Consider the following 288,358-nt stretch of genomic DNA (forward strand, 5'->3'; position numbering starts at 1 on the left):
GCTGTCCTTTCAGAGGAAATCACTTTCCTTTGAAAGTGCCTTAAGCTACTTACAAGCATTTAACAGAAATTCACATGCGTTTCTCTGAAAAAGAAGCAGTCTGTTCCAACACTTCAATTCACTGTGCGAAGTGAATGGAGTGTTGCTTCTCTTTCTAAATGCTGTCCTTTCAGAGAAAATCACTTTCCTTTGAAAGTGCCTATGAGCTACTTATAAGCATTCAACAGAAATACACATGCGTTTCTCTGAAAGAGAAGCAGTCTGTTCCAACACTTCAATTCACAGTGCAAAGTGAATGGACTGTTGCTTCACTTTCTAAATGCTGTCCTTTCAGAGAAAATCACTTTCCTTTGAAAGTGCCTTAAGCTACTTACAAGCATTCATCAGAAATTCACATGTGTTTCTCTGAAAGAGAAGCAGTCTGTTCCAACACTTCAATTCACTGTGCGAAGTGAATGGAGTGTTGCTTCACTTTCTAAATGCTCTCCTTTTAGAGAAAACCATTCTCTTTTGAAACTGCCTTAAGCTACTTACAAGCATTCACAAGAAACTCACACGCATTTATCTGAAAGAGAAGTAGTCTGTTCCAACACTTCAATTCACTTTGCGCAGTGAATGGAGTGTTCCTTCACTTTCTAAATGCTGTCCTTTTAGAGAAAATCACTTACCTTTGAAAGTGCCTTAAGCTACTTACAAGCATTCAACAGAAATACACATGAGTTTCTCTGAAAGAGAAGCGGTCTGTTCCAACACTTCAATTCACAGTGCGAAGTGAATGGAGTGTTGCTTTACTTTCTAAATGCTGTCCTTTCAGAGAAAATCACTTTCCTTTGAAAGTGCCTTAAGCTTCTTATAAGCATTCAACAGAAATACACATGCGTTTCTCTGAAAGAGAAGCAGTCTGTTCCAACACTTCAATTCACAGTGCGAAGTGAATGGAGTATTGCTTCACTTTCTAAATGGTGTCCTTTCAGAGAAAATCACTTTCCTTTGAAAGTTCCTATTCTACTTACAAACAATCAACAGAAATTCGCATGTGTTTCTCTGAAAGAGAAGCAGTCTGTTCCAACACTTCAATTCACTGTGCGAAGTGAATGGAGTGTTGCTTCACTTTCTATATGCTCTCCTTTTAGAGAAAATCACTCTCTTTTGAAACTGCCTTAAGCTGCTTACAAGCATTCACAAGAAACTCTTATCTGTTTCTCTGAAAGAGAAGCAGCCTGTTCCAACACTTCAATTCACTGTGCGAAGTGAATGGAGTGTTGCTTCACTTTCTAAATGCTCTCCTTTTAGAGAAAATCATTCTCTTTTGAAACTGCCTTAAGCTACTTACAAGCATTCACAAGAAACTCACATCTGTTTCTCTGAAAGAGAAGCAGTCTGTTCCAACACTTCAATTCACTGTGCGAAGGGAATGGAGTGTTGCTTCACTTTATAAATGCTGTCCTTTCAGAGAAAATCACTTTGCTTTGAAAGTGCCTTAAGCTACTTACAAGCATTCAATAGAAATTCACATGCGTTTCTCTGAAAGAGAAGCAACCTGTTCCAACACTTCAATTCACTGTGCAAAGTGAATGGAGTGTTGCTTCACTTTCTAAATGCTCTCCTTTCAGAGAAAATCATTTTCCTTTGAAAGTGCCTTAAGCTACTTACAAGCATTCACAAGAAACTAACATGCATTTTTCTGAAAGAGAAGCAGTCTGTTCCAACACTTCAATTCACTGTGCGAAGTGAATGGAATGTTGCTTCACTTTCTGAATGCTCTCCTTTTAGAGAAAATCACTCTCTTTTGAAACTGCCTTAAGCTACTTACAAGCATTCACAAGAAACTCACATCTGTTTTTCTGAAAGAGAAGCAGTCTGTTCCAACACTTCAATTCACTGTGCGAAGTGAATGGAGTGTTGCTTCACTTTCTAAATGCTGTCCTTTCAGAGGAAATCACTTTCCTTTGAAAGTGCCTTAAGCTACTTACAAGCATTTAACAGAAATTCACATGCGTTTCTCTGAAAAAGAAGCAGTCTGTTCCAACACTTCAATTCACTGTGCGAAGTGAATGGAGTGTTGCTTCACTTTCTAAATGCTGTCCTTTCAGAGGAAATCACTTTCCTTTGAAAGTGCCTTGAGCTACTTTTAAGCATTCAACAAAAATACACATGCGTTTCTCTGAAAGAGAAGCAGTCTGTTCCAACACTTCAATTCACAGTGCAAAGTGAATGGACTGTTGCTTCACTTTCTAAATGCTGTCCTTTCAGAGAAAATCACTTTCCTTTGAAAGTGCCTTAAGCTCCTTACAAGCATTCAACAGAAATTCACATGTGTTTCTCTGAAAGAGAAGCAGTCTGTTCCAACACTTCAATTCACTGTGCGAAGTGAATAGAGTGTTGTTTCACTTTCTAAATGATGTTCTTTCAGAGAAAATCACTTTCCTTTGAAAGTGCCTTAAGCTACTAACAAGCATTCACAGGAATATCAAATGTGGTTCTATGAAAGAGAAGCTGTCTGTTCCAACACTTCAATTCACTGTGCGAAGTGAATGGAGTGTTGCTTCACTTTCTAAATGCTGTCCTTTCAGAGAAAATCACTTTCGTTTGAAAGTGCCTTAAGCCACTTACAAGCATTCAACAGAAATTCACATGCGTTTCTCTGAAAAAGAAGCAGTCTGTTCCAACACTTCAATTCACTGTGCGAAATGAATGGAGTGTTGTTTCACTTTCTAAATGATGTTCTTTCAGAGAAAATCACTTTCCTTTGAAAGTGCCTTAAGCTACTTACAAGCATTCACAGGAATATCAAATGTGGATCTATGAAAGAGAAGCTGTCTGTTCCAACACTTCAATTCACTGTGCGAAGTGAATGGAGTGTTGCTTCACTTTCTAAATGCTGTCCTTTCAGACAAAATCACTTTCGTTTGAAAGTGCCTTAAGCTACTAACAAGCATTCAACAGAAATTCACATGCGTTTCTCTGAAAAAGAAGCAGTCTGTTCCAACACTTCAATTCACTGTGCGAAATGAAAGGAGTGTTGTATCACTTTCTAAATGATGTTCTTTCAGAGAAAATCACTCTCCTTCGAAAGTGCCTTAAGCTACATACAAGCATTCACAAGAAACTCACATGCATTTTTCTTAAAGAGAAGCAGTTTGTTCCAACACTACAATTCACTGTGCGAAGTGAATGGAGTGTTGCTTCACTTTCTATATGCTCTCCTGATTGAGAAAATCACTCTCTTCTGAAACTGCCTTAAGCTACTTACAGGCATTCACAAGAAATTCATATCTGTTTCTCTGAAAGAGAAGCAGTCTGTTCCAACACTTCAATTCACTGTGCGAAGTGAATAGAGTGCTGCTTCACTTTCTAAATGCTGTCCTTTCATAGAAAATCACTTTCCTTTGAAAGTGCCTTAAGCTACATACAAGCATTTAACAGAAATTCACATGCGTTTCTCTGAAAAAGAAGCAGTCTGTTCCAACACTTCAATTCACTGTGCGAAGTGAATGGAGTGTTGATTCACTTTCTAAATGCTGTCCTTTCAGAGGAAATCACTTTCCTTTGAAAGTGCCTTAAGCTACTTACAAGCATTTAACAGAAATTCACATGCGTTTCTCTGAAAAAGAAGCAGTCTGTTCCAACACTTCAATTCACTGTGCGAAGTGAATGGAGTGTTGCTTCTCTTTCTAAATGCTGTCCTTTCAGAGAAAATCACTTTCCTTTGAAAGTGCCTATGAGCTACTTATAAGCATTCAACAGAAATACACATGCGTTTCTCTGAAAGAGAAGCAGTCTGTTCCAACACTTCAATTCACAGTGCAAAGTGAATGGACTGTTGCTTCACTTTCTAAATGCTGTCCTTTCAGAGAAAATCACTTTCCTTTGAAAGTGCCTTAAGCTACTTACAAGCATTCATCAGAAATTCACATGTGTTTCTCTGAAAGAGAAGCAGTCTGTTCCAACACTTCAATTCACTGTGCGAAGTGAATGGAGTGTTGCTTCACTTTCTAAATGCTCTCCTTTTAGAGAAAACCATTCTCTTTTGAAACTGCCTTAAGCTACTTACAAGCATTCACAAGAAACTCACACGCATTTATCTGAAAGAGAAGTAGTCTGTTCCAACACTTCAATTCACTTTGCGCAGTGAATGGAGTGTTCCTTCACTTTCTAAATGCTGTCCTTTTAGAGAAAATCACTTACCTTTGAAAGTGCCTTAAGCTACTTACAAGCATTCAACAGAAATACACATGAGTTTCTCTGAAAGAGAAGCGGTCTGTTCCAACACTTCAATTCACAGTGCGAAGTGAATGGAGTGTTGCTTTACTTTCTAAATGCTGTCCTTTCAGAGAAAATCACTTTCCTTTGAAAGTGCCTTAAGCTTCTTATAAGCATTCAACAGAAATACACATGCGTTTCTCTGAAAGAGAAGCAGTCTGTTCCAACACTTCAATTCACAGTGCGAAGTGAATGGAGTATTGCTTCACTTTCTAAATGGTGTCCTTTCAGAGAAAATCACTTTCCTTTGAAAGTTCCTATTCTACTTACAAACAATCAACAGAAATTCGCATGTGTTTCTCTGAAAGAGAAGCAGTCTGTTCCAACACTTCAATTCACTGTGCGAAGTGAATGGAGTGTTGCTTCACTTTCTATATGCTCTCCTTTTAGAGAAAATCACTCTCTTTTGAAACTGCCTTAAGCTGCTTACAAGCATTCACAAGAAACTCTTATCTGTTTCTCTGAAAGAGAAGCAGCCTGTTCCAACACTTCAATTCACTGTGCGAAGTGAATGGAGTGTTGCTTCACTTTCTAAATGCTCTCCTTTTAGAGAAAATCATTCTCTTTTGAAACTGCCTTAAGCTACTTACAAGCATTCACAAGAAACTCACATCTGTTTCTCTGAAAGAGAAGCAGTCTGTTCCAACACTTCAATTCACTGTGCGAAGGGAATGGAGTGTTGCTTCACTTTATAAATGCTGTCCTTTCAGAGAAAATCACTTTGCTTTGAAAGTGCCTTAAGCTACTTACAAGCATTCAATAGAAATTCACATGCGTTTCTCTGAAAGAGAAGCAACCTGTTCCAACACTTCAATTCACTGTGCAAAGTGAATGGAGTGTTGCTTCACTTTCTAAATGCTCTCCTTTCAGAGAAAATCATTTTCCTTTGAAAGTGCCTTAAGCTACTTACAAGCATTCACAAGAAACTAACATGCATTTTTCTGAAAGAGAAGCAGTCTGTTCCAACACTTCAATTCACTGTGCGAAGTGAATGGAATGTTGCTTCACTTTCTTAATGCTCTCCTTTTAGAGAAATTCACTCTCTTTTGAAACTGCCTTAAGTAACTTACAAGCATTCACAAGAAACTCACATCTGTTTCTCTGAAAGAGAAGCAGTCTGTTCCAACACTTCAATTCACAGTGCGAAGAGAATGGAGGGTTGCTTCACTTTATAAATGGTGTCCTTTCAGAGAAAATCACTTTCCTTTGAAAGTGCCTTAAGCTACTTACACACATTCACAGGAAACTCAAATGCGTTTCTATGAAAGAGAAGCTGTCTTTTCCAAAACTTCAATTCACTGTGCGAAGTGAATAGAGTGCTGCTTCACTTTCTAAATGCTGTCCTTTCATAGAAAATCACTTTCCTTTGAAAGTGCCTTAAGCTACATACAAGCATTTAACAGAAATTCACATGCGTTTCTCTGAAAAAGAAGCAGTCTGTTCCAACACTTCAATTCACTGTGCGAAGTGAATGGAGTGTTGATTCACTTTCTAAATGCTGTCCTTTCAGAGGAAATCACTTTCCTTTGAAAGTGCCTTAAGCTACTTACAAGCATTTAACAGAAATTCACATGCGTTTCTCTGAAAAAGAAGCAGTCTGTTCCAACACTTCAATTCACTGTGCGAAGTGAATGGAGTGTTGCTTCTCTTTCTAAATGCTGTCCTTTCAGAGAAAATCACTTTCCTTTGAAAGTGCCTATGAGCTACTAATAAGCATTCAACAGAAATACACATGCGTTTCTCTGAAAGAGAAGCAGTCTGTTCCAACACTTCAATTCACAGTGCAAAGTGAATGGACTGTTGCTTCACTTTCTAAATGCGGTCCTTTCAGAGAAAATCACTTTCCTTTGAAAGTGCCTTAAGCTACTTACAAGCATTCAACAGAAATTCACATGTGCTTCTCTGAAAGAGAAGCAGTCTGTTCCAACAATTCAATTCACTGTGCGAAGTGAATGGAGTGTTGCTTCACTTTCTAAATGCTGTCCTTTTAGAGAAAACCATTCTCTTTTGAAACTGCCTTAAGCTACTTACAAGCATTCACAAGAAACTCACACGCATTTATCTGAAAGAGAAGTAGTCTGTTCCAACACTTCAATTCACTTTGCGCAGTGAATGGAGTGTTCCTTCACTTTCTAAATGCTGTCCTTTCAGAGAAAATCACTTTCCTTTGAAAGTGCCTTAAGCTACTTACAAGCATTCAACAGAAATACACATGAGTTTCTCTGAAAGAGAAGCGGTCTGTTCCAACACTTCAATTCACAGTGCGAAGTGAATGGAGTGTTGCTTTACTTTCTAAATGCTGTCCTTTCAGAGAAAATCACTTTCCTTTGAAAGTGCCTTAAGCTTCTTATAAGCATTCAACAGAAATACACATGCGTTTCTCTGAAAGAGAAGCAGTCTGTTCCAACACTTCAATTCACAGTGCGAAGTGAATGGACTGTTGCTTCACTTTCTAAATGCTGTCCTTTCAGAGAAAATCACTTTCCTTTGAAAGTTCCTATTCTACTTACAAACAATCAACAGAAATTCGCATGTGTCGCTCTGAAAGAGAAGCAGTCTGTTCCAACACTTCAATTCACTGTGCGAAGTGAATGGAGTGTTGCTTCACTTTCTATATGCTCTCCTTTTAGAGAAAATCACTCTATTTTGAAACTGCCTTAAGCTACTTACAAGCATTCACAAGAAACTCTTATCTGTTTCTCTGAAAGAGAAGCAGCCTGTTCCAACACTTCAATTCACTGTGCGAAGGGAATGGAGTGTTGCTTCACTTTCTAAATGCTGTCCTTTCAGAGAAAATCACTTTGCTTTGAAAGTGCCTTAAGCTACTTACAAGCATTCAATAGAAATTCACATGCGTTTCTCTGAAAGAGAAGCAGTCTGTTCCAACACTTCAATTCACTGTGCAAAGTGAATGGAGTGTTGCTTCACTTTCTAAATGCTCTCCTTTCAGAGAAAATCATTTTCCTTTGAAAGTGCCTTAAGCTACTTACAAGCATTCACAAGAAACTAACATGCATTTTTCTGAAAGAGAAGCAGTCTGTTCCAACACTTCAATTCACTGTGCGAAGTGAATGGAATGTTGCTTCACTTTCTTAATGCTCTCCTTTTAGAGAAATTCACTCTCTTTTGAAACTGCCTTAAGCTACTTACAAGCATTCACAAGAAACTCACATCTGTTTCTCTGAAAGAGAAGCAGTCTGTTCCAACACTTTAATTCACAGTACGAAGAGAATGGAGGGTTGCTTCACTTTATAAATGGTGTCCTTTCAGAGAAAATCACTTTCCTTTGAAAGTGCCTTAAGCTACTTACACACATTCACAGGAAACTCAAATGCGTTTCTATGAAAGAGAAGCTGTCTTTTCCAAAACTTCAATTCACTGTGCGAAGTGAATGGAGTGTTGCTTCACTTTCTAAATGCTGTCCATTCAGAGAACATCACTTTCCTTTGAAAGTGCCTTAAGCTACTTACAAGAATTCACAAAAAACTCATATCTGTTTTTCTGAAAGAGAAGTAGTCTGTTCCAACACTTCAGTTGACTGTGCGTAGTGAATGGAGTGTTGTTTCACTTTCTAAATGCTGTCCTTTCAGAGAAAATCACTTTCCTTTGAAAGTGCCTTAAGCTACTTATAAGCATTCAACAGAAATGCACATGCGTTTCTCTGAAAGAGAAGCAGTCTGTTCCAACACTTCAATTCACAGTGCGAAGTGAATGGACTGTTGCTTCACTTTCTAAATGCTGTCCTTTCAGATAAAATCACTTTCCTTTGAAAGTTCCTATTCTGCTTACAAGCAATCAACAGAAATTCGCATGTGTTTCTCTAAAGAGAAGAAGTCTGTTCCAACATTTAAATTCACTGGGCGAAGTGAATGGAGTGTTGCTTCACTTTCTATATGCTCTCCTTTTAGAGAAAATCACTTTCTTTGAAAGTGCCTTAAGCTACTTACAAGCATTCAACAGAAATTCACATGCGTTTCTCTGAAAGAGAAGCAGTCTGTTCCAACACTTCAATTCACTGTGCGAAGTGAATGGAGTGTTGCTTCACTTTCTATATGCTGTACTTTCAGAGAAAATCACTTTCCTTTGAAAGTGCCTTAAGCTACTTACAAGCATTCACAACAAACTCACATGCATTTTTCTGAAAGAGGAGTAGTCTGTTCCAACACTTCAATTCACTGTGCGAAATGAATGGAGTGTTGTTTCACTTTCTAAATGCTGTCCTTTCAGAGAAAATCACTTTCTTTGAAAGTGCCTTAAGCTACTTACAAGCATTCAACAGAAATTCACATGCGTTTCTCTGAAAGAGAAACAGTCTGTTCCAACACTTCAATTCACTGTGCGTAGTGAATGGAGTGTTGCTTCACTTTCTAAATGCTGTCCTTTCAGAGAAAATCACTTTCCTTTGAAAGTGCCTTAAGCTACTTACAAGCATTCACAAGAAACTCACACGCGTTTTTCTGAAAGAGAAGCAGTTTGTTCCAACACTTCCATTAACTGTGCGAAGTGAAGGAGTGTTGCTTCACTTTCTATATGCTCTCCTTTTAGAGAAAATCACTCTCTTTTTAAACTGCCTTAAGGTACTTACAAGCATTCACAAGAAACTCATATCTGTTTCTCTGAAAGAGAAGCAGTCTGTTCCAACACATCAATTCACTGTGCGAAGTGAATGGAATGTTGCTTCACTTTCTAAATGCTCTCCTTTTAGAGAAATTCACTCTCTTTTGAAACTGCCTTAAGCTACTTACAAGCATTCACAAGAAACTCACAGGCATTTTTCTGAAAGAGAAGCAGTCTGTTCCAAAACTTCAATTCACTGTGCGAAGAGAATGGAGTGTTGCTTCACTTTCTAAATGCTGTCCTTTCAGAGAAAATCACTTTCCTTTGAAAGTGCCTTCAGCTATTTACAAGCATTTAACAGAAATTCACATGCGTTTCTCTGAAAAAGAAGCAGTCTGTTCCAACACTTCAATTCACTGTGCTAAGTGAATGGAGTGTTGCTTCACTTTCTAAATGCTGTCCTTTCAGAGAAAATCACTTTGCTTTGAAAGTGCCTTAAGCTACTTACAAGCATTAACAAAAAACTCACATCCGTTTCTCTGAAAGAGAAGAAGTCTGTTCCAACACTTCAATTCACTGGGCGAAGTGAATGGAGTGTTGCTTCACTTTCTATATGCTCTCCTTTTAGAGAAAATCACTCTCTTTTGAAAATAGCTTAAGCTACTTACAAGCATTCAGAAGAACTCACATGCATAATTCTGAAAGAGAAGCAGTCTATTCCAACACTTCAATTCACTGTGCGAAGTGAATGGAGTGTTGTTTCACTTTCTAAATGCTGTCCTTTCAGAAAAATCACTTTCCTTTGAAAGTGCTTTAAGCTACTTACACACATTCACAGGAAACTCAAATGCGTTTCTATGAAAGAGAAGCTCTCTGTTCCAACACTTCAATTCACTGTGCGAAGTGAATGGAGTGTTGCTTCACTTTCTAAATGCTCTCCTTTTAGAGAAAATCAATCTCTTTTGAAACTGCCTTAAGCTACTTACAGGCATTCACAAGAAACTCACATCTGTTTCTCTGAAAGAGAAGCAGTCTGTTCCAACACGTCAATTCACTGTGCGAAGGGAATGGAGTGTTGCTTCACTTTGTAAATGCTGTCCTTTCAGAGAAAATCACATTGCTTTGAAAGTGCCTTAAGCTACTAACAAGCATTCACAAAAAACTCATATCTGTTTCTCTGAAAGAGAAGTATTCTGTTCCAACACTTCAATTCCCTGTGCGAAGTGAATGGAGTGTTGTTTCACTTTCTAAATGCTGTCCTTTCAGAGAAAATCACTTTCCTTTGAAAGTGCCTTAAGCTAATTACAAACATTCCACCGAAATTCACATGCGTTTCTCTGAAAGTGAAGCAGTCTGTTCCAACACTTCAATTCACTGTGCGAAGTGAATGGAGTGTTGCTTCACTTTCTAAATGCTGTCCTTTCAGAGAAAATCACTTTCCTTTGAAAGTGCCTTAAGCTACTTACAAGCATTCACAAGAAACTCACATGCATTTTTCTGAAAGAGAAGCAGTCTGTTCCAACACTTCTATTCACTGTGCGTAGTGAATGGAGTGTTGCTTCGCTTTCTAAATGCTGTCCTTTCAGAGAAAATCACTTTCCTTTGAAAGTGCCTTAAGCTACTTACAAGCATTCACAAGAAACTCACATGCATTTTTCTGAAAGAGAAGCAGTCAGTTCCAACACTTCAATTCACTGTGCGTAGTGAATGGAGTGTTGCTTCACTTTCTAAATGCTGTCCTTTCAGAGAAAATCACTTTCCTTTGAAAGTGCCTTAAGCTACTTACAAGCATTCAATAGAAATTCACATGCGTTTCTCTGAAAGAGAAGCAGTCTGTTCCAACACTTCAATTCACTGTGCGAAGTGAATGGAGTGTTGCTTCACTTTCTAAATGCTGTCATTTCAGAGAAAATCGCTTTCCTTTGAAAGTGCCTTAAGCTACTTACAAGCATTCACAAGAAACTCACATACGTTTCTCTGAAAGAGAAGCAGTCTGTTCCAACACTTCAATTCACTGTGCGAAGTGAATGGAGTGTTGCTTCACTTTCTAAATGCTGTCCTTTCAGAGAAAATCACTTTCCTTTGAAAGTGCCTTAAGCTACTTACAAGCATTCAAAAGAAACTGACATGCATTTTTCTGAAAGAGAAGCATTCAGTTCCAACACTTCAATTCACTGTGCGTAGTGAATGGAGTTTTGCTTCGCTTTCTAAATGCTGTCCTTTCAGAGAAAATCAGTTTCCTTTGAAAGTGCCTTAAGCTACTTACACACATTCACAGGAAACTCAAATGCGTTTCTATGAAAGAGAAGCTGTCTGTTCCAACACTTCAATTCACTGTGCGAAGTGAATGGAGTGTTGCTTCACTTTCTAAATGCTGTCCTTTCAGAGAAAATCGCTTTCCTTTGAAAGTGCCTTAAGCTACTTACAAGCATTCACAAGAAACTCACATCCGTTTCTCTGAAAGAGAAGCAGTCTGTTCCAACACTTCAATTCACTGTGCGAAGTGAATGGAGTGTTGCTTCACTTTCTAAATGCTGTCCTTTCAGAGAAAATCACTTTCCTTTGAAAATGCCTTAAGCTACTTACAAGCATTCACAGAAAACTCATATCTGTCTCTCTGAAAGAGAAGTAGTCTGTTCCAACACTTCAATTCACTGTGCAAAGTGAATGGAGTGTTTTTTCACTTTCTAAATGCTTTCATTCAGAGAAAATCACTTTCCTTTGAAAGTGCCTTAAGCTACTTACAAGCATTCCACAGAAATTCACACGAGTTTCTCTTAAAGAGAAGCAGTATGTTTCAACACTTCAATTCACTGTGCGAAGTGAATGGAGTGTTGTTTCACTTTCTAAATGCTGTCCTTTCAGAGAAAATCACTTTCCTTTGAAAGTGCCTTAAGCTACTTACAAGCATTCACAAGAAACTCACATGCATTTTTCTGAAAGAGAAGCAGTCTGTTCCAACACTTCATTTCACTGTGCGTAGTGAATGGAGTGTTGCTTCACTTTCTAAATGCTGTCCTTTCAGATAAAATCACTTTCCTTTGAAAGTGCCTTAAGCTACTTACAAGCATTCAATAGAAATTCACATGCGTTTCTCAGAAAGAGAAGCAGTCTGTTCCAACACTTCAATTCACTGAGCGAAGTGAATGGAGTGTTGCTTCACTTTCTAAATGCTGTCCTTTCAGAGAAAATCACTTTCCTTTGAAAGTGCCTTAAGCTACTTACAAGCATTCACAAGAAACTCTCATGCATTTTTCTGAAGGAGAAGCAGTCAGTTCCAACACTTCAATTCACTGTGCGCAGTGAATGAAGTGTTGCTTCACTTTCTAAATGCTGTCCTTTCAGGGAAAATCACTTTCCTTTGAAAGTGCCTTAAGCTACTTACACACATTCACAGGAAACTCAAATGCGTTTCTATGAAAGAGAAGCTGTCTGTTCCAACACTTCAATTCACTGTGCGAAGTGAATGGAGTGTTGCTTCACTTTCTAAATGCTGTCCTTTCAGAGAAAATCACTTTCCTTTGAAAGTGCCTTAAGCTACTTACAAGCATTCAACAAAAATTCACATGCATTTCACTGAAAGAGAAGCAGTCTGTTCCAACACTTCAATTCACTGTGCGAAGTGAATGGAGTGTTGCTTCACTTTCTAAATGCTGTCCTTTCAGAGAAAATCACTTTCCTTTGAAAGTGCCTTAAGCTACTTACAAGCATTCACAAGAAACTCACATGCATTTTTCTGAAAGAGAAGCAGTCTGTTCCAATACTTCAATTCACTCTGCGTAGTGAATGGAGTGTTGCTTCACTTTCTAAATGCTGTCCTTTCAGAGAAAATCACTTTCCTTTGAAAGTGCCTTAAGCTACTTACAAGCATTCAATAGAAATTCACATGCGTTTCTCTGAAAGAGAAGCAGTCTGTTCCAACACTTCAATTCACTGTGCGAAGTGAATGGAGTGTTGCTTCACTTTCTAAATGCTGTCCTTTCAGAGAAAATCACTTTCCTTTGAAAGTGCCTTAAGCTACTTACACACATTCACAAGAAACTCAAATGCGTTTCTCTGAAAGAGAAGAAGTCTGTTCCAACACTTCAATTCACTGTGGAAGTGAATGGAGTATTGCTTCACTTTCTAAATGCTGTCCTTTCAGAGAAAATCACTTTCCTTTTAAAATGCCTTAAGCTACTTACAAGCATTCAACAGAAATTCACATGCATTTCACTGAAAGAGAAGCAGTCTGTTCCAACACTTCAATTCACTGTGCGAAGTGAATGGAGTGTTGCTTCACTTTCTAAATGCTGTCCTTTCAGAGAAAATCACTTTCCTTTGAAAATGCCTTAAGCTACTTACAAGCATTCTCAAAAAACTCATATCTGTTTCTCTGAAAGAGATGTAGTCTGTTCCAACACTTCAATTCACTGTGCGAAGTGAATGGAGTGTTGTTTCACTTTCTAAATGCTGTCCTTTCACAGAAAATCACTTTCCTTTGAAAGTGCCTTAAGCTACTTACAAGCATTCCACAGAAATTCACATGCGTTTCTCTGAAAGAGAAGCAGTCTGTTCCAACACTTCAATTCACTGTGCGAAGTGAATGGAGTGTTGCTTCACTTTCTAAATGCTGTCCTTTCAGAGAAAATCGCTTTCCTTTGAAAGTGCCTTAAGCTACTTACAAGCATTCACAAGAAACTCACATCCGTTTCTCTGAAATAGAAGCAGTCTGTTCCAACACGTCAATTCACTGTGTGAAGTGAATGGAGTGTTGCTTCACTTTCTAAATGCTGTCCTTTCAGAGAAAATCACTTTCCTTTGGAAGTGCCTTAAGCTACTTACAAGCATTCACAAGAAACTCACATGCATTTTTCTGAAAGAGAAGCAGTCAGTTCCAACACTTCAATTCACTGTGCGTAGTGAATGGAGTTTTGCTTCACTTTCTAAATGCTGTCCTTTCAGAGAAAATCACTTTCCTTTGAAAGTGCCTTAAGCTACTTACAAGCATTCACAGGAAACTCACACGCGTTTTTCTGAAAGAGAAGCAGTTTGTTCCAACACTTCCATTAACTGTGCGAAGTGAAGGAGTGTTGCTTCACTTTCTATATGCTCTCCTTTTAGAGAAAATCACTCTCTTTTTAAACTGCCTTAAGGTACTTACAAGCATTCACAAGAAACTCATATCTGTTTCTCTGAAAGAGAAGCAGTCTGTTCCAACACATCAATTCACTGTGCGAAGTGAATGGAATGTTGCTTCACTTTCTAAATGCTCTCCTTTTAGAGAAATTCACTCTCTTTTGAAACTGCCTTAAGCTACTTACAAGCATTCACAAGAAACTCACAGGCATTTTTCTGAAAGAGAAGCAGTCTGTTCCAAAACTTCAATTCACTGTGCGAAGAGAATGGAGTGTTGCTTCACTTTCTAAATGCTGTCCTTTCAGAGAAAATCACTTTCCTTTGAAAGTGCCTTCAGCTATTTACAAGCATTTAACAGAAATTCACATGCGTTTCTCTGAAAAAGAAGCAGTCTGTTCCAACACTTCAATTCACTGTGCTAAGTGAATGGAGTGTTGCTTCACTTTCTAAATGCTGTCCTTTCAGAGAAAATCACTTTGCTTTGAAAGTGCCTTAAGCTACTTACAAGCATTCACAAAAAACTCACATCCGTTTCTCTGAAAGAGAAGAAGTCTGTTCCAACACTTCAATTCACTGGGCGAAGTGAATGGAGTGTTGCTTCACTTTCTATATGCTCTCCTTTTAGAGAAAATCACTCTCTTTTGAAAATAGCTTAAGCTACTTACAAGCATTCAGAAGAACTCACATGCATAATTCTGAAAGAGAAGCAGTCTGTTCCAACACTTCAATTCACTGTGCGAAGTGAATGGAGTGTTGTTTCACTTTCTAAATGCTGTCCTTTCAGAAAAATCACTTTCCTTTGAAAGTGCTTTAAGCTACTTACACACATTCACAGGAAACACAAATGCGTTTCTATGAAAGAGAAGCTCTCTGTTCCAACACTTCAATTCACTGTGCGAAGTGAATGGAGTGTTGCTTCACTTTCTAAATGCTCTCCTTTTAGAGAAAATCAATCTCTTTTGAAACTGCCTTAAGCTACTTACAGGCATTCACAAGAAACTCACATCTGTTTCTCTGAAAGAGAAGCAGTCTGTTCCAACACTTCAATTCACTGTGCGAAGGGAATGGAGTGTTGCTTCACTTTGTAAATGCTGTCCTTTCAGAGAAAATCACATTGCTTTGAAAGTGCCTTAAGCTACTAACAAGCATTCACAAAAAACTCATATCTGTTTCTCTGAAAGAGAAGTATTCTGTTCCAACACTTCAATTCCCTGTGCGAAGTGAATGGAGTGTTGTTTCACTTTCTAAATGCTGTCCTTTCAGAGAAAATCACTTTCCTTTGAAAGTGCCTTAAGCTAATTACAAGCATTCCACCGAAATTCACATGCGTTTCTCTGAAAGTGAAGCAGTCTGTTCCAACACTTCAATTCACTGTGCGAAGTGAATGGAGTGTTGCTTCACTTTCTAAATGCTGTCCTTTCAGAGAAAATCACTTTCCTTTGAAAGTGCCTTAAGCTACTTACAAGCATTCACAAGAAACTCACATGCATTTTTCTGAAAGAGAAGCAGTCTGTTCCAACACTTCTATTCACTGTGCGTAGTGAATGGAGTGTTGCTTCGCTTTCTAAATGCTGTCCTTTCAGAGAAAATCACTTTCCTTTGAAAGTGCCTTAAGCTACTTACAAGCATTCACAAGAAACTCACATGCATTTTTCTGAAAGAGAAGCAGTCAGTTCCAACAATTCAATTCACTGTGCGTAGTGAATGGAGTGTTGCTTCACTTTCTAAATGCTGTCCTTTCAGAGAAAATCACTTTCCTTTGAAAGTGCCTTAAGCTACTTACAAGCATTCAATAGAAATTCACATGCGTTTCTCTGAAAGAGAAGCAGTCTGTTCCAACACTTCAATTCACTGTGCGAAGTGAATGGAGTGTTGCTTCACTTTCTAAATGCTGTCATTTCAGAGAAAATCGCTTTCCTTTGAAAGTGCCTTAAGCTACTTGCAAGCATTCACAAGAAACTCACATACGTTTCTCTGAAAGAGAAGCAGTCTGTTCCAACACTTCAATTCACTGTGCGAAGTGAATGGAGTGTTGCTTCACTTTCTAAATGCTGTCCTTTCAGAGAAAATCACTTTCCTTTGAAAGTGCCTTAAGCTACTTACAAGCATTCAAAAGAAACTGACATGCATTTTTCTGAAAGAGAAGCATTCAGTTCCAACACTTCAATTCACTGTGCGTAGTGAATGGAGTTTTGCTTCGCTTTCTAAATGCTGTCCTTTCAGAGAAAATCAGTTTCCTTTGAAAGTGCCTTAAGCTACTTACACACATTCACAGGAAACTCAAATGCGTTTCTATGAAAGAGAAGCTGTCTGTTCCAACACTTCAATTCACTGTGCGAAGTGAATGGAGTGTTGCTTCACTTTCTAAATGCTGTCCTTTCAGAGAAAATCGCTTTCCTTTGAAAGTGCCTTAAGCTACTTACAAGCATTCACAAGAAACTCACATCCGTTTCTCTGAAAGAGAAGCAGTCTGTTCCAACACTTCAATTCACTGTGCGAAGTGAATGGAGTGTTGCTTCACTTTCTAAATGCTGTCCTTTCAGAGAAAATCACTTTCCTTTGAAAATGCCTTAAGCTACTTACAAGCATTCACAGAAAACTCATATCTGTCTCTCTGAAAGAGAAGTAGTCTGTTCCAACACTTCAATTCACTGTGCAAAGTGAATGGAGTGTTGTTTCACTTTCTAAATGCTTTCATTCAGAGAAAATCACTTTCCTTTGAAAGTGCCTTAAGCTACTTACAAGCATTCCACAGAAATTCACACGAGTTTCTCTTAAAGAGAAGCAGTCTGTTTCAACACTTCAATTCACTGTGCGAAGTGAATGGAGTGTTGTTTCACTTTCTAAATGCTGTCCTTTCAGAGAAAATCACTTTCCTTTGAAAGTGCCTTAAGCTACTTACAAGCATTCACAAGAAACTCACATGCATTTTTCTGAAAGAGAAGCAGTCTGTTCCAACACTTCATTTCACTGTGCGTAGTGAATGGAGTGTTGCTTCACTTTCTAAATGCTGTCCTTTCAGATAAAATCACTTTCCTTTGAAAGTGCCTTAAGCTACTTACAAGCATTCAATAGAAATTCACATGCGTTTCTCAGAAAGAGAAGCAGTCTGTTCCAACACTTCAATTCACTGAGCGAAGTGAATGGAGTGTTGCTTCACTTTCTAAATGCTGTCCTTTCAGAGAAAATCACTTTCCTTTGAAAGTGCCTTAAGCTACTTACAAGCATTCACAAGAAACTCACATGCATTTTTCTGAAGGAGAAGCAGTCAGTTCCAACACTTCAATTCACTGTGCGCAGTGAATGAAGTGTTGCTTCACTTTCTAAATGCTGTGCTTTCAGGGAAAATCACTTTCCTTTGAAAGTGCCTTAAGCTACTTACACACATTCACAGGAAACTCAAATGCGTTTCTATGAAAGAGAAGCTGTCTGTTCCAACACTTCAATTCACTGTGCGAAGTGAATGGAGTGTTGCTTCACTTTCTAAATGCTGTCCTTTCAGAGAAAATCACTTTCCTTTGAAAGTGCCTTAAGCTACTTACAAGCATTCAACAGAAATTCACATGCATTTCACTGAAAGAGAAGCAGTCTGTTCCAACACTTCAATTCACTGTGCGAAGTGAATGGAGTGTTGCTTCACTTTCTAAATGCTGTCCTTTCAGAGAAAATCACTTTCCTTTGAAAGTGCCTTAAGCTACTTACAAGCATTCACAAGAAACTCACATGCATTTTTCTGAAAGAGAAGCAGTCTGTTCCAACACTTCAATTCACTCTGCGTAGTGAATGGAGTGTTGCTTCACTTTCTAAATGCTGTCCTTTCAGAGAAAATCACTTTCCTTTGAAAGTGCCTTAAGCTACTTACAAGCATTCAATAGAAATTCACATGCGTTTCTCTGAAAGAGAAGCAGTCTGTTCCAACACTTCAATTCACTGTGCGAAGTGAATGGAGTGTTGCTTCACTTTCTAAATGCTGTCCTTTCAGAGAAAATCACTTTCATTTGAAAGTGCCTTAAGCTACTTACACACATTCACAAGAAACTCAAATGCGTTTCTCTGAAAGAGAAGAAGTCTGTTCCAACACTTCAATTCACTGTGGAAGTGAATGGAGTATTGCTTCACTTTCTAAATGCTGTCCTTTCAGAGAAAATCACTTTCCTTTTAAAATGCCTTAAGCTACTTACAAGCATTCAACAGAAATTCACATGCATTTCACTGAAAGAGAAGCAGTCTGTTCCAACACTTCAATTCACTGTGCAAAGTGAATGGAGTGTTGCTTCACTTTCTAAATGCTGTCCTTTCAGAGAAAATCACTTTCCTTTGAAAATGCCTTAAGCTACTTACAAGCATTCTCAAAAAACTCATATCTGTTTCTCTGAAAGAGATGTAGTCTGTTCCAACACTTCAATTCACTGTGCGAAGTGAATGGAGTGTTGTTTCACTTTCTAAATGCTGTCCTTTCACAGAAAATCACTTTCCTTTGAAAGTGCCTTAAGCTACTTACAAGCATTCCACAGAAATTCACATGCGTTTCTCTGAAAGAGAAGCAGTCTGTTCCAACACTTCAATTCACTGTGCGAAGTGAATGGAGTGTTGCTTCACTTTCTAAATGCTGTCCTTTCAGAGAAAATCGCTTTCCTTTGAAAGTGCCTTAAGCTACTTACAAGCATTCACAAGAAACTCACATCCGTTTCTCTGAAATAGAAGCAGTCTGTTCCAACACTTCAATTCACTGTGTGAAGTGAATGGAGTGTTGCTTCACTTTCTAAATGCTGTCCTTTCAGAGAAAATCACTTTCCTTTGAAAGTGCCTTAAGCTACTTACAAGCATTCACAAGAAACTCACATGCATTTTTCTGAAAGAGAAGCAGTCAGTTCCAACACTTCAATTCACTGTGCGTAGTGAATGGAGTTTTGCTTCACTTTCTAAATGCTGTCCTTTCAGAGAAAATCACTTTCCTTTGAAAGTGCCTTAAGCTACTTACAAGCATTCACAGGAAACTCACAATCGTTTTTCTGAAAGAGAAGCAGTTTGTTCCAACACTTCCATTAACTGTGCGAAGTGAAGGAGTGTTGCTTCACTTTCTATATGCTCTCCTTTTAGAGAAAATCACTCTCTTTTTAAACTGCCTTAAGGTACTTACAAGCATTCACAAGAAACTCATATCTGTTTCTCTGAAAGAGAAGCAGTCTGTTCCAACACATCAATTCACTGTGCGAAGTGAATGGAATGTTGCTTCACTTTCTAAATGCTCTCCTTTTAGAGAAATTCACTCTCTTTTGAAACTGCCTTAAGCTACTTACAAGCATTCACAAGAAACTCACAGGCATTTTTCTGAAAGAGAAGCAGTCTGTTCCAAAACTTCAATTCACTGTGCGAAGAGAATGGAGTGTTGCTTCACTTTCTAAATGCTGTCCTTTCAGAGAAAATCACTTTCCTTTGAAATTGCCTTCAGCTATTTACAAGCATTTAACAGAAATTCACATGCGTTTCTCTGAAAAAGAAGCAGTCTGTTCCAACACTTCAATTCACTGTGCTAAGTGAATGGAGTGTTGCTTCACTTTCTAAATGCTGTCCTTTCAGAGAAAATCACTTTGCTTTGAAAGTGCCTTAAGCTACTTACAAGCATTCACAAAAAACTCACATCCGTTTCTCTGAAAGAGAAGAAGTCTGTTCCAACACTTCAATTCACTGGGCGAAGTGAATGGAGTGTTGCTTCACTTTCTATATGCTCTCCTTTTAGAGAAAATCACTCTCTTTTGAAAATAGCTTAAGCTACTTACAAGCATTCAGAAGAACTCACATGCATAATTCTGAAAGAGAAGCAGTCTGTTCCAACACTTCAATTCACTGTGCGAAGTGAATGGAGTGTTGTTTCACTTTCTAAATGCTGTCCTTTCAGAAAAATCACTTTCCTTTGAAAGTGCTTTAAGCTACTTACACACATTCACAGGAAACACAAATGCGTTTCTATGAAAGAGAAGCTCTCTGTTCCAACACTTCAATTCACTGTGCGAAGTGAATGGAGTGTTGCTTCACTTTCTAAATGCTCTCCTTTTAGAGAAAATCAATCTCTTTTGAAACTGCCTTAAGCTACTTACAGGCATTCACAAGAAACTCACATCTGTTTCTCTGAAAGAGAAGCAGTCTGTTCCAACACTTCAATTCACTGTGCGAAGGGAATGGAGTGTTGCTTCACTTTGTAAATGCTGTCCTTTCAGAGAAAACCACATTGCTTTGAAAGTGCCTTAAGCTACTAACAAGCATTCACAAAAAACTCATATCTGTTTCTCTGAAAGAGAAGTATTCTGTTCCAACACTTCAATTCCCTGTGCGAAGTGAATGGAGTGTTGTTTCACTTTCTAAATGCTGTCCTTTCAGAGAAAATCACTTTCCTTTGAAAGTGCCTTAAGCTAATTACAAGCATTCCACCGAAATTCACATGTGTTTCTCTGAAAGTGAAGCAGTCTGTTCCAACACTTCAATTCACTGTGCGAAGTGAATGGAGTGTTGCTTCACTTTCTAAATGCTGTCCTTTCAGAGAAAATCACTTTCCTTTGAAAGTGCCTTAAGCTACTTACAAGCATTCACAAGAAACTCACATGCATTTTTCTGAAAGAGAAGCAGTCTGTTCCAACACTTCTATTCACTGTGCGTAGTGAATGGAGTGTTGCTTCGCTTTCTAAATGCTGTCCTTTCAGAGAAAATCACTTTCCTTTGAAAGTGCCTTAAGCTACTTACAAGCATTCACAAGAAACTCACATGCATTTTTCTGAAAGAGAAGCAGTCAGTTCCAACACTTCAATTCACTGTGCGTAGTGAATGGAGTGTTGCTTCACTTTCTAAATGCTGTCCTTTCAGAGAAAATCACTTTCCTTTGAAAGTGCCTTAAGCTACTTACAAGCATTCAATAGAAATTCACATGCGTTTCTCTGAAAGAGAAGCAGTCTGTTCCAACACTTCAATTCACTGTGCGAAGTGAATGGAGTGTTGCTTCACTTTCTAAATGCTGTCATTTCAGAGAAAATCGCTTTCCTTTGAAAGTGCCTTAAGCTACTTACAAGCATTCACAAGAAACTCACATACGTTTCTCTGAAAGAGAAGCAGTCTGTTCCAACACTTCAATTCACTGTGCGAAGTGAATGGAGTGTTGCTTCACTTTCTAAATGCTGTCCTTTCAGAGAAAATCACTTTCCTTTGAAAGTGCCTTAAGCTACTTACAAGCATTCAAAAGAAACTCACATGCATTTTTCTGAAAGAGAAGCATTCAGTTCCAACACTTCAATTCACTGTGCGTAGTGAATGGAGTTTTGCTTCGCTTTCTAAATGCTGTCCTTTCAGAGAAAATCAGTTTCCTTTGAAAGTGCCTTAAGCTACTTACACACATTCACAGGAAACTCAAATGCGTTTCTATGAAAGAGAAGCTGTCTGTTCCAACACTTCAATTCACTGTGCGAAGTGAATGGAGTGTTGCTTCACTTTCTAAATGCTGTCCTTTCAGAGAAAATCGCTTTCCTTTGAAAGTGCCTTAAGCTACTTACAAGCATTCACAAGAAACTCACATCCGTTTCTCTGAAAGAGAAGCAGTCTGTTCCAACACTTCAATTCACTGTCCGAAGTGAATGGAGTGTTGCTTCACTTTCTAAATGCTGTCCTTTCAGAGAAAATCACTTTCCTTTGAAAATGCCTTAAGCTACTTACAAGCATTCACAGAAAACTCATATCTGTCTCTCTGAAAGAGAAGTAGTCTGTTCCAACACTTCAATTCACTGTGCAAAGTGAATGGAGTGTTGTTTCACTTTCTAAATGCTTTCATTCAGAGAAAATCACTTTCCTTTGAAAGTGCCTTAAGCTACTTACAAGCATTCCACAGAAATTCACATGAGTTTCTCTTAAAGAGAAGCAGTCTGTTTCAACACTTCAATTCACTGTGCGAAGTGAATGGAGTGTTGTTTCACTTTCTAAATGCTGTCCTTTCAGAGAAAATCACTTTCCTTTGAAAGTGCCTTCAGCTATTTACAAGCATTTAACAGAAATTCACATGCGTTTCTCTGAAAAAGAAGCAGTCTGTTCCAACACTTCAATTCACTGTGCTAAGTGAATGGAGTGTTGCTTCACTTTCTAAAGGCTGTCCTTTCAGAGAAAATCACTTTGCTTTGAAAGTGCCTTAAGCTACTTACAAGCATTCACAAAAAACTCACATCTGTTTCTCTGAAAGAGAAGAAGTCTGTTCCAACACTTCAATTCACTGGGCGAAGTGAATGGAGTGTTGCTTCACTTTCTATATGCTCTCCTTTTAGAGAAAATCACTCTCTTTTGAAAATAGCTTAAGCTACTTACAAGCATTCAGAAGAACTCACATGCATAATTCTGAAAGAGAAGCAGTCTGTTCCAACACTTCAATTCACTGTGCGAAGTGAATGGAGTGTTGTTTCACTTTCTAAATGCTGTCCTTTCAGAAAAATCACTTTCCTTTGAAAGTGCTTTAAGCTACTTACACACATTCACAGGAAACTCAAATGCGTTTCTATGAAAGAGAAGCTCTCTGTTCCAACACTTCAATTCACTGTGCGAAGTGAATGGAGTGTTGCTTCACTTTCTAAATGCTCTCCTTTTAGAGAAAATCAATCTCTTTTGAAACTGCCTTAAGCTACTTACAGGCATTCACAAGAAACTCACATCTGTTTCTCTGAAAGAGAAGCAGTCTGTTCCAACACTTCAATTCACTGTGCGAAGGGAATGGAGTGTTGCTTCACTTTGTAAATGCTGTCCTTTCAGAGAAAATCACATTGCTTTGAAAGTGCCTTAAGCTACTAACAAGCATTCACAAAAAACTCATATCTGTTTCTCTGAAAGAGAAGTATTCTGTTCCAACACTTCAATTCCCTGTGCGAAGTGAATGGAGTGTTGTTTCACTTTCTAAATGCTGTCCTTTCAGAGAAAATCACTTTCCTTTGAAAGTGCCTTAAGCTAATTACAAGCATTCCACCGAAATTCACATGCGTTTCTCTGAAAGTGAAGCAGTCTGTTCCAACACTTCAATTCACTGTGCGAAGTGAATGGAGTGTTGCTTCACTTTCTAAATGCTGTCCTTTCAGAGAAAATCACTTTCCTTTGAAAGTGCCTTAAGCTACTTACAAGCATTCACAAGAAACTCACATGCATTTTTCTGAAAGAGAAGCAGTCTGTTCCAACACTTCTATTCACTGTGCGTAGTGAATGGAGTGTTGCTTCGCTTTCTAAATGCTGTCCTTTCAGAGAAAATCACTTTCCTTTGAAAGTGCCTTAAGCTACTTACAAGCATTCACAAGAAACTCACATGCATTTTTCTGAAAGAGAAGCAGTCAGTTCCAACACTTCAATTCACTGTGCGTAGTGAATGGAGTGTTGCTTCACTTTCTAAATGCTGTCCTTTCAGAGAAAATCACTTTCCTTTGAAAGTGCCTTAAGCTACTTACAAGCATTCAATAGAAATTCACATGCGTTTCTCTGAAAGAGAAGCAGTCTGTTCCAACACTTCAATTCACTGTGCGAAGTGAATGGAGTGTTGCTTCACTTTCTAAATGCTGTCATTTCAGAGAAAATCGCTTTCCTTTGAAAGTGCCTTAAGCTACTTACAAGCATTCACAAGAAACTCACATACGTTTCTCTGAAAGAGAAGCAGTCTGTTCCAACACTTCAATTCACTGTGCGAAGTGAATGGAGTGTTGCTTCACTTTCTAAATGCTGTCCTTTCAGAGAAAATCACTTTCCTTTGAAAGTGCCTTAAGCTACTTACAAGCATTCAAAAGAAACTCACATGCATTTTTCTGAAAGAGAAGCATTCAGTTCCAACACTTCAATTCACTGTGCGTAGTGAATGGAGTTTTGCTTCGCTTTCTAAATGCTGTCCTTTCAGAGAAAATCAGTTTCCTTTGAAAGTGCCTTAAGCTACTTACACACATTCACAGGAAACTCAAATGCGTTTCTATGTAAGAGAAGCTGTCTGTTCCAACACTTCAATTCACTGTGCGAAGTGAATGGAGTGTTGCTTCACTTTCTAAATGCTGTCCTTTCAGAGAAAATCGCTTTCCTTTGAAAGTGCCTTAAGCTACTTACAAGCATTCACAAGAAACTCACATCCGTTTCTCTGAAAGAGAAGCAGTCTGTTCCAACACTTCAATTCACTGTGCGAAGTGAATGGAGTGTTGCTTCACTTTCTAAATGCTGTCCTTTCAGAGAAAATCACTTTCCTTTGAAAATGCCTTAAGCTACTTACAAGCATTCTCAGAAAACTCATATCTGTCTCTCTGAAAGAGAAGTAGTCTGTTCCAACACTTCAATTCACTGTGCAAAGTGAATGGAGTGTTGTTTCACTTTCTAAATGCTTTCATTCAGAGAAAATCACTTTCCTTTGAAAGTGCCTTAAGCTACTTACAAGCATTCCACAGAAATTCACATGAGTTTCTCTTAAAGAGAAGCAGTCTGTTTCAACACTTCAATTCACTGTGCGAAGTGAATGGAGTGTTGTTTCACTTTCTAAATGCTGTCCTTTCAGAGAAAATCACTTTCCTTTGAAAGTGCCTTCAGCTATTTACAAGCATTTAACAGAAATTCACATGCGTTTCTCTGAAAAAGAAGCAGTCTGTTCCAACACTTCAATTCACTGTGCTAAGTGAATGGAGTGTTGCTTCACTTTCTAAATGCTGTCCTTTCAGAGAAAATCACTTTGCTTTGAAAGTGCCTTAAGCTACTTACAAGCATTCACAAAAAACTCACATCCGTTTCTCTGAAAGAGAAGAAGTCTGTTCCAACACTTCCATTCACTGGGCGAAGTGAATGGAGTGTTGCTTCACTTTCTATATGCTCTCCTTTTAGAGAAAATCACTCTCTTTTGAAAATAGCTTAAGCTACTTACAAGCATTCAGAAGAACTCACATGCATAATTCTGAAAGAGAAGCAGTCTGTTCCAACACTTCAATTCACTGTGCGAAGTGAATGGAGTGTTGTTTCACTTTCTAAATGCTGTCCTTTCAGAAAAATCACTTTCCTTTGAAAGTGCTTTAAGCTACTTACACACATTCACAGGAAACTCAAATGCGTTTCTATGAAAGAGAAGCTCTCTGTTCCAACACTTCAATTCACTGTGCGAAGTGAATGGAGTGTTGCTTCACTTTCTAAATGCTCTCCTTTTAGAGAAAATCAATCTCTTTTGAAACTGCCTTAAGCTACTTACAGGCATTCACAAGAAACTCACATCTGTTTCTCTGAAAGAGAAGCAGTCTGTTCCAACACTTCAATTCACTGTGCGAAGGGAATGGAGTGTTGCTTCACTTTGTAAATGCTGTCCTTTCAGAGAAAATCACATTGCTTTGAAAGTGCCTTAAGCTACTAACAAGCATTCACAAAAAACTCATATCTGTTTCTCTGAAAGAGAAGTATTCTGTTCCAACACTTCAATTCCCTGTGCGAAGTGAATGGAGTGTTGTTTCACTTTCTAAATGCTGTCCTTTCAGAGAAAATCACTTTCCTTTGAAAGTGCCTTAAGCTAATTACAAGCATTCCACCGAAATTCACATGCGTTTCTCTGAAAGTGAAGCAGTCTGTTCCAACACTTCAATTCACTGTGCGAAGTGAATGGAGTGTTGCTTCACTTTCTAAATGCTGTCCTTTCAGAGAAAATCACTTTCCTTTGAAAGTGCCTTAAGCTACTTACAAGCATTCACAAGAAACTCACATGCATTTTTCTGAAAGAGAAGCAGTCTGTTCCAACACTTCATTCACTGTGCGTAGTGAATGGAGTGTTGCTTCGCTTTCTAAATGCTGTCCTTTCAGAGAAAATCACTTTCCTTTGAAAGTGCCTTAAGCTACTTACAAGCATTCACAAGAAACTCACATGCATTTTTCTGAAAGAGAAGCAGTCAGTTCCAACACTTCAATTCACTGTGCGTAGTGAATGGAGTGTTGCTTCACTTTCTAAATGCTGTCCTTTCAGAGAAAATCACTTTCCTTTGAAAGTGCCTTAAGCTACTTACAAGCATTCAATAGAAATTCACATGCGTTTCTCTGAAAGAGAAGCAGTCTGTTCCAACACTTCAATTCACTGTGCGAAGTGAATGGAGTGTTGCTTCACTTTCTAAATGCTGTCATTTCAGAGAAAATCGCTTTCCTTTGAAAGTGCCTTAAGCTACTTACAAGCATTCACAAGAAACTCACATACGTTTCTCTGAAAGAGAAGCAGTCTGTTCCAACACTTCAATTCACTGTGCGAAGTGAATGGAGTGTTGCTTCACTTTCTAAATGCTGTCCTTTCAGAGAAAATCACTTTCCTTTGAAAGTGCCTTAAGCTACTTACAAGCATTCAAAAGAAACTCACATGCATTTTTCTGAAAGAGAAGCATTCAGTTCCAACACTTCAATTCACTGTGCGTAGTGAATGGAGTTTTGCTTCGCTTTCTAAATGCTGTCCTTTCAGAGAAAATCAGTTTCCTTTGAAAGTGCCTTAAGCTACTTACACACATTCACAGGAAACTCAAATGCGTTTCTATGAAAGAGAAGCTGTCTGTTCCAACACTTCAATTCACTGTGCGAAGTGAATGGAGTGTTGCTTCACTTTCTAAATGCTGTCCTTTCAGAGAAAATCGCTTTCCTTTGAAAGTGCCTTAAGCTACTTACAAGCATTCACAAGAAACTCACATCCGTTTCTCTGAAAGAGAAGCAGTCTGTTCCAACACTTCAATTCACTGTGCGAAGTGAATGGAGTGTTGCTTCACTTTCTAAATGCTGTCCTTTCAGAGAAAATCACTTTCCTTTGAAAATGCCTTAAGCTACTTACAAGCATTCACAGAAAACTCATGTCTGTCTCTCTGAAAGAGAAGTAGTCTGTTCCAACACTTCAATTCACTGTGCAAAGTGAATGGAGTGTTGTTTCACTTTCTAAATGCTTTCATTCAGAGAAAATCACTTTCCTTTGAAAGTGCCTTAAGCTACTTACAAGCATTCCACAGAAATTCACATGAGTTTCTCTTAAAGAGAAGCAGTCTGTTTCAACACTTCAATTCACTGTGCGAAGTGAATGGAGTGTTGTTTCACTTTCTAAATGCTGTCCTTTCAGAGAAAATCACTTTCCTTTGAAAGTGCCTTAAGCTACTTACAAGCATTCACAAGAAACTCACATGCATTTTTCTGAAAGAGAAGCAGTCTGTTCCAACACTTCATTTCACTGTGCGTAGTGAATGGAGTGTTGCTTCACTTTCTAAATGCTGTCCTTTCAGATAAAATCACTTTCCTTTGAAAGTGCCTTAAGCTACTTACAAGCATTCAATAGAAATTCACATGCGTTTCTCAGAAAGAGAAGCAGTCTGTTCCAACACTTCAATTCACTGAGCGAAGTGAATGGAGTGTTGCTTCACTTTCTAAATGCTGTCCTTTCAGAGAAAATCACTTTCCTTTGAAAGTGCCTTAAGCTACTTACAAGCATTCACAAGAAACTCACATGCATTTTTCTGAAGGAGAAGCAGTCAGTTCCAACACTTCAATTCACTGTGCGCAGTGAATGAAGTGTTGCTTCACTTTCTAAATGATGTCCTTTCAGGGAAAATCACTTTCCTTTGAAAGTGCCTTAAGCTACTTACACACATTCACAGGAAACTCAAATGCGTTTCTATGAAAGAGAAGCTGTCTGTTCCAACACTTCAATTCACTGTGCGAAGTGAATGGAGTGTTGCTTCACTTTCTAAATGCTGTCCTTTCAGAGAAAATCACTTTCCTTTGAAAGTGCCTTAAGCTACTTACAAGCATTCAACAGAAATTCACATGCATTTCACTGAAAGAGAAGCAGTCTGTTCCAACACTTCAATTCACTGTGCGAAGTGAATGGAGTGTTGCTTCACTTTCTAAATGCTGTCCTTTCAGAGAAAATCACTTTCCTTTGAAAGTGCCTTAAGCTACTTACAAGCATTCACAAGAAACTCACATGCATTTTTCTGAAAGAGAAGCAGTCTGTTCCAACACTTCAATTCACTCTGCGTAGTGAATGGAGTGTTGCTTCACTTTCTAAATGCTGTCCTTTCAGAGAAAATCACTTTCCTTTGAAAGTGCCTTAAGCTACTTACAAGCATTCAATAGAAATTCACATGCGTTTCTCTGAAAGAGAAGCAGTCTGTTCCAACACTTCAATTCACTGTGCGAAGTGAATGGAGTGTTGCTTCACTTTCTAAATGCTGTCCTTTCAGAGAAAATCACTTTCCTTTGAAAGTGCCTTAAGCTACTTACACACATTCACAAGAAACTCAAATGCGTTTCTCTGAAAGAGAAGAAGTCTGTTCCAACACTTCAATTCACTGTGGAAGTGAATGGAGTATTGCTTCACTTTCTAAATGCTGTCCTTTCAGAGAAAATCACTTTCCTTTTAAAATGCCTTAAGCTACTTACAAGCATTCAACAGAAATTCACATGCATTTCACTGAAAGAGAAGCAGTCTGTTCCAACACTTCAATTCACTGTGCGAAGTGAATGGAGTGTTGCTTCACTTTCTAAATGCTGTCCTTTCAGAGAAAATCACTTTCCTTTGAAAATGCCTTAAGCTACTTACAAGCATTCTCAAAAAACTCATATCTGTTTCTCTGAAAGAGATGTAGTCTGTTCCAACACTTCAATTCACTGTGCGAAGTGAATGGAGTGTTGTTTCACTTTCTAAATGCTGTCCTTTCACAGAAAATCACTTTCCTTTGAAAGTGCCTTAAGCTACTTACAAGCATTCCACAGAAATTCACATGCGTTTCTCTGAAAGAGAAGCAGTCTGTTCCAACACTTCAATTCACTGTGCGAAGTGAATGGAGTGTTGCTTCACTTTCTAAATGCTGTCCTTTCAGAGAAAATCGCTTTCCTTTGAAAGTGCCTTAAGCTACTTACAAGCATTCACAAGAAACTCACATCCGTTTCTCTGAAATAGAAGCAGTCTGTTCCAACACTTCAATTCACTGTGTGAAGTGAATGGAGTGTTGCTTCACTTTCTAAATGCTGTCCTTTCAGAGAAAATCACTTTCCTTTGGAAGTGCCTTAAGGTACTTACAAGCATTCACAAGAAACTCACATGCATTTTTCTGAAAGAGAAGCAGTCAGTTCCAACACTTCAATTCACTGTGCGTAGTGAATGGAGTTTTGCTTCACTTTCTAAATGCTGTCCTTTCAGAGAAAATCACTTTCCTTTGAAAGTGCCTTAAGCTACTTACAAGCATTCACAGGAAACTCACACGCGTTTTTCTGAAAGAGAAGCAGTTTGTTCCAACACTTCCATTAACTGTGCGAAGTGACGGAGTGTTGCTTCACTTTCTGTATGCTCTCCTTTTAGAGAAAATCACTCTCTTTTTAAACTCCCTTAAGGTACTTACAAGCATTCACAAGAAACTCATATCTGTTTCTCTGAAAGAGAAGCAGTCTGTTCCAACACATCAATTCACTGTGCGAAGTGAATGGAATGTTCCTTCACATTCTAAATGCTCTCCTTTTAGAGAAATTCACTCTCTTTTGAAACTGCCTTAAGCTACTTACAAGCATTCACAAGAAACTCACAGGCATTTTTCTGAAAGAGAAGCAGTCTGTTCCAAAACTTCAATTCACTGTGCGAAGAGAATGGAGTGTTGCTTCACTTTCTAAATGCTGTCCTTTCAGAGAAAATCACTTTCCTTTCAAAGTGCCTTCAGCTATTTACAAGCATTTAACAGAAATTCACATGCGTTTCTCTGAAAAAGAAGCAGTCTGTTCCAACACTTCAATTCACTGTGCTAAGTGAATGGAGTGTTGCTTCACTTTCTAAATGCTGTCCTTTCAGAGAAAATCACTTTGCTTTGAAAGTGCCTTAAGCTACTTACAAGCATTCACAAAAAACTCACATCCGTTTCTCTGAAAGAGAAGAAGTCTGTTCCAACACTTCAATTCACTGGGCGAAGTGAATGGAGTGTTGCTTCACTTTCTATATGCTCTCCTTTTAGAGAAAATCACTCTCTTTTGAAAATAGCTTAAGCTACTTACAAGCATTCAGAAGAACTCACATGCATAATTCTGAAAGAGAAGCAGTCTGTTCCAACACTTCAATTCACTGTGCGAAGTGAATGGAGTGTTGTTTCACTTTCTAAATGCTGTCCTTTCAGAAAAATCACTTTCCTTTGAAAGTGCTTTAAGCTACTTACACACATTCACAGGAAACTCAAATGCGTTTCTATGAAAGAGAAGCTCTCTGTTCCAACACTTCAATTCACTGTGCGAAGTGAATGGAGTGTTGCTTCACTTTCTAAATGCTCTCCTTTTAGAGAAAATCAATCTCTTTTGAAACTGCCTTAAGCTACTTACAGGCATTCACAAGAAACTCACATCTGTTTCTCTGAAAGAGAAGCAGTCTGTTCCAACACTTCAATTCACTGTGCGAAGGGAATGGAGTGTTGCTTCACTTTGTAAATGCTGTCCTTTCAGAGAAAATCACATTGCTTTGAAAGTGCCTTAAGCTACTAACAAGCATTCACAAAAAACTCATATCTGTTTCTCTGAAAGAGAAGTATTCTGTTCCAACACTTCAATTTCCTGTGCGAAGTGAATGGAGTGTTGTTTCACTTTCTAAATGCTGTCCTTTCAGAGAAAATCACTTTCCTTTGAAAGTGCCTTAAGCTAATTACAAGCATTCCACCGAAATTCACATGCGTTTCTCTGAAAGTGAAGCAGTCTGTTCCAACACTTCAATTCACTGTGCGAAGTGAATGGAGTGTTGCTTCACTTTCTAAATGCTGTCCTTTCAGAGAAAATCACTTTCCTTTGAAAGTGCCTTAAGCTACTTACACACATTCACAAGAAACTCACATGCATTTTTCTGAAAGAGAAGCAGTCTGTTCCAACACTTCTATTCACTGTGCGTAGTGAATGGAGTGTTGCTTCGCTTTCTAAATGCTGTCCTTTCAGAGAAAATCACTTTCCTTTGAAAGTGCCTTAAGCTACTTACAAGCATTCACAAGAAACTCACATGCATTTTTCTGAAAGAGAAGCAGTCAGTTCCAACACTTCAATTCACTGTGCGTAGTGAATGGAGTGTTGCTTCACTTTCTAAATGCTGTCCTGTCAGAGAAAATCACTTTCCTTTGAAAGTGCCTTAAGCTACTTACAAGCATTCAATAGAAATTCACATGCGTTTCTCTGAAAGAGAAGCAGTCTGTTCCAACACTTCAATTCACTGTGCGAAGTGAATGGAGTGTTGCTTCACTTTCTAAATGCTGTCATTTCAGAGAAAATCGCTTTCCTTTGAAAGTGCCTTAAGCTACTTACAAGCATTCAATAGAAATTCACATGCGTTTCTCTGAAAGAGAAGCAGTCTGTTCCAACACTTCAATTCACTGTGCGAAGTGAATGGAGTGTTGCTTCACTTTCTAAATGCTGTCCTTTCAGAGAAAATCAGTTTCCTTTGAAAGTGCCTTAAGCTACTTACACACATTCACAGGAAACTCCAATGCGTTTCTATGAAAGAGAAGCTGTCTGTTCCAACACTTCAATTCACTGTGCGAAGTGAATGGAGTGTTGCTTCACTTTCTAAATGCTGTCCTTTCAGAGAAAATCGCTTTCCTTTGAAAGTGCCTTAAGCTACTTACAAGCATTCACAAGAAACTCACATCCGTTTCTCTGAAAGAGAAGCAGTCTGTTCCAACACTTCAATTCACTGTGCGAAGTGAATGGAGTGTTGCTTCACTTTCTAAATGCTGTCCTTTCAGAGAAAATCACTTTCCTTTGAAAATGCCTTAAGCTACTTACAAGCATTCACAGAAAACTCATATCTGTCTCTCTGAAAGAGAAGTAGTCTGTTCCAACACTTCAATTCACTGTGCAAAGTGAATGGAGTGTTGTTTCACTTTCTAAATGCTTTCATTCAGAGAAAATCACTTTCCTTTGAAAGTGCCTTAAGCTACTTACAAGCATTCCACAGAAATTCACATGAGTTTCTCTTAAAGAGAAGCAGTCTGTTTCAACACTTCAATTCACTGTGCGAAGTGAATGGAGTGTTGTTTCACTTTCTAAATGCTGTCCTTTCAGAGAAAATCACTTTCCTTTGAAAGTGCCTTAAGCTACTTACAAGCATTCACAAGAAACTCACATGCATTTTTCTGAAAGAGAAGCAGTCTGTTCCAACACTTCATTTCACTGTGCGTAGTGAATGGAGTGTTGCTTCACTTTCTAAATGCTGTCCTTTCAGATAAAATCACTTTCCTTTGAAAGTGCCTTAAGCTACTTACAAGCATTCAATAGAAATTCACATGCGTTTCTCAGAAAGAGAAGCAGTCTGTTCCAACACTTCAATTCACTGAGCGAAGTGAATGGAGTGTTGCTTCACTTTCTAAATGCTGTCCTTTCAGAGAAAATCACTTTCCTTTGAAAGTGCCTTAAGCTACTTACAAGCATTCACAAGAAACTCACATGCATTTTTCTGAAGGAGAAGCAGTCAGTTCCAACACTTCAATTCACTGTGCGCAGTGAATGAAGTGTTGCTTCACTTTCTAAATGCTGTCCTTTCAGGGAAAATCACTTTCCTTTGAAAGTGCCTTAAGCTACTTACACACATTCACAGGAAACTCAAATGCGTTTCTATGAAAGAGAAGCTGTCTGTTCCAACACTTCAATTCACTGTGCGAAGTGAATGGAGTGTTGCTTCACTTTCTAAATGCTGTCCTTTCAGAGAAAATCACTTTCCTTTGAAAGTGCCTTAAGCTACTTACAAGCATTCAACAGAAATTCACATGCATTTCACTGAAAGAGAAGCAGTCTGTTCCAACACTTCAATTCACTGTGCGAAGTGAATGGAGTGTTGCTTCACTTTCTAAATGCTGTCCTTTCAGAGAAAATCACTTTCCTTTGAAAGTGCCTTAAGCTACTTACAAGCATTCACAAGAAACTCACATGCATTTTTCTGAAAGAGAAGCAGTCTGTTCCAACACTTCAATTCACTCTGCGTAGTGAATGGAGTGTTGCTTCACTTTCTAAATGCTGTCCTTTCAGAGAAAATCACTTTCCTTTGAAAGTGCCTTAAGCTACTTACAAGCATTCAATAGAAATTCACATGCGTTTCTCTGAAAGAGAAGCAGTCTGTTCCAACACTTCAATTCACTGTGCGAAGTGAATGGAGTGTTGCTTCACTTTCTAAATGCTGTCCTTTCAGAGAAAATCACTTTCATTTGAAAGTGCCTTAAGCTACTTACACACATTCACAAGAAACTCAAATGCGTTTCTCTGAAAGAGAAGAAGTCTGTTCCAACACTTCAATTCACTGTGGAAGTGAATGGAGTATTGCTTCACTTTCTAAATGCTGTCCTTTCAGAGAAAATCACTTTCCTTTTAAAATGCCTTAAGCTACTTACAAGCATTCAACAGAAATTCACATGCATTTCACTGAAAGAGAAGCAGTCTGTTCCAACACTTCAATTCACTGTGCGAAGTGAATGGAGTGTTGCTTCACTTTCTAAATGCTGTCCTTTCAGAGAAAATCACTTTCCTTTGAAAATGCCTTAAGCTAATTACAAGCATTCTCAAAAAACTCATATCTGTTTCTCTGAAAGAGATGTAGTCTGTTCCAACACTTCAATTCACTGTGCGAAGTGAATGGAGTGTTGTTTCACTTTCTAAATGCTGTCCTTTCACAGAAAATCACTTTCCTTTGAAAGTGCCTTAAGCTACTTACAAGCATTCCACAGAAATTCACATGCGTTTCTCTGAAAGAGAAGCAGTCTGTTCCAACACTTCAATTCACTGTGCGAAGTGAATGGAGTGTTGCTTCACTTTCTAAATGCTGTCCTTTCAGAGAAAATCGCTTTCCTTTGAAAGTGCCTTAAGCTACTTACAAGCATTCACAAGAAACTCACATCCGTTTCTCTGAAATAGAAGCAGTCTGTTCCAACACTTCAATTCACTGTGTGAAGTGAATGGAGTGTTGCTTCACTTTCTAAATGCTGTCCTTTCAGAGAAAATCACTTTCCTTTGGAAGTGCCTTAAGCTACTTACAAGCATTCACAAGAAACTCACATGCATTTTTCTGAAAGTGAAGCAGTCAGTTTCAACACTTCAATTCACTGTGCGTAGTGAATGGAGTTTTGCTTCACTTTCTAAATGCTGTCCTTTCAGAGAAAATCACTTTCCTTTGAAAGTGCCTTAAGCTACTTACACACATTCACAGGAAACTCAAATGCGTTTCTATGAAAGAGAAGCTGTCTGTTCCAACACTTCAATTCACTGTGCGAAGTGAATGGAGTGTTGCTTCACTTTCTAAATGCTGTCCTTTCAGAGAAAATCACTTTCCTTTTAAAATGCCTTAAGCTACTTACAAGCATTCAACAGAAATTCACATGCATTTCACTGAAAGAGAAGCAGTCTGTTCCAACACATCAATTCTCTGTGCGAAGTGAATGGAGTGTTGCTTCACTTTCTAAATGCTGTCCTTTCAGAGAAAATCACTTTCCTATGAAAATGCCTAAGCTACGTACAAGCATTCACAGAAAACTCATATCTGTCTCTCTGAAAGAGAAGTAGTCTGTTTCAACACTTAAATTCACTGTGCAAAGTGAATGGAGTGTTGTTTCACTTTCTAAATGCCGTCATTCAGAGAAAATCACTTTCCTTTGAAAGTGCCTTAAGCTACTTACAAGCATTCCACAGAAATTCACATGAGTTTCTCTGAAAGAGAAGCAGTCTGTTCCAACACTTCAATTCACTGTGCGAAGTGAATGGAGTGTTGTTTCACTTTCTAAATTCTGTCCTTTCAGAGAAAATCACTTTCCTTTGAAAGTGCCTTAAGCTACTTACAAGCATTCACAAGAAACTCACATGCATTTTTCTGAAAGAGAAGCAGTCTGTTCCAACACTTCAATTCACTGTGCGTAGTGAATGGAGTGTTGCTTCACTTTCTAAATGCTGTCCTTTCAGAGAAAATCACTTTCCTTTGAAAGTGCCTTAAGCTTCTTACAAGCATTCAATAGAAACTCACATCCGTTTCTCTGAAAGAGAAGCAGTCTGTTCCAACACTTCAATTCACTGAGCGAAGTGAAAGGAGTGTTGCTTCACTTTCTAAATGCTGTCCTTTCAGAGAAAATCACTTTCCTTTGAAAGTGCCTTAAGCTACTTACAAGCATTCACAAGAAACTCACATGAATTTTTCTGAAAGAGAAGCAGTCAGTTCCAACACTTCAATTCTCTGTGCGCAGTGAATGAAGTGTTGCTTCACTTTCTAAATGCTGTCCTTTCAGGGAAAATCACTTTCCTTTGAAAGTGCCTTAAGCTATTTACACACATTCACAGGAAACACAAATGCGTTTCTATGAAAGAGAAGCTGTCTGTTCCAACACTTCAATTCACTGTGCGAAGTGAATGGAGTGTTGCTTCACTTTCTAAATGCTGTCCTTTCAGAGAAAATCACTTTCCTTTGAAAGTGCCTTAAGCTACTTACAAGCATTCAACAGAAATTCACATGCATTTCACTGAAAGAGAAGCAGTCTGTACCAACACTTCAATTCACTGTGCGAAGTGAATGGAGTGTTGCTTCACTTTCTAAATGCTGTCCTTTCAGAGAAAATCACTTTCCTTTGAAAGTGCCTTAAGCTACTTACAAGTATTCACAAGAAACTCACATGCATTTTTCTGAAAGAGAAGCAGTTAGTTCCAACACTTCAATTCACTGTGCGTAGTGAATGGAGTGTTGCTTCACTTTCTAAATGCTGTCCTTTCAGAGAAAATCACTTTCCTTTTAAAATGCCTTAAGGTACTTACAAGCATTCACAAAAAACTCATATCTGTTTCTCTGAAAGAGAAGTAGTCTGTTCCAACACTTCAATTCACTGTGCGAAGTGAATGGAGTGTTGTTTCACTTTCTAAATGCTGTCCTTTCAGAGAAAATCACTTTTCTTTGAAAGTGCCTTAAGCTACTTACAAGCATTCCACAGAAATTCACATGCGTTTCTCTGAAAGAGAAGCAGTCTGTTCCAACACTTCAATTCACTGTGCGAAGTGAATGGAGTGTTGCTTCACTTTCTAAATGCTGTCCTTTCAGAGAAAATCACTTTCCTTTGAAAGTGCCTTAAGCTACATACAAGCATTCACAAGAAACTCACATGAATTTTTCTGAAAGAGAAGCAGTCTGTTCCAACACTTCAATTTACTCTGCGTAGTGAATGGAGTGTTGCTTCACTTTCTAAATGCTGTCCTTTCAGAGAAAATCACTTTCCTTTGAAAGTGCCTGAAGCTACTTACAAGCATTCAATAGAAATTCACATGCGTTTCTCTGAAAGAGAAGCAGTCTGTTCCAACACTTCAATTCACTGTGCGAAGTGAATGGAGTGTTGCTTCACTTTCTAAATGCTGTCCTTTCAGAGAAAATCACTTTCCTTTGAAAGTGCCTTAAGCTACTTACAAGCATTCACAAGAAACTCACATGCATTTTTCTGAAAGATAAGCAGTCAGTTCCAACACTTCAATTCACTGTGCATAGTGAATGGAGTGTTGCTTCACTTTCTAAATGCTGTCCTTTCAGAGAAAATCACTTTCCTTTGAAAGTGCCTTAAGCTACTTACAAGCATTCACAAGAAACTCAAATGCGTTTCTCTGAAAGAGAAGCAGTCTGTTCCAACACTTTAATTCACTGTGAAAGTGAATGGAGTATTGCTTCACTTTCTAAATGCTGTCCTTTCAGAGAAAATCACTTTCCTTTTAAAATGCTTTAAGCTACTTACAAGCATTCAACAGAAATTCACATGCATTTCACTGAAAGAGAAGCAGTCTGTTCCAACACTTCAATTCACTGTGCGAAGTGAATGGAGTGTTGCTTCACTTTCTAAATGCTGTCCTTTCAGAGAAAATCACTTTCCTTTGAAAATGCCTTAAGCTACTTACAAGCATTCACAAAAAACTCATATCTGTTTCTCTGAAAGAGATGTAGTCTGTTCCAACACTTCAATTCACTGGGCGAAGTGAATGGAGTGTTGTTTCACTTTCTAAATGCTGTCCTTTCAGAGAAAATCACTTTCCTTTGAAAGTGCCTTAAGCTACTTACAAGCATTCCACCGAAATTCACATGCGTTTCTCTGAAAGAGAAGCAGTCTGTTCCAACACTTCAATTCACTGTGCGAAGTGAATGGAGTGTTGCTTCACTTTCTAAATGCTGTCCTTTCAGAGAAAATCACTTTCCTTTGAAAGTGCCTTAAGCTACTAACAAGCATTCACAAGAAACTCACATGCATTTTTCTGAAAGAGAAGCAGTCTGTTCCAACACTTCAATTCACTGTGCGTAGTGAATGGAGTGTTGCTTCACTTTCTAAATGCTGTCCTTTCAGAGAAAATCACTTTCCTTTTAAAATGCATTAAGCTACTTACAAGCATTCAACAGAAATTCACATGCATTTCACTGAAAGATAAGCAGTCTGTTCCAACACTTCAATTCACTGTGCGAAGTTAATGGAGTGTAGCTTCACTTTCTAAATGCTGTCCTTTCAGAGAAAATCACTTTCCTTTGAAAATGCCTTAAGCTACTTACAAGCATTCACAAAAAACTCATATCTGTTTCTCTGAAAGAGATGTAGTCTGTTCCAACACTTCAATTCACTGGGCAAGTGAATGGAGTGTTGTTTCACATTCTAAATGCTGTCCTTTCAGAGAAAATCACTTTCCGTTGAAAGTGCCTTAAGCTACTTACAAGCATTCCACAGAAATTCACATGCGTTTCTCTGAAAGAGAAGCAGTCTGTTCCAACACTTCAATTCACTGTGCGAAGTGAATGGAGTGTTGCTTCACTTTCTAAATGCTGTCCTTTCAGAGAAAATCACTTTCCTTTGAAAATGCCTTAAGCTACTTACAAGCATTCACAAAAAACTCATATCTGTTTCTCTGAAAGAGAAGCAGTCTGTTCCAACACTTCAATTCACTGTGCGAAGTGAATGGAGTGTTGCTTCACTTTCTAAATGCTGTCCTTTCAGAGAAAATCACTTTCCTTTGAAAGTGCCTTAAGCTACTTACACACATTCACAAGAAACTCAAATGCGTTTCTCTGAAAGAGAAGCAGTCTGTTCCAACACTTCAATTCACTGTGCGAAGTGAATGGAGTGTTGCTTCACTTTCTAAATGCTGTCCTTTCAGAGAAAATCACTTTCCTTTGAAAGTGCCTTAAGCTACTTACAAGCATTCACAAAAAACTCATATCTGTTTCTCTGAAAGAGAAGTAGTGTGTTCCAACACTTCAATTCACTGTGCGAAGTGAATGGAGTGTTGTTTCACTTTCTAAATGCTGTCCTTTCAGAGAAAATCACTTTCCTTTGAAAATGCCTTAAGCTACTTACAAGCATTTCACAGAAATTCACATGCGTTTCTCTGAAAGAGAAGCAGTCTGTTCCAACACTTCAATTCACTGTGCGAAGTGAATGGAGTGTTGTTTCACTTTCTAAATGCTGTCCTTTCAGAGAAAATCACTTTCCTTTGAAAGTGCCTTAAGCTACTTACAAGCATTCACAAGAAACTCACATGCATTTTTCTGAAAGAGAAGCAGTCTGTTCCAACACTTCAATTCACTGTGCGTAGTGAATGGAGTGTTGCTTCACTTTCTAAATGCTGTCCTTTCAGAGAAAATCACTTTCCTTTGAAAGTGCCTTAAGCTTCTTACAAGCATTCACAAGAAACTCACATGCATTTTTCTGAGAGAAGCAGTCAGTTCCAACACTTCAATTCACTGTGCGAAGTGAATGGAGTGTTGCTTCACTTTCTAAATGCTGTCCTTTCAGAGAAAATCACTTTCCTTTGAAAGTGCCTTAAGCTACTTACAAGCATTCCACAGAAATTCACATGCGTTTCTCTGAAAGAGAAGCAGTCTGTTCCAACACTTCAATTCACTGTGCGAAGTGAATGGAGTGTTGCTTCACTTTCTAAATGCTGTCCTTTCAGAGAAAATCACTTTCCTTTGAAAGTGCCTTAAGCTACTAACAAGCATTCACAAGAAACTCACATGCATTTTTCTGAAAGAGAAGCAGTCTGTTCCAACACTTCAATTCACTGTGCGTAGTGAATGGAGTGTTGCTTCACTTTCTAAATGCTGTCCTTTCAGAGAAAATCACTTTCCTTTTAAAATGCATTAAGCTACTTACAAGCATTCAACAGAAATTCACATGCATTTCACTGAAAGAGAAGCAGTCTGTTCCAACACTTCAATTCACTGTGCGAAGTTAATGGAGTGTAGCTTCACTTTCTAAATGCTGTCCTTTCAGAGAAAATCACTTTCCTTTGAAAATGCCTTAAGCTCCTTACAAGCATTCACAAAAAACTCATATCTGTTTCTCTGAAAGAGATGTAGTCTGTTCCAACACTTCAATTCACTGGGCGAAGTGAATGGAGTGTTGTTTCACTTTCTAAATGCTGTCCTTTCAGAGAAAATCACTTTCCTTTGAAAGTGCCTTAAGCTACTTACAAGCATTCCACAGAAATTCACATGCGTTTCTCTGAAAGAGAAGCAGTCTGTTCCAACACTTCAATTCACTGTGCGAAGTGAATGGAGTGTTGCTTCACTTTCTAAATGCTGTCCTTTCAGAGAAAATCACTTTCCTTTGAAAATGCCTTAAGCTACTACAAGCATTCACAAAAAACTCATATCTGTTTCTCTGAAAGAGAAGTAGTCTGTTCCAACACTTCAATTCACTGTGCGAAGTGAATGGAGTTTTACTTCACTTTCTAAATGCTGTCCTTTCAGAGAAAATCACTTTCCTTTGAAAGTGTGTTAAGCTACTTACAAGCATTCATAAGAAACTCACATCCGTTTCTCTGAAAGAGAAGCAGTCTGTTCCAACACTTCAATTCACTGTGCGAAGTGAATGGAGTGTTGCTTCACTTTCTAAATGCTGTCCTTTCAGAGAAAATCACTTTCCTTTGAAAGTGCCTTAAGCTACTTACACACATTCACAAGAAACTCAAATGCGTTTCTCTGAAAGAGAAGCAGTCTGTTCCAACACTTCAATTCACTGTGGAAGTGAATGGAGTATTGCTTCACTTTCTAAATGCTGTCCTTTCAGAGAAAATCACTTTCCTTTTAAAATGCCTTAAGCTACTTACAAGCATTCAACAGAAATTCACATGCATTTCACTGAAAGAGAAGCAGTCTGTTCCAACACTTCAATTCACTGTGCGAAGTGAATGGAGTGTTGCTTCACTTTCTAAATGCTGTCCTTTCAGAGAAAATCACTTTCCTTTGAAAATGCCTTAAGCTACTTACAAGCATTCACAAAAAACTCATATCTGTTTCTCTGAAAGAGATGTAGTCTGTTCCAACACTTCAATTCACTGGGCGAAGTGAATGGAGTGTTGCTTCACTTTCTAAATGCTGTCCTTTCAGAGAAAATCACTTTCCTTTGAAAGTGCCTTAAGCTACTTACCAGCATTCCACAGAAATTCACATGCGTTTCTCTGAAAGAGAAGCAGTCTGTTCCAACACTTCAATTCACTGTGCGAAGTGAATGGAGTGTTGCTTCACTTTCTAAATGCTGTCCTTTCAGAGAAAATTACTTTCCTTTGAAAATGCCTTAAGCTACTTACAAGCATTCACAAAAAACTCATATCTGTTTCTCTGAAAGAGAAGTAGTCTGTTCCAACACTTCAATTCACTGTGCGAAGTGAATGAAGTGTTGATTCACTTTCTAAATGCTGTCCTTTCAGAGAAAATCACTTTCCCTTGAAAGTGCCTTAAGCTACTTACAAGCATTCCACAGAAATTCACATGCGTTTCTCTGAAAGCGAAGCAGTCTGTTCCAACACTTCAGTTCACTGTGCGAAGTGAATGGAGTGTTGCTTCACTTTCTAAATGCTGTCCTTTCAGAGAAAATCACTTTCCTTTGAAAGTGCCTTAAGCTACTTACAAGCATTCACAAGAAACTCACATGCATTTTTCTGAAAGAGAAGCAGTCAGTTCCAACACTTCAATTCACTGTGCATAGTGAATGGAGTGTTGCTTCACTTTCTAAATGCTGTCCTTTCAGAGAAAATCACTTTCCTTTGAAAGTGCCCTAAGCTACTTACACACATTCACAGGAAACTCAAATGCGTTTCTCTGAAAGAGAAGCAGTCTGTTCCAACACTTCAATTCACTGTGGAAGTGAATGGAGTATTGCTTCACTTTCTAAATGCTGTCCTTTCAGAGAAAATCACTTTCCTTTTAAAATGCCTTAAGCTACTTACAAACATTCAACAGAAATTCACATGCATTTCATTGAAAGAGATGCAGTCTGTTCCAACACTTCAATTCACGGTGCGAAGTGAATGGAGTGTTGCTTCACTTTCTAAATGCTGTCCTTTCAGAGAAAATTACTTTCCTTTGAAAATGCCTTAAGCTACTTACAAGCATTCACAAAAAACTCATATCTGTTTCTCTGAAAGAGATGTAGTCTGTTCCAACACTTCAATTCACTGGGCGAAGTTAATGGAGTGTTGTTTCACTTTCTAAATGCTGTCCTTTCAGAGAAAATCACTTTCCTTTGAAAGTGCCTTAAACTACTTACAAGCATTCCACAGAAATTCACATGCGTTTCTCTGAAAGAGAAGCAGTCTGTTCCAACACTTCAATTCACTGTGCGAAGTGAATGGAGTGTTGCTTCACTTTCTAAATGCTGTCCTTTCAGAGAAAATCACTTTCCTTTGAAAGTGCCTTAAGCTACTAACAAGCATTCACAAGAAACTCACATGCATTTTTCTGAAAGAGAAGCAGTCTGTTCCAACACTTCAATTCACTGTGCGTAGTGAATGGAGTGTTGCTTCACTTTCTAAATGCTGTCCTTTCAGAGAAAATCACTTTCCTTTTAAAATGCATTAAGCTACTTACAAGCATTCAACAGAAATTCACATGCATTTCACTGAAAGAGAAGCAGTCTGTTCCAACACTTCAATTCACTGTGCGAAGTTAATGGAGTGTAGCTTCACTTTCTAAATGCTGTCCTTTCAGAGAAAATCACTTTCCTTTGAAAATGCCTTAAGCTACTTACAAGCATTCACAAAAAACTCATATCTGTTTCTCTGAAAGAGATGTAGTCTGTTCCAACACTTCAATTCACTGGGCGAAGTGAATGGAGTGTTGTTTCACATTCTAAATGCTGTCCTTTCAGAGAAAATCAGTTTCCGTTGAAAGTGCCTTAAGCTACTTACAAGCATTCCACAGAAATTCACATGCGTTTCTCTGAAAGAGAAGCAGTCTGTTCCAACACTTCAATTCACTGTGCGAAGTGAATGGAGTGTTGCTTCACTTTCTAAATGCTGTCCTTTCAGAGAAAATCACTTTCCTTTGAAAATGCCTTAAGCTACTTACAAGCATTCACAAAAAACTCATATCTGTTTCTCTGAAAGAGAAGCAGTCTGTTCCAACACTTCAATTCACTGTGCGAAGTGAATGGAGTGTTGCTTCACTTTCTAAATGCTGTCCTTTCAGAGAAAATCACTTTCCTTTGAAAGTGCCTTAAGCTACTTACACACATTCACAAGAAACTCAAATGCGTTTCTCTGAAAGAGAAGCAGTCTGTTCCAACACTTCAATTCACTGTGGAAGTGAATGGAGTATTGCTTCACTTTCTAAATACTGTCCTTTCAGAGAAAATCACTTTCCTTTTAAAATGCCTTAAGCTACTTACAAGCATTCAACAGAAATTCACATGCATTTCACTGAATGAGAAGCAGTCTGTTCCAACACTTCAATTCACTGTGATAAGTGAATGGAGTGTTGCTTCACTTTCTAAATGCTGTCCTTTCAGAGAAAATCACTTTCCTTTGAAAATGCCTTAAGCTACTAACAGGCATTCACAAAAAACTCATATCTGTTTCTCTGAAAGAGATGTAGTCTGTTCCAACACTTCAATTCACTGGGAGAAGTGAATGGAGTGTTGTTTCACTTTCTAAATGCTGTCCTTTCAGAGAAAATCACTTTCCTTTGAAAGTGCCTTAAGCTACTTACAAGCATTCCACAGAAATTCACATGCGTTTCTCTGAAAGAGAAGCAGTCTGTTCCAACACTTCAATTCACTGTGCGAAGTCAATGGAGTGTTCCTTCACTTTCTAAATGCTGTCCTTTCAGAGAAAATCACTTTCCTTTGAAAATGCCTTAAGCTACTTACAAGCATTCACAAAAAACTCATATCTGTTTCTCTGAAAGAGAAGTAGTCTGTTCCAACACTTCAATTCACTGTGCGAAGTGAATGAAGTGTTGTTTCACTTTCTAAATGCTGTCCTTTCAGAGAAAATCACTTTCCCTTGAAAGTGCCTTAAGCTACTTACAAGCATTCCAAAGAAATTCACATGCGTTTCTCTGAAAGCGAAGCAGTCAGTTCCAACACTTCAATTCACTGTGCGAAGTGAATGGAGTGTTGCTTCACTTTCTAAATGCTGTCCTTTCAGAGAAAATCACTTTCCTTTGAAAGTGCCTTAAGCTACTTACAAGCATTCACAAGAAACTCACATCCGTTTCTCTGAAAGAGAAGCAGTCTGTTCCAACACTTCAATTCACTGTGCGAAGTGAATGGAGTGTTGCTTCACTTTCTAAATGCTGTCCTTTCAGAGAAAATCACTTTCCTTTGAAAGTGCCTTAAGCTACTTACACACATTCACAGGAAACTCAACTGCGTTTCTATGAAAGAGAAGCTGTTCGTTCCAACACTTCAATTCACTGTGCGAAGTGAATGGAGTGTTGCTTCACTTTCTAAATGCTGTCCTTTCAGAGAAAATCACTTTCCTTTGAAAGTGCCTTAAGCTACTTACAAGCATTCAATAGAAATTCACATGCGTTTCTCTGAATGAGAAGCAGTCTGTTCCAACACTTCAATTCACTGTGCGAAGTGAATGGAGTGTTGCTTCACTTTCTAAATGCTGTCCTTTCAGAGAAAATCACTTTCCTTTGAAAGTGCCTTAAGCTACTTACAAGCATTCACAAGAAACTCACATGCATTTTTCTGAAAGAGAAGCAGTCAGTTCCAACACTTCAATTCACTGTGCATAGTGAATGGAGTGTTGCTTCACTTTCTAAATGCTGTCCTTTCAGAGAAAATCACTTTCCTTTGAAAGTGCCTTAAGCTACTTACACACATTCACAGGAAACTCAAATGCGTTTCTCTGAAAGAGAAGCAGTCTGTTCCAACACTTCAATACACTGTGAAAGTGAATGGAGTGTTGCTTCACTTTCTAAATGCTGTCCTTTCAGAGAAAATCACTTTCCTTTTAAAATGCCTAAAGCTACTTACAAACATTCAACAGAAATTCACATGCATTTCCCTGAAAGAGAAGCAGTCTGTTCCAACACTTCAATTCACTGTGCGAAGTGAATGGAGTGTTGCTTCACTTTCTAAATGCTGTCCTTTCAGAGAAAATTACTTTCCTTTGAAAATGCCTTAAGCTACTTACAAGCATTCACAAAAAACTCATATCTGTTTCTCTGAAAGAGATGTAGTCTGTTCCAACAGTTCAATTCACTGGGCGAAGTTAATGGAGTGTTGTTTCACTTTCTAAATACTGTCCGTTCAGAGAAAATCACTTTCCTTTGAAAGTGCCTTAAGCTACTTACAAGCATTCCACAGAAATTCACAGGCGTTTCTCTGAAAGAGAAGCAGTCTGTTCCAACACTTCAATTCACTGTGCGAAGTGAATGGAGTGTTGCTTCACTTTCTAAATGCTGTCGTTTCAGAGAAAATCACTTTCCTTTGAAAGTGCCTTAAGCTACTAACAAGCATTCACTAGAAACTCACATGCATTTTTCTGAAAGAGAATCAGTCTGTTCCAACACTTCAATTCACTGTGCGTAGTGAATGGAGTGTTGCTTCACTTTCTAAATGCTGTCCTTTCAGAGAAAATCACTTTCCTTTGAAAGTGCCTTAAGCTACTTACAAGCATTCAATAGAAATTCACATGCGTTTCTCTGAAAGGGAAGCAGTCTGTTCCAACACTTCAATTCACTGTGCGAAGTGAATGGAGTGTTGCTTCACTTTCTAAATGCTGTCCTTTCAGAGAAAATCACTTTCCTTTGAAAGTGCCTTAAGCTACTTACACACATTCACAGGAAACTCAAATGCGTTTCTATGAAAGAGAAGCTGTCTGTTCCAACACTTCAATTCACTGTGCGAAGTGAATGGAGTGTTGCTTCACTTTCTAAATGCTGTCCTTTCAGAGAAAATCACTTTCCTTTGAAAATGCCTTAAGCTACTTACAAGCATTCAACAGAAATTCACATGCATTTCACTGAAAGAGAAGCAGTCTGTTCCAACACTTCAATTCACTGTGCGAAGTGAATGGAGTGTTGCTTCACTTTCTAAATGCTGTCCTTTCAGAGAAAATCACTTTCCTTTGAAAGTGCCTTAAGCTACTTACACACATTCACAGGAAACTCAACTGCGTTTCTATGAAAGAGAAGCTGTTCGTTCCAACACTTCAATTCACTGTGCGAAGTGAATGGAGTGTTGCTTCACTTTCTAAATGCTGTCCTTTCAGAGAAAATCACTTTCCTTTGAAAGTGCCTTAAGCTACTTACAAGCATTCAATAGAAATTCACATGCGTTTCTCTGAATGAGAAGCAGTCTGTTCCAACACTTCAGTTCACTGTGCGAAGTGAATGGAGTGTTGCTTCACTTTCTAAATGCTGTCCTTTCAGAGAAAATCACTTTCCTTTGAAAGTGCCTTAAGCTACTTACAAGCATTCACAAGAAACTCACATGCATTTTTCTGAAAGAGAAGCAGTCAGTTCCAACACTTCAATTCACTGTGCATAGTGAATGGAGTGTTGCTTCACTTTCTAAATGCTGTCCTTTCAGAGAAAATCACTTTCCTTTGAAAGTGCCTTAAGCTACTTACACACATTCACAGGAAACTCAAATGCGTTTCTCTGAAAGAGAAGCAGTCTGTTCCAACACTTCAATTCACTGTGCGTAGTGAATGGAGTGTTGCTTCACTTTCTAAATGCTGTCCTTTCAGAGAAAATCACTTTCCTTTTAAAATGCCTTAAGCTACTTACAAACATTCAACAGAAATTCACATGCATTTCCCTGAAAGAGAAGCAGTCTGTTCCAACACTTCAATTCACTGTGCGAAGTGAATGGAGTGTTGCTTCACTTTCTAAATGCTGTCCTTTCAGAGAAAATTACTTTCCTTTGAAAATGCCTTAAGCTACTTACAAGCATTCACAAAAAACTCATATCTGTTTCTCTGAAAGAGATGTAGTCTGTTCCAACACTTCAATTCACTGGGCGAAGTTAATGGAGTGTTGTTTCACTTTCTAAATGCTGTCCTTTCAGAGAAAATCACTTTCCTTTGAAAGTGCCTTAAGCTACTTACAAGCATTCCACAGAAATTCACATGCGTTTCTCTGAAAGAGAAGCAGTCTGTTCCAACACTTCAATTCACTGTGCGAAGTGAATGGAGTGTTGCTTCACTTTCTAAATGCTGTCCTTTCAGAGAAAATCACTTTCCTTTGAAAGTGCCTTAAGCTACTAACAAGCATTCACTAGAAACTCACATGCATTTTTCTGAAAGAGAATCAGTCTGTTCCAACACTTCAATTCACTGTGCGTAGTGAATGGAGTGTTGCTTCACTTTCTAAATGCTGTCCTTTCAGAGAAAATCACTTTCCTTTGAAAGTGCCTTAAGCTACTTACAAGCATTCAATAGAAATTCACATGCGTTTCTCTGAAAGGGAAGCAGTCTGTTCCAACACTTCAATTCACTGTGCGAAGTGAATGGAGTGTTGCTTCACTTTCTAAATGCTGTCCTTTCAGAGAAAATCACTTTCCTTTGAAAGTGCCTTAAGCTACTTACACACATTCACAGGAAACTCAAATGCGTTTCTATGAAAGAGAAGCTGTCTGTTCCAACACTTCAATTCACTGTGCGAAGTGAATGGAGTGTTGCTTCACTTTCTAAATGCTGTCCTTTCAGAGAAAATCACTTTCCTTTGAAAATGCCTTAAGCTACTTACAAGCATTCAACAGAAATTCACATGCATTTCACTGAAAGAGAAGCAGTCTGTTCCAACACTTCAATTCACTGTGCGAAGTGAATGGAGTGTTGCTTCACTTTCTAAATGCTGTCCTTTCAGAGAAAATCACTTTCTTTGAAAGTGCCTTAAGCTACTTTCAAGCATTCACAAGAAACTCACACGCATTTTTCTGAAAGAGAAGCAGTTTATTCCAACACTTCCATTAACTGTGCGAAGTGAAGGAGTGTTGCTTCACTTTCAATATGCTCTCCTTTTAGAGAAAATCACTCTCTTCTTAAACTGCCTTAAGCTACTAACAAGCATTCACAAGAATCTCACATCTTTTTCTCTGAAAGAGAAGCAGTCTCTTCCAACACATAAATTCACTGTGCGAAGTGAATGGAATGTTGCTTCACTTTCTAAATGCTCTCCTTTTAGAGAAATTCACTCTCTTTTGACACTGCCTTAAGCTAATTACAAGCATTCACAAGAAACTCACATCTGATTCTCTGAAAGAGAAGCAGTCTGTTCCAACACTTCAATTCACTGTGCGAAGAGAATGGAGTGTTGCTTCACTTTCTAAATGCTGTCCTTTCAGAGAAAATAACTTTCCTTTGAAAGTGCCTTCAGCTACTTACAAGCATTTAACAGAAATTCACATGCGTTTCTCTGAAAAAGAAGCAGTCTGTTCCAGAACTTCAATTCACTGTGCAAAGTGAATGGAGTGTTGCTCCACTTTCTAAATCCTGTCCTTTCAGAGAAAATCACTTTGCTTTGAAAGTGCCTTAAGCTACTTACAAGCATTCACAAAAAACTCACAACCGTTTCTCTGAAAGAGAAGAAGTCTGTTCCAACACTTCAATTTACTGGGCGAAGTGAATGGAGTGTTGCTTCACTTTCTATATGCTCTCCTTTTAGAGAAAATCACTATCTTTTGAAAATGCGTTAAGCTACTTACAAGCATTCAGAAGAACTCACATGTATTTTTCTGAAAGAGAAGCAGTCTGTTCCAACACTTCAATTCACTGTGCGAAGTGAATGGAGTTTTGTTTCACTTTCTAAATGCTGTCCTTTCAGAGAAAATTAATTTCCTTTGAAAGTGCCTTAAGCTACTTACACACATTCACAGGAAACTCAAATGCGTTTCTATGAAAGAGAAGCTGTCTGTTCCAACACTTCAATTCACTGTGCGAAGTGAATGGAGTGTTGCTTCACTTTCTAAATGCTGTCCTTTCAGAGAAAATCACTTTCCTTTGAAAGTGCCTTAAGCTACTTACAAGCATTCAACAGAAATTCACATGCATTTCACTGAAAGAGAAGCAGTCTGTTCCAACACTTCAATTCACTGTGCGAAGTGAATGGAGTGTTGCTTCACTTTCTAAATGCTGTCCTTTCAGAGAAAATCACTTTCCTTTGAAAGTGCCTTAAGCTACTTACAAGCATTCAACAGAAATTCACATGCATTTCACTGAAAGAGAAGCAGTCTGTTCCAACACTTCAATTCACTGTGCGAAGTGAATGGAGTGTTGCTTCACTTTCTAAATGCTGTCCTTTCAGAGAAAATCACTTTCCTTTGAAAGTGCCTTAAGCTACTTACAAGCATTCACAAGAAACTCACATGCATTTTTCTGAAAGAGAAGCAGTCAGTTCCAACACTTCAATTCACTGTGCGTAGTGAATGGAGTTTTGCTTCACTTTCTAAATGCTGTCCTTTCAGAGAAAATCAGTTTCCTTTGAAAGTGCCTTAAGCTACTTACACATTCACAGGAAACTCAAATGCGTTTCTACGAAAGAGAAGCTGTCTGTTCCAACACTTCAATTCACTGTGCGAAGTGAATGGAGTGTTTCTTCACTTTCTAAATGCTGTCCTTTCAGATAAAATCACTTTCCTTTGAAAGTGCCTTAAGCTACTTACAAGCATTCAATAGAAATTCACATGCGTTTCTCTGAAAGAGAAGCAGTTTGTTCCAACACTTCAATTCACTGAGCGAAGTGAATGGAGTGTTGCTTCACTTTCTAAATGCTGTCCTTTCAGAGAAAATCACTTTCCTTTGAAAGTGCCTTAAGCTACTTACAAGCATTCACAAGAAACTCATATGCATTTTTCTGAAAGAGAAGCAGTCAGTTCCAACACTTCAATTCACAGTGCGCAGTGAATGTAGTGTTGCTTCACTTTCTAAATGCTGTCCTTTCAGGGAAAATCACTTTCCTTTGAAAGTGCCTTAAGCTACTTACACACATTCACAGGAAACTCAAATGCGTTTCTATGAAACAGAAGCTGTCTGTTCCAACACTTCAATTCACTGTGCGAAGTGAATGGAGTGTTGCTTCACTTTCTAAATGCTGTCCTTTCAGAGAAAATCACTTTCCTTTGAAAGTGCCTTAAGCTACTTACACACATTCACAGGAAACTCAAATGCGTTTCTCTGAAAGAGAAGCAGTCTGTTCCAACACTTCAATTCACTGTGAGAAGTGAATGGAGTGTTGCTTCACTTTCTAAATGCTGTCCTTTCAGAGAAAATCACTTTCCTTTTAAAATGCCTTAAGGTACTTACAAGCATTCCACAGAAATTCACATGTGTTTCTCTGAAAGAGAAGCAGTCTGTTCCAACACTACAATTCACTGTGCGAAGTGAATGGAGTGTTGCTTCACTTTCTAAATGCTGTCCTTTCAGAGAAAATCACTTTCCTTTGAAAGTGCCTTAAGCTACTTACAAGCATTCACAAGAAACTCACATCCGTTTCTCTGAAGAGAAGCAGTCTGTTCCAACACTTCAATTCACTGTGCGAAGTGAATGGAGTGTTGCTTCACTTTCTAAATGCTGTCCTTTCAGAGAAAATCACTTTCCTTTGAAAGTGCCTTAAGCTACTTACACACATTCACAGGAAATCAAATGCGTTTCTATGAAAGAGAAGCTGTCTGTTCCAACACTTCAATTCACTGTGCGAAGTGAATGGAGTGTTCCTTCACTTTCTAAATGCTGTCCTTTCAGAGAAAATCACTTTCCTTTGAAAGTGCCTTAAGCTACTTACAAGCATTCCACAGAAATTCACGTGCGTTTCTCTGAAGGAGAAGCAGTCTGTTCCAACACTTCAATTCACTGTGCGAAGTGAATGGAGTGTTGCTTCACTTTCTAAATGCTGTCCTTTCAGAGAAAATCACTTTCCTTTGAAAGTGCCTTAAGCTACTTACAAGCATTCACAAGAAACTCACATGCATTTTTCTGAAAGAGAAGCAGTCTGTTCCAACACTTCAATTCACTGTGCGTAGTTAATGGAGTGTTGCTTCACTTTCTAAATGCTGTCCTTTCAGAGAAAATCACTTTCCTTTGAAAGTGCCTTAAGCTACTTACACACATTCACAGGAAACTCAAATGCGTTTCTATGAAAGATAAGCTGTCTGTTCCAACACTTCAATTCACTGTGCAAAGTGAATGGAGTGTTGCTTCACTTTCTTAATGCTCTCCTTTCAGAGAAAATCACTTTCCTTTTAAAATGCCTTAAGCTACTTACAATCATTCAACAGAAATTCACATGCATTTCACTGAAAGAGAAGCAGTCTGTTCCAACACTTCAATTCACTGTGCGAAGTGAATGGAGTGTTGTTTCACTTTCTAAATGCTGTCCTTTCAGAGAAAATCACTTTCCTTTTAAAGTGCCTTAAGCTACTTACAAGCATTCAACAGAAATTCACATGCGTTTCACTGAAAGAGAAGCAGTCTGTTTCAACACTTCAATTCATTGTGCGAAGTGAATGGAGTATTGCTTCACTTTCTAAATGCTGTCCTTTCCGAGAAAATCACTTTCCTTTGAAAGTGCCTTAAGCTACTTACAAGCATTCACAAGAAACTCACATGCATTTTTCTGAAAGAGAAGCAGTCAGTTCCAACACTTCAATTCACTGTGCGCAGTGAATGTAGTGTTGCTTCACTTTCTAAATGCTCTCCTTTCAGGGAAAATCACTTTCCTTTGAAAGTGCCTTAAGCTACTTACACACATTCACAGGAAACTCAAATGCGTTTCTATGAAAGAGAAGCTGTCTGTTCCAACACTTCAATTCACTGTGCGAAGTGAATGGAGTGTTGCTTCACTTTCTAAATGCTGTCCTTTCAGAGAAAATCACTTTCCTTTGAAAGTGCCTTAAGCTACTTACACACATTCACAGGAAACTCAAATGCGTTTCTCTGAAAGAGAAGCAGTCTGTTCCAACACTTCAATTCACTGTGCGAAGTGAATGGAGTGTTGCTTCACTTTCTAAATGCTGTCCTTTCAGAGAAAATCACTTTCCTTTTAAAATGCCTTAAGGTACTTACAAGCATTCCACAGAAATTCACATGCGTTTCTCTGAAAGAGAAGCAGTCTGTTCCAACACTTCAATTCACTGTGCGAAGTGAATGGAGTGTTGCTTCACTTTCTAAATGCTGTCCTTTCAGAGAAAATCACTTTCCTTTGAAAGTGCCTTAAGCTACTTACAAGCATTCACAAGAAACTCACATCCGTTTCTCTGAAGAGAAGCAGTCTGTTCCAACACTTCAATTCACTGTGCGAAGTGAATGGAGTGTTGCTTCACTTTCTAAATGCTGTCCTTTCAGAGAAAATCACTTTCCTTTGAAAGTGCCTTAAGCTACTTACACACATTCACAGGAAATCAAATGCGTTTCTATGAAAGAGAAGCTGTCTGTTCCAACACTTCAATTCACTGTGCGAAGTGAATGGAGTGTTGCTTCACTTTCTAAATGCTGTCCTTTCAGAGAAAATCACTTTCCTTTGAAAGTGCCTTAAGCAACTTACAAGCATTCCACAGAAATTCACATGCGTTTCTCTGAAGGAGAAGCAGTCTGTTCCAACACTTCAATTCACTGTGCGAAGTGAATGGAGTGTTGCTTCACTTTCTAAATGCTGTCCTTTCAGAGAAAATCACTTTCCTTTGAAAGTGCTTTAAGCTATTTACAAGCATTCACAAGAAACTCACATGCATTTTTCTGAAAGAGAAGCAGTCTGTTCCAACACTTCAATTCACTGTGCGTAGTTAATGGAGTGTTGCTTCACTTTCTATATGCTCTCCTTTTAGAGAAAATCACTATTTTTGAAAATGCGTTAAGCTACTTACAAGCATTCAGAAGAACTCACATGTATTTTTCTGAAAGAGAAGCAGTCTGTTCCAACATTTCAATTCACTGTGCGAAGTGAATGGAGTGTTGTTTCACTTTCTAAATGCTGTCCTTTCAGAGAAAATTAATTTCCTTTGAAAGTGCCTTAAGCTACTTACACACATTCACAGGAAACTCAAATGCGTTTCTATGAAAGAGAAGCTGTCTGTTCCAACACTTCAATTCACTGTGCGAAGTGAATGGAGTGTTGCTTCACTTTCTAAATGCTGTCCTTTCAGAGAAAATCACTTTCCTTTGAAAGTGCCTTAAGCTACTTACAAGCATTCAACAGAAATTCACATGCATTTCACTGAAAGAGAAGCAGTCTGTTCCAACACTTCAATTCACTGTGCGAAGTGAATGGAGTGTTGCTTCACTTTCTAAATGCTGTCCTTTCAGAGAAAATCACTTTCCTTTGAAAGTGCCTTAAGCTACTTACAAGCATTCAACAGAAATTCACATGCATTTCACTGAAAGAGAAGCAGTCTGTTCCAACACTTCAATTCACTGTGCGAAGTGAATGGAGTGTTGCTTCACTTTCTAAATGCTGTCCTTTCAGAGAAAATCACTTTCCTTTGAAAGTGCCTTAAGCTACTTACAAGCATTCACAAGAAACTCACATGCATTTTTCTGAAAGAGAAGCAGTCAGTTCCAACACTTCAATTCACTGTGCGTAGTGAATGGAGTTTTGCTTCACTTTCTAAATGCTGTCCTTTCAGAGAAAATCAGTTTCCTTTGAAAGTGCCTTAAGCTACTTACACATTCACAGGAAACTCAAATGCCTTTCTATGAAAGAGAAGCTGTCTGTTCCAACACTTCAATTCACTGTGCGAATTGAATGGAGTGTTGCTTCACTTTCTATATGCTCTCCTTTTAGAGAAAATCACTATCTTTTGAAAATGCGTTAAGCTACTTACAAGCATTCAGAAGAACTCACATGTATTTTTCTGAAAGAGAAGCAGTCTGTTCCAACACTTCAATTCACTGTGCGAAGTGAATGGAGTGTTGTTTCACTTTCTAAATGCTGTCCTTTCAGAGAAAATTAATTTCCTTTGAAAGTGCCTTAAGCTACTTACACACATTCACAGGAAACTCAAATGCGTTTCTATGAAAGAGAAGCTGTCTGTTCCAACACTTCAATTCACTGTGCGAAGTGAATGGAGTGTTGCTTCACTTTCTAAATGCTGTCCTTTCAGAGAAAATCACTTTCCTTTGAAAGTGCCTTAAGCTACTTACAAGCATTCAACAGAAATTCACATGCATTTCACTGAAAGAGAAGCAGTCTGTTCCAACACTTCAATTCACTGTGCGAAGTGAATGGAGTGTTGCTTCACTTTCTAAATGCTGTCCTTTCAGAGAAAATCACTTTCCTTTGAAAGTGCCTTAAGCTACTTACACATTCACAGGAAACTCAAATGCGTTTCTATGAATGAGAAGCTGTCTGTTCCAACACTTCAATTCACTGTGCGAAGTGAATGGAGTGTTGCTTCACTTTCTAAATGCTGTCCTTTCAGAGAAAATCACTTTCCTTTGAAAGTGCCTTAAGCTACTTACAAGCATTCAATAGAAATTCACATGCGTTTCTCTGAAAGAGAAGCAGTTTGTTCCAACACTTCAATTCACTGAGCGAAGTGAATGGAGTGTTGCTTCACTTTCTAAATGCTGTCCTTTCAGAGAAAATCACTTTCCTTTGAAAGTGCCTTAAGCTACTTACAAGCATTCACAAGAAACTCACATGCATTTTTCTGAAAGAGAAGCAGTCAGTTCCAACACTTCAATTCACTGTGCGTAGTGAATGGAGTGTTGCTTCACTTTCTAAATGCTGTCCTTTCAGAGAAAATCACTTTTCTTTGAAAGTGCCTTAAGCCACTTACAAGCATTCAATAGAAATTCACATGCGTTTATCTGAAAGAGAAGCAGTCTGTTTCAACACTTCAAATCACTGGGGGAAGTGAATGGAGTGTTGCTTCACTTTCTAAATGCTGTCCTTTCAGAGAAAATCACTTTCCTTTGAAAGTGCCTTAAGCTACTTACAAGTATTCAACAGAAATTCACATGCGTTTCACTGAAAGAGAAGCAGTCTGTTTCAACACTTCAATTCATTGTGCGAAGTGAATGGAGTATTGCTTCACTTTCTAAATGCTGTCCTTTCCGAGAAAATCACTTTCCTTTGAAAGTGCCTTAAGCCTCTTACAAGCATTCACAAGAAACTCACATGCATTTTTCTGAAAGAGAAGCAGTCAGTTCCAACACTTCAATTCACTGTGCGCAGTGAATGTAGTGTTGCTTCACTTTCTAAATGCTGTCCTTTCAGGGAAAATCACTTTCCTTTGAAAGTGCCTTAAGCTACTTACACACATTCACAGAAAACTCAAATGCGTTTCTATGAAAGAGAAGCTGTCTGTTCCAACACTTCAATTCACTGTGCGAAGTGAATGGAGTGTTGCTTCACTTTCTAAATGCTGTCCTTTCAGAGAAAATCACTTTCCTTTGAAAATGCCTTAAGCTACTTACACACATTCACAGGAAACTCAAATGCGTTTCTCTGAAAGAGAAGCAGTCTGTTCCAACACTTCAATTCACTGTGCGAAGTGAATGGAGTGTTGCTTCACTTTCTAAATGCTGTCCTTTCAGAGAAAATCACTTTCCTTTTAAAATGCCTTAAGGTACTTACAAGCATTCCACAGAAATTCACATGCGTTTCTCTGAAAGAGAAGCAGTCTGTTCCAACACTTCAATTCACTGTGCGAAGTGAATGGAGTGTTGCTTCACTTTCTATATGCTGTCCTTTCAGAGAAAATCACTTTCCTTTGAAAGTGCCTTAAGCTACTTACAAGCATTCACAAGAAACTCACATCTGTTTCTCTGAAGAGAAGCAGTCTGTTCCAACACTTCAATTCACTGTGCGAAGTGAATGGAGTGTTGCTTCACTTTCTAAATGCTGTCCTTTCAGAGAAAATCACTTTCCTTTGAAAGTGCCTTAAGCTACTTACACACATTCACAGGAAATCAAATGCGTTTCTATGAAAGAGAAGCAGTCTGTTCCAACACTTCAATTCACTGTGCGAAGTGAATGGAGTGTTGCTTCACTTTATAAATGCTGTCCTTTCAGAGAAAATCACTTTCCTTTGAAAGTGCCTTAAGCAACTTACAAGCATTCCACAGAAATTCACATGCGTTTCTCTGAAGGAGAAGCAGTCTGTTCCAACACTTCAATTCACTGTGCGAAGTGAATGGAGTGTTGCTTCACTTTCTAAATGCTGTCCTTTCAGAGAAAATCACTTTCCTTTGAAAGTGCTTTAAGCTACTTACAAGCATTCACAAGAAACTCACATGCATTTTTCTGAAAGAGAAGCAGTCTGTTCCAACACTTCAATTCACTGTGCGTAGTTAATGGAGTGTTGCTTCACTTTCTATATGCTCTCCTTTTAGAGAAAATCACTATCTTTTGAAAATGCGTTAAGCTACTTACAAGCATTCAGAAGAACTCACATGTATTTTTCTGAAAGAGAAGCAGTCTGTTCCAACACTTCAATTCACTGTGCGAAGTGAATGGAGTGTTGTTTCACTTTCTAAATGCTGTCCTTTCAGAGAAAATTAATTTCCTTTGAAAGTGCCTTAAGCTACTTACACACATTCACAGGAAACTCAAATGCGTTTCTATGAAAGAGAAGCTGTCTGTTCCAACACTTCAATTCACTGTGCGAAGTGAATGGAGTGTTGCTTCACTTTCTAAATGCTGTCATTTCAGAGAAAATCACTTTCCTTTGAAAGTGCCTTAAGCTACTTACAAGCATTCAACAGAAATTCACATGCATTTCACTGAAAGAGAAGCAGTCTGTTCCAACACTTCAATTCACTGTGCGAAGTGAATGGAGTGTTGCTTCACTTTCTAAATGCTGTCCTTTCAGAGAAAATCACTTTCCTTTGAAAGTGCCTTAAGCTATTTACAAGCATTCAACAGAAATTCACATGCATTTCACTGAAAGAGAAGCAGTCTGTTCCAACACTTCAATTCACTGTGCGAAGTGAATGGAGTGTTGCTTCACTTTCTAAATGCTGTCCTTTCAGAGAAAATCACTTTCCTTTGAAAGTGCCTTAAGCTACTTACAAGCATTCACAAGAAACTCACATGCATTTTTCTGAAAGAAAAGCAGTCAGTTCCAACACTTCAATTCACTGTGCGAAGTGAATGGAGTGTTGCTTCACTTTCTAAATGCTGTCCTTTCAGATAAAATCACTTTCCTTTGAAAGTGCCTTAAGCTACTTACAAGCATTCAATAGAAATTCACATGCGTTTCTCTGAAAGAGAAGCAGTTTGTTCCAACACTTCAATTCACTGAGCGAAGTGAATGGAGTGTTGCTTCACTTTCTAAATGCTGTCCTTTCAGAGAAAATCACTTTCCTTTGAAAGTGCCTTAAGCTACTTACACACATTCACAGGAAACTCAACTGCGTTTCTATGAATGATAAGCTGTCTGTTCCAACACTTCAATTCACTGTGCGAAGTGAATGGAGTGTTGCTTCACTTTCTTAATGCTCTCCTTTCAGAGAAAATCACTTTCCTTTTAAAATGCCTTAAGCTACTTACAATCATTCAACAGAAATTCACATGCATTTCACTGAAAGAGAAGCAGTCTGTTCCAACACTTCAATTCACTGTGCGAAGTGAATGGAGTGTTGTTTCACTTTCTAAATGCTGTCCTTTCAGAGAAAATCACTTTCCTTTGAAACTGCCTTAAGCTACTTACAAGCATTTCAGAGAAATTCACATACGTTTCTCTGAAAGAAAAGCAGTCTGTTCCAACACTTCAATTCACTGTGCGAAGTGAATGGAGTGTTGTTTCACTTTCTAAATGCTGTCCTTTCAGAGAAAATCACTTTCCTTTGAAAGTGCCTTAAGCTTCTTATAAGCATTCACAAGAAACGCACATGCATTTTTCTGAAAGAGAAGCAGTCTTTTCCACCACTTCAATTCACTGTGCGTAGTGAATGGAGTGTTGCTTCACTTTCTATATGCTGTTCTTTCAAAGAAAATCACTTTCCTTTGAAAGTGTCTTTAGCTACTTACAAGCATTCAATAGAAATTCACATGCGTTTCTCTGAAAGAGAAGCAGTCTGTTCCAACACTTCAATTCACTGTGCGAAGTGAATGGAGTGTTGCTTCACTTTCTAAATGCTGTCCTTTCAGAGAAAATCACTTTCCTTTGAAAGTGCCTTAAGCAACTTACAAGCATTCACAAGAAACTCACATGCATTTTTCTGAAAGAGAAGCAGTCAGTTCCAACACTTCAATTCACTGTGCGCAGTGAATGTAGTGTTGCTTCACTTTCTAAATGCTGTCCTTTCAGAGAAAATCACTTTCCTTTGAAAGTGCCTTAAGCTACTTACAAGCATTCCACAGAAATTCACATGCATTTCTCTGAAAGAGAAACAGTCTGTTCCAACACTTCAATTCACTGTGCGAAGTGAATGGAGTGTTGTTTCACTTTCTAAATGCTGTCCTTTCAGAGAAAATCACTTTCCTTTGAAAGTGCCTTAAGCTACTTACACACATTCACAGGAAACTACAATGCACTTCTCTGAAAGAGAAGCTGTCTGTTTCAACACTTCAATTCACTGTGCGAAGTGAATGGAGTTTTGCTTCACTTTCTAAATGCTGTCCTTTCAGAGAAAATCAGTTTCCTTTGAAAGTGCCTTAAGCTACTTACACATTCACAGGAAATTCAAATGCGTTTCTATGAAAGAGAAGCTGTCTGTTCCAACACTTCAATTTACTGTGCGAAGTGAATGGAGTGTTGCTTCACTTTCTAAATGCTGTCCTTTCAGATAAAATCACTTTCCTTTGAAAGTGCCTTAAGCTACTTACAAGCATTCAATAGAAATTCACATGCGTTTCTCTGAAAGAGAAGCAGTTTGTTCCAACACTTCAATTCACTGAGCGAAGTGAATGGAGTGTTGCTTCACTTTCTAAATGCTGTCCTTTCAGAGAAAATTACTTTCCTTTGAAAGTACCTTAAGCTACTTACAAGCATTCACAAGAAACTCACATGCATTTTTCTGAAAGAGAAGCAGTCAGTTCCAACACTTCAATTCACTGTGCGCAGTGAATGTAGTGTTGCTTCACTTTCTAAATGCTGTCCTTTCAGGGAAAATCACTTTCCTTTGAAAGTGCCTTAAGCTACTTACACACATTCACAGGAAACTCAAATGCGTTTCTATGAAAGAGAAGCTGTCTGTTCCAACACTTCAATTCACTGTGCGAAGTGAATGGAGTGTTGCTTCACTTTCTAAATGCTGTCCTTTCAGAGAAAATCACTTTCCTTTGAAAGTGCCTTAAGCTACTTACACACATTCACAGGAAACTCAAATGCGTTTCTCTGAAAGAGAAGCAGTCTGTTCCAACACTTCAATTCACTGTGCGAAGTGAATGGAGTGTTGCTTCACTTTCTAAATGCTGTCCTTTCAGAGAAAATCACTTTCCTTTTAAAATGCCTTAAGGTACTTACAAGCATTCCACAGAAATTCACATGCGTTTCTCTGAAAGAGAAGCAGTCTGTTCCAACACTTCAATTCACTGTGCGAAGTGAATGGAGTGTTGCTTCACTTTCTAAATGCTGTCCTTTCAGAGAAAATCACTTTCTTTGAAAGTGCCTTAAGCTACTTACAAGCATTCACAAGAAACTCACATCCGTTTCTCTGAAGAGAAGCAGTCTGTTCCAACACTTCAATTCACTGTGCGAAGTGAATGGAGTGTTGCTTCACTTTCTAAATGCTGTCCTTTCAGAGAAAATCACTTTCCTTTGAAAGTGCCTTAAGCTACTTACACACATTCACAGGAAATCAAATGCGTTTCTATGAAAGAGAAGCTGTCTGTTCCAACACTTCAATTCACTGTGCGAAGTGAATGGAGTGTTGCTTCACTTTCTAAATGCTGTCCTTTCAGAGAAAATCACTTTCCTTTGAAAGTGCCTTAAGCTACTTACAAGCATTCCACAGAAATTCACATGCGTTTCTCTGAAGGAGAAGCAGTCTGTTCCAACACTTCAATTCACTGTGCGAAGTGAATGGAGTGTTGCTTCACTTTCTAAATGCTGTCCTTTCAGAGAAAATCACTTTCCTTTGAAAGTGCCTTAAGCTACTTACAAGCATTCACAAGAAACTCACATGCATTTTTCTGAAAGAGAAGCAGTCTGTTCCAACACTTCAATTCACTGTGCGTAGTTAATGGAGTGTTGCTTCACTTTCTAAATGCTGTCCTTTCAGAGAAAATCACTTTCCTTTGAAAGTGCCTTAAGCTACTTACACACATTCACAGGAAACTCAAATGCGTTTCTATGAAAGATAAGCTGTCTGTTCCAACACTTCAATTCACTGTGCGAAGTGAATGGAGTGTTGCTTCACTCTCTTAATGCTCTCCTTTCAGAGAAAATCACTTTCCTTTTAAAATGCCTTAAGCTACTTACAATCATTCAACAGAAATTCACATGCATTTCACTGAAAGAGAAGCAGTCTGTTCCAACACTTCAATTCACTGTGCGAAGTGAATGGAGTGTTGTTTCACTTTCTAAATGCTGTCCTTTCAGAGAAAATCACTTTCCTTTGAAACTGCCTTAAGCTACTTACAAGCATTTCAGAGAAATTCACATGCGTTTCTCTGAAAGAAAAGCAGTCTGTTCCAACACTTCAATTCACTGTGCGAAGTGAATGGAGTGTTGTTTCACTTTCTAAATGCTGTCCTTTCAGAGAAAATCACTTTCCTTTGAAAGTGCCTTAAGCTTCTTATAAGCATTCACAAGAAACTCACATGCATTTTTCTGAAAGAGAAGCAGTCTGTTCCAACACTACAATTCACTGTGCGAAGTGAATGGAGTGTTGCTTCACTTTCTATATGCTGTTCTTTCAAAGAAAATCACTTTCCTTTGAAAGTGTCTTTAGCTACTTACAAGCATTCAATAGAAATTCACATGCGTTTCTCTGAAAGAGAAGCAGTCTGTTCCAACACTTCAATTCACTGTGCGAAGTGAATGGAGTGTTGCTTCACTTTCTAAATGCTGTCCTTTCAGAGAAAATCACTTTCCTTTGAAAGTGCCTTAAGCAACTTACAAGCATTCACAAGAAACTCACATGCATTTTTCTGAAAGAGAAGCAGTCTGTTCCAACACTTGAATTCACTGTGCGTAGTGAATGGAGTGTTGCTTCACTTTCTAAATGCTGTCCTTTCAGAGAAAATCACTTTTCTTTGAAAGTGCCTTAAGCCACTTACAAGCATTCAATAGAAATTCACATGCGTTTCTCTGAAAGAGAAGCAGTCTGTTTCAACACTTCAAATCACTGGGGGAAGTGAATGGAGTGTTGCTTCACTTTCTAAATGCTGTCCTTTCAGAGAAAATCACTTTCCTTTGAAAGTGCCTTAAGCTATTTACAAGCATTCAACAGAAATTCACATGCGTTTCACTGAAAGAGAAGCAGTCTGTTTCAACACTTCATTTCATTGTGCGAAGTGAATGGAGTATTGCTTCACTTTCTAAATGCTGTCCTTTCCGAGAAAATCACTTTCCTTTGAAAGTGCCTTAAGCTACTTACAAGCATTCACAAGAAACTCACATGCATTCTGAAAGAGAAGCAGTCAGTTCCAACACTTCAATTCACTGTGCGCAGTGAATGTAGTGTTGCTTCACTTTCTAAATGCTGTCCTTTCAGGGAAAATCACTTTCCTTTGAAAGTGCCTTAAGCTACTTTCACACATTCACAGGAAACTCAAATGCGTTTCTATGAAAGAGAAGCTGTCTGTTCCAACACTTCAATTCACTGTGCGAAGTGAATGGAGTGTTGCTTCACTTTCTAAATGCTGTCCTTTCAGAGAAAATCACTTTCCTTTGAAAGTGCCTTAAGCTACTTACACACATTCACAGGAAACTCAAATGCGTTTCTCTGAAAGAGAAGCAGTCTGTTCCAACACTTCAATTCACTGTGCGAAGTGAATGGAGTGTTGCTTCACTTTCTAAATGCTGTCCTTTCAGAGAAAATCACTTTCCTTTTAAAATGCCTTAAGGTACTTACAAGCATTCCACAGAAATTCACATGCGTTTCTCTGAAAGAGAAGCAGTCTGTTCCAACACTTCAATTCACTGTGCGAAGTGAATGGAGTGTTGCTTCACTTTCTAAATGCTGTCCTTTCAGAGAAAATCACTTTCCTTTGAAAATGCCTTAAGCTACTTACAAGCATTCACAAGAAACTCACATCCGTTTCTCTGAAGAGAAGCAGTCTGTTCCAACACTTCAATTCACTGTGCGAAGTGAATGGAGTGTTGCTTCACTTTCTAAATGCTGTCCTTTCAGAGAAAATCACTTTCCTTTGAAAGTGCCTTAAGCTACTTACACACATTCACAGGAAATCAAATGCGTTTCTATGAAAGAGAAGCTGTCTGTTCCAACACTTCAATTCACTGTGCGAAGTGAATGGAGTGTTGCTTCACTTTCTAAATGCTGTCCTTTCAGAGAAAATCACTTTCCTTTGAAAGTGCCTTAAGCTACTTACAAGCATTCACAAGAAACTCACATGCATTTTTCTGAAAGAGAAGCAGTCAGTTCCAACACTTCAATTCACTGTGCGCAGTGAATGTAGTGTTGCTTCACTTTCTAAATGCTGTCCTTTCAGAGAAAATCACTTTCCTTTGAAAGTGCCTTAAGCTACTTACAAGCATTCCACAGAAATTCACATGCATTTCTCTGAAAGAGAAACAGTCTGTTCCAACACTTCAATTCACTGTGCGAAGTGAATGGAGTGTTGTTTCACTTTCTAAATGCTGTCCTTTCAGAGAAAATCACTTTCCTTTGAAAGTGGCTTAAGCTACTTACACACATTCACAGGAAACTACAATGCATTTCTCTGAAAGAGAAGCTGTCTGTTTCAACACTTCAATTCACTGTGCGAAGTGAATGGAGTGTTGCTTCACTTTCTAAATGCTGTCCTTTTAGAGAAAATCGCTTTCCTTTGAAAGTGCCTTAAGCTACTTACAAGCATTCAACAGAAATTCACGTGCGTTTCACTGAAAGAGAAGCAGTCTGTTCCAACACTTCAATTCACTGTGCGAAGTGAATGGAGTGTTGCTTCACTTTCTAAATGCTGTCCTTTCAGAGAAAATCACTTTCCTTTGAAAGTGCCTTAAGCTACTTACAAGCATTCAACAGAAATTCACATGCATTTCACTGAAAGAGAAGCAGTCTGTTCCAACACTTCAATTCACTGTGCGAAGTGAATGGAGTGTTGCTTCACTTTCTAAATGCTGTCCTTTCAGAGAAAATCACTTTCCTTTGAAGGTGCCTTAAGCTACTTACAAGAATTCACAAGAAACTCACATGCATTTTTCTGACAGAGAAGCAGTCAGTTCCAACACTTCAATTCACTGTGCGTAGTGAATGGAGTTTTGCTTCACTTTCTAAATGCTGTCCTTTCAGAGAAAATCAGTTTCCTTTGAAAGTGCCTTAAGCTACTTACACATTCACAGGAAATTCAAATGCGTTTCTATGAAAGAGAAGCTGTCTGTTCCAACACTTCAATTCACTGTGCGAAGTGAATGGAGTGTTGCTTCACTTTCTAAATGCTGTCCTTTCAGATAAAATCACTTTCCTTTGAAAGTGCCTTAAGCTACTTACAAGCATTCAATAGAAATTCACATGCGTTTCGCTGAAAGAGAAGCAGTTTGTTCCAACACTTCAATTCACTGAGCGAAGTGAATGGAGTGTTGCTTCACTTTCTAAATGCTGTCCTTTCAGAGAAAATCACTTTCCTTTGAAAGTGCCTTAAGCTACTTACAAGCATTCACAAGAAACTCACATGCATTTTTCTGAAAGAGAAGCAGTCAGTTCCAACACTTCAATTCACTGTGCGCAGTGAATGTAGTGTTGCTTCACTTTCTAAATGCTGTCCTTTCAGGGAAAATCACTTTCCTTTGAAAGAGCCTTAAGCTACTTACACACATTCACAGGAAAATCAAATGCGTTTCTATGAAAGAGAAGCTGTCTGTTCCAACACTTCAATTCACTGTGCGAAGTGAATGGAGTGTTGCTTCACTTTCTAAATGCTGTCCTTTCAGAGAAAATCACTTTCCTTTGAAAGTGCCTTAAGCTACTTACACACATTCACAGGAAACTCAAATGCGTTTCTCTGAAAGAGAAGCAGTCTGTTCCAACACTTCAATTCACTGTGCGAAGTGAATGGAGTGTTGCTTCACTTTCTAAATGCTGTCCTTTCAGAGAAAATCACTTTCCTTTTAAAATGCCTTAAGGTACTTACAAGCATTCCACAGAAATTCACATGCGTTTCTCTGAAAGAGAAGCAGTCTGTTCCAACACTTCAATTCACTGTGCGAAGTGAATGGAGTGTTGCTTCACTTTCTAAATGCTGTCCTTTCAGAGAAAATCACTTTCCTTTGAAAGTGCCTTAAGCTACTTACAAGCATTCACAAGAAACTCACATCCGTTTCTCTGAAGAGAAGCAGTCTGTTCCAACACTTCAATTCACTGTGCGAAGTGAATGGAGTGTTGCTTCACTTTCTAAATGCTGTCCTTTCAGAGAAAATCACTTTCCTTTGAAAGTGCCTTAAGCTACTTACACACATTCACAGGAAATCAAATGCGTTTCTATGAAAGAGAAGCTGTCTGTTCCAACACTTCAATTCACTGTGCGAAGTGAATGGAGTGTTGCTTCACTTTCTAAATGCTGTCCTTTCAGAGAAAATCACTTTCCTTTGAAAGTGCCTTAAGCTACTTACAAGCATTCCACAGATTCTCACATGCGTTTCTCTGAAGGAGAAGCAGTCTGTTCCAACACTTCAATTCACTGTGCGAAGTGAATGGAGTGTTGCTTCACTTTCTAAATGCTGTCCTTTCAGAGAAAATCACTTTCCTTTGAAAGTGCCTTAAGCTACTTACAAGCATTCACAAGAAACTCACATGCATTTTTCTGAAAGAGAAGCAGTCTGTTCCAACACTTCAATTCACTGTGCGTAGTTAATGGAGTGTTGCTTCACTTTCTAAATGCTGTCCTTTCAGAGAAAATCACTTTCCTTTGAAAGTGCCTTAAGCTACTTACACACATTCACAGGAAACTCAAATGCGTTTCTATGAAAGATAAGCTGTCTGTTCCAACACTTCAATTCACTGTGCGAAGTGAATGGAGTGTTGCTTCACTTTCTTAATGCTCTTCTTTCAGAGAAAATCACTTTCCTTTTAAAATGCCTTAAGCTACTTACAATCATTCAACAGAAATTCACATGCATTTCACTGAAAGAGAAGCAGTCTGTTCCAACACTTCAATTCACTGTGCGAAGTGAATGGAGTGTTGTTTCACTTTCTAAATGCTGTCCTTTCAGAGAAAATCACTTTCCTTTGAAACTGCCTTAAGCTACTTACAAGCATTTCAGAGAAATTCACATGCGTTTCTCTGAAAGAAAAGCAGTCTGTTCCAACACTTCAATTCACTGTGCAAAGTGAATGGAGTGTTGTTTCACTTTCTAAATGCTGTCCTTTCAGAGAAAATCACTTTCCTTTGAAAGTGCCTTAAGCTTCTTATAAGCATTCACAAGAAACTCACATGCATTTTTCTGAAAGAGAAGCAGTCTGTTCCAACACTACAATTCACTGTGCGAAGTGAATGGAGTGTTGCTTCACTTTCTATATGCTGTTCTTTCAAAGAAAATCACTTTCCTTTGAAAGTGTCTTTAGCTACTTACAAGCATTCAATAGAAATTCACATGCGTTTCTCTGAAAGAGAAGCAGTCTGTTCCAACACTTCAATTCACTGTGCGAAGTGAATGGAGTGTTGCTTCACTTTCTAAATGCTGTCCTTTCAGAGAAAATCACTTTCCTTTGAAAGTGCCTTAAGCAACTTACAAGCATTCACAAGAAACTCACATGCATTTTTCTGAAAGAGAAGCAGTCTGTTTCAACACTTCAAATCACTGAGGGAAGTGAATGGAGTGTTGCTTCACTTTCTAAATGCTGTCCTTTCAGAGAAAATCACTTTCCTTTGAAAGTGCCTTAAGCTACTTACAAGCATTCAACAGAAATTCACATGCGTTTCACTGAAAGAGAAGCAGTCTGTTTCAACACTTCATTTCATTGTGCGAAGTGAATGGAGTATTGCTTCACTTTCTAAATGCTGTCCTTTCCGAGAAAATCACTTTCCTTTGAAAGTGCCTTAAGCTACTTACAAGCATTCACAAGAAACTCACATGCATTTTTCTGAAAGAGAAGCAGTCAGTTCCAACACTTCAATTCACTGTGCGCAGTGAATGTAGTGTTGCTTCACTTTCTAAATGCTGTCCTTTCAGGGAAAATCACTTTCCTTTGAAAGTGCCTTAAGCTACTTACACACATTCACAGGAAACTCAAATGCGTTTCTATGAAAGAGAAGCTGTCTGTTCCAACACTTCAATTCACTGTGCGAAGTGAATGGAGTGTTGCTTCACTTTCTAAATGCTGTCCTTTCAGAGAAAATCACTTTCCTTTGAAAGTGCCTTAAGCTACTTACACACATTCACAGGAAACTCAAATGCGTTTCTCTGAAAGAGAAGCAGTCTGTTCCAACACTTCAATTCACTGTGCGAAGTGAATGGAGTGTTGCTTCACTTTCTAAATGCTGTTCTTTCAGAGAAAATCACTTTCCTTTTAAAATGCCTTAAGCTACTTACAAGCATTCCACAGAAATTCACATGCGTTTCTCTGAAAGAGAAGCAGTCTGTTCCAACACTTCAATTCACTGTGCGAAGTGAATGGAGTGTTGCTTCACTTTCTAAATGCTGTCCTTTCAGAGAAAATCACTTTCCTTTGAAAGTGCCTTAAGCTACTTACAAGCATTCACAAGAAACTCACATCCGTTTCTCTGAAGAGAAGCAGTCTGTTCCAACACTTCAATTCACTGTGCGAAGTGAATGGAGTGTTGCTTCACTTTCTAAATGCTGTCCTTTCAGAGAAAATCACTTTCCTTTGAAAGTGCCTTAAGCTACATACACACATTCACAGGAAATCAAATGCGTTTCTATGAAAGAGAAGCTGTCTGTTCCAACACTTCAATTCACTGTGCGAAGTGAATGGAGTGTTGCTTCACTTTCTAAATGCTGTCCTTTCAGAGAAAATCACTTTCCTTTGAAAGTGCCTTAAGCAACTTACAAGCATTCCACAGAAATTCACATGCGTTTCTCTGAAGGAGAAGCAGTCTGTTCCAACACTTCAATTCACTGTGCGAAGTGAATGGAGTGTTGCTTCACTTTCTAAATGCTGTCCTTTCAGAGAAAATCACTTTCCTTTGAAAGTGCCTTAAGCTACTTACACACATTCACAGGAAACTCAAATGCGTTTCTCTGAAAGAGAAGCAGTCTGTTCCAACACTTCAATTCACTGTGCTAAGTGAATGGAGTGTTGCTTCACTTTCTAAATGCTGTCCTTTCAGAGAAAATCACTTTCCTTTTAAAATGCCTTAAGGTACTTACAAGCATTCCACAGAAATTCACATGCGTTTCTCTGAAAGAGAAGCAGTCTGTTCCAACACTTCAATTCACTGTGCGAAGTGAATGGAGTGTTGCTTCACTTTCTAAATGCTGTCCTTTCAGAGAAAATCACTTTCCTTTGAAAGTGCCTTAAGCTACTTACAAGCATTCACAAGAAACTCACATCCGTTTCTCTGAAGAGAAGCAGTCTGTTCCAACATTTCAATTCACTGTGCGAAGTGAATGGAGTGTTGCTTCACTTTCTAAATGCTGTCCTTTCAGAGAAAATCACTTTCCTTTGAAAGTGCCTTAAGCTACTTACACACATTCACAGGAAATCAAATGCGTTTCTATGAAAGAGAAGCTGTCTGTTCCAACACTTCAATTCACTGTGCGAAGTGAATGGAGTGTTGCTTCACTTTCTAAATGCTGTCCTTTCAGAGAAAATCACTTTCCTTTGAAAGTGCCTTAAGCTACTTACAAGCATTCCACAGATTCTCACATGCGTTTCTCTGAAGGAGAAGCAGTCTGTTCCAACACTTCAATTCACTGTGCGAAGTGAATGGAGTGTTGCTTCACTTTCTAAATGCTGTCCTTTCAGAGAAAATCACTTTCCTTTGAAAGTGCCTTAAGCTACTTACAAGCATTCACAAGAAACTCACATGCATTTTTCTGAAAGAGAAGCAGTCTGTTCCAACACTTCAATTCACTGTGCGTAGTTAATGGAGTGTTGCTTCACTTTCTAAATGCTGTCCTTTCAGAGAAAATCACTTTCCTTTGAAAGTGCCTTAAGCTACTTACACACATTCACAGGAAACTCAAATGCGTTTCTATGAAAGATAAGCTGTCTGTTCCAACACTTCAATTCACTGTGCGAAGTGAATGGAGTGTTGCTTCACTTTCTTAATGCTCTCCTTTCAGAGAAAATCACTTTCCTTTTAAAATGCCTTAAGCTACTTACAATCATTCAACAGAAATTCACATGCATTTCACTGAAAGAGAAGCAGTCTGTTCCAACACTTCAATTCACTGTGCGAAGTGAATGGAGTGTTGTTTCACTTTCTAAATGCTGTCCTTTCAGAGAAAATCACTTTCCTTTGAAACTGCCTTAAGCTACTTACAAGCATTTCAGAGAAATTCACATGCGTTTCTCTGAAAGAAAAGCAGTCTGTTCCAACACTTCAATTCACTGTGCAAAGTGAATGGAGTGTTGTTTCACTTTCTAAATGCTGTCCTTTCAGAGAAAATCACTTTCCTTTGAAAGTGCCTTAAGCTTCTTATAAGCATTCACAAGAAACTCACATGCATTTTTCTGAAAGAGAAGCAGTCTGTTCCAACACTACAATTCACTGTGCGAAGTGAATGGAGTGTTGCTTCACTTTCTATATGCTGTTCTTTCAAAGAAAATCACTTTCCTTTGAAAGTGTCTTTAGCTACTTACAAGCATTCAATAGAAATTCACATGCGTTTCTCTGAAAGAGAAGCAGTCTGTTCCAACACTTCAATTCACTGTGCGAAGTGAATGGAGTGTTGCTTCACTTTCTAAATGCTGTCCTTTCAGAGAAAATCACTTTCCTTTGAAAGTGCCTTAAGCAACTTACAAGCATTCACAAGAAACTCACATGCATTTTTCTGAAAGAGAAGCAGTCTGTTCCAACACTTGAATTCACTGTGCGTAGTGAATGGAGTGTTGCTTCACTTTCTAAATGCTGTCCTTTCAGAGAAAATCACTTTTCTTTGAAAGTGCCTTAAGCCACTTACAAGCATTCAATAGAAATTCACATGCGTTTCTCTGAAAGAGAAGCAGTCTGTTTCAACACTTCAAATCACTGAGGGAAGTGAATGGAGTGTTGCTTCACTTTCTAAATGCTGTCCTTTCAGAGAAAATCACTTTCCTTTGAAAGTGCCTTAAGCTACTTACAAGCATTCCACAGAAATTCACATGCGTTTCTCTGAAAGAGAAGCAGTCTGTTCCAACACTTCAATTCACTGTGCGAAGTGAATGGAGTGTTGCTTCACTTTCTAAATGCTGTCCTTTCAGAGAAAATCACTTTCCTTTGAAAGTGCCTTAAGCTACTTACAAGCATTCACAAGAAACTCACATCCGTTTCTCTGAAGAGAAGCAGTCTGTTCCAACACTTCAATTCACTGTGCGAAGTGAATGGAGTGTTGCTTCACTTTCTAAATGCTGTCCTTTCAGAGAAAATCACTTTCCTTTGAAAGTGCCTTAAGCTACATACACACATTCACAGGAAATCAAATGCGTTTCTATGAAAGAGAAGCTGTCTGTTCCAACACTTCAATTCACTGTGCGAAGTGAATGGAGTGTTGCTTCACTTTCTAAATGCTGTCCTTTCAGAGAAAATCACTTTCCTTTGAAAGTGCCTTAAGCAACTTACAAGCATTCCACAGAAATTCACATGCGTTTCTCTGAAGGAGAAGCAGTCTGTTCCAACACTTCAATTCACTGTGCGAAGTGAATGGAGTGTTGCTTCACTTTCTAAATGCTGTCCTTTCAGAGAAAATCACTTTCCTTTGAAAGTGCCTTAAGCTACTTACACACATTCACAGGAAACTCAAATGCGTTTCTCTGAAAGAGAAGCAGTCTGTTCCAACACTTCAATTCACTGTGCTAAGTGAATGGAGTGTTGCTTCACTTTCTAAATGCTGTCCTTTCAGAGAAAATCACTTTCCTTTTAAAATGCCTTAAGGTACTTACAAGCATTCCACAGAAATTCACATGCGTTTCTCTGAAAGAGAAGCAGTCTGTTCCAACACTTCAATTCACTGTGCGAAGTGAATGGAGTGTTGCTTCACTTTCTAAATGCTGTCCTTTCAGAGAAAATCACTTTCCTTTGAAAGTGCCTTAAGCTACTTACAAGCATTCACAAGAAACTCACATCCGTTTCTCTGAAGAGAAGCAGTCTGTTCCAACATTTCAATTCACTGTGCGAAGTGAATGGAGTGTTGCTTCACTTTCTAAATGCTGTCCTTTCAGAGAAAATCACTTTCCTTTGAAAGTGCCTTAAGCTACTTACACACATTCACAGGAAATCAAATGCGTTTCTATGAAAGAGAAGCTGTCTGTTCCAACACTTCAATTCACTGTGCGAAGTGAATGGAGTGTTGCTTCACTTTCTAAATGCTGTCCTTTCAGAGAAAATCACTTTCCTTTGAAAGTGCCTTAAGCTACTTACAAGCATTCCACAGATTCTCACATGCGTTTCTCTGAAGGAGAAGCAGTCTGTTCCAACACTTCAATTCACTGTGCGAAGTGAATGGAGTGTTGCTTCACTTTCTAAATGCTGTCCTTTCAGAGAAAATCACTTTCCTTTGAAAGTGCCTTAAGCTACTTACAAGCATTCACAAGAAACTCACATGCATTTTTCTGAAAGAGAAGCAGTCTGTTCCAACACTTCAATTCACTGTGCGTAGTTAATGGAGTGTTGCTTCACTTTCTAAATGCTGTCCTTTCAGAGAAAATCACTTTCCTTTGAAAGTGCCTTAAGCTACTTACACACATTCACAGGAAACTCAAATGCGTTTCTATGAAAGATAAGCTGTCTGTTCCAACACTTCAATTCACTGTGCGAAGTGAATGGAGTGTTGCTTCACTTTCTTAATGCTCTCCTTTCAGAGAAAATCACTTTCCTTTTAAAATGCCTTAAGCTACTTACAATCATTCAACAGAAATTCACATGCATTTCACTGAAAGAGAAGCAGTCTGTTCCAACACTTCAATTCACTGTGCGAAGTGAATGGAGTGTTGTTTCACTTTCTAAATGCTGTCCTTTCAGAGAAAATCACTTTCCTTTGAAACTGCCTTAAGCTACTTACAAGCATTTCAGAGAAATTCACATGCGTTTCTCTGAAAGAAAAGCAGTCTGTTCCAACACTTCAATTCACTGTGCAAAGTGAATGGAGTGTTGTTTCACTTTCTAAATGCTGTCCTTTCAGAGAAAATCACTTTCCTTTGAAAGTGCCTTAAGCTTCTTATAAGCATTCACAAGAAACTCACATGCATTTTTCTGAAAGAGAAGCAGTCTGTTCCAACACTACAATTCACTGTGCGAAGTGAATGGAGTGTTGCTTCACTTTCTATATGCTGTTCTTTCAAAGAAAATCACTTTCCTTTGAAAGTGTCTTTAGCTACTTACAAGCATTCAATAGAAATTCACATGCGTTTCTCTGAAAGAGAAGCAGTCTGTTCCAACACTTCAATTCACTGTGCGAAGTGAATGGAGTGTTGCTTCACTTTCTAAATGCTGTCCTTTCAGAGAAAATCACTTTCCTTTGAAAGTGCCTTAAGCAACTTACAAGCATTCACAAGAAACTCACATGCATTTTTCTGAAAGAGAAGCAGTCTGTTCCAACACTTGAATTCACTGTGCGTAGTGAATGGAGTGTTGCTTCACTTTCTAAATGCTGTCCTTTCAGAGAAAATCACTTTTCTTTGAAAGTGCCTTAAGCCACTTACAAGCATTCAATAGAAATACACATGCGTTTCTCTGAAAGAGAAGCAGTCTGTTTCAACACTTCAAATCACTGAGGGAAGTGAATGGAGTGTTGCTTCACTTTCTAAATGCTGTCCTTTCAGAGAAAATCACTTTCCTTTGAAAGTGCCTTAAGCTACTTACAAGCATTCCACAGAAATTCACATGCGTTTCTCTGAAAGAGAAGCAGTCTGTTCCAACACTTCAATTCACTGTGCGAAGTGAATGGAGTGTTGCTTCACTTTCTAAATGCTGTCCTTTCAGAGAAAATCACTTTCCTTTGAAAGTGCCTTAAGCTACTTACAAGCATTCACAAGAAACTCACATCCGTTTCTCTGAAGAGAAGCAGTCTGTTCCAACACTTCAATTCACTGTGCGAAGTGAATGGAGTGTTGCTTCACTTTCTAAATGCTGTCCTTTCAGAGAAAATCACTTTCCTTTGAAAGTGCCTTAAGCTACATACACACATTCACAGGAAATCAAATGCGTTTCTATGAAAGAGAAGCTGTCTGTTCCAACACTTCAATTCACTGTGCGAAGTGAATGGAGTGTTGCTTCACTTTCTAAATGCTGTCCTTTCAGAGAAAATCACTTTCCTTTGAAAGTGCCTTAAGCAACTTACAAGCATTCCACAGAAATTCACATGCGTTTCTCTGAAGGAGAAGCAGTCTGTTCCAACACTTCAATTCACTGTGCGAAGTGAATGGAGTGTTGCTTCACTTTCTAAATGCTGTCCTTTCAGAGAAAATCACTTTCCTTTGAAAGTGCCTTAAGCTACTTACACACATTCACAGGAAACTCACATGCATTTTTCTGAAAGAGAAGCAGTCTGTACCAACACTTCAATTCACTCTGCGTAGTTAATGGAGTGTTGCTTCACTTTCTAAATGCTGTCCTTTCAGAGAAAATCACTTTCCTTTGAAAGTGCCTTAAGCTACTTACACACATTCACAGGAAACTCAAATGCGTTTCTCTGAAAGAGAAGCAGTCTGTTCCAACACTTCAATTCACTGTGCGAAGTGAATGGAGTGTTGCTTCACTTTCTAAATGCTGTCCTTTCAGAGAAAATCACTTTCCTTTTAAAATGCCTTAAGGTACTTACAAGCATTCCACAGAAATTCACATGCGTTTCTCTGAAAGAGAAGCAGTCTGTTCCAACACTTCAATTCACTGTGCGAAGTGAATGGAGTGTTGCTTCACTTTCTAAATGCTGTCCTTTCAGAGAAAATCACTTTCCTTTGAAAGTGCCTTAAGCTACTTACAAGCATTCACAAGAAACTCACATCCGTTTCTCTGAAGAGAAGCAGTCTGTTCCAACACTTCAATTCACTGTGCGAAGTGAATGGAGTGTTGCTTCACTTTCTAAATGCTGTCCTTTCAGAGAAAATCACTTTCCTTTGAAAGTGCCTTAAGCTACTTACACACATTCACAGGAAATCAAATGCGTTTCTATGAAAGAGAAGCTGTCTGTTCCAACACTTCAATTCACTGTGCGAAGTGAATGGAGTGTTGCTTCACTTTCTAAATGCTGTCCTTTCAGAGAAAATCACTTTCCTTTGAAAGTGCCTTAAGCTACTTACAAGCATTCCACAGAAATTCACATGCGTTTCTCTGAAGGAGAAGCAGTCTGTTCCAACATTTCAATTCACTGTGCGAAGTGAATGGAGTGTTGCTTCACTTTCTAAATGCTGTCCTTTCAGAGAAAATCACTTTCCTTTGAAAGTGCCTTAAGCTACTTACAAGCATTCACAAGAAACTCACATGCATTTTTCTGAAAGAGAAGCAGTCTGTTCCAACACTTCAATTCACTGTGCGTAGTTAATGGAGTGTTGCTTCACTTTCTAAATGCTGTCCTTTCAGAGAAAATCACTTTCCTTTGAAAGTGCCTTAAGCTACTTACACACATTCACAGGAAACTCAAATGCGTTTATATGAAAGATAAGCTGTCTGTTCCAACACTTCAATTCACTGTGCGAAGTGAATGGAGTGTTGCTTCACTTTCTTAATGCTCTCCTTTCAGAGAAAATCACTTTCCTTTTAAAATGCCTTAAGCTACTTACAATCATTCAACAGAAATTCACATGCATTTCACTGAAAGAGAAGCAGTCTGTTCCAACACTTCAATTCACTGTGCGAAGTGAATGGAGTGTTGTTTCACTTTCTAAATGCTGTCCTTTCAGAGAAAATCACTTTCCTTTGAAACTGCCTTAAGCTACTTACAAGCATTTCAGAGAAATTCACATGCGTTTCTCTGAAAGAAAAGCAGTCTGTTCCAACACTTCAATTCACTGTGCGAAGTGAATGGAGTGTTGTTTCACTTTCTAAATGCTGTCCTTTCAGAGAAAATCACTTTCCTTTGAAAGTGCCTTAAGCTTCTTATAAGCATTCACAAGAAACTCACATGCATTTTTCTGAAAGAGAAGCAGTCTGTTCCAACACTACAATTCACTGTGCGAAGTGAATGGAGTGTTGCTTCACTTTCTATATGCTGTTCTTTCAAAGAAAATCACTTTCTTTTGAAAGTGTCTTTAGCTACTTACAAGCATTCAATAGAAATTCACATGCGTTTCTCTGAAAGAGAAGCAGTCTGTTCCAACACTTCAATTCACTGTGCGAAGTGAATGGAGTGTTGCTTCACTTTCTAAATGCTGTCCTTTCAGAGAAAATCACTTTCCTTTGAAAGTGCCTTAAGCAACTTACAAGCATTCACAAGAAACTCACATGCATTTTTCTGAAAGAGAAGCAGTCTGTTCCAACACTTGAGTTCACTGTGCGTAGTGAATGGAGTGTTGCTTCACTTTCTAAATGCTGTCCTTTCAGAGAAAATCACTTTTCTTTGAAAGTGCCTTAAGCCACTTACAAGCATTCAATAGAAATTCACATGCGTTTCTCTGAAAGAGAAGCAGTCTGTTTCAACACTTCAAATCACTGGGGGATGTGAATGGAGTGTTGTTTCACTTTCTAAATGCTGTCCTTTCAGAGAAAATCACTTTCCTTTGAAAGTGCCTTAAGCTACTTACAAGCATTCAACAGAAATTCACATGCGTTTCACTGAAAGAGAAGCAGTCTGTTTCAACACTTCATTTCATTGTGCGAAGTGAATGGAGTATTGCTTCACTTTCTAAATGCTGTCCTTTCCGAGAAAATCATTTTCCTTTGAAAGTGCCTTAAGCTACTTACAAGCATTCACAAGAAACTCACATGCATTTTTCTGAAAGAGAAGCAGTCAGTTCCAACACTTCAATTCACTGTGCGCAGTGAATGTAGTGTTGCTTCACTTTCTAAATGCTGTCCTTTCAGGGAAAATCACTTTCCTTTGAAAGTGCCTTAAGCTACTTACACACATTCACAGGAAACTCAAATGCGTTTCTATGAAAGAGAAGCTGTCTGTTCCAACACTTCAATTCACTGTGCGAAGTGAATGGAGTGTTGCTTCACTTTCTAAATGCTGTCCTTTCAGAGAAAATCACTTTCCTTTGAAAGTGCCTTAAGCTACTTACACACATTCACAGGAAACTCAAATGCGTTTCTCTGAAAGAGAAGCAGTCTGTTCCAACACTTCAATTCACTGTGCGAAGTGAATGGAGTGTTGCTTCACTTTCTAAATGCTGTCCTTTCAGAGAAAATCACTTTCCTTTTAAAATGCCTTAAGGTACTTACAAGCATTCCACAGAAATTCACATGCGTTTCTCTGAAAGAGAAGCAGTCTGTTCCAACACTTCAATTCACTGTGCGAAGTGAATGTAGTGTTGCTTCACTTTCTAAATGCTGTCCTTTCAGAGAAAATCACTTTCCTTTGAAAGTGCCTTAAGCTACTTACAAGCATTCACAAGAAACTCACATCCGTTTCTCTGAAGAGAAGCAGTCTGTTCCAACACTTCAATTCACTGTGCGAAGTGAATGGAGTGTTGCTTCACTTTCTAAATGATGTCCTTTCAGAGAAAATCACTTTCCTTTGAAAGTGCCTTAAGCTACTTACACACATTCACAGGAAATCAAATGCGTTTCTATGAAAGAGAAGCTGTCTGTTCCAACACTTCAATTCACTGTGCGAAGTGAATGGAGTGTTGCTTCACTTTCTAAATGCTGTCCTTTCAGAGAAAATCACTTTCCTTTGAAAGTGCCTTAAGCAACTTACAAGCATTCCACAGAAATTCACATGCGTTTCTCTGAAGGAGAAGCAGTCTGTTCCAACACTTCAATTCACTGTGCGAAGTGAATGGAGTGTTGCTTCACTTTCTAAATGCTGTCCTTTCAGAGAAAATCACTTTCCTTTGAAAGTGCCTTAAGCTACTTACACACATTCACAGGAAACTCACATGCATTTTTCTGAAAGAGAAGCAGTCTGTTCCAACACTTCAATTCACTGTGCGTAGTTAATGGAGTGTTGCTTCACTTTCTAAATGCTGTCCTTTCAGAGAAAATCACTTTCCTTTTAAAATGCCTTAAGCTACTTACAATCATTCAACAGAAATTCACATGCATTTCACTGAAAGAGAAGCAGTCTGTTCCAACACTTCAATTCACTGTGCGAAGTGAATGGAGTGTTGTTTCACTTTCTAAATGCTGTCCTTTCAGAGAAAATCACTTTCCTTTGAAACTGCCTTAAGCTACTTACAAGCATTTCAGAGAAATTCACATGCGTTTCTCTGAAAGAAAAGCAGTCTGTTCCAACACTTCAATTCACTGTGCGAAGTGAATGGAGTGTTGTTTCACTTTCTAAATGCTGTCCTTTCAGAGAAAATCACTTTTCTTTGAAAGTGCCTTAAGCTTCTTATAAGCATTCACAAGAAACTCACATGCATTTTTCTGAAAGAGAAGGAGTCTTTTCCACCACTTCAATTCACTGTGCGTAGTGAATGGAGTGTTGCTTCACTTTCTATATGCTGTTTTTTCAAAGAAAATCACTTTCCTTTGAAAGTGTCTTTAGCTACTTACAAGCATTCAATAGAAATTCACATGCGTTTCTCTGAAAGAGAAGCAGTCTGTTCCAACACTTCAATTCACTGTGCGAAGTGAATGGAGTGTTGCTTCACTTTCTAAATGCTGTCCTTTCAGAGAAAATCACTTTCCTTTGAAAGTGCCTTAAGCAACTTACAAGCATTCACAAGAAACTCACATGCATTTTTCTGAAAGAGAAGCAGTCTGTTCCAACACTTGAATTCACTGTGCGTAGTGAATGGAGTGTTGCTTCAATTTCTAAATGCTGTCCTTTCAGAGAAAATCACTTTTCTTTGAAAGTGCCTTAAGCCACTTACAAGCATTCAATAGAAATTCACATGCGTTTCTCTGAAAGAGAAGCAGTCTGTTTCAACACTTCAATTCACTGGGGGAAGTGAATGGAGTGTTGCTTCACTTTCTAAATGCTGTCCTTTCAGAGAAAATCACTTTCCTTTGAAAGTGCCTTAAGCTACTTACAAGCATTCAACAGAAATTCACATGCGTTTCACTGAAAGAGAAGCAGTCTGTTTCAACACTTTAATTCATTGTGCGAAGTGAATGGAGTATTGCTTCACTTTCTAAATGCTGTCCTTTCAGAGAAAATCACTTTCCTTTGAAAGTGCCTTAAGCTACTGACAAGCATTCAACAGAAATTCACATGCATTTCACTGAAAGAGAAGCAGTCTGTTCCAGCACTTCAATTCACTGTGCGAAGTGAATGGAGTGTTGCTTCACTTTCAAAATGCTGTCCTTTCAGAGAAAATCACTTTCCTTTGAAAGTGCCTTAACCTACTTACAAGCATTTACAAGAAACTCACATTCATTTTTCTGAAAGAGAAGCAGTCTGTTCCAACACTTCAATTCACTGTGCGTAGTGAATGGAGTGTTGCCTCACTTTCTAAATGCTGTCCTTTCAGAGAAAATCACTTTCCTTTGAAAGTGCCTTAAGCTACTTACAAGCATTCAATAGAAATTCACATGCGTTTCTCTGAAAGAGAAGCAGTCTGTTCCAAGACTTCAATTCACTGTGTGATGTGAATGGAGTGTTGCTTCACTTTCTAAATGCTGTCCTTTCAGAGAAAATCACTTTCCTTTGAAAGTGCCTTAAGCTACTTACAAGCATTCAATAGAAATTCACATGCGTTTCTCTGAAAGAGAAGCAGTCTGTTCCAACACTTCAATTCACTGTGCGAAGTGAATGGAGTGTTGCTTCACTTTCTAAATGCTGTCCTTTCAGAGAAAATCACTTTCCTTTGAAAGTGCCTTAAGCTACTTACAAGCATTCACAAGAAACTCACACGCATTTTTCTGAAAGAGAAGCAGTTTGTTCCAACACTTCAATTCACTGTGCGAAGTGCATGGAGTGTTGCTTCACTTTCTATATGCTCTCCTTTTAGAGAAAATCCCTCTCTTTTGAAACTGCCTTAAGCTACTTACAAGCATTCACAAGAAACTCACATCTGTTTCTCTGAATGAGAAGCAGTCTGTGCCAACACTTCAATTAACTGTGCGAAGTGAACGGAGTGTAGCTTCACTTTCTAAATGCTGTCCTTTCAGAGAAAATCACTTTCCTTTGAAAGTGCCTTAAGCGACTTACAAGCATTCAGAAGAAACTCACATCCGTTTCTCTGAAAGAGCAGCAGTCTGTTTCAACACTTCAATTCACTGGGGGAAGTGAATGGAGTGTTGCTTCACTTTCTAAATGCTGTCCTTTCAGAGAAAATCACTTTGCTTTGAAAGTGCCTTAAGCTACTTACAAGCATTCAACAGAAATTCACATGCGTTTCACTGAAAGAAAAGCAGTCTGTTCCAACACTTCAATTCACTGTGCGAAGTGAATGGAGTATTTCTTCACTTTCTAAATGCTGTCCTTTCCGTGAAAATCACTTTCCTTTGAAAGTGCCTTAAGCTACTGACAAGCATTCAACAGAAATTCACATGCATTTCACTGAAAGAGAAGCAGTCTGTTTCAACACTTCAATTCACTGGGGGAAGTGAATGGAGTGTTGCTTCACTTTCTAAATGCTGTCCTTTCAGAGAAAATCACTTTCCTTTGAAAGTGCCTTAAGCTACTTACAAGCATTCAACAGAAATTCACATGCGTTTCACTGAAAGAGAAGCAGTCTGTTTCAACACTTTAATTCATTGTGCGAAGTGAATGGAGTATTGCTTCACTTTCTAAATGCTGTCCTTTCCGAGAAAATCACTTTCCTTTGAAAGTGCCTTAAGCTACTGACAAGCATTCAACAGAAATTCACATGCATTTCACTGAAAGAGAAGCAGTCTGTTCCAGCACTTCAATTCACTGTGAGAAGTGAATGGAGTGTTGCTTCACTTTCAAAATGCTGTCCTTTCAGAGAAAATCACTTTCCTTTGAAAGTGCCTTAACCTACTTACAAGCATTTACAAGAAACTCACATTCATTTTTCTGAAAAAGAAGCAGTCTGTTCCAACACTTCAATTCACTGTGCGTAGTGAATGGAGTGTTGCTTCACTTTCTAAATGCTGTCCTTTCAGAGAAAATCACTTTCCTTTGAAAGTGCCTTAAGCTACTTACAAGCATTCAATAGAAATTCACATGCGTTTCTCTGAAAGAGAAGCAGTCTGTTCCAACACTTCAATTCACTGTGCGATGTGAATGGAGTGTTGCTTCACTTTCTAAATGCTGTCCTTTCAGAGAAAATCACTTTCCTTTGAAAGTGCCTTAAGCTACTTACAAGCATTCACAAGAAACTCACATGCATTTTTCTGAAAGAGAAGCAGTCAGTTCCAACACTTCAATTCACTGTGCGTAGTGAATGGAGTGTTGCTTCACTTTCTAAATGCTGTCCTTTCAGAGAAAATCACTTTCCTTTGAAAGTGCCTTAAGCTACTTACAAGCATTCAATAGAAATTCACATGTGTTTCTCTGAAAGAGAAGCAGTCTGTTCCAACACTTCAATTCACTGTGCGTAGTGAATGGAGTGTTGCTTCACTTTCTAAATGCTGTCCTTTCAGAGAAAATCACTTTCCTTTGAGAGTGCCTTAAGCTACTTATAAGCATTCAATAGAAATTCACATGCGTTTCACTGAAAGAGAAGCAGTCTGTTCCAACACTTCAATTCACTGTGCGAAGTGAATGGAGTGTTGCTTCACTTTCTAAATGCTGTCCTTTCAGAGAAAATCACTTTCCTTTGAAAGTGCCTTAAGCTACTTACAAGCATTCACAAGAAACTCACACGCATTTTTCTGAAAGAGAAGCAGTTTGTTCCAACACTTCAATTCACTGTGCGAAGTGAATGGAGTGTTGCTTCACTTTCTAAATGCTGTCCTTTGAGAGAAAATCACTTTGCTTTGAAAGTGCCTTAAGCTACTTACAAGCATTCAGAAGAAACTCACATCCGTTTCTCTGAAAGAGCAGCAGTCTGTTTCAACACTTCAATTCACTGGGGGAAGTGAATGGAGTGTTGCTTCACTTTCTAAATGCTGTCCTTTCAGAGAAAATCACTTTGCTTTGAAAGTGCCTTAAGCTACTTACAAGCATTCAACAGAAATTCACATGCGTTTCACTGAAAGAAAAGCAGTCTGTTCCAACACTTCAATTCACTGTGCGAAGTGAATGGAGTATTTCTTCACTTTCTAAATGCTGTCCTTTCCGTGAAAATCACTTTCCTTTGAAAGTGCCTTAAGCTACTGACAAGCATTCAACAGAAATTCACATGCATTTCACTGAAAGAGAAGCAGTCTGTTCCAATACTTCAATTCACTGTGCGAAGTGAATGGAGTGTTGCTTCACTTTTTAAATGCTGTCCTTTCAGAGAAAATCACTTTCCTTTGAAAGTGCCTTAAGCTACTTACAAGCATTCACAAGAAACTCATATGCATTTTTCTGAAAGAGAAGCAGTCTGTTCCAACACTTCAATTCACTGTGCGTAGTGAATGGAGTGTTGCTTCACTTTCTAAATGCTGTCCTTTCAGAGAAAATCACTTTCCTTTGAAAGTGCCTTAAGCTACTTAACAGCGTTCCACAGAAATTCACATGCGTTTCTCTGGAAGAGAAGCAGTCTGTTCCAACACTTCAATTCACTGTGCGAAGTGAATGGAGTGTTGCTTCACTTTCAAAATGCTGTCCTTTCAGAGAAAATCACTTTCCTTTGAAAGTGCCTTTAGCTACTTACAAGCATTCACAAGAAACTCACATGCATTTTTCTGAAAGAGAAGCAGTCTGTTCCAACACTTCAATTCACTGTGCGTAGTGAATGGAGTGTTGCTTCACTTTCTAAATGCTGTCTTTTCAGATAAAATCACTTTCGTTTGAAAGTGCCTTAAGCTACTTACAAGCATTCAATAGAAATTCACATGCGTTTCTCTGAAAGAGAAGCAGTCTGTTCCAACACTTCAATTCACTGTGCGAAGTGAATGGAGTGTTGCTTCACTTTCTAAATGCTGTCCTTTCAGAGAAAATCACTTTCCTTTGAAAGTGCCTTAAGCTACTTACAAGCATTCCACAGAAATTCACATCCGTTTCTCTGAAAGAGCAGCAGTCTGTTTCAACACTTCAATTCACTGGGGGAAGTGAATGGAGTGTTGCTTCACTTTCTAAATGCTGTCCTTTCAGAGAAAATCACTTTCCTTTGAAAGTGCCTTAAGCGACTTACAAGCATTCAACAGAAATTCACATGCGTTTCACTGAAAGAAAAGCAGTCTGTTCAAACAGTTCAATTCACTGTGCGAAGTGAATGGAGTATTGCTTCACTTTCTAAATGCTGTCCTTTCAGAGAAAATCACTTTCCTTTGAAAGTGCCTTAAGCTACTTACAAGCATTCCACAGAAATTCACATGCGTTTCTATGAAAGAGAAGCAGTCTGTTCCAACACTTCAATTCACTGTGCGAAGTGAATGGAGTGTTGCTTCAATTTCTAAATGCTGTCCTTTCAGAGAAAATCACTTTCCTTTGAAAGTGCCTTAAGCTACTTACAAGCATTCACAAGAAACTCACATGCATTTTTCTGAAAGAGAAGCAGTCTGTTCCAACACTTCAATTCACTGTGCGTAGTGAATGGAGTGTTGCTTCACTTTCTAAATGCTGTCCTTTCAGAGAAAATCACTTTCCTTTGAATGTGCCTTAAGCTACTTACAAGCATTCAATAGAAATTCACATGCGTTTCTCTGAAAGAGAAGCAGTCTGTTCCAACACTTCAATTCACTGTGCGAAGTGAATGGAGTGTTGCTTCACTTTCTAAATGCTGTCTTTTCAGAGAAAATCACTTTCCTTTGTAAGTGCCTTAAGCTACTTACAAGCATTCACAAAAAACTCATATCTGTTTCTCTGAAAGAGAAGTAGTCTGTTCCAACATTTAAATTCACTGTGCGAAGTGAATGGAGTGTTGCTTCACTTTCTAAATGCTGTCCTTTCAGAGAAAATCACTTTCCTTTAAAAGTGCCTTAAGCTACTGACAAGCATTCAACATAAATTCACATGCATTTTACTGAAAGAGAATCAGTCTGTTCCAACACTTCAATTCACTGTGCGAAGTGAATGGAGTGTTGCATCACTTTCTAAATGCTGTCCTTTCAGAGAAAATCATTTTCCTTTGAAAGTGCCTTAAGCTTCTTACAAGCATTCCACAGAAATTCACATGCGTTTCTCTGAAGGAAAAGCAGTCTGTTCCAACACTTCAATTCACTGTGCGAAGTGAATGGAGTGTTGCTTCACTTTCAAAATGCTGTCCATTCAGAGAAAATCACTTTCCTTTGAAAGTGCCTTAAGCTACTTACAAGCATTCACAAGAAACTCACATGCATTTTTCTGAAAGAGAAGCAGTCTGTTCCAACACTTCAATTCACCGTGCGTAGTGAATGGAGTGTTGCTTCACTTTCTAAATGCTGTCCTTTCAGAGAAAATCACTTTCCTTTGAAAGTGCCTTAAGCTACTTACAAGCATTCAATAGAAATTCACATGCGTTTCTCTGAAAGAGAAGCAGTCTGTTCCAACACTTCAATTCACTGTGCGAAGTGAATGGAGTGTTGCTTCACTTTCTAAATGCTGTCCCCTCAGAGAAAATCACTTTCCTTTGAAAGTGCCTTAAGCTACTTACAAGCATTCACAGGAAACTCACATGCATTTTTCTGAAAGAGAAGCAGTCTGTTCCAACACTTCAATTCACTGTGCGTAGTGAATGGAGTGTTGCTTCACTTTCTAAATGCTGTCCTTTCAGATAAAATCACTTTCGTTTGAAAGTGCCTTAAGCTACTTACAAGCATTCAATAGAAATTCACATGCGTTTCTCTGAAAGAGAAGCAGTCTGTTCCAACACTTCAATTCACTGTGCGAAGTGAATGGAGTGTTGCTTCACTTTCTAAATGCTGTCCTTTCAGAGAAAATCACTTTCCTTTGAAAGTGCCTTAAGCTACTTACAAGCATTCCACAGAAATTCACATCCGTTTCTCTGAAAGAGCAGCAGTCTGTTTCAACACTTCAATTCACTGGGGGAAGTGAATGGAGTGTTGCTTCACTTTCTAAATGCTGTCCTTTCAGAGAAAATCACTTTCCTTTGAAAGTGCCTTAAGCGACTTACAAGCATTCAACAGAAATTCACATGCGTTTCACTGAAAGAAAAGCAGTCTGTTCAAACAGTTCAATTCACTGTGCGAAGTGAATGGAGTATTGCTTCACTTTCTAAATGCTGTCCTTTCAGAGAAAATCACTTTCCTTTGAAAGTGCCTTAAGCTACTTACAAGCATTCCACAGAAATTCACATGCGTTTCTATGAAAGAGAAGCAGTCTGTTCCAACACTTCAATTCACTGTGCGAAGTGAATGGAGTGTTGCTTCAATTTCTAAATGCTGTCCTTTCAGAGAAAATCACTTTCCTGTGAAAGTGCCTTAAGCTACTTACAAGCATTCACAAGAAACTCACATGCATTTTTCTGAAAGAGAAGCAGTCTGTTCCAACACTTCAATTCACTGTGCGTAGTGAATGGAGTGTTGCTTCACTTTCTAAATGCTGTCCTTTCAGAGAAAATCACTTTCCTTTGAATGTGCCTTAAGCTACTTACAAGCATTCAATAGAAATTCACATGCGTTTCTCTGAAAGAGAAGCAGTCTGTACCAACACTTCAATTCACTGTGCGAAGTGAATGGAGTGTTGCTTCACTTTCTAAATGCTGTCCTTTCAGAGAAAATCACTTTCCTTTGTAAGTGCCTTAAGCTACTTACAAGCATTCACAAAAAACTCATATCTGTTTCTCTGAAAGAGAAGTAGTCTGTTCCAACATTTAAATTCACTGTGCGAAGTGAATGGAGTGTTGCTTCACTTTCTAAATGCTGTCCTTTCAGAGAAAATCACTTTCCTTTAAAAGTGCCTTAAGCTACTGACAAGCATTCAACATAAATTCACATGCATTTTACTGAAAGAGAAGCAGTCTGTTCCAACACTTCAATTCACTGTGCGAAGTGAATGGAGTGTTGCATCACTTTCTAAATGCTGTCCTTTCAGAGAAAATCATTTTCCTTTGAAAGTGCCTTAAGCTTCTTACAAGCATTCCACAGAAATTCACATGCGTTTCTCTGAAGGAAAAGCAGTCTGTTCCAACACTTCAATTCACTGTGCGAAGTGAATGGAGTGTTGCTTCACTTTCAAAATGCTGTCCATTCAGAGAAAATCACTTTCCTTTGAAAGTGCCTTAAGCTACTTACAAGCATTCACAAGAAACTCACATGCATTTTTCTGAAAGAGAAGCAGTCTGTTCCAACACTTCAATTCACCGTGCGTAGTGAATGGAGTGTTGCTTCACTTTCTAAATGCTGTCCTTTCAGAGAAAATCACTTTCCTTTGAAAGTGCCTTAAGCTACTTACAAGCATTCAATAGAAATTCACATGCGTTTCTCTGAAAGAGAAGCAGTCTGTTCCAACACTTCAATTCACTGTGCGAAGTGAATGGAGTGTTGCTTCACTTTCTAAATGCTGTCCCCTCAGAGAAAATCACTTTCCTTTGAAAGTGCCTTAAGCTACTTACAAGCATTCACAGGAAACTCACATGCATTTTTCTGAAAGAGAAGCAGTCAGTTCCAACACTTCAATTCACTGTGCGTAGTGAATGGAGTGTTGCTTCACTTTCTAAATGCTGTCCTTTCAGATAAAATCACTTTCGTTTGAAAGTGCCTTAAGCTACTTACAAGCATTCAATAGAAATTCACATGCGTTTCCCTGAAAGAGAAGCAGTCTGTTCCAACAGTTCAATTCACTGTGCGAAGTGAATGGAGTGTTGCTTCACTTTCTAAATGCTGTCCTTTCAGAGAAAATCACTTTTCTTTGAAAGTGCCTTAAGCTACTTACAAGCATTCCACAGAAATTCACATGCGTTTCTCTGAAAGAGAAGCAGTCAGTTCCAACACTTCAATTCACTGTGCGAAGTGAATGGAGTGTTGCTTCACTTTCTAAATGCTGTCCTTTCAGAGAAAATCACTTTGCTTTGAAAGTACCTTAAGCTACTTACAAGCATTCAGAAGAAACTCACATCCGTTTCTCTGAAAGAGCAGCAGTCTGTTTCAACACTTCAATTCACTGGGGGAAGTGAATGGAGTGTTGCTTCACTTTCTAAATGCTGTCCTTTCAGAGAAAATCACTTTCCTTTGAAAGTGCCTTAAGCTACTTACAAGCATTCAACAGAAATTCACATGCGTTTCTCTGAAAGAGAAGCAGTCTGTTCCAACACTTCAATTCACTGTGCGAAGTGAATGGAGTGTTGCTTCACTTTCTAAATGCTGTCCTTTCAGAGAAAATCACTTTCCTTTGAAAGTGCCTTAAGCTACTTACAAGCATTCACAAGAAACTCACATGCATTTTTCTGAAAGAGAAGCAGTCTGTTCCAACACTTCAATTCACTGTGCGTAGTGAATGGAGTGTTGCTTCACTTTCTGAATGCTGCCTTTTCAGAGAAAATCACTTTCCTTTGAAAGTGCCTTAAGCTACTTACAAGCATTCAATAGAAACTCACATGCATTTCTCTGAAAGAGAAGCAGTCTGTTCCAACACTTCAATTCACTGTGCGAAGTGAATGGAGTGTTGCTTCACTTTCTAAATGCTGTCCTTTCAGAGAAAATCACTTTCCTTTGAAAGTGCCTTAAGCTACTTACAAGCATTCACAAAAAACTCATATCTGATTCTCTGAAAGAGAAGTAGTCTGTTCCAACACTTAAATTCACTGTACGTAGTGAATGAAGTGTTGCTTCACTTTCTAAATGCTGTCCTTTCAGAGAAAATCACTTTCCTTTGAAAGTGCCTTAAGCTACTTACAAGCATTCACAAGAAACTCACACGCATTTTTCTGAAAGAGAAGCAGTTTGTTCCAACACTTCAATTCACTGTGCGAAGTGAAGGAGTGTTGCTTCACTTTCTATATGCTCTCCTTTTAGAGAAAATCACTCTCTTTTTAAACTGCCTTAAGCTACTTACAAGCATTCACAAGAAACTCACATCTGTTTCTCTGAAAGAGAAGCAGTCTGTTCCAACACATCAATTCACTGTGCGAAGTGAATGGAATGTTGCTTCACTTTCTAAATGCTCTCCTTTTAGAGAAATTCACTCTCTTTTGAAACTGCCTTAAGCTACTTACAAGCATTCACAAGAAACTCACATCTGTTTCTCTGAAAGAGAAGCAGTCTGTTCCAACACTTCAATTTACTGTGCGAAGAGAATGGAGTGTTGCTTCACTTTCTAAATGCTGTCCTTTCAGAGAAAATCGCGTTCCTTTGAAAGTGCCTTCAGCTACTTACAAGCATTCACAAGAAACTCACACGCATTTTTCTGAAAGCGAAGCAGTTTGTTCCAACACTTCAATTCACTGTGCGAAGTGAATGGAGTGTTGCTTCACTTTCTATATGCTCTCCTTTTAGAGAAAATCCCTCTCTTTTGAAACTGCCTTAAGCTACTTACAAGCATTCACAAGAAACTCACATTTTTTTCTCTGAAAGAGAAGCAGTCTGTTAAAACACTTCAATTAACTGTGCGAAATGAATGGAGTGTTACTTAACTTTCTAAATGCTGTCCTTTCAGAGAAAATCACTTTCCTTTGAAAGTGCCTTAAGCTACTTTCAAGCATTCAGAAGAAACTCACATCCGTTTCTCTGAAAGAGAAGCAGTCTGTTTCAACACTTCAATTCACTGGGGGAAGTGAATGGAGTGTTGCTTCACTTTCTAAATGCTGTCATTTCAGAGAAAATCACTTTCCTTTGAAAGTGCCTTAAGCTACTTACAAGCATTCAACAGAAATTCACATGCATTTCACTGAAAGAGAAGCAGTCTGTTCCAACACTTCAATTCACTGTGCGAAGTGAATGGAGTGTTGCTTCACTTTCTAAATGCTGTCCTTTCAGAGAAAATCACTTTCCTTTGAAAGTGCCTTAAGCTACTTACAAACATTCAACAGAAACTCACACGCATTTTTCTGAAAGAGAAGCAGTTTGTTCCAACACTTCAATTCACTGTGCGAAGTGAATGGAGTGTTACTTCACTTTCTATATGCTCTGCTTTTTGAGAAAATCCCTCTCTTTTGAAACTGCCTTAAGCTACTTACACGCATTCACAAGAAACTCACATCTGTTTCTCTGAAAGAGAAGCAGTCTGTTCCAACACTTCAATTAAATTTGCGAAGTGAATGGAGTGTTGTTTCACTTTCTAAATGCTGTCCTTTCAGAGAAAATCACTTTCCTTTGAAAGTGCCTTAAGCTACTTACAAGCATTCCACAGAAATTCACATGCGTTTCTCTGAAAGGGAAGCAGTCTGTTCCAACACTTCAATTCACTGGGCGAAGTGAATGGAGTGTTGCTTCACTTTCTAAATGCTGTCCTTTCAGAGAAAATCACTTTCCTTTGAAAGTGCCTTAAGCTACTTCTTTAGCATTCACAAGAAACTCACATGCATTTTTCTGAAAGAGAAGCAGTCTGTTCCAACACTTCAATTCACTGTGCGTAGTGAATGGAGTGTTGCTTCACTTTCTAAATGCTGTCCTATCAGAGAAAATCACTTTCCTTTGAAAGTGCCTTAAGCTACTTACAAGCATTCAATAGAAATTCACATGCGTTTCTCTGAAAGAGAAGCAGTCTGTTCCAACACTTCAATTCACTGTGCGAAGTCAATGGAGTGTTGCTTCACTTTCTAAATGCTGTCCTTTCAGAGAAAATCACTTTCCTTTGAAAGTGCCTTAAGCTACTTACAAGCATTCACAAAAAACTCATATCTGTTTCTCTGAAAGAGAAGTAGTCTGTTCCAACACTTCAATTCACTGTGCGTAGTGTATGGAGTGTTGCTTCACTTTCTAAATGCTGTCCTTTCAGAGAAAATCACTTTCCTTTGAGAGTGCCTTAAGCTACTTACAAGCATTCACAAGAAACTCACACGCATTTTTCTCTAAGAGAAGCAGTGTGTTTCAACACTTCAATTCACTGTGCGAAGTGAAGGAGTGTTGCTTCACTTTCTATAGGCTCTCCTTTTAGAGAAAATCACTCTCCTTTTAAACTGTCTTAAGCTACTTAAAAGCATTCACAAGAAACTCACATCTGTTTCTCTGAAAGAGAAGCAGTCTGTTCCAACACATCATTTCACTGTGCGAAGTGAATGGAATGTTGCTTCACTTTCTAAATGCTCTCCTTTTAGAGAAAATCACTTTCCTTTGAAAGTGCCTTAAGCTACTTACAAGCATTTAACAGAAATTCACATGTGTTTCTCTGAAAAAGAAGCAGTCTGTTCCAACACTTCAATTCACTGTGCGTAGTGAATGGAGTGTTGCTTCACTTTCTAAATGCTGTCCTTTCAGAGAAAATCACTTTCCTTTGAAAGTGCCTTAAGCTACTTACAAGCATTCACAAGAAACTCACACGCATTTTTCTGAAAGAGAAGCAGTCTGTTCCAACACATCAATTCACTGTGCGAAGTGAATGGAATGTTGCTTCACTTTCTAAATGCTCTCCTTTTAGAGAAATTCATTCTCTTTTGAAACTGCCTTAAGCTACTTACAAGCATTCACAAGAAACTCACATCTGTTTCTCTGAAAGAGAAGCAGTCTGTTCCAACACTTCAATTTACTGTGCGAAGAGAATGGAGTGTTGCTTCACTTTCTAAATGCTGTCCTTTCAGAGAAAATCACGTTCCTTTGAAAGTGCCTTCAGCTACTTACAAGCATTCACAAGAAACTCACACGCATTTTTCTGAAAGTGAAGCAGTTTGTTCCAACACTTCAATTCACTGTGCGAAGTGAATGGAGTGTTGCTTCACTTTCTATATGCTCTCCTTTTAGAGAAAATCCCTCTCTTTTGAAACTGCCTTAAGCTACTTACAAGCATTCACAAGAAACTCACATTTGTTTCTCTGAAAGAGAAGCAGTCTGTTCCAACACATCATTTCACTGTGCGAAGTGAATGGAATGTTGCTTCACTTTCTAAATGCTCTCCTTTTAGAGAAAATCACTTTCCTTTGAAAATGCCTTAAGCTACTTACAAGCAATCACAAAAACTCATATTTGCTTCTCTGAAAGAGAAGTAGTCTGTTCCAACACTTTAATTCACTGTGCGAAGTGAATGGAGTGTTGTTTCACTTTCTAAATGCTGTCCTTTCAGAGAAAATCACTTTCCTTTGAAAGTGCCTTAAGCTACTTACAAGCATTCCACAGAAATTCACATGCGTTTCTCTGAAAGGGAAGCAGTCTGTTCCAACACTTCAATTCCCTGGGCGAAGTGAATGGAGTGTTGCTTCACTTTCTAAATGCTGTCCTTTCAGAGAAAATCACTTTCCTTTGAAAGTGCCTTAAGCTACTTACAAGCATTCACAAGAAACTCACACGCATTTTTCTGAAAGAGAAGCAGTTTGTTCCAACACTTCAATTCACTGTGCGAAGTGAAGGAGTGTTGCTTCACTTTCTATATGCTCTCCTTTTAGAGAAAATCACTCTCTTTTTAAACTGCCTTAAGCTACTTACAAGTATTCACAAGAAACTCACATCTGTTTCTCTGAAAGAGAAGCAGTCTGTTCCAACACATCAATCCACTGTGCGAAGTGAATGGAATGTTGCTTCACTTTCTAAATGCTCTCCTTTTAGAGAAATTCACTCTCTTTTGAAACTGCCTTAAGCTACTTACAAGCATTCACAAGAAACTCACATTTGTTTCTCTGAAAGAGAAGCAGTCTGTTCCAACACTTCAATTTACTGTGCGAAGAGAATGGAGTGTTGCTTCACTTTCTAAATGCTGTCCTTTCAGAGAAAATCACGTTCCTTTGAAAGTGCCTTCAGCTACTTACAAGCATTCACAAGAAACTCACACGCATTTTTCTGAAAGCGAAGCAGTTTGTTCCAACACTTCAATTCACTGTGCGAAGTGAATGGAGTGTTGCTTCACTTTCTATATGCTCTCCTTTTAGAGAAAATCCCTCTCTTTTGAAACTGCCTTAAGCTACTTACAAGCATTCACAAGAAACTCACATTTTTTTCTCTGAAAGAGAAGCAGTCTGTTAAAACACTTCAATTAACTGTGCGAAATGAATGGAGTGTTACTTCACTTTCTAAATGCTGTCCTTTCAGAGAAAATGACTTTCCTTTGAAAGTGCCTTAAGCTACTTTCAAGCATTCAGAAGAAACTCACATCCGTTTCTCTGAAAGAGAAGCAGTCTGTTTCAACACTTCAATTCACTGGGGGAAGTGAATGGAGTGTTGCTTCACTTTCTAAATGCTGTCCTTTCAGAGAAAATCACTTTCCTTTGAAAGTGCCTTAAGCTACTTACAAGCATTCAACAGAAATTCACATGCATTTCACTGAAAAAGAAGCAGTCTGTTCCAACACTTCAATTCACTGTGCGAAGTGAATGGAGTGTTGCTTCACTTTCTAAATGCTGTCCTTTCAGAGAAAATCACTTTCCTTTGAAAGTGCCTTAAGCTACTTACAAACATTCAACAGAAACTCACACGCATTTTTCTGAAAGAGAAGCAGTTTGTTCCAACACTTCAATTCACTGTGCGAAGTGAATGGAGTGTTACTTCACTTTCTATATGCTCTGCTTTTTGAGAAAATCCCTCTCTTTTGAAACTGCCTTAAGCTACTTACACGCATTCACAAGAAACTCACATCTGTTTCTCTGAAAGAGAAGCAGTCTGTTCCAACACTTCAATTAAATTTGCGAAGTGAATGGAGTGTTGTTTCACTTTCTAAATGCTGTCCTTTCAGAGAAAATCACTTTCCTTTGAAAGTGCCTTAAGCTACTTACAAGCATTCCACAGAAATTCACATGCGTTTCTCTGAAAGGGAAGCAGTCTGTTCCAACACTTCAATTCACTGGGCGAAGTGAATGGAGTGTTGCTTCACTTTCTAAATGCTGTCATTTCAGAGAAAATCACTTTCCTTTGAAAGTGCCTTAAGCTACTTACAAGCATTCAACAGAAATTCACATGCATTTCACTGAAAGAGAAGCAGTCTGTTCCAACACTTCAATTCACTGTGCGAAGTGAATGGAGTGTTGCTTCACTTTCTAAATGCTGTCCTTTCAGAGAAAATCACTTTCCTTTGAAAGTGCCTTAAGCTACTTACAAACATTCAACAGAAACTCACACGCATTTTTCTGAAAGAGAAGCAGTTTGTTCCAACACTTCAATTCACTGTGCGAAGTGAATGGAGTGTTACTTCACTTTCTATATGCTCTGCTTTTTGAGAAAATCCCTCTCTTTTGAAACTGCCTTAAGCTACTTACACGCATTCACAAGAAACTCACATCTGTTTCTCTGAAAGAGAAGCAGTCTGTTCCAACACTTCAATTAAATTTGCGAAGTGAATGGAGTGTTGTTTCACTTTCTAAATGCTGTCCTTTCAGAGAAAATCACTTTCCTTTGAAAGTGCCTTAAGCTACTTACAAGCATTCCACAGAAATTCACATGCGTTTCTGTGAAAGGGAAGCAGTCTGTTCCAACACTTCAATTCACTGGGCGAAGTGAATGGAGTGTTGCTTCACTTTCTAAATGCTGTCCTTTCAGAGAAAATCACTTTCCTTTGAAAGTGCCTTAAGCTACTTACAAGCATTCACAAGAAACTCACATGCATTTTTCTGAAAGAGAAGCAGTCTGTTCCAACACTTCAATTCACTGTGCGTAGTGAATGGAGTGTTGCTTCACTTTCTAAATGCTGTCCTATCAGAGAAAATCACTTTCCTTTGAAAGTGCCTTAAGCTACTTACAAGCATTCAATAGAAATTCACATGCGTTTCTCTGAAAGAGAAGCAGTCTGTTCCAACACTTCAATTCACTGTGCGAAGTCAATGGAGTGTTGCTTCACTTTCTAAATGCTGTCCTTTCAGAGAAAATCACTTTCCTTTGAAAGTGCCTTAAGCTACTTACAAGCATTCACAAAAAACTCATATCTGTTTCTCTGAAAGAGAAGTAGTCTGTTCCAACACTTCAATTCACTGTGCGTAGTGTATGGAGTGTTGCTTCACTTTCTAAATGCTGTCCTTTCAGAGAAAATCACTTTCCTTTGAGAGTGCCTTAAGCTACTTACAAGCATTCACAAGAAACTCACACGCATTTTTCTCTAAGAGAAGCAGTGTGTTTCAACACTTCAATTCACTGTGCGAAGTGAAGGAGTGTTGCTTCACTTTCTATAGGCTCTCCTTTTAGAGAAAATCACTCTCCTTTTAAACTGTCTTAAGCTACTTAAAAGCATTCACAAGAAACTCACATCTGTTTCTCTGAAAGAGAAGCAGTCTGTTCCAACACATCATTTCACTGTGCGAAGTGAATGGAATGTTGCTTCACTTTCTAAATGCTCTCCTTTTAGAGAAAATCACTTTCCTTTGAAAGTGCCTTAAGCTACTTACAAGCATTTAACAGAAATTCACATGTGTTTCTCTGAAAAAGAAGCAGTCTGTTCCAACACTTCAATTCACTGTGCGTAGTGAATGGAGTGTTGCTTCACTTTCTAAATGCTGTCCTTTCAGAGAAAATCACTTTCCTTTGAAAGTGCCTTAAGCTACTTACAAGCATTCACAAGAAACTCACACGCATTTTTCTGAAAGAGAAGCAGTCTGTTCCAACACATCAATTCACTGTGCGAAGTGAATGGAATGTTGCTTCACTTTCTAAATGCTCTCCTTTTAGAGAAATTCACTCTCTTTTGAAACTGCCTTAAGCTACTTACAAGCATTCACAAGAAACTCACATCTGTTTCTCTGAAAGAGAAGCAGTCTGTTCCAACACTTCAATTTACTGTGCGAAGAGAATGGAGTGTTGCTTCACTTTCTAAATGCTGTCCTTTCAGAGAAAATCACGTTCCTTTGAAAGTGCCTTCAGCTACTTACAAGCATTCACAAGAAACTCACACGCATTTTTCTGAAAGCGAAGCAGTTTGTTCCAACACTTCAATTCACTGTGCGAAGTGAATGGAGTGTTGCTTCACTTTCTATATGCTCTCCTTTTAGAGAAAATCCCTCTCTTTTGAAACTGCCTTAAGCTACTTACAAGCATTCACAAGAAACTCACATTTGTTTCTCTGAAAGAGAAGCAGTCTGTTCCAACACATCATTTCACTGTGCGAAGTGAATGGAATGTTGCTTCACTTTCTAAATGCTCTCCTTTTAGAGAAAATCACTTTCCTTTGAAAATGCCTTAAGCTACTTACAAGCAATCACAAAAACTCATATTTGCTTCTCTGAAAGAGAAGTAGTCTGTTCCAACACTTTAATTCACTGTGCGAAGTGAATGGAGTGTTGTTTCACTTTCTAAATGCTGTCCTTTCAGAGAAAATCACTTTCCTTTGAAAGTGCCTTAAGCTACTTACAAGCATTCCACAGAAATTCACATGCGTTTCTCTGAAAGGGAAGCAGTCTGTTCCAACACTTCAATTCCCTGGGCGAAGTGAATGGAGTGTTGCTTCACTTTCTAAATGCTGTCCTTTCAGAGAAAATCACTTTCCTTTGAAAGTGCCTTAAGCTACTTACAAGCATTCACAAGAAACTCACACGCATTTTTCTGAAAGAGAAGCAGTTTGTTCCAACACTTCAATTCACTGTGCGAAGTGAAGGAGTGTTGCTTCACTTTCTATATGCTCTCCTTTTAGAGAAAATCACTCTCTTTTTAAACTGCCTTAAGCTACTTACAAGCATTCACAAGAAACTCACATCTGTTTCTCTGAAAGAGAAGCAGTCTGTTCCAACACATCAATTCACTGTGCGAAGTGAATGGAATGTTGCTTCACTTTCTAAATGCTCTCCTTTTAGAGAAATTCACTCTCTTTTGAAACTGCCTTAAGCTACTTACAAGCATTCACAAGAAACTCACATCTGTTTCTCTGAAAGAGAAGCAGTCTGTTCCAACACTTCAATTTACTGTGCGAAGAGAATGGAGTGTTGCTTCACTTTCTAAATGCTGTCCTTTCAGAGAAAATCACGTTCCTTTGAAAGTGCCTTCAGCTACTTACAAGCATTCACAAGAAACTCACACGCATTTTTCTGAAAGCGAAGCAGTTTGTTCCAACACTTCAATTCACTGTGCGAAGTGAATGGAGTGTTGCTTCACTTTCTATATGCTCTCCTTTTAGAGAAAATCCCTCTCTTTTGAAACTGCCTTAAGCTACTTACAAGCATTCACAAGAAACTCACATTTTTTTCTCTGAAAGAGAAGCAGTCTGTTAAAACACTTCAATTAACTGTGCGAAATGAATGGAGTGTTACTTCACTTTCTAAATGCTGTCCTTTCAGAGAAAATCACTTTCCTTTGAAAGTGCCTTAAGCTACTTTCAAGCATTCAGAAGAAACTCACATCCGTTTCTCTGAAAGAGAAGCAGTCTGTTTCAACACTTCAATTCACTGGGGGAAGTGAATGGAGTGTTGCTTCACTTTCTAAATGCTGTCCTTTCAGAGAAAATCACTTTCCTTTGAAAGTGCCTTAAGCTACTTACAAGCATTCAACAGAAATTCACATGCATTTCACTGAAAGAGAAGCAGTCTGTTCCAACACTTCAATTCACTGTGCGAAGTGAATGGAGTGTTGCTTCACTTTCTAAATGCTGTCCTTTCAGAGAAAATCACTTTCCTTTGAAAGTGCCTTAAGCTACTTACAAACATTCAACAGAAACTCACACGCATTTTTCTGAAAGAGAAGCAGTTTGTTCCAACACTTCAATTCACTGTGCGAAGTGAATGGAGTGTTACTTCACTTTCTATATGCTCTGCTTTTTGAGAAAATCCCTCTCTTTTGAAACTGCCTTAAGCTACTTACACGCATTCACAAGAAACTCACATCTGTTTCTCTGAAAGAGAAGCAGTCTGTTCCAACACTTCAATTAAATTTGCGAAGTGAATGGAGTGTTGTTTCACTTTCTAAATGCTGTCCTTTCAGAGAAAATCACTTTCCTTTGAAAGTGCCTTAAGCTACTTACAAGCATTCCACAGAAATTCACATGCGTTTCTCTGAAAGGGAAGCAGTCTGTTCCAACACTTCAATTCACTGGGCGAAGTGAATGGAGTGTTGCTTCACTTTCTAAATGCTGTCCTTTCAGAGAAAATCACTTTCCTTTGAAAGTGCCTTAAGCTACTTACAAGCATTCACAAGAAACTCACATGCATTTTTCTGAAAGAGAAGCAGTCTGTTCCAACACTTCAATTCACTGTGCGTAGTGAATGGAGTGTTGCTTCACTTTCTAAATGCTGTCCTATCAGAGAAAATCACTTTCCTTTGAAAGTGCCTTAAGCTACTTACAAGCATTCACAAAAAACTCATATCTGTTTCTCTGAAAGAGAAGTAGTCTGTTCCAACACTTCAATTCACTGTGCGTAGTGTATGGAGTGTTGCTTCACTTTCTAAATGCTGTCCTTTCAGAGAAAATCACTTTCCTTTGAGAGTGCCTTAAGCTACTTACAAGCATTCACAAGAAACTCACATCTGTTTCTCTGAAAGAGAAGCAGTCTGTTAAAACACTACAATTAACTGTGCGAAGTGGATGGAGTGTTGCTTCACTTTCTAAATGCTGTCCTCTCAGAGAAAATCACTTTCCTTTGACAGTGCCTTAAGCTACTTACAAGCATTCAGAAGAAATTCACATCCGTTTCTATGAAAGAGAAGCAGTCTGTTTCAAAACTTCAATTCACTGGGGGAAGTGAATGGAGTGTTGCTTCACTTTCCAAATGCTGTCCTTTCAGAGAAAATCACTTTCCTTTGAAAGTGCCTTAAGCTACTTACAAGCATTCAACAGAAATTCACATGCGTTTCACTGAAAGAGAAGCAGTCTGTTCCAACACTTCAATTCACTGTGCGAAGTGAATGGAGTGTTGCTTCACTTTCTAAATGCTGTCCTTTCAGAGATAATCACTTTCTTTGAAAGTGCCTTAAGCTACTTACACACATTCACAGGAAACTCAAATGCGTTTCTATGAAAGAGAAACTGTCTGTTCTAACACTTCAATTCACTGTGCGAAGTGAATGGAGTGTTGCTTCACTTTATAAATGCTGTCCTTTCAGAGAAAATCACTTTGCTTTGAAAGTGCCTTAAGCTACTTACAAGCATTCAACAGAAATTCACATGCGTTTCACTGAAAGAGAAGCAGTCTGTTCCAACACTTCAATTCACTGTGCGAAGTGAAGGAGTGTTGCTTCACTTTCTATATGCTCTCCTTTTAGAGAAAATCACTCTCTTTTTAATCTGCCTTAAGCTACTTACAATCATTCACTGGAAACTCACATCTGTTTCTCTGAAAGAGAAGCAGTCTTTTCCAACACACCAATTCACTGTGCGAAGTGAATGGAATGTTGCTTCACTTTCTAAATGCTCTCCTTTTAGAGAAATTCACTCTCTTTTGAAACTGCCTTAAGCTACTTACAAGCATTCACAAGAAACTCACATCTGTTTCTCTGAAAGAGAAGCAGTCTGTTCCAACACTTCAATTTACTGTGCGAAGAGAAAGGAGTGTTGCTTCACTTTCTAAATGCTGATCATTTCAGAAAAAATCACGTTCCTTTGAAAGTGCCTTCAGCTACTTACAAGCATTTAACAGAAATTCACATGCGTTTCTCTGAAAAAGAAGCAGTCTGTTCCAACACTTCAATTCACTGTGCGAAGTGAATGGAGTGTTGCTTCACTTTCTAAATGCTGTCCTTTCAGAGAAAATCACTTTGCTTTGAAAGTGCCTTAAGCTACTTACAAGCATTCACAAAAAACTCACATCCGTTTCTCTGAAAGAGAAGCAGTCTGTTCCAACACTTCAATTCACTGGGCGAAGTGAATGAGTGTTGCTTCACTTTCTATATGCTCTCCTTTTAGAGAAAATCACTCTCTTTTGAAAATGCGTTAAGCTACTTACAAGCATTCAGAAGAACTTACATGCATTTTTCTGAAAGAGAAGCAGTCTGTTCCAACACTTCAATTCACTGTGCGTAGTGAATGGAGTGTTGCTTCACTTTCTAAATGCTGTCCTTTCAGAGAAAATCCCTTTCCTTTGAAAGTGCCTTAAGCTACATACAAGCATTCACAAAAAACTCATATCTGTTTCTCTGAAAGAGAAGTAGTCTGTTCCAACACTTCAATTCACTGTGCGTAGTGAATGGAGTGTTGCTTCACCTTCTAAATGCTGTCCTTTCAGAGAAAATCACTTTCCTTTGAAAGTGCCTTAAGCTACTTACAAGCATTCAATAGAAATTCACAATCGTTTCTCTGAAAGAGAAGCAGTCTGTTCCAACACTTCAATTCACTGTGCGAAGTGAATGGAGTGTGGCTTCACTTTCTAAATGCTGTCCTTTCAGAGAAAATCACTTTCCTTTGAAAGTGCCTAAAGCTACTTACAAGCATTCACAAGAAACTCACACGCAATTTTCTGAAAGAGAGGCAGTTTGTTCCAACACTTCAATTCACTGTGTGAAGTGAATGGAGTGTTGCTTCACTTTCTATATGCTCTCCTTTTAGAGAAAATCCCTCTCTTTTGAAATTGCCTTAAGCTACTTACAAGCATTCACAAGAAACTCACATCTGTTTCTCTGAAAGAGAAGCAGTCTGTTAAAACACTACAATTAACTGTGCGAAGTGAATGAAGTATTGCTTCACTTTCTAAATGCTGTCCTCTCAGAGAAAATCACTTTCCTTTGAAAGTACCTTAAGCTACTTACAAGCAATCATAAGAAACTCACATCCGTTTCTCTGAAAGAGAAGCAGTCTGTTTCAACACTTCAATTCACTATGCGAAGTGAATGGAGTGTTGCTTCACTTTCTAAATGCTGTCCTTTCAGAGAGAATCACTTTCCTTTGAAAGTGCCTTAAGCTACTTACAAGCATTCAACAGAAATTCACATGCGTTTCACTGAAAGAGAAGCAGTCTGTTCCAACACTTCAATTCACTGTGCGAAGTGAATGTAGTGTTGCTTCACTTTCTAAATGCTGTCCTTTCAGAGAAAATCACTTTCCTTTGAAAGTGCCTTAAGCTACTTACACACATTCACAGGAAACTCAAATGCGTTTCTATGAAAGAGAAGCTGTCTGTTCCAACACTTCAATTCACTGTGCGAAGAGAATGGATTGTTGTTTCACTTTCTAAATGCTGTCCTTTCAGAGAAAATCACTTTGCTTTGAAAGTGCCTTAAGCTACTTACAAGCATTCACAAAAAACTCATATCTGTTTCTCTGAAAGAGAAGTAGTCTGTTCCAACACTTCAATTCACTGTGCGTAGTGAATGGACTGTTGCTTCACTTTCTAAATGCTGTCCTTTCAGAGAAAATCACTTTCCTTTGAAAGTGCCTTAAGCTACTTACAAGCATTCACAAGAAACTCACACGCATTTTTCTGAAAGAGAAGCAGTCTGTTCCAACACTTCAATTCACTGTGCGTAGTGAATGGAGTGTTGCTTCACTTTCTAAATGCTGTCCTTTCAGAGAAAATCACTTTCCTTTGAAAGTGCCTTAAGCTACTTACAAGCATTCAATAGAAATTCACATGCGTTTCTCTGAAAGAGAATCAGTCTGTTCCAACACTTCAATTCACTGTGCTTAGTGAATGGAGTGTTGCTTCACTTTCTAAATGCTGTCCTTTTAGAGAAAATCACTTTCCTTTGAAAGTGCCTTAGGCTACTTACAAGCATTCACAAGAAACTCACATGCATTTTTCTGAAAGAGAAGCAGTCAGTTCCAACACTTCAATTCACTGTGCGTAGTGAATGGACTGTTGCTTCACTTTCTAAATGCTGTCTTTCAGAGAAAATCGCTTTCCTTTGAAAGTGCCTTAAGCTACTTACAAGCATTCAATAGAAATTCACATGCGTTTCTCTGAAAGAGAAGCAGTCTGTTCCAACACTTCAATTCACTGTGCGAAGTGAATGGAGTGTTGCTTCACTTTCTAAATGCTGTCCTTTCAGAGAAAATCACTTTCCTTTGAAAGTGCCTTAAGCTACTTACAAGCATTCACAAAAAACTAATATCTGTTTCTCTGAAAGAGAAGTAGTCTGTTCCAACACTTCAATTCACTGTGCGAAGTGAATGGAGTGTTGCTTCACTTTCTAAATGCTGTCCTTTCAGAGAAAATCACTTTCCTTTGAAAGTGCCTTAAGCTACTTACAAGCATTCAACAGAAATTTACATGCATTTCACTGAAAGAGAAGCAGTCTGTTCCAACACTTCAATTCACTGTGCGAAGTGAATGGAGTGTTGCTTCACTTTCTAAATGCTGTCCTTTCAGAGAAAATCACTTTCCTTTGAAAGTGCCTTAAGCTACTTACAAGCATTCACAAGAAACTCACATGCATTTTTCTGAAAGAGAATCAGTCTGTTCCAACACTTCAATACACTGTGCGTAGTGAATGGAGTGTTGCTTCACTTTCTAAATGCTGTCCTTTCAGAGAAAATCACTTTCCTTTGAAAGTGCCTTAAGCTACTTACAAGCATTCAATAGAAATTCACATGCGTTTCTCTGAAAGAGAAGCAGTCTGTTCCAACACTTCAATTCACTGTGCGAAGTGAATGGAGTGTTGCCTCACTTTCTAAATGCTGTCCTTTCAGAGAAAATCACTTTCCTTTGAAAGTGCCCTAAGCTACTTACAAGCATTCACAAAAAACTGATATCTGTTTCTCTGAAAGAGAAGTAGTCTGTTCCAACACTTCAATTCACTGTACGTAGTGAATGGAGTGTTGCTTCACTTTCTAAATGCTGTCCTCTCAGAGAAAATCACTTTCCTTTGAAAGTGCCTTAAGCTACTTACAAGCATTCACAAGAAACTCACATGCATTTTTCTGAAAGAGAAGCAGTTTGTTCCAACACTTCAATTCACTGTGCGAAGTGAAGGAGTGTTGCTTCACTTTCTATAGGCTCTTCTTTTAGAGGAAACCACTCTCTTTTTAAACTGCCTTAAGTTACTTAAAAGCATTCACAAGAAACTCACATCTGTTTCTCTGAAAGAGAAGCAGTCTGTTCCAACACATCAATTCACTGTGCGAAGTGAATGGAATGTTGCTTCACTTTCTAAATGCTCTCCTTTTAGAGAAATTCACTCTCTTTTGAAAGTGCCTTAAGCTACTTACAAGCATTCACAAGAAACTCACATCTGTTTCTCTGAAAGAGAAGCAGTCTGTTCCAACACTTCAATTTACTGTGCGAAGTGAATGGAGTGTTGCTTCACTTTCTAAATGCTGTCCTTTCAGAGAAAATCACTTTCCTTTGAAAGTGCCTTAAGCTACTTACAAGCATTCACAAGAAACTCACATGCATTTTTCTGAAAGAGAATCAGTCTGTTCCAACACTTCAATTCACTGTGCGTAGTGAATGGAGTGTTGCTTCACTTTCTAAATGCTGTCCTTTCAGAGAAAATCACTTTCCTTTGAAAGTGCCTTAAGCTACTTACAAGCATTCAATAGAAATTCACATGCGTTTCTCTGAAAGAGAAGCAGTCTGTTCCAACACTTCAATTCACTGTGCGAAGTGAATGGAGTGTTGCTTCACTTTCTAAATGCTGTCCTTTCAGAGAAAATTACTTTCCTTTGAAAGTGCCTTAGGCTACTTACACACATTCACAGGAAACTCAAATGCGTTTCTAGGTAAGAGGAGCTGTCTGCTCCAACACTTCAATTCACTGTGCGAAGTGAATGGAGTGTTGCTTCACTTTCTAAATGCTGTCATTTCAGAGAAAATCACTTTCCTTTGAAAGTTCCTTAAGCTACCTACAAGCATTCAACAGAAATTCACATGCATTTCACTGAAAGAGAAGCAGTCTGTTCCAACACTTCAATTCACTGTGCGAAGTGAATGGAGTGTTGCTTCACTTTCTAAATGCTGTCCTTTCAGAGAAAATCACTTTCCTTTGAAAGTGCCTTAAGCTACTTACAAGCATTCAACAGAAATTCACATGCGTTTCACTGAAAGAGAAGCAGTCTGTTCCAACACTTCAATACACTGTGCGTAGTGAATGGAGTGTTGCTTCACTTTCTAAATGCTGTCCTTTCAGAGAAAATCACTTTCCTTTGAAAGTGCCTTAAGCTACTTACAAGCATTCAATAGAAATTCACATGCGTTTCTCTGAAAGAGAAGCAGTCTGTTCCAACACTTCAATTCACTGTGCGAAGTGAATGGAGTGTTGCTTCACTTTCTAAATGCTGTCCTTTCAGAGAAAATCACTTTCCTTTGAATGTGCCTTAAGCTACTAACAAGCATTCACAAAAAACTGATATCTGTTTCTCTGAATGGGAAGTAGTCTGTTCCAACACTTCAATTCACTGTACGTAGTGAATGGAGTGTTGCTTCACTTTCTAAATGCTGTCCTCTCAGAGAAAATCACTTTCCTTTGAAAGTGCCTTAAGCTACTTACAAGCATTCACAAGAAACTCACATGCATTTTTCTGAAAGAGAAGCCGTTTGTTCCAACACTTCAATTCACTGAGCGAAGTGAAGGAGTGTTGCTTCACTTTCTATAGGCTCTCCTTTTAGAGAAAATCACTCTCTTTTTAAACTGCCTTAAGCTACTTAAAAGCATTCACAAGAAACTCACATCTGTTTCTCTGAAAGAGAAGCAGTCTGTTCCAACACATCAATTCACTTTGCGAAGTGAATGGAATGTTGCTTCACTTTCTAAATGCTCTCCTTTTAGAGAAATTCACTCTCTTTTGAAACTGCCTTAAGCTACTTACAAGCATTCACAAGAAACTCACATCTGTTTCTCTTAAAGAGAAGTAGTCTGTTCCAACACTTCAATTGACTGTGCGAAGTGAATGGAGTGTTGCTTCACTTTCTAAATGCTGTCCTTTCATAGAAAATCACTTTCCTTTGAAAGTGCCTTAAGCTACTTACAAGCATTCACAAGAAACTCACATGCATTTTTCTGAAAGAGAATCAGTCTGTTCCAACACTTCAATTCACTGTGCGTAGTGAATGGAGTGTTGCTTCACTTTCTAAATGCTGTCCTTTCAGAGAAAATCACTTTCCTTTGAAAGTGCCTTAAGCTACTTACAAGCATTCAATAGAAATTCACATGCATTTCTCTGAAAGAGAAGCAGTCTGTTCCAACACTTCAATTCACTGTGCGAAGGGAATGGAGTGTTGCTTCACTTTCTAAATGCAGTCCTTTCAGAGAAAATCACTTTCCTTTGAACGTGCCTTAAGCTACTTACAAGCATTCACAAGAAACTCATATCTGTTTCTCTGAAAGAGAAGCAGTCAGTTCCAACACTTCAATTCACTGTGCGTAGTGATTGGAGTGTTGCTTCACTTTCTAAATGCTGTCCTTTCAGAGAAAATCACTTTCCTTTGAAAGTGCCTTAAGCTACTTACAAGCATTCAATAGAAATTCACTTGCGTTTCTCTGAAAGAGAAGCAGTCTGTTCCAACACTTCAATTCACTGTGCGAAGTGAATGGAGTGTTGCTTCACTTTCTAAATGCTGTCCTTTCAGAGAAAATCACTTTCCTTTGAAAGTGCCTTAAGCTACTTACAAGCATTCACAAGAAACTCACACGCATTTTTCTGAAAGAGAAGCAGTTTGTTTCAACACTTCAATTCACTGTGCGAAGTGAATGGAGTGTTGCTTCACTTTCTATATGCTCTCCTTTTAGAGAAAATTCCTCTCTTTTGAAATTGCCTAAAGCTACTTACAAGCATTCATAAGAAACTCACATCTGTTTCTCTGAAAGAGAATAAGTCTGTTCCAACACTTCAATTAACTGTGCGAAGTGAATGGAGTGTTGCTTCACTTTCCAAATGCTGTCCTTTCAGAGAATATCACTTTCCTTTGAAAGTGCCTTAAGCTACTTACAAGCATTCACAAGAAACTCACATGCATTTTTCTGAAAGAGAATCAGTCTGTTCCAACACTTCAATTCACTGTGCGTAGTGAATGGAGTGTTGCTTCACTTTCTAAATGCTGTCCTTTCAGAGAAAATCACTTTCCTTTGAAAGTGCCTTAAGCTACTTACAAGCATTCAATAGAAATTCACATGCGTTTCTCTGAAAGAGAAGCAGTCTGTTCCAACACTTCAATTCACTGTCCGTAGTGAATGGAGTGTTGCTTCACTTTCTAAATGCTGTCCTTTCAGAGAAAATCACTTTCCTTTGAAAGTGCCTTAAGCTACTTACAAGCATTCACAAGAAAATCACATGCATTTTTCTGAAAGAGAAGCAGTCAGTTCCAACACTTCAATTCACTGTGCGTAGTGAATGGAGTGTTGCTTCACTTTCTAAATGCTGTCCTTTCAGAGAAAATCGCTTTCCTTTGAAAGTGCCTTAAGCTACTTACAAGCATTCAATAGAAATTCACATGCGTTTCTCTGAAAGAGAAGCAGTCTGTTCCAATACTTCAATTCACTGTGCGAAGTGAATGGAGTGTTGCTTCACTTTCTAAATGCTCTCCTTTCAGAGAAAATCACTTTCCTTTGAAAGTGCCTTAAGCTACTTACAAGCATTCACAAAAAACTCATATCTGTTTCTCTGAAAGAGAAGTAGTCTGTTCCAACACTTCAATTCACTGTGCGTAGTGAATGGAGTGTTGCTTCACTTTCTAAATGCTGTCCTTTCAGAGGAAATCACTTTCCTTTGAATGTGCCTTAAGCTACTTACAAGCATTCACAAGAAACTCACATGAATTTTTCTGAAAGAGAAGCAGTTTGTTCCAACACTTCAATTCACTGTGCGAAGTGAAGGAGTGTTGCTTCACTTTCTATAGGCTCTCCTTTTACAGAAAATCACTCTCTTTTTAAACTGCCTTAAGCTACTTAAAAGCATTCACAAGAAACTCACATCTGTTTCTCTGAAAGAGAAGCAGTCTGTTCCAACACATCAATTCACTGTGCGAAGTGAATGGAATGTTGCTTCACTTTCTAAATGCTCTCCTTTCAGAGAAATTCACTCTCTTTTGAAACTGCCTTAAGCTACTTACAAGCATTCACAAGAAACTCACATTTGTTTCTCTGAAAGAGAAGTAGTCTGTTCCAACACTTCAATTTACTGTGCGAAGTGAATGGAGTGTTGCTTCGCTTTCTAAATGCTGTCCTTTCAGAGAAAATCACTTTCCTTTTAAAGTGCCTTAAGCTACTTACAAGCATTCACAAGAAACTCACATGCATTTTTCTGAAAGAGAATCAGTCTGTTCCAACACTTCAATTCACTGTGCGTAGTGAATGGAGTGTTGCTTCACTTTCTAAATGCTGTCCTTTCAGAGAAAATCACTTTCCTTTGAAAGTGCCTTAAACTACTTACAAGCATTCAATAGAAATTCACATGCGTTTCTCTGAAAGAGAAGCAGTCTGTTCCAACACTTCAATTCACTGTGCAAAGTGAATGGAGTGTTGCTTCACTTTCTAAATGCTGTCCTTTCAGAGAAATCACTTTCCTTTGAAAGTGCCTTAAGCTACTTACAAGCATTCACAAAAAACTCATATCTGTTTCTCTGAAAGAGAAGTAGTCTGTTCCAACACTTCAATTCACTGTGCGTAGTGAATGGAGTGTTGCTTCACTTTCTATATGCTCTCCTTTTAGAGAAAATTCCTCTCTTTTGAAACGGCCTAAAGCTACTTACAAGCATTCATAAGAAACTCACATCTGTTTCTCTGAAAGAGAAGCAGTCTGTTCCAACACTTCCATTAACTGTGCGAAGTGAATGGAGTGTTGCTTCACTTTCCAAATGCTGTCCTTTCAGAGAAAATCACTTTCCTTTGAAAGTGCCTTAAGCTACTTACAAGCATTCACAAGAAACTCACATGCATTTTTCTGAAAGAGAATCAGTCTGTTCCAACACTTCAATTCACTGTGCGTAGTGAATGGAGTGTTGCTTCACTTTCTAAATGCTGTCCTTTCAGAGAAAATCGCTTTCCTTTGAAAGTGCCTTAAGCTACCTACAAGCATTCAATAGATATTCACATGCGTTTCTCTGAAAGAGAATCAGTCTGTTCCAACACTTCAATTCACTGTGCGAAGTGAATGGAGTGTTGCTTCACTTTCTAAATGCTGTCCTTTCAGAGAAAAACACTTTCCTTTGAAAGTGCCTAAGCTACTTACAAGCATTGACAAGAAACTCACATGCATTTCACTGAAAGAGAAGCAGTCAGTTCCAACACTTCAATTCACTGTGCGTAGTGAATGGAGTGTTGCTTCACTTTCTAAATGCTATCCTTTCAGAGAAAATCGCTTTCCTTTGAAAGTGCCTTAAGCTACTTACAAGCATTCAATAGAAATTCACATGCGTTTCTCTGAAAGAGAAGCAGTCTGTTCCAACACTTCAATTCACTGTGCGAAGTGAATGGAGTGTTGCTTCACTTTCTAAATGCTGTCCTTTCAGAGAAACTCACTTTCCTTTGAAAGTGCCTTAAGCTACTTACAAGCATTCACAAAAAACTCATATCTGTTTCTCTGAAAGAGAAGTAGTCTGTTCCAACACTTCAATTCACTGTGCGTAGTGAATGGAGTGTTGCTTCACTTTCTAAATGCTGTCCTTTCAGAGAAAATCACTTTCCTTTGAAAGTGCCTTAAGCTACTTAAAAGCATTCACAAGACATCACATCTGTTTCTCTGAAAGAGAAGCAGTCTGTTCCAACACTTCAATTCACTGTGCGAAGTGAATGGAGTGTTGCTTCACTTTCTAAATGCTGTCCTTTCATAGAAAATTACTTTCCTTTGAAAGTGCCTTAAGCTACTTACAAGCATTCACAAGAAACTCACATGCATTTTTCTGAAAGAGAATCAGTCTGTTCCAACACTTCAATTCACTGTGCGTAGTGAATGGAGTGTTGCTTCACTTTCTAAATGCTGTCCTTTCAGAGAAAATCACTTTCCTTTGAAAGTGCCTTAAGCTACTTACAAGCATTCAATAGAAATTCACATGCATTTCTCTGAAAGAGAAGCAGTCTGTTCCAACACTTCAATTCACTGTGCGAAGGGAATGGAGTGTTGCTTCACTTTCTAAATGCAGTCCTTTCAGAGAAAATCACTTTCCTTTGAACGTGCCTTAAGCTACTTACAAGCATTCACAAGAAACTCATATCTGTTTCTCTGAAAGAGAAGCAGTCAGTTCCAACACTTCAATTCACTGTGCGTAGTGATTGGAGTGTTGCTTCACTTTCTAAATGCTGTCCTTTCAGAGAAAATCACTTTCCTTTGAAAGTGCCTTAAGCTACTTACAAGCATTCAATAGAAATTAACTTGCGTTTCTCTGAAAGAGAAGCAGTCTGTTCCAACACTTCAATTCACTGTGCGAAGTGAATGGAGTGTTGCTTCACTTTCTAAATGCTGTCCTTTCAGAGAAAATCACTTTCCTTTGAAAGTGCCTTAAGCTACTTACAAGCATTCACAAGAAACTCACACGCATTTTTCTGAAAGAGAAGCAGTTTGTTTCAACACTTCAATTCACTGTGCGAAGTGAATGGAGTGTTGCTTCACTTTCTATATGCTCTCCTTTTAGAGAAAATTCCTCTCTTTTGAAATTGCCTAAAGCTACTTACAAGCATTCATAAGAAACTCACATCTGTTTCTCTGAAAGAGAAGCAGTCTGTTCCAACACTTCAATTAACTGTGCGAAGTGAATGGAGTGTTGCTTCACTTTCCAAATGCTGTCCATTCAGAGAATATCACTTTCCTTTGAAAGTGCCTTAAGCTACTTACAAGCATTCACAAGAAACTCACATGCATTTTTCTGAAAGAGAATCAGTCTGTTCCAACACTTCAATTCACTGTGCGTAGTGAATGGAGTGTTGCTTCACTTTCTAAATGCTGTCCTTTCAGAGAAAATCACTTTCCTTTGAAAGTGCCTTAAGCTACTTACAAGCATTCAATAGAAATTCACATGCGTTTCTCTGAAAGAGAAGCAGTCTGTTCCAACACTTCAATTCACTGTCCGTAGTGAATGGAGTGTTGCTTCACTTTCTAAATGCTGTCCTTTCAGAGAAAATCACTTTCCTTTGAAAGTGCCTTAAGCTACTTACAAGCATTCACAAGAAACTCACATGCATTTTTCTGAAAGAGAAGCAGTCAGTTCCAACACTTCAATTCACTGTGCGTAGTGAATGGAGTGTTGCTTCACTTTCTAAATGCTGTCCTTTCAGAGAAAATCGCTTTCCTTTGAAAGTGCCTTAAGCTACTTACAAGCATTCAATAGAAATTCACATGCGTTTCTCTGAAAGAGAAGCAGTCTGTTCCAATACTTCAATTCACTGTGCGAAGTGAATGGAGTGTTGCTTCACTTTCTAAATGCTCTCCTTTCAGAGAAAATCACTTTCCTTTGAAAGTGCCTTATGCTACTTACAAGCATTCACAAAAAACTCATATCTGTTTCTCTGAAAGAGAAGTAGTCTGTTCCAACACTTCAATTCACTGTGCGTAGTGAATGGAGTGTTGCTTCACTTTCTAAATGCTGTCCTTTCAGAGGAAATCACTTTCCTTTGAATGTGCCTTAAGCTACTTACAAGCATTCACAAGAAACTCACATGAATTTTTCTGAAAGAGAAGCAGTTTGTTCCAACACTTCAATTCACTGTGCGAAGTGAAGGAGTGTTGCTTCACTTTCTATAGGCTCTCCTTTTACAGAAAATCACTCTCTTTTCAAACTGCCTTAAGCTACTTAAAAGCATTCACAAGAAACTCACATCTGTTTCTCTGAAAGAGAAGCAGTCTGTTCCAACACATCAATTCACTGTGCGAAGTGAATGGAATGTTGCTTCACTTTCTAAATGCTCTCCTTTCAGAGAAATTCACTCTCTTTTGAAACTGCCTTAAGCTACTTACAAGCATTCACAAGAAACTCACATTTGTTTCTCTGAAAGAGAAGTAGTCTGTTCCAACACTTCAATTTACTGTGCGAAGTGAATGGAGTGTTGCTTCGCTTTCTAAATGCTGTCCTTTCAGAGAAAATCACTTTCCTTTGAAAGTGCCTTAAGCTACTTACAAGCATTCACAAGAAACTCACATGCATTTTTCTGAAAGAGAATCAGTCTGTTCCAACACTTCAATTCACTGTGCGTAGTGAATGGAGTGTTGCTTCACTTTCTAAATGCTGTCCTTTCAGAGAAAATCAGTTTCCTTTGAAAGTGCCTTAAGCTACTTAAAAGCATTCAATAGAAATTCACATGCGTTTCTCTGAAAGAGAAGCAGTCTGTTCCAACATTTCAATTCACTGTGCGAAGTGAATGGAGTGTTGCTTCACTTTCTAAATGCTGTCCTTTCAGAGAAAATCACTTTCCTTTGAAAGTGCCTTAAGCTACTTACAAGCATTCACAAGAAACTCACATGCATTTTTCTGAAAGAGAAGCAGTCAGTTCCAACACTTCAATTCACTGTGCGTAGTGAATGGAGTGTTGCTTCACTTTCTAAATGCTGTCCTTTCAGAGAAAATCACTTTCCTTTGAAAGTGCCTTAAACTACTTACAAGCATTCAATAGAAATTCACATGCGTTTCTCTGAAAGAGAAGCAGTCTGTTCCAACACTTCAATTCACTGTGCAAAGTGAATGGAGTGTTGCTTCACTTTCTAAATGCTGTCCTTTCAGAGAAATCACTTTCCTTTGAAAGTGCCTTAAGCTACTTACAAGCATTCACAAAAAACTCATATCTGTTTCTCTGAAAGAGAAGTAGTCTGTTCCAACACTTCAATTCACTGTGCGTAGTGAATGGAGTGTTGCTTCACTTTCTAAATGCTGTCCTTTCAGAGAAAATCACTTTCCTTTGAAAGTGCCTTAAGCTACTTACAAGCATTCACAAGAAACTCACACGCATTTTTCTGAAAGAGAAGCAGGTTGTTTCAACACTTCTATTCACTGAGCGAAGTGAATGGAGTGTTGCTTCACTTTCTATATGCTCTCCTTTTAGAGAAAATTCCTCTCTTTTGAAACGGCCTAAAGCTACTTACAAGCATTCATAAGAAACTCACATCTGTTTCTCTGAAAGAGAAGCAGTCTGTTCCAACACTTCCATTAACTGTGCGAAGTGAATGGAGTGTTGCTTCACTTTCCAAATGCTGTCCTTTCAGAGAAAATCACTTTCCTTTGAAAGTGCCTTAAGCTACTTACAAGCATTCACAAGAAACTCACATGCATTTTTCTGAAAGAGAATCAGTCTGTTCCAACACTTCAATTCACTGTGCGTAGTGAATGGAGTGTTGCTTCACTTTCTAAATGCTGTCCTTTCAGAGAAAATCGCTTTCCTTTGAAAGTGCCTTAAGCTACCTACAAGCATTCAATAGATATTCACATGCGTTTCTCTGAAAGAGAATCAGTCTGTTCCAACACTTCAATTCACTGTGCGAAGTGAATGGAGTGTTGCTTCACTTTCTAAATGCTGTCCTTTCAGAGAAAAACACTTTCCTTTGAAAGTGCCTAAGCTACTTACAAGCATTGACAAGAAACTCACATGCATTTCACTGAAAGAGTAGCAGTCAGTTCCAACACTTCAATTCACTGTGCGTAGTGAATGGAGTGTTGCTTCACTTTCTAAATGCTATCCTTTCAGAGAAAATCGCTTTCCTTTGAAAGTGCCTTAAGCTACTTACAAGCATTCAATAGAAATTCACATGCGTTTCTCTGAAAGAGAAGCAGTCTGTTCCAACACTTCAATTCACTGTGCGAAGTGAATGGAGTGTTGCTTCACTTTCTAAATGCTGTCCTTTCAGAGAAAATCACTTTCCTTTGAAAGTGCCTTAAGCTACTTACAAGCATTCACAAAAAACTCATATCTGTTTCTCTGAAAGAGAAGTAGTCTGTTCCAACACTTCAATTCACTGTGCGTAGTGAATGGAGTGTTGCTTCACTTTCTAAATGCTGTCCTTTCAGAGAAAATCACTTTCCTTTGAAAGTGCCTTAAGCTACTTACAAGCATTCACAAGAAACTCACATGCATTTTTCTGAAAGAGAATCAGTCTGTTCCAACACTTCAATTCACTGTGCGTAGTGAATGGAGTGTTGCTTCACTTTCTAAATGCTGTCCTTTCAGAGAAAATCACTTTCCTTTGAAAGTGCCTTAAGCTACTTACAAGCATTCAATAGAAATTCACATGCATTTCTCTGAAAGAGAAGCAGTCTGTTCCAACACTTCAATTCACTGTGCGAAGGGAATGGAGTGTTGCTTCACTTTCTTAATGCAGTCCTTTCAGAGAAAATCACTTTCCTTTGAACGTGCCTTAAGCTACTTACAAGCATTCACAAGAAACTCATATCTGTTTCTCTGAAAGAGAAGCAGTCAGTTCCAACACTTCAATTCACTGTGCGTAGTGATTGGAGTGTTGCTTCACTTTCTAAATGCTGTCCTTTCAGAGAAAATCACTTTCCTTTGAAAGTGCCTTAAGCTACTTACAAGCATTCAATAGAAATTAACTTGCGTTTCTCTGAAAGAGAAGCAGTCTGTTCCAACACTTCAATTCACTGTGCGAAGTGAATGGAGTGTTGCTTCACTTTCTAAATGCTGTCCTTTCAGAGAAAATCACTTTCCTTTGAAAGTGCCTTAAGCTACTTACAAGCATTCACAAGAAACTCACACGCATTTTTCTGAAAGAGAAGCAGTTTGTTTCAACACTTCAATTCACTGTGCGAAGTGAATGGAGTGTTGCTTCACTTTCTATATGCTCTCCTTTTAGAGAAAATTCCTCTCTTTTGAAATTGCCTAAAGCTACTTACAAGCATTCATAAGAAACTCACATCTGTTTCTCTGAAAGAGAAGCAGTCTGTTCCAACACTTCAATTAACTGTGCGAAGTGAATGGAGTGTTGCTTCACTTTCCAAATGCTGTCCTTTCAGAGAATATCACTTTCCTTTGAAAGTGCCTTAAGCTACTTACAAGCATTCACAAGAAACTCACATGCATTTTTCTGAAAGAGAATCAGTCTGTTCCAACACTTCAATTCACTGTGCGTAGTGAATGGAGTGTTGCTTCACTTTCTAAATGCTGTCCTTTCAGAGAAAATCACTTTCCTTTGAAAGTGCCTTAAGCTACTTACAAGCATTCAATAGAAATTCACATGCGTTTCTCTGAAAGAGAAGCAGTCTGTTCCAACACTTCAATTCACTGTCCGTAGTGAATGGAGTGTTGCTTCACTTTCTAAATGCTGTCCTTTCAGAGAAAATCACTTTCCTTTGAAAGTGCCTTAAGCTACTTACAAGCATTCACAAGAAACTCACATGCATTTTTCTGAAAGAGAAGCAGTCAGTTCCAACACTTCAATTCACTGTGCGTAGTGAATGGAGTGTTGCTTCACATTCTAAATGCTGTCCTTTCAGAGAAAATCGCTTTCCTTTGAAAGTGCCTTAAGCTACTTACAAGCATTCAATAGAAATTCACATGCGTTTCTCTGAAAGAGAAGCAGTCTGTTCCAATACTTCAATTCACTGTGCGAAGTGAATGGAGTGTTGCTTCACTTTCTAAATGCTCTCCTTTCAGAGAAAATCACTTTCCTTTGAAAGTGCCTTAAGCTACTTCCAAGCATTCACAAAAAACTCATATCTGTTTCTCTGAAAGAGAAGTAGTCTGTTCCAACACTTCAATTCACTGTGCGTAGTGAATGGAGTGTTGCTTCACTTTCTAAATGCTGTCCTTTCAGAGGAAATCACTTTCCTTTGAATGTGCCTTAAGCTACTTACAAGCATTCACAAGAAACTCACATGAATTTTTCTGAAAGAGAAGCAGTTTGTTCCAACACTTCAATTCACTGTGCGAAGTGAAGGAGTGTTGCTTCACTTTCTATAGGCTCTCCTTTTACAGAAAATCACTCTCTTTTTAAACTGCCTTAAGCTACTTAAAAGCATTCACAAGAAACTCACATCTGTTTCTCTGAAAGAGAAGCAGTCTGTTCCAACACATCAATTCACTGTGCGAAGTGAATGGAATGTTGCTTCACTTTCTAAATGCTCTCCTTTCAGAGAAATTCACTCTCTTTTGAAACTGCCTTAAGCTACTTACAAGCATTCACAAGAAACTCACATTTGTTTCTCTGAAAGAGAAGTAGTCTGTTCCAACACTTCAATTTACTGTGCGAAGTGAATGGAGTGTTGCTTCGCTTTCTAAATGCTGTCCTTTCAGAGAAAATCACTTTCCTTTGAAAGTGCCTTAAGCTACTTACAAGCATTCACAAGAAACTCACATGCATTTTTCTGAAAGAGAATCAGTCTGTTCCAACACTTCAATTCACTGTGCGTAGTGAATGGAGTGTTGCTTCACTTTCTAAATGCTGTCCTTTCAGAGAAAATCAGTTTCCTTTGAAAGTGCCTTAAGCTACTTAAAAGCATTCAATAGAAATTCACATGCGTTTCTCTGAAAGAGAAGCAGTCTGTTCCAACATTTCAATTCACTGTGCGAAGTGAATGGAGTGTTGCTTCACTTTCTAAATGCTGTCCTTTCAGAGAAAATCACTTTCCTTTGAAAGTGCCTTAAGCTACTTACAAGCATTCACAAGAAACTCACATGCATTTTTCTGAAAGAGAAGCAGTCAGTTCCAACACTTCAATTCACTGTGCGTAGTGAATGGAGTGTTGCTTCACTTTCTAAATGCTGTCCTTTCAGAGAAAATCACTTTCCTTTGAAAGTGCCTTAAACTACTTACAAGCATTCAATAGAAATTCACATGCGTTTCTCTGAAAGAGAAGCAGTCTGTTCCAACACTTCAGTTCACTGTGCAAAGAGAATGGAGTGTTGCTTCACTTTCTAAATGCTGTCCTTTCAGAGAAATCACTTTCCTTTGAAAGTGCCTTAAGCTACTTACAAGCATTCACAAAAAACTCATATCTGTTTCTCTGAAAGAGAAGTAGTCTGTTCCAACACTTCAATTCACTGTGCGTAGTGAATGGAGTGTTGCTTCACTTTCTAAATGCTGTCCTTTCAGAGAAAATCACTTTCCTTTGAAAGTGCCTTAAGCTACTTACAAGCATTCACAAGAAACTCACACGCATTTTTCTGAAAGAGAAGCAGTTTGTTTCAACACTTCAATTCACTGTGCGAAGTGAATGGAGTGTTGCTTCACTTTCTATATGCTCTCCTTTTAGAGAAAATTCCTCTCTTTTGAAACGGCCTAAAGCTACTTACAAGCATTCATAAGAAACTCACATCTGTTTCTCTGAAAGAGAAGCAGTCTGTTCCAACACTTCCATTAACTGTGCGAAGTGAATGGAGTGTTGCTTCACTTTCCAAATGCTGTCCTTTCAGAGAAAATCACTTTCCTTTGAAAGTGCCTTAAGCTACTTACAAGCATTCACAAGAAACTCACATGCATTTTTCTGAAAGAGAATCAGTCTGTTCCAACACTTCAATTCACTGTGCGTAGTGAATGGAGTGTTGCTTCACTTTCTAAATGCTGTCCTTTCAGAGAAAATCGATTTCCTTTGAAAGTGCCTTAAGCTACCTACAGGCATTCAATAGATATTCACATGCGTTTCTCTGAAAGAGAATCAGTCTGTTCCAACACTTCAATTCACTGTGCGAAGTGAATGGAGTGTTGCTTCACTTTCTAAATGCTGTAATTTCAGAGAAAAACACTTTCCTTTGAAAGTGCCTAAGCTACTTACAAGCATTGACAAGAAACTCACATGCATTTCACTGAAAGAGAAGCAGTCAGTTCCAACACTTCAATTCACTGTGCGTAGTGAATGGAGTGTTGCTTCACTTTCTAAATGCTATCCTTTCAGAGAAAATCGCTTTCCTTTGAAAGTGCCTTAAGCTACTTACAAGCATTCAATAGAAATTCACATGCGTTTCTCTGAAAGAGAAGCAGTCTGTTCCAACACTTCAATTCACTGTGCGAAGTGAATGGAGTGTTGCTTCACTTTCTAAATGCTGTCCTTTCAGAGAAAATCACTTTCCTTTGAATGTGCCTTAAGCTACTTACAAGCATTCACAAAAAACTCATATCTGTTTCTCTGAAAGAGAAGTAGTCTGTTCCAACACTTCAATTCACTGTGCGTAGTGAATGGAGTGTTGCTTCACTTTCTAAATGCTGTCCTTTCAGAGAAAATCACTTTCCTTTGAAAGTGCCTTAAGCTACTTAAAAGCATTCACAAGACATCACATCTGTTTCTCTGAAAGAGAAGCAGTCTGTTCCAACACTTCAATTCACTGTGCGAAGTGAATGGAGTGTTGCTTCACTTTCTAAATGCTGTCCTTTCACAAAAAATCACTTTGCTTTGAAAGTGCCTTAAGCTACTTACAAGCATTCACAAGAAACTCACATGCATTTTTCTGAAAGAGAAGCAGTCAGTTTCAACACTTCAATTCACTGTGCGTAGTGAATGGAGTGTTGCTTCACTTTCTAAATGCTGTCCTTTCAGAGAAAATCACTTTCCTTTGAAAGTGCCTTAAACTACTTACAAGCATTCAATAGAAATTCACATGCGTTTCTCTGAAAGAGAAGCAGTCTGTTCCAACACTTCAATTCACTGTGCGAAGTGAATGGAGTGTTGCTTCACTTTCTAAATGCTGTCCTTTCAGAGAAAATCACTTTCCTTTGAACGTGCCATAAGCTACATACAAGCATTCACAAAAAGTCATATCTGTTTCTCTGAAAGAGAAGTAGTCGGTTCCAACACTTCAATTCACTGTGCGTAGTGAATGGAGTGTTGCTTCACTTTCTAAATGCTGTCCTTTCAGAGAAAATCACTTTCCTTTGAAAGTGCCTTAAGCTACTTACAAGCATTCCATAGAAATTCACTTGCGTTTCTCTGAAAGAGAAGCAGTCTGTTCCAACACTTCAATTCACTGTGCGAAGTGAATGGAGTATTGTTTCACTTTCTAAATGCTGTCTTTTAAGAGAAAATCACTTTCCTTGAAAGTGCCTTAAGCAACTTACAAGCATTCAACAGAAATTCACATGCGTTTCTCTGAAAGAAAAGCAGTCTGATCCAACACTTCAATTCACTGTGCGAAGTGAATGGAGTGTAGCTTCACTTTCTAAATACTGTCCTTTCAGAGAAAATCACTTTCCTTTGAAAGTGCCTTAAGCTACTTACAAGCATTCACAGGAAACTCACATGCAATTTTCTGAAAGAGAAGCAGTTTGTTCCAACACTTCAATTCACTATGCGAAGTGAATGGAGTGTTGTTTCACTTTCTAAATGCTGTCCTTTCAGAGAAAATCACTTTCCTTTCAAAGTGCCTTAAGCTACTTACAAGCATTCACAAGAAACTCAAACGCATTTTACTGAAAGAGAAGCAGTTTGTTCCAACACTTCAATTCACTGTGCAAAGTGAATGGAGTGTTGCTTCCCTTTCTATATGCTCTCCTTTTAGAGAAAATCCCTCTCTTTTGAAACTGCCTTAAGCTACTTACAAGCATTCACAAGAAACTCACATCTGTTTCTCTGAAAGAGAAGCAGTCTGTTCCAACACTTCAATTAACTGTGCAAAGTGAATGGAGTGTTGCTTCACTTTCGAAATGCTGTCCTTTCAGAGAAAATCACTTTCCTTTGAAAGTGCCTTAAGCTACTTACAAGCATTCACAAGAAACTCACATGCATTTTTCTGAAAGAGAAGCAGTCAGTTCCAACACTTCAATTCACTGTGCGTACTGAATGGAGTGTTGCTTCACTTTCTAAATGCTGTCCTTTCAGAGAAAATCGCTTTCCTTTGAAAGTGCCTTAAGCTACTTACAAGCATTCAATAGAAATTCACATGCGTTTCTCTGAAAGAGAAGCAGTCTGTTCCAACACTTCAATTCACTGTGCGAAGTGAATGGAGTATTGCTTCACTTTCTAAATGCTGTCCTTTCAGAGAAAATCACTTTCCTTTGAAAGTGCCTTAAGCTACTTACAAGCATTCAATAGAAATTCACATGCGTTTCTCTGAAAGAGAAGCAGTCTGTTCCAACACTTCAATTCACTGTGCGAAGTGAATGGAGTATTGCTTCACTTTCTAAATGCTGTCCTTTCAGAGAAAATCACTTTCCTTTGAAAGTGCCTTAAGCTACTTACAAGCATTCACAAAAAACTCATATCTGTTTCTCTGAAAGAGAAGTAGTCTGTTTCAACACTTCAATTCACTGTGCATAGTGAATGGAGTGTTGCTTCACTTTCTAAATGCTGTCCTTTCAGAGAAAATCACTTTCCTTTGAGAGTGCCTTAAGCTACTTACAAGCATTCACAAGAAACTCACATCTGTTTCTCTGAAAGAGAAGCAGTCTGTTCCAACACTTCAATTCACTGTGCGAAGTGAATGGAGTGTTGCTTCACTTTCTAAATGCTGTCCTTTCAGAGAAAATCACTTTCCTTTGAAAGTGCCTTAAGCTACTTACAAGCATTCACAAGAAACTCACACGCATTTTACTGAAAGAGAAGCAGTTTGTTCCAACACTTCAATTCACTGTGCAAAGTGAATGGAGTGTTGCTTCACTTTCTATATGCTCTCCTTTTAGAGAAAATCCCTCTCTTTTGAAACTGCCTTAAGCTACTTACAAGCATTCACAAGAAACTCACATCTGTTTCTCTGAAAGAGAAGCAGTCTGTTTCAACATTTCAATTAACTGTGTAAAGTGAATGGAGTGTTGCTTCACTTTCTAAATGCTGTCCTTTCAGAGAAAATCACTTTCCTTTGAAAGTGCCTTAAGCTACTTACAAGCATTCAGAAGAAACTCACATCTGTTTCTCTGAAAGAGAAGCAGGCTGTTCCAACACTTCAATTCACTGTGCGTAGTGAATGGAGTGTTGCTTCACTTTCTAATTGATGTCCTTTCAGAGAAAATCACTTTCCTTTGACAGTGCCTTAAGCTACTTACAAGCATTCACAAGAAACTCACATGCATTTTTCTGAAAGAGAAGCAGTCAGTTCCAACACTTCAATTCACTGTGCGTAGTGAATGGAGTGTTGCTTCACTTTCTAAATGCTGTCCTTTCAGAGAAAATCACTTTCCTTTGAAAGTGCCTTAAACTACTTACAAGCATTCAATAGAAATTCACATGCGTTTCTCTGAAAGAGAAGCAGTCTGTTCCAACACTTCAATTCACTGTGCAAAGTGAATGGAGTGTTGCTTCACTTTCTAAATGCTGTCCTTTCAGAGAAATCACTTTCCTTTGAAAGTGCCTTAAGCTACTTACAAGCATTCACAAAAAACTCATATCTGTTTCTCTGAAAGAGAAGTAGTCTGTTCCAACACTTCAATTCACTGTGCGTAGTGAATGGAGTGTTGCTTCACTTTCTAAATGCTGTCCTTTCAGAGAAAATCACTTTCCTTTGAAAGAGCCTTAAGCTACTTACAAGCATTCACAAGAAACTCACACGCATTTTTCTGAAAGAGAAGCAGTTTGTTTCAACACTTCAATTCACTGTGCGAAGTGAATGGAGTGTTGCTTCACTTTCTATATGCTCTCCTTTTAGAGAAAATTCCTCTCTTTTGAAACGGCCTAATGCTACTTACAAGCATTCATAAGAAACTCACATCTGTTTCTCTGAAAGAGAAGCAGTCTGTTCCAACACTTCCATTAACTGTGCGAAGTGAATGGAGTGTTGCTTCACTTTCCAAATGCTGTCCTTTCAGAGAAAATCACTTTCCTTTGAAAGTGCCTTAAGCTACTTACAAGCATTCACAAGAAACTCACATGCATTTTTCTGAAAGAGAATCAGTCTGTTCCAACACTTCAATTCACTGTGCGTAGTGAATGGAGTGTTGCTTCACTTTCTAAATGCTGTCCTTTCAGAGAAAATCGCTTTCCTTTGAAAGTGCCTTAAGCTACCTACAAGCATTCAATAGAAATTCACATGCGTTTCTCTGAAAGAGAATCAGTCTGTTCCAACACTTCAATTCACTGTGCGAAGTGAATGGAGTGTTGCTTCACTTTCTAAATGCTGTCCTTTCAGAGAAAAACACTTTCCTTTGAAAGTGCCTAAGCTACTTACAAGCATTGACAAGAAACTCACATGCATTTCACTGAAAGAGAAGCAGTCAGTTCCAACACTTCAATTCACTGTGCGTAGTGAATGGAGTGTTGCTTCACTTTCTAAATGCTATCCTTTCAGAGAAAATCGCTTTCCTTTGAAAGTGCCTTAAGCTACTTACAAGCATTCAATAGAAATTCACATGCGTTTCTCTGAAAGAGAAGCAGTCTGTTCCAACACTTCAATTCACTGTGCGAAGTGAATGGAGTGTTGCTTCACTTTCTAAATGCTGTCCTTTCAGAGAAAATCACTTTCCTTTGAAAGTGCCTTAAGCTACTTACAAGCATTCACAAAAAACTCATATCTGTTTCTCTGAAAGAGAAGTAGTCTGTTCCAACACTTCAATTCACTGTGCGTAGTGAATGGAGTGTTGCTTCACTTTCTAAATGCTGTCCTTTCAGAGAAAATCACTTTCCTTTGAAAGTGCCTTAAGCTACTTAAAAGCATTCACAAGACATCACATCTGTTTCTCTGAAAGAGAAGCAGTCTGTTCCAACACTTCAATTCACTGTGCGAAGTGAATGGAGTGTTGCTTCACTTTCTAAATGCTGTCCTTTCACAAAAAATCACTTTGCTTTGAAAGTGCCTTAAGCTACTTACAAGCATTCACAAGAAACTCACATGCATTTTTCTGAAAGAGAAGCAGTCAGTTTCAACACTTCAATTCACTGTGCGTACTGAATGGAGTGTTGCTTCACTTTCTAAATGCTGTCCTATCAGAGAAAATCACTTTCCTTTGAAAGTGCCTTAAACTACTTACAAGCATTCAATAGAAATTCACATGTGTTTCTCTGAAAGAGAAGCAGTCTGTTCCAACACTTCAATTCACTGTGCAAAGTGAATGGAGTGTTGCTTCACTTTCTAAATGCTGTCTTTTCAGAGAAAATCACTTTCCTTTGAACGTGCCTTAAGCTACATACAAGCATTCACAAAAAGTCATATCTGTTTCTCTGAAAGAGAAGTAGTCGGTTCCAACACATCAATTCACTGTGCGTAGTGAATGGAGTGTTGCTTCACTTTCTAAATGCTGTCCTTTCAGAGAAAATCACTTTCCTTTGAAAGTGCCTTAAGCTACTTACAAGCATTCCATAGAAATTCACTTGCGTTTCTCTGAAAGAGAAGCAGTCTGTTCCAACACTTCAATTCACTGTGCGAAGTGAATGGAGTATTGTTTCACTTTCTAAATGCTGTCTTTTAAGAGAAAATCACTTTCCTTGAAAGTGCCTTAAGCAACTTACAAGCATTCAACAGAAATTCACATGCGTTTCTCTGAAAGAAAAGCAGTCTGATCCAACACTTCAATTCACTGTGCGAAGTGAATGGAGTGTAGCTTCACTTTCTAAATACTGTCCTTTCAGAGAAAATCACTTTCCTTTGAAAGTGCCTTAAGCTACTTACAAGCATTCACAGGAAACTCACATGCAATTTTCTGAAAGAGAAGCAGTTTGTTCCAACACTTCAATTCACTATGCGAAGTGAATGGAGTGTTGCTTCACTTTCTAAATGCTGTCCTTTCAGAGAAAATCACTTTCCTTTGAAAGTGCCTTAAGCTACTTACAAGCATTCACAGGAAACTCACATGCAATTTTCTGAAAGAAAAGCAGTCTGATCCAACACTTCAATTCACTGTGCGAAGTGAATGGAGTGTAGCTTCACTTTCTAAATACTGTCCTTTCAGAGAAAATCACTTTCCTTTGAAAGTGCCTTAAGCTACTTACAAGCATTCACAAGAAACTCACATGCATTTTTCTGAAAGAGAATCAGTCTGTTCCAACACTTCAATTCACTGTGCGTAGTGAATGGAGTGTTGCTTCACTTTCTAAATGCTGTCCTTTCAGAGAAAATCAGTTTCCTTTGAAAGTGCCTTAAGCTACTTAAAAGCATTCAATAGAAATTCACATGCGTTTCTCTGAAAGAGAAGCAGTCTGTTCCAACATTTCAATTCACTGTGCGAAGTGAATGGAGTGTTGCTTCACTTTCTAAATGCTGTCCTTTCAGAGAAAATCACTTTCCTTTGAAAGTGCCTTAAGCTACTTACAAGCATTCACAAGAAACTCACATGCATTTTTCTGAAAGAGAAGCAGTCAGTTCCAACACTTCAATTCACTGTGCGTAGTGAATGGAGTGTTGCTTCACTTTCTAAATGCTGTCCTTTCAGAGAAAATCACTTTCCTTTGAAAGTGCCTTAAACTACTTACAAGCATTCAATAGAAATTCACATGCGTTTCTCTGAAAGAGAAGCAGTCTGTTCCAACACTTCAATTCACTGTGCAAAGAGAATGGAGTGTTGCTTCACTTTCTAAATGCTGTCCTTTCAGAGAAATCACTTTCCTTTGAAAGTGCCTTAAGCTACTTACAAGCATTCACAAAAAACTCATATCTGTTTCTCTGAAAGAGAAGTAGTCTGTTCCAACACTTCAATTCACTGTGCGTAGTGAATGGAGTGTTGCTTCACTTTCTAAATGCTGTCCTTTCAGAGAAAATCACTTTCCTTTGAAAGTGCCTTAAGCTACTTACAAGCATTCACAAGAAACTCACACGCATTTTTCTGAAAGAGAAGCAGTTTGTTTCAACACTTCAATTCACTGTGCGAAGTGAATGGAGTGTTGCTTCACTTTCTATATGCTCTCCTTTTAGAGAAAATTCCTCTCTTTTGAAACGGCCTAAAGCTACTTACAAGCATTCATAAGAAACTCACATCTGTTTCTCTGAAAGAGAAGCAGTCTGTTCCAACACTTCCATTAACTGTGCGAAGTGAATGGAGTGTTGCTTCACTTTCCAAATGCTGTCCTTTCAGAGAAAATCACTTTCCTTTGAAAGTGCCTTAAGCTACTTACAAGCATTCACAAGAAACTCACATGCATTTTTCTGAAAGAGAATCAGTCTGTTCCAACACTTCAATTCACTGTGCGTAGTGAATGGAGTGTTGCTTCACTTTCTAAATGCTGTCCTTTCAGAGAAAATCGATTTCCTTTGAAAGTGCCTTAAGCTACCTACAGGCATTCAATAGATATTCACATGCGTTTCTCTGAAAGAGAATCAGTCTGTTCCAACACTTCAATTCACTGTGCGAAGTGAATGGAGTGTTGCTTCACTTTCTAAATGCTGTAATTTCAGAGAAAAACACTTTCCTTTGAAAGTGCCTAAGCTACTTACAAGCATTGACAAGAAACTCACATGCATTTCACTGAAAGAGAAGCAGTCAGTTCCAACACTTCAATTCACTGTGCGTAGTGAATGGAGTGTTGCTTCACTTTCTAAATGCTATCCTTTCAGAGAAAATCGCTTTCCTTTGAAAGTGCCTTAAGCTACTTACAAGCATTCAATAGAAATTCACATGCGTTTCTCTGAAAGAGAAGCAGTCTGTTCCAACACTTCAATTCACTGTGCGAAGTGAATGGAGTGTTGCTTCACTTTCTAAATGCTGTCCTTTCAGAGAAAATCACTTTCCTTTGAATGTGCCTTAAGCTACTTACAAGCATTCACAAAAAACTCATATCTGTTTCTCTGAAAGAGAAGTAGTCTGTTCCAACACTTCAATTCACTGTGCGTAGTGAATGGAGTGTTGCTTCACTTTCTAAATGCTGTCCTTTCAGAGAAAATCACTTTCCTTTGAAAGTGCCTTAAGCTACTTAAAAGCATTCACAAGACATCACATCTGTTTCTCTGAAAGAGAAGCAGTCTGTTCCAACACTTCAATTCACTGTGCGAAGTGAATGGAGTGTTGCTTCACTTTCTAAATGCTGTCCTTTCACAAAAAATCACTTTGCTTTGAAAGTGCCTTAAGCTACTTACAAGCATTCACAAGAAACTCACATGCATTTTTCTGAAAGAGAAGCAGTCAGTTTCAACACTTCAATTCACTGTGCGTAGTGAATGGAGTGTTGCTTCACTTTCTAAATGCTGTCCTTTCAGAGAAAATCACTTTCCTTTGAAAGTGCCTTAAACTACTTACAAGCATTCAATAGAAATTCACATGCGTTTCTCTGAAAGAGAAGCAGTCTGTTCCAACACTTCAATTCACTGTGCGAAGTGAATGGAGTGTTGCTTCACTTTCTAAATGCTGTCCTTTCAGAGAAAATCACTTTCCTTTGAACGTGCCATAAGCTACATACAAGCATTCACAAAAAGTCATATCTGTTTCTCTGAAAGAGAAGTAGTCGGTTCCAACACTTCAATTCACTGTGCGTAGTGAATGGAGTGTTGCTTCACTTTCTAAATGCTGTCCTTTCAGAGAAAATCACTTTCCTTTGAAAGTGCCTTAAGCTACTTACAAGCATTCCATAGAAATTCACTTGCGTTTCTCTGAAAGAGAAGCAGTCTGTTCCAACACTTCAATTCACTGTGCGAAGTGAATGGAGTATTGTTTCACTTTCTAAATGCTGTCTTTTAAGAGAAAATCACTTTCCTTGAAAGTGCCTTAAGCAACTTACAAGCATTCAACAGAAATTCACATGCGTTTCTCTGAAAGAAAAGCAGTCTGATCCAACACTTCAATTCACTGTGCGAAGTGAATGGAGTGTAGCTTCACTTTCTAAATACTGTCCTTTCAGAGAAAATCACTTTCCTTAGAAAGTGCCTTAAGCTACTTACAAGCATTCACAGGAAACTCACATGCAATTTTCTGAAAGAGAAGCAGTTTGTTCCAACACTTCAATTCACTATGCGAAGTGAATGGAGTGTTGTTTCACTTTCTAAATGCTGTCCTTTCAGAGAAAATCACTTTCCTTTCAAAGTGCCTTAAGCTACTTACAAGCATTCACAAGAAACTCAAACGCATTTTACTGAAAGAGAAGCAGTTTGTTCCAACACTTCAATTCACTGTGCAAAGTGAATGGAGTGTTGCTTCCCTTTCTATATGCTCTCCTTTTAGAGAAAATCCCTCTCTTTTGAAACTGCCTTAAGCTACTTACAAGCATTCACAAGAAACTCACATCTGTTTCTCTGAAAGAGAAGCAGTCTGTTCCAACACTTCAATTAACTGTGCAAAGTGAATGGAGTGTTGCTTCACTTTCTAAATGCTGTCCTTTCAGAGAAAATCACTTTCCTTTGAAAGTGCCTTAAGCTACTTACAAGCATTCACAAGAAACTCACATGCATTTTTCTGAAAGAGAAGCAGTCAGTTCCAACACTTCAATTCACTGTGCGTACTGAATGGAGTGTTGCTTCACTTTCTAAATGCTGTCCTTTCAGAGAAAATCGCTTTCCTTTGAAAGTGCCTTAAGCTACTTACAAGCATTCAATAGAAATTCACATGCGTTTCTCTGAAAGAGAAGCAGTCTGTTCCAACACTTCAATTCACTGTGCGAAGTGAATGGAGTATTGCTTCACTTTCTAAATGCTGTCCTTTCAGAGAAAATCACTTTCCTTTGAAAGTGCCTTAAGCTACTTACAAGCATTCAATAGAAATTCACATGCGTTTCTCTGAAAGAGAAGCAGTCTGTTCCAACACTTCAATTCACTGTGCGAAGTGAATGGAGTATTGCTTCACTTTCTAAATGCTGTCCTTTCAGAGAAAATCACTTTCCTTTGAAAGTGCCTTAAGCTACTTACAAGCATTCACAAAAAACTCATATCTGTTTCTCTGAAAGAGAAGTAGTCTGTTTCAACACTTCAATTCACTGTGCATAGTGAATGGAGTGTTGCTTCACTTTCTAAATGCTGTCCTTTCAGAGAAAATCACTTTCCTTTGAGAGTGCCTTAAGCTACTTACAAGCATTCACAAGAAACTCACATCTGTTTCTCTGAAAGAGAAGCAGTCTGTTCCAACACTTCAATTCACTGTGCGAAGTGAATGGAGTGTTGCTTCACTTTCTAAATGCTGTCCTTTCAGAGAAAATCACTTTCCTTTGAAAGTGCCTTAAGCTACTTACAAGCATTCACAAGAAACTCACACGCATTTTACTGAAAGAGAAGCAGTTTGTTCCAACACTTCAATTCACTGTGCAAAGTGAATGGAGTGTTGCTTCACTTTCTATATGCTCTCCTTTTAGAGAAAATCCCTCTCTTTTGAAACTGCCTTAAGCTACTTACAAGCATTCACAAGAAACTCACATCTGTTTCTCTGAAAGAGAAGCAGTCTGTTTCAACATTTCAATTAACTGTGTAAAGTGAATGGAGTGTTGCTTCACTTTCTAAATGCTGTCCTTTCAGAGAAAATCACTTTCCTTTGAAAGTGCCTTAAGCTACTTACAAGCATTCAGAAGAAACTCACATCTGTTTCTCTGAAAGAGAAGCAGGCTGTTCCAACACTTCAATTCACTGTGCGTAGTGAATGGAGTGTTGCTTCACTTTCTAATTGATGTCCTTTCAGAGAAAATCACTTTCCTTTGACAGTGCCTTAAGCTACTTACAAGCATTCACAAGAAACTCACATGCATTTTTCTGAAAGAGAAGCAGTCAGTTCCAACACTTCAATTCACTGTGCGTAGTGAATGGAGTGTTGCTTCACTTTCTAAATGCTGTCCTTTCAGAGAAAATCACTTTCCTTTGAAAGTGCCTTAAACTACTTACAAGCATTCAATAGAAATTCACATGCGTTTCTCTGAAAGAGAAGCAGTCTGTTCCAACACTTCAATTCACTGTGCAAAGTGAATGGAGTGTTGCTTCACTTTCTAAATGCTGTCCTTTCAGAGAAATCACTTTCCTTTGAAAGTGCCTTAAGCTACTTACAAGCATTCACAAAAAACTCATATCTGTTTCTCTGAAAGAGAAGTAGTCTGTTCCAACACTTCAATTCACTGTGCGTAGTGAATGGAGTGTTGCTTCACTTTCTAAATGCTGTCCTTTCAGAGAAAATCACTTTCCTTTGAAAGAGCCTTAAGCTACTTACAAGCATTCACAAGAAACTCACACGCATTTTTCTGAAAGAGAAGCAGTTTGTTTCAACACTTCAATTCACTGTGCGAAGTGAATGGAGTGTTGCTTCACTTTCTATATGCTCTCCTTTTAGAGAAAATTCCTCTCTTTTGAAACGGCCTAATGCTACTTACAAGCATTCATAAGAAACTCACATCTGTTTCTCTGAAAGAGAAGCAGTCTGTTCCAACACTTCCATTAACTGTGCGAAGTGAATGGAGTGTTGCTTCACTTTCCAAATGCTGTCCTTTCAGAGAAAATCACTTTCCTTTGAAAGTGCCTTAAGCTACTTACAAGCATTCACAAGAAACTCACATGCATTTTTCTGAAAGAGAATCAGTCTGTTCCAACACTTCAATTCACTGTGCGTAGTGAATGGAGTGTTGCTTCACTTTCTAAATGCTGTCCTTTCAGAGAAAATCGCTTTCCTTTGAAAGTGCCTTAAGCTACCTACAAGCATTCAATAGAAATTCACATGCGTTTCTCTGAAAGAGAATCAGTCTGTTCCAACACTTCAATTCACTGTGCGAAGTGAATGGAGTGTTGCTTCACTTTCTAAATGCTGTCCTTTCAGAGAAAAACACTTTCCTTTGAAAGTGCCTAAGCTACTTACAAGCATTGACAAGAAACTCACATGCATTTCACTGAAAGAGAAGCAGTCAGTTCCAACACTTCAATTCACTGTGCGTAGTGAATGGAGTGTTGCTTCACTTTCTAAATGCTATCCTTTCAGAGAAAATCGCTTTCCTTTGAAAGTGCCTTAAGCTACTTACAAGCATTCAATAGAAATTCACATGCGTTTCTCTGAAAGAGAAGCAGTCTGTTCCAACACTTCAATTCACTGTGCGAAGTGAATGGAGTGTTGCTTCACTTTCTAAATGCTGTCCTTTCAGAGAAAATCACTTTCCTTTGAAAGTGCCTTAAGCTACTTACAAGCATTCACAAAAAACTCATATCTGTTTCTCTGAAAGAGAAGTAGTCTGTTCCAACACTTCAATTCACTGTGCGTAGTGAATGGAGTGTTGCTTCACTTTCTAAATGCTGTCCTTTCAGAGAAAATCACTTTCCTTTGAAAGTGCCTTAAGCTACTTAAAAGCATTCACAAGACATCACATCTGTTTCTCTGAAAGAGAAGCAGTCTGTTCCAACACTTCAATTCACTGTGCGAAGTGAATGGAGTGTTGCTTCACTTTCTAAATGCTGTCCTTTCACAAAAAATCACTTTGCTTTGAAAGTGCCTTAAGCTACTTACAAGCATTCACAAGAAACTCACATGCATTTTTCTGAAAGAGAAGCAGTCAGTTTCAACACTTCAATTCACTGTGCGTACTGAATGGAGTGTTGCTTCACTTTCTAAATGCTGTCCTATCAGAGAAAATCACTTTCCTTTGAAAGTGCCTTAAACTACTTACAAGCATTCAATAGAAATTCACATGTGTTTCTCTGAAAGAGAAGCAGTCTGTTCCAACACTTCAATTCACTGTGCGAAGTGAATGGAGTGTTGCTTCACTTTCTAAATGCTGTCTTTTCAGAGAAAATCACTTTCCTTTGAACGTGCCTTAAGCTACATACAAGCATTCACAAAAAGTCATATCTGTTTCTCTGAAAGAGAAGTAGTCGGTTCCAACACATCAATTCACTGTGCGTAGTGAATGGAGTGTTGCTTCACTTTCTAAATGCTGTCCTTTCAGAGAAAATCACTTTCCTTTGAAAGTGCCTTAAGCTACTTACAAGCATTCCATAGAAATTCACTTGCGTTTCTCTGAAAGAGAAGCAGTCTGTTCCAACACTTCAATTCACTGTGCGAAGTGAATGGAGTATTGTTTCACTTTCTAAATGCTGTCTTTTAAGAGAAAATCACTTTCCTTGAAAGTGCCTTAAGCAACTTACAAGCATTCAACAGAAATTCACATGCGTTTCTCTGAAAGAAAAGCAGTCTGATCCAACACTTCAATTCACTGTGCGAAGTGAATGGAGTGTAGCTTCACTTTCTAAATACTGTCCTTTCAGAGAAAATCACTTTCCTTTGAAAGTGCCTTAAGCTACTTACAAGCATTCACAGGAAACTCACATGCAATTTTCTGAAAGAGAAGCAGTTTGTTCCAACACTTCAATTCACTATGCGAAGTGAATGGAGTGTTGCTTCACTTTCTAAATGCTGTCCTTTCAGAGAAAATCACTTTCCTTTCAAAGTGCCTTAAGCTACTTACAAGCATTCACAAGAAACTCACACGCATTTTACTGAAAGAGAAGCAGTTTGTTCCAACACTTCAATTCACTGTGCAAAGTGAATGGAGTGTTGCTTCCCTTTCTATATGCTCTCCTTTTAGAGAAAATCCCTCTCTTTTGAAACTGCCTTAAGCTACTTACAAGCATTCACAAGAAACTCACATCTGTTTCTCTGAAAGAGAAGCAGTCTGTTCCAACACTTCAATTAACTGTGCAAAGTGAATGGAGTGTTGCTTCACTTTCTAAATGCTGTCCTTTCAGAGAAAATCACTTTCCTTTGAAAGTGCCTTAAGCTACTTACAAGCATTCACAAGAAACTCACATGCATTTTTCTGAAAGAGAAGCAGTCAGTTCCAACACTTCAATTCACTGTGCGTACTGAATGGAGTGTTGCTTCACTTTCTAAATGCTGTCCTTTCAGAGAAAATCACTTTCCTTTGAAAGTGCCTTAAGCTACTTACAAGCATTCACAAGAAACTCACACGCATTTTTCTGAAAGAGAAGCAGTTTGTTTCAACACTTCAATTCACTGTGCGAAGTGAATGGAGTGTTGCTTCACTTTCTATATGCTCTCCTTTTAGAGAAAATTCCTCTCTTTTGAAACGGCCTAATGCTACTTACAAGCATTCATAAGAAACTCACATCTGTTTCTCTGAAAGAGAAGCAGTCTGTTCCAACACTTCCATTAATTGTGCGAAGTGAATGGAGTGTTGCTTCACTTTCCAAATGCTGTCCTTTCAGAGAAAATCACTTTCCTTTGAAAGTGCCTTAAGCTACTTACAAGCATTCACAAGAAACTCACATGCATTTTTCTGAAAGAGAATCAGTCTGTTCCAACACTTCAATTCACTGTGCGTAGTGAATGGAGTGTTGCTTCACTTTCTAAATGCTGTCCTTTCAGAGAAAATCGCTTTCCTTTGAAAGTGCCTTAAGCTACCTACAAGCATTCAATAGAAATTCACATGCGTTTCTCTGAAAGAGAATCAGTCTGTTCCAACACTTCAATTCACTGTGCGAAGTGAATGGAGTGTTGCTTCACTTTCTAAATGCTGTCCTTTCAGAGAAAAACACTTTCCTTTGAAAGTGCCTAAGCTACTTACAAGCATTGACAAGAAACTCACATGCATTTCACTGAAAGAGAAGCAGTCAGTTCCAACACTTCAATTCACTGTGCGTAGTGAATGGAGTGTTGCTTCACTTTCTAAATGCTATCCTTTCAGAGAAAATCGCTTTCCTTTGAAAGTTCCTTAAGCTACTTACAAGCATTCAATAGAAATTCACATGCGTTTCTCTGAAAGAGAAGCAGTCTGTTCCAACACTTCAATTCACTGTGCGAAGTGAATGGAGTGTTGCTTCACTTTCTAAATGCTGTCCTTTCAGAGAAAATCACTTTCCTTTGAAAGTGCCTTAAGCTACTTACAAGCATTCACAAAAAACTCATATCTGTTTCTCTGAAAGAGAAGTAGTCTGTTCCAACACTTCAATTCACTGTGCGTAGTGAATGGAGTGTTGCTTCACTTTCTAAATGCTGTCCTTTCAGAGAAAATCACTTTCCTTTGAAAGTGCCTTAAGCTACTTAAAAGCATTCACAAGACATCACATCTGTTTCTCTGAAAGAGGAGCAGTCTGTTCCAACACTTCAATTCACTGTGCGAAGTGAATGGAGTGTTGCTTCACTTTCTAAATGCTGTCCTTTCACAAAAAATCACTTTGCTTTGAAAGTGCCTTAAGCTACTTACAAGCATTCACAAGAAACTCACATGCATTTTTCTGAAAGAGAAGCAGTCAGTTTCAACACTTCAATTCACTGTGCGTAGTGAATGGAGTGTTGCTTCACTTTCTAAATGCTGTCCTATCAGAGAAAATCACTTTCCTTTGAAAGTGCCTTAAACTACTTACAAGCATTCAATAGAAATTCACATGTGTTTCTCTGAAAGAGAAGCAGTCTGTTCCAACACTTCAATTCACTGTGCGAAGTGAATGGAGTGTTGCTTCACTTTCTAAATGCTGTCTTTTCAGAGAAAATCACTTTCCTTTGAACGTGCCTTAAGCTACATACAAGCATTCACAAAAAGTCATATCTGTTTCTCTGAAAGAGAAGTAGTCGGTTCCAACACATCAATTCACTGTGAGTAGTGAATGGAGTGTTGCTTCACTTTCTAAATGCTGTCCTTTCAGAGAAAATCACTTTCCTTTGAAAGTGCCTTAAGCTACTTACAAGCATTCCATAGAAATTCACTTGCGTTTCTCTGAAAGAGAAGCAGTCTGTTCCAACACTTCAATTCACTGTGCGAAGTGAATGGAGTATTGTTTCACTTTCTAAATGCTGTCTTTTAAGAGAAAATCACTTTCCTTGAAAGTGCCTTAAGCAACTTACAAGCATTCAACAGAAATTCACATGCGTTTCTCTGAAAGAAAAGCAGTCTGATCCAACACTTCAATTCACTGTGCGAAGTGAATGGAGTGTAGCTTCACTTTCTAAATACTGTCCTTTCAGAGAAAATCACTTTCCTTTGAAAGTGCCTTAAGCTACTTACAAGCATTCACAGGAAACTCACATTCAATTTTCTGAAAGAGAAGCAGTTTGTTCCAACACTTCAATTCACTATGCGAAGTGAATGGAGTGTTGCTTCACTTTCTAAATGCTGTCCTTTCAGAGAAAATCACTTTCCTTTCAAAGTGCCTTAAGCTACTTACAAGCATTCACAAGAAACTCACACGCATTTTACTGAAAGAGAAGCAGTTTGTTCCAACACTTCAATTCACTGTGCAAAGTGAATGGAGTGTTGCTTCCCTTTCTATATGCTCTCCTTTTAGAGAAAATCCCTCTCTTTTGAAACTGCCTTAAGCTACTTACAAGCATTCACAAGAAACTCACATCTGTTTCTCTGAAAGAGAAGCAGTCTGTTCCAACACTTCAATTAACTGTGCAAAGTGAATGGAGTGTTGCTTCACTTTCTAAATGCTGTCCTTTCAGAGAAAATCACTTTCCTTTGAAAGTGCCTTAAGCTACTTACAAACATTCACAAGAAACTCACATGCATTTTTCTGAAAGAGAAGCAGTCAGTTCTAACACTTCAATTCACTGTGCGTACTGAATGGAGTGTTGCTTCACTTTCTAAATGCTGTCCTTTCAGAGAAAATCGCTTTCCTTTGAAAGTGCCTTAAGCTACTTACAAGCATTCAATAGAAATTCACATGCGTTTCTCTGAAAGAGAAGCAGTCTGTTCCAACACTTCAATTCACTGTGCGAAGTGAATGGAGTATTGCTTCACTTTCTAAATGCTGTCCTTTCAGAGAAAATCACTTTCCTTTGAAAGTGCCTTAAGCTACTTACAAGCATTCACAAAAAACTCATATCTGTTTCTCTGAAAGAGAAGTAGTCTGTTCCAACACTTCAATTCACTGTGCGTAGTGAACGGAGTGTTGTTTCACTTTCTAAATGCTGTCCTTTCAGAGAAAATCACTTTCCTTTGAAAGTGCCTTAAGCTACTTACAAGCATTCACAAGAAACTCACATCTGTTTCTCTGAAAGAGAAGCAGTCTGTTCCAACACTTCAATTAACTGTGCGAAGTGAATGGAGTGTTGCTTCACTTTCCAAATGCTGTCCTTTCAGAGAAAATCACTTTCCTTTGAAAGTGCCTTAAGCTACTTACAAGCATTCACAAGAAACTCACATGCATTTTTCTGAAAGAGAATCAGTCTGTTCCAACACTTCAATTCACTGTGCATAGTGAATGGAGTGTTGCTTCACTTTCTAAATGCTGTCCTTTCAGAGAAAATAGCTTTCCTTTGAAAGTGCCTTAAGCTACTTACAAGCATTCAATAGAAATTCACATGCGTTTCTCTGAAAGAGAAGCTGTCTGTTCCAACACTTCAATTCACTGTGCGAAGTGATTGGAGTGTTGCTTCACTTTCTAAATGCTGTCCTTTCAGAGAAAATCACTTTCCTTTGAAAGTGCCTTAAGCTACTTACAAGCATTCACAAAAAACTCATATCTGTTTCTCTGAAAGAGAAGTAGTCTGTTTCAACACTTCAATTCACTGTGCATAGTGAATGGAGTGTTGCTTCACTTTCTAAATGCTGTCCTTTCAGAGAAAATCACTTTCCTTTGAAAGTGCCTTAAGCTACTTACAAGCATTCACAAGAAACTCACATCTGTTTCTCTGAAAGAGAAGCAGTCTGTTCCAACACTTCAATTCACTGTGCGAAGTGAATGGAGTGTTGCTTCACTTTCTAAATGCTGTCCTTTCAGAGAAAATCAGTTTCCTTTGAAAGTGCCTTAAGCTACTTACAAGCATTCACAAGAAACTCACAGGCATTTTACTGAAAGAGAAGCAGTTTGTTCCAACACTTCAATTCACTGTGCAAAGTGAATGGAGTGTTGCTTCACTTTCTATATGCTCTCCTTTTAGAGAAAATCCCTCTCTTTTGAAACTGCCTTAAGCTACTTACAAGCATTCACAAGAAACTCACATCTGTTTCTCTGAAAGAGAAGCAGTCTGTTCCAACATTTCAATTAACTGTGCAAAGTGAATGGAGTGTTGCTTCACTTTCTAAATGCTGTCCTTTCAGAGAAAATCACTTTCCTTTGAAAGTGCCTTAAGCTACTTACAAGCATTCAGAAGAAACTCACATCTGTTTCTCTGAAAGAGAAGCAGGCTGTTCCAACACTTCAATTCACTGTGCGTAGTGAATGGAGTGTTGCTTCACTTTCTAATTGATGTCCTTTCAGAGAAAATCACTTTCCTTTGAAAGTGCCTCAAGCTACTTACAAGCATTCACAGGAATATCAAATGTGGTTCTATGAAAGAGAAGCTGTCTGTTCCAACACTTGAATTCACTGTGCGTAGTGAATGGAGTGTTGCTTCACTTTCTTATTGCTGTCCTTTCAGAGAAAATCACTTTCCTCTGAAAGTGCCTTAAGCTACTTACAAGCATTTAACAGAAATTCACATGCGTTTCTCTGAAAAAGAAGCAGTCTGTTCCAACACTTCAATTCACTGTGCGAAGTGAATGGAGTGTTCCTTCACTTTCTAAATGCTGTCCTTCAGAGAAAATCACTTTAATTTTAAAGTGCGTTAAGCTACTTACAAGCATTCACAGGAAACTCAAATGCGTTTCTATGAAAGATAAGCAGTCTGTTCCAACACTTCAATTCACTGTGCGAAGAGAATGGAGTGTTGCTTCACTTTCTAAATGCTGTCCTTTCAGAGAAAATCACTTTGCTTTGAAAGAGCCTTCAGCTACTTACAAGCATTTAACAGAAATTCACATGCGTTTCTCTGAAAAAGAAGCAGTCTGTTCCAACACTTCACTTCACTGTGCGAAGTGAATGGAGTGTTGCTTCACTTTCTAAATGCTGTCTTTTCAGAGAAAAATCACTTTGCTTTGAAAGTGCCTTAAGCTACTAATAAGCATTCAATAGAAATTCACATGCGTTTCTCTGAAAGAGAAGCAGTCTGTTCCAACAATTCAATTCACTGTGCGAAGTGAATGGAGTGTTGCTTCACTTTCTAAATGCTGTCCTTTCAGAGAAAATCACTTTCCTTTGAATGTGCCTTAAGCTACTTACAAGCGTTCAACAGAAATTCACATTCGTTTCACTGAAAGAGAAGCAGTCTGTTCCAACACTTCAATTCACTGTGCGAAGTGAATGGAGTGTTGCTTCACTTTCTAAATGCTGTCCTTTCAGAGAAAATCACTTTCCTTTGAAAGTGCCTTAAGCTACTTACAAGCATTCAACAGAAATTCACATGTGTTTCACTGAAAGAGAAGCAGTCTGTTCCAACACTTCAATTCACTGTGCGAAGTGAATGGAGTGTTGCATCACTTTCTAAATGCTGTCCTTTTAGAGAAAATCACTTTCCTTTGAAAGTGCCTTAAGCTACTTACACACATTCATAGGAAACTCAAATGCGTTTCTATGAAAGAGAAGCTGTCTGTTCCAACACTTCAATTCACTGTGCGAAGTGAATGGAGTGTTGCTTCACTTTCTAAATGCTGTCCTTTCAGAGTAAATCACTTTCCTTTTAAAATGCCTTAAGCTACTTACAAGCATTCAACAGAAATTCACATGCATTTCACTGAAAGAGAAGCAGTCTGTTCCAACACTTCAATTCACTGTGCGAAGTGAATGGAGTGTTGCTTCACTTTCTAAATGCTGTCATTTCAGAGAAAATCACTTTCCTTTGAAAATGCCTTAAGCTACTTACAAGCATTCACAGAAAACTCATATCTGTCTCTCTGAAAGAGAAGTAGTCTGTTCCAACACTTCAATTCACTGTGCGTAGTGTATGGAGTGTTGCTTCACTTTCTAAATGCTGTCCTTTCAGAGAAAATCACTTTCCTTTGAAAGTGCCTTAAGCTACATACAAGCATTCACAGGAAACTCAAATGCGTTTCTATGAAAGAGAAGCTGTCTGTTCGAACACTTCAATTCATTGTGCGAAGTGAATGGAGTGTTGCTTCACTTTCTAAATGCTGTCCTTTCGGAGAAAACCACTTTCCTTTGAAAGTGCCTTAAGCTACTTACACACATTCACAGGAAACTCAAATGTGTTTCTATGAAAGAGAAGCTGTCTGTTCCAACACTTCAATTCACTATGCGAAGTGAATTGAGTGTTGCTTCACTTTCTAAATGCTGTCCTTTCGGAGAAAATCACTTACCTTTGAAAGTGCCTTAAGCTACTTACAAGCATTCACAAGAAACTCACATGCATTTTTCTGAAAGAGAAGCAGTCTGTTCCATCACTTCAATTCACTGTGCGTAGTGAATGGAGTGTTCCTTCACTTTCTAAATGCTGTCCTTTCAGAGAAAATCACTTTCCTTTGAAAGTGCCTTAAGCTACTTACACACATTCACAGGAAACTCAAATGCGTTTCTATGAAAGAGAAGCTGTCTGTTCGAACACTTCAATTCATTGTGCGAAGTGAATGGAGTGTTGCTTCACATTCTAAATGCTGTCCTTTCGGAGAAAACCACTTTCCTTTGAAAGTGCCTTAAGCTACTTACAAGCATTCCACAGAAATTCACATGCGTTTCTCTGAAAGAGAATCAGTCTGTTCCAACACTTCAATTCACTGTGCGAAGTGAATGGAGTGTTGCTTCACTTTCTAAATGCTGTCCTTTCAGAGAAAATCACTTTCCTTTGAAAGTGCCTTAAGCTACTTACAAGCATTCAACAGAAATTCACATGCATTTCACTGAAAGAGAAACAGTCTGTTCCAACACTTCAATTCACTGTGCGAAGTGAATGGAGTGTTGCTTCACTTTCTAAATGCTGTCCTTTCAGAGTAAATCACTTTCCTTTTAAAATGCCTTAAGCTACTTACAAGCATTCAACAGAAATTCACATGCATTTCACTGAAAGAGAAGCAGTCTGTTCCAACACTTCAATTCACTGTGCGAAGTGAATGGAGTGTTGCTTCACTTTCTAAATGCTGTCCTTTCAGAGAAAATCACTTTCCTTTGAAAGTGCCTTAAGCTACTTACAAGCATTCAACAGAAATTCACATGCATTTCACTAAAAGAGAAACAGTCTGTTCCAACACTTCAATTCACTGTGCGAAGTGAATGGAGTGTTGCTTCACTTTCTAAATGCTGTCCTTTCAGAGTAAATCACTTTCCTTTTAAAATGCCTTAAGCTACTTACAAGCATTCAACAGAAATTCACATGCATTTCACTGAAAGAGAAGCAGTCTGTTCCAACACTTCAATTCACTGTGCGAAGTGAATGGAGTGTTGCTTCACTTTCTAAATGCTGTCCTTTCAGAGAAAATCACTTTCCTTTGAAAATGCCTTAAGCTACTTACAAGCATTCACAGAAAACTCATATCTGTCTCTCTGAAAGAGAAGTAGTCTGTTCCAACACTTCAATTCACTGTGCGTAGTGTATGGAGTGTTGCTTCACTTTCTAAATGCTGTCCTTTCAGAGAAAATCACTTTCCTTTGAAAGTGCCTTAAGCTACTTACAAGCATTCACAGGAAACTCAAATGCGTTTCTATGAAAGAGAAGCTGTCTGTTCGAACACTTCAATTCATTGTGCGAAGTGAATGGAGTGTTGCTTCACTTTCTAAATGCTGTCCTTTCGGAGAAAACCACTTTCCTTTGAAAGTGCCTTAAGCTACTTACACACATTCACAGGAAACTCAAATGTGTTTCTATGAAAGAGAAGCTGTCTGTTCCAACACTTCAATTCACTATGCGAAGTGAATGGAGTGTTGCTTCACTTTCTAAATGCTGTCCTTTCAGAGAAAATCACTTTCCTTTGAAAGTGCCTTAAGCTACTTACAAGCATTCAACAGAAATTCACATGCATTTCACTGAAAGAGAAACAGTCTGTTCCAACACTTCAATTCACTGTGCGAAGTGAATGGAGTGTTGCTTCACTTTCTAAATGCTGTCCTTTCAGAGTAAATCACTTTCCTTTTAAAATGCCTTAAGCTACTTACAAGCATTCAACAGAAATTCACATGCATTTCACTGAAAGAGAAGCAGTCTGTTCCAACACTTCAATTCATTGTGCGAAGTGAATGGAGTGTTGCTTCACTTTCTAAATGCTGTCCTTTCGGAGAAAACCACTTTCCTTTGAAAGTGCCTTAAGCTACTTACAAGCATTCCACAGAAATTCACATGCGTTTCTCTGAAAGAGAATCAGTCTGTTCCAACACTTCAATTCACTGTGCGAAGTGAATGGAGTGTTGCTTCACTTTCTAAATGCTGTCCTTTCAGAGAAAATCACTTTCCTTTGAAAGTGCCTTAAGCTACTTACAAGCATTCAACAGAAATTCACATGCATTTCACTGAAAGAGAAACAGTCTGTTCCAACACTTCAATTCACTGTGCGAAGTGAATGGAGTGTTGCTTCACTTTCTAAATGCTGTCCTTTCAGAGTAAATCACTTTCCTTTTAAAATGCCTTAAGCTACTTACAAGCATTCAACAGAAATTCACATGCATTTCACTGAAAGAGAAGCAGTCTGTTCCAACACTTCAATTCACTGTGCGAAGTGAATGGAGTGTTGCTTCACTTTCTAAATGCTGTCCTTTCAGAGAAAATCACTTTCCTTTGAAAATGCCTTAAGCTACTTACAAGCATTCACAGAAAACTCATATCTGTCTCTCTGAAAGAGAAGTAGTCTGTTCCAACACTTCAATTCACTGTGCGAAGTGAATGGAGTGTTGTTTCACTTTCTAAATGCTGTCCTTTCAGAGAAAATCACTTTCCTTTGAAAGTGCCTTAAGCTACTTACAAGCATTCCACAGAAATTCACATGAGTTTCTCTGAAAGAGAAGCAGTCTGTTCCAACACTTCAATTCACTGTGCGAAGTGAATGGAGTGTTGTTTCACTTTCTAAATGCTGTCCTTTCAGAGAAAATCACTTTCCTTTGAAAGTGCCTTAAGCTACTTACAAGCATTCACAAGAAACTCACATGCATTTTTCTGAAAGAGAAGCAGTCTGTTCCAACACTTCAATTCACTGTGCGTAGTGAATGGAGTGTTGCTTCACTTTCTAAATGCTGTCCTTTCAGAGAAAATCACTTTCCTTTGAAAGTGCCTTAAGCTACTTACAAGCATTTAATAGAAATTCACATGCGTTTCTCTGAAAGAGAAGCAGTTTGTTCCAACACTTCAATTCACTGAGCGAAGTGAATGGAGTGTTGCTTCACTTTCTAAATGCTGTCCTTTCAGAGAAAATCACTTTCCTTTGAAAGTGCATTAAGGAACTTACAAGCATTCACAAGAAACTCACATGCATTTTTCTGAAAGAGAAGCAGTCAGTTCCAACACTTCAATTCACTGTGCGCAGTGAATGGAGTGTTGCTTCACTTTCTAAATGCTGTCCTTTTGGAGAAAATCACTTACCTTTGAAAGTGCCTTAAGCTACTTACAAGCATTCACAAGAAACTCACATGCATTTTTCTGAAAGAGAAGCAGTCTGTTCCATCACTTCAATTTACTGTGCGTAGTGAATGGAGTGTTCCTTCACTTTCTAAATGCTGTCCTTTCAGAGAAAATCACTTTCCTTTGAAAGTGCCTTAAGCTACTTACACACATTCACAGGAAACTCAAATGCGTTTCTATGAAAGAGAAGCTGTCTGTTCGAACACTTCAATTCATTGTGCGAAGTGAATGGAGTGTTGCTTCACATTCTAAATGCTGTCCTTTCGGAGAAAACCACTTTCCTTTGAAAGTGCCTTAAGCTACTTACAAGCATTCCACAGAAATTCACATGCGTTTCTCTGAAAGAGAATCAGTCTGTTCCAACACTTCAATTCACTGTGCGAAGTGAATGGAGTGTTGCTTCACTTTCTAAATGCTGTCCTTTCAGAGAAAATCACTTTCCTTTGAAAGTGCCTTAAGCTACTTACAAGCATTCAACAGAAATTCACATGCATTTCACTGAAAGAGAAACAGTCTGTTCCAACACTTCAATTCACTGTGCGAAGTGAATGGAGTGTTGCTTCACTTTCTAAATGCTGTCCTTTCAGAGTAAATCACTTTCCTTTTAAAATGCCTTAAGCTACTTACAAGCATTCAACAGAAATTCACATGCATTTCACTGAAAGAGAAGCAGTCTGTTCCAACACTTCAATTCACTGTGCGAAGTGAATGGAGTGTTGCTTCACTTTCTAAATGCTGTCCTTTCAGAGAAAATCACTTTCCTTTGAAAGTGCCTTAAGCTACTTACAAGCATTCAACAGAAATTCACATGCATTTCACTAAAAGAGAAACAGTCTGTTCCAACACTTCAATTCACTGTGCGAAGTGAATGGAGTGTTGCTTCACTTTCTAAATGCTGTCCTTTCAGAGTAAATCACTTTCCTTTTAAAATGCCTTAAGCTACTTACAAGCATTCAACAGAAATTCACATGCATTTCACTGAAAGAGAAGCAGTCTGTTCCAACACTTCAATTCACTGTGCGAAGTGAATGGAGTGTTGCTTCACTTTCTAAATGCTGTCCTTTCAGAGAAAATCACTTTCCTTTGAAAATGCCTTAAGCTACTTACAAGCATTCACAGAAAACTCATATCTGTCTCTCTGAAAGAGAAGTAGTCTGTTCCAACACTTCAATTCACTGTGCGTAGTGTATGGAGTGTTGCTTCACTTTCTAAATGCTGTCCTTTCAGAGAAAATCACTTTCCTTTGAAAGTGCCTTAAGCTACTTACAAGCATTCACAGGAAACTCAAATGCGTTTCTATGAAAGAGAAGCTGTCTGTTCGAACACTTCAATTCATTGTGCGAAGTGAATGGAGTGTTGCTTCACTTTCTAAATGCTGTCCTTTCGGAGAAAACCACTTTCCTTTGAAAGTGCCTTAAGCTACTTACACACATTCACAGGAAACTCAAATGTGTTTCTATGAAAGAGAAGCTGTCTGTTCCAACACTTCAATTCACTATGCGAAGTGAATGGAGTGTTGCTTCACTTTCTAAATGCTGTCCTTTCAGAGAAAATCACTTTCCTTTGAAAGTGCCTTAAGCTACTTACAAGCATTCAACAGAAATTCACATGCATTTCACTGAAAGAGAAACAGTCTGTTCCAACACTTCAATTCACTGTGCGAAGTGAATGGAGTGTTGCTTCACTTTCTAAATGCTGTCCTTTCAGAGTAAATCACTTTCCTTTTAAAATGCCTTAAGCTACTTACAAGCATTCAACAGAAATTCACATGCATTTCACTGAAAGAGAAGCAGTCTGTTCCAACACTTCAATTCATTGTGCGAAGTGAATGGAGTGTTGCTTCACTTTCTAAATGCTGTCCTTTCGGAGAAAACCACTTTCCTTTGAAAGTGCCTTAAGCTACTTACAAGCATTCCACAGAAATTCACATGCGTTTCTCTGAAAGAGAATCAGTCTGTTCCAACACTTCAATTCACTGTGCGAAGTGAATGGAGTGTTGCTTCACTTTCTAAATGCTGTCCTTTCAGAGAAAATCACTTTCCTTTGAAAGTGCCTTAAGCTACTTACAAGCATTCAACAGAAATTCACATGCATTTCACTGAAAGAGAAACAGTCTGTTCCAACACTTCAATTCACTGTGCGAAGTGAATGGAGTGTTGCTTCACTTTCTAAATGCTGTCTTTTCAGAGTAAATCACTTTCCTTTTAAAATGCCTTAAGCTACTTACAAGCATTCAACAGAAATTCACATGCATTTCACTGAAAGAGAAGCAGTCTGTTCCAACACTTCAATTCACTGTGCGAAGTGAATGGAGTGTTGCTTCACTTTCTAAATGCTGTCCTTTCAGAGAAAATCACTTTCCTTTGAAAATGCCTTAAGCTACTTACAAGCATTCACAGAAAACTCATATCTGTCTCTCTGAAAGAGAAGTAGTCTGTTCCAACACTTCAATTCACTGTGCGAAGTGAATGGAGTGTTGTTTCACTTTCTAAATGCTGTCCTTTCAGAGAAAATCACTTTCCTTTGAAAGTGCCTTAAGCTACTTACAAGCATTCCACAGAAATTCACATGAGTTTCTCTGAAAGAGAAGCAGTCTGTTCCAACACTTCAATTCACTGTGCGAAGTGAATGGAGTGTTGTTTCACTTTCTAAATGCTGTCCTTTCAGAGAAAATCACTTTCCTTTGAAAGTGCCTTAAGCTACTTACAAGCATTCACAAGAAACTCACATGCATTTTTCTGAAAGAGAAGCAGTCTGTTCCAACACTTCAATTCACTGTGCGTAGTGAATGGAGTGTTGCTTCACTTTCTAAATGCTGTCCTTTCAGAGAAAATCACTTTCCTTTGAAAGTGCCTTAAGCTACTTACAAGCATTTAATAGAAATTCACATGCGTTTCTCTGAAAGAGAAGCAGTTTGTTCCAACACTTCAATTCACTGAGCGAAGTGAATGGAGTGTTGCTTCACTTTCTAAATGCTGTCCTTTCAGAGAAAATCACTTTCCTTTGAAAGTGCCTTAAGGAACTTACAAGCATTCACAAGAAACTCACATGCATTTTTCTGAAAGAGAAGCAGTCAGTTCCAACACTTCAATTCACTGTGCGCAGTGAATGGAGTGTTGCTTCACTTTCTAAATGCTGTCCTTTCAGGGAAAATCACTTTCCTTTGAAAGTGCCTTAAGCTACTTACACACATTCACAGGAAACTCAAATGCGTTTCTATGAAAGAGAAGTTGTCTGTTCCAACACTTCAATTCACTGTGCGAAGTGAATGGAGTGTTGCTTCACTTTCTAAATGCTGTCCTTTCAGAGAAAATCACTTTCCTTTGAAAGTGCCTTAAGCTACTTACTCACATTCACAGGAAACTCAAATGCGTTTCTCTGAAAGAGAAGCAGTCTGTTCCAACACTTCAATTCACTGTGCAAAGTGAATGGAGTGTTGCTTCACTTTCTAAATGCTGTCCTTTCAGAGAAAATCACTTTCCTTTTAAAATGCCTTAAGGTACTTACAAGCATTCAACAGAAATTCACATGCATTTCACTGAAAGAGAAGCAGTCTGTTCCAACACTTCAATTCACTGTGCGAAGTGAATGAAGTGTTGCTTCACTTTCTAAATGCTGTCCTTTCAGAGAAAATCACTTTCCTTTCAAAATGCCTTAAGCTACTTACAAGCATTCACAGAAAACTCATATCTGTCTCTCTGAAAGAGAAGTAGTCTGTTCCAACACTTCAATTCACTGGGCGAAGTGAATGGAGTGTTGTTTCACTTTCTAAATGCTGTCCTTTCAGAGAAAATCACTTTCCTTTGAAAGTGCCTTAAGCTACTTACAAGCATTCCACAGAAATTCACATGAGTTTCTCTGAAAGAGAAGCAGTCTGTTCCAATCCTTCAATTCACTGTGCGAAGTGAATGGAGTGTTGTCTCACTTTCTAAATGCTGTCCTTTCAGAGAAAATCACTTTCCTTTGAAAGTGCCTTAAGCTACTTACAAGCATTCACAAGAAACTCACATACATATTTCTGAAAGAGAAGCAGTCTGTTCCAACACTTCAATTCACTGTGCGTAGTGAATGGAGTGTTGCTTCACTTTCTAAATGCTGTCCTTTCAGAGAAAATCACTTTCCTTTGAAAGTGCCTTAAGCTACTTACAAGCATTCAATAGAAATTCACATGCATTTCTCTGAAAGAGAAGCAGTTTGTTCCAACACTTCAATTCACTGAGCGAAGTGAATGGAGTGTTGCTTCACTTTCTAAATGCTGTCCTTTCAGAGAAAATCACTTTCCTTTGAAAGTGCCTTAAGCTACTTACAAGCGTTCACAAGAAACTCACATGCATTTTTCTGAAAGAGAAGCAGTCAGTTCCAACACTTCAATTCACTGTGCGCAGTGAATGGAGTGTTGCTTCACTTTCTAAATCCTGTCCTTTCAGGGAAAATCACTTTCCTTTGAAAGTGCCTTAAGCTACTTACACACATTCACAGGAAACTCAAATGCGTTTCTATGAAAGAGAAGCTGTCTGTTCCAACACTTCAATTCACTGTGCGAAGTGAATGGAGTGTTGCTTCACTTTCTAAATGCTGTCCTTTCAGAGAAAATCACTTTCCTTTGAAAGTGCCTTAAGCTACTTACACACATTCACAGGAAACTCAAATGCGTTTCTCTGAAAGAGAAGCAGTCTGTTCCAACACTTCAATTCACTGTGCGAAGTGAATGGAGTGTTGCTTCACTTTCTAAATGCTGTCCTTTCAGAGAAAATCACTTTCCTTTTAAAATGCCTTAAGGTACTTACAAGCATTCAACAGAAATTCACATGCATTTCACTGAAAGAGAAGCAGTCTGTTCCAACACTTCAATTCACTGTGCGAAGTGAATGAAGTGTTGCTTCACTTTCTAAAAGCTGTCCTTTCAGAGAAAATCACTTTCCTTTGAAAATGCCTTAAGCTACTTACAAGCATTCACAAAAAACTCATATCTGTTTCTCTGAAAGAGAAGTAGTCTGTTCCAACACTTCAATTCACTGTGCGCAGTGAATGGAGTGTTGCTTCACTTTCTAAATCCTGTCCTTTCAGGGAAAATCACTTTCCTTTGAAAGTGCCTTAAGCTACTTACACACATTCACAGGAAACTCAAATGCGTTTCTATGAAAGAGAAGCTGTCTGTTCCAACACTTCAATTCACTGTGCGAAGTGAATGGAGTGTTGTTTCACTTTCTAAATGCTGTTTTTTCAGAGAAAATCACTTTTCTTTGAAAGTGCCTTAAGCTACTTACAAGCATTCCACAGAAATTCACATGCGTTTCTCTGAAAGAGAAGCAGTCTGTTCCAACACTTCAATTCACTGTGCGAAGTGAATGGAGTGTTGCTTCACTTTCTAAATGCTGTCCTTTCAGAGAAAATCACTTTCCTTTGAAAGTGCCTTAAGCTACTTACAAGCATTCACAAGAAACTCACATGCATTTTTCTGAAAGAGAAGCAGTCTGTTCCAACACTTCAATTCACTCTGCGTAGTGAATGGAGTGTTGCTTCACTTTCTAAATGCTGTCCTTTCAGAGAAAATCACTTTCCTTTGAAAGTGCCTTAAGCTACTTAAAAGCATTCAATAGAAATTCACATGCGTTTCTCTGAAAGAGAAGCAGTCTGTTCCAACACTTCAATTCACTGTGCGAAGTGAATGGAGTGTTGCTTCACTTTCTAAATGCTGTCCTTTCAGAGAAAATCACTTTCCTTTGAAAGTGCCTAAAGCTACTTACAAGCATTCACAAGAAACTCACATGCATTTTTCTGAAAGAGAAGCAGTCAGTTACAACACTTCAATTCACTGTGCATAGTGAATGGAGTGTTGCTTCACTTTCTAAATGCTGTCCTTTCAGAGAAAATCACTTTCCTTTGAAAGTGCCTTAAGCTACTTACACACATTCACAAGAAACTCAAATGCGTTTCTCTGAAAGAGAAGCAGTCTGTTCCAACACTTCAATTCACTGTGGAAGTGAATGGAGTATTGCTTCACTTTCTAAATGCTGTCCTTTCAGAGAAAATCACTTTCCTTTTAAAATGCCTTAAGCTACTTACAAGCATTCAACAGAAATTCACATGCATTTCACTGAAAGAGAAGCAGTCTGTTCCAACACTTCAATTCACTGTGCGAAGTGAATGGAGTGTTGCTTCACTTTCTAAATGCTGTCCTTTCAGAGAAAATCACTTTCCTTTGAAAATGCCTTAAGCTACTTATAAGCATTCACAAAAAACTCATATCTGTTTCTCTGAAAGAGATGTAGTCTGTTCCAACACTTCAATTCACTGGGCGAAGTGAATGGAGTGTTGTTTCACTTTCTAAATGCTGTCCTTTCAGAGAAAATCACTTTCCTTTGAAAGTGCCTTAAGCTACTTACAAGCATTCCACAGAAATTCACATGCGTTTCTCTGAAAGAGAAGCAGTCTGTTCCAACACTTCAATTCACTGTGCGAAGTGAATGGAGTGTTGCTTCACTTTCTAAATGCTGTCCTTTCAGAGAAAATCACTTTCTTTGAAAATGCCTTAAGCTACTTACAAGCATTCACAAAAAACTCATATCTGTTTCTCTGAAAGAGAAGTAGTCTGTTCCAACACTTCAATTCACTGTGCGAAGTGAATGAAGTGTTGTTTCACTTTCTAAATGCTGTCCTTTCAGAGAAAATCACTTTCCTTTGAAAGTGCCTTAAGCTACTTACAAGCATTCCACAGAAATTCACATGCGTTTCTCTGAAAGCGAAGCAGTCTGTTCCAACACTTCAATTCACTGTGCGAAGTGAATGGAGTGTTGCTTCACTTTCTAAATGCTGTCCTTTCAGAGAAAATCACTTTCCTTTGAAAGTGCCTTAAGCTACTTACAAGCATTCACAAGAAACTCACATCCGTTTCTCTGAAAGAGAAGCAGTCTGTTCCAACACTTCAATTCACTGTGCGAAGTGAATGGAGTGTTGCTTCACTTTCTAAATGCTGTCCTTTCAGAGAAAATCACTTTCCTTTGAAAGTGCCTTAAGCTACTTACACACATTCACAGGAAACTCTAATGCGTTTCTATGAAAGAGAAGCTGTTCGTTCCAACACTTCAATTCACTGTGCGAAGTGAATGGAGTGTTGCTTCACTTTCTAAATGCTGTCCTTTCAGAGAAAATCACTTTCTTTGAAAATGCCTTAAGCTACTTACAAGCATTCACAAAAAACTCATATCTGTTTCTCTGAAAGAGAAGTAGTCTGTTCCAACACTTCAATTCACTGTGCGAAGTGAATGAAGTGTTGTTTCACTTTCTAAATGCTGTCCTTTCAGAGAAAATCACTTTCCTTTGAAAGTGCCTTAAGCTACTTACAAGCATTCCACAGAAATTCACATGCGTTTCTCTGAAAGCGAAGCAGTCTGTTCCAACACTTCAATTCACTGTGCGAAGTGAATGGAGTGTTGCTTCACTTTCTAAATGCTGTCCTTTCAGAGAAAATCACTTTCCTTTGAAAGTGCCTTAAGCTACTTACAAGCATTCACAAGAAACTCACATCCGTTTCTCTGAAAGAGAAGCAGTCTGTTCCAACACTTCAATTCACTGTGCGAAGTGAATGGAGTGTTGCTTCACTTTCTAAATGCTGTCCTTTCAGAGAAAATCACTTTCCTTTGAAAGTGCCTTAAGCTACTTACACACATTCACAGGAAACTCTAATGCGTTTCTATGAAAGAGAAGCTGTTCGTTCCAACACTTCAATTCACTGTGCGAAGTGAATGGAGTGTTGCTTCACTTTCTAAATGCTGTCCTTTCAGAGAAAATCACTTTCCTTTGAAAGTGCCATAAGCTACTTACAAGCATTCCACAGAAATTCACATGTGTTTCTCTGAAAGAGAAGCTGTCTGTTTCAACACTTCAATTCACTGTGCGAAGTGAATGGAGTGTTGCTTCACTTTCTAAATGCTGTCCTTTCAGAGAAAATCACTTTCCTTTGAAAGTGCCTTAAGCTACTTACAAGCATTCAGCAGAAATTCACATGCGTTTCACTTAAAGAGAAGCAATCTGTTCCAACACTTCAATTCACTGTGCGAAGTGAATGGAGTGTTGCTTCACTTTCTAAATGCTGTCCTTTCAGAGAAAATCACTTTCCTTTGAAAGTGCCTTAAGCTACTTACAAGCATTCAACAGAAATTCAAATGCATTTCACTGAAAGTGAAGCAGTCTGTTCCAACACTTCAATTCACTGTGCGAAGTGAATGGAGTGTTGCTTCACTTTCTAAATGCTGTCCTTTCAGAGAAAATCACTTTCCTTTGAAAATGCCTTAAGCTACTTACAAGCATTCAAAAAAAAACTCACATCTGTTTCTCTGAAAGAGAAGTAGTCTGTTCCAACACTTCAATTCACAGTGCGAAGTGAATGGAGTGTTGTTTCACTTTCTTAATGCTGTCCTTTCAGAGAAAATCACTTTCCTTTGAAAGTGCCTTAAGCTACTTACAAGCATTCCACAGAAATTCACATGCGTTTCACTGAAAGAGAAGCAGTCTGTTCCAACACCTCAATTCACTGTGCGAAGTGAATGGAGTGTTGCTTCACTTTCTAAATGCTGTCCTTTCAGAGAAAATCACTTTCCTTTGAAAGTGCCTTAAGCTACTTACAAGCATTCAATAGTAATTCACATGGGTTTCTCTTAAAGAAAAGCAGTCTGTTCCAACACTTCAATTCACTGTGCGAAGTGAATGGAGTGTTGCTTCACTTTCTAAATGCTGTCTTTTCAGAGAAAATCACTTTCCTTTGAAAGTGCCTTAAGCTACTTACAAGCATTCACAAAAAACTCATATATGTTTCTCTGAAAGAGAAGTAGTCTGTTCCAACCCTTCAATTCACTGTGCGTAGAGAATGGAGTGTTGCTTCACTTTCTAAATGCTGTCCTTTCAGAGAAAATCACTTTCCTTTGAAAGTGCCTTAAGGTACTTACAAGCATTCAATAGAAATTCACATGCATTTCTCTGAAAGAGAAGCAGTCTGTTCCAACACTTCAATTCACTGTGCGAAGTGAATGGAGTGTAGCTTCACTTTCTAAATGCTGTCCTTTCAGAGAAAATCACTTTCCTTTGAAAGTGCCTTAAGCTACTTACAAGCATTCACAAGAAACTCACACGCATTTATCTGAAAGAGAAGCAGTTTGTTCCAACACTTCAATTCACTGTGCGAAGTGAATGAAGTGTTGCTTCACTTTCTATATGCTCTCCTTTTAGAGAAAATCCCTCTCTTTTGAAACTGCCTTAAGCTACTTACAAGCATTCACAAGAAACTCACATCTGTTTCTCTGAAAGAGAAGCAGTCTGTTCCAACACTTCAATTAACTGTGCGAAGTGAATGGAGTGTTGCTTCACTTTCTAAATGCTGTCCTTTCAGAGAAAATCACTTTGCTTTTAAAGTGCCTTAAGCTACTTACAAGCATTCAGAAGAAACTCACATCCGTTTCTCTGAAAGAGAAGCAGTCTGTTTCAACCCTTCAATTCACTGGGGGAAGTGAATGGAGTGTTGTTTCAATTTCTAAATGCTGTCCTTTCAGAGAAAATCACTTTCCTTTGAAAGTGCCTTAAGCTACTTACAAGCATTCACAAAAAACTCATATATGTTTCTCTGAAAGAGACGTAGTCTGTTCCAACACTTCAATTCACTGTGCGTAGTGAATGGAGAGTTGCTTGACTTTCTAAATGCAGTCCTTTCAGAGAAAATCACTTTTCTCTGAAAGTGCCTTAAGCTACTTACAAGCATTTCACAGAAATTCACATGCGTTTCTCTGAAAAAGAAGCAGTCGGTTCCAACACTTCAATTCACTGTGCGAAGTGAATGGAGTGTTTCTTCACTTTCTAAATGCTGTCCTTTCAGAGAAAATCACTTTCCTTTGAAAGTGCCTTAAGGTACTTACAAGCATTCAATAGAAATTCACATGCATTTCTCTGAAAGAGAAGCAGTCTGTTCCAACACTTCAATTCACTGTGCGAAGTGAATGGAGTGTAGCTTCACTTTCTAAATGCTGTCCTTTCAGAGAAAATCACTTTCCTTTGAAAGTGCCTTAAGCTACTTACAAGCATTCACAAGAAACTCACACGCATTTATCTGAAAGAGAAGCAGTTTGTTCCAACACTTCAATTCACTGTGCGAAGTGAATGAAGTGTTGCTTCACTTTCTATATGCTCTCCTTTTAGAGAAAATCCCTCTCTTTTTAATCTGCCTTAAGCTACTTACAAGCATTCACAAGAAACTCACATCTGTTTCTCTGAAAGAGAAGCAGTCTGTTCCAACTCTTCAATTAACTGTGCGAAGTGAATGGAGTGTTGCTTCACTTTCTAAATGCTGTCCTTTCAGAGAAAATCACTTTGCTTTTAAAGTGCCTTAAGCTACTTACAAGCATTCAGAAGAAACTCACATCCGTTTCTCTGAAAGAGAAGCAGTCTGTTTCAACCCTTCAATTCACTGGGGGAAGTGAATGGAGTGTTGTTTCAATTTCTAAATGCTGTCCTTTCAAAGAAAATCACTTTCCTTTGAAAGTGCCTTAAGCTACTTACAAGCATTCACAAAAAACTCATATATGTTTCTCTGAAAGAGAAGTAGTCTGTTCCAACACTTCAATTCACTGTGCGTAGTGAATGGAGAGTTGCTTGACTTTCTAAATGCAGTCCTTTCAGAGAAAATCACTTTTCTCTGAAAGTGCCTTAAGCTACTTACAAGCATTTCACAGAAATTCACATGCGTTTCTCTGACAAAGAAGCAGTCGGTTCCAACACTTCAATTCACTGTGCGAAGTGAATGGAGTGTTCCTTCACTTTCTAAATGCTGTCCTTTCAGAGAAAATCACTTTCCTTTCAAAGTGCCTTAAGCTACTTACAAGCATTCACAATAAACTCACATCCGTTTCTCTGAAAGAGAAGCAGTTTGTTTCAACACTTCAATTCACTGTGCGTAGTGAATGGAGTGTTGCTTCACTTTCTAAATGCTGTCCTTTCAGAGAAAATCACTTTACTTTGAAAGTGTCTTAAGCTACTTACAAGCATTCACAGGAATATCAAATGTTGTTCTATGAAAGAGAAGCTGTCTGTTCCAACACTTGAATACACTGTGCGAAGTGAGTGGAGTGTTGCTTCACTTTCTAAATGCTGTCCTTTCAGAGAAAATCACTTTCCTTTGAAAGTGCCTTAAGCTACTTACAAGCATTCACAAGAAACTCACATGCATATTTCTGAAAGAGAAGCAGTCTGTTCCAACACTTCAATTCACTGTGCGTAGTGAATGGAGTGTTGCTTCACTTTCTAAATGCTGTCCTTTCAGAGAAAATCACTTTCCTTTGAAAGTGCCTTAAGCTACTTACAAGCATTCAATAGAAATTCACATGCGTTTCTCTGAAAGAGAAGCAGTTTGTTCCAACACTTCAATTCACTGAGCGAAGTGAATGGAGTGTTGCTTCACTTTCTAAATGCTGTCCTTTCAGAGAAAATCACTTTCCTTTGAAAGTGCCTTAAGCTACTTACAAGCATTCACAAGAAACTCACATGCATTTTTCTGAAAGAGAAGCAGTCAGTTCCAACACTTCAATTCACTGTGCGCAGTGAATGGAGTGTTGCTTCACTTTCTAAATCCTGTCCTTTCAGGGAAAATCACTTTCCTTTGAAAGTGCCTTAAGCTACTTACACACATTCACAGGAAACTCAAATGCGTTTCTATGAAAGAAAAGCTGTCTGTTCCAACACTTCAATTCACTGTGCGAAGTGAATGGAGTGTTGCTTCACTTTCTAAATGCTGTCCTTTCAGAGAAAATCACTTTCCTTTGAAAGTGCCTTAAGCTACTTACACACATTCACAGGAAACTCAAATGCGTTTCTCTGAAAGAGAAGCAGTCTGTTCCAACACTTCAATTCACTGTGCGAAGTGAATGGAGTGTTGCTTCACTTTCTAAATGCTGTCCTTTCAGAGAAAATCACTTTCCTTTTAAAGTGCCTTAAGGTACTTACAAGCATTCAACAGAAATTCACATGCATTTCACTGAAAGAGAAGCAGTCTGTTCCAACATTTCAATTCACTGTGCGAAGTGAATGAAGTGTTGCTTCACTTTCTAAATGCTGTCCTTTCAGAGAAAATCACTTTCCTTTGAAAATGCCTTAAGCTACTTACAAGCATTCACAAAAAACTCATATCTGTTTCTCTGAAAGAGAAGTAGTCTGTTCCAACACTTCAATTTACTGTGCGAAGTGAATGGAGTGTTGTTTCACTTTCTAAATGCTGTTTTTTCAGAGAAAATCACTTTTCTTTGAAAGTGCCTTAAGCTACTTACAAGCATTCCACAGAAATTCACATGCGTTTCTCTGAAAGAGAAGCAGTCTGTTCCAACACTTCAATTCACTGTGCGAAGTGAATGGAGTGTTGCTTCACTTTCTAAATGCTGTCCTTTCAGAGAAAATCACTTTCCTTTGAAAGTGCCTTAAGCTACTTACAAGCATTCACAAGAAACTCACATGCATTTTTCTGAAAGAGAAGCAGTCTGTTCAAACACTTCAATTCACTCTGCGTAGTGAATGGAGTTTTGCTTCACTTTCTAAATGCTGTCCTTTCAGAGAAAATCACTTTCCTTTGAAAGTGCCTTAAGCTACTTAAAAGCATTCAATAGAAATTCACATGCGTTTCTCTGAAAGAGAAGCAGTCTGTTCCAACACTTCAATTCACTGTGCGAAGTGAATGGAGTGTTGCTTCACTTTCTAAATGCTGTCCTTTCAGAGAAAATCACTTTCCTTTGAAAGTGCCTAAAGCTACTTACAAGCATTCACAAGAAACTCACATGCATTTTTCTGAAAGAGAAGCAGTCAGTTACAACACTTCAATTCACTGTGCATAGTGAATGGAGTGTTGCTTCACTTTCTAAATGCTGTCCTTTCAGAGAAAATCACTTTCCTTTGAAAGTGCCTTAAGCTACTTACACACATTCACAAGAAACTCAAATGCGTTTCTCTGAAAGAGAAGCAGTCTGTTCCAACACTTCAATTCACTGTGGAAGTGAATGGAGTATTGCTTCACTTTCTAAATGCTGTCCTTTCAGAGAAAATCACTTTCCTTTTAAAATGCCTTAAGCTACTTACAAGCATTCAACAGAAATTCACATGCATTTCACTGAAAGAGAAGCAGTCTGTTCCAACACTTCAATTCACTGTGCGAAGTGAATGGAGTGTTGCTTCACTTTCTAAATGCTGTCCTTTCAGAGAAAATCACTTTCCTTTGAAAATGCCTTAAGCTACTTATAAGCATTCACAAAAAACTCATATCTGTTTCTCTGAAAGAGATGTAGTCTGTTCCAACACTTCAATTCACTGGGCGAAGTGAATGGAGTGTTGTTTCACTTTCTAAATGCTGTCCGTTCAGAGAAAATCACTTTCCTTTGAAAGTGCCTTAAGCTACTTACAAGCATTCCACAGAAATTCACATGCGTTTCTCTGAAAGAGAAGCAGTCTGTTCCAACACTTCAATTCACTGTGCGAAGTGAATGGAGTGTTGCTTCACTTTCTAAATGCTGTCCTTTCAGAGAAAATCACTTTCCTTTGAAAATGCCTTAAGCTACTTACAAGCATTCACAAAAAACTCATATCTGTTTCTCTGAAAGAGAAGTAGTCTGTTCCAACACTTCAATTCACTGTGCGAAGTGAATGAAGTGTTGTTTCACTTTCTAAATGCTGTCGTTTCAGAGAAAATCACTTTCCTTTGAAAGTGCCTTAAGCTACTTACAAGCATTCCACAGAAATTCACATGCGTTTCTCTGAAAGCGAAGCAGTCTGTTCCAACACTTCAATTCACTGTGCGAAGTGAATGGAGTGTTGCTTCCCTTTCTAAATGCTGTCCTTTCAGAGAAAATCACTTTCCTTTGAAAGTGCCTTAAGCTACTTACAAGCATTCACAAGAAACTCACATCCGTTTCTCTGAAAGAGAAGCAGTCTGTTCCAACACTTCAATTCACTGTGCGAAGTGAATGGAGTGTTGCTTCACTTTCTAAATGCTGTCCTTTCACAGAAAATCACTTTCCTTTGAAAGTGCCTTAAGCTACTTACACACATTCACAGGAAACTCTAATGCGTTTCTATGAAAGAGAAGCTGTTCGTTCCAACACTTCAATTCACTGTGCGAAGTGAATGGAGTGTTGCTTCACTTTCTAAATGCTGTCCTTTCAGAGAAAATCACTTTCCTTTGAAAGTGCCATAAGCTACTTACAAGCATTCCACAGAAATTCACATGTGTTTCTCTGAAAGAGAAGCTGTCTGTTTCAACACTTCAATTCACTGTGCGAAGTGAATGGAGTGTTGCTTCACTTTCTAAATGCTGTCCTTTCAGAGAAAATCACTTTCCTTTGAAAGTGCCTTAAGCTACTTACAAGCATTCAGCAGAAATTCACATGCGTTTCACTGAAAGAGAAGCAATCTGTTCCAACACTTCAATTCACTGTGCGAAATGAATGGAGTGTTGCTTCACTTTCTAAATGCTGTCCTTTCAGAGAAAATCACTTTCCTTTGAAAGTGCCTTAAGCTACTTACAAGCATTCAACAGAAATTCACATGCATTTCACTGAAAGTGAAGCAGTCTGTTCCAACACTTCAATTCACTGTGCGAAGTGAATGGAGTGTTGCTTCACTTTCTAAATGCTGTCCTTTCAGAGAAAATCACTTTCCTTTGAAAATGCCTTAAGCTACTTACAAGCATTCACAAAAAAACTCACATCTGTTTCTCTGAAAGAGAAGTAGTCTGTTCCAACACTTCAATTCACAGTGCGAAGTGAATGGAGTGTTGTTTCACTTTCTTAATGCTGTCCTTTCAGAGAAAATCACTTTCCTTTGAAAGTGCCTTAAGCTACTTACAAGCATTCCACAGAAATTCACATGCGTTTCACTGAAAGAGATGCAGTCTGTTCCAACACTTCAATTCACTGTGCGAAGTGAATGGAGTGTTGCTTCACTTTCTAAATGCTGTCCTTTCAGAGAAAATCACTTTCCTTTGAAAGTGCCTTAAGGTACTTACAAGCATTCAATAGAAATTCACATGCATTTCTCTGAAAGAGAAGCAGTCTGTTCCAACACTTCAATTCACTGTGCGAAGTGAATGGAGTGTAGCTTCACTTTCTAAATGCTGTCCTTTCAGAGAAAATCACTTTCCGTTGAAAGTGCCTTAAACTACTTACAAGCATTCACAAGAAACTCACACGCATTTATCTGAAAGAGAAGCAGTTTGTTCCAACACTTCAATTCACTGTGCGAAGTGAATGAAGTGTTGCTTCACTTTCTATATGCTCTCCTTTTAGAGAAAATCCCTCTCTTTTGAAACTGCCTTAAGCTACTTACAAGCATTCACAAGAAACTCACATCTGTTTCTCTGAAAGAGAAGCAGTCTGTTCCAACACTTCAATTAACTGTGCGAAGTGAATGGAGTGTTGCTTCACTTTCTAAATGCTGTCCTTTCAGAGAAAATCACTTTGCTTTTAAAGTGCCTTAAGCTACTTACAAGCATTCAGAAGAAACTCACATCCGTTTCTCTGAAAGAGAAGCAGTCTGTTTCAACCCTTCAATTCACTGGGGGAAGTGAATGGAGTGTTGTTTCAATTTCTAAATGCTGTCCTTTCAGAGAAAATCACTTTCATTTGAAAGTGCCTTAAGCTACTTACAAGCATTCACAAAAAACTCATATATGTTTCTCTGAAAGAGAAGTAGTCTGTTCCAACACTTCAATTCACTGTGCGTAGTGAATGGAGAGTTGCTTGACTTTCTAAATGCAGTCCTTTCAGAGAGAATCACTTTTCTCTGAAAGTGCCTTAAGCTACTTACAAGCATTTCACAGAAATTCACATGCGTTTCTCTGAAAAAGAAGCAGTCGGTTCCAACACTTCAATTCACTGTGCGAAGTGAATGGAGTGTTCCTTCACTTTCTAAATGCTGTCCTTTCAGAGAAAATCACTTTCCTTTGAAAGTGCCTTAAGGTACTTACAAGCATTCAATAGAAATTCACATGCATTTCTCTGAAAGAGAAGCAGTCTGTTCCAACACTTCAATTCACTGTGCAAAGTGAATGGAGTGTAGCTTCACTTTCTAAATGCTGTCCTTTCAGAGAAAATCACTTTCCTTTGAAAGTGCCTTAAGCTACTTACAAGCATTCACAAGAAACTCACACGCATTTATCTGAAAGAGAAGCAGTTTGTTCCAACACTTCAATTCACTGTGCGAAGGGAATGAAGTGTTGCTTCACTTTCTATATGCTCTCCTTTTAGAGAAAATCCCTCTCTTTTGAAACTGCCTTAAGATACTTACAAGCATTCACAAGAAACTCACATCTGTTTCTCTGAAAGAGAAGCAGTCTGTTCCAACACTTCAATTAACTGTGCGAAGTGAATGGAGTGTTGCTTCACTTTCTAAATGCTGTCCTTTCAGAGAAAATCACTTTGCTTTTAAAGTGCCTTAAGCTACTTACAAGCATTCAGAAGAAACTCACATCCGTTTCTCGGAAAGAGAAGCAGTCTGTTTCAACCCTTCAATTCACTGGGGGAAGTGAATGGAGTGTTGTTTCAATTTCTAAATGCTGTCCTTTCAAAGAAAATCACTTTCCTTTGAAAGTGCCTTAAGCTACTTACAAGCATTCACAAAAAACTCATATATGTTTCTCTGAAAGAGAAGTAGTCTGTTCCAACACTTCAATTCACTGTGCGTAGTGAATGGAGAGTTGCTTGACTTTCTAAATGCAGTCCTTTCAGAGAAAATCACTTTTCTCTGAAAGTGCCTTAAGCTACTTACAAGCATTTCACAGAAATTCACATGCGTTTCTCTGAAAAAGAAGCAGTCGGTTCCAACACTTCAATTCACTGTGCGAAGTGAATGGAGTGTTCCTTCACTTTCTAAATGCTGTCCTTTCAGAGAAAATCACTTTCCTTTCAAAGTGCCTTAAGCTACTTACAAGCATTCACAATAAACTCACATCCGTTTCTCTGAAAGAGAAGCAGTTTGTTTCAACACTTCAATTCACTGTGCGTAGTGAATGGAGTGTTGCTTCACTTTCTAAATGCTGTCCTTTCAGAGAAAATCACTTTACTTTGAAAGTGTCTTAAGCTACTTACAAGCATTCACAGGAATATCAAATGTTGTTCTATGAAAGAGAAGCTGTCTGTTCCAACACTTGAATACACTGTGCGAAGTGAGTGGAGTGTTGCTTCACTTTCTAAATGCTGTCCTTTCAGAGAAAATCACTTTCCTTTGAAAGTGCCTTAAGCTACTTACAAGCATTCAATAGAAATTCACATGCGTTTCTCTGAAAGAGAAGCGGTCTGTTCCAACACTTCAATTCACTGTGCGAAGTGAATGGAGTGTTGCTTCACTTTCTAAATGCTGTCCTTTCAGAGAAAATCACTTTCCTTTGAAAGTGCCTTAAGCTACATACAAGCATTCACAAGAAACTCACAAGCATTTTTCTGAAATAGAAGCAGTTTGTTCCAACAATTCAATTGACTCTGTGAAGTGAAGGAGTGCTGCTTCACTTTCTATATGCTCTCCTTTAAGAGAAAATCACTCTCTTCTTAAACTGCCTTAAGCTACTTACAAGCATTCACAAGAAACTCATATCTGTTTCTCTGAAAGAGAAGCAGTCTGTTCCAACACATCAATTCACTGTGCGAAGTGAATGGAATGTTGCTTCACTTTCTAAATGCTCTCCTTTTAGAGAAATTCACTATCTTTTGAAACTGCCTTCAGCGACTTACAAGCATTCAACAGATTCACATGCGTTTCACTGAAAGAGAAGCAGTCTGTTCCAACACTTCAATTCACTGTGCGAAGTGAATGGAGTGTTGCTTCACTTTCTAAATGCTGTCCTTTCAGAGAAAATCACTTTCCTTTGAAAGTGCCTTAAGCTACTTACACACATTCACAGGAAACTCAAATGCGTTTCTATGAAAGAGAAGCTGTCTGTTCCAACACTTCAATTCACTGTGCGAAGTGAATGGAGTGTTGCTTCACTTTCTAAATGCTGTCCTTTCAGAGAAAATCACTTTCCTTTAAAAGTGCCTTAAGCTACTTACAAGCATTCAGAAGAAACTCACATCCGTTTCTCTGAAAGAGAAGCAGTCTGTTCCAACAGTTCAATTCACTGTCCGTAGTGAATGGAGTGTTGCTTCACTTTTTAAATGCTGTCCTTTCAGAGAAAATCACTTTCCTCTGAAAGTGCCTTAAGCTACTTACAAGCATTTAACAGAAATTCACATGCGTTTCTCTGAAAAAGAAGCAGTCTGTTCCAACACTTCAATTCACTGTGTGAAGTGAATGGAGTATTGCTTCACTTTCCAGATGCTGCCCTTTCAGAGAAAATCACTTTCCTTTGAAAGTGCCTTAAGCTACTTAAAAGCATTCACAAGAAACTCACATCTGTTTCTCTGAAAGAGAAGCAGTCTGTTCCAACACTTCAATTCACTGTGCGAAGTGAATGGAATGTTGCTTCACTTTCTAAATGCTCTCCTTTTAGAGAAATTCACTCTCTTTTGAAACTGCCTTAAGCAACTTACAAGCATTCACAAGAAACTCACATGCAATTCTCTGAAAGAGAAGCAGTCTGTTCCAACACTTCAATTCACTGTGCGAAGAGAATGGAGTGTTGCTTCACTTTCTAAATGCTGTCCTTTCAGAGAAAATCACTTTCCTTTGAAAGTGCCTTCAGCTATTTACAAGCATTTAACAGAAATTCAAATGTGTTTCTATGAAAAAGAAGCAGTCTGTTCCAACACTTCAATTCACTGTGCGAAGAGAATGGAGAGTTGCTTCACTTTATAAATGCTGTCCTTTCAGAGAAAATCACTTTGCTTTGAAAGTGCCTTAAGCTACTTACAAGCATTCACAAAAAACTCACATCCGTTTCTCTGAAAGAGAAGAAGTCTGTTCCAACACTTCAATTCACTGGGCCAAGTGAATGGAGTGTTGTTTCACTTTCTAAATGCTGTTCTTTCAGAGAAAATCACTTTCCTTTGAAAGTACCTTAAGCTACTTACACACATTCATAGGAAACTCAAATGTGTTTCTATGAAAGACAAGCTGTCTGTTCCAACACTTCAATTCACTGTGCGAAGTGAATGGAGTGTTGCTTCTCTTTCTAAATGCTGTCCTTTCAGAGAAAATCACTTTCCTTTGAAAGTGCCTTAAGCTACTTACAAGCATTCAATAGAAATTCACATGCGTTTCACTGAAAGAGAAGCAGTCAGTTCCAACACTTCAATTCACTGTGCGAAGTGAATGGAGTGTTGCTTCACTTTCTAAATGCTGTCCTTTCAGAGAAAATCACTTTCCTTTGAAAGTGCCTTAAGCTACTTACAAGCATTCACAAAAAACTCATATATGTTTCTCTGAAAGAGAAGTAGTCTGTTCCAACACTTCAATTCACTGTGCGTAGTGAATGGAGAGTTGCTTGACTTTCTAAATGCAGTCCTTTCAGAGAGAATCACTTTTCTCTGAAAGTGCCTTAAGCTACTTACAAGCATTTCACAGAAATTCACATGCGTTTCTCTGAAAAAGAAGCAGTCGGTTCCAACACTTCAATTCACTGTGCGAAGTGAATGGAGTGTTCCTTCACTTTCTAAATGCTGTCCTTTCAGAGAAAATCACTTTCCTTTGAAAGTGCCTTAAGGTACTTACAAGCATTCAATAGAAATTCACATGCATTTCTCTGAAAGAGAAGCAGTCTGTTCCAACACTTCAATTCACTGTGCAAAGTGAATGGAGTGTAGCTTCACTTTCTAAATGCTGTCCTTTCAGAGAAAATCACTTTCCTTTGAAAGTGCCTTAAGCTACTTACAAGCATTCACAAGAAACTCACACGCATTTATCTGAAAGAGAAGCAGTTTGTTCCAACACTTCAATTCACTGTGCGAAGGGAATGAAGTGTTGCTTCACTTTCTATATGCTCTCCTTTTAGAGAAAATCCCTCTCTTTTGAAACTGCCTTAAGATACTTACAAGCATTCACAAGAAACTCACATCTGTTTCTCTGAAAGAGAAGCAGTCTGTTCCAACACTTCAATTAACTGTGCGAAGTGAATGGAGTGTTGCTTCACTTTCTAAATGCTGTCCTTTCAGAGAAAATCACTTTGCTTTTAAAGTGCCTTAAGCTACTTACAAGCATTCAGAAGAAACTCACATCCGTTTCTCTGAAAGAGAAGCAGTCTGTTTCAACCCTTCAATTCACTGGGGGAAGTGAATGGAGTGTTGTTTCAATTTCTAAATGCTGTCCTTTCAAAGAAAATCACTTTCCTTTGAAAGTGCCTTAAGCTACTTACAAGCATTCACAAAAAACTCATATATGTTTCTCTGAAAGAGAAGTAGTCTGTTCCAACACTTCAATTCACTGTGCGTAGTGAATGGAGAGTTGCTTGACTTTCTAAATGCAGTCCTTTCAGAGAAAATCACTTTTCTCTGAAAGTGCCTTAAGCTACTTACAAGCATTTCACAGAAATTCACATGCGTTTCTCTGAAAAAGAAGCAGTCGGTTCCAACACTTCAATTCACTGTGCGAAGTGAATGGAGTGTTCCTTCACTTTCTAAATGCTGTCCTTTCAGAGAAAATCACTTTCCTTTCAAAGTGCCTTAAGCTACTTACAAGCATTCACAATAAACTCACATCCGTTTCTCTGAAAGAGAAGCAGTTTGTTTCAACACTTCAATTCACTGTGCGTAGTGAATGGAGTGTTGCTTCACTTTCTAAATGCTGTCCTTTCAGAGAAAATCACTTTACTTTGAAAGTGTCTTAAGCTACTTACAAGCATTCACAGGAATATCAAATGTTGTTCTATGAAAGAGAAGCTGTCTGTTCCAACACTTGAATACACTGTGCGAAGTGAGTGGAGTGTTGCTTCACTTTCTAAATGCTGTCCTTTCAGAGAAAATCACTTTCCTTTGAAAGTGCCTTAAGCTACTTACAAGCATTCAATAGAAATTCACATGCGTTTCTCTGAAAGAGAAGCGGTCTGTTCCAACACTTCAATTCACTGTGCGAAGTGAATGGAGTGTTGCTTCACTTTCTAAATGCTGTCCTTTCAGAGAAAATCACTTTCCTTTGAAAGTGCCTTAAGCTACATACAAGCATTCACAAGAAACTCACAAGCATTTTTCTGAAATAGAAGCAGTTTGTTCCAACAATTCAATTGACTCTGTGAAGTGAAGGAGTGCTGCTTCACTTTCTATATGCTCTCCTTTAAGAGAAAATCACTCTCTTCTTAAACTGCCTTAAGCTACTTACAAGCATTCACAAGAAACTCATATCTGTTTCTCTGAAAGAGAAGCAGTCTGTTCCAACACATCAATTCACTGTGCGAAGTGAATGGAATGTTGCTTCACTTTCTAAATGCTCTCCTTTTAGAGAAATTCACTATCTTTTGAAACTGCCTTCAGCGACTTACAAGCATTCAACAGATTCACATGCGTTTCACTGAAAGAGAAGCAGTCTGTTCCAACACTTCAATTCACTGTGCGAAGTGAATGGAGTGTTGCTTCACTTTCTAAATGCTGTCCTTTCAGAGAAAATCACTTTCCTTTGAAAGTGCCTTAAGCTACTTACACACATTCACAGGAAACTCAAATGCGTTTCTATGAAAGAGAAGCTGTCTGTTCCAACACTTCAATTCACTGTGCGAAGTGAATGGAGTGTTGCTTCACTTTCTAAATGCTGTCCTTTCAGAGAAAATCACTTTCCTTTAAAAGTGCCTTAAGCTACTTACAAGCATTCAGAAGAAACTCACATCCGTTTCTCTGAAAGAGAAGCAGTCTGTTCCAACAGTTCAATTCACTGTCCGTAGTGAATGGAGTGTTGCTTCACTTTTTAAATGCTGTCCTTTCAGAGAAAATCACTTTCCTCTGAAAGTGCCTTAAGCTACTTACAAGCATTTAACAGAAATTCACATGCGTTTCTCTGAAAAAGAAGCAGTCTGTTCCAACACTTCAATTCACTGTGTGAAGTGAATGGAGTATTGCTTCACTTTCTAGATGCTGCCCTTTCAGAGAAAATCACTTTCCTTTGAAAGTGCCTTAAGCTACTTAAAAGCATTCACAAGAAACTCACATCTGTTTCTCTGAAAGAGAAGCAGTCTGTTCCAACACTTCAATTCACTGTGCGAAGTGAATGGAATGTTGCTTCACTTTCTAAATGCTCTCCTTTTAGAGAAATTCACTCTCTTTTGAAACTGCCTTAAGCAACTTACAAGCATTCACAAGAAACTCACATGCAATTCTCTGAAAGAGAAGCAGTCTGTTCCAACACTTCAATTCACTGTGCGAAGAGAATGGAGTGTTGCTTCACTTTCTAAATGCTGTCCTTTCAGAGAAAATCACTTTCCTTTGAAAGTGCCTTCAGCTATTTACAAGCATTTAACAGAAATTCAAATGTGTTTCTATGAAAAAGAAGCAGTCTGTTCCAACACTTCAATTCACTGTGCGAAGAGAATGGAGAGTTGCTTCACTTTATAAATGCTGTCCTTTCAGAGAAAATCACTTTGCTTTGAAAGTGCCTTAAGCTACTTACAAGCATTCACAAAAAACTCACATCCGTTTCTCTGAAAGAGAAGAAGTCTGTTCCAACACTTCAATTCACTGGGCCAAGTGAATGGAGTGTTGTTTCACTTTCTAAATGCTGTTCTTTCAGAGAAAATCACTTTCCTTTGAAAGTACCTTAAGCTACTTACACACATTCATAGGAAACTCAAATGTGTTTCTATGAAAGACAAGCTGTCTGTTCCAACACTTCAATTCACTGTGCGAAGTGAATGGAGTGTTGCTTCTCTTTCTAAATGCTGTCCTTTCAGAGAAAATCACTTTCCTTTGAAAGTGCCTTAAGCTACTTACAAGCATTCAATAGAAATTCACATGCGTTTCACTGAAAGAGAAGCAGTCAGTTCCAACACTTCAATTCACTGTGCGAAGTGAATGGAGTGTTGCTTCACTTTCTAAATGCTGTCCTTTCAGAGAAAATCACTTTTCTTTGAAAGTGCCTTAAGCTACTTACAAGCATTCACAAGAAACACACACGCATTTTTCTGAAATAGAAGCAGTTTGTTCAAACACTTCAATTCACTGTGCGAAATGAATGGAGTGTTGTTTCACTTTCTAAATGATGTCCTTTCAGAGAAAATCACTTTCCTTTGAATGTGCCTTAAGCTACTTACAAGCATTCACAAGAAACTCACATGCATTTTTCTGAAAGAGAAGCAGTTTGTTCCAACACTACAATTCACTGTGCGAAGTGAATGGAGTGTTGCTTCACTTTCTATATGCTCGCCTTTTAGAGAAAATCACTCTCTTTTGAAACTGCCTTAAGCTACTTACAAGCATTCACAAGAAACTCACATCTGTTTCTCTGAAAGAGAAGCAGTCTCTTCCAACACTTCAATTCACTCTGCGAAGTGAATGGAATGTTGCTTCACTTTCTAAATGCTCTCCTTTTAGAGAAATTCACTCTCTTTTGAAACTGCCTTAAGCAACTTACAAGCATTCACAAGAAACTCACATGCAATACTCTGAAAGAGAAGCAGTCTGTTCCAACACTTCAATTCACTGTGCGAAGAGAATGGAGTGTTGCTTCACTTTCTAAATGCTGTCCTTTCAGAGAAAATCACTTTCCTTTGAACGTGCCTTCAGCTACTTACAAGCATTTAACAGAAATTCAAATGCGTTTCTATGAAAAAGAAGCAGTCTGTTCCAACACTTCAATTCACTGGGCGAAGTGAATGCAGTGTTGTTTCACTTTCTAAATGCTGTCCATTCAGAGAAAATAACTTTCCTTTGAAAGTACCTTAAGCTACTTACACACATTCACAGGAAACTCAAATGCGTTTCTATGAAAGAGAAGCTGTCTGTTCCGACACTTCAATTCACTGTGCTAAGTGAATGGAGTGTTGCTTCACTTTCTAAATGCTGTCCTTTCAGAGAAAATCACTTTCCTTTGAAAGTGCCTTAAGCTACTTTCAAGCATTCAACAGAAATTCACATGCGTTTCACTGAAAGAGAAGCAGTCTGTTCCAACACTTCAATTCACTGTGCGAAGGGAATGGAGTGTTGCTTCACTTTCTAAATGCTGTCCTTTCAGAGAAAATCACTTCCCTTTGAAAGTGCCTTAAGCTACTTACACACATTCACAGGAACCTCAAATGCGTTTCTATGAAAGAGAAGCTGTCTGTTCCAACACTTCAATTCACTGTGCGAAGTGAATGTAGTATTGCTTCACTTTCTAAATGTTGTCCTTTCAGAGAAAATCACTTTCCTTTGAAAGTGCCTTAAGCTCCTTACAAGCATTCAACAGAAATTCACATGCGTTTCACTGAAAGAGAAGCAGTCTGTTCCAACACTTCAATTCACTGTGCAAAGTGAATGGAGTGTTGCTTCACTTTCTAAATGCTGTCCTTTCAGAGAAAATCAGTTTCCTGTGAAAGTGCCTTAAGCTACTTACATGATTCAACAGAAATTCACATGTGTTTCACTGAAAGAGAAGCAGTCTGTTCCAACACTTCAATTCACTGTGCGAAGTGAATGGAGTGTTGCTTCACTTTCTAAATGCTGTCCTTTCAGAGAAAATCACTTTCCTTTGAAAGTGCCTTAAGCTACTTACAAGCATTCAACAGAAATTCACATGCATTTCACTGAAAGAGAAGCAGTCTGTTCCAACACTTCAATTCACTGTGCGAAGTGAATGGAGTGCTGCTTCACTTTCTAAATGCTGTCCTTTCAGAGAAAATCACTTTCCTTTGAAAGTGCCTTTAGCTACTTACAAGCATTCCACAGAAATTCACATGCGTTTCTCTGAAAAATAAGCAGTCTGTTCCAACACTTCAATTCACTGTGCGAAGTGAATGGAGTGTTGCTTCACTTTCTAAATGCTGTCCTTTCAGAGAAAATCACTTTCCTTTGAAAGTGCCTTAAGCTACTTACAAGCATTTACAAAAAACTCATATCTGTTTCTCTGAAAGAGAAGTAGTCTGTTCCAACACTTCAATTCACTGTGCGAAGTGAATGGAGTTTTGCTTCACTTTCTAAATGCTGTCCTTTCAGAGAAAATCACTTTCCTTTGAAAGTGCCTTAAGCTACTTACAAGCATTCAACAGAAATTCACATGCATTTCACTGAAAGAGAAGCAGTCTGTTCCAACACTTCAATTCACTGTGCGTAGTGAATGGAGTGTTGCTTCACTTTCTAAATGCTGTCCTTTCAGAGAAAATCACTTTCTTTTGAAAGTGCCTTAAGCTACTTACACACATTCAAAGGAAACTCAAATGCGTTTCTATGAAAGAGAAGCTGTCTGTTCCAACACTTCAATTCACTGTACGAAGTGAATGGAGTGTTGCTTCACTTTATAAATGCTGTCTTTCAGAGAAAATCACTTTCCTTTGAAAGTGCCTTAAGCTACTTACAAGCATTCCACAGAAATTCACATGCGTTTCTTTGAAAGAGGAGCAGTCTGTTCCAACACTTCAATTCACTGTGCGAAGTGAATGGAGTGTTGCTTCACTTTCTAAATGCTGTCCTTTCAGAGAAAATCACTTTCCTTTTACAGTACCTTAAGCTACTTACACACATTCACAGGAAACTCAAATGCGTTTTTATGAAAGAGAAGCTGTCTGTTCCAACACTTCAATTCACTGTGCGAAGAGAATGGAGAGTTGCTTCACTTTATAAATGCTGTCCTTTCAGAGAAAATCACTTTGCTTTGAAAGTGCCTTAAGCTACTTACAAGCATTCACAAAAAACTCACATCCGTTTCTCTGAAAGAGAAGAAGTCTGTTCCAACACTTCAATTCACTGGGCGAAGTGAATGGAGTGTTGTTTCACTTTCTAAATGCTGTTCATTCAGAGAAAATCACTTTCCTTTGAAAGTACCTTAAGCTACTTACACACATTCACAGGAAACTCAAATGTGTTTCTATGAAAGACAAGCTGTCTGTTCCAACACTTCAATTCACTGTGCGAAGTGAATGGAGTGTTGCTTCACTTTCTAAATGCTGTCCTTTCAGAGAAAATCACTTTCCTTTGAAAGTGCCTTAAGCTACTTACAAGCATTCAATAGAAATTCACATGCGTTTCACTGAAAGAGAAGCAGTCAGTTCCAACACTTCAATTCACTGTGCGAAGTGAATGGAGTGTTGCTTCACTTTCTAAATGCTGTCCTTTCAGAGAAAATCACTTTTCTTTGAAAGTGCCTTAAGCTACTTACAAGCATTCACAAGAAACACACACGCATTTTTCTGAAATAGAAGCAGTTTGTTCAAACACTTCAATTCACTGTGCGAAGTGAATGGAGTGTTGCTTCACTTTCTATATGCTCTCCTTTTAGAGAAAATCACTCTCTTTTGAAACTGCCTTAGGCTATTTACAAGCATTCACAAGAAACTCACATCTGTTTTTCTGAAAGAGAAGCAGTATGTTCCAACACTTCAATTCACAGTGCGAAATGAATGGAGTGTTGTTTCACGTTCTAAATGATGTCCTTTCAGAGAAAATCACTTTCCTTTGAAAGTGCCTTAAGCTACTTACAAGCATTCACAAGAAACTCACATGCATTTTTCTGAAAGAGAAGCAGTTTGTTCCAACACTACAATTCACTGTGCGAAGTGAATGGAGTGTTGCTTCACTTTCTATATGCTCGCCTTTTAGAGAAAATCACTCTCTTTTGAAACTGTCTTAAGCTACTTACAAGCATTCGCAAGAAACTCACATCTGTTTCTCTGAAAGAGAAGCAGTCTCTTCCAACACTTCAATTCACTCTGCGAAGTGAATGGAATGTTACTTCACTTTATAAATGCTCTCCTTTTAGAGAAATTCACTCTCTTTTGAAACTGCCTTAAGCAACTTACAAGCATTCACAAGAAACTCACATGCAATTCTCTGAAAGAGAAGCAGTCTGTTCCAACACTTCAATTCACTGTGCGAAGAGAATGGAGTGTTGCTTCACTTTCTAAATGCTGTCCTTTCAGAGAAAATCACTTTCCTTTGAAAGTACCTTAAGCTACTTACACACATTCACAGGAAACTCAAATGCGTTTCTATGAAAGAGAAGCTGTCTGTTCCAACACTTCAATTCACTGTGCGAAGTGAATGGAGTGTTGCTTCACTTTCTAAATGCTGTCCTTTCAGAGAAAATCACTTTCCTTTGAAAGTGCCTTAAGCTACTTACAAGCATTCAACAGAAATTCACATGCGTTTCACTGAAAGAGAAGCAGTCTGTTCCAACACTTCAATTCACTGTGCGAAGGGAATGGAGTGTTGCTTCACTTTCTAAATGCTGTCCTTTCAGAGAAAATCACTTCCCTTTGAAAGTGCCTTAAGCTACTTACACCCATTCACAGGAAACTCAAATGCGTTTCTATGAAAGAGAAGCTGTCTGTTCCAACACTTCAATTCACTGTGCGAAGTGAATGGACTGTTGCTTCACTTTCTAAATGCTGTCCTTTCAGAGAAAATCACTTTCCTTTGAAAGTGCCTTAAGCTACTTACAAGCATTCAACAGAAATTCACATGCGTTTCACTGAAAGAGAAGCAGTCTGTTCCAACACTTCAATTCACTGTGCGAAGTGAATGGAGTGTTGCTTCACTTTCTAAATGCTGTCCTTTCAGAGAAAATCAGTTTCCTTTGAAAGTGCCTTAAGCTACTTACAAGCATTCAACAGAAATTCACATGTGTTTCACTGAAAGATAAGCAGTCTGTTCCAACACTTCAATTCACTGTGCGAAGTGAATGGAGTGTTGCTTCACTTTCTAAATGCTGTCCTTTCAGAGAAAATCACTTTCCTTTGAAAGTGCCTTAAGCTACTTACAAGCATTCAACAGAAATTCACATGCATTTCACTGAAAGAGAAGCAGTCTGTTCCAACACTTCAATTCACTGTGCGAAGTGAATGGAGTGCTGCTTCACTTTCTAAATGCTGTCCTTTCAGAGAAAATCACTTTACTTTGAAGGTGCCTTTAGCTACTTACAAGCATTCCACAGAAATTCACATGCGTTTCTCTGAAAAAGAAGCAGTCTGTTCCAACACTTCAATTCACTGTGCGAAGTGAATGGAGTGTTGCTTCACTTTCTAAATGCTGTCCTTTCAGAGAAAATCACTTTCCTTTGAAAGTGCCTTAAGATACTTACAAGCATTCCACAGAAATTCACATGCGTTTCTCTGAAAAAGAAGCAGTCTGTTCCAACATTTCAATTCACTGTGCGAAGTGAATGGAATGTTGCTTCACTTTCTAAATGCTCTCCTTTTAGAGAAATTCACTCTCTTTTGAAACTGCCTTAAGCAACTTACAAGCATTCACAAGAAACTCACATGCAATTCTCTGAAAGAGAAGCAGTCTGTTCCAACACTTCAATTCACTGTGCGAAGAGAATGGAGTGTTGCTTCACTTTCTAAATGCTGTCCTTTCAGAGAAAATCACATTCCTTTGAAAGTGCCTTCAGCTATTTACAAGCATTTAACAGAAATTCAAATGTGTTTCTATGAAAAAGAAGCAGTCTGTTCCAACACTTCAATTCACTGTGCGAAGAGAATCGAGAGTTGCTTCACTTTATAAATGCTGTCCTTTCAGAGAAAATCACTTTGCTTTGAAAGTGCCTTAAGCTATTACAAGCATTCACAAAAAACTCACATCCGTTTCTCTGAAAGAGAAGAAGTCTGTTCCAACACTTCAATTCACTGGGCGAAGTGAATGGAGTGTTGTTTCACTTTCTAAATGCTGTTCTTTCAGAGAAAATCACTTTCCTTTGAAAGTACCTTAAGCTACTTACACACATTCACAGGAAACTCAAATGTGTTTCTATGAAAGACAAGCTGTCTGTTCCAAAACTTCAATTCACAGTGCGAAGTGAATGGAGTGTTGCTTCACTTTCTAAATGCTGTCCTTTCAGAGAAAATCTCTTTCCTTTGAAAGTGCCTTAAGCTACTTACAAGCATTCAATAGAAATTCACATGCGTTTCACTGAAAGAGAAGCAGTCAGTTCCAACACTTCAATTCACTGTGCGAAGTGAATGGAGTGTTGCTTCACTTTCTAAATGCTGTCCTTTCAGAGAAAATCACTTTTCTTTGAAAGTGCCTTAAGCTACTTACAAGCATTCACAAGAAACACACACGCATTTTTCTGAAATAGAAGCAGTTTGTTCAAACACTTCAATTCACTGTGCGAAGTGAATGGAGTGTTGCTTCACTTTCTATATGCTCTCCTTTTAGAGAAAATCACTCTCTTTTGAAACTGCCTTAGGCTATTTACAAGCATTCACAAGTAACTCACATCTGTTTTTCTGAAAGAGAAGCAGTATGTTCCAACACTTCAATTCACTGTGCGAAATGAATGGAGTGTTGTTTCACTTTCTAAATGATGTCCTTTCAGAGAAAATCACTTTCCTTTGAAAGTGCCTTAAGCTACTTACAAGCATTCACAAGAAACTCACATGCATTTTTCTGAAAGAGAAGCAGTTTGTTCCAACACTACAATTCACTGTGCGAAGTGAATGGAGTGTTGCTTCACTTTCTATATGCTCGCCTTTTAGAGAAAATCACTCTCTTTTGAAACTGCCTTAAGCTACTTACAAGCATTCACAAGAAACTCACATGCAATTCTCTGAAAGAGAAGCAGTCTGTTCCAACACTTCAATTCACTGTGCGAAGAGAATGGAGTGTTGCTTCACTTTCTAAATGCTGTCCTTTCAGATAAAATCACTTTCCTTTGAAAGTGCCTTCAGCTACTTACAAGCATTTAACAGAAATTCAAATGTGTTTCTGTGAAAAAGAAGCAGTCTGTTCCAACACTTCAATTCACTGGGCGAAGTGAATGGAGTGTTGCTTCACTTTCTATATGCTCGCCTTTTAGAGAAAATCACTCTCTTTTGAAACTGCCTTAAGCTACTTACAAGCATTCACAAGAAACTCACATCTGTTTCTCTGAAAGAGAAGCAGTCTCTTCCAACACTTCAATTCACTCTGCGAAGTGAATGGAATGTTGCTTCACTTTCTAAATGCTCTCCTTTTAGATAAATTCACTCTCTTTTGAAACTGCCTTAAGCAACTTACAAGCATTCACAAGAAACTCACATGCAATTCTCTGAAAGAGAAGCAGTCTGTTCCAACACTTCAATTCACTGTGTGAAGAGAATGGAGTGTTGCTTCACTTTCTAAATGCTGTCCTTTCAGAGAAAATCACTTTCCTTTGAAAGTGCCTTCAGCTACTTACAAGCATTTAACAGAAATTCAAATACGTTTCTATGAAAAAGAAGCAGTCTGTTCCAACACTTCAATTCACTGGGCGAAGTGAATGCAGTGTTGTTTCACTTTCTAAATGCTGTCCTTTCAGAGAAAATCACTTTGCTTTGAAAGTGCCTTAAGCTACTTACACACATTCACAGGAAACTCAAATGCGTTTCTATGAAAGAGAAGCTGTCTGTTCCGACACTTCAATTCACTGTGCGAAGTGAATGGAGTGTTGCTTCACTTTCTAAATGCTGTCCTTTCAGAGAAAATCACTTTCCTTTGAAAGTGCCTTAAGCTACTTACAAGCATTCAACAGAAATTCACATGCGTTTCACTGAAAGAGAAGCAGTCTGTTCCAACACTTCAATTCACTATGCGAAGGGAATGGAGTGTTGCTTCACTTTCTAAATGCTGTCCTTTCAGAGAAAATCACTTCCCTTTGAAAGTGCCTTAAGCTACTTACACACATTCACAGGAACCTCAAATGCGTTTCTATGAAAGAGAAGCTGTCTGTTCCAACACTTCAATTCACTGTGCGAAGTGAATGGAGTATTGCTTCACTTTCTAAATGCTGTCTTTTCAGAGAAAATCACTTTCCTTTGAAAGTGCCTTAAGCTCCTTACAAGCATTCAACAGAAATTCACATGCGTTTCACTGAAAGAGAAGCAGTCTGTTCCAACACTTCAATTCACTGTGCAAAGTGAATGGAGTGTTGCTTCACTTTCTAAATGCTGTCCTTTCAGAGAAAATCCCTTTCCTTTGAAAGTGCCTTAAGCTACTTACAAGCATTCAACAGAAATTCACATGCATTTCACTGAAAGAGAAGCAGTCTGTTCCAACACTTCAATTCACTGTGCGAAGTGAATGGAGTGCTGCTTCATTTTCTAAATGCTGTCCTTTCAGAGAAAATCACTTTCCTTGAAAGTGCCTTTAGCTACTTACAAGCATTCCACAGAAATTCACATGCGTTTCTCTGAAAAAGAAGCAGTCTGTTCCAACACTTCAATTCACTGTGCGAAGTGAATGGAGTGTTGCTTCACTTTCTAAATGCTGTCCTTTCAGAGAAAATCACTTTCCTTTGAAAGTGCCTTAAGCTTCTTGCAAGCATTCACAAAAAACTCATATCTGTTTCTCTGAAAGAGAAGTAGTCTGTTCCAACACTTCAATTCACTGTGCGAAGTGAATGGAGTGTTGCTTCACTTTCTAAATGCTGTCCTTTCAGAGAAAATCACTTTCCTTTGAAAGTGCCTTAAGCTACTTACAAGCATTCAACAGAAATTCACATGCATTTCACTGAAAGAGAAGCAGTCTGTTCCAACACTTCAATTCACTGTGCGTAGTGAATGGAGTGTTGCTTCACTTTCTAAATGCTGTCCTTTCAGAGAAAATCACTTTCTTTTGAAAGTGCCTTAAGCTACTTACACACATTCAAAGGAAACTCAAATGCGTTTCTATGAAAGAGAAGCTGTCTGTTCCAACACTTCAATTCACTGTGCGAAGTGAATGGAGTGTTGCTTCACTTTCTAAATGCTGTCCTTTCAGAGAAAATCACTTTCCTTTGAAAGTGCCTTAAGCTACTTACAAGCATTCAACAGAAATTCACATGCATTTCACTGAAAGAGAAGCAGTCTGTTCCAACACTTCAATTCACTGTGCGAAGTGAATGGAGTGCTGCTTCACTTTCTAAATGCTGTCCTTTCAGAGAAAATCACTTTCCTTTGAAAGTGCCTTAAGATACTTACAAGCATTCACAAGAAAGTCACATCTGTTTCTCTGAAAGAGAAGCAGTCTGTTCCAACATTTCAATTCACTGTGCGAAGTGAATGGAATGTTGCTTCACTTTCTAAATGCTCTCCTTTTAGAGAAATTCACTCTCTTTTGAAACTGCCTTAAGCAACTTACAAGCATTCACAAGAAACTCACATGCAATTCTCTGAAAGAGAAGCAGTCTGTTCCAACACTTCAATTCACTGTGCGAAGAGAATGGAGTGTTGCTTCACTTTCTAAATGCTGTCCTGTCAGAGAAAATCACATTCCTTTGAAAGCGCCTTCAGCTATTTACAACCATTTAACAGAAATTCAAATGTGTTTCTATGAAAAAGAAGCAGTCTGTTCCAACACTTCAATTCACTGTGCGAAGAGAATGGAGAGTTGCTTCACTTTATAAATGCTGTCCTTTCAGAGAAATCACTTTGCTTTGAAAGTGCCTTAAGCTACTTACAAGCATTCACAAAAAACTCACATCCGTTTCTCTGAAAGAGAAGAAGTCTGTTCCAACACTTCAATTCACTGGGCGAAGTGAATGGAGTGTTGTTTCACTTTCTAAATGCTGTTCTTTCAGAGAAAATCACTTTCCTTTGAAAGTACCTTAAGCTACTTACACACATTCACAGGAAACTCAAATGTGTTTCTATGAAAGACAAGCTGTCTGTTCCAAAACTTCAATTCACAGTGCGAAGTGAATGGAGTGTTGCTTCACTTTCTAAATGCTGTCCTTTCAGAGAAAATCTCTTTCCTTTGAAAGTGCCTTAAGCTACTTACAAGCATTCAATAGAAATTCACATGCGTTTCACTGAAAGAGAAGCAGTCAGTTCCAACACTTCAATTCACTGTGCGAAGTGAATGGAGTGTTGCTTCACTTTCTAAATGCTGTCCTTTCAGAGAAAATCACTTTTCTTTGAAAGTGCCTTAAGCTACTTACAAGCATTCACAAGAAACACACACGCATTTTTCTGAAATAGAAGCAGTTTGTTCAAACACTTCAATTCACTGTGCGAAGTGAATGGAGTGTTGCTTCACTTTCTATATGCTCTCCTTTTAGAGAAAATCACTCTCTTTTGAAACTGCCTTAAGCTATTTACAAGCATTCACAAGTAACTCACATCTGTTTTTCTGAAAGAGAAGCAGTATGTTCCAACACTTCAATTCACTGTGCGAAATGAATGGAGTGTTGTTTCATTTTCTAAATGATGTCCTTTCAGAGAAAATCACTTTCCTTTGAAAGTGCCTTAAGCTACTTACAAGCATTCACAAGAAACTCACATGCATTTTTCTGAAAGAGAAGCAGTTTGTTCCAACACTACAATTCACTGTGCGAAGTGAATGGAGTGTTGCTTCACTTTCTATATGCTCGCCTTTTAGAGAAAATCACTCTCTTTTGAAACTGCCTTAAGCTACTTACAAGCATTCACAAGAAACTCACATGCAATTCTCTGAAAGAGAAGCAGTCTGTTCCAACACTTCAATTCACTGTGCGAAGAGAATGGAGTGTTGCTTCACTTTCTAAATGCTGTCCTTTCAGAGAAAATCACTTTCCTTTGAAAGTGCCTTCAGCTACTTACAAGCATTTAACAGAAATTCAAATGTGTTTCTATGAAAAAGAAGCAGTCTGTTCCAACACTTCAATTCAATGGACGAAGTGAATGGAGTGTTGCTTCATTTTCTATATGCTCGCCTTTTAGAGAAAATCACTCTCTTTTGAAACTGCCTTAAGCTACTTACAAGCATTCACAAGAAACTCACATCTGTTTCTCTGAAAGAGAAGCAGTCTCTTCCAACACTTCAATTCACTCTGCGAAGTGAATGGAATGTTGCTTCACTTTCTAAATGCTCTCCTTTTAGAGAAATTCACTCTCTTTTGAAACTGCCTTAAGCAACTTACAAGCATTCACAAGAAACTCACATGCAATTGTCTGAAAGAGAAGCAGTCTGTTCCAACACTTCAATTCACTGTGCGAAGAGAATGGAGTGTTGCTTCACTTTCTAAATGCTGTCCTTTCAGAGAAAATCACTTTCCTTTGAAAGTGCCTTCAGCTACTTACAAGCATTTAACAGAAATTCAAATGCGTTTCTATGAAAAAGAAGCAGTCTGTTCCAACACTTCAATTCACTGGGCGAAGTGAATGCAGTGTTGTTTCACTTTCTAAATGCTGTCCTTTCAGAGAAAATCACTTCCCTTTGAAAGTGCCTTAAGCTACTTACACACATTCACAGGAACCTCAAATGCGTTTCTATGAAAGAGAAGCTGTCTCTTCCAACACTTCAATTCACTGTGCGAAGTGAATGGAGTATTGCTTCACTTTCTAAATGCTGTCTTTTCAGAGAAAATCACTTTCCTTTGAAAGTGCCTTAAACTCCTTACAAGCATTCAACAGAAATTCACATGCGTTTCACTGAAAGAGAAGCAGTCTGTTCCAACACTTCAATTCACTGTGCAAAGTGAATGGAGTGTTGCTTCACTTTCTAAATGCTGTCCTTTCAGAGAAAATCAGTTTCCTGTGAAAGTGCCTTAAGCTACTTACAAGATTCAACAGAAATTCACATGTGTTTCACTGAAAGAGAAGCAGTCTGTTCCAACACTTCAATTCACTGTGCGAAGTGAATGGAGTGTTGCTTCACTTTCTAAATGCTGTCCTTTCAGAGAAAATCACTTTCCTTTGAAAGTGCCTTAAGCTACTTACAAGCATTCAACAGAAATTCACATGCATTTCACTGAAAGAGAAGCAGTCTGTTCCAACACTTCAATTCACTGTGCGAAGTGAATGGAGTGCTGCTTCACTTTCTAAATGCTGTCCTTTCAGAGAAAATCACTTTCCTTTGAAAGTGCCTTTAGCTACTTACAAGCATTCCACAGAAATTCACATGCGTTTCTCTGAAAAAGAAGCAGTCTGTTCCAACACTTCAATTCACTGTGCGAAGTGAATGGAGTGTTGCTTCACTTTCTAAATGCTGTCCTTTCAGAGAAAATCACTTTCCTTTGAAAGTGCCTTAAGCTACTTGCAAGCATTCACAAAAAACTCATATCTGTTTCTCTGAAAGAGAAGTAGTCTGTTCCAACACTTCAATTCACTGTGCGAAGTGAATGGAGTGTTGCTTCACTTTCTAAATGCTGTCCTTTCAGAGAAAATCACTTTCCTTTGAAAGTGCCTTAAGCTACTTACAAGCATTCAGCAGAAATTCACATGCATTTCACTGAAAGAGAAGCAGTCTGTTCCAACACTTCAATTCACTGTGCGTAGTGAATGGAGTGTTGCTTCACTTTCTAAATGCTGTCCTTTCAGAGAAAATCACTTTCTTTTGAAAGTGCCTTAAGCTACTTACACACATTCAAAGGAAACTCAAATGCGTTTCTATGAAAGAGAAGCTGTCCGTTCCAACACTTCAATTCACTGTACGAAGTGAATGGAGTGTTGCTTCACTTTATAAATGCTGTCTTTCAGAGAAAATCACTTTCCTTTGAAAGTGCCTTAAGCTACTTACAAGCATTCACAAAAAACTCATATCTGTTTCTCTGAAAGAGAAGTAGTCTGTTCCAACACTTCAATTCACTGTGCGAAGTGAATGGAATGTTGTTTCACTTTCTAAATGCTGTCCTTTCAGAGAAAATCACTTTCCTTTGAAAGTGCCTTAAGCTACTTACAAGCATTCCACAGAAATTCACATGCGTTTCTATGAAAGAGAAGCAGTCTGTTCCAACACTTCAATTCACTGTGCGAAGTGAATGGAGTGTTGCTTCACTTTCTAAATGCTGTCCTTTCAGAGAAAATCACTTTCCTTTTAAAGTACCTTAAGCTACTTACACACATTCACAGGAAACTCAAATGCGTTTTTATGAAAGAGAAGCTGTCTGTTCCAACATTTCAATTCACTGTGCGAAGTGAATGGAGTGTTGCTTCACTTTCTAAATGCTGTCCTTTCAGAGAAAATCACTTTCTTTTGAAAGTGCCTTAAGCTACTTACAAGCATTCAACAGAAATTCACATGCGTTTCACTGAAAGAGAAGCAGTCAGTTCCAACACTTCAATTCACTGTGCGAAGTGAATGGAGTGTTGCTTCACTTTCTAAATGCTGTCCTTTCAGAGAAAATCACTTCCCTTTGAAAGTGCCTTAAGCTACTTACAAGCATTCAACAGAAATTCACATGCATTTCACTGAAAGAGAAGCAGTCTGTTCCAACACTTCAATTCACTGTGCGTAGTGAATGGAGTGTTGCTTCACTTTCTAAATGCTGTCCTTTCAGAGAAAATCACTTTCTTTTGAAAGTGCCTCAAGCTACTTACACACATTCAAAGGAAACTCAAATGCGTTTCTATGAAAGAGAAGCTATCTGTTCCAACACTTCAATTAACTGTACGAAGTGAATGGAGTTTTCCTTCACTTTATAAATGCTGTCTTTCAGAGACAATCACTTTCCTTTGAAAGTGCCATAAGCTACTTACAAGCATTCACAAAAAACTCATATCTGTTTCTCTGAAAGAGAAGTAGTCTGTTCCAACACTTCAATTCACTGTGCGAAGTGAATGGAGTGTTGCTTCACTTTCTAAATGCTGTCCTTTCAGAGAAAATCACTTTCCTTTGAAAGTGCCTTAAGCTACTTACTAGTATTCCACAGAAATTCACATGCGTTTCTATGAAAGAGAAGCAGTCTGTTCCAACACTTCAATTCACTGTGCGAAGTGAATGGAGTGTTGCTTCACTTTCTAAATGCTGTCCTTTCAGAGAAAATCACTTTCCTTTGAAAGTACCTTAAGCTACTTACACACATTCACAGGAAACTCAAATGCGTTTTTATGAAAGAGAAGCTGTCTGTTCCAACACTTCAATTCACTGTGCAAAGTGAATGGAGTGTTGCTTCACTTTCTAAATGCTGTCCTTTCAGAGAAAATCACTTTCTTTTGAGAGTGCCTTAAGCTACATACAAGCATTCAACAGAAATTCGCATGCGTTTCACTGAAAGAGAAGCAGTCAGTTCCAACACTTCAATTCACTGTGCGAAGTGAATGGAGTGTTGCTTTACTTTCTAAACGCTGTCCTTTCAGAGAAAATCACTTTTCTTTGAAAGTGCCTTAAGCTACTTACAAGCATTCAGAAGAAACACACACGCATTTTTCTGAAATAGAAGCAGTTTGTTCAAACACTTCAATTCACTGTGCGAAGTGAATGGAGTGTTGCTTCACTTTCTATATGCTCTCCTTTTAGAGAAAATCACTCTCTTTTGAAAATGCCTTAGGCTATTTACAAGCATTCACAAGAAACTCACATCTGTTTCTCTGAAAGAGAGGCAGTCTGTTCCAACACTTCAATTCACTGTGCGAAGAGAATGGAGTGTTGCTTCACTTTATAAATGCTGTCCTTTCAGAGAAAATCACTTTGCTTTGAAAGTGCCTTAAGCTACTTACAAGCATTCAACAGAAATTCACATGTGTTTCACTGAAAGATAAGCAGTCTGTTCCAACACTTCAATTCACTGTGCGAAGTGAATGGAGTGTTGCTTCACTTTCTAAATGCTGTCCTTTCAGAGAAAATCACTTTCCTTTGAAAGTGCCTTAAGCTACTTACAAGCATTCAACAGAAATTCACATGCATTTCACTGAAAGAGAAGCAGTCTGTTCCAATACTTCAATTAACTGTGCGAAGTGAATGGAGTGCTGCTTCACTTTCTAAATGCTGTCCTTTCAGAGAAAATCACTTTACTTTGAAGGTGCCTTTAGCTACTTACAAGCATTCCACAGAAATTCACATGCGTTTCTCTGAAAAAGAAGCAGTCTGTTCCAACACTTCAATTCACTGTGCGAAGTGAATGGAGTGTTGCTTCACTTTCTAAATGCTGTCCTTTCAGAGAAAATCACTTTCCTTTGAAAGTGCCTTAAGCTACTTACAAGCATTCACAAAAAAGTCATATCTGTTTCTCTGAAAGAGAAGTAGTCTGTTCCAACACTTCAATTCACTGTGCGAAGTGAATGGAGTTTTGCTTCACTTTCTAAATGCTGTCCTTTCAGAGAAAATCACTTTCCTTTGAAAGTGCCTTAAGCTACTTACAAGCATTCAACTGAAATTCACATGCCTTTCACTGAAAGAGAAGCAGTCTGTTCCAACACTTCAATTCACTGTGCGTAGTGAATGGAGTGTAGCTTCACTTTCTAAATGCTGTCCTTTCAGAGAAAATCACTTTCTTTTGAAAGTGCCTTAAGCTACTTACACACATTCACAGGAAACTCAAATGCGTTTCTATGAAGGAGAAGCTGTCTGTTCCAACATTCAATTCACTGTACGAAGTGAATGGAGTGTTGCTTCACTTTATAAATGCTGTCTTTCAGAGAAAATCACTTTCCTTTGAAAGTGCCTTAAGCTACTTACAAGCATTCACAAAAAACTCATATCTGTTTCTCTGAAAGAGAAGTAGTCTGTTCCAACACTTCAATTCACTGTGCGAAGTGAATGGAGTGTTGTTTCACTTTCTAAATGCTGTCCTTTCAGAGAAAATCACTTTCCTTTGAAAGTGCCTTAAGCTACTTACAAGCATTCCACAGAAATTCACATGCGTTTCTCTGAAAGAGAAGCAGTCTGTTCCAACACTTCAATTCACTGTGCGAAGTGAATGGAGTGTTGCTTCACTATCTAAATGCTGTCCTTTCAGAGAAAATCACTTTCCTTTGAAAGTACCTTAAGCTACTTACACATTCACAGGAAACATAAATGCGTTTTTATGAAAGAGAAGCTGTCTGTTCCAACACTTCAATTCACTGTGCGAAGTGAATGGAGTGTTGCCTCACTTTCTAAATGCTGTCCTTTCAGAGAAAATCACTTTCTTTTGAAAGTGCCTTAAGCTACTTACAAGCATTCAACAGAAATTCACATGCGTTTCTATGAAAGAGAAGCAGTCTGTTCCAACACTTCAATTCACTGTGCGAAGTGAATGGAGTGTTGCTTCACTTTTTAAATGCTGTCCTTTCAGAGAAAATCACTTTCCTTTGAAAGTGCCTTAGCTACTTACACACATTCACAGGAAACTCAAATGCGTTTCTATGAAAGAGAAGTTGTCTGTTCCAACACTTCAATTCACTGTGCGTAGTGAATGGAGTGTTGCTTCACTTTCTAAATGCTGTCCTTTCAGAGAAAATCACTTTCCTTTGAAAGTGCCTTAAGCTACTTACAAGCATTCAATAGAAATTCACATGCATTTCTCTGAAAGAGAAGCAGTCTGTTCCAACACTTCAATTCACTGTGCGAAGTGAATGGAGTGTTGCTTCACTTTCTAAATGCTGTCCTTTCAGAGAAAATCACTTTCCTTTGAAAGTGCCTTAAGCTACTTACAAGCATTCACAAAAAACTCATATCTGTTTCTCTGAAAGAGAAGTAGTCTGTTCCAACACTTCAATTCACTGTGCGAAGTGAATGGAGTGTTGCTTCACTTTCTAAATGCTGTCCTTTCAGAGAAAATCACTTTCCTTTGAAAGTGCCTTAAGCTACTTACAAGCATTCAACAGAAATTCACATGCATTTCACTGAAAGAGAAGCAGTCTGTTCCAACACTTCAATTCACTGCGCGTAGTGAATGGAGTGTTGCTTCACTTTCTAAATGCTGTCCTTTCAGAGAAAATCACTTTCTTTTGAAAGTGCCTTAAGCTACTTACACACATTCAAAGGAAACTCAAATGCGTTTTTATGAAAGAGAAGCTGTCTGTTCCAACACTTCAATTCACTGTACGAAGTGAATGGAGTGTTGCTTCACTTTATAAATGCTGTCTTTCAGAGAAAATCACTTTCCTTTGAAAGTGCCTTAAGCTACTTACAAGCATTCACAAAAAACTCATATCTGTTTCTCTGAAAGAGAAGTAGTCTGTTCCAACACTTCAATTCACTGTGCGAAGTGAATGGAGTGTTGTTTCACTTTCTAAATGCTGTCCTTTCAGAGAAAATCACTTTCCTTTGAAAGTGCCTTAAGCTACTTACAAGCATTCCACAGAAATTCACATGCGTTTCTCTGAAAGAGAAGCAGTCTGTTCCAACACTTCAATTCACTGTGCGAAGTGAATGGAGTGTTGCTTCACTATCTAAATGCTGTCCTTTCAGAGAAAATCACTTTCCTTTGAAAGTACCTTAAGCTACTTACACATTCACAGGAAACTCAAATGCGTTTTTATGAAAGAGAAGTAGTCTGTTCCAACACTTCAATTCACTGTGCGAAGTGAATGGAGTGTTGCTTCACTTTCTAAATGCTGTCCTTTCAGAGAAAATCACTTTCCTTTGAAAGTGCCTTAAGCTACTTACAAGCATTCAACAGAAATTCACATGCATTTCACTGAAAGAGAAGCAGTCTGTTCCAACACTTCAATTCACTGCGCGTAGTGAATGGAGTGTTGCTTCACTTTCTAAATGCTGTCCTTTCAGAGAAAATCACTTTCTTTTGAAAGTGCCTTAAGCTACTTACACACATTCAAAGGAAACTCAAATGCGTTTCTATGAAAGAGAAGCTGTCTGTTCCAACACTTCAATTCACTGTACGAAGTGAATGGAGTGTTGCTTCAATTTCTAAATGCTGTCCTTTCAGAGAAAATCACTTTCCTTTGAAAGTGCCTTAAGCTACTTACAAGCATTCACAAAAAAGTCATATCTGTTTCTCTGAAAGAGAAGTAGTCTGTTCCAACACTTCAATTCACTGTGCGAAGTGAATGGAGTGTTGCTTCACTTTCTAAATGCTGTCCTTTCAGAGAAAATCACTTTCCTTTGAAAGTGCCTTAAGCTACTTACAAGCATTCAACTGAAATTCACATGCCTTTCACTGAAAGAGAAGCAGTCTGTTCCAACACTTCAATTCACTGTGCGTAGTGAATGGAGTGTAGCTTCACTTTCTAAATGCTGTCCTTTCAGAGAAAATCACTTTCTTTTGAAAGTGCCTTAAGCTACTTACACACATTCACAGGAAACTCAAATGCGTTTCTATGAAGGAGAAGCTGTCTGTTCCAACATTCAATTCACTGTACGAAGTGAATGGAGTGTTGCTTCACTTTATAAATGCTGTCTTTCAGAGAAAATCACTTTCCTTTGAAAGTGCCTTAAGCTACTTACAAGCATTCACAAAAAACTCATATCTGTTTCTCTGAAAGAGAAGTAGTCTGTTCCAACACTTCAATTCACTGTGCGAAGTGAATGGAGTGTTGTTTCACTTTCTAAATGCTGTCCTTTCAGAGAAAATCACTTTCCTTTGAAAGTGCCTTAAGCTACTTACAAGCATTCCACAGAAATTCACATGCGTTTCTCTGAAAGAGAAGCAGTCTGTTCCAACACTTCAATTCACTGTGCGAAGTGAATGGAGTGTTGCTTCACTATCTAAATGCTGTCCTTTCAGAGAAAATCACTTTCCTTTGAAAGTACCTTAAGCTACTTACACATTCACAGGAAACATAAATGCGTTTTTATGAAAGAGAAGCTGTCTGTTCCAACACTTCAATTCACTGTGCGAAGTGAATGGAGTGTTGCCTCACTTTCTAAATGCTGTCCTTTCAGAGAAAATCACTTTCTTTTGAAAGTGCCTTAAGCTACTTACAAGCATTCAACAGAAATTCACATGCGTTTCTATGAAAGAGAAGCAGTCTGTTCCAACACTTCAATTCACTGTGCGAAGTGAATGGAGTGTTGCTTCACTTTTTAAATGCTGTCCTTTCAGAGAAAATCACTTTCCTTTGAAAGTGCCTTAGCTACTTACACACATTCACAGGAAACTCAAATGCGTTTCTATGAAAGAGAAGTTGTCTGTTCCAACACTTCAATTCACTGTGCGTAGTGAATGGAGTGTTGCTTCACTTTCTAAATGCTGTCCTTTCAGAGAAAATCACTTTCCTTTGAAAGTGCCTTAAGCTACTTACAAGCATTCAATAGAAATTCACATGCATTTCTCTGAAAGAGAAGCAGTCTGTTCCAACACTTCAATTCACTGTGCGAAGTGAATGGAGTGTTGCTTCACTTTCTAAATGCTGTCCTTTCAGAGAAAATCACTTTCCTTTGAAAGTGCCTTAAGCTACTTACAAGCATTCACAAAAAACTCATATCTGTTTCTCTGAAAGAGAAGTAGTCTGTTCCAACACTTCAATTCACTGTGCGAAGTGAATGGAGTGTTGCTTCACTTTCTAAATGCTGTCCTTTCAGAGAAAATCACTTTCCTTTGAAAGTGCCTTAAGCTACTTACAAGCATTCAACAGAAATTCACATGCATTTCACTGAAAGAGAAGCAGTCTGTTCCAACACTTCAATTCACTGCGCGTAGTGAATGGAGTGTTGCTTCACTTTCTAAATGCTGTCCTTTCAGAGAAAATCACTTTCTTTTGAAAGTGCCTTAAGCTACTTACACACATTCAAAGGAAACTCAAATGCGTTTTTATGAAAGAGAAGCTGTCTGTTCCAACACTTCAATTCACTGTACGAAGTGAATGGAGTGTTGCTTCACTTTATAAATGCTGTCTTTCAGAGAAAATCACTTTCCTTTGAAAGTGCCTTAAGCTACTTACAAGCATTCACAAAAAACTCATATCTGTTTCTCTGAAAGAGAAGTAGTCTGTTCCAACACTTCAATTCACTGTGCGAAGTGAATGGAGTGTTGTTTCACTTTCTAAATGCTGTCCTTTCAGAGAAAATCACTTTCCTTTGAAAGTGCCTTAAGCTACTTACAAGCATTCCACAGAAATTCACATGCGTTTCTCTGAAAGAGAAGCAGTCTGTTCCAACACTTCAATTCACTGTGCGAAGTGAATGGAGTGTTGCTTCACTATCTAAATGCTGTCCTTTCAGAGAAAATCACTTTCCTTTGAAAGTACCTTAAGCTACTTACACATTCACAGGAAACTCAAATGCGTTTTTATGAAAGAGAAGCTGTCTGTTCCAACACTTCAATTCACTGTGCGAAGTGAATGGAGTGTTGCCTCACTTTCTAAATGCTGTCCTTTCAGAGAAAATCACTTTCTTTTGAAAGTGCCTTAAGCTACTTACAAGCATTCAACAGAAATTCACATGCGTTTCTATGAAAGAGAAGCAGTCTGTTCCAACACTTCAATTCACTGTGCGAAGTGAATGGAGTGTTGCTTCACTTTTTAAATGCTGTCCTTTCAGAGAAAATCACTTTCCTTTGAAAGTGCCTTAGCTACTTACACACATTCACAGGAAACTCAAATGCGTTTCTATGAAAGAGAAGTTGTCTGTTCCAACACTTCAATTCACTGTGCGTAGTGAATGGAGTGTTGCTTCACTTTCTAAATGCTGTCCTTTCAGAGAAAATCACTTTCCTTTGAAAGTGCCTTAAGCTACTTACAAGCATTCAATAGAAATTCACATGCATTTCTCTGAAAGAGAAGCAGTCTGTTCCAACACTTCAATTCACTGTGCGAAGTGAATGGAGTGTTGCTTCACTTTCTAAATGCTGTCCTTTCAGAGAAAATCACTTTCCTTTGAAAGTGCCTTAAGCTACTTACAAGCATTCACAAAAAACTCATATCTGTTTCTCTGAAAGAGAAGTAGTCTGTTCCAACACTTCAATTCACTGTGCGAAGTGAATGGAGTGTTGCTTCACTTTCTAAATGCTGTCCTTTCAGAGAAAATCACTTTCCTTTGAAAGTGCCTTAAGCTACTTACAAGCATTCAACAGAAATTCACATGCATTTCACTGAAAGAGAAGCAGTCTGTTCCAACACTTCAATTCACTGCGCGTAGTGAATGGAGTGTTGCTTCACTTTCTAAATGCTGTCCTTTCAGAGAAAATCACTTTCTTTTGAAAGTGCCTTAAGCTACTTACACACATTCAAAGGAAACTCAAATGCGTTTCTATGAAAGAGAAGCTGTCTGTTCCAACACTTCAATTCACTGTACGAAGTGAATGGAGTGTTGCTTCACTTTATAAATGCTGTCTTTCAGAGAAAATCACTTTCCTTTGAAAGTGCCTTAAGCTACTTACAAGCATTCACAAAAAACTCATATCTGTTTCTCTGAAAGAGAAGTAGTCTGTTCCAACACTTCAATTCACTGTGCGAAGTGAATGGAATGTTGTTTCACTTTCTAAATGCTGTCCTTTCAGAGAAAATCACTTTCCTTTGAAAGTGCCTTAAGCTACTTACAAGCATTCCACAGAAATTCACATGCATTTCTATGAAAGAGAAGCAGTCTGTTGCAACACTTCAATTCATTGTGCGAAGTGAATGGAGTGTTGCTTCACTTTCTAAATGCTGTCCTTTCAGAGAAAATCACTTTCTTTTGAAAGTGCCTTAAGCTACTTACAAGCATTCAAAAGAAATTCACATGCGTTTCACTGAAAGAGAAGCAGTCAGTTCCAACACTTCAATTCACTGTACGAAGTGAATGGAGTGTTGCTTCACTTTCTAAATGCTGTCCTTTCAGAGAAAATCACTTTCCTTTGAAAGTGCCTTAAGCTACTTACAAGCATTCAACAGAAATTTACATGCATTTCACTGAAAGAGAAGCAGTCTGTTCCAACACTTCAATTCACTGTGCGTAGTGAATGGAGTGTTGCTTCACTTTCTAAATGCTGTCCTTTCAGAGAAAATCACTTTCTTTTGAAAGTGCCTTAAGCTACTTACACACATTCACAGGAAACTCAAATGCGTTTCTATGAAGGAGAAGCTGTCTGTTCCAACATTCAATTCACTGTACGAAGTGAATGGAGTGTTGCTTCACTTTATAAATGCTGTCTTTCAGAGAAAATCACTTTCCTTTGAAAGTGCCTTAAGCTACTTACAAGCATTCACAAAAAACTCATATCTGTTTCTCTGAAAGAGAAGTAGTCTGTTCCAACACTTCAATTCACTGTGCGAAGTGAATGGAGTGTTGTTTCACTTTCTAAATGCTGTCCTTTCAGAGAAAATCACTTTCCTTTGAAAGTGCCTTAAGCTACTTACAAGCATTCCACAGAAATTCACATGCGTTTCTCTGAAAGAGAAGCAGTCTGTTCCAACACTTCAATTCACTGTGCGAAGTGAATGGAGTGTTGCTTCACTATCTAAATGCTGTCCTTTCAGAGAAAATCACTTTCCTTTGAAAGTACCTTAAGCTACTTACACATTCACAGGAAACATAAATGCGTTTTTATGAAAGAGAAGCTGTCTGTTCCAACACTTCAATTCACTGTGCGAAGTGAATGGAGTGTTGCCTCACTTTCTAAATGCTGTCCTTTCAGAGAAAATCACTTTCTTTTGAAAGTGCCTTAAGCTACTTACAAGCATTCAACAGAAATTCACATGCGTTTCTATGAAAGAGAAGCAGTCTGTTCCAACACTTCAATTCACTGTGCGAAGTGAATGGAGTGTTGCTTCACTTTTTAAATGCTGTCCTTTCAGAGAAAATCACTTTCCTTTGAAAGTGCCTTAGCTACTTACACACATTCACAGGAAACTCAAATGCGTTTCTATGAAAGAGAAGTTGTCTGTTCCAACACTTCAATTCACTGTGCGTAGTGAATGGAGTGTTGCTTCACTTTCTAAATGCTGTCCTTTCAGAGAAAATCACTTTCCTTTGAAAGTGCCTTAAGCTACTTACAAGCATTCAATAGAAATTCACATGCATTTCTCTGAAAGAGAAGCAGTCTGTTCCAACACTTCAATTCACTGTGCGAAGTGAATGGAGTGTTGCTTCACTTTCTAAATGCTGTCCTTTCAGAGAAAATCACTTTCCTTTGAAAGTGCCTTAAGCTACTTACAAGCATTCACAAAAAACTCATATCTGTTTCTCTGAAAGAGAAGTAGTCTGTTCCAACACTTCAATTCACTGTGCGAAGTGAATGGAGTGTTGCTTCACTTTCTAAATGCTGTCCTTTCAGAGAAAATCACTTTCCTTTGAAAGTGCCTTAAGCTACTTACAAGCATTCAACAGAAATTCACATGCATTTCACTGAAAGAGAAGCAGTCTGTTCCAACACTTCAATTCACTGCGCGTAGTGAATGGAGTGTTGCTTCACTTTCTAAATGCTGTCCTTTCAGAGAAAATCACTTTCTTTTGAAAGTGCCTTAAGCTACTTACACACATTCAAAGGAAACTCAAATGCGTTTTTATGAAAGAGAAGCTGTCTGTTCCAACACTTCAATTCACTGTACGAAGTGAATGGAGTGTTGCTTCACTTTATAAATGCTGTCTTTCAGAGAAAATCACTTTCCTTTGAAAGTGCCTTAAGCTACTTACAAGCATTCACAAAAAACTCATATCTGTTTCTCTGAAAGAGAAGTAGTCTGTTCCAACACTTCAATTCACTGTGCGAAGTGAATGGAGTGTTGTTTCACTTTCTAAATGCTGTCCTTTCAGAGAAAATCACTTTCCTTTGAAAGTGCCTTAAGCTACTTACAAGCATTCCACAGAAATTCACATGCGTTTCTCTGAAAGAGAAGCAGTCTGTTCCAACACTTCAATTCACTGTGCGAAGTGAATGGAGTGTTGCTTCACTATCTAAATGCTGTCCTTTCAGAGAAAATCACTTTCCTTTGAAAGTACCTTAAGCTACTTACACATTCACAGGAAACTCAAATGCGTTTTTATGAAAGAGAAGCTGTCTGTTCCAACACTTCAATTCACTGTGCGAAGTGAATGGAGTGTTGCCTCACTTTCTAAATGCTGTCCTTTCAGAGAAAATCACTTTCTTTTGAAAGTGCCTTAAGCTACTTACAAGCATTCAACAGAAATTCACATGCGTTTCTATGAAAGAGAAGCAGTCTGTTCCAACACTTCAATTCACTGTGCGAAGTGAATGGAGTGTTGCTTCACTTTTTAAATGCTGTCCTTTCAGAGAAAATCACTTTCCTTTGAAAGTGCCTTAGCTACTTACACACATTCACAGGAAACTCAAATGCGTTTCTATGAAAGAGAAGTTGTCTGTTCCAACACTTCAATTCACTGTGCGTAGTGAATGGAGTGTTGCTTCACTTTCTAAATGCTGTCCTTTCAGAGAAAATCACTTTCCTTTGAAAGTGCCTTAAGCTACTTACAAGCATTCAATAGAAATTCACATGCATTTCTCTGAAAGAGAAGCAGTCTGTTCCAACACTTCAATTCACTGTGCGAAGTGAATGGAGTGTTGCTTCACTTTCTAAATGCTGTCCTTTCAGAGAAAATCACTTTCCTTTGAAAGTGCCTTAAGCTACTTACAAGCATTCACAAAAAACTCATATCTGTTTCTCTGAAAGAGAAGTAGTCTGTTCCAACACTTCAATTCACTGTGCGAAGTGAATGGAGTGTTGCTTCACTTTCTAAATGCTGTCCTTTCAGAGAAAATCACTTTCCTTTGAAAGTGCCTTAAGCTACTTACAAGCATTCAACAGAAATTCACATGCATTTCACTGAAAGAGAAGCAGTCTGTTCCAACACTTCAATTCACTGCGCGTAGTGAATGGAGTGTTGCTTCACTTTCTAAATGCTGTCCTTTCAGAGAAAATCACTTTCTTTTGAAAGTGCCTTAAGCTACTTACACACATTCAAAGGAAACTCAAATGCGTTTCTATGAAAGAGAAGCTGTCTGTTCCAACACTTCAATTCACTGTACGAAGTGAATGGAGTGTTGCTTCACTTTATAAATGCTGTCTTTCAGAGAAAATCACTTTCCTTTGAAAGTGCCTTAAGCTACTTACAAGCATTCACAAAAAACTCATATCTGTTTCTCTGAAAGAGAAGTAGTCTGTTCCAACACTTCAATTCACTGTGCGAAGTGAATGGAATGTTGTTTCACTTTCTAAATGCTGTCCTTTCAGAGAAAATCACTTTCCTTTGAAAGTGCCTTAAGCTACTTACAAGCATTCCACAGAAATTCACATGCATTTCTATGAAAGAGAAGCAGTCTGTTGCAACACTTCAATTCATTGTGCGAAGTGAATGGAGTGTTGCTTCACTTTCTAAATGCTGTCCTTTCAGAGAAAATCACTTTCTTTTGAAAGTGCCTTAAGCTACTTACAAGCATTCAAAAGAAATTCACATGCGTTTCACTGAAAGAGAAGCAGTCAGTTCCAACACTTCAATTCACTGTACGAAGTGAATGGAGTGTTGCTTCACTTTCTAAATGCTGTCCTTTCAGAGAAAATCACTTTCCTTTGAAAGTGCCTTAAGCTACTTACAAGCATTCAACAGAAATTTACATGCATTTCACTGAAAGAGAAGCAGTCTGTTCCAACACTTCAATTCACTGTGCGTAGTGAATGGAGTGTTGCTTCACTTTCTAAATGCTGTCCTTTCAGAGAAAATCACTTTCTTTTGAAAGTGCCTCAAGCTACTTACACACATTCAAAGGAAACTCAAATGCGTTTCTATGAAAGAGAAGCTATCTGTTCCAACACTTCAATTAACTGTACGAAGTGAATGGAGTGTTCCTTCACTTTATAAATGCTGTCTTTCAGAGACAATCACTTTCCTTTGAAAGTGCCATAAGGTACTTACAAGCATTCACAAAAAACTCATATCTGTTTCTCTGAAAGAGAAGTAGTCTGTTCCAACACTTCAATTCACTGTGCGAAGTGAATGGAGTGTTGTTTCACTTTCTAAATGCTGTCCTTTCAGAGAAAATCACTTTCCTTTGAAAGTGCCTTAAGCTACTTACTAGCATTCCACAGAAATTCACATGCGTTTCTATGAAAGAGAAGCAGTCTGTTCCAACACTTCAATTCACTGTGCGAAGTGAATGGAGTGTTGCTTCACTTTCTAAATGCTCTCCTTTCAGAGAAAATCACTTTCCTTTGAAAGTACCTTAAGCTACTTACACACATTCACAGGAAACTCAAATGCGTTTTTATGAAAGAGAAGTTGTCTGTTCCAACACTTCAATTCACTGTGCGAAGTGAATGGAGTGTTGCTTCACTTTCTAAATGCTGTCCTTTCAGAGAAAATCACTTTCTTTTGAAAGTGCCTTAAGCTACATACAAGCATTCAACAGAATATCACATGCGTTTCACTGAAAGAGAAGCAGTCAGTTCCAACACTTCAATTCACTGTGCGAAGTGAATGGAGTGTTGCTTCACTTTCTAAATGCTGTCCTTTCAGAGAAAATCACTTTCCTTTGAAAGTGCCTTCAGCTACTTACAAGCATTCAGAAGAAACACACACGCATTTTTCTGAAATAGAAGCAGTTTGTTCAAACACTTCAATTCACTGTGCGAAGTGAATGGAGTGTTGCTTCACTTTCTATATGCTCTCCTTTTAGAGAAAATCACTCTCTTTTGAAAATGCCTTAGGCTATTTACAAGCATTCACAAGAAACTCACATCTGTTTCTCTGAAAGAGAAGCAGTCTGTTCCAACACTTCAATTCACTGTGCGAAATGAATGGAGTGTTGTTTCACTTTCTAAATGATGTCCTTTCAGAGAAAATCACTTTCCTTTGAAAGTGCCTTAAGCAACTTACAAGCATTCACAAGAAACTCACATGCAATTCTCTGAAAGAGAAGCAGTCTGTTCCAACACTTCAATTCACTGTGCGAAGAGAATGGAGTGTTGCTTCACTTTCTAAATGCTGTCCTTTCAGAGAAAATCACTTTCCTTTGAAAGTGCCTTCAGCTACTTACAAGCATTTAACAGAAATTCAAATGTGTTTCTATGAAAAAGAAGCAGTCTGTTCCAACACTTCAATTCACTGTGCGAAGTGAATGGAGAGTTGCTTCACTTTATAAATGCTGTCCTTTCAGAGAAAATCACTTTGCTTTGAAAGTGCCTTAAGCTACTTACAAGCATTCAACAGAAATTCACATGTGTTTCACTGAAAGTTAAGCAGTCTGTTCCAACACTTCAATTCACTGTGCGAAGTGAATGGAGTGTTGCTTCACTTTCTAAATGCTGTCCTTTCAGAGAAAATCACTTTCTTTTGAAAGTGCCTTAAGCTACTTACACACATTCACAGGAAACTCAAATGCGTTTCTATGAAGGAGAAGCTGTCTGTTCCAACACTTCAATTCACTGTACGAAGTGAATGGAGTGTTGCTTCACTTTATAAATGCTGTCTTTCAGAGAAAATCACTTTCCTTTGAAAGTGCCTTAAGCTACTTACAAGCATTCACAAAAAACTCATATCTGTTTCTCTGAAAGAGAAGTAGTCTGTTCCAACACTTCAATTCACTGTGCGAAGTGAAGGGAGTGTTGCTTCACTTTCTAAATGCTGTCCTTTCAGAGAAAATCACTTTCCTTTGAAAGTGCCTTAAGCTACTTACAAGCATTCAACAGAAATTCACATGCATTTCACTGAAAGAGAAGCAGTCTGTTCCAACACTTCAATTCACTGTGCGTAGTGAATGGAGTGTTGCTTCACTTTCTAAATGCTGTCCTTTCAGAGAAAATCACTTTCTTTTGAAAGTGCCTTAAGCTACTTACACACATTCACAGGAAACTCAAATGCGTTTCTATGAAGGAGAAGCTGTCTGTTCCAACACTTCAATTCACTGTACGAAGTGAATGGAGTGTTGCTTCACTTTATAAATGCTGTCTTTCAGAGAAAATCACTTTCCTTTGAAAGTGCCTTAAGCTACTTACAAGCATTCACAAAAAACTCATATCTGTTTCTCTGAAAGAGAAGTAGTCTGTTCCAACACTTCAATTCACTGTGCGAAGTGAATGGAGTGTTGTTTCACTTTCTAAATGCTGTCCTTTCAGAGAAAATCACTTTCCTTTGAAAGTGCCTTAAGCTACTTACAAGCATTCACAAGAAACTCACATGCATTTTTCTGAAAGAGAAGCAGTCTGTTCCAATACTTCAATTCACTGTGCGTAGTGAATGGAGTGTTGCATCACTTTCTAAATGCTGTCCTTTCTGAGAAAATCACTTCCTTTTGAAAGTGCCTTAGCTACTTACAAGCATTCAATAGAAATTCACATGCGTTTCTATGAAAGAGAAGCTGTCTGTTCCAACACTTCAATTCACTGTGCGAAGTGAATGGAGTGTTTCTTCACTTTCTAAATGCTGTCCTTTCGGAGAAAATCACCTTCCTTTGAAAGTGCCTTAAGCTACTTACAAGCATTCAACAGAAATTCACATGTGTTTCACTGAAAGAGAAGCAGTCTGTTCCAACACTTCAATTCACTGTGCGTAGTGATTGGAGTGTTGCTTCACTTTCTAAATGCTGTCCTTTCAGAGAAAATCACTTTCCTTTGAAAGTGCCTTAAGCTACTTACAAGCATTCAATAGAAATTCACATGCGTTTCTCTGAAAGAGAAGCAGTCTGTTCCAACACTTCAATTCACTGTGCGAAGTGAATGGAGTGTTGCTTCACTTTCTAAATGCTGTCCTTTCAGAGAAAATCACTTTCCTTTGAAAGTGCCTTAAGCTACTTACACACATTCACAGGAAACTCAAATGCGTTTCTATGAAAGAGAAGCAGTCTGTTCCAACACTTCAATTCACTGTGCGAAGCGAATGGAGTGTTGCATCACTTTCTAAATGCTGTCCTTTCAGAGAAAATCACTTTCCTTTGAAAGTGCCTTAAGCTACTTGCAAGCATTCCACAGAAATTCACATGCGTTTCTCTGAAAAAGAAGCAGTGTGTTCCAACACTTCAGTTCACTGTGCGAAGTGAATGGAGTGTTGTTTCACTTTCTAAATGCTGTCCTTTCAGAGAAAATCACTTTCCTTTGAAAGTGCCTTAAGCTAATTACACACATTCACAGGAAACTCTAATGCGTTTCTATGAAAGAGAAGCTGTCTGTTCCAACACTTCAATTCACTGTGCGAAGTGAATGGAGTGTTGCTTCACTTTCGAAATGCTGTCCTTTTAGAGAAAATCGCTTCCCTTTGAAAGTGCCTTAAGCTACTTACAAGCATTCAACAGAAATTCACATGCGTTTCACTGAAAGAGAAGCAGTCTGTTCCAACACTTCAATTCACTGTGCGAAGTGAATGGAGTGTTGCATCACTTTCTAAATGCTGTCCTTTCAGAGAAAATCACTTTCCTTTGAAAGTGCCTTAAGCTACTTACAAGCATTCAACAGAAATTCACATGCGTTTCACTGAAAGAGAAGCAGTCTGTTCCAACACTTCAATTCACTGTGCGAAGTGAATGGAGTGTTGCTTCACTTTCTAAATGCTGTCCTTTCAGAGAAAATCACTTTCCTTTGAAAGTGCCTTAAGCTACTTACACACATTCACAGGAAACTCAAATGCGTTTCACTGAAAGAGAAGCTGTCTGTTCCTACACTTCAATTCACTGTGCGAAGTGAATGGAGTGTTGCTTCACTTTCTAAATGCTGTCCTTTCAGAGAAAATCACTTTCCTTTGAAAGTGCCTTAAGCTACTTACAAGCATTCAACAGAAATTCACATGTGTTTCACTGAAAGAGAAGCAGTCTGTTCCAACACTTCAATTCACTGTGCGAAGTGAATGGAGTGTTGCTTCACTTTCTAAATGCTGTCCTTTCAGAGAAAATCACTTTCCTTTGAAAGTGCCTTAAGCTACGTACAAGCATTCACAAGAAACTCACATGCATTTTTCTGAAAGAGTAGTCTGTTCCAACACTTCAATTCACTGTGCGAAATGAATGGAGTGTTGTTTCACTTTCTAAATGCTGTCCTTTCAGAGAAAATCACTTTCCTTTGAAAGTGCCTTAAGCTACTTACAAGCATTCCACAGAAATTCACATGCGTTTCTCTGAAAGAGAAGCAGTCTGTTCCAACACTTCAATTCACTGTGCGAAGTGAATGGAGTGTTGTTTCACTTTCTAAATGCTGTCCTTTCAGAGAAAATCACTTTCCTTTGAAAGTGCCTTAAGCTACTTACACACATTCACAGGAAACTCAAATGCGTTTCTATTAAAGAGAAGCTGTCTGTTCCAACACTTCAATTCACTGTGCGAAGTGAATGGAGTGTTACTTCACTTTCTAAATGCTGTCCTTTCAGAGAAAATCACTTTCCTTTGAAAGTGCCTTAAGCTACTTACAAGCATTCAACAGAAATTCACATGTGTTTCACTGAAAGAGAAGCAGTCTGTTCCAACACTTCAATTCACTGTGCGAAGTGAATGGAGTGTTGCTTCACTTTCTAAATGCTGTCCTTTCAGAGAAAATCACTTTCCTTTGAAAGTGCCTTAAGCTACTTACAAGCATTCACAAGAAACTCACATGCATTTTTCTGAAAGAGAAGCAGTCTGTTCCAACACTTCAATTCACTGTGCGTAGTGAATGGAGTGTTGCTTCACTTTCTAAATGCTGTCCTTTCTGAGAAAATCACTTCCTTTTGCAAGTGCCTTAGCTACTTACAAGCATTCAATAGAAATTCACATGCGTTTCTTTGAAAGAGAAGCTGTCTGTTCCAACACTTCAATTCACTGTGCGAAGTGAATGGAGTGTTACTTCACTTTCTAAATGCTGTCCTTTCGGAGAAAATCACCTTCCTTTGAAAGTGCCTTAAGCTACTTACAAGCATTCAACAGAAATTCACATGTGTTTCACTGAAAGAGAAGCAGTCTGTTCCAACACTTCAATTCACTGTGCGTAGTGATTGGAGTGTTGCTTCACTTTCTAAATGCTGTCCTTTCAGAGAAAATCACTTTCCTTTGAAAGTGCTTTAAGCTACTTACAAGCATTCAATAGAAATTCACATGCGTTTCTCTGAAAGAGAAGCAGTCTGTTCCAACACTTCAATTCACTGTGCGAAGTGAATGGAGTGTTGCTTCACTTTCTAAATGCTGTCCTTTCAGAGAAAATCACTTTCCTTTGAAAGTGCCTTAAGCTACTTACAAGCATTCACAAAAAACTCATATTTGTTTCTCTGAAAGAGAAATGGTCTGTTCCAACACTTCAATTCACTGTGCGAAGTGAATGGAGAGTTGTTTCACTTTCTAAATGCTGTCCTTTCAGAGAAAATCACTTTCCTTTGAAAGTGCCTTAAGCTACTTACAAGCATTCCACAGAAATTCACATGCGTTTCTCTGAAAGAGAAGAAGTCTGTTCCAACACTTCAATTCACTGTGCGAAGTGAATGGAGTGTTGTTTCACTTTCTAAATGCTGTCCTTTCAGAGAAAATCACTTTCCTTTGAAAGTGCCTTAAGCTACTTACACACATTCACAGGAAACTCAAATGCGTTTCTATGAAAGAGAAGCTGTCTGTTCCAACAATTCAATTCACTGTCCGAAGTGAATGGAGTGTTGCATCACTTTCTAAATGCTGTCCTTTCAGAGAAAATCACTTTCCTTTGAAAGTGCCTTAAGCTACTTGCAAGCATTCCACAGAAATTCACATGCGTTTCTCTGAAAAAGAAGCAGTCTGTTCCAACACTTCAGTTCACTGTGCGAAGTGAATGGAGTGTTGCTTCACTTTCTAAATGCTGTCCTTTTAGAGAAAATCACTTTCCTTTGAAAGTGCCTTAAGCTACTTACAAGCATTTACAAAAAACTCATATCTATTTCTCTGAAAGAGAAGTAGTCTGTTCCAACACTTCAATTCACTGTGCGAAATGAATGGAGTGTTGTTTCACTTTCTAAATGCTGTCCTTTCAGAGAAAATCACTTTCCTTTGAAAGTGCCTTAAGCTACTTGCAAGCATTCCACAGAAATTCACATGCGTTTCTCTGAAAAAGAAGCAGTCTGTTCCAACACTTCAATTCACTGTCCGAAGTGAATGGAGTGTTGCATCACTTTCTAAATGCTGTCCTTTCAGAGAAAATCACTTTCCTTTGAAAGTGCCTTAAGCTACTTACAAGCATTCAACAGAAATTCACATGCGTTTCACTGAAAGAGAAGCAGTCTGTTCCAACACTTCAATTCACTGTGCGAAGTGAATGGAGTGTTGCTTCACTTTCTAAATGCTGTCCTTTCAGAGAAAATCACTTTCCTTTGAAAGTGCCTTAAGCTACTTACACACATTCACAGGAAACTCAAATGCGTTTCACTGAAAGAGAAGCTGTCTGTTCCAACACTTCAATTCACTGTGCGAAGTGAATGGAGTGTTGCTTCACTTTCTAAATGCTGTCCTATCAGAGAAAATCACTTTCCTTTGAAAGTGCCTTAAACTACTAACAAGCATTCAACAGAAATTCACATGTGTTTCACTGAAAGAGAAGCAGTCTGGTCCAACACTTCAATTCACTGTGCGAAGTGAATGGAGTGTTGCTTCACTTTCTAAATGCTGTCCTTTCAGAGAAAATCACTTTCCTTTGAAAGTGCCTTAAGCTACGTACAAGCATTCACAAGAAACTCACATGCATTTTTCTGAAAGAATAGTCTGTTCCAACACTTCAATTCACTGTGCGAAGTGAATGAAGTGTTGCTTCACTTTCTAAATGCTGTCCTTTCAGAGAAAATCACTTTCCTTTGAAAGTGCCTTAAGCTACTTACAAGCATTCACAAGAAACTCACATGCATTTTTCTGAAAGAGAAGCAGTCTGTTCCAATACTTCAATTCACTGTGCGTAGTGAATGGAGTGTTGCTTCACTTTCTAAATGCTGTCCTTTCTGAGAAAATCACTTCCTTTTGAAAGTGCCTTAGCTACTTACAAGCATTCAATAGAAATTCACATGCGTTTCTATGAAAGAGAAGCTGTCTGTTCCAACACTTCAATTCACTGTGCGAAGTGAATGGAGTGTTTCTTCACTTTCTAAATGCTGTCCTTTCGGAGAAAATCACCTTCCTTTGAAAGTGCCTTAAGCTACTTACAAGCATTCAACAGAAATTCACATGTGTTTCACTGAAAGAGAAGCAGTCTGTTCCAACACTTCAATTCACTGTGCGTAGTGATTGGAGTGTTGCTTCACTTTCTAAATGCTGTCTTTTCAGAGAAAATCACTTTCCTTTGAAAGTGCCTTAAGCTACTTACAAGCATTCAATAGAAATTCACATGCGTTTCTCTGAAAGAGAAGCAGTCTGTTCCAACACTTCAATTCACTGTGCGAAGTGAATGGAGTGTTGCTTCACTTTCTAAATGCTGTCCTTTCAGAGAAAATCACTTTCCTTTGAAAGTGCCTTAAGCTACTTACACACATTCACAGGAAACTCAAATGCGTTTCTATGAAAGAGAAGCAGTCTGTTCCAACACTTCAATTCACTGTGCGAAGCGAATGGAGTGTTGCATCACTTTCTAAATGCTGTCCTTTCAGAGAAAATCACTTTCCTTTGAAAGTGCCTTAAGCTACTTGCAAGCATTCCACAGAAATTCACATGCGTTTCTCTGAAAAAGAAGCAGTGTGTTCCAACACTTCAGTTCACTATGCGAAGTGAATGGAGTGTTTCTTCACTTTCTAAATGCTGTCCTTTTAGAGAAAATCACTTTCCTTTGAAAGTGCCTTAAGCTACTTACAAGCATTCACAAAAATCTCATATCTGTTTCTCTGAAAGAGAAGTAGTCTGTTCCAACACTTCTATTCACTGTGCGAAATGAATGGAGTGTTGTTTCACTTTCTAAATGCTGTCCTTTCAGAGAAAATCACTTTCCTTTGAAAGTGCCTTAAGCTACTTACAAGCATTCCACAGAAATTCACATGCATTTCTCTGAAAGAGAAGCAGTCTGTTCCAACACTTCAGTTCACTGTGCGAAGTGAATGGAGTGTTGTTTCACTTTCTAAATGCTGTCCTTTCAGAGAAAATCACTTTCCTTTGAAAGTGCCTTAAGCTAATTACACACATTCACAGGAAACTCCAATGCCTTTCTATGAAAGAGAAGCTGTCTGTTCCAACACTTCAATTCACTGTGCGAAGTGAATGGAGTGTTGCTTCACTTTCTAAATGCTGTCCTTTTAGAGAAAATCGCTTCCCTTTGAAAGTGCCTTAAGCTACTTACAAGCATTCAACAGAAATTCACATGCGTTTCACTGAAAGAGAAGCAGTCTGTTCCAACACTTCAATTCACTGTGCGAAGTGAATGGAGTGTTGCTTCACTTTCTAAATGCTGTCCTTTCAGAGAAAATCACTTTCCTTTGAAAGTGCCTTAAGCTACTTACACACATTCACAGGAAACTCAAATGCGTTTCACTGAAAGAGAAGCTGTCTGTTCCAACACTTCAATTCACTGTGCGAAGAGAATGGAGTGTTGCTTCACTTTCTAAATGCTGTCCTTTCAGAGAAAATCACTTTCCTTTGAAAGTGCCTTAAGCTACTTACAAGCATTTAACAGAAATTCAAATGTGTTTCTATGAAAAAGAAGCAGTCTGTTGCAACACTTCAATTCACTGTGCGAAGTGAATGGAGAGTTGCTTCACTTTATAAATGCTGTCCTTTCAGAGAAAATCACTTTGCTTTGAAAGTGCCTTAAGCTACTTACAAGCATTCAACAGAAATTCACATGTGTTTCACTGAAAGATAAGCAGTCTGTTCCAACACTTCAATTCACTGTGCGAAGTGAATGGAGTGTTGCTTCACTTTCTAAATGCTGTCCTTTCAGAGAAAATCACTTTCCTTTGAAAGTGCCTTAAGCTACTTACAAGCATTCAACAGAAATTCACATGCATTTCACTGAAAGAGAAGCAGTCTGTTCCAACACTTCAATTCACTGTGCGAAGTGAATGGAGTGCTGCTTCACTTTCTAAATGCTGTCCTTTCAGAGAAAATCACTTTACTTTGAAGGTGCCTTTAGCTACTTACAAGCATTCCACAGAAATTCACATGCGTTTATCTGAAAAAGAAGCAGTCTGTTCCAACACTTCAATTCACTGTGCGAAGTGAATGGAGTGTTGCTTCACTTTCTAAATGCTGTCCTTTCAGAGAAAATCACTTTCCTTTGAAAGTGCCTTAAGCTACTTACAAGCATTCACAAAAAACTCATATCTGTTTCTCTGAAAGAGAAGTAGTCTATTCCAACACTTCAATTCACTGTGCGAAGTGAATGGAGTGTTGCTTCACTTTCTAAATGCTGTCCTTTCAGAGAAAATCACTTTCCTTTGAAAGTGCCTTAAGCTACTTACATGCATTCAACAGAAATTCACATGCATTTCACTGAAAGAGAAGCAGTCTGTTCCAACACTTCAATTCACTGTGCGTAGTGAATGGAGTGTTGCTTCACTTTCTAAATGCTGTCCTTTCAGAGAAAATCACTTTCTTTTGAAAGTGCCTTAAGCTACTTACACACATTCACAGGAAACTCAAATGCGTTTCTATGAAGGAGAAGCTGTCTGTTCCAACACTTCAATTCACTGTATGAAGTGAATGGAGTGTTGCTTCACTTTATAAATGCTGTCTTTCAGAGAAAATCACTTTCCTTTGAAAGTGCCTTAAGCTACTTACAAGCATTCACAAAAAACTCATATCTGTTTCTCTGAAAGAGAAGTAGTCTGTTCCAACACTTCAATTCACTGTGCGAAGTGAATGGAGTGTTGCTTCACTTTCTAAATGCTGTCCTTTCAGAGAAAATCACTTTCCTTTGAAAGTGCCTTAAGCTACTTACAAGCATTCAACAGAAATTCACATGCATTTCACTGAAAGAGAAGCAGTCTGTTCCAACACTTCAATTCACTGTGCGTAGTGAATGGAGTGTTGCTTCACTTTCTAAATGCTGTCCTTTCAGAGAAAATCACTTTCTTTTGAAAGTGCCTTAAGCTACTTACACACATTCACAGGAAACTCAAATGCGTTTCTATGAAGGAGAAGCTGTCTGTTCCAACACTTCAATTCACTGTACGAAGTGAATGGAGTGTTGCTTCACTTTATAAATGCTGTCTTTCAGAGAAAATCACTTTCCTTTGAAAGTGCCTTAAGCTACTTACAAGCATTCACAAAAAACTCATATCTGTTTCTCTGAAAGAGAAGTAGTCTGTTCCAACACTTCAATTCACTGTGCGAAGTGAATGGAGTGTTGTTTCACTTTCTAAATGCTGTCCTTTCAGAGAAAATCACTTTCCTTTGAAAGTGCCTTAAGCTACTTACAAGCATTCACAAGAAACTCACATGCATTTTTCTGAAAGAGAAGCAGTCTGTTCCAATACTTCAATTCACTGTGCGTAGTGAATGGAGTGTTGCTTCACTTTCTAAATGCTGTCCTTTCTGAGAAAATCACTTCCTTTTGAAAGTGCCTTAGCTACTTACAAGCATTCAATAGAAATTCACATGCGTTTCTATGAAAGAGAAGCTGTCTGTTCCAACACTTCAATTCACTGTGCGAAGTGAATGAAGTGTTTCTTCACTTTCTAAATGCTGTCCTTTCGGAGAAAATCACCTTCCTTTGAAAGTGCCTTAAGCTACTTACAAGCATTCAACAGAAATTCACATGTGTTTCACTGAAAGAGAAGCAGTCTGTTCCAACACTTCAATTCACTGTGCGTAGTGATTGGAGTGTAGCTTCACTTTCTAAATGCTGTCCTTTCAGAGAAAATCACTTTCCCTTGAATGTGCCTTAAGCTACTTACAAGCATTCAATAGAAATTCACATGCGTTTCTCTGAAAGAGAAGCAGTCTGTTCCAACATTTCAATTCACTGTGCGAAGTGAATGGAGTGTTGCTTCACTTTCTAAATGCTGTCCTTTCAGAGAAAATCACTTTCCTTTGAAAGTGCCTTAAGCTACTTACACACATTCACAGGAAACTCAAATCCGTTTCTCTGAAAGAGAAGCAGTCTGTTCCAACACTTCAATTCACTGTGCGAAGCGAATGGAGTGTTGCATCACTTTCTAAATGCTGTCCTTTCAGAGAAAATCACTTTCCTTTGAAAGTGCCTTAAGCTACTTGCAAGCATTCCACAGAAATTCACATGCGTTTCTCTGAAAAAGAAGCAGTGTGTCCCAACACTTCAGTTCACTATGCGAAGTGAATGGAGTGTTGCTTCACTTTCTAAATGCTGTCCTTTTAGAGAAAATCACTTTCCTTTGAAAGTGCCTTAAGCTACTTACAAGCATTCACAAAAATCTCATATCTGTTTCTCTGAAAGAGAAGTAGTCTGTTCCAACACTTCTATTCACTGTGCGAAATGAATGGAGTGTTGTTTCACTTTCTAAATGCTGTCCTTTCAGAGAAAATCACTTTCCTTTGAAAGTGCCTTAAGCTACTTACAAGCATTCCACAGAAATTCACATGCATTTCTCTGAAAGAGAAGCAGTCTGTTCCAACACTTCAGTTCACTGTGCGAAGTGAATGGAGTGTTGTTTCACTTTCTAAATGCTGTCCTTTCAGAGAAAATCACTTTCCTTTGAAAGTGCCTTAAGCTAATTACACACATTCACAGGAAACTCTAATGCGTTTCTATGAAAGAGAAGCTGTCTGTTCCAACACTTCAATTCACTGTGCGAAGTGAATGGAGTGTTGCTTCACTTTCTGAATGCTGTCCTTTTAGAGAAAATCGCTTCCCTTTGAAAGTGCCTTAAGCTACTTACAAGCATTCAACAGAAATTCACATGCGTTTCACTGAAAGAGAAGCAGTCTGTTCCAACACTTCAATTCACTGTGCGAAGTGAATGGAGTGTTGCATCACTTTCTAAATGCTGTCCTTTCAGAGAAAATCACTTTCCTTTGAAAGTGCCTTAAGCTACTTACAAGCATTCAACAGAAATTCACATGCGTTTCACTGAAAGAGAAGCAGTCTGTTCCAACACTTCAATTCACTGTGCGAAGTGAATGGAGTGTTGCTTCACTTTCTAAATGCTGTCCTTTCAGAGAAAATCACTTTCCTTTGAAAGTGCCTTAAGCTACTTACACACATTCACAGGAAACTCAAATGCGTTTCACTGAAAGAGAAGCTGTCTGTTCCAACACTTCAATTCACTGTGCGAAGTGAATGGAGTGTTGCTTCACTTTCTAAATGCTGTCCTTTCAGAGAAAATCACTTTCCTTTGAAAGTGCCTTAAGCTACTTACAAGCATTCAACAGAAATTCACATGTGTTTCACTGAAAGAGAAGCAGTCTGTTCCAACACTTCAATTCACGGTGCGAAGTGAATGGAGTGTTGCTTCACTTTCTAAATGCTGTCCTTTCAGAGAAAATCACTTTCCTTTGAAAGTGCCTTAAGCTACGTACAAGCATTCACAAGAAACTCACATGCATTTTTCTGAAAGAGTAGTCTGTTCCAACACTTCAATTCACTGTGCGAAATGAATGGAGTGTTGTTTCACTTTCTAAATGCTGTCCTTTCAGAGAAAATCACTTTCCTTTGAAAGTGCCTTAAGCTACTTACAAGCATTCCACAGAAATTCACATGCGTTTCTCTGAAAGAGAAGCAGTCTGTTCCAACACTTCAATTCACTGTGCGAAGTGAATGGAGTGTTGTTTCACTTTCTAAATGCTGTCCTTTCAGAGAAAATCACTTTCCTTTGTAAGTGCCTTAAGCTACTTACACACATTCACAGGAAACTCAAATGCGTTTCTATTAAAGAGAAGCTGTCTGTTCCAACACTTCAATTCACTGTGCGAAGTGAATGGAGTGTTACTTCACTTTCTAAATGCTGTCCTTTCAGAGAAAATCACTTTCCTTTGAAAGTGCCTTAAGCTACTTACAAGCATTCAACAGAAATTCACATGTGTTTCACTGAAAGAGAAGCAGTCTGTTCCAACACTTCAATTCACTGTGCGAAGTGAATGGAGTGTTGCTTCACTTTCTAAATGCTGTCCTTTCAGAGAAAATCACTTTCCTTTGAAAGTGCCTTAAGCTACTTACAAGCATTCACAAGAAACTCACATGCATTTTTCTGAAAGAGAAGCAGTCTGTTCCAACACTTCAATTCACTGTGCGTAGTGAATGGAGTGTTGCTTCACTTTCTAAATGCTGTCCTTTCTGAGAAAATAACTTCCTTTTGAAAGAGCCTTAGCTACTTACAAGCATTCAATAGAAATTCACATGCGTTTCTATGAAAGAGAAGCTGTCTGTTCCAACACTTCAATTCAATGTGCGAAGTGAATGGAGTGTTTCTTCACTTTCTAAATGCTGTTTTTTCGGAGAAAATCACCTTCCTTTGAAAGTGCCTTAAGCTACTTACAAGCATTCAACAGAAATTCACATGTGTTTCACTGAAAGAGAAGCAGTCTGTTCCAACACTTCAATTCACTGTGCGTAGTGATTGGAGTGTTGCTTCACTTTCTAAATGCTGTCCTTTCAGAGAAAATCACTTTCCTTTGAAAGTGCTTTAAGCTACTTACAAGCATTCAATAGAAATTCACATGTGTTTCTCTGAAAGAGAAGCAGTCTGTTCCAACACTTCAATTCACTGTGCGAAGTGAATGGAGTGTTGCTTCACTTTCTAAATGCTGTCCTTTCAGAGAAAATCACTTTCCTTTGAAAGTGCCTTAAGCTACTTACAAGCATTCACAAAAAACTCATATTTGTTTCTCTGAAAGAGAAATGGTCTGTTCCAACACTTCAATTCACTGTGCGAAGTGAATGGAGAGTTGTTTCACTTTCTAAATGCTGTCCTTTCAGAGAAAATCACTTTCCTTTGAAAGTGCCTTAAGCTACTTACAAGCATTCCACAGAAATTCACATGCGTTTCTCTGAAAGAGAAGAAGTCTGTTCCAACACTTCAATTCACTGTGCGAAGTGAATGGAGTGTTGTTTCACTTTCTAAATGCTGTCCTTTCAGAGAAAATCACTTTCCTTTGAAAGTGCCTTAAGCTACTTACACACATTCACAGGAAACTCAAATGCGTTTCTATGAAAGAGAAGCTGTCTGTTCCAACAATTCAATTCACTGTCCGAAGTGAATGGAGTGTTGCATCACTTTCTAAATGCTGTCCTTTCAGAGAAAATCACTTTCCTTTGAAAGTGCCTTAAGCTACTTGCAAGCATTCCACAGAAATTCACATGCGTTTCTCTGAAAAAAAAGCAGTCTGTTCCAACACTTCAGATCACTGTGCGAAGTGAATGGAGTGTTGCTTCACTTTCTAAATGCTGTCCTTTTAGAGAAAATCACTTTCCTTTGAAAGTGCCTTAAGCTAATTACAAGCATTCACAAAAAACTCATATCTATTTCTCTGAAAGAGAAGTAGTCTGTTCCAACACTTCAATTCACTGTGCGAAATGAATGGAGTGTTGTTTCACTTTCTAAATGCTGTCCTTTCAGAGAAAATCACTTTCCTTTGAAAGTGCCTTAAGCTACTTGTAAGCATTCCACAGAAATTCACATGCGTTTCTCTGAAAAAGAAGCAGTCTGTTCCAACACTTCAATTCACTGTCCGAAGTGAATGGAGTGTTGCATCACTTTCTAAATGCTGTCCTTTCAGAGAAAATCACTTTCCTTTGAAAGTGCCTTAAGCTACTTACAAGCATTCAACAGAAATTCACATGCGTTTCACTGAAAGAGAAGCAGTCTGTTCCAACACTTCAATTCACTGTGCGAAGTGAATGGAGTGTTGCTTCACTTTCTAAATGCTGTCCTTTCAGAGAAAATCACTTTCCTTTGAAAGTGCCTTAAGCTACTTACACACATTCACAGGAAACTCAAATGCGTTTCACTGAAAGAGAAGCTGTCTGTTCCAACACTTCAATTCACTGTGCGAAGTGAATGGAGTGTTGCTTCACTTTCTAAATGCTGTCCTTTCAGAGAAAATCACTTTCCTTTGAAAGTGCCTTAAACTACTAACAAGCATTCAACAGAAATTCACATGTGTTTCACTGAAAGAGAAGCAGTCTGGTCCAACACTTCAATTCACTGTGCGAAGTGATGGAGTGTTGCTTCACTTTCTAAATGCTGTCCTTTCAGAGAAAATCACTTTCCTTTGAAAGTGCCTTAAGCTACGTACAAGCATTCACAAGAAACTCACATGCATTTTTCTGAAAGAATAGTCTGTTCCAACACTTCAATTAACTGTGCGAAGTGAATGGAGTGCTGCTTCACTTTCTAAATGCTGTCCTTTCAGAGAAAATCACTTTACTTTGAAGGTGCCTTTAGCTACTTACAAGCATTCCACAGAAATTCACATGCGTTTCTCTGAAAAAGAAGCAGTCTGTTCCAACATTTCAATTCACTGTGCGAAGTGAATGGAGTGTTGCTTCACTTTCTAAATGCTGTCCTTTCAGAGAAAATCACTTTCCTTTGAAAGTGCCTTAAGCTACTTACACACATTCACAGGAAACTCAAATGCGTTTCTATGAAGGAGAAGCTGTCTGTTCCAACACTTCAATTCACTGTACGAAGTGAATGGAGTGTTGCTTCACTTTATAAATGCTGTCTTTCAGAGAAAATCACTTTCCTTTGAAAGTGCCTTAAGCTACTTACAAGCATTCACAAAAAACTCATATCTGTTTCTCTGAAAGAGAAGTAGTCTGTTCCAACACTTCAATTCACTGTGCGAAGTGAATGGAGTGTTGCTTCACTTTCTAAATGCTGTCCTTTCAGAGAAAATCACTTTCCTTTGAAAGTGCCTTAAGCTACTTACACACATTCACAGGAAACTCAAATGCGTTTCACTGAAAGAGAAGCTGTCTGTTCCAACACTTCAATTCACTGTGCGAAGTGAATGGAGTGTTGCTTCACTTTCTAAATGCTGTCCTTTCAGAGAAAATCACTTTCCTTTGAAAGTGCCTTAAACTACTAACAAGCATTCAACAGAAATTCACATGTGTTTCACTGAAAGAGAAGCAGTCTGGTCCAACACTTCAATTCACTGTGCGAAGTGAATGGAGTGTTGCTTCACTTTCTAAATGCTGTCCTTTCAGAGAAAATCACTTTCCTTTGAAAGTGCCTTAAGCTACGTACAAGCATTCACAAGAAACTCACATGCATTTTTCTGAAAGAATAGTCTGTTCCAACACTTCAATTAACTGTGCGAAGTGAATGGAGTGCTGCTTCACTTTCTAAATGCTGTCCTTTCAGAGAAAATCACTTTACTTTGAAGGTGCCTTTAGCTACTTACAAGCATTCCACAGAAATTCACATGCGTTTCTCTGAAAAAGAAGCAGTCTGTTCCAACACTTCAATTCACTGTGCGAAGTGAATGGAGTGTTGCTTCACTTTCTAAATGCTGTCCTTTCAGAGAAAATCACTTTCCTTTGAAAGTGCCTTAAGCTACTTACAAGCATTCACAAAAAACTCATATCTGTTTCTCTGAAAGAGAAGTAGTCTGTTCCAACACTTCAATTCACTGTGCGAAGTGAATGGAGTGTTGCTTCACTTTCTAAATGCTGTCCTTTCAGAGAAAATCACTTTCCTTTGAAAGTGCCTTAAGCTACTTACAAGCATTCAACAGAAATTCACATGCCTTTCACTGAAAGAGAAGCAGTCTGTTCCAACACTTCAATTCACTGTGCGTAGTGAATGGAGTGTTGCTTCACTTTCTAAATGCTGTCCTTTCAGAGAAAATCACTTTCTTTTGAAAGTGCCTTAAGCTACTTACACACATTCACAGGAAACTCAAATGCGTTTCTATGAAGGAGAAGCTGTCTGTTCCAACACTTCAATTCACTGTACGAAGTGAATGGAGTGTTGCTTCACTTTATAAATGCTGTCTTTCAGAGAAAATCACTTTCCTTTGAAAGTGCCTTAAGCTACTTACAAGCATTCACAAAAAACTCATATCTGTTTCTCTGAAAGAGAAGTAGTCTGTTCCAACACTTCAATTCACTGTGCGAAGTGAATGGAGTGTTGTTTCACTTTCTAAATGCTGTCCTTTCAGAGAAAATCACTTTCCTTTGAAAGTGCCTTAAGCTACTTACAAGCATTCCACAGAAATTCACATGCGTTTCTCTGAAAGAGAAGCAGTCTGTTCCAACACTTCAATTCACTGTGCGAAGTGAATGGAGTGTTGCTTCACTATCTAAATGCTGTCCTTTCAGAGAAAATCACTTTCCTTTGAAAGTACCTTAAGCTACTTACACATTCACAGGAAACTCAAATGCGTTTTTATGAAAGAGAAGCTGTCTGTTCCAACACTTCAATTCACTGTGCGAAGTGAATGGAGTGTTGCTTCACTTTCTAAATGCTGTCCTTTCAGAGAAAATCACTTTCCTTTGAAAGTGCCTTAAGCTACTTACAAGCATTCAATAGAAATTCACATGCGTTTCTCTGAAAGAGAAGCAGTCTGTTCCAACACTTCAATTCACTGTGCGAAGTTAATGGAGTGTTGCTTCACTTTCTAAATGCTGTCCTTTCAGAGAAAATCACTTTCCTTTGAAAGTGCCTTAAGCTACTTACAAGCATTCACAAAAAACTCATATCTGTTTCTCTGAAAGAGAAGTAGTCTGTTCCAACACTTCAATTCACTGTGCGAAGTGAATGGAGTGTTGCTTCACTTTCTAAATGCTGTCCTTTCAGAGAAAATCACTTTCCTTTGAAAGTGCCTTAAGCTACTTACAAGCATTCAACAGAAATTCACATGCATTTCACTGAAAGAGAAGCAGTCTGTTCCAACACTTCAATTCACTGTGCGTAGTGAATGGAGTGTTGCTTCACTTTCTAAATGCTGTCCTTTCAGAGAAAATCACTTTCTTTTGAAAGTGCCTTAAGCTACTTACACACATTCAAAGGAAACTCAAATGCGTTTCTATGAAAGAGAAGCTGTCTGTTCCAACACTTCAATTCACTGTACGAAGTGAATGGAGTGTTGCTTCACTTTATAAATGCTGTCTTTCAGAGAAAATCACTTTCCTTTGAAAGTGCCTTAAGCTACTTACAAGCATTCTCAAAAAACTCATATCTGTTTCTCTGAAAGAGAAGTAGTCTGTTCCAACACTTCAATTCACTGTGCGAAGTGAATGGAGTGTTGTTTCACTTTCTAAATGCTGTCCTTTCAGAGAAAATCACTTTCCTTTGAAAGTGCCTTAAGCTACTTACAAGCATTCCACAGAAATTCACATGCGTTTCTATGAAAGAGAAGCAGTCTGTTCCAACACTTCAATTCACTGTGCGAAGTGAATGGAGTGTTGCTTCACTTTCTAAATGCTGTCCTTTCAGAGAAAATCACTTTCTTTTGAAAGTGCCTTAAGCTACTTACAAGCATTCAACAGAAATTCACATGCGTTTCACTGAAAGAGAAGCAGTCAGTTCCAACACTTCAATTCACTGTACGAAGTGAATGGAGTGTTGCTTCACTTTCTAAATGCTGTCCTTTCAGAGAAAATCACTTTCCTTTGAAAGTGCCTTAAGCTACTTACAAGCATTCAACAGAAATTCACATGCATTTCACTGAAAGAGAAGCAGTCTGTTCCAACACTTCAATTCACTGTGCGTAGTGAATGGAGTGTTGCTTCACTTTCTAAATGCTGTCCTTTCAGAGAAAATCACTTTCTTTTGAAAGTGCCTCAAGCTACTTACACACATTCAAAGGAAACTCAAATGCGTTTCTATGAAAGAGAAGCTATCTGTTCCAACACTTCAATTAACTGTACGAAGTGAATGGAGTGTTCCTTCACTTTATAAATGCTGTCTTTCAGAGACAATCACTTTCCTTTGAAAGTGCCATAAGCTACTTACAAGCATTCACAAAAAACTCATATCTGTTTCTCTGAAAGAGAAGTAGTCTGTTCCAACACTTCAATTCACTGTGCGAAGTGAATGGAGTGTTGTTTCACTTTCTAAATGCTGTCCTTTCAGAGAAAATCACTTTCCTTTGAAAGTGCCTTAAGCTACTTACTAGCATTCCACAGAAATTCACATGCGTTTCTATGAAAGAGAAGCAGTCTGTTCCAACACTTCAATTCACTGTGCGAAGTGAATGGAGTGTTGCTTCACTTTCTAAATGCTGTCCTTTCAGAGAAAATCACTTTCCTTTGAAAGTACCTTAAGCTACTTACACACATTCACAGGAAACTCAAATGCGTTTTTATGAAAGAGAAGCTGTCTGTTCCAACACTTCAATTCACTGTGCGAAGTGAATGGAGTGTTTCTTCACTTTCTAAATGCTGTCCTTTCAGAGAAAATCACTTTCTTTTGAAAGTGCCTTAAGCTACATACAAGCATTCAACAGAAATTCACATGCGTTTCACTGAAAGAGAAGCAGTCAGTTCCAACACTTCAATTCACTGTGCGAAGTGAATGGAGTGTTGCTTCACTTTCTAAATGCTGTCCTTTCAGAGAAAATCACTTTCCTTTGAAAGTGCCTTCAGCTACTTACAAGCATTCAGAAGAAACACACACGCATTTTTCTGAAATAGAAGCAGTTTGTTCAAACACTTCAATTCACTGTGCGAAGTGAATGGAGTGTTGCTTCACTTTCTATATGCTCTCCTTTTAGAGAAAATCACTCTCTTTTGAAAATGCCTTAGGCTATTTACAAGCATTCACAAGAAACTCACATCTGTTTCTCTGAAAGAGAAGCAGTCTGTTCCAACACTTCAATTCACTGTGCGAAATGAATGGAGTGTTGTTTCACTTTCTAAATGATGTCCTTTCAGAGAAAATCACTTTCCTTTGAAAGTGCCTTAAGCAACTTACAAGCATTCACAAGAAACTCACATGCAATTCTCTGAAAGAGAAGCAGTCTGTTCCAACACTTCAATTCACTGTGCGAAGAGAATGGAGTGTTGCTTCACTTTCTAAATGCTGTCCTTTCAGAGAAAATCACTTTCCTTTGAAAGTGCCTTCAGCTACTTACAAGCATTTAACAGAAATTCAAATGTGTTTCTATGAAAAAGAAGCAGTCTGTTCCAACACTTCAATTCACTGTGCGAAGTGAATGGAGAGTTGCTTCACTTTATAAATGCTGTCCTTTCAGAGAAAATCACTTTGCTTTGAAAGTGCCTTAAGCTAATTACAAGCATTCAACAGAAATTCACATGTGTTTCACTGAAAGATAAGCAGTCTGTTCCAACACTTCAATTCACTGTGCGAAGTGAATGGAGTGTTGCTTCACTTTCTAAATGCTGTCCTTTCAGAGAAAATCACTTTCCTTTGAAAGTGCCTTAAGCTACTTACAAGCATTCAACAGAAATTCACATGCATTTCACTGAAAGAGAAGCAGTCTGTTCCAACACTTCAATTCACTGTGCGAAGTGAATGGAGTGCTGCTTCACTTTCCAAATGCTGTCCTTTCAGAGAAAATCACTTTACTTTGAAGGTGCCTTTAGCTACTTACAAGCATTCCACAGAAATTCACATGCGTTTCTCTGAAAAAGAAGCAGTCTGTTCCAACACTTCAATTCACTGTGCGAAGTGAATGGAGTGTTGCTTCACTTTCTAAATGCTGTCCTTTCAGAGAAAATCACTTTCCTTTGAAAGTGCCTTAAGCTACTTACAAGCATTCACAAAAAACTCATATCTGTTTCTCTGAAAGAGAAGTAGTCTGTTCCAACACTTCAATTCACTGTGCGAAGTGAATGGAGTGTTGCTTCACTTTCTAAATGCTGTCCTTTCAGAGAAAATCACTTTCCTTTGAAAGTGCCTTAAGCTACTTACAAGCATTCAACAGAAATTCACATGCATTTCACTGAAAGAGAAGCAGTCTGTTCCAACACTTCAATTCACTGTGCGTAGTGAATGGAGTGTTGCTTCACTTTCTAAATGCTGTCCTTTCAGAGAAAATCACTTTCCTTTGAAAGTACCTTAAGCTACTTACACATTCACAGGAAACTCAAATGCGTTTTTATGAAAGAGAAGCTGTCTGTTCCAACACTTCAATTCACTGTGCGAAGTGAATGGAGTGTTGCCTCACTTTCTAAATGCTGTCCTTTCAGAGATAATCACTTTCTTTTGAAAGTGCCTTAAGCTACTTACAAGCATTCAACAGAAATTCACATGCGTTTCTATGAAAGAGAAGCAGTCTGCTCCAACACTTCAATTCACTGTGCGAAGTGAATGGAGTGTTGCTTCACTTTTTAAATGCTGGCCTTTCAGAGAAAATCACTTTCCTTTGAAAGTGCCTTAGCTACTTACACACATTCACAGGAAACTCAAATGCGTTTCTATGAAAGAGAAGTTGTCTGTTCCAACACTTCAATTCACTGTGCGTAGTGAATGGAGTGTTGCTTCACTTTCTAAATGCTGTCCTTTCAGAGAAAATCACTTTCCTTTGAAAGTGCCTTAAGCTACTTACAAGCATTCAATAGAAATTCACATGCGTTTCTCTGAAAGAGAAGCAGTCTGTTCCAACACTTCAATTCACTGTGCGAAGTGAATGGAGTGTTGCTTCACTTTCTAAATGCTGTCCTTTCAGAGAAAATCACTTTCCTTTGAAAGTGCCTTAAGCTACTTACAAGCATTCACAAAAAACTCATATCTGTTTCTCTGAAAGAGAAGTAGTCTGTTCCAACACTTCAATTCACTGTGCGAAGTGAATGGAGTGTTGTTTCACTTTCTAAATGCTGTCCTTTCAGAGAAAATCACTTTCCTTTGAAAGTGCCTTTAGCTACTTACAAGCATTCAACAGAAATTCATATGCGTTTCACTGAAAGAGAAGCAGTCGGTTCCAACACTTCAATTCACTCTGCGAAGTGAATGGAGTGTTGCTTCACTTTCTAAATGCTGTCCTTTCAGAGAAAATCACTTTCCTTTGAAAGTGCCTTTAGCTACTTACAAGCATTCAATAGAAATTCACATGCGTTTCACTGAAAGAGAAGCAGTCAGTTCCAACACTTCAATTCACTGTGCGAAGTGAATGGAGTGTTGCTTCACTTTCTAAATGCTGTCCTTTCAGAGAAAATCACTTTTCTTTGAAAGTGCCTTAAGCTACTTACAAGCATTCACAAGAAACACACACGCATTTTTCTGAAATAGAAGCAGATTGTTCAAACACTTCAATTCACTGTGCGAAGTGAATGGAGTGTTGCTTCACTTTCTATATGCTCTCCTTTTAGAGAAAATCACTCTCTTTTGAAACTGCCTTAAGCTACTTACAAGCATTCACAAGAAAGTCACATCTGTTTCTCTGAAAGAGAAGCAGTCTGTTCCAACACTTCAATTCACTGTGCGAAGTGAATGGAATGTTGCTTCACTTTCTAAATGCTCTCCTTTTAGAGAAATTCACGCTCTTTTGAAACTGCCTTAAGCTACTTACAAGCATTCACAAGAAACTCACATCTGTTTCTCTGAAAGAGAAGCAGTCTGTTCCAACACTTCAATTCACTGTGCGAAGTGAATGGAGTGTTGCTTCACTTTCTATATGCTCTCCTTTTAGAGAAAATCACTCTCTTTTGAAACTGCCTTAAGCTACTTACAAGCATTCACAAGAAAGTCACATCTGTTTCTCTGAAAGAGAAGCAGTCTGTTCCAACACTTCAATTCACTGTGCGAAGTGAATGGAATGTTGCTTCACTTTCTAAATGCTCTCCTTTTAGAGAAATTCACGCTCTTTTGAAACTGCCTTAAGCTACTTACAAGCATTCACAAGAAACTCACATCTGTTTCTCTGAAAGAGAAGCAGTCTGTTCCAACACTTCAATTCACTGTGCGAAGTGAATGGAATGTTGCTTCACTTTCTAAATGCTCTCCTTTTAGAGAAATTCACGCTCTTTTGAAACTGCCTTAAGCTACTTACAAGCATTCACAAGAAACTCACATCTGTTTCTCTGAAAGAGAAGCAGTATGTTCCAACACTTCAATTCACTGTGCGAAGTGAATGGAATGTTGCTTCACTTTCTAAATGCTCTCCTTTTAGAGAAATTCACTCTCTTTTGAAACTGCCTTAAGCAACTTACAAGCATTCACAAGAAACTCACATGCAATTCTCTGAAAGAGAAGCAGTCTGTTCCAATACTTCAATTCACTGTGCGAAGTGAATGGAGTGTTGCTTCACTTTCTAAATGCTGTCCTTTCAGAGAAAATCACTTTCCTTTGAAAGTGCCTTCAGCTACTTACAAGCATTTAACAGAAATTCAAATGTGTTTCTATGAAAAAGAAGCAGTCTGTTCCAACACTTCAATTCACTGTGCGAAGTGAATGGAGAGTTGCTTCACTTTATAAATGCTGTCCTTTCAGAGAAAATCACTTTGCTTTGAAAGTGCCTTAAGCTACTTACAAGCATTCACAAAAAACTCACATCCGTTTCTCTGAAAGAGAAGAAGTCTGTTCCAACACTTCAATTCACTGGGCGAAGTGAATGGAGTGTTGCTTCACTTTCTAAATGCTGTCCTTTCAGAGAAAATCACTTTCCTTTGAAAGTGCCTTAAGCTACTTACAAGCATTCAACAGAAATTCACATGCGTTTCTCTGAAAGAGAAGCAGTCTGTTCCAACACTTCAATTCACTGTGCGAAGTGAATGGAGTGTTGCTTCACTTTCTAAATGCTGTCCTTTCAGAGAAAATCACTTTCCTTTGAAAGTGCCTTAAGCTACTTACAAGCATTCACAAAAAACTCATATCTGTTTCTCTGAAAGAGAAGTAGTCTGTTCCAACACTTCAATTCACTGTGCGAAGTGAATGGAGTGTTGCTTCACTTTATAAATGCTGTCTTTCAGAGAAAATCACTTTCCTTTGAAAGTGCCTTAAGCTACTTACAAGCATTCCACAGAAATTCACATGCGTTTCTCTGAAAGAGAAGCAGTCTGTTCTAACACTTCAATTCACTGTGCGAAGTGAATGGAGTGTTGCTTCACTTTCTAAATGCTGTCCTTTCAGAGAAAATCACTTTCCTTTGAAAGTACTTTAAGCTACTTACACACATTCACAGGAAACTCAAATGCGTTTCTATTAAAGAGAAGCTGTCTGTTCCAACACTTCAATTCACTGTGCGAAGTGAATGGAGTGTTACTTCACTTTCTAAATGCTGTCCTTTCAGAGAAAATCACTTTCCTTTGAAAGTGCCTTAAGCTACTTACAAGCATTCAACAGAAATTCACATGTGTTTCACTGAAAGAGAAGCAGTCTGTTCCAACACTTCAATTCACTGTGCGAAGTGAATGGAGTGTTGCTTCACTTTCTAAATGCTGTCCTTTCAGAGAAAATCACTTTCCTTTGAAAGTGCCTTAAGCTACTTACAAGCATTCACAAGAAACTCACATGCATTTTTCTGAAAGAGAAGCAGTCTGTTCCAACACTTCAATTCACTGTGCGTAGTGAATGGAGTGTTGCTTCACTTTCTAAATGCTGTCCTTTCAGAGAAAATCACTTTCCTTTGAAAGTACCTTAAGCTACTTACACACATTCACAGGAAACTCAAATGCGTTTTTATGAAAGAGAAGCTGTCTGTTCCAACACTTCAATTCACTGTGCGAAGTGAATGGAGTGTTTCTTCACTTTCTAAATGCTGTCCTTTCAGAGAAAATCACTTTCTTTTGAAAGTGCCTTAAGCTACATACAAGCATTCAACAGAAATTCACATGCGTTTCACTGAAAGAGAAGCAGTCAGTTCCAACACTTCAATTCACTGTGCGAAGTGAATGGAGTGTTGCTTCACTTTCTAAATGCTGTCCTTTCAGAGAAAATCACTTTCCTTTGAAAGTGCCTTCAGCTACTTACAAGCATTCAGAAGAAACACACACGCATTTTTCTGAAATAGAAGCAGTTTGTTCAAACACTTCAATTCACTGTGCGAAGTGAATGGAGTGTTGCTTCACTTTCTATATGCTCTCCTTTTAGAGAAAATCACTCTCTTTTGAAAATGCCTTAGGCTATTTACAAGCATTCACAAGAAACTCACATCTGTTTCTCTGAAAGAGAAGCAGTCTGTTCCAACACTTCAATTCACTGTGCGAAATGAATGGAGTGTTGTTTCACTTTCTAAATGATGTCCTTTCAGAGAAAATCACTTTCCTTTGAAAGTGCCTTAAGCAACTTACAAGCATTCACAAGAAACTCACATGCAATTCTCTGAAAGAGAAGCAGTCTGTTCCAACACTTCAATTCACTGTGCGAAGAGAATGGAGTGTTGCTTCACTTTCTAAATGCTGTCCTTTCAGAGAAAATCACTTTCCTTTGAAAGTGCCTTCAGCTACTTACAAGCATTTAACAGAAATTCAAATGTGTTTCTATGAAAAAGAAGCAGTCTGTTCCAACACTTCAATTCACTGTGCGAAGTGAATGGAGAGTTGCTTCACTTTATAAATGCTGTCCTTTCAGAGAAAATCACTTTGCTTTGAAAGTGCCTTAAGCTACTTACAAGCATTCAACAGAAATTCACATGTGTTTCACTGAAAGATAAGCAGTCTGTTCCAACACTTCAATTCACTGTGCGAAGTGAATGGAGTGTTGCTTCACTTTCTAAATGCTGTCCTTTCAGAGAAAATCACTTTCCTTTGAAAGTGCCTTAAGCTACTTACAAGCATTCAACAGAAATTCACATGCATTTCACTGAAAGAGAAGCAGTCTGTTCCAACACTTCAATTCACTGTGCGAAGTGAATGGAGTGCTGCTTCACTTTCCAAATGCTGTCCTTTCAGAGAAAATCACTTTACTTTGAAGGTGCCTTTAGCTACTTACAAGCATTCCACAGAAATTCACATGCGTTTCTCTGAAAAAGAAGCAGTCTGTTCCAACACTTCAATTCACTGTGCGAAGTGAATGGAGTGTTGCTTCACTTTCTAAATGCTGTCCTTTCAGAGAAAATCACTTTCCTTTGAAAGTGCCTTAAGCTACTTACAAGCATTCACAAAAAACTCATATCTGTTTCTCTGAAAGAGAAGTAGTCTGTTCCAACACTTCAATTCACTGTGCGAAGTGAATGGAGTGTTGCTTCACTTTCTAAATGCTGTCCTTTCAGAGAAAATCACTTTCCTTTGAAAGTGCCTTAAGCTACTTACAAGCATTCAACAGAAATTCACATGCATTTCACTGAAAGAGAAGCAGTCTGTTCCAACACTTCAATTCACTGTGCGTAGTGAATGGAGTGTTGCTTCACTTTCTAAATGCTGTCCTTTCAGAGAAAATCACTTTCCTTTGAAAGTACCTTAAGCTACTTACACATTCACAGGAAACTCAAATGCGTTTTTATGAAAGAGAAGCTGTCTGTTCCAACACTTCAATTCACTGTGCGAAGTGAATGGAGTGTTGCCTCACTTTCTAAATGCTGTCCTTTCAGAGATAATCACTTTCTTTTGAAAGTGCCTTAAGCTACTTACAAGCATTCAACAGAAATTCACATGCGTTTCTATGAAAGAGAAGCAGTCTGCTCCAACACTTCAATTCACTGTGCGAAGTGAATGGAGTGTTGCTTCACTTTTTAAATGCTGGCCTTTCAGAGAAAATCACTTTCCTTTGAAAGTGCCTTAGCTACTTACACACATTCACAGGAAACTCAAATGCGTTTCTATGAAAGAGAAGTTGTCTGTTCCAACACTTCAATTCACTGTGCGTAGTGAATGGAGTGTTGCTTCACTTTCTAAATGCTGTCCTTTCAGAGAAAATCACTTTCCTTTGAAAGTGCCTTAAGCTACTTACAAGCATTCAATAGAAATTCACATGCGTTTCTCTGAAAGAGAAGCAGTCTGTTCCAACACTTCAATTCACTGTGCGAAGTGAATGGAGTGTTGCTTCACTTTCTAAATGCTGTCCTTTCAGAGAAAATCACTTTCCTTTGAAAGTGCCTTAAGCTACTTACAAGCATTCACAAAAAACTCATATCTGTTTCTCTGAAAGAGAAGTAGTCTGTTCCAACACTTCAATTCACTGTGCGAAGTGAATGGAGTGTTGTTTCACTTTCTAAATGCTGTCCTTTCAGAGAAAATCACTTTCCTTTGAAAGTGCCTTTAGCTACTTACAAGCATTCAACAGAAATTCATATGCGTTTCACTGAAAGAGAAGCAGTCGGTTCCAACACTTCAATTCACTCTGCGAAGTGAATGGAGTGTTGCTTCACTTTCTAAATGCTGTCCTTTCAGAGAAAATCACTTTCCTTTGAAAGTGCCTTTAGCTACTTACAAGCATTCAATAGAAATTCACATGCGTTTCACTGAAAGAGAAGCAGTCAGTTCCAACACTTCAATTCACTGTGCGAAGTGAATGGAGTGTTGCTTCACTTTCTAAATGCTGTCCTTTCAGAGAAAATCACTTTTCTTTGAAAGTGCCTTAAGCTACTTACAAGCATTCACAAGAAACACACACGCATTTTTCTGAAATAGAAGCAGATTGTTCAAACACTTCAATTCACTGTGCGAAGTGAATGGAGTGTTGCTTCACTTTCTATATGCTCTCCTTTTAGAGAAAATCACTCTCTTTTGAAACTGCCTTAAGCTACTTACAAGCATTCACAAGAAAGTCACATCTGTTTCTCTGAAAGAGAAGCAGTCTGTTCCAACACTTCAATTCACTGTGCGAAGTGAATGGAATGTTGCTTCACTTTCTAAATGCTCTCCTTTTAGAGAAATTCACGCTCTTTTGAAACTGCCTTAAGCTACTTACAAGCATTCACAAGAAACTCACATCTGTTTCTCTGAAAGAGAAGCAGTCTGTTCCAACACTTCAATTCACTGTGCGAAGTGAATGGAATGTTGCTTCACTTTCTAAATGCTCTCCTTTTAGAGAAATTCACGCTCTTTTGAAACTGCCTTAAGCTACTTACAAGCATTCACAAGAAACTCACATCTGTTTCTCTGAAAGAGAAGCAGTATGTTCCAACACTTCAATTCACTGTGCGAAGTGAATGGAATGTTGCTTCACTTTCTAAATGCTCTCCTTTTAGAGAAATTCACTCTCTTTTGAAACTGCCTTAAGCAACTTACAAGCATTCACAAGAAACTCACATGCAATTCTCTGAAAGAGAAGCAGTCTGTTCCAATACTTCAATTCACTGTGCGAAGTGAATGGAGTGTTGCTTCACTTTCTAAATGCTGTCCTTTCAGAGAAAATCACTTTCCTTTGAAAGTGCCTTCAGCTACTTACAAGCATTTAACAGAAATTCAAATGTGTTTCTATGAAAAAGAAGCAGTCTGTTCCAACACTTCAATTCACTGTGCGAAGTGAATGGAGAGTTGCTTCACTTTATAAATGCTGTCCTTTCAGAGAAAATCACTTTGCTTTGAAAGTGCCTTAAGCTACTTACAAGCATTCACAAAAAACTCACATCCGTTTCTCTGAAAGAGAAGAAGTCTGTTCCAACACTTCAATTCACTGGGCGAAGTGAATGGAGTGTTGCTTCACTTTCTAAATGCTGTCCTTTCAGAGAAAATCACTTTCCTTTGAAAGTGCCTTAAGCTACTTACAAGCATTCAACAGAAATTCACATGCGTTTCTCTGAAAGAGAAGCAGTCTGTTCCAACACTTCAATTCACTGTGCGAAGTGAATGGAGTGTTGCTTCACTTTCTAAATGCTGTCCTTTCAGAGAAAATCACTTTCCTTTGAAAGTGCCTTAAGCTACTTACAAGCATTCACAAAAAACTCATATCTGTTTCTCTGAAAGAGAAGTAGTCTGTTCCAACACTTCAATTCACTGTGCGAAGTGAATGGAGTGTTGCTTCACTTTATAAATGCTGTCTTTCAGAGAAAATCACTTTCCTTTGAAAGTGCCTTAAGCTACTTACAAGCATTCCACAGAAATTCACATGCGTTTCTCTGAAAGAGAAGCAGTCTGTTCTAACACTTCAATTCACTGTGCGAAGTGAATGGAGTGTTGCTTCACTTTCTAAATGCTGTCCTTTCAGAGAAAATCCCTTTCCTTTGAAAGTACTTTAAGCTACTTACACACATTCACAGGAAACTCAAATGCGTTTCTATTAAAGAGAAGCTGTCTGTTCCAACACTTCAATTCACTGTGCGAAGTGAATGGAGTGTTACTTCACTTTCTAAATGCTGTCCTTTCAGAGAAAATCACTTTCCTTTGAAAGTGCCTTAAGCTACTTACAAGCATTCAACAGAAATTCACATGTGTTTCACTGAAAGAGAAGCAGTCTGTTCCAACACTTCAATTCACTGTGCGAAGTGAATGGAGTGTTGCTTCACTTTCTAAATGCTGTCCTTTCAGAGAAAATCACTTTCCTTTGAAAGTGCCTTAAGCTACTTACAAGCATTCACAAGAAACTCACATGCATTTTTCTGAAAGAGAAGCAGTCTGTTCCAACACTTCAATTCACTGTGCGTAGTGAATGGAGTGTTGCTTCACTTTCTAAATGCTGTCCTTTCTGAGAAAATAACTTCCTTTTGAAAGAGCCTTAGCTACTTACAAGCATTCAATAGAAATTCACATGCGTTTCTATGAAAGAGAAGCTGTCTGTTCCAACACTTCAATTCAATGTGCGAAGTGAATGGAGTGTTTCTTCACTTTCTAAATGCTGTTTTTTCGGAGAAAATCACCTTCCTTTGAAAGTGCCTTAAGCTACTTACAAGCATTCAACAGAAATTCACATGTGTTTCACTGAAAGAGAAGCAGTCTGTTCCAACACTTCAATTCACTGTGCGTAGTGATTGGAGTGTTGCTTCACTTTCTAAATGCTGTCCTTTCAGAGAAAATCACTTTCCTTTGAAAGTGCTTTAAGCTACTTACAAGCATTCAATAGAAATTCACATGCGTTTCTCTGAAAGAGAAGCAGTCTGTTCCAACACTTCAATTCACTGTGCGAAGTGAATGGAGTGTTGCTTCACTTTCTAAATGCTGTCCTTTCAGAGAAAATCACTTTCCTTTGAAAGTGCCTTAAGCTACTTACAAGCATTCACAAAAAACTCATATTTGTTTCTCTGAAAGAGAAATGGTCTGTTCCAACACTTCAATTCACTGTGCGAAGTGAATGGAGAGTTGTTTCACTTTCTAAATGCTGTCCTTTCAGAGAAAATCACTTTCCTTTGAAAGTGCCTTAAGCTACTTGCAAGCATTCCACAGAAATTCACATGCGTTTCTCTGAAAAAGAAGCAGTCTGTTCCAACACTTCAGTTCACTGTGCGAAGTGAATGGAGTGTTGCTTCACTTTCTAAATGCTGTCCTTTTAGAGAAAATCACTTTCCTTTGAAAGTGCCTTAAGCTAATTACAAGCATTCACAAAAAACTCATATCTATTTCTCTGAAAGAGAAGTAGTCTGTTCCAACACTTCAATTCACTGTGCGAAATGAATGGAGTGTTGTTTCACTTTCTAAATGCTGTCCTTTCAGAGAAAATCACTTTCCTTTGAAAGTGCCTTAAGCTACTTGTAAGCATTCCACAGAAATTCACATGCGTTTCTCTGAAAAAGAAGCAGTCTGTTCCAACACTTCAATTCACTGTCCGAAGTGAATGGAGTGTTGCATCACTTTCTAAATGCTGTCCTTTCAGAGAAAATCACTTTCCTTTGAAAGTGCCTTAAGCTACTTACAAGCATTCAACAGAAATTCACATGCGTTTCACTGAAAGAGAAGCAGTCTGTTCCAACACTTCAATTCACTGTGCGAAGTGAATGGAGTGTTGCTTCACTTTCTAAATGCTGTCCTTTCAGAGAAAATCACTTTCCTTTGAAAGTGCCTTAAGCTACTTACACACATTCACAGGAAACTCAAATGCGTTTCACTGAAAGAGAAGCTGTCTGTTCCAACACTTCAATTCACTGTGCGAAGTGAATGGAGTGTTGCTTCACTTTCTAAATGCTGTCCTTTCAGAGAAAATCACTTTCCTTTGAAAGTGCCTTAAACTACTAACAAGCATTCAACAGAAATTCACATGTGTTTCACTGAAAGAGAAGCAGTCTGGTCCAACACTTCAATTCACTGTGCGAAGTGATGGAGTGTTGCTTCACTTTCTAAATGCTGTCCTTTCAGAGAAAATCACTTTCCTTTGAAAGTGCCTTAAGCTACGTACAAGCATTCACAAGAAACTCACATGCATTTTTCTGAAAGAATAGTCTGTTCCAACACTTCAATTAACTGTGCGAAGTGAATGGAGTGCTGCTTCACTTTCTAAATGCTGTCCTTTCAGAGAAAATCACTTTACTTTGAAGGTGCCTTTAGCTACTTACAAGCATTCCACAGAAATTCACATGCGTTTCTCTGAAAAAGAAGCAGTCTGTTCCAACATTTCAATTCACTGTGCGAAGTGAATGGAGTGTTGCTTCACTTTCTAAATGCTGTCCTTTCAGAGAAAATCACTTTCCTTTGAAAGTGCCTTAAGCTACTTACACACATTCACAGGAAACTCAAATGCGTTTCTATGAAGGAGAAGCTGTCTGTTCCAACACTTCAATTCACTGTACGAAGTGAATGGAGTGTTGCTTCACTTTATAAATGCTGTCTTTCAGAGAAAATCACTTTCCTTTGAAAGTGCCTTAAGCTACTTACAAGCATTCACAAAAAACTCATATCTGTTTCTCTGAAAGAGAAGTAGTCTGTTCCAACACTTCAATTCACTGTGCGAAGTGAATGGAGTGTTGCTTCACTTTCTAAATGCTGTCCTTTCAGAGAAAATCACTTTCCTTTGAAAGTGCCTTAAGCTACTTACAAGCATTCAACAGAAATTCACATGCGTTTCACTGAAAGAGAAGCAGTCTGTTCCAACACTTCAATTCACTGTGCGAAGTGAATGGAGTGTTGCTTCACTTTCTAAATGCTGTCCTTTCAGAGAAAATCACTTTCCTTTGAAAGTGCCTTAAGCTACTTACACACATTCACAGGAAACTCAAATGCGTTTCACTGAAAGAGAAGCTGTCTGTTCCAACACTTCAATTCACTGTGCGAAGTGAATGGAGTGTTGCTTCACTTTCTAAATGCTGTCCTTTCAGAGAAAATCACTTTCCTTTGAAAGTGCCTTAAACTACTAACAAGCATTCAACAGAAATTCACATGTGTTTCACTGAAAGAGAAGCAGTCTGGTCCAACACTTCAATTCACTGTGCGAAGTGAATGGAGTGTTGCTTCACTTTCTAAATGCTGTCCTTTCAGAGAAAATCACTTTCCTTTGAAAGTGCCTTAAGCTACGTACAAGCATTCACAAGAAACTCACATGCATTTTTCTGAAAGAATAGTCTGTTCCAACACTTCAATTAACTGTGCGAAGTGAATGGAGTGCTGCTTCACTTTCTAAATGCTGTCCTTTCAGAGAAAATCACTTTACTTTGAAGGTGCCTTTAGCTACTTACAAGCATTCCACAGAAATTCACATGCGTTTCTCTGAAAAAGAAGCAGTCTGTTCCAACACTTCAATTCACTGTGCGAAGTGAATGGAGTGTTGCTTCACTTTCTAAATGCTGTCCTTTCAGAGAAAATCACTTTCCTTTGAAAGTGCCTTAAGCTACTTACAAGCATTCACAAAAAACTCATATCTGTTTCTCTGAAAGAGAAGTAGTCTGTTCCAACACTTCAATTCACTGTGCGAAGTGAATGGAGTGTTGCTTCACTTTCTAAATGCTGTCCTTTCAGAGAAAATCACTTTCCTTTGAAAGTGCCTTAAGCTACTTACAAGCATTCAACAGAAATTCACATGCCTTTCACTGAAAGAGAAGCAGTCTGTTCCAACACTTCAATTCACTGTGCGTAGTGAATGGAGTGTTGCTTCACTTTCTAAATGCTGTCCTTTCAGAGAAAATCACTTTCTTTTGAAAGTGCCTTAAGCTACTTACACACATTCACAGGAAACTCAAATGCGTTTCTATGAAGGAGAAGCTGTCTGTTCCAACACTTCAATTCACTGTACGAAGTGAATGGAGTGTTGCTTCACTTTATAAATGCTGTCTTTCAGAGAAAATCACTTTCCTTTGAAAGTGCCTTAAGCTACTTACAAGCATTCACAAAAAACTCATATCTGTTTCTCTGAAAGAGAAGTAGTCTGTTCCAACACTTCAATTCACTGTGCGAAGTGAATGGAGTGTTGTTTCACTTTCTAAATGCTGTCCTTTCAGAGAAAATCACTTTCCTTTGAAAGTGCCTTAAGCTACTTACAAGCATTCCACAGAAATTCACATGCGTTTCTCTGAAAGAGAAGCAGTCTGTTCCAACACTTCAATTCACTGTGCGAAGTGAATGGAGTGTTGCTTCACTATCTAAATGCTGTCCTTTCAGAGAAAATCACTTTCCTTTGAAAGTACCTTAAGCTACTTACACATTCACAGGAAACTCAAATGCGTTTTTATGAAAGAGAAGCTGTCTGTTCCAACACTTCAATTCACTGTGCGAAGTGAATGGAGTGTTGCTTCACTTTCTAAATGCTGTCCTTTCAGAGAAAATCACTTTCCTTTGAAAGTGCCTTAAGCTACTTACAAGCATTCAATAGAAATTCACATGCGTTTCTCTGAAAGAGAAGCAGTCTGTTCCAACACTTCAATTCACTGTGCGAAGTTAATGGAGTGTTGCTTCACTTTCTAAATGCTGTCCTTTCAGAGAAAATCACTTTCCTTTGAAAGTGCCTTAAGCTACTTACAAGCATTCACAAAAAACTCATATCTGTTTCTCTGAAAGAGAAGTAGTCTGTTCCAACACTTCAATTCACTGTGCGAAGTGAATGGAGTGTTGCTTCACTTTCTAAATGCTGTCCTTTCAGAGAAAATCACTTTCCTTTGAAAGTGCCTTAAGCTACTTACAAGCATTCAACAGAAATTCACATGCATTTCACTGAAAGAGAAGCAGTCTGTTCCAACACTTCAATTCACTGTGCGTAGTGAATGGAGTGTTGCTTCACTTTCTAAATGCTGTCCTTTCAGAGAAAATCACTTTCTTTTGAAAGTGCCTTAAGCTACTTACACACATTCAAAGGAAACTCAAATGCGTTTCTATGAAAGAGAAGCTGTTTGTTCCAACACTTCAATTCACTGTACGAAGTGAATGGAGTGTTGCTTCACTTTATAAATGCTGTCTTTCAGAGAAAATCACTTTCCTTTGAAAGTGCCTTAAGCTACTTACAAGCATTCTCAAAAAACTCATATCTGTTTCTCTGAAAGAGAAGTAGTCTGTTCCAACACTTCAATTCACTGTGCGAAGTGAATGGAGTGTTGTTTCACTTTCTAAATGCTGTCCTTTCAGAGAAAATCACTTTCCTTTGAAAGTGCCTTAAGCTACTTACAAGCATTCCACAGAAATTCACATGCGTTTCTATGAAAGAGAAGCAGTCTGTTCCAACACTTCAATTCACTGTGCGAAGTGAATGGAGTGTTGCTTCACTTTCTAAATGCTGTCCTTTCAGAGAAAATCACTTTCTTTTGAAAGTGCCTTAAGCTACTTACAAGCATTCAACAGAAATTCACATGCGTTTCACTGAAAGAGAAGCAGTCAGTTCCAACACTTCAATTCACTGTACGAAGTGAATGGAGTGTTGCTTCACTTTCTAAATGCTGTCCTTTCAGAGAAAATCACTTTCCTTTGAAAGTGCCTTAAGCTACTTACAAGCATTCAACAGAAATTCACATGCATTTCACTGAAAGAGAAGCAGTCTGTTCCAACACTTCAATTCACTGTGCGTAGTGAATGGAGTGTTGCTTCACTTTCTAAATGCTGTCCTTTCAGAGAAAATCACTTTCTTTTGAAAGTGCCTCAAGCTACTTACACACATTCAAAGGAAACTCAAATGCGTTTCTATGAAAGAGAAGCTATCTGTTCCAACACTTCAATTAACTGTACGAAGTGAATGGAGTGTTCCTTCACTTTATAAATGCTGTCTTTCAGAGACAATCACTTTCCTTTGAAAGTGCCATAAGCTACTTACAAGCATTCACAAAAAACTCATATCTGTTTCTCTGAAAGAGAAGTAGTCTGTTCCAACACTTCAATTCACTGTGCGAAGTGAATGGAGTGTTGTTTCACTTTCTAAATGCTGTCCTTTCAGAGAAAATCACTTTCCTTTGAAAGTGCCTTAAGCTACTTACTAGCATTCCACAGAAATTCACATGCGTTTCTATGAAAGAGAAGCAGTCTGTTCCAACACTTCAATTCACTGTGCGAAGTGAATGGAGTGTTGCTTCACTTTCTAAATGCTGTCCTTTCAGAGAAAATCACTTTCCTTTGAAAGTACCTTAAGCTACTTACACACATTCACAGGAAACTCAAATGCGTTTTTATGAAAGAGAAGCTGTCTGTTCCAACACTTCAATTCACTGTGCGAAGTGAATGGAGTGTTTCTTCACTTTCTAAATGCTGTCCTTTCAGAGAAAATCACTTTCTTTTGAAAGTGCCTTAAGCTACATACAAGCATTCAACAGAAATTCACATGCGTTTCACTGAAAGAGAAGCAGTCAGTTCCAACACTTCAATTCACTGTGCGAAGTGAATGGAGTGTTGCTTCACTTTCTAAATGCTGTCCTTTCAGAGAAAATCACTTTCCTTTGAAAGTGCCTTCAGCTACTTACAAGCATTCAGAAGAAACACACACGCATTTTTCTGAAATAGAAGCAGTTTGTTCAAACACTTCAATTCACTGTGCGAAGTGAATGGAGTGTTGCTTCACTTTCTATATGCTCTCCTTTTAGAGAAAATCACTCTCTTTTGAAAATGCCTTAGGCTATTTACAAGCATTCACAAGAAACTCACATCTGTTTCTCTGAAAGAGAAGCAGTCTGTTCCAACACTTCAATTCACTGTGCGAAATGAATGGAGTGTTGTTTCACTTTCTAAATGATGTCCTTTCAGAGAAAATCACTTTCCTTTGAAAGTGCCTTAAGCAACTTACAAGCATTCACAAGAAACTCACATGCAATTCTCTGAAAGAGAAGCAGTCTGTTCCAACACTTCAATTCACTGTGCGAAGAGAATGGAGTGTTGCTTCACTTTCTAAATGCTGTCCTTTCAGAGAAAATCACTTTCCTTTGAAAGTGCCTTCAGCTACTTACAAGCATTTAACAGAAATTCAAATGTGTTTCTATGAAAGAGAAGCAGTCTGTTCCAACACTTCAATTCACTGTGCGAAGTGAATGGAGAGTTGCTTCACTTTATAAATGCTGTCCTTTCAGAGAAAATCACTTTGCTTTGAAAGTGCCTTAAGCTACTTACAAGCATTCAACAGAAATTCACATGTGTTTCACTGAAAGATAAGCAGTCTGTTCCAACACTTCAATTCACTGTGCGAAGTGAATGGAGTGTTGCTTCACTTTCTAAATGCTGTCCTTTCAGAGAAAATCACTTTCCTTTGAAAGTGCCTTAAGCTACTTACAAGCATTCAACAGAAATTCACATGCGTTTCTCTGAAAGAGAAGCAGTCTGTTCCAACACTTCAATTCACTGTGCGAAGTGAATGGAGTGCTGCTTCACTTTCCAAATGCTGTCCTTTCAGAGAAAATCACTTTACTTTGAAGGTGCCTTTAGCTACTTACAAGCATTCCACAGAAATTCACATGCGTTTCTCTGAAAAAGAAGCAGTCTGTTCCAACACTTCAATTCACTGTGCGAAGTGAATGGAGTGTTGCTTCACTTTCTAAATGCTGTCCTTTCAGAGAAAATCACTTTCCTTTGAAAGTGCCTTAAGCTACTTACAAGCATTCACAAAAAACTCATATCTGTTTCTCTGAAAGAGAAGTAGTCTGTTTCAACACTTCAATTCACTGTGCGAAGTGAATGGAGTGTTGCTTCACTTTCTAAATGCTGTCCTTTCAGAGAAAATCACTTTCCTTTGAAAGTGCCTTAAGCTACTTACAAGCATTCAACAGAAATTCACATGCATTTCACTGAAAGAGAAGCAGTCTGTTCCAACACTTCAATTCACTGTGCGTAGTGAATGGAGTGTTGCTTCACTTTCTAAATGCTGTCCTTTCAGAGAAAATCACTTTCCTTTGAAAGTACCTTAAGCTACTTACACATTCACAGGAAACTCAAATGCGTTTTTATGAAAGAGAAGCTGTCTGTTCCAACACTTCAATTCACTGTGCGAAGTGAATGGAGTGTTGCCTCACTTTCTAAATGCTGTCCTTTCAGAGATAATCACTTTCTTTTGAAAGTGCCTTAAGCTACTTACAAGCATTCAACAGAAATTCACATGCGTTTCTATGAAAGAGAAGCAGTCTGCTCCAACACTTCAATTCACTGTGCGAAGTGAATGGAGTGTTGCTTCACTTTTTAAATGCTGGCCTTTCAGAGAAAATCACTTTCCTTTGAAAGTGCCTTAGCTACTTACACACATTCACAGGAAACTCAAATGCGTTTCTATGAAAGAGAAGTTGTCTGTTCCAACACTTCAATTCACTGTGCGTAGTGAATGGAGTGTTGCTTCACTTTCTAAATGCTGTCCTTTCAGAGAAAATCACTTTCCTTTGAAAGTGCCTTAAGCTACTTACAAGCATTCAATAGAAATTCACATGCGTTTCTCTGAAAGAGAAGCAGTCTGTTCCAACACTTCAATTCACTGTGCGAAGTGAATGGAGTGTTGCTTCACTTTCTAAATGCTGTCCTTTCAGAGAAAATCACTTTCCTTTGAAAGTGCCTTAAGCTACTTACAAGCATTCACAAAAAACTCATATCTGTTTCTCTGAAAGAGAAGTAGTCTGTTCCAACACTTCAATTCACTGTGCGAAGTGAATGGAGTGTTGTTTCACTTTCTAAATGCTGTCCTTTCAGAGAAAATCACTTTCCTTTGAAAGTGCCTTTAGCTACTTACAAGCATTCAACAGAAATTCATATGCGTTTCACTGAAAGAGAAGCAGTCGGTTCCAACACTTCAATTCACTCTGCGAAGTGAATGGAGTGTTGCTTCACTTTCTAAATGCTGTCCTTTCAGAGAAAATCACTTTCCTTTGAAAGTGCCTTTAGCTACTTACAAGCATTCAATAGAAATTCACATGCGTTTCACTGAAAGAGAAGCAGTCAGTTCCAACACTTCAATTCACTGTGCGAAGTGAATGGAGTGTTGCTTCACTTTCTAAATGCTGTCCTTTCAGAGAAAATCACTTTTCTTTGAAAGTGCCTTAAGCTACTTACAAGCATTCACAAGAAACACACACGCATTTTTCTGAAATAGAAGCAGATTGTTCAAACACTTCAATTCACTGTGCGAAGTGAATGGAGTGTTGCTTCACTTTCTATATGCTCTCCTTTTAGAGAAAATCACTCTCTTTTGAAACTGCCTTAAGCTACTTACAAGCATTCACAAGAAAGTCACATCTGTTTCTCTGAAAGAGAAGCAGTCTGTTCCAACACTTCAATTCACTGTGCGAAGTGAATGGAATGTTGCTTCACTTTCTAAATGCTCTCCTTTTAGAGAAATTCACGCTCTTTTGAAACTGCCTTAAGCTACTTACAAGCATTCACAAGAAACTCACATCTGTTTCTCTGAAAGAGAAGCAGTCTGTTCCAACACTTCAATTCACTGTGCGAAGTGAATGGAATGTTGCTTCACTTTCTAAATGCTCTCCTTTTAGAGAAATTCACGCTCTTTTGAAACTGCCTTAAGCTACTTACAAGCATTCACAAGAAACTCACATCTGTTTCTCTGAAAGAGAAGCAGTATGTTCCAACACTTCAATTCACTGTGCGAAGTGAATGGAATGTTGCTTCACTTTCTAAATGCTCTCCTTTTAGAGAAATTCACTCTCTTTTGAAACTGCCTTAAGCAACTTACAAGCATTCACAAGAAACTCACATGCAATTCTCTGAAAGAGAAGCAGTCTGTTCCAATACTTCAATTCACTGTGCGAAGTGAATGGAGTGTTGCTTCACTTTCTAAATGCTGTCCTTTCAGAGAAAATCACTTTCCTTTGAAAGTGCCTTCAGCTACTTACAAGCATTTAACAGAAATTCAAATGTGTTTCTATGAAAAAGAAGCAGTCTGTTCCAACACTTCAATTCACTGTGCGAAGTGAATGGAGAGTTGCTTCACTTTATAAATGCTGTCCTTTCAGAGAAAATCACTTTGCTTTGAAAGTGCCTTAAGCTACTTACAAGCATTCACAAAAAACTCACATCCGTTTCTCTGAAAGAGAAGAAGTCTGTTCCAACACTTCAATTCACTGGGCGAAGTGAATGGAGTGTTGCTTCACTTTCTAAATGCTGTCCTTTCAGAGAAAATCACTTTCCTTTGAAAGTGCCTTAAGCTACTTACAAGCATTCAACAGAAATTCACATGCGTTTCTCTGAAAGAGAAGCAGTCTGTTCCAACACTTCAATTCACTGTGCGAAGTGAATGGAGTGTTGCTTCACTTTCTAAATGCTGTCCTTTCAGAGAAAATCACTTTCCTTTGAAAGTGCCTTAAGCTACTTACAAGCATTCACAAAAAACTCATATCTGTTTCTCTGAAAGAGAAGTAGTCTGTTCCAACACTTCAATTCACTGTGCGAAGTGAATGGAGTGTTGCTTCACTTTATAAATGCTGTCTTTCAGAGAAAATCACTTTCCTTTGAAAGTGCCTTAAGCTACTTACAAGCATTCCACAGAAATTCACATGCGTTTCTCTGAAAGAGAAGCAGTCTGTTCTAACACTTCAATTCACTGTGCGAAGTGAATGGAGTGTTGCTTCACTTTCTAAATGCTGTCCTTTCAGAGAAAATCACTTTCCTTTGAAAGTACTTTAAGCTACTTACACACATTCACAGGAAACTCAAATGCATTTTTATGAAAGAGAAGCTGTCTGTTCCAACACTTCAATTCACTGTGCCAAGTGAATGGAGTGTTGCTTCACTTTCTAAATGCTGTCCTTTCAGAGAAAATCACTTTCTTTTGAAAGTGCCTTAAGCTACTTACAAGCATTCAACAGAAATTCACATGCGTTTCTATGAAAGAGAAGCAGTCTGTTCCAACACTTCAATTCACTGTGCGAAGTGAATGGAGTGTTGCTTCACTTTTTAAATGCTGTCCTTTCAGAGAAAATCACTTTCCTTTGAAAGTGCCTTAGCTACTTACACACATTCACTGGAAACTCAAATGCGTTTCTATGAAAGAGAAGTTGTCTGTTCCAACACTTCAATTCACTGTGCGTAGTGAATGGAGTGTTGCTTCACTTTCTAAATGCTGTCCTTTCAGAGAAAATCACTTTCCTTTGAAAGTGCCTTAAGCTACTTACAAGCATTCAACAGAAATTCACATGCGTTTCTCTGAAAGAGAAGCAGTCTGTTCCAACACTTCAATTCACTGTGCGAAGTGAATGGAGTGTTGCTTCACTTTCTAAATGCTGTCCTTTCAGAGAAAATCACTTTCCTTTGAAAGTGCCTTAAGCTACTTACAAGCATTCACAAAAAACTCATATCTGTTTCTCTGAAAGAGAAGTAGTCTGTTCCAACACTTCAATTCACTGTGCGAAGTGAATGGAGTGTTGTTTCACTTTCTAAATGCTGTCCTTTCAGAGAAAATCACTTTCCTTTGAAAGTGCCTTTAGCTACTTACAAGCATTCAACAGAAATTCACATGCGTTTCACTGAAAGAGAAGCAGTCTGTTCCAACACTTCAATTCACTGTGCGAAGTGAATGGAGTGTTGCTTCACTTTCTAAATGCTGTCCTTTCAGAGAAAATCACTTTCCTTTGAAAGTGCCTTAAGCTACTTACAAGCATTCAATAGAAATTCACATGCGTTTCACTGAAAGAGAAGCAGTCAGTTCCAACACTTCAATTCACTGTGCGAAGTGAATGGAGTGTTGCTTCACTTTCTAAATGCTGTCCTTTCAAGGAAATCACTTTTCTTTGAAAGTGCCTTAAGCTACTTACAAGCATTCACAAGAAACACACACGCATTTTTCTGAAATAGAAGCAGATTGTTCAAACACTTCAATTCACTGTGCGAAGTGAATGGAGTGTTGCTTCACTTTCTATATGCTCTCCTTTTAGAGAAAATCACTCTCTTTTGAAACTGCCTTAAGCTATTTACAAGCATTCACAAGAAACTCACATCTGTTTCTCTGAAAGAAAAGCAGTCTGTTCCAACACTTCAATTCACTGTGCGAAATGAATGGAGTGTTGTTTCACTTTCTAAATGATGTCCTTTCTGAGAAAATCACTTTCCTTTGAAAGTGCCTTAAGCTACTTACAAGCATTCACAAGAAACTCACACGCATTTTTCTGAAAGAGAAGCAGTTTGTTCCAACACTACAATTCACTGTGCGAAGTGAATGGAGTGTTGCTTCACTTTCTATATGCTCTCCTTTTAGAGAAAATCACTCTCTTTTGAAACTGCCTTAAGCTACTTACAAGCATTCACAAGAAAGTCACATCTGTTTCTCTGAAAGAGAAGCAGTCTGTTCCAACACTTCAATTCACTGTGCGAAGTGAATGGAATGTTGCTTCACATTCTAAATGCTCTCCTTTTAGAGAAATTCACTCTCTTTTGAAATTGCCTTAAGCAACTTACAAGCATTCACAAGAAACTCACATGCAATCCTCTGAAAGAGAAGCAGTCTGTTCCAACACTTCAATTCACTGTGCGAAGTGAATGGAGTGTTGCTTCACTTTCTAAATGCTGTCCTTTTAGAGAAAATCACTTTCGTTTGAAAGTGCCTTAAGCTACTAACAAGCATTCAACAGAAATTCACATGCGTTTCTCTGAAAAAGAAGCAGTCTTTTCCAACACTTCAATTCACTCTGCGAAATGAATGGAGTGTTGTATCACTTTCTAAATGATGTCCTTTCAGAGAAAATCACTTTCCTTCGAAAGTGCCATAAGCTACTTACAAGCATTCACAAGAAACTCACATGCATTTTTCTGAAAGAGAAGCAATTTGTTCCAACACTACAATTCACTGTGCGAAGTGAATGGAGTGTTGCTTCACTTTCTATATGCTCTCCTGATAGAGAAAATCACTCTCTTCTGAAACTGCCTTAAGCTACTTACAGGCATTCACAAGAAATTCATATCTGTTTCTCTGAAAGAGAAGCAGTCTGTTCCAACACTTCAATTCACTGTGCGAAGTGAATAGAGTGTTGCTTCACTTTCTAAATGCTGTCCTTTCATAGAAAATCACTTTCCTTTGAAAGTGCCTTAAGCTACTTACAAGCATTTAACAGAAATTCACATGCGTTTCTCTGAAAAAGAAGCAGTCTGTTCCAACACTTCAATTCACTGTGCGAAGTGAATGGAGTGTTGCTTCTCTTTCTAAATGCTGTCCTTTCAGAGAAAATCAGTTTCCTTTGAAAGTGCCTTATGCTACTTACAAGCATTCAACAGAAATTCACATTCGTTTCTCTGAAAGAGAAGCAGTCTGTTCCAACACTTCAATTCACTATGCGAAGTGAATGGAGTGTTGCTTCACTTTCTAAATGCTGTCCTTTCAGAGAAAATCACTTTCCTTTGAATGTGCCTTAAGCTACTTACAAGCATTCACAAGAAACTCACATCTGTTTCTCTGAAAGAGAAGCAGTCTGTTCCAACACTTCAATTCACTGTGCGAAGAGAATGGAGTATTGCTTCACTTTCCAAATGGTGTACTTTCAGAGAAAATCACTTTCCTTTGAAAGTGCCTTAAGCTACTTACACACATTCACAAGAAACTCAATAGCGTTTCTATGGAAGAGAAGCTGTCTGTTCCAACACTTCATTTCACTGTGCGAAGTGAATGGAGTGTTGCTTCACTTTCTAAATGCTGTCCATTCATAGAAAATCACTTTCCTTTGAAAGTGCCTGAAGCTACTTACAAGAATTCACAAAAATCTCATATCTGTTTCTCTGAAAGAGAAGTAGTCTGTTCCAACACTTCAATTGTCTGTGCATAGTGAATGGTGTGTTGCTTCACTTTCTAAATGCTGTCCTTTCAGAGAAAATACTTTCCTTTGAAAGTGCCTTAAGCTACTTACAAGCATTCACAGGAATATCAAATGTGGTTCTAAGAAAGAGAAGCTGTCTGTTCCAACACTTCAATTCACTGTGCGAAGTGAATGGAGTGTTGCTTCACTTTCTAAATGCTGTCCTTTCAGAGAAAATCACTTTCATTTGAAAGTGCCTTTAGCTACTTACAAGCATTCAACAGAAATTCACATGCGTTTCTCTGAAAAAGAAGCAGTCTTTTCCAACACTTCAATTCAATGTGCGAAATGAATGGAATGTTGTATTACTTTCTAAATGCTGTCCTTTCAGAGAAAATCACTCTCTTTTGAAACTGCCTTAAGCTACTTACAGGCATTCACAAGAAACTCACATCTGTTTCCCTGAAAGAGAAGCAGTCTGTTCCAACACTTCAATTCACTGTGAGAAGTGAATAGATTGTTGCTTCACTTTCTAAATGCTCTCCTTTTAGAGAAAATCACTCTCTTTTGAAACTGCCTTAAGTTACTTACAAGCATTCACAAGCAACTCACATCTGTTTCTCTGAAAGAGAAGCAGTCTGTTCCAACACTTCAATTCACTGTGCGAAGTGAATGGAGTGTTGCTTCACTTTCTAAATGCTGTCCTTTCAGAGAAAATCACTTTCCTTTGAAAGTGCCTTAAGATACTTACAAGCATTCACAGGAATATCAAATGTGGTTCTATGAAAGAGAAGCTGTCTGTTCCAACATTGAATTCACTCTGCGAAGTGAATGGAGTGTTGCTTCACTTTCTAAATGCTCTCCTTTGAGAGAAAATCAATTTCGTTTGAAAGTGCCTTAAGCTACTTACAAGCATTCAACAGAAATTCACATGCGTTTCTCTGAAAAAGAAGCAGTCTGTTCCAACACTTCAATTCACTGTGCGAAATGAATGGAGTGTTGTTTCACTTTCTAAATGATGTCCTTTCAGAGAAAATCACTTTCCTTCGAAAGTGACTTAAGCTACTTACAAGCATTCACAAGAAACTCACATGCATTTTTCTGAAAGAGAAGCAGTTTGTTCCAACACTTCAATTCACTGTGCGATGTGAATGGAGTGTTGCTTCACTTTCTATATGCTCTCCTGATAGAGAAAGTCACTCTCTTTTGAAACTGCCTTAAGCTACTTAAAGGCATTCACAAGAAACTCACATCTGTTTCTCTGAAAGAGAAGCAGTCTGTTCCAACATTTCAATTCCCTGTGCGAAGTGAATAGAGTGTTGCTTCACTTTCTAAATGCTCTCCTTTTTGAGAAAATCACTCTCTTTTGAAACTGCCTTAAGCTACTTACAAGCATTCACAAGAAACTCACATCTGTTTCTCTGAAAGAGAAGCAGTCTGTTCCAACACTTCAATTCACTGTGCGAAGAGAATGGAGTGTTGCTTCACTTTCTAAATGGTGTCCTTTCAGAGAAAATCACTTTCCTTTGAAAGTGCCTTAAGCTACTTACACACATTCACAAGAAACTCAAATGCGTTTCTATGAAAGAGAAGCTGTCTGTTCCAACACTTCAATTCACTGTGCGAAGTGAATGGAGTGTTGCTTCACTTTCTAAATGCTGTCCATTCAGAGAAAATCACTTTCCTTTGAAAGTGCCTTAAGCTACTTACAAGAATTCACAAAAAACTCATATTTGTTTCTCTGAAAGAGAAGTAGTCTGTTCCAACACTTCAATTGACTGTGCATAGTGAATGGTGTGTTGCTTCACTTTCTAAATGCTGTCCTTTCAGAGAAAATCACTTTCCTTTGAAAGTTCCTTGAGCTACTTATTAGCATTCAACAGAAATACACATGCGTTTCTCTGAAAGAGAAGCAGTCTGTTCCAACACTTCAATTCACAGTGCGAAGTGAATGGACTGTTGCTTCACTTTCTAAATGCTGTTCTTTCAGAGGAAATCACTTTCCTTTGAAAGTTCCTAATCTACTTACAAGCATTCAACAGAAATTCACATGTGTTTCTCTGAAAGAGAAGCAGTCTGTTCCAACACTTCAATTCACTGTGCGAAGTGAATGGAGTGTTGCTTCACTTTCTATATGCTCTCCTTTAGAGAAAATCACTCTCTTTTGAAACTGCCTTAAGCTACTTACAAGCATTCTCAAGAAACTCTTATCTGTTTCTCTGAAAGAGATGCAGTCTGTTCCAACACTTCAATTCACTGTGCGAAGTGAATGGAGTTTTGCTTCACTTTCTAAATGCTCTCATTTTAGAGAAAACCATTCTCTTTTGAAACTGCCTTAAGATACTTACAAGCATTCACAAGAAACTCACATCTGTTTCTCTGAAAGAGAAGCAGTCTTTTCCAAAACTTCAATTCACTGTGCGAAGGGAATGGAGTGTTGCTTCACTTTATAAATGCTGTCCTTTCAGAGAAATTCACTTTGCTTTGAAAGTGCCTTAAGCTACTAACAAGCATTCACAAAAAACTCACATCCGTTTCTCTGAAAGAGAAGAAGTCTGTTCCAATACTTCAATTCACTGGGCGAAGTGAATGGAGTGTTGCTTCACTTTATATATGCTCTCCTTTTAGAGAAAATCACTCTCTTTTGAAAATGCCTTAAGCTACTTACAAGCATTAAAAAGAAACTCACATGCATTTTTCTGAAAGTGAAGCAGTCTGTTCCAACACTTCTATTCACTGTGCGAAGTGAATGGAGTGTTGTTTCACTTTCTAAATGCTGTCCTTTCAGAGAAAATCACTTTCCTTTGAAAGTGCCTTAAGCTACTTACAAGCATTCACAAAAAACTCATATCTGTTTCTCTGAAAGAGAAGCAGTCTGTTCCAACACTTCAATTCACTGTGCGTAGTGAATGGAGGGTTCCTTCACTTTCTAAATGCTGTCCTTTCAGAGAAAATCACTTTCCTTTGAAAGTGCCTTAAGCTACTTACAAGCATTCAACAGAAATACACATGCGTTTCTCTGAAAGAGAAGCAGTCTGTTCCAACACTTCAATTCACAGTGCGAAGTGAATGGAGTGCTGCTTCACTTTCTAAATGCTGTCCTTTCAGAGAAAATCACTTTTTTTTGAAAGTGCCTTAATCTACTTACAAGCATTCAACAGAAATTCACATGCGTTTCTCTGAAAGAGAAGCAGTCTTTCCAACACTTCAATTCACTGTGCGAAGTGAATGGAGTGTTGCTTCACTTTCTAAATGCTGTCCTTTCAGAGAAAATCACTTTCCTTTGAAAGTGCCTTAAGCTACTTACAAACATTCACAAAAAACTCATATCTGTTTCTCTGAAAGAGAAGTAGTCTGTTCCAACACTTCAATTGACTGTGCGTAGTGAATGGAGTGTTGCTTCACTTTCTAAATGCTGTCCTTTCAGAGAAAATCACTTTCCTTTGAAAGTGCCTAAAGCTACTTACAAGCATTCCACAGAAATTCACATGCGTTTCTCTGAAGGAGAAACAGTCTGTTCCAACACTTCAATTCACTGTGCGAAGTGAATGGAGTGTTGCTTCACTTTCTAAATGCTGTCCTTTCTGAGAAAATCACTTTCCTTTGAAAGTGCCTTAAGCTACTTATAAGCATTCACAAGAAACTCACATGCATTTTTTGAAAGAGAAGCAGTCTGCTCCAACACTTCAGTTCACTGTGCGATGTGAATGGAGTGTTGTTTCACTTTCTAAATGCTGTCCTTTCAGAGAAAATCACTTTCCTTTGAAAGTGCCTTAAGCTACTTACAAACATTCAACAGAAATTCACATGCGTTTCACTGAAAGAGAAGCAGTCTGTTCCAACACTTCAATTCACTGTGCGAAGTGAATGGAGTGTTGCTTCACTTTCTAAATGCTGTCCTTTCAGAGAAAATCACTTTCCTTTGAAAGTGCCTTAAGCTACTTACAAGCATTCAATAGAAATTCACATGCATTTCTCTGAAAGAGAAGCAGTCTGTTCCAACACTTCAATTCACTGTGCGAAGTGAATGGAGTGTTGCTTCACTTTCTAAATGCTGTCCTTTCAGAGAAAATCACTTTCCTTTGAAAGTGCCTTAAGCTACTTACAAGCATTCACAAAAAACTCACATCCGTTTCTCTGAAAGAGAAGAAGTCTGTTCCAACACTTCAATTCACTGTGCGAAGTGAATGGAGTGTTGCTTCACTTTCTATATGCTCTCCTTTTAGAGAAAATCACTCTCTTTTGAAAATGCCTTAAGCTACTTACAAGCATTCAGAAGAACTCACATGCATTTTTCTGAATGAGAAGCAGTCTGTTCCAACACTTCAATTCACTGTGCGAAGTGAATGGAGTGTTGTTTCACTTTCTAAATGCTGTCCTTTCAGAGAAAATCACTTTCCTTTTAAAGTGCCTTAAGCTTCTTACACACATTCACAGGAAAATCAAATGCGTTTCTATGAAATAGAAGCTGTCTGTTCCAACACTTCAATTCACTGTGCGAAGTGAATGGAGTGTTGCTTCACTTTCTAAATGCTGTCCTTTCAGAGACAATCACTTTCCTTTGAAAGTGCCTTAACCTACTTACAAGCATTCAACAGAAATTCACATGCGTTTCACTGAAAGAGAAGCTGTCTGTTCCAACACTTCAATTCACTGTGCGAAGTGAATGGACTGTTGCTTCACTTTCTAAATGCTGTCCTTTCAGAGAAAATCACTTTCCTTTGAAAGTGCCTTAAGCTACTTAAAAGCATTCAATAGAAATTCACATGCGTTTCTCTGAAAGAGAAGCAGTCTGTTCCAACACTTCAATTCACTGAGCGTAGTGAATGCAGTGTTGCTTCACTTTCAAAATGCGGTCCTTTCAGAGAAAATCACTTTCCTTTGAAAGTGCCATAAGCTACTTACAAGCATTCACAGAAATATCAAATGTGGTTCTATGAAAGAGAAGCTGTCTGTTCCAACACTTGAATTCACTGTGCGAAGTGAATGGAGTGTTGCTTCACTTTCTAAATGCTCTCCTTTCAGAGAAAATCACTTTCCTTTGAAAGTGCCGTAAGCTAGTTACAAGCATTTAACAGAAATTCACATGCGTTTCTCTGAAAAAGAAGCAGTCTGTTCCAACACTTCAATTCACTGTGCGAAGTGAATGGAGTGTGGCTTCTCTTTCTAAATGCTGTCCTTTCAGAGAAAATCAGTTTCCTTTGAAAGTGCCTTAAGCTACTTACAAGCATTCAACAGAAATGCACATGCGTTTCTCTGAAAGAGAAGCAGTCTGTTCCAACACTTCAATTCACTATGCGAAGTGAATGGAGTGTTGCTTCACTTTCTAAATGCTGTCCCTTCAGAGAAAATCACTTTCCTTTGAAAGTGCCTTAAGCTACTTACAAGCATTCACAAGAAACTAACATGCATTTTTCTGAAAGAGAAGCAGTTTGTTCCAACACTTCAATTCAATGTGCGAAATGAATGGAGTGTTGCTTCACTTTCTATATGCTCTCCTTTTAGAGAAAATCACTCTCTTTTGAAACTGCCTTAAGCTACTTACAAGCATTCACAAGAAACTCACATCTGTTTCTCTGAAAGAGAAGCAGTCTGTTCCAACACTTCAATTCACTGTGCGAAGGGAATGGAGTGTTGCTTCACTTTATAAATGCTGTCCTTTCAGAGAAAATCACTTTGCTTTGAAAGTGCCTTAAGCTACTTACAAGCATTCACAAAAAACTCACATCCGTTTCTCTGAAAGAGAAGAAGTCTCTTCCAACACTTCAATTCACTGGGCGAAGTGAATGGAGTGTTGCTTCACTTTCTATATGCTCTCCTTTTAGAGAAAATCACTCTCTTTTGAAATTGCCTTAAGCTACTTACAAGCATTCAAAAGAAACTCACATGCATTTTACTGAAAGAGAAGCAGTCTGTTCTAACACTTTAATTCATTGTGCGAAGTGAATGGAGTGTTGTTTCACTTTCTAAATGCTGTCCTTTCAGAGAAAATCATTTTCCTTTGAAAGTGCCTTAAGCTACTTACAAGCATTCACAAAAAACTCATATCTGTTTCTCTGAAAGAGAAGTAGTCTGTTCCAACACTTCAATTCACTTTGCGTAGTGAATGGAGTGTTCCTTCACTTTCTAAATGCTGTCCTTTCAGAGAAAATCACTTTCCTTTGAAAGTGCCTTAAGCTACTTACAAGCATTCAACAGAAATACACATGAGTTTCTCTGAAAGAGAAGCGGTCTGTTCCAACACTTCAATTCACAGTGCGAAGTGAATGGAGTGTTGCTTTACTTTCTAAATGCTGTCCTTTCAGAGAAAATCACTTTCCTTTGAAAGTGCCTTAAGCTTCTTATAAGCATTCAACAGAAATACACATGCGTTTCTCTGAAAGAGAAGCGGTCTGTTCCAACACTTCAATTCACAGTGCGAAGTGAATGGACTGTTGCTTCACTTTCTAAATGCTGTCCTTTCAGAGAAAATCACTTTCCTTTGAAAGTTCCTATTCTACTTACAAGCAATCAACACAAATTCGCATGTGTTTCTCTGAAAGAGAAGCAGTCTGTTCCAACACTTCAATTCACTGTGCGAAGTGAATGGAGTGTTGCTTCACTTTCTATATGTTCTCCTTTTAGAGAAAATCACTCTCTTTTGAAAATGCCTTAAGCTACTTACAAGCATTCAGAAGAACTCACATGCATTTTTCTGAATGAGAAGCAGTCTGTTCCAACACTTCAATTCACTGTGCGAAGTGAATGGAGTGTTGTTTCACTTTCTAAATGCTGTCATTTCAGAGAAAATCACTTTCCTTTGAAAGTGCCTTAAGCTACTTACACACATTCACAGGAAAATCAAATGCGTTTCTATGAAATAGAAGCTGTCTGTTCCAACACTTCAATTCACTGTGCCAAGTGAATGGAGTGTTGCTTCACTTTCTAAATGCTGTCCTTTCAGAGAAAATCACTTTCCTTTGAAAGTGCCTTAACCTACTTACAAGCATTCAACAGAAATTCACATGCGTTTCACTGAAAGAGAAGCTGTCTGTTCCAACACTTCAATTCACTGTGCGAAGTGAATGGACTGTTGCTTCACTTTCTAAATGCTGTCCTTTCAGAGAAAATCACTTTCCTTTGAAAGTGCCTTAAGCTACTTAAAAGCATTCAATAGAAATGCACATGCGTTTCTCTGAAAGAGAAGCAGTCTGTTCCAACACTTCAATTCACTATGCGAAGTGAATGGAGTGTTGCTTCACTTTCTAAATGCTGTCCCTTCAGAGAAAATCACTTTCCTTTGAAAGTGCCTTAAGCTACTTACAAGCATTCACAAGAAACTAACATGCATTTTTCTGAAAGAGAAGCAGTTTGTTCCAACACTTCAATTCAATGTGCGAAATGAATGGAGTGTTGCTTCACTTTCTATATGCTCTCCTTTTAGAGAAAATCACTCTCTTTTGAAACTGCCTTAAGCTACTTACAAGCATTCACAAGAAACTCACATCTGTTTCTCTGAAAGAGAAGCAGTCTGTTCCAACACTTCAATTCACTGTGCGAAGGGAATGGAGTGTTGCTTCACTTTATAAATGCTGTCCTTTCAGAGAAAATCACTTTGCTTTGAAAGTGCCTTAAGCTACTTACAAGCATTCACAAAAAACTCACATCCGTTTCTCTGAAAGAGAAGAAGTCTCTTCCAACACTTCAATTCACTGGGCGAAGTGAATGGAGTGTTGCTTCACTTTCTATATGCTCTCCTTTTAGAGAAAATCACTCTCTTTTGAAATTGCCTTAAGCTACTTACAAGCATTCAAAAGAAACTCACATGCATTTTACTGAAAGAGAAGCAGTCTGTTCTAACACTTTAATTCATTGTGCGAAGTGAATGGAGTGTTGTTTCACTTTCTAAATGCTGTCCTTTCAGAGAAAATCATTTTCCTTTGAAAGTGCCTTAAGCTACTTACAAGCATTCACAAAAAACTCATATCTGTTTCTCTGAAAGAGAAGTAGTCTGTTCCAACACTTCAATTCACTTTGCGTAGTGAATGGAGTGTTCCTTCACTTTCTAAATGCTGTCCTTTCAGAGAAAATCACTTTCCTTTGAAAGTGCCTTAAGCTACTTACAAGCATTCAACAGAAATACACATGAGTTTCTCTGAAAGAGAAGCGGTCTGTTCCAACACTTCAATTCACAGTGCGAAGTGAATGGAGTGTTGCTTTACTTTCTAAATGCTGTCCTTTCAGAGAAAATCACTTTCCTTTGAAAGTGCCTTAAGCTTCTTATAAGCATTCAACAGAAATACACATGCGTTTCTCTGAAAGAGAAGCGGTCTGTTCCAACACTTCAATTCACAGTGCGAAGTGAATGGACTGTTGCTTCACTTTCTAAATGCTGTCCTTTCAGAGAAAATCACTTTCCTTTGAAAGTTCCTATTCTACTTACAAGCAATCAACACAAATTCGCATGTGTTTCTCTGAAAGAGAAGCAGTCTGTTCCAACACTTCAATTCACTGTGCGAAGTGAATGGAGTGTTGCTTCACTTTCTATATGTTCTCCTTTTAGAGAAAATCACTCTCTTTTGAAAATGCCTTAAGCTACTTACAAGCATTCAGAAGAACTCACATGCATTTTTCTGAATGAGAAGCAGTCTGTTCCAACACTTCAATTCACTGTGCGAAGTGAATGGAGTGTTGTTTCACTTTCTAAATGCTGTCATTTCAGAGAAAATCACTTTCCTTTGAAAGTGCCTTAAGCTACTTACACACATTCACAGGAAAATCAAATGCGTTTCTATGAAATAGAAGCTGTCTGTTCCAACACTTCAATTCACTGTGCCAAGTGAATGGAGTGTTGCTTCACTTTCTAAATGCTGTCCTTTCAGAGAAAATCACTTTCCTTTGAAAGTGCCTTAACCTACTTACAAGCATTCAACAGAAATTCACATGCGTTTCACTGAAAGAGAAGCTGTCTGTTCCAACACTTCAATTCACTGTGCGAAGTGAATGGACTGTTGCTTCACTTTCTAAATGCTGTCCTTTCAGAGAAAATCACTTTCCTTTGAAAGTGCCTTAAGCTACTTAAAAGCATTCAATAGAAATGCACATGCGTTTCTCTGAAAGAGAAGCAGTCTGTTCCAACACTTCAATTCACTATGCGAAGTGAATGGAGTGTTGCTTCACTTTCTAAATGCTGTCCCTTCAGAGAAAATCACTTTCCTTTGAAAGTGCCTTAAGCTACTTACAAGCATTCACAAGAAACTAACATGCATTTTTCTGAAAGAGAAGCAGTTTGTTCCAACACTTCAATTCAATGTGCGAAATGAATGGAGTGTTGCTTCACTTTCTATATGCTCTCCTTTTAGAGAAAATCACTCTCTTTTGAAACTGCCTTAAGCTACTTACAAGCATTCACAAGAAACTCACATCTGTTTCTCTGAAAGAGAAGCAGTCTGTTCCAACACTTCAATTCACTGTGCGAAGGGAATGGAGTGTTGCTTCACTTTATAAATGCTGTCCTTTCAGAGAAAATCACTTTGCTTTGAAAGTGCCTTAAGCTACTTACAAGCATTCACAAAAAACTCACATCCGTTTCTCTGAAAGAGAAGAAGTCTCTTCCAACACTTCAATTCACTGGGCGAAGTGAATGGAGTGTTGCTTCACTTTCTATATGCTCTCCTTTTAGAGAAAATCACTCTCTTTTGAAATTGCCTTAAGCTACTTACAAGCATTCAAAAGAAACTCACATGCATTTTACTGAAAGAGAAGCAGTCTGTTCTAACACTTTAATTCATTGTGCGAAGTGAATGGAGTGTTGTTTCACTTTCTAAATGCTGTCCTTTCAGAGAAAATCATTTTCCTTTGAAAGTGCCTTAAGCTACTTACAAGCATTCACAAAAAACTCATATCTGTTTCTCTGAAAGAGAAGTAGTCTGTTCCAACACTTCAATTCACTTTGCGTAGTGAATGGAGTGTTCCTTCACTTTCTAAATGCTGTCCTTTCAGAGAAAATCACTTTCCTTTGAAAGTGCCTTAAGCTACTTACAAGCATTCAACAGAAATACACATGAGTTTCTCTGAAAGAGAAGCGGTCTGTTCCAACACTTCAATTCACAGTGCGAAGTGAATGGAGTGTTGCTTTACTTTCTAAATGCTGTCCTTTCAGAGAAAATCACTTTCCTTTGAAAGTGCCTTAAGCTTCTTATAAGCATTCAACAGAAATACACATGCGTTTCTCTGAAAGAGAAGCGGTCTGTTCCAACACTTCAATTCACAGTGCGAAGTGAATGGACTGTTGCTTCACTTTCTAAATGCTGTCCTTTCAGAGAAAATCACTTTCCTTTGAAAGTTCCTATTCTACTTACAAGCAATCAACACAAATTCGCATGTGTTTCTCTGAAAGAGAAGCAGTCTGTTCCAACACTTCAATTCACTGTGCGAAGTGAATGGAGTGTTGCTTCACTTTCTATATGTTCTCCTTTTAGAGAAAATCACTCTCTTTTGAAAATGCCTTAAACTACTTACAAGCATTCAGAAGAACTCACATGCATTTTTCTGAATGAGAAGCAGTCTGTTCCAACACTTCAATTCACTGTGCGAAGTGAATGGAGTGTTGTTTCACTTTCTAAATGCTGTCATTTCAGAGAAAATCACTTTCCTTTGAAAGTGCCTTAAGCTACTTACACACATTCACAGGAAAATCAAATGCGTTTCTATGAAATAGAAGCTGTCTGTTCCAACACTTCAATTCACTGTGCCAAGTGAATGGAGTGTTGCTTCACTTTCTAAATGCTGTCCTTTCAGAGAAAATCACTTTCCTTTGAAAGTGCCTTAACCTACTTACAAGCATTCAACAGAAATTCACATGCGTTTCACTGAAAGAGAAGCTGTCTGTTCCAACACTTCAATTCACTGTGCGAAGTGAATGGACTGTTGCTTCACTTTCTAAATGCTGTCCTTTCAGAGAAAATCACTTTCCTTTGAAAGTGCCTTAAGCTACTTAAAAGCATTCAATAGAAATTCACATGCGTTTCTCTGAAAGAGAAGCAGTCTGTTACAACATTTCAATTCACTGAGCGTAGTGAATGCAGTGTTGCTTCACTTTCAAAATGCGGTCCTTTAAGAGAAAATCACTTTCCTTGAAAGTGCCATAAGCTACTTACAAGCATTCACAGAAATATCAAATGTGGTTCTATGAAAGAGAAGCTGTCTGTTCCAACACTTGAATTCACTGTGCGAAGTGAATGGAGTGTTGCTTCACTTTCTAAATGCTCTCCTTTCAGAGAAAATCACTTTCCTTTGAAAGTGCCTTAAGCTAGTTACAAGCATTTAACAGAAATTCACATGCGTTTCTCTGAAAAAGAAGCAGTCTGTTCCAACACTTCAATTCACTGTGCGAAGTGAATGGAGTGTGGCTTCTCTTTCTAAATGCTGTCCTTTCAGAGAAAATCAGTTTCCTTTGAATGTGCCTTAAGCTACTTACAAGCATTCAACAGAAATGCACATGCGTTTCTCTGAAAGAGAAGCAGTCTGTTCCAACATTTCAATTCACTATGCGAAGTGAATGGAGTGTTGCTTCACTTTCTAAATGCTGTCCCTTCAGAGAAAATCACTTTCCTTTGAAAGTGCCTTAAGCTACTTACAAGCATTCACAAGAAACTAACATGCATTTTTCTGAAAGAGAAGCAGTTTGTTCCAACACTTCAATTCAATGTGCGAAATGAATGGAGTGTTGCTTCACTTTCTATATGCTCTCCTTTTAGAGAAATTCACTCTCTTTTGAAACTGCCTTAAGCTACTTACAAGCATTCACAAGAAACTCACATCTGTTTCTCTGAAAGAGAAGCAGTCTGTTCCAACACTTCAATTCACTGTGCGAAGGGAATGGAGTGTTGCTTCACTTTATAAATGCTGTCCTTTCAGAGAAATTCACTTTGCTTTGAAAGTGCCTTAAGCTACTTACAAGCATTCACAAAAAACTCACATCCGTTTCTCTGAAAGAGAAGAAGTCTGTTCCAACACTTCAATTCACTGGTCGAAGTGAATGGAGTGTTGCTTCACTTTCTATATGCTCTCCTTTTAGAGAAAATCACTCTCTTTTGAAATTGCCTTAAGCTACTTACAAGCATTCAAAAGAAACTCACATGCATTTTACTGAAAGAGAAGCAGTCTGTTCCAACACTTTAATTCACTGTGCGAAGTGAATGGAGTGTTGTTTCACTTTCTAAATGCTGTCCTTTCAGAGAAAATCACTTTCCTTTGAAAGTGCCTTAAGCTACTTACAAGCATTCACAAAAAACTCATATCTGTTTCTCTGAAAGAGAAGTAGTCTGTTCCAACACTTCAATTCACTTTGCGTAGTGAATGGAGTGTTCCTTCACTTTCTAAATGCTGTCCTTTCAGAGAAAATCACTTTCCTTTGAAAGTGCCTTAAGCTACTTACAAGCATTCAACAGAAATACACATGAGTTTCTCTGAAAGAGAAGCGGTCTGTTCCAACACTTCAATTCACAGTGTGAAGTGAATGGACTGTTGCTTTACTTTCTAAATGCTGTCCTTTCAGAGAAAATCACTTTCCTTTGAAAGTGCCTTAAGCTTCTTATAAGCATTCAACAGAAATACACATGCGTTTCTCTGAAAGAGAAGCAGTCTGTTCCAACACTTCAATTCACAGTGCGAAGTGAATGGACTGTTGCTTCACTTTATAAATGCTGTCCTTTCAGAGAAAATCACTTTCCTTTGAAAGTTCCTATTCTACTTACAAGCAATCAACAGAAATTCGCATGTGTTTCTCTGAAAGAGAAGCAGTCTGTTCCAACACTTCAATTCACTGTGCGAAGTGAATGGAGTGTTCCTTCACTTTCTATATGCTCTTCTTTTAGAGAAAATCACTCTCTTTTGAAACTGCCTTAAGCTACTTACAAGCATTCACAAGAAACTCTTATCTGTTTCTCTGAAAGAGAAGCAGCCTGTTCCAACACATCAATTCACTGTGCGAAGTGAATGGAGTGTTGCTTCACTTTCTAAATGCTCTCCTTTTAGAGAAAATCATTCTCTTTTGAAACTGCCTTAAGCTACTTACAAGCATTCACAAGAAACTCACATCTGTTTCTCTGAAAGAGAAGCAGTCTGTTCCAACACTTCAATTCACTGTGCGAAGGGAATGGAGTGTTGCTTCACTTTATAAATGCTGTCCTTTCAGAGAAAATCACTTTCCTTTGAAAGTGCCTTAAGCTACTTACAAGAATTCACAAAAAACTCATATCTGTTTCTCTGAAAGAGAAGTAGTCTGTTCCAACACTTCAATTGACTGTGCGTAGTGAATGGAGTGTTGTTTCACTTTCTAAATGCTGTCCTTTCAGAGAAAATCACTTTCCTTTGAAAGTGCCTTAAGCTACTTATAAGCATTCAACAGAAATACACATGCGTTTCTCTGAAAGAGAAGCAGTCTGTTCCAACACTTCAATTCACAGTGCGAAGTGAATGGACTGTTGCTTCACTTTCTAAATGCTGTCTTTTCAGAGAAAATCACTTTCCTTTGAAAGTGCCTTAAGCTACTTACAAGCATTCAATAGAAATTCACATGCGTTTCTCTGAAAGAGAAGCAGTCTGTTCCAACACTTCAATTCACTGTTCGAAGTGAATGGAGTGTTGCTTCACTTTCTAAATGCTGTCCTTTCAGAGAAAATCACTTTCCTTTGAAAGTGCCTTAAGCTACTTACAAGCATTCACAAGTAACTCACACGCATTTTTCTGAAAGAGAAGCAGTTTGTTCCAACACTTCCATTAACTGTGCGAAGTGAAGGAGTGTTGCTTCACTTTCTATATGCTCTCCTTTTAGAGAAAATCACTCTCTTTTTAAACTGCCTTAAGCTACTTAGAAGCATTCACAAGAAACTCATATCTGTTTCTCTGAAAGAGAAGCAGTCTGTTCCAACAAATCAATTTACTGTGCAAAGTGAATGGAATGTTGCTTCACTTTCTAAATGCTCTCCTTTTAGAGAAATTCACTCTCTTTTGAAACTGCCTTAAGCTACTTACAAGCATTCACAAGAAACTCACAGGCATTTTTCTGAAAGCGAAGCAGTCTGTACCCAAACTTCAATTCACTGTGCGAAGAGAATGGAGTGTTGCTTCACTTTCTAAATGCTGTCCTTTCAGAGAAAATCACTTTCCTTTAAAAGTGCCTTCAGCTATTTACAAGCATTTAACAGAAATTCACATGCGTTTCTCTGAAAAAGAAGCAGTCTGTTCCAACACTTCAATTCACTGTGCAAAGTGAATGGAGTGTTGCTTCACCTTCTAAATGCTGTCCTTTCAGAGAAAATCACTTTGCTTTGAAAGTGCCTTAAGCTACTTACAAGCATTCACAAAAATCTCACATCCGTTTCTCTGAAAGAGAAGAAGTCTGTTCCAACACTTCAATTCACTGGGAGAAGTGAATGGAGTGTTGCTTCACTTTCTATATGCTCTGCTTTAAGAGAAAATCACTATCTTTTGAAAATGCGTTAAGCTACTTACAAGCATTCAGAAGAACTCACATGCATTTTTCTGAAAGAGAAGCAGTCTGTTCCAACACTTCAATTCACTGTGCGAAGTGAATGGAGTGTTGTTTCACTTTCTAAATGCTGTCCTTTCAGAGAAAATCACTTTCCTTTTAAGTGCCTTAAGCTCTTTACACACATTCACAGGAAACTCAAATGCATTTCTATGAAACAGAAGCTGTCTGTTCCAACACTTCAATTCACTGTGCGAAGTGAATGGAGTGTTGCTTCACTTTCTAAATTTAGTCCTTTCAGAAAAAAATCACTTTGCTTTGAAAGTGCCTTAAGCTACTTACAAGCATTCACAAAAAACTCACATCCTTTTCTCTGAAAGAGAAGAAGTCTGTTCCAACACTTCAATTCACTGGGCGAAGTGAATGGAGTGTTGCTTCACTTTCTATATGCTCTCCTTTTAGAGAAAATCACTCTCTTTTGAAAATAGCTTAAGCTACTTACAAGCATTCAGAAGAACTCACATGCATAATTCTGAAAGAGAAGCATTCTGTTCCAACACTTCAATTCACTGTGCGAAGTGAATGGAGTGTTGTTTCACTTTCTAAATGCTGTCCTTTCAGAAAAATCACTTTCCTTTGAAAGTGCTTTAAGCTACTTACACACATTCACAGGCAACTCAAATGCGTTTCTATGAAAGAGAAGCTCTCTGTTCCAACACTTCAATTCACTGTGCGAAGTGAATGGAGTGTTGCTTCACTTTCTAAATGCTCTCCTTTTAGAGAAAATCAATCTCTTTTGAAACTGCCTTAAGCTACTTACAAGCATTCACAAGAAACTCACATCTGTTTCTCTGAAAGAGAAGCAGTCTGTTCCAACACTTCAATTCACTGTGCGAAGGGAATGGAGTGTTGCTTCACCTTGTAAATGCTGTCCTTTCAGAGAAAATCACATTGCTTTGAAAGTGCCTTAAGCTACTAACAAGCATTCACAAAAAACTCACATCCGTTTCTCTGAAAGAGAAGAAGTCTGTTCCAACACTTCAATTCACTGGGCGAAGTGAATGGAGTGTTGCTTCACTTTCTATATGCTCTCCTTTTAGAGAAAATCATTCTCTTTTGAAAAAGCCTTAAGCTACTTACAAGCATTCAACAGAAATACACATGCGTTTCTCTGAAAGAGAAGCAGTCTGTTCCAACACTTCAATTCACAGTGCGAAGTGAATGGAGTGTTGCTTCACTTTCTAAATGCTGTCCTTTCAGAGAAAATCACTTTCCTTTGTAAGTGCCTTAATCTTCTTACAAGCATTCAACAGAAATTCACATGCGTTTCTCTGAAAGAGAAGCAGTCTGTTCCAACACTTCAATTCACTGGGCGAAGTGAATGGAGTGTTGCTTCACTTTCTAAATGCTGTCCTTTCAGAGAAAATCACTTTCCTTTGAAAATGCCTTAAGCTACTTACAAGCATTCAACCGAAATTCACATGCATTTCACTGAAAGAGAAGCAGTCTGTTCCAACACTTCAATTCACTGTGCGAAGTGAATGGAGTGTTGCTTCACTTTCTAAATCCTGTCCTTTCAGAGAAAATCACTTTGCTTTGAAAGTGCCTTAAGCTACTTACAAGCATTCACAAAAAACTCACAACGGTTTCTCTGAAAGAGAACCAGTCTCTTCCAACACATCAATTCACTGTGCGAAGTGAATGGAATGTTTCTTCACTTTCTAAATGCTCTCCTTTTAGAGAAATTCACTCTCTTTTGAAACTGCCTTAAGCTACTTACAAGCATTCACAAGAAACTCACATCTGTTTCTCTGAAAGAGAAGCAGTCTGTTCCAACACTTCAATTCACTGTGCGAAGTGAATAGAGTGTTGCTTCACTTTCGAAATGCTGTCCTTTCAGAGAAAATCACTATCTTTTTAAACTGCCTTAAGCTACTAACAAGCATTCACAAGAATCTCACATCTTTTTCTCTGAAAGAGAACCAGTCTCTTCCAACACATCAATTCACTGTGCGAAGTGAATGGAATGTTTCTTCACTTTCTAAATGCTCTCCTTTTAGAGAAATTCACTCTCTTTTGAAACTGCCTTAAGCTACTTACAAGCATTCACAAGAAACTCACATCTGTTTCTCTGAAAGAGAAGCAGTCTGTTCCAACACTTCAATTCACTGTGCGAAGTGAATAGAGTGTTGCTTCACTTTCGAAATGCTGTCCTTTCAGAGAAAATCACTTTCCTTTGAAAGTGCCTTAAGCTACTTACAAGCATTCACAAGAAACTCACACGCATTTTTCAGAAAGAGAAGCAGTTTGTTCCAACACTTCCATTAACTGTGCGAAGTGAAGGAGTGTTGCTTCACTTTCAATATGCTCTCCTTTTAGAGAAAATCACTCTCTTTTTAAACTGCCTTAAGCTACTAACAAGCATTCACAAGAATCTCACATCTTTTTCTCTGAAAGAGAAGCAGTCTCTTCCAACACATCAATTCACTGTGCAAAGTGAATGGAATGTTGCTTCACTTTCTAAATACTCTCCTTTTAGAGAAATTCACTCTCTTTTGAAACTGCCTTAAGCTACTTACAAGCATTCACAAGAAACTCACATCTGTTTCTCTGAAAGAGAAGCAGTCTGTTCCAACACTTCAATTCACTGAGCGAAGAGAATGGAGTGTTGCTTCACTTTCTAAATGCTGTCCTTTCAGAGAAAATCACTTTCCTTTGAAAGTGCCTTCAGCTACTTACAAGCATTTAACAGAAATTCACATGCGTTTCTCTGAAAAAGAAGCAGTCTGTTCAAACACTTCAATTCACTGTGCAAAGTGAAAGGAGTGTTGCTTCACTTTCTAAATACTGTCCTTTCAGAGCAAATCACTTTCCTTTGAAAGTGCCTTAAGCTACTTACAAGCATTCACAAAAAACTCACAACGGTTTCTCTGAAAGAGAAGAAGTCTGATCCAACACTTCAATTTATTGGGCGAAGTGAATGGAGTGTTGCTTCACTTTCTATATGCTCTCCTTTTAGAGAAAATCACTATCTTTTGAAAATGTGTTAAGCTACTTACAAGCATTCAGAAGAACTCACATGCATTTTTCTGAAAGAGAAGCAGTCTGTTCCAACACTTCAATTCACTGTGCGAAGTGAATGGAGTGTTGTTTCACTTTCTAAATGCTGTCCTTTCAGAAAAAATTAATTTCCTTTGAAAGTGCCTTAAGCTACTTACACACATTCACAGGAAACTCAAATGCGTTTCTATGAAAGAGAAGCTGTCTGTTCCAACACTTCAATTCACTGTGCGAAGTGAATGGAGTGTTGCTTCACTTTCTAAATGCTGTCCTTTCAGAGAAAATCACTTTCTTTTGAAAGTGCCTTAAGCTACTTACAAGCATTCAACAGAAATTCACATGCATTTCACTGAAAGAGAAGCAGTCTGTTCCAACACTTCAATTCACTGTGCGAAGTGAATGGAGTGTTGCTTCACTTTCTAAATGCTGTCCTTTCAGAGAAAATCACTTTCCTTTGAAAGTGCCTTAAGCTACTTACAAGCACTCAACAGAAATTCACATGCGTATCACTGAAAGAGAAGCAGTCTGTTCCAACACTTCAATTCACTGTGCGAAGTGAATGGAGTGTTGCTTCACTTTCTAAATGCTGTCCTTTCAGAGAAAATCACTTTCCTTTGAAAGTGCCTTAAGCTACTTACACACATTCACAGGAAACTCAAATGTGTTTCTATGAAAGAGAAGCTGTCTGTTCCAACACTTCAATTCACTGTGCGAAGTGAATGGAGTGTTGATTCACTTTCTAAATGCTATCCTTTCAGAGAATATCACTTTCCTTTGAGAGTGCCTTAAGCTACTTACACACATTCACAGGAAACACAAATGAGTTTCTGTGAAAGAGAAACTGTCTGTTCCAACACTTCAATTCACTGTGCGAAGTGAATGGAGTGTTGCTTCACTTTCTAAATGCTGTCCTTTCAGAGTAAATCACTTTCCTTTTAAAATGCTTTAAGCTACTTACAAGCATTCAACAGAAATTCACATGCATTTCACTGAAAGAGAAGCAGTCTGTTCCAACACTTCAATTCACTGTGCGAAGTGAATGGAGTGTTGCTTCACTTTCTAAATTTAGTCCTTTCAGAAAAAATCACTTTGCTTTGAAAGTGCCTTAAGCTACTTACAAGCATTCACAAAAAACTCACATCCGTTTCTCTGAAAGAGAAGAAGTCTGTTCCAACACTTCAATTCACTGGGCGAAGTGAATGGAGTGTTGCATCACTTTCTATATGCTCTCCTTTTAGAGAAAATCACTCTCTTTTGAAAATAGCTTAAGCTACTTACAAGCATTCAGAAGAACTCACATGCATAATTCTGAAAGAGAAGCAGTCTGTTCCAACACTTCAATTCACTGTGCGAAGTGAATGGAGTGTTGTTTCACTTTCTAAATGCTGTCCTTTCAGAAAAATCACTTTCCTTTGAAAGTGCTTTAAGCTACTTACACACATTCACAGGAAACTCAAATGCGTTTCTATGAAAGAGAAGCTCTCTGTTCCAACACTTCAATTCACTGTGCGAAGTGAATGGAGTGTTGCTTCACTTTCTAAATGCTCTCCTTTTAGAGAAAATCAATCTCTTTTCAAAACTGCCTTAAGCTACTTACAAGCATTCACAAGAAACTCACATCTGTTTCTCTGAAAGAGAAGCAGTCTGTTCCAACACTTCAATTCACTGTGCGAAGGGAATGGAGTGTTGCTTCACTTTGTAAATGCTGTCCTTTCAGAGAAAATCACATTGCTTTGAAAGTGCCTTAAGCTACTAACAAGCATTCACAAAAAGCTCACAACGGTTTCTCTGAAAGAGAAGAAGTCTGTTCCAACACTTCAATTCACTGGGCGAAGTGAATGGAGTGTTGCTTCACTTTCTATATGCTCTCCTTTTAGAGAAAATCACTCTCTTTTGAAAAAGCCTTAAGCTACTTACAAGCATTCAACAGAAATACACATGCGTTTCTCTGAAAGAGAAGCAGTCTGTTCCAACACTTCAATTCACAGTGCGAAGTGAATGGAGTGTTGCTTCACTTTCTAAATGCTTTCCTTTCAGAGAAAATCACTTTCCTTTGTAAGTGCCTTAATCTTCTTACAAGCATTCAACAGAAATTCACATGCGTTTCTCTGAAAGAGAAGCAGTCTGTTCCAACACTTCAATTCACTGGGCGAAGTGAATGGAGTGTTGCTTCACTTTCTATATTCTCTCCTTTTAGAGAAAATCTCTCTTTTTGAAAATGCCTTAAGCTACTTACAAGCATTCAGAAGAACTCACATGCATTATTCTGAAAGAGAAGCAGTCTGTTCCAAAACTTCAATTCACTGTGCGAAGTGAATGGAGTGTTGTTTCACTTTCTAAATGCTGTCATTTCAGAGAAAATCACTTTCCTTTGAAAGTGCCTTAAGCTACTTACACACATTCACAGGAAACTCAAATGCGTTTCTATGAAAGAGAAGCTGTCTGTTCCAACACTTCAATTCACTGTGCGAAGTGAATGGAGTGTTGATTCACTTTCTAAATGCTGTCCTTTCAGAGAATATCACTTTCCTTTGAGAGTGCCTTAAGCTACTTACACACATTCACAGGAAACTCAAATGAGTTTCTGTGAAAGAGAAACTGTCTGTTCCAACACTTCAACTCACTGGGCTAAGTGAATGGAGTGTTGCTTCACTTTCTAAATGCTGTCCTTTCAGAGAAAATCACTTTCCTTTGAAAGTGCCTTAAGCTACTTACAAGCATTCAACAGAAATTCACATGCATTTCACTGAAAGAGAAGCAGTCTGTTCCAACACTTCAATTCACTGTGCGAAGTAAATGGAGTGTTGCTTCACTTTCTAAATGCTGTCCTTTCAGAGAAAATCACTTTCCTTTGAAAATGCCTTAAGCTACTTACAAGCATTCACAAAAAACTCATATCTGTTTCTCTGAAAGAGAAGTATTCTGTTCCAACACTTCAATTCACTGTGCGAAGTGAATGGAGTGTTGTTTCACTTTCTAAATGCTGTCCTTTCAGAGAAAATCACTTTCCTTTGAAAGTGCCTTAAGCTAATTACAAGCATTCCACAGAAATTCACATGCGTTTCTCTGAAAGTGAAGCAGTCTGTTCCAACACTTCAATTCACTGTGCGAAGTGAATGGAGTGTTGCTTCACTTTCTAAATGCTGTCCTTTCAGAGAAAATCACTTTCCTTTGAAAGTGCCTTAAGCTACTTACAAGCATTCACAAGAAACTCACATGCATTTTTCTGAAAGAGAAGCAGTCTGTTCCAACACTTCAATTCACTGTGCGTAGTGAATGGAGTGTTGCTTCGCTTTCTAAATGCTGTCCTTTCAGAGAAAATCACTTTCCTTTGAAAGTGCCTTAAGCTACTTACAAGCATTCACAAGAAACTCACATGCATTTTTCTGAAAGAGAAGCAGTCAGTTCCAACACTTCAATTCACTGTGCGTAGTGAATGGAGGGTTGATTCACTTTCTAAATGCTGTCCTTTCAGCGAAAATCAGTTTCCTTTGAAAGTGCCTTAAGCTACTTACAAGCATTCAATAGAAATTCACATGCGTTTCTCTGAAAGAGAAGCAGTCTGTTCCAACACTTCAATTCACTGTGCGAAGTGAATGGAGTGTTGCTTCACTTTCTAAATGCTCTCCTTTCAGAGAAAATCACTTTCCTTTGAAAGTGCCTTAAGCTACTTACAAGCATTCACAAAAAACTCATATCGGTTTCTATGAAAGAGAAGTAGTCTGTTCCAACACTTCAATTCACTGTGCGTAGTGAATGGAGTGTTGCTTCACTTTCTAAATGCTGTCCTTTCAGAGAAAATCACTTTCCTTTGAAAGTGCCTTAAGCTACTTACAAGCATTCAATAGAAATTCACATGCGTTTCTCTGAAAGAGAAGCAGTCTGTTCCAACACCTCAATTCACTGTGCGAAGTGAATGGAGTGTTGCTTCACTTTCTAAATGCTGTCCTTTCAGAGAAAATCACTTTCCTTTGAAAGTGCCTTAAGCTACTTACAAGCATTCACAAGAAACTCACATGCATTTTTCTGAAAGAGAAGCAGTTTGTTCCAACACTTCCATTAACTGTGCGAAGTGAAGGAGTGTTGCTTCACTTTCAATATGCTCTCCTTTTAGAGAAAATCACTCTCTTTAAACTGCCTTAAGCTACTAACAAGCATTCACAAGAATCTCACATCTTTTTCTCTGAAAGAGAAGCAGTCTCTTCCAACACATCAATTCACTGTGCGAAGTGAATGGAATGTTGCTTCACTTTCTAAATGCTCTCCTTTTAGAGAAATTCACTCTCTTTTGAAACTGCCTTAAGCTACTTACAAGCATTCACAAGAAACTCACATCTGTTTCTCTGAAAGAGAAACAGTCTGTTCCAACACTTCAATTCACTGTGCGAAGAGAATGGAGTGTTGCTTCACTTTCTAAATGCTGTCCTTTCAGAGAAAATCACTTTCCTTTGAAAGTGCCTTCAGCTACTTACAAGCATTCACAAAAAACTCACAACGGTTTCTCTGAAAGAGAAGAAGTCTGTTCCAACACTTCAATTTATGGGCGAAGTGAATGGAGTGTTGCTTCACTTTCTATATGCTCTCCTTTTAGAGAAAATCACTATCTTTTGAAAATGCGTTAAGCTACTTACAAGCATTCAGAAGAACTCACATGCATTTTTCTGAAAGAGAAGCAGTCTGTTCCAACACTTCAATTCACTGTGCGAAGTGAATGGAGTGTTGCTTCACTTTCTAAATGCTGTCCTTTCAGAGAAAATCACTTTTCTTTGAAAGTGCCTTAAGCTACTTACAAGCATTCACAAAAAACTCATATCTGTTTCTCTGAAAGAGAAGTAGTCTGTTCCAACACTTCAATTCACTGTGCGAAGTGAATGGAGTGTTGTTTCACTTTCTAAATGCTGTCCTTTCAGAGAAAATCACTTTTCTTTGAAAGTGCCTTAAGCTACTTACAAGCATTCCACAGAAATTCACATGGGTTTCTCTGAAAGAGAAGCAGTCTGTTCCAACACTTCAATTCACTGTGCGAAGTGAATGGAGTGTTGCTTCACTTTCTAAATGCTGTCCTTTCAGAGAAAATCACTTTCCTTTGAAAGTGCCTTAAGCTACTTACAAGCATTCACAAGAAACTCACATGCATTTTTCTGAAAGAGAAGCAGTCAGTTCCAACACTTCAATTCACTGTGCGTAGTGAATGGAGGGTTGATTCACTTTCTAAATGCTGTCCTTTCAGCGAAAACCAGTTTCCTTTGAAAGTGCCTTAAGCTACTTACAAGCATTCAATAGAAATTCACATGCGTTTCTCTGAAAGAGAAGCAGTCTGTTCCAACACTTCAATTCACTGTGCGAAGTGAATGGAGTGTTGCTTCACTTTCTAAATGCTCTCCTTTCAGAGAAAATCACTTTCCTTTGAAAGTGCCTTAAGCTACTTACAAGCATTCACAAAAAACTCATATCGGTTTCTATGAAAGAGAAGTAGTCTGTTCCAACACTTCAATTCACTGTGCGTAGTGAATGGAGTGTTGCTTCACTTTCTAAATGCTGTCCTTTCAGAGAAAATCACTTTCCTTTGAAAGTGCCTTAAGCTACTTACAAGCATTCAATAGAAATTCACATGCGTTTCTCTGAAAGAGAAGCAGTCTGTTCCAACACTTCAATTCACTGTGCGAAGTGAATGGAGTGTTGCTTCACTTTCTAAATGCTGTCCTTTCAGAGAAAATCACTTTCCTTTGAAAGTGCCTTAAGCTACTTACAAGCATTCACAAGAAACTCACATGCATTTTTCTGAAAGAGAAGCAGTTTGTTCCAACACTTCCATTAACTGTGCGAAGTGAAGGAGTGTTGCTTCACTTTCAATATGCTCTCCTTTTAGAGAAAATCACTCTCTTTAAACTGCCTTAAGCTACTAACAAGCATTCACAAGAATCTCACATCTTTTTCTCTGAAAGAGAAGCAGTCTCTTCCAACACATCAATTCACTGTGCGAAGTGAATGGAATGTTGCTTCACTTTCTAAATGCTCTCCTTTTAGAGAAATTCACTCTCTTTTGAAACTGCCTTAAGCTACTTACAAGCATTCACAAGAAACTCACATCTGTTTCTCTGAAAGAGAAACAGTCTGTTCCAACACTTCAATTCACTGTGCGAAGAGAATGGAGTGTTGCTTCACTTTCTAAATGCTGTCCTTTCAGAGAAAATCACTTTCCTTTGAAAGTGCCTTCAGCTACTTACAAGCATTCACAAAAAACTCACAACGGTTTCTCTGAAAGAGAAGAAGTCTGTTCCAACACTTCAATTTATGGGCGAAGTGAATGGAGTGTTGCTTCACTTTCTATATGCTCTCCTTTTAGAGAAAATCACTATCTTTTGAAAATGCGTTAAGCTACTTACAAGCATTCAGAAGAACTCACATGCATTTTTCTGAAAGAGAAGCAGTCTGTTCCAACACTTCAATTCACTGTGCGAAGTGAATGGAGTGTTGCTTCACTTTCTAAATGCTGTCCTTTCAGAGAAAATCACTTTTCTTTGAAAGTGCCTTAAGCTACTTACAAGCATTCACAAAAAACTCATATCTGTTTCTCTGAAAGAGAAGTAGTCTGTTCCAACACTTCAATTCACTGTGCGAAGTGAATGGAGTGTTGTTTCACTTTCTAAATGCTGTCCTTTCAGAGAAAATCACTTTTCTTTGAAAGTGCCTTAAGCTACTTACAAGCATTCCACAGAAATTCACATGGGTTTCTCTGAAAGAGAAGCAGTCTGTTCCAACACTTCAATTCACTGTGCGAAGTGAATGGAGTGTTGCTTCACTTTCTAAATGCTGTCCTTTCAGAGAAAATCACTTTCCTTTGAAAGTGCCTTAAGCTACTTACAAGCATTCACAAGAAACTCACATGCATTTTTCTGAAAGAGAAGCAGTCTGTTCCAACACTTCAATTCACTGTGCGTAGTGAATGGAGTGTTGCTTCACTTTCTAAATGATGTCCTTTCAGAGAAAATCACTTTCCTTTGAAAGTGCCTTAAGCTACTTACAAGCATTCAATAGAAATTCACATGCGTTTCTCTGAAAAAGAAGCAGTCTGTTCCAACACTTCAATTCACTGTTCGAAGTGAATGGAGTGTTGCATCACTTTCTAAATGCTGTCCTTTCAGAGAAAATCACTTTCCTTTGAAAGTGCCTTAAGCTAATTACACACATTCACAGGAAACTCAAATGCGTTTCTCTGAAAGAGAAGCAGTCTGTTCCAACACTTCAATTCACTGTGGAAGTGAATGGAGTGTTGCTTCACTTTCTAAATGCTGTCCTTTCAGAGAAAATCACTTTCCTTTTAAAATGCCTTAAGCTACTTACAAACATTCAACAGAAATTCACATGCATTTCACTGAAAGAGAAGCAGTCTGTTCCAACACTTCAATTCACTGTGTGAAGTGAATGGAGTGTTGCTTCACTTTCTAAATGCTGTCCTTTCAGAGAAAATTACTTTCCTTTGAAAATGCCTTAAGCTACTTACAAGCATTCAACAGAAATTCACATGCATTTCACTGAAAGAGAAGCAGTCTGTTCCAACACTTCAATTCACTGTGCGAAGTGAATAGAGTGTTGCTTCACTTTCTAAATGCTGTCCTTTCAGAGAAAATCACTTTCCTTTGAAAATGCCTTAAGCTACTTACAAGCATTCACAAAAAACTCATATCGGTTTCTCTGAAAGAGAAGTAGTCTGTTCCAACACTTCAATTCACTGTGCGAAGTGAATGGAGTGTTGCATCACTTTCTAAATGCTGTCCTTTCAGAGAAAATCACTTTCCTTTGAAAGTGCCTTAAGCTACTTACAAGCATTCACAAGAAGCTCACACGCATTTTTCTGAAAGAGAAGCAGTTTGTTCCAACACTTCCATTAACTGTGCGAAGTGAAGGAGTGTTGCTTCACTTTCAATATGCTCTCCTTTTAGAGAAATTCACTCTCCTTTGAAACTGCCTTAAGCTACTTACAAGCATTCACAAGAAACTCACATCTGTTTCTCTGAAAGAGAAGCAGTCTGTTCCAACACTTCAATTCACTGTGCGAAGAGAATGGAGTGTTGCCTCACTTTCTAAATGCTGTCCTTTCAGAGAAAATCACTTTCCTTTGAAAGTGCCTTCAGCTACTTACAAGCATTTAACAGAAATTCACATGCGTTTCTCTGAAAAAGAAGCAGTCTGTTCAAACACTTTTTAAACTGCCTTAAGCTACTAACAAGCATTCACAAGAATCTCACATCTTTTTCTCTGAAAGAGAAGCAGTCTCTTCCAACACATCAATTCACTGTGCAAAGTGAATGGAATGTTGCTTCACTTTCTAAATGCTCTCCTTTTAGAGAAATTCACTCTCTTTTGAAACTGCCTTAAGCTACTTACAAGCATTCACAAGAAACTCACATCTGTTTCTCTGAAAGAGAAGCAGTCTGTTCCAACACTTCAATTCACTGTGCGAAGAGAATGGAGTGTTGCCTCACTTTCTAAATGCTGTCCTTTCAGAGAAAATCACTTTCCTTTGAAAATGCCTTAAGCTACATACAAGCATTCACAAAAAACTCATATCTGTTTCTCTGAAAGAGAAGTAGTCTGTTCCAACACTTCAATTCACTGTGCGAAGTGAATGGAGTGTTGTTTCACTTTCTAAATGCTGTTTTTTCAGAGAAAATCACTTTTCTTTGAAAGTGCCTTAAGCTACTTACAAGCATTCCACAGAAATTCACATGCGTTTCTCTGAAAGAGAAGCAGTCTGTTCCAACACTTCAATTCACTGTGCGAAGGGAATGGAGTGTTGCTTCACTTTGTAAATGCTGTCCTTTCAGAGAAAATCACATTGCTTTGAAAGTGCCTTAAGCTACTAACAAGCATTCACAAAAAACTCACAACGGTTTCTCTGAAAGAGAAGAAGTCTGTTCCAACACTTCAATTCACTGGGCGAAGTGAATGGAGTGTTGCTTCACTTTCTATATGCTCTCCTTTTAGAGAAAATCACTCTCTTTTGAAAAAGCCTTAAGCTACTTACAAGCATTCAACAGAAATACACATGCGTTTCTCTGAAAGAGAAGCAGTCTGTTCCAACACTTCAATTCACAGTGCGAAGTGAATGGAGTGTTGCTTCACTTTCTAAATGCTTTCCTTTCAGAGAAAATCACTTTCTTTTGTAAGTGCCTTAATCTTCTTACAAGCATTCAACAGAAATTCACATGCGTTTCTCTGAAAGAGAAGCAGTCTGTTCCAACACTTCAATTCACTGGGCGAAGTGAATGGAGTGTTGCTTCACTTTCTATATTCTCTCCTTTTAGAGAAAATCTCTCTTTTTGAAAATGCCTTAAGCTACTTACAAGCATTCAGAAGAACTCACATGCATTATTCTGAAAGAGAAGCAGTCTGTTCCAAAACTTCAATTCACTGTGCGAAGTGAATGGAGTGTTGTTTCACTTTCTAAATGCTGTCATTTCAGAGAAAATCACTTTCCTTTGAAAGTGCCTTAAGCTACTTACACACATTCACAGGAAACTCAAATGCGTTTCTATGAAAGAGAAGCTGTCTGTTCCAACACTTCAATTCACTGTGCGAAGTGAATGGAGTGTTGATTCACTTTCTAAATGCTGTCCTTTCAGAGAATATCACTTTCCTTTGAGAGTGCCTTAAGCTACTTACACACATTCACAGGAAACTCAAATGAGTTTCTGTGAAAGAGAAACTGTCTGTTCCAACACTTCAACTCACTGGGCGAAGTGAATGGAGTGTTGCTTCACTTTCTAAATGCTGTCCTTTCAGAGAAAATCACTTTCCTTTGAAAGTGCCTTAAGCTACTTACAAGCATTCAACAGAAATTCACATGCATTTCACTGAAAGAGAAGCAGTCTGTTCCAACACTTCAATTCACTGTGCGAAGTAAATGGAGTGTTGCTTCACTTTCTAAATGCTGTCCTTTCAGAGAAAATCACTTTCCTTTGAAAATGCCTTAAGCTACTTACAAGCATTCACAAAAAACTCATATCTGTTTCTCTGAAAGAGAAGTATTCTGTTCCAACATTTCAATTCACTGTGCGAAGTGAATGGAGTGTTGTTTCACTTTCTAAATGCTGTCCTTTCAGAGAAAATCACTTTCCTTTGAAAGTGCCTTAAGCTAATTACAAGCATTCCACAGAAATTCACATGCGTTTCTCTGAAAGTGAAGCAGTCTGTTCCAACACTTCAATTCACTGTGCAAAGTGAATGGAGTGTTGCTTCACTTTCTAAATGCTGTCCTTTCAGAGAAAATCACTTTCCTTTGAAAGTGCCTTAAGCTACTTACAAGCATTCACAAGAAACTCACATGCATTTTTCTGAAAGAGAAGCAGTCTGTTCCAACACTTCAATTCACTGTGCGTAGTGAATGGAGTGTTGCTTCGCTTTCTAAATGCTGTCCTTTCAGAGAAAATCACTTTCCTTTGAAAGTGCCTTAAGCTACTTACAAGCATTCAGAAGAAACTCACATGCATTTTTCTGAAAGAGAAGCAGTCAGTTCCAACACTTCAATTCACTGTGCGTAGTGAATGGATTGTTGATTCACTTTCTAAATGCTGTCCTTTCAGCGAAAATCAGTTTCCTTTGAAAGTGCCTTAAGCTACTTACAAGCATTCAATAGAAATTCACATGCGTTTCTCTGAAAGAGAAGCAGTCTGTTCCAACACTTCAATTCACTGTGCGAAGTGAATGGAGTGTTGCTTCACTTTCTAAATGCTCTCCTTTCAGAGAAAATCACTTTCCTTTGAAAGTGCCTTAAGCTACTTACAAGCATTCACAAAAAACTCATATCGGTTTCTATGAAAGAGAAGTAGTCTGTTCCAACACTTCAATTCACTGTGCGTAGTGAATGGAGTGTTGCTTCACTTTCTAAATGCTGTCCTTTCAGAGAAAATCACTTTCCTTTGAAAGTGCCTTAAGCTACTTACAAGCATTCAATAGAAATTCACATGCGTTTCTCTGAAAGAGAAGCAGTCTGTTCCAACACTTCAATTCACTGTGCGAAGTGAATGGAGTGTTGCTTCACTTTCTAAATGCTGTCCTTTCAGAGAAAATCACTTTCCTTTGAAAGTGCCTTAAGCTACTTACAAGCATTCACAAGAAACTCACATGCATTTTTCTGAAAGAGAAGCAGTTTGTTCCAACACTTCCATTAACTGTGCGAAGTGAAGGAGTGTTGCTTCACTTTCAATATGCTCTCCTTTTAGAGAAAATCACTCTCTTTAAACTGCCTTAAGCTACTAACAAGCATTCACAAGAATCTCACATCTTTTTCTCTGAAAGAGAAGCAGTCTCTTCCAACACATCAATTCACTGTGCGAAGTGAATGGAATGTTGCTTCACTTTCTAAATGCTCTCCTTTTAGAGAAATTCACTCTCTTTTGAAACTGCCTTAAGCTACTTACAAGCATTCACAAGAAACTCACATCTGTTTCTCTGAAAGAGAAACAGTCTGTTCCAACACTTCAATTCACTGTGCGAAGAGAATGGAGTGTTGCTTCACTTTCTAAATGCTGTCCTTTCAGAGAAAATCACTTTCCTTTGAAAGTGCCTTCAGCTACTTACAAGCATTCACAAAAAACTCACAACGGTTTCTCTGAAAGAGAAGAAGTCTGTTCCAACACTTCAATTTATGGGCGAAGTGAATGGAGTGTTGCTTCACTTTCTATATGCTCTCCTTTTAGAGAAAATCACAATCTTTTGAAAATGCGTTAAGCTACTTACAAGCATTCAGAAGAACTCACATGCATTTTTCTGAAAGAGAAGCAGTCTGTTCCAACACTTCAATTCACTGTGCGAAGTGAATGGAGTGTTGCTTCACTTTCTAAATGCTGTCCTTTCAGAGAAAATCACTTTTCTTTGAAAGTGCCTTAAGCTACTTACAAGCATTCACAAAAACTCATATCTGTTTCTCTGAAAGAGAAGTAGTCTGTTCCAACACTTCAATTCACTGTGCGAAGTGAATGGAGTGTTGTTTCACTTTCTAAATGCTGTCCTTTCAGAGAAAATCACTTTTCTTTGAAAGTGCCTTAAGCTACTTACAAGCATTCCACAGAAATTCACATGGGTTTCTCTGAAAGAGAAGCAGTCTGTTCCAACACTTCAATTCACTGTGCGAAGTGAATGGAGTGTTGCTTCACTTTCTAAATGCTGTCCTTTCAGAGAAAATCACTTTCCTTTGAAAGTGCCTTAAGCTACTTACAAGCATTCACAAGAAACTCACATGCATTTTTCTGAAAGAGAAGCAGTCTGTTCCAACACTTCAATTCACTGTGCGTAGTGAATGGTGTGTTGCTTCACTTTCTAAATGATGTCCTTTCAGAGAAAATCACTTTCCTTTGAAAGTGCCTTAAGCTACTTACAAGCATTCAATAGAAATTCACATGCGTTTCTCTGAAAAAGAAGCAGTCTGTTCCAACACTTCAATTCACTGTTCGAAGTGAATGGAGTGTTGCATCACTTTCTAAATGCTGTCCTTTCAGAGAAAATCACTTTCCTTTGAAAGTGCCTTAAGCTAATTACACACATTCACAGGAAACTCAAATGCGTTTCTCTGAAAGAGAAGCAGTCTGTTCCAACACTTCAATTCACTGTGGAAGTGAATGGAGTGTTGCTTCACTTTCTAAATGCTGTCCTTTCAGAGAAAATCACTTTCCTTTTAAAATGCCTTAAGCTACTTACAAACATTCAACAGAAATTCACATGCATTTCACTGAAAGAGAAGCAGTCTGTTCCAACACTTCAATTCACTGTGCGAAGTGAATGGAGTGTTGCTTCACTTTCTAAATGCTGTCCTTTCAGAGAAAATTACTTTCCTTTGAAAATGCCTTAAGCTACTTACAAGCATTCAACAGAAATTCACATGCATTTCACTGAAAGAGAAGCAGTCTGTTCCAACACTTCAATTCACTGTGCGAAGTGAATAGAGTGTTGCTTCACTTTCTAAATGCTGTCCTTTCAGAGAAAATCACTTTCCTTTGAAAATGCCTTAAGCTACTTACAAGCATTCACAAAAAACTCATATCGGTTTCTCTGAAAGAGAAGTAGTCTGTTCCAACACTTCAATTCACTGTGCGAAGTGAATGGAGTGTTGCATCACTTTCTAAATGCTGTCCTTTCAGAGAAAATCACTTTCCTTTGAAAGTGCCTTAAGCTACTTACAAGCATTCACAAGAAACTCACACGCATTTTTCTGAAAGAGAAGCAGTTTGTTCCAACACTTCCATTAACTGTGCGAAGTGAAGGAGTGTTGCTTCACTTTCAATATGCTCTCCTTTTAGAGAAATTCACTCTCCTTTGAAACTGCCTTAAGCTACTTACAAGCATTCACAAGAAACTCACATCTGTTTCTCTGAAAGAGAAGCAGTCTGTTCCAACACTTCAATTCACTGTGCGAAGAGAATGGAGTGTTGCCTCACTTTCTAAATGCTGTCCTTTCAGAGAAAATCACTTTCCTTTGAAAGTGCCTTCAGCTACTTACAAGCATTTAACAGAAATTCACATGCGTTTCTCTGAAAAAGAAGCAGTCTGTTCAAACACTTTTTAAACTGCCTTAAGCTACTAACAAGCATTCACAAGAATCTCACATCTTTTTCTCTGAAAGAGAAGCAGTCTCTTCCAACACATCAATTCACTGTGCAAAGTGAATGGAATGTTGCTTCACTTTCTAAATGCTCTCCTTTTAGAGAAATTCACTCTCTTTTGAAACTGCCTTAAGCTACTTACAAGCATTCACAAGAAACTCACATCTGTTTCTCTGAAAGAGAAGCAGTCTGTTCCAACACTTCAATTCACTGTGCGAAGAGAATGGAGTGTTGCCTCACTTTCTAAATGCTGTCCTTTCAGAGAAAATCACTTTCCTTTGAAAATGCCTTAAGCTACATACAAGCATTCACAAAAAACTCATATCTGTTTCTCTGAAAGAGAAGTAGTCTGTTCCAACACTTCAATTCACTGTGCGAAGTGAATGGAGTGTTGTTTCACTTTCTAAATGCTGTTTTTTCAGAGAAAATCACTTTTCTTTGAAAGTGCCTTAAGCTACTTACAAGCATTCCACAGAAATTCACATGCGTTTCTCTGAAAGAGAAGCAGTCTGTTCCAACACTTCAATTCACTGTGCGAAGTGAATGGAGTGTTGCCTCACTTTCTAAATGCTGTCCTTTCAGAGAAAATCACTTTCCTTTGAAAGTGCCTTAAGCTACTTACAAGCATTCACAAGAAACTCACCTGCATTTTTCTGAAAGAGAAGCAGTCTGTTCCAACACTTCAATTCACTGTGCGAAGGGAATGGAGTGTTGCTTCACTTTGTAAATGCTGTCCTTTCAGAGAAAATCACATTGCTTTGAAAGTGCCTTAAGCTACTAACAAGCATTCACAAAAAACTCACAACGGTTTCTCTGAAAGAGAAGAAGTCTGTTCCAACACTTCAATTCACTGGGCGAAGTGAATGGAGTGTTGCTTCACTTTCTATATGCTCTCCTTTTAGAGAAAATCACTCTCTTTTGAAAAAGCCTTAAGCTACTTACAAGCATTCAACAGAAATACACATGCGTTTCTCTGAAAGAGAAGCAGTCTGTTCCAACACTTCAATTCACAGTGCGAAGTGAATGGAGTGTTGCTTCACTTTCTAAATGCTTTCCTTTCAGAGAAAATCACTTTCTTTTGTAAGTGCCTTAATCTTCTTACAAGCATTCAACAGAAATTCACATGCGTTTCTCTGAAAGAGAAGCAGTCTGTTCCAACACTTCAATTCACTGGGCGAAGTGAATGGAGTGTTGCTTCACTTTCTATATTCTCTCCTTTTAGAGAAAATCTCTCTTTTTGAAAATGCCTTAAGCTACTTACAAGCATTCAGAAGAACTCACATGCATTATTCTGAAAGAGAAGCAGTCTGTTCCAAAACTTCAATTCACTGTGCGAAGTGAATGGAGTGTTGTTTCACTTTCTAAATGCTGTCATTTCAGAGAAAATCACTTTCCTTTGAAAGTGCCTTAAGCTACTTACACACATTCACAGGAAACTCAAATGCGTTTCTATGAAAGAGAAGCTGTCTGTTCCAACACTTCAATTCACTGTGCGAAGTGAATGGAGTGTTGATTCACTTTCTAAATGCTGTCCTTTCAGAGAATATCACTTTCCTTTGAGAGTGCCTTAAGCTACTTACACACATTCACAGGAAACTCAAATGAGTTTCTGTGAAAGAGAAACTGTCTGTTCCAACACTTCAACTCACTGGGCGAAGTGAATGGAGTGTTGCTTCACTTTCTAAATGCTGTCCTTTCAGAGAAAATCACTTTCCTTTGAAAGTGCCTTAAGCTACTTACAAGCATTCAACAGAAATTCACATGCATTTCACTGAAAGAGAAGCAGTCTGTTCCAACACTTCAATTCACTGTGCGAAGTAAATGGAGTGTTGCTTCACTTTCTAAATGCTGTCCTTTCAGAGAAAATCACTTTCCTTTGAAAATGCCTTAAGCTACTTACAAGCATTCACAAAAAACTCATATCTGTTTCTCTGAAAGAGAAGTATTCTGTTCCAACATTTCAATTCACTGTGCGAAGTGAATGGAGTGTTGTTTCACTTTCTAAATGCTGTCCTTTCAGAGAAAATCACTTTCCTTTGAAAGTGCCTTAAGCTAATTACAAGCATTCCACAGAAATTCACATGCGTTTCTCTGAAAGTGAAGCAGTCTGTTCCAACACTTCAATTCACTGTGCAAAGTGAATGGAGTGTTGCTTCACTTTCTAAATGCTGTCCTTTCAGAGAAAATCACTTTCCTTTGAAAGTGCCTTAAGCTACTTACAAGCATTCACAAGAAACTCACATGCATTTTTCTGAAAGAGAAGCAGTCTGTTCCAACACTTCAATTCACTGTGCGTAGTGAATGGAGTGTTGCTTCGCTTTCTAAATGCTGTCCTTTCAGAGAAAATCACTTTCCTTTGAAAGTGCCTTAAGCTACTTACAAGCATTCACAAAAAACTCATATCGGTTTCTATGAAAGAGAAGTAGTCTGTTCCAACACTTCAATTCACTGTGCGTAGTGAATGGAGTGTTGCTTCACTTTCTAAATGCTGTCCTTTCAGAGAAAATCACTTTCCTTTGAAAGTGCCTTAAGCTACTTACAAGCATTCAATAGAAATTCACATGCGTTTCTCTGAAAGAGAAGCAGTCTGTTCCAACACTTCAATTCACTGTGCGAAGTGAATGGAGTGTTGCTTCACTTTCTAAATGCTGTCCTTTCAGAGAAAATCACTTTCCTTTGAAAGTGCCTTAAGCTACTTACAAGCATTCACAAGAAACTCACATGCATTTTTCTGAAAGAGAAGCAGTTTGTTCCAACACTTCCATTAACTGTGCGAAGTGAAGGAGTGTTGCTTCACTTTCAATATGCTCTCCTTTTAGAGAAAATCACTCTCTTTAAACTGCCTTAAGCTACTAACAAGCATTCACAAGAATCTCACATCTTTTTCTCTGAAAGAGAAGCAGTCTCTTCCAACACATCAATTCACTGTGCGAAGTGAATGGAATGTTGCTTCACTTTCTAAATGCTCTCCTTTTAGAGAAATTCACTCTCTTTTGAAACTGCCTTAAGCTACTTACAAGCATTCACAAGAAACTCACATCTGTTTCTCTGAAAGAGAAACAGTCTGTTCCAACACTTCAATTCACTGTGCGAAGAGAATGGAGTGTTGCTTCACTTTCTAAATGCTGTCCTTTCAGAGAAAATCACTTTCCTTTGAAAGTGCCTTCAGCTACTTACAAGCATTCACAAAAAACTCACAACGGTTTCTCTGAAAGAGAAGAAGTCTGTTCCAACACTTCAATTTATGGGCGAAGTGAATGGAGTGTTGCTTCACTTTCTATATGCTCTCCTTTTAGAGAAAATCACAATCTTTTGAAAATGCGTTAAGCTACTTACAAGCATTCAGAAGAACTCACATGCATTTTTCTGAAAGAGAAGCAGTCTGTTCCAACACTTCAATTCACTGTGCGAAGTGAATGGAGTGTTGCTTCACTTTCTAAATGCTGTCCTTTCAGAGAAAATCACTTTTCTTTGAAAGTGCCTTAAGCTACTTACAAGCATTCACAAAAACTCATATCTGTTTCTCTGAAAGAGAAGTAGTCTGTTCCAACACTTCAATTCACTGTGCGAAGTGAATGGAGTGTTGTTTCACTTTCTAAATGCTGTCCTTTCAGAGAAAATCACTTTTCTTTGAAAGTGCCTTAAGCTACTTACAAGCATTCCACAGAAATTCACATGGGTTTCTCTGAAAGAGAAGCAGTCTGTTCCAACACTTCAATTCACTGTGCGAAGTGAATGGAGTGTTGCTTCACTTTCTAAATGCTGTCCTTTCAGAGAAAATCACTTTCCTTTGAAAGTGCCTTAAGCTACTTACAAGCATTCACAAGAAACTCACATGCATTTTTCTGAAAGAGAAGCAGTCTGTTCCAACACTTCAATTCACTGTGCGTAGTGAATGGAGTGTTGCTTCACTTTCTAAATGATGTCCTTTCAGAGAAAATCACTTTCCTTTGAAAGTGCCTTAAGCTACTTACAAGCATTCAATAGAAATTCACATGCGTTTCTCTGAAAAAGAAGCAGTCTGTTCCAACACTTCAATTCACTGTTCGAAGTGAATGGAGTGTTGCATCACTTTCTAAATGCTGTCCTTTCAGAGAAAATCACTTTCCTTTGAAAGTGCCTTAAGCTAATTACACACATTCACAGGAAACTCAAATGCGTTTCTCTGAAAGAGAAGCAGTCTGTTCCAACACTTCAATTCACTGTGGAAGTGAATGGAGTGTTGCTTCACTTTCTAAATGCTGTCCTTTCAGAGAAAATCACTTTCCTTTTAAAATGCCTTAAGCTACTTACAAACATTCAACAGAAATTCACATGCATTTCACTGAAAGAGAAGCAGTCTGTTCCAACACTTCAATTCACTGTGCGAAGTGAATGGAGTGTTGCTTCACTTTCTAAATGCTGTCCTTTCAGAGAAAATTACTTTCCTTTGAAAATGCCTTAAGCTACTTACAAGCATTCAACAGAAATTCACATGCATTTCACTGAAAGAGAAGCAGTCTGTTCCAACACTTCAATTCACTGTGCGAAGTGAATAGAGTGTTGCTTCACTTTCTAAATGCTGTCCTTTCAGAGAAAATCACTTTCCTTTGAAAATGCCTTAAGCTACTTACAAGCATTCACAAAAAACTCATATCGGTTTCTCTGAAAGAGAAGTAGTCTGTTCCAACACTTCAATTCACTGTGCGAAGTGAATGGAGTGTTGCATCACTTTCTAAATGCTGTCCTTTCAGAGAAAATCACTTTCCTTTGAAAGTGCCTTAAGCTACTTACAAGCATTCACAAGAAACTCACACGCATTTTTCTGAAAGAGAAGCAGTTTGTTCCAACACTTCCATTAACTGTGCGAAGTGAAGGAGTGTTGCTTCACTTTCAATATGCTCTCCTTTTAGAGAAATTCACTCTCCTTTGAAACTGCCTTAAGCTACTTACAAGCATTCACAAGAAACTCACATCTGTTTCTCTGAAAGAGAAGCAGTCTGTTCCAACACTTCAATTCACTGTGCAAAGAGAATGGAGTGTTGCCTCACTTTCTAAATGCTGTCCTTTCAGAGAAAATCACTTTCCTTTGAAAGTGCCTTCAGCTACTTACAAGCATTTAACAGAAATTCACATGCGTTTCTCTGAAAAAGAAGCAGTCTGTTCAAACACTTTTTAAACTGCCTTAAGCTACTAACAAGCATTCACAAGAATCTCACATCTTTTTCTCTGAAAGAGAAGCAGTCTCTTCCAACACATCAATTCACTGTGCAAAGTGAATGGAATGTTGCTTCACTTTCTAAATGCTCTCCTTTTAGAGAAATTCACTCTCTTTTGAAACTGCCTTAAGCTACTTACAAGCATTCACAAGAAACTCACATCTGTTTCTCTGAAAGAGAAGCAGTCTGTTCCAACACTTCAATTCACTGTGCGAAGAGAATGGAGTGTTGCCTCACTTTCTAAATGCTGTCCTTTCAGAGAAAATCACTTTCCTTTGAAAATGCCTTAAGCTACATACAAGCATTCACAAAAAACTCATATCTGTTTCTCTGAAAGAGAAGTAGTCTGTTCCAACACTTCAATTCACTGTGCGAAGTGAATGGAGTGTTGTTTCACTTTCTAAATGCTGTTTTTTCAGAGAAAATCACTTTTCTTTGAAAGTGCCTTAAGCTACTTACAAGCATTCCACAGAAATTCACATGCGTTTCTCTGAAAGAGAAGCAGTCTGTTCCAACACTTCAATTCACTGTGCGAAGTGAATGGAGTGTTGCCTCACTTTCTAAATGCTGTCCTTTCAGAGAAAATCACTTTCCTTTGAAAGTGCCTTAAGCTACTTACAAGCATTCACAAGAAACTCACCTGCATTTTTCTGAAAGAGAAGCAGTCTGTTCCAACACTTCAATTCACTCTGCGTAGTGAATGGAGTGTTGCTTCACTTTCTAAATGCTGTCCTTTCAGAGAAAATCACTTTCCTTTGAAAGTGCCTTAAGCTACTTAAAAGCATTCAATAGAAATTCACATGCGTTTCTCTGAAAGAGAAGCAGTCTGTTCCAACACTTCAATTCACTGTGCGAAGTGAATGGAGTGTTGCTTCACTTTCTAAATGCTGTCCTTTCAGAGAAAATCACTTTCCTTTGAAAGTGCCTTAAGCTACTTACAAGCATTCACAAGAAACTCACATGCATTTTTCTGAAAGAGAAGCAGTCAGTTCCAACACTTCAATTCACTGTGCATAGTGAATGGAGTGTTGCTTCACTTTCTAAATGCTGTCCTTTCAGAGAAAATCACTTTCCTTTGAAAGTGCCTTAAGCTACTTACACACATTCACAAGAAACTCAAATGCGTTTCTCTGAAAGAGAAGCAGTCTGTTCCAACACTTCAATTCACTGTGGAAGTGAATGGAGTATTGCTTCACTTTCTAAATGCTGTCCTTTCAGAGAAAATCACTTTCCTTTTAAAATGCCTTAAGCTACTTACAAGCATTCAACAGAAATTCACATGCATTTCACTGAAAGAGAAGCAGTCTGTTCCAACACTTCAATTCATTGTGCGAAGTGAATGGAGTGTTGCTTCACTTTCTAAATGCTGTCCTTTCAGAGAAAATCACTTTCCTTTGAAAATGCCTTAAGCTACTTACAAGCATTCACAGAAAACTCATATCTGTTTCTCTGAAAGAGATGTAGTCTGTTCCAACACTTCAATTCACTGGGCGAAGTGAATGGAGTGTTGTTTCATTTCTAAATGCTGTCCTTTCAGAGAAAATCACTTTCCTTTGAAAGTGCCTTAAGCTACTTACAAGCATTCCACAGAAATTCACATGCGTTTCTCTGAAAGAGAAGCAGTCTGTTCCAACACTTCAATTCACTGTGCGAAGTGAATGGAGTGTTGCTTCACTTTCTAAATGCTGTCCTTTCAGAGAAAATCACTTTCCTTTGAAAATGCCTTAAGCTACTTACAAGCATTCACAAAAAACTCATATCTGTTTCTCTGAAAGAGAAGTAGTCTGTTCCAACACTTCAATTCACTGTGCGAAGTGAATGAAGTGTTGTTTCACTTTCTAAATGCTGTCCTTTCAGAGAAAATCACTTTCCTTTGAAAGTGCCTTAAGCTACATACAAGCATTCCACAGAAATTCACATGCGTTTCTCTGAAAGCGAAGCAGTCTGTTCCAACACTTCAATTCACTGTGCGAAGTGAATGGAGTGTTGCTTCACTTTCTAAATGCTGTCCTTTCAGAGAAAATCACTTTCCTTTGAAAGTGCCTTAAGCTACTTACACACATTCACAGGAAACTCTAATGCGTTTCTATGAAAGAGAAGCTGTTCGTTCCAACACTTCAATTCACTGTGCGAAGTGAATGGAGTGTTGCTTCACTTTCTAAATGCTGTCCTTTCAGAGAAAATCACTTTCCTTTGAAAGTGCCATAAGCTACTTACAAGCATTCCACAGAAATTCACATGTGTTTCTCTGAAAGAGAAGCAGTTTGTTCCAACACTTCAATTCACTGTGCGAAGTGAATGGAGTGTTGCTTCACTTTCTAAATGCTGTCCTTTCAGAGAAAATCACTTTCTTTGAAAGTGCCTTAAGCTACTTACAAGCATTCACATGAAACTCACATGCATTTTTCTGAAAGAGAAGCAGTCAGTTCCAACACTTCAATTCACTGTGCGTAGTGAATGGAGTGTTGCTTCACTTTCTAAATGCTGTCCTTTCAGAGAAAATCACTTTGCTTTGAAAGTGCCTTAAGCTACTTACACACATTCACAGGAAACTCAAATGCATTTCTATGAAAGAGAAGCTTTCTGTTCCAACACTTCACTTCACTGTGCGAAGTGAATGGAATGTTGCTTCACTTTCTAAATGCTGTCCTTTCAGAGAAAATCACTTTCCTTTTAAAATGCCTTAAGCTACTTACAATCATTCAACAGAAATTCACATGCATTTCACTGAAAGAGAAGCAGTCTGTTACAACACTTCAATTCACTGTGCGAAGTGAATGGAATGTTGCTTCACTTTCTAAATGCTGTCCTTTCAGAGAAAATCACTTTTCTTTGAACGTGCCTTAAGCTACTTACAAGCATTCACAAAAATCTCATATCTGTTTCTCTGAAAGAGAAGTAGTCTGTTCCAACACTTCAATTCACTGTGCGAAGTGAATGGAGTGTTATTTCACTTTCTAAATGCTGTCCTTTCAGAGAAAATCATTTTCCTTTGAAACTGCCTTAAGCTACTTACAAGCATTTCACAGAAATTCACATGTGTTTCTCTGAAAGAGAAGCAGTCTGTTCCAACACTTCAATTCACTGTGCGAAGTGAATGGAGTGTTGTTTCACTTTCTAAATGCTGTCCTTTCAGAGAAAATCACTTTTCTTTGAAAGTGCCTTAAGCTACTTACAAGCATTCCACAGAAATTCACATGCGTTTCTCTGAAAGAGAAGCAGTCAGTTCCAACACTTCAATTCACGGTGCGAAGTGAATGGAGTGTTGCTTCAGTTTCTAAATGCTGTCCATTCAGAGAAAATCACTTTCCTTTGAAAGTGCCTTAAGCTACTTACAAGCATTCACAAGAAACTCACACGCATTTTTCTGAAAGAGAAGCAGTTTGTTCCAACACTTCCATTAACTGTGCGAAGTGAAGGAGTGTTGCTTCACTTTCAATATGCTCTCCTTTTAGAGAAAATCACTCTCTTTTTAAACTGCCTTAAGCTACTAACAAGCATTCACAAGAATCTCACATCTTTTTCTCTGAAAGAGAAGCAGTCTCTTCCAACACATCAATTCACTGTGCAAAGTGAATGGAATGTTGCTTCACTTTCTAAATGCTCTCCTTTTAGAGAAATTCACTCTCTTTTGAAACTGCCTTAAGCTACTTACAAGCATTCACAAGAAACTCACATCTGTTTCTCTGAAAGAGAAGCAGTCTGTTCCAACACTTCAATTCACTGTGCGAAGAGAATGGAGTGTTGCCTCACTTTCTAAATGCTGTCCATTCAGAGAAAATCACTTTCCTTTGAAAGTGCCTTAAGATACTTACAAGCATTTAACAGAAATTCACATGCGTTTCTCTAAAAAAGAAGCAGTCTGTTCAAACACTTCAATTCACTGTGCAAAGTGAATGGAGTGTTTCTTCACTTTCTAAATCCTGTCCTTTCAGAGCAAATCACTTTCCTTTGAAAGTGCCTTAAGCTACTTACAAGCATTCACAAAAAACTCACAACCGTTTCTCTGAAAGAGAAGAAGTCTGATCCAACACTTCAATTTACTGGGCGAAGTGAATGGAGTGTTGCTTCACTTTCTATATGCTCTCCTTTTAGAGAAAATCACTATCTTTTGAAAATGCGTTAAGCTACTTACAAGCATTCAGAAGAACTCACATGCATTTTTCTGAAAGAGAAGCAGTCTGTTCCAACACTTCAATTCACTGTGCGAAGTGAATGGAGTGTTGTTTCACTTTCTAAATGCTGTCCTTTCAGAGAAAATTAATTTCCTTTGAAAGTGCCTTAAGCTACTTACACACATTCACAGGAAACTCAAATGCGTATCTATGAAAGAGAAGCTGTCTGTTCCAACACTTCAATTCACTGTGCGAAGTGAATGGAGTGTTGCTTCACTTTCTAAATGCTGTCCTTTCAGAGAAAATCACTTTCCTTTGAAAGTGCCTTAAGCTACTTACAAGCATTCAACAGAAATTCACATGCATTTCACTGAAAGAGAAGCAGTCTGTTCCAACACTTCAATTCACTGTGCGAAGTGAATGGAGTGTTGCTTCACTTTCTAAATGCTGTCCTTTCAGAGAAAATCACTTTCCTTTGAAAATGCCTTAAGCTACTTACAAGCATTCACAAAAAACTCATATCTGTTTCTCTGAAAGAGAAGTAGTCTGTTCCAACACTTCAATTCACTGTGCGAAGTGAATGGAGTGTTGTTTCACTTTCTAAATGCTGTTTTTTCAGAGAAAATCACTTTTCTTTGAAAGTGCCTTAAGCTACTTACAAGCATTCCACAGAAATTCACATGCGTTTCTCTGAAAGAGAAGCAGTCTGTTCCAACACTTCAATTCACTGTGCGAAGTGAATGGAGTGTTGCTTCACTTTCTAAATGCTGTCCTTTCAGAGAAAATCACTTTCCTTTGAAAGTGCCTTAAGCTACTTACAAGCATTCACAAGAAACTCACATGCATTTTTCTGAAAGAGAAGCAGTCTGTTCCAACACTTCAATTCACTCTGCGTAGTGAATGGAGTGTTGCTTCACTTTCTAAATGCTGTCCTTTCAGAGAAAATCACTTTCCTTTGAAAGTGCCTTAAGCTACTTAAAAGCATTTAATAGAAATTCACATGCGTTTCTCTGAAAGAGAAGCAGTCTGTTCCAACACTTCAATTCACTGTGCGAAGTGAATGGAGTGTTGCTTCACTTTCTAAATGCTGTCCTTTCAGAGAAAATCACTTTCCTTTGAAAGTGCCTTAAGCTACTTACAAGCATTCACAAGAAACTCACATGCATTTTTCTGAAAGAGAAGCAGTCAGTTCCAACACTTCAATTCACTGTGCATAGTGAATGGAGTGTTGCTTCACTTTCTAAATGCTGTCCTTTCAGAGAAAATCACTTTCCTTTGAAAGTGCCTTAAGCTACTTACACACATTCACAAGAAACTCAAATGCGTTTCTCTGAAAGAGAAGCCGTCTGTTCCAACACTTCAATTCACTGTGGAAGTGAATGGAGTATTGCTTCACTTTCTAAATGCTGTCCTTTCAGAGAAAATCACTTTCCTTTTAAAATGCCTTAAGCTACTTACAAGCATTCAACAGAAATTCACATGCATTTCACTGAAAGAGAAGCAGTCTGTTCCAACACTTCAATTCACTGTGCGAAGTGAATGGAGTGTTGCTTCACTTTCTAAATGCTGTCCTTTCAGAGAAAATCACTTTCCTTTGAAAATGCCTTAAGCTACTTACAAGCATTCTCAAAAAACTCATATCTGTTTCTCTGAAAGAGATGTAGTCTGTTCCAACACTTCAATTAACTGGGCGAAGTGAATGGAGTGTTGTTTCATTTCTAAATGCTGTCCTTTCAGAGAAAATCACTTTCCTTTGAAAGTGCCTTAAGCTACTTACAAGCATTCCACAGAAATTCACATGCGTTTCTCTGAAAGAGAAGCAGTCTGTTCCAACACTTCAATTCACTGTGCGAAGTGAATGGAGTGTTGCTTCACTTTCTAAATGCTGTCCTTTCAGAGAATATCACTTTCCTTTGAAAATGCCTTAAGCTACTTACAAGCATTCACAAAAAACTCATATCTGTTTCTCTGAAAGAGATGTAGTCTGTTCCAACACTTCAATTCACTGGGCGAAGTGAATGGAGTGTTGTTTCATTTCTAAATGCTGTCCTTTCAGAGAAAATCACTTTCCTTTGAAAGTGCCTTAAGCTACTTACAAGCATTCCACAGAAATTCACATGCGTTTCTCTGAAAGAGAAGCAGTCTGTTCCAACACTTCAATTCACTGTGCGAAGTGAATGGAGTGTTGCTTCACTTTCTAAATGCTGTCCTTTCAGAGAAAATCACTTTCCTTTGAAAATGCCTTAAGCTACTTACAAGCATTCACAAAAAACTCATATCTGTTTCTCTGAAAGAGAAGTAGTCTGTTCCAACACTTCAATTCACTGTGCGAAGTGAATGAAGTGTTGTTTCACTTTCTAAATGCTGTCCTTTCAGAGAAAATCACTTTCCTTTGAAAGTGCCTTAAGCTACATACAAGCATTCCACAGAAATTCACATGCGTTTCTCTGAAAGCGAAGCAGTCTGTTCCAACACTTCAATTCACTGTGCGAAGTGAATGGAGTGTTGCTTCACTTTCTAAATGCTGTCCTTTCAGAGAAAATCACTTTCCTTTGAAAGTGCCTTAAGCTACTTACACACATTCACAGGAAACTCTAATGCGTTTCTATGAAAGAGAAGCTGTTCGTTCCAACACTTCAATTCACTGTGCGAAGTGAATGGAGTGTTGCTTCACTTTCTAAATGCTGTCCTTTCAGAGAAAATCACTTTCCTTTGAAAGTGCCATAAGCTACTTACAAGCATTCCACAGAAATTCACATGTGTTTCTCTGAAAGAGAAGCAGTTTGTTCCAACACTTCAATTCACTGTGCGAAGTGAATGGAGTGTTGCTTCACTTTCTAAATGCTGTCCTTTCAGAGAAAATCACTTTCTTTGAAAGTGCCTTAAGCTACTTACAAGCATTCACATGAAACTCACATGCATTTTTCTGAAAGAGAAGCAGTCAGTTCCAACACTTCAATTCACTGTGCGTAGTGAATGGAGTGTTGCTTCACTTTCTAAATGCTGTCCTTTCAGAGAAAATCACTTTGCTTTGAAAGTGCCTTAAGCTACTTACACACATTCACAGGAAACTCAAATGCATTTCTATGAAAGAGAAGCTTTCTGTTCCAACACTTCACTTCACTGTGCGAAGTGAATGGAATGTTGCTTCACTTTCTAAATGCTGTCCTTTCAGAGAAAATCACTTTCCTTTTAAAATGCCTTAAGCTACTTACAATCATTCAACAGAAATTCACATGCATTTCACTGAAAGAGAAGCAGTCTGTTACAACACTTCAATTCACTGTGCGAAGTGAATGGAATGTTGCTTCACTTTCTAAATGCTGTCCTTTCAGAGAAAATCACTTTTCTTTGAACGTGCCTTAAGCTACTTACAAGCATTCACAAAAATCTCATATCTGTTTCTCTGAAAGAGAAGTAGTCTGTTCCAACACTTCAATTCACTGTGCGAAGTGAATGGAATGTTGCTTCACTTTCTATATGCTCTCCTTTTAGAGAAAATCACTATCTTTTGAAAATGCGTTAAGCTACTTACAAGCATTCAGAAGAACTCACATGCATTTTTCTGAAAGAGAAGCAGTCTGTTCCAACACTTCAATTCACTGTGCGAAGTGAATGGAGTGTTGTTTCACTTTCTAAATGCTGTCCTTTCAGAGAAAATTAATTTCCTTTGAAAGTGCCTTAAGCTACTTACACACATTCACAGGAAACTCAAATGCGTATCTATGAAAGAGAAGCTGTCTGTTCCAACACTTCAATTCACTGTGCGAAGTGAATGGAGTGTTGCTTCACTTTCTAAATGCTGTCCTTTCAGAGAAAATCACTTTCCTTTGAAAGTGCCTTAAGCTACTTACAAGCATTCAACAGAAATTCACATGCATTTCACTGAAAGAGAAGCAGTCTGTTCCAACACTTCAATTCACTGTGCGAAGTGAATGAAGTGTTGTTTCACTTTCTAAATGCTGTCCTTTCAGAGAAAATCACTTTCCTTTGAAAGTGCCTTAAGCTACTTACAAGCATTCCACAGAAATTCACATGCGTTTCTCTGAAAGCGAAGCAGTCTGTTCCAACACTTCAATTCACTGTGCGAAGTGAATGGAGTGTTGCTTCACTTTCTAAATGCTGTCCTTTCAGAGAAAATCACTTTCCTTTGAAAATGCCTTAAGCTACTTACAAGCATTCACAAAAAACTCATATCTGTTTCTCTGAAAGAGATGTAGTCTGTTCCAACACTTCAATTCACTGGGCGAAGTGAATGGAGTGTTGTTTCATTTCTAAATGCTGTCCTTTCAGAGAAAATCACTTTCCTTTGAAAGTGCCTTAAGCTACTTACAAGCATTCCACAGAAATTCACATGCGTTTCTCTGAAAGAGAAGCAGTCTGTTCCAACACTTCAATTCACTGTGCGAAGTGAATGGAGTGTTGCTTCACTTTCTAAATGCTGTCCTTTCAGAGAAAATCACTTTCCTTTAAAAATGCCTTAAGCTACTTACAAGCATTCACAAAAAACTCATATCTGTTTCTCTGAAAGAGAAGTAGTCTGTTCCAACACTTCAATTCACTGTGCGAAGTGAATGAAGTGTTGTTTCACTTTCTAAATGCTGTCCTTTCAGAGAAAATTACTTTCCTTTGAAAGTGCCTTAAGCTACATACAAGCATTCCACAGAAATTCACATGCGTTTCTCTGAAAGCGAAGCAGTCTGTTCCAACACTTCAATTCACTGTGCGAAGTGAATGGAGTGTTGCTTCACTTTCTAAATGCTGTCCTTTCAGAGAAAATCACTTTCCTTTGAAAGTGCCTTAAGCTACTTACACACATTCACAGGAAACTCTAATGCGTTTCTATGAAAGAGAAGCTGTTCGTTCCAACACTTCAATTCACTGTGCGAAGTGAATGGAGTGTTGCTTCACTTTCTAAATGCTGTCCTTTCAGAGAAAATCACTTTCCTTTGAAAGTGCCATAAGCTACTTACAAGCATTCCACAGAAATTCACATGTGTTTCTCTGAAAGAGAAGCAGTTTGTTCCAACACTTCAATTCACTGTGCGAAGTGAATGGAGTGTTGCTTCACTTTCTAAATGCTGTCCTTTCAGAGAAAATCACTTTCTTTGAAAGTGCCTTAAGCTACTTACAAGCATTCACATGAAACTCACATGCATTTTTCTGAAAGAGAAGCAGTCAGTTCCAACACTTCAATTCACTGTGCGTAGTGAATGGAGTGTTGCTTCACTTTCTAAATGCTGTCCTTTCAGAGAAAATCACTTTGCTTTGAAAGTGCCTTAAGCTACTTACACACATTCACAGGAAACTCAAATGCATTTCTATGAAAGAGAAGCTTTCTGTTCCAACACTTCACTTCACTGTGCGAAGTGAATGGAATGTTGCTTCACTTTCTAAATGCTGTCCTTTCAGAGAAAATCACTTTCCTTTTAAAATGCCTTAAGCTACTTACAATCATTCAACAGAAATTCACATGCATTTCACTGAAAGAGAAGCAGTCTGTTACAACACTTCAATTCACTGTGCGAAGTGAATGGAATGTTGCTTCACTTTCTAAATGCTGTCCTTTCAGAGAAAATCACTTTTCTTTGAACGTGCCTTAAGCTACTTACAAGCATTCACAAAAATCTCATATCTGTTTCTCTGAAAGAGAAGTAGTCTGTTCCAACACTTCAATTCACTGTGCGAAGTGAATGGAATGTTGCTTCACTTTCTATATGCTCTCCTTTTAGAGAAAATCACTATCTTTTGAAAATGCGTTAAGCTACTTACAAGCATTCAGAAGAACTCACATGCATTTTTCTGAAAGAGAAGCAGTCTGTTCCAACACTTCAATTCACTGTGCGAAGTGAATGGAGTGTTGTTTCACTTTCTAAATGCTGTCCTTTCAGAGAAAATTAATTTCCTTTGAAAGTGCCTTAAGCTACTTACACACATTCACAGGAAACTCAAATGCGTATCTATGAAAGAGAAGCTGTCTGTTCCAACACTTCAATTCACTGTGCGAAGTGAATGGAGTGTTGCTTCACTTTCTAAATGCTGTCCTTTCAGAGAAAATCACTTTCCTTTGAAAGTGCCTTAAGCTACTTACAAGCATTCAACAGAAATTCACATGCATTTCACTGAAAGAGAAGCAGTCTGTTCCAACACTTCAATTCACTGTGCGAAGTGAATGGAGTGTTGCTTCACTTTCTAAATGCTGTCCTTTCAGAGAAAATCACTTTCCTTTGAAAATGCCTTAAGCTACTTACAAGCATTCACAAAAAACTCATATCTGTTTCTCTGAAAGAGAAGTAGTCTGTTCCAACACTTCAATTCACTGTGCGAAGTGAATGGAGTGTTGTTTCACTTTCTAAATGCTGTTTTTTCAGAGAAAATCACTTTTCTTTGAAAGTGCCTTAAGCTACTTACAAGCATTCCACAGAAATTCACATGCGTTTCTCTGAAAGAGAAGCAGTCTGTTCCAACACTTCAATTCACTGTGCGAAGTGAATGGAGTGTTGCTTCACTTTCTAAATGCTGTCCTTTCAGAGAAAATCACTTTCCTTTGAAAGTGCCTTAAGCTACTTACAAGCATTCACAAGAAACTCACATGCATTTTTCTGAAAGAGAAGCAGTCTGTTCCAACACTTCAATTCACTCTGCGTAGTGAATGGAGTGTTGCTTCACTTTCTAAATGCTGTCCTTTCAGAGAAAATCACTTTCCTTTGAAAGTGCCTTAAGCTACTTAAAAGCATTTAATAGAAATTCACATGCGTTTCTCTGAAAGAGAAGCAGTCTGTTCCAACACTTCAATTCACTGTGCGAAGTGAATGGAGTGTTGCTTCACTTTCTAAATGCTGTCCTTTCAGAGAAAATCACTTTCCTTTGAAAGTGCCTTAAGCTACTTACAAGCATTCACAAGAAACTCACATGCATTTTTCTGAAAGAGAAGCAGTCAGTTCCAACACTTCAATTCACTGTGCATAGTGAATGGAGTGTTGCTTCACTTTCTAAATGCTGTCCTTTCAGAGAAAATCACTTTCCTTTGAAAGTGCCTTAAGCTACTTACACACATTCACAAGAAACTCAAATGCGTTTCTCTGAAAGAGAAGCCGTCTGTTCCAACACTTCAATTCACTGTGGAAGTGAATGGAGTATTGCTTCACTTTCTAAATGCTGTCCTTTCAGAGAAAATCACTTTCCTTTTAAAATGCCTTAAGCTACTTACAAGCATTCAACAGAAATTCACATGCATTTCACTGAAAGAGAAGCAGTCTGTTCCAACACTTCAATTCACTGTGCGAAGTGAATGGAGTGTTGCTTCACTTTCTAAATGCTGTCCTTTCAGAGAAAATCACTTTCCTTTGAAAATGCCTTAAGCTACTTACAAGCATTCTCAAAAAACTCATATCTGTTTCTCTGAAAGAGATGTAGTCTGTTCCAACACTTCAATTAACTGGGCGAAGTGAATGGAGTGTTGTTTCATTTCTAAATGCTGTCCTTTCAGAGAAAATCACTTTCCTTTGAAAGTGCCTTAAGCTACTTACAAGCATTCCACAGAAATTCACATGCGTTTCTCTGAAAGAGAAGCAGTCTGTTCCAACACTTCAATTCACTGTGCGAAGTGAATGGAGTGTTGCTTCACTTTCTAAATGCTGTCCTTTCAGAGAATATCACTTTCCTTTGAAAATGCCTTAAGCTACATACAAGCATTCACAAAAAACTCATATCTGTTTCTCTGAAAGAGAAGTAGTCTGTTCCAACACTTCAATTCACTGTGCGAAGTGAATGAAGTGTTGTTTCACTTTCTAAATGCTGTCCTTTCAGAGAAAATCACTTTCCTTTGAAAGTGCCTTAAGCTACTTACAAGCATTCCACAGAAATTCACATGCGTTTCTCTGAAAGCGAAGCAGTCTGTTCCAACACTTCAATTCACTGTGCGAAGTGAATGGAGTGTTGCTTCACTTTCTAAATGCTGTCCTTTCAGAGAAAATCACTTTCCTTTGAAATTGCCTTCAGCTACTTACAAGCATTCACAAGAAACTCACATCCGTTTCTCTGAAAGAGAAGCAGTCTGTTCCAACACTTCAATTCACTGTGCGAAGTGAATGGAGTGTTACTTCACTTTCTAAATGCTGTCCTTTCAGAGAAAATCACTTTCCTTTGAAAGTGCCTTAAGCTACTTACACACATTCACAGGAAACTCTAATGCGTTTCTATGAAAGAGAAGCTGTTCGTTCCAACACTTCAATTCACTGTGCGAAGTGAATGGAGTGTTGCTTCACTTTCTAAATGCTGTCCTTTCAGAGAAAATCACTTTCCTTTGAAAGTGCCATAAGCTACTTACAAGCATTCCACAGAAATTCACATGTGTTTCTCTGAAAGAGAAGCAGTTTGTTCCAACACTTCAAATCACTGTGCGAAGTGAATGGAGTGTTGCTTCACTTACTAAATGCTGTCCTTTCAGAGAAAATCACTTTCTTTGAAAGTGCCTTAAGCTACTTACAAGCATTCACAAGAAACTCACATGCATTTTTCTGAAAGAGAAGCAGTCAGTTCCAACACTTCAATTCACTGTGCGTAGTGAATGGAGTATTGCTTCACTTTCTAAATCCTGTCCTTTCAGAGAAAATCACTTTGCTTTGAAAGTGCCTTAAGCTACTTACACACATTCACAGGAAACTCAAATGCATTTCTATGAAAGAGAAGCTTTCTGTTCCAACACTTCACTTCACTGTGCGAAGTGAATGGAGTGTTGCTTCACTTTCTTAATGCTCTCCTTTCAGAGAAAATCACTTTCCTTTTAAAATGCCTTAAGCTACTTACAATCATTCAACAGAAATTCACATGCATTTCACTGAAAGGGAAGCAGTCTGTTCCAACACTTCAATTCACTGTGCGAAGTGAATGGAATGTTGCTTCACTTTCTAAATGCTGTCCTTTCAGAGAAAATCACTTTTCTTTGAACGTGCCTTAAGCTACTTACAAGCATTCACAAAAATCTCATATCTGTTTCTCTGAAAGAGAAGTAGTCTGTTCCAACACTTCAATTCACTGTGCGAAGTGAATGGAGTGTTATTTCACTTTCTAAATGCTGTCCTTTCAGAGAAAATCATTTTTCTTTGAAACTGCCTTAAGCTACTTACAAGCATTTCACAGAAATTCACATGTGTTTCTCTGAAAGAGAAGCAGTCTGTTCCAACACTTCAATTCACTGTGCGAAGTGAATGGAGTGTTGTTTCACTTTCTAAATGCTGTCCTTTCAGAGAAAATCACTTTTCTTTGAAAGTGCCTTAAGCTACTTACAAGCATTCCACAGAAATTCACATGCGTTTTTCTGAAAGAGAAGCAGTCTGTTCCAACACTTCAATTCACTGTGCGAAGTGAATGGAGTGTTGCTTCAGTTTCTAAATGCTGTCCTTTCAGAGAAAATCACTTTCCTTTGAAAGTGCCTTAAGCTACTTACAAGCATTCACAAGAAACTCACACGCATTTTTCTGAAAGAGAAGCAGTTTGTTCCAACACTTCCATTAACTGTGCGAAGTGAAGGAGTGTTGCTTCACTTTCAATATGCTCTCCTTTTAGAGAAAATAACTCTCTTTTTAAACTGCCTTAAGCTACTAACAAGCATTCACAAGAATCTCACATCTTTTTCTCTGAAACAGAAGCAGTCTCTTCCAACACATCAATTCACTGTGCAAAGTGAATGGAATGTTGCTTCACTTTCTAAATGCTCTCCTTTTAGAGAAATTCACTCTCTTTTGAAACTGCCTTAAGCTACTTACAAGCATTCACAAGAAACTCACATCTGTTTCTCTGAAAGAGAAGCAGTCTGTTCCAACATTTCAATTCACTGTGCGAAGAGAATGGAGTGTTGCTTCACTTTCTAAATGCTGTCCTTTCAGAGAAAATCACTTTCCTTTGAAAGTGCCTTCAGCTACTTACAAGCATTTAACAGAAATTCACATGCGTTTCTCTGAAAAAGAAGCAGTCTGTTCAAACACTTCAATTCACTGTGCAAAGTGAATGGAGTGTTTCTTCACTTTCTAAATCCTGTCCTTTCAGAGCAAATCACTTTCCTTTGAAAGTGCCTTAAGCTACTTACAAGCATTCACAAAAAACTCACAACCGTTTCTCTGAAAGAGAAGAAGTCTGATCCAACACTTCAATTTACTGGGCGAAGTGAATGGAGTGTTGCTTCACTTTCTATATGCTCTCCTTTTAGAGAAAATCACTATCTTTTAAAAATGCGTTAAGCTACTTACAAGCATTCAGAAGAACTCACATGCATTTTTCTGAAAGAGAAGCAGTCTGTTCCAACACTTCAATTCACTGTGCGAAGTGAATGGAGTGTTGTTTCACTTTCTAAATGCTGTCCTTTCAGAGAAAATTAATTTCTTTGAAAGTGCCTTAAGCTACTTACACACATTCACAGGAAACTCAAATGCGTTTCTATGAAAGAGAAGCTGTCTGTTCCAACACTTCAATTCACTGTGCGAAGTGAATGGAGTGTTGCTTCACTTTCTAAATGCTGTCCTTTCAGAGAAAATCACTTTCCTTTGAAAGTGCCTTAAGCTACTTACAAGCATTCAACAGAAATTCACATGCATTTCACTGAAAGAGAAGCAGTCTGTTCCAACACTTCAATTCACTGTGCGAAGTGAATGGAGTGTTGCTTCACTTTCTAAATGCTGTCCTTTCAGAGAAAATCACTTTCCTTTGAAAGTGCCTTAAGCTACTTACAAGCATTCACAAAAAACTCACAACCGTTTCTCTGAAAGAGAAGAAGTCTGATCCAAAACTTCAATTTACTGGGCGAAGTGAAGGAGTGTTGCTTCACTTTCAATATGCTCTCCTTTTAGAGAAAATCACTCTCTTTTTAAACTGCCTTAAGCTACTAACAAGCATTCACAAGAATCTCACATCTTTTTCTCTGAAAGAGAAGCAGTCACTTCCAACACATCAATTCACTGTGCGAAGTGAATGGAGTGTTGCTTCACTTTCTAAATGCTGTCCTTTCTGAGAAAATCACTTTCCTTTGAAAATGCCTTCAGCTACTTACAAGCATTCACAAGAAACTCACATCCGTTTCTCTGAAAGAGAAGCAGTCTGTTCCAACACTTCAATTCACTGTGCGAAGTGAATGGAGTGTTGCTTCACTTTCTAAATGCTGTCCTTTCATAGAAAATCACTTTCCTTTGAAAGTGCCTTAAGATACTTACACACATTCACAGGAAACTCTAATGCGTTTCTATGAAAGAGAAGCTGTTCGTTCCAACACTTCAATTCACTGTGCGAAGTGAATGGAGTGTTGCTTCACTTTCTAAATGCTGTCCTTTCAGAGAAAATCACTTTCCTTTGAAAGTGCCATAAGCTACTTACAAGCATTCCACAGAAATTCACATGTGTTTCTCTGAAAGAGAAGCAGTTTGTTCCAACACTTCAATTCACTGTGCGAAGTGAATGGAGTGTTGCTTCACTTTCTAAATGCTGTCCTTTCAGAGAAAATCACTTTCTTTGAAAGTGCCTTAAGCTACTTACAAGCATTCACAAGAAACTCACATGCATTTTTCTGAAAGAGAAGCAGTCTGTTCCAACACTTCAATTCACTGTGCGTAGTGAATGGAGTGTTGCTTCACTTTCTAAATGCTGTCCTTTCAGAGAAAATCACTTTGCTTTGAAAGTGCCTTAAGCTACTTACACACATTCACAGGAAACTCAAATGCATTTCTATGAAAGAGAAGCTGTCTGTTCCAACACTTCACTTCACTGTGCGAAGTGAATGGAGTGTTGCTTCACTTTCTTAATGCTCTCCTTTCAGAGAAAATCACTTTCCTTTTAAAATGCCTTAAGCTACTTACAATCATTCAACAGAAATTCACATGCATTTTACTGAAAGACAAGCAGTCTGTTCCAACACTTCAATTCACTGTGCGAAGTGAATGGAATGTTGCTTCACTTTCTAAATGCTGTCCTTTCAGAGAAAATCACTTTTCTTTGAACGTGCCTTAAGCTACTTACAAGCATTCACAAAAATCTCATATCTGTTTCTCTGAAAGAGAAGTAGTCTGTTCCAACACTTCAATTCACTGTGCGAAGTGAATGGAGGGTTATTTCACTTTCAAAATGCTGTCCTTTCAGAGAAAATCACTTTTCTTTGAAAGTGCCTTAAGCTTCTTACAAGCATTCCACAGAAATTCACATGCGTTACTCTGAAAGAGAAGCAGTCTGTTCCAACACTTCAATTCACTGTGCAAAGTGAATGGAGTGTTGCTTCAGTTTCTAAATGCTGTCCTTTCAGAGAAAATCACTTTCCTTTGAAAGTGCCTTAAGCTACTTACAAGCATTCACAAGAAACTCACACACATTTTTCTGAAAGAGAAGCAGTTTGTTCCAACACTTCCATTAACTGTGCGAAGTGAAGGAGTGTTGCTTCACTTTCAATATGCTCTCCTTTTAGAGAAAATCACTCTCTTTTTAAACTGCCTTAAGCTACTAACAAGCATTCACAAGAATCTCACATCTTTTTCTCTGAAAGAGAAGCAGTCTCTTCCAACACATCAATTCACTGTGCAAAGTGAATGGAATGTTGCTTCACTTTCTAAATGCTCTCCTTTTATAGAAATTCACTCTCTTTTGAAACTGCCTTAAGCTACTTACAAGCATTCACAAGAAACTCACATCTGTTTCTCTGAAAGAGAAGCAGTCTGTTCCAACACTTCAATTCACTGTGCGAAGAGAATGGAGTGTTGCTTCACTTTCTAAATGCTGTCCTTTCAGAGAAAATCACTTTCCTTTGAAAGTGCCTTCAGCTACTTACAAGCATTTAACAGAAATTCACATGCGTTTCTCTGAAAAAGAAGCAGTCTGTTCAAACACTTCAATTCACTGTGCAAAGTGAATGGAGTGTTGCTTCACTTTCTAAATCCTGTCCTTTCAGAGCAAATCACTTTCCTTTGAAAGTGCCTTAAGCTACTTACAAGCATTCACAAAAAACTCACAACCGTTTCTCTGAAAGAGAAGAAGTCTGATCCAACACTTCAATTTACTGGGCGAAGTGAATGGAGTGTTGCTTCACTTTCTATATGCTCTCCTTTTAGAGAAAATCACTATCTTTTGAAATTGCGTTAAGCTACTTACAAGAATTCAGAAGAACTCACATGCATTTTTCTGAAAGAGAAGCAGTCTGTTCCAACACTTCAATTCACTGTGCGAAGTGAATGGAGTGTTGTTTCACTTTCTAAATGCTGTCCTTTCAGAGAAAATTAATTTCCTTTGAAAGTGCCTTAAGCTACTTACACACATACACAGGAAACTCAAATGCGTTTCTATGAAAGAGAAGCTGTCTGTTCCAACACTTCAATTCACTGTGCGAAGTGAATGGAGTGTTGCTTCACTTTCTAAATGCTGTCCTTTCAGAGAAAATCACTTTCCTTTGAAAGTGCCTTAAGCTACTTACAAGCATTCAACAGAAATTCACATGCATTTCACTGAAAGAGAAGCAGTCTGTTCCAACACTTCAATTCACTGTGCAGAGTGAATGGAGTGTTGCTTCACTTTCTAAATGCTGTCCTTTCAGAGAAAATCACTTTCCTTTGAAAGTGCCTTAAGCTACTTACAAGCATTCAACAGAAATTCACATGCATTTCACTGAAAGAGAAACAGTCTGTTCCAACACTTCAATTCACTGTGCGAAGTGAATGGAGTGTTGCTTCACTTTCTAAATGCTGTCCTTTCAGAGTAAATCACTTTCCTTTTAAAATGCCTTAAGCTACTTACAAGCATTCAACAGAAATTCACATGCATTTCACTGAAAGAGAAGCAGTCTGTTCCAACACTTCAATTCACTGTGCGAAGTGAATGGAGTGTTGCTTCACTTTCTAAATGCTGTCCTTTCAGAGAAAATCACTTTCTTTGAAAATGCCTTAAGCTACTTACAAGCATTCACAGAAAACTCATATCTGTCTCTCTGAAAGAGAAGTAGTCTGTTCCAACACTTCAATTCACTGTGCAAGTGAATGGAGTGTTGTTTCACTTTCTAAATGCTGTCATTCAGAGAAAATCACTTTCCTTTGAAAGTGCCTTAAGCTACTTACAAGCATTCCACAGAAATTCACATGAGTTTCTCTGAAAGAGAAGCAGTCTGTTCCAACACTTCAATTCACTGTGCGAAGTGAATGGAGTGTTGCTTCACTTTCTAAATGCTGTCCTTTCAGAGAAAATCACTTTCCTTTGAAAGTGCCTTAAGCTACTTACAAGCATTCACAAGAAACTCACATGCATTTTTCTGAAAGAGAAGAAGTCTGTTCCAACACTTCAATTCACTGTGCGTAGTGAATGGAGTGTTGCTTCACTTTCTAAATGCTGTCCTTTCAGAGAAAATCACTTTCCTTTGAAAGTGCCTTAAGCTACTTACAAGCATTCAATAGAAATTCACATGCGTTTCTCTGAAAGAGAAGCAGTTTGTTCCAACACTTCAATTCACTGAGCGAAGTGAATGGAGTGTTGCTTCACTTTCTAAATGCTGTCCTTTCAGAGAAAATCACTTTCCTTTGAAAGTGCCTTAAGCTACTTACAAGCATTCACAAGAAACTCATATGCATTTTTCTGAAACAGAAGCTGTCAGTTCCAACATTTCAATTCACTGTGCGCAGTGAATGGAGTGTTGCTTCACTTTCTAAATCCTGTCCTTTCAGGGAAAATCACTTTCCTTTGAAAGTGCCTTAAGCTACTTACACACATTCACAGGAAACTCAAATGCGTTTCTATGAAAGAGAAGCTGTCTGTTCCAACACTTCAATTCACTGTGCGAAGTGAATGGAGTGTTGCTTCACTTTCTAAATGCTGTCCTTTCAGAGAAAATCACTTTCCTTTGAAAGTGCCTTAAGCTACTTACACACATTCACAGGAAACTCCAATGCGTTTCTCTGAAAGAGAAGCAGTCTGTTCCAACACTTCAATTCACTGTGCGAAGTGAATGGAGTGTTGCTTCACTTTCTAAATGCTGTCCTTTCAGAGAAAATCACTTTCCTTTTAAAATGCCTTAAGGTACTTACAAGCATTCAACAGAAATTCACATGCATTTCACTGAAAGAGAAGCAGTCTGTTCCAACACTTCAATTCACTGTGCGAAGTGAATGGAGTGTTGCTTCACTTTCTAAATGCTGTCCTTTCAGAGAAAATCACTTTCCTTTGAAAATGCCTTAAGCTACTTACAAACATTCACAAAAAACTCATATCTGTTTCTCTGAAAGAGAAGTAGTCTGTTCCAACAATTCAATTCACTGTGCGAAGTGAATGGAGTGTTGTTTCACTTTCTAAATGCTGTTTTTTCAGAGAAAATCACTTTTCTTTGAAAGTGCCTTAAGCTACTTACAAGCATTCCACAGAAATTCACATGCATTTTTCTGAAAGAGAAGCAGTCTGTTCCAACACTTCAATTCACTCTGCGTAGTGAATGGAGTGTTGCTTCACTTTCTAAATGCTGTCCTTTCAGAGAAAATCACTTTCCTTTGAAAGTGCCTTAAGCTACTTAAAAGCATTCAATAGAAATTCACATGCGTTTCTCTGAAAGAGAAGCAGTCTGTTCCAACACTTCAATTCACTGTGCGAAGTGAATGGAGTGTTGCTTCACTTTCTAAATGCTGTCCTTTCAGAGAAAATCACTTTCCTTTGAACGTGCCTTAAGCTACTTACAAGCATTCACAAGAAACTCACATGCATTTTTCTGAAAGAGAAGCAGTCAGTTCCAACACTTCAATTCACTGTGCATAGTGAATGGAGTATTGCTTCACTTTCTAAATGCTGTCCTTTCAGAGAAAATCACTTTGCTTTGAAAGTGCCTTAAGCTACTTACACACATTCACAGGAAACTCAAATGCATTTCTATGAAAGAGAAGCTTTCTGTTCCAACACTTCACTTCACTGTGCGAAGTGAATGGAGTGTTGCTTCACTTTCTTAATGCTCTCCTTTCAGAGAAAATCACTTTCCTTTTAAAATGCCTTAAGCTACTTACAATCATTCAACAGAAATTCACATGCATTTCACTGAAAGAGAAGCAGTCTGTTCCAACACTTCAATTCACTGTGCGAAGTGAATGGAATGTTGCTTCACTTTCTAAATGCTGTCCTTTCAGAGAAAATCACTTTTCTTTGAACGTGCCTTAAGCTACTTACAAGCATTCACAAAAATCTCATATCTGTTTCTCTGAAAGAGAAGTAGTCTGTTCCAACACTTCAATTCACTGTGCGAAGTGAATGGAGTGTTATTTCACTTTCTAAATGCTGTCCTTTCAGAGAAAATCATTTTCCTTTGAAACTGCCTTAAGCTACTTACAAGCATTTCACAGAAATTCACATGTGTTTCTCTGAAAGAGAAGCAGTCTGTTCCAACACTTCAATTCACTGTGCGAAGTGGATGGAGTGTTGTTTCACTTTCTAAATGCTGTCCTTTTAGAGAAAATCACTTTTCTTTGAAAGTGCCTTAAGCTACTTACAAGCATTCCACAGAAATTCACATGCGTTTCTCTGAAAGAGAAGCAGTCTGTTCCAACACTTCAATTCACTGTGCGAAGTGAATGGAGTGTTGCTTCAGTTTCTAAATGCTGTCCTTTCAGAGAAAATCACTTTCCTTTGAAAGTGCCTTAAGCTACTTACAAGCATTCACAAGAAACTCACACGCATTTTTCTGAAAGAGAAGCAGTTTGTTCCAACACTTCCATTAACTGTGCGAAGTGAAGGAGTGTTGCTTCACTTTCAATATGCTCTCCTTTTAGAGAAAATCACTCTCTTTTTAAACTGCCTTAAGCTACTAACAAGCATTCACAAGAATCTCACATCTTTTTCTCTGAAACAGAAGCAGTCTCTTCCAACACATCAATTCACTGTGCAAAGTGAATGGAATTTTGCTTCACTTTCTAAATGCTCTCCTTTTAGAGAAATTCACTCTCTTTTGAAACTGCCTTAAGCTACTTACAAGCATTCACAAGAAACTCACATCTGTTTCTCTGAAAGAGAAGCAGTCTGTTCCAACACTTCAATTCACTGTGCGAAGAGAATGGAGTGTTGCTTCACTTTCTAAATGCTGTCCTTTCAGAGAAAATCACTTTCCTTTGAAAGTGCCTTCAGCTACTTACAAGCATTTAACAGAAATTCACATGCGTTTCTCTGAAAAAGAAGCAGTCTGTTCAAACACTTCAATTCACTGTGCAAAGTGAATGGAGTGTTTCTTCACTTTCTAAATCCTGTCCTTTCAGAGCAAATCACTTTCCTTTGAAAGTGCCTTAAGCTACTTACAAGCATTCACAAAAAACTCACAACCGTTTCTCTGAAAGAGAAGAAGTCTGATCCAACACTTCAATTTACTGGGCGAAGTGAATGGAGTGTTGCTTCACTTTCTATATGCTCTCCTTTTAGAGAAAATCACTATCTTTTGAAAATGCGTTAAGCTACTTACAAGCATTCAGAAGAACTCACATGCATTTTTCTGAAAGAGAAGCAGTCTGTTCCAACACTTCAATTCACTGTGCGAAGTGAATGGAGTGTTGTTTCACTTTCTAAATGCTGTCCTTTCAGAGAAAATTAATTTCCTTTGAAAGTGCCTTAAGCTACTTACACACATTCACAGGAAACTCAAATGCGTTTCTATGAAAGAGAAGCTGTCTGTTCCAACACTTCAATTCACTGTGCGAAGTGAATGGAGTGTTGCTTCACTTTCTAAATGCTGTCCTTTCAGAGAAAATCACTTTCCTTTGAAAGTGCCTTAAGCTACTTACAAGCATTCAACAGAAATTCACATGCATTTCACTGAAAGAGAAGCAGTCTGTTCCAACACTTCAATTCACTGTGCGAAGTGAATGGAGTGTTGCTTCACTTTCTAAATGCTGTCCTTTCAGAGAAAATCACTTTCCTTTGAAAGTGCCTTAAGCTACTTACAAGCATTCACAAAAAACTCACAACCGTTTCTCTGAAAGAGAAGAAGTCTGATCCAAAACTTCAATTTACTGGGCGAAGTGAAGGAGTGTTGCTTCACTTTCAATATGCTCTCCTTTTAGAGAAAATCACTCTCTTTTTAAACTGCCTTAAGCTACTAACAAGCATTCACAAGAATCTCACATCTTTTTCTCTGAAAGAGAAGCAGTCACTTCCAACACATCAATTCACTGTGCGAAGTGAATGGAGTGTTGCTTCACTTTCTAAATGCTGTCCTTTCAGAGAAAATCACTTTCCTTTGAAAGTGCCTTAAGATACTTACACACATTCACAGGAAACTCTAATGCGTTTCTATGAAAGAGAAGCTGTTCGTTCCAACACTTCAATTCACTGTGCGAAGTGAATGGAGTGTTGCTTCACTTTCTAAATGCTGTCCTTTCAGAGAAAATCACTTTCCTTTGAAAGTGCCATAAGCTACTTACAAGCATTCCACAGAAATTCACATGTGTTTCTCTGAAAGAGAAGCAGTTTGTTCCAACACTTCAATTCACTGTGCGAAGTGAATGGAGTGTTGCTTCACTTTCTAAATGCTGTCCTTTCAGAGAAAATCACTTTCTTTGAAAGTGCCTTAAGCTACTTACAAGCATTCACAAGAAACTCACATGCATTTTCTGAAAGAGAAGCAGTCTGTTCCAACACTTCAATTCACTGTGCGTAGTGAATGGAGTGTTGCTTCACTTTCTAAATGCTGTCCTTTCAGAGAAAATCACTTTGCTTTGAAAGTGCCTTAAGCTACTTACACACATTCACAGGAAACTCAAATGCATTTCTATGAAAGAGAAGCTGTCTGTTCCAACTCTTCACTTCACTGTGCGAAGTGAATGGAGTGTTGCTTCACTTTCTTAATGCTCTCCTTTCAGAGAAAATCACTTTCCTTTTAAAATGCCTTAAGCTACTTACAATCATTCAACAGAAATTCACATGCATTTCACTGAAAGAGAAGCAGTCTGTTCCAACACTTCAATTCACTGTGCGAAGTGAATGGAATGTTGCTTCACTTTCTAAATGCTGTCCTTTCAGAGAAAATCACTTTTCTTTGAACGTGCCTTAAGCTACTTACAAGCATTCACAAAAATCTCATATCTGTTTCTCTGAAAGAGAAGTAGTCTGTTCCAACACTTCAATTCACTGTGCGAAGTGAATGGAGGGTTATTTCACTTTTTAAATGCTGTCCTTTCAGAGAAAATCATTTTCCTTTGAAACTGCCTTAAGCTACTTACAAGCATTTCACAGAAATTCACATGTGTTTCTCTGAAAGAGAAGCAGTCTGTTCCAACACTTCAATTAACTGTGCGAAGTGAATGGAGTGTTGTTTCACTTTCAAAATGCTGTCCTTTCAGAGAAAATCACTTTTCTTTGAAAGTGCCTTAAGCTTCTTACAAGCATTCCACAGAAATTCACATGCGTTACTCTGAAAGAGAAGCAGTCTGTTCCAACACTTCAATTCACTGTGCGAAGTGAATGGAGTGTTGCTTCAGTTTCTAAATGCTGTCCTTTCAGAGAAAATCACTTTCCTTTGAAAGTGCCTTAAGCTACTTACAAGCATTCACAAGAAACTCACACACATTTTTCTGAAAGAGAAGCAGTTTGTTCCAACACTTCCATTAACTGTGCGAAGTGAAGGAGTGTTGCTTCACTTTCAATATGCTCTCCTTTTAGAGAAAATCACTCTCTTTTTAAACTGCCTTAAGCTACTAACAAGCATTCACAAGAATCTCACATCTTTTTCTCTGAAAGAGAAGCAGTCTCTTCCAACACATCAATTCACTGTGCAAAGTGAATGGAATGTTGCTTCACTTTCTAAATGCTCTCCTTTTAGAGAAATTCACTCTCTTTTGAAACTGCCTTAAGCTACTTACAAGCATTCACAAGAAACTCACATCTGTTTCTCTGAAAGAGAAGCAGTCTGTTCCAACACTTCAATTCACTGTGCGAAGAGAATGGAGTGTTGCTTCACTTTCTAAATGCTGTCCTTTCAGAGAAAATCACTTTCGTTTGAAAGTGCCTTCAGCTACTTACAAGCATTTAACAGAAATTCACATGCGTTTCTCTGAAAAAGAAGCAGTCTGTTCAAACACTTCAATTCACTGTGCAAAGTGAATGGAGTGTTGCTTCACTTTCTAAATCCTGTCCTTTCAGAGCAAATCACTTTCCTTTGAAAGTGCCTTAAGCTACTTACAAGCATTCACAAAAAACTCACAACCGTTTCTCTGAAAGAGAAGAAGTCTGATCCAACACTTCAATTTACTGGGCGAAGTGAATGGAGTGTTGCTTCACTTTCTATATGCTCTCCTTTTAGAGAAAATCACTATCTTTTGAAATTGCGTTAAGCTACTTACAAGAATTCAGAAGAACTCACATGCATTTTTCTGAAAGAGAAGCAGTCTGTTCCAACACTTCAATTCACTGTGCGAAGTGAATGGAGTGTTGTTTCACTTTCTAAATGCTGTCCTTTCAGAGAAAATTAATTTCCTTTGAAAGTGCCTTAAGCTACTTACACACATTCACAGGAAACTCAAATGCGTTTCTATGAAAGAGAAGCTGTCTGTTCCAA

This window comes from Myodes glareolus, chromosome 16 (assembly GCF_982192425.1).
Source record: "Myodes glareolus chromosome 16, mMyoGla1.1, whole genome shotgun sequence".
Classification (NCBI taxonomy): Eukaryota; Metazoa; Chordata; class Mammalia; order Rodentia; family Cricetidae; genus Myodes; species Myodes glareolus.